Here is a 288,358-nt window from a genome sequence, read left to right as displayed (position 1 = left end):
TAGGGGCGGGCAAGCAATAGGTTGGGGGACATGTGTTATTTGACAGGTTGGACTGTGATCATTGGGAAATTGGTGGGCAATGCACGAAAACGAGCCGGTGTCGAAAATGTTGGTGTGCAGGGTGGAGTGACACATAAAGATGGGCTGACTTGGGAAGATGGTTGTTGGGAGGCAGGATGGCCTCAGCTGCTATGGGAGAAATTGCAGAGGAATGAGCCATTAGGCAGATTGATAGGGCAGTGGGAATCGGAAGGACCAGCTGTTAACATCTATGTCAAGGGATAGTGGTGTGGGTATCATCACCTGGAATGTACAGAGTCTCAGTAACTATGTGAAAAGACTGAGAATACGTACATATGTGGTCAGAAGGAGCATTCAGGTGGCAATGTTACAAGAAACGCACCTCACATCTGACAGACAAGCCACCACAGCTAGGAAATGAGGAGGTAAGCTGTATGGCTTTCCTTTTTGTGCGTACACCAGTCGTGTCCTCATTTGGATTGCTCTGACTGTCCCCTTCCAGCTACTGGAGTTGAAGAGAGATGATTAGGGTAGAATGTTGGTGGTGCACAGACTGTGGGAAAACAGGGAAGTCTGCTTTGTAAACACATATACCCCGAACTATGATGTCACTGTGTTTTTCAAGTCATTATACGCAAGGCTATCTGCATATATGGAGTCTGCATGGGGTTGGGGTGGGGACTTTAACTGTACCCTCAATCCTGGATTAGATAGATAAAATAGAAAACTTTAAAAAGCCTGCGCTGCCAGCTAAATCCCTTGGCTCCCTTCTGCAGGACTTCAGGTTAGTGGATATCTTCACGGGGAGGGAAACCCTGGGAGAGTTCCTACATAGACTACAAAGCCAGGGTTCTTTCTGACCATGCTCTGTTAATAGCAATATGGCAGGACGCCACCCCGAAATATGGTGGCTAAGGTCGGAAGCCATACAAGATGTGGTTTTTAATGACTACATGAGGGCACGGATAGAGGAATACTTCGATATCAACACAGATAGCGTAGCAAAAACTAGCACGATATAAGATGCATTCAAAGTGGCCATGCGGGGAGGGGCGATAGGGAAAATGGGAGGCCCTGGAGGACATTGAAAAGGAGAAAACAAAAATAGAAGGTACTGCAGCAGAAGCATCTGGGGATTCAGGGGAGCTGCTGGGACTGAGGCAAAAATGCATGGGAGAGTGGGAAAGGTTGGGAAGATTAGATTTTGCAGCATATACCAGAAGGCTGCATGCGGAAGGTGATAAACCATGGAGACGGCTGATATTGCTATGCAGGCGCGAGGAACTCAGGGACATATTCAGTGCCAGTGCTGCTGAAGATGGAGAAATAGCCAGGACCCAATGCAGGATCAATGGTGTGTTCTCGAGATGCTACAAAGCTCTATGTTCTGAAAGCGTAGTTGGGAGGGACAGAAATGTTGAAAATGCTATAACCCAAATTGACCTACCAAGGCTAGTGGTTGAACAGGTAGACATGCTAAATGTGCCATTGACGTTAGAAGAAATGGAAGAAGTGATAAGAAAACTTCCGACCGCCAAGATCTCGGGGCTGGACGAACTCCCGGGGGAGTTCTACAAAGCATACGCAGAAATACTAGCACCCAGGCTATTGGCGGTGTTCGCAGAAGAGTACGAACTGATAGTGTTGCCCGATAGTTTGAGGGAAGCTATTATAGTATCTATCCTTAAGCCAGGTAAGCCCCCACAGAGTTGTGACCCATATAGGCCCCTCTCAATGGTGAACCAGGACTGTAAAATATTGACAGCAATGGTTACATCATGTTATAGATAGTACTAACCAACTGAATGGAGGATAGCACAGGGACAACGCGCTGGTCTTGGAAGCAAGACCACGCAGAGCAACAGAGGTTTGAATCCCGGATCTGCGCCTAGAAACTGAACTTAGGTACGGTATTATTCTGCAGCCGACGCGCATGAAGATACACATTTAAAGAAGAACTACGGGATTGAACCTTGCTATTTGACCGAGTAACTAGTTCACAGCACAATGGGGACAGATACCAGAAGGCACTGATTTGAAAAAGGCTTTCAAGACAAGCCGAAACACATGTCATCACTAAGGGCAATCATATCAAATAAATTCATGCTTTAAGCACCAATGTTGACGCTGTCGGATTTCTGAGTATTTTTTTACTTATATCAGGTATGTTTTATTAAAAACTGTTTTAAATAAAATAAATAAACGTTCGGAAGTCTGTGGGGTGGCCTCATTGAATGCAATGAAAGCCTTCGACTCCGGGACTGGCTGCTAGCGACCCTAGAGCGATTTGGGATGGGAAAAACCTTTTTGCAAAGGGTGAAACTGTTCTACACTGCACCCATGGCATGTGTGAGGACGGGCAGACAAATCTCTGAGGCATGGAAGGTACATAAAGGTGATAAGCAGGGCTGACCACTGTCGCTGATGTATATTTTACCATTGGAACCATTAACTGTGTTCCTCGGGAGGGAGTATATAGAAGCTGGAATCAAGATAGATGGGGAGGTAAACCTGGTCTCGCTACATGCAGATAATATTCTGCTATACATAAATCATTCAGATGATAATTTACCGTACTTACTAGATGTAATGGACCAATTTGGTATCTTCTCGGGAATTAAAGGTGAACCGGGAGAAATCATGCTTGTTTCCACTCGCGTGCCTCAGAGCCCTCAGCGAGGAGCAACTGCCGCAGTTGGGCCTCCAGTGGGCCTTTCGTTACCTGGGTATCAATGTGTGGCACTAGCCGGCAGATGTGCAGAATAATAACATGCTGAAGGCCTTTGAAGGTGTGGCCCAATCCATGGGATTCTGGAAAAAGCTGCCCCTTCGGGTAACAGGCAGAAAGGCTCTCCTGAAGATGGTTTTGCTCCCACACCTCTTGTACTATGTATATACCTTATAATATACCAGCAGCTTTCTTTCACCAGTTACATAGGATGGCTACAGAATTCCTGTGGAGAGGAGGGAGGAATAGAGTCACTTTATGCACATTCCAGGGAGACTATGCTGCGGGCGGGATGAAGGTACCTAATTTTGAGTGTTATTTCCTAGACGGGCAGCTGCAATTCACAGTGAATTGGCTGGAAAACAAGGCTACGCAGGACACCCTGTTACTGCAATCGATGCTATTGTGATACCTTTTGAAGGAAGTAAAGTGGGTGAAAGAATTTGCCTTAGAAATACCCTCTGGACTATTGAATCTTGGCAAGGAGACATATCGCGTAGGGCCTGTAGGCACCTGGGAGCATTTGATACTTGTTCTGAACACGTTCCCATGGTAGGAGTTATTGGAGAACAACGGGCAGTCGTGAGACAATATGGGAGGCAGTGGGAAAGTAAAGACATAGCCATGGTGGGCGACTTATTACGAGAAGGTAAAATACTAGATTTCCAGACCTTGGTTAGCGAATATGGCATAGAAAAGGCCTGTTTTTATTATACTTGGGTATGGTCAGGAGGATTGAGAGAAGATGGTTCGGCCCGCAAGAGGACGTAGAGGCCAATGCGATATTATATGCTATATATGATGTGTCAGAAGAGGGATATATGGTCTCCAGATTGTATGACTTGTTCTTGGGTGGCCTTGTTGCACCGAAGCTGAAGGTGCGTGGGAACTGGGAGACAGACATGGGGAAAGTTTTCACAGATGAAGAATGGAGGAAGGTGTTGCTGTACACTAAACAAGTCTCGAGGAATGCCACTTTCAAGTTAATCCAACTTTACGTCACACATAGGGCGTATATGACCCCACACAGATTATCTTGCATGGCGAGAAAGAATAATCATGTCTACCCGAGATGCACGCAGGAGGGGGCCGGACATGATGCATGTATTTTGGGCATGTCCAGTGATTGGGAAATCCTGGCGGGGGATGGTGGAGAGAGTGGCAAGAGGAGGTATTCAAATGCAGACATGGCCCCCTGAGTTTCTGCTGCTGGGACTGTTCCCGAGAGGATTTATTTATTTATATTTGTATAGCGCGCAGACAGCCCAGGGGCATTGTGGCGCTGTTATTTGCAGGAACTTACTTACAGGTGGTACAAGATTGGTAGCAGTCGTTGGCACATTATGATTGCTACAAACAGTTTAGTCATTACCTCTTTGGTTATTACATCATAATCAGTTTGTTGGCAAGCATGGTGCTGCGAGAGACCTTATGTGAAGAGTATGGTTTTCATAGCTTTCCGGAAGGCAATGAGGGAGGGCTCACCTCAGATTGTGGGACGTAGGGCATTCCAGTGTGATGGTGCGAGATAAGGGAAGCTGGAACCTCCAGCTCTGGCTCTTTTTACTAGTGGTACACAGAGCATGTTGGTATATGGTGACCTGGTTGGCTTTGTGGAGGAGACTGGGTGGATTCTTTGTGAGGGGTAGACCAGGGCGGTGTGGTGGATGCACTTGTGGGTCAGTGTTAGAGCTTTGAATATGATTCTTTCCCTTATTGGTAGCCAGTGGGCTAGTTTTCTGGCCTCAGAGATGTGTTCTCTTTTCATAATACCTTGGGCGGCGCGGAGGGCATTGCTCTGTATGATTTGTAACCTTTCTAGGTTTTTGTTGGAGGTTCCTAGGAAGAGTACATTGCAGTAATCTAGCCTGGAGCCGGTGATTGCTCTGGCTATGTTTGTGCAGTTCTCTTTGGAGAGGAAGGGTCTGACTGCGTTGATTAGTTTGGCGTGGTATGCAGCTGAGGAGGCTATTGCGTTGACTTGTCTGTCCATGGAGAGGTTGGAATCCAAGTAGACGCCAAGAGTTTTGACCGAGTCTGAGACAGGTATTTTAATGGAGTCAATGGTGAAATGACTGAATTGGGAGTCTAGATTTTTTAGCGTGTCGGGGGAGCCTACCAGGAGGAGTTCGGTCTTGTCAGAGTTGAGGCATAATCCATTGTCAGCCATCCAGGCTTGGATGGTGTTGTAGAGGTTGTTGAGGGTCAGTGAGTCGGTGTCATAGTTGCCAGTGAGGGTGAGGAGGATCTGGGTATCGTTGGCATAGATGGTGTAGGAGATACCCATGGCATCAAGGATGAGGAAGAGGGGTCGTGTGAAGATGTTGTAGAGAGTGGGGGAGAGACAGGAGCCTTGGGGCACACCACAGAGGATGATGGTGGGTGAGGCGGAGGCTAAGTCAGAGAATACTTGCATGGCTCTGTCTTGAAGGAAGGACGTGATCCATGCTGTGGCGTCAGGGGAGAATTTAGCGGTGGTGGAGAGGTGGTGGCAAAGGACGTCATGGTCTACGAGGTCGAAGGCCGCTGATAGGTCGAGAAGTAGGAGAAGTGCTGGTTTGCCCATGTCTCTGGCATCGTCCATCTGTCTTTTTAGATCAAGTAGCGCGGTTTCAGTCCCGTGTTTGGGGCTTAACCCAGATTGTCGGAGACCTAAGAGTTTATTCTCTTCAATGAAATGCTGACCCTGCAGATAGGCTGCTTTGTCCAGTATTTTGAGGAGGAATGGGACAGTGGTGATGGGTCTATAGTTGTTAGGGGATGTGGGATCAAGAGTAGGTTTTTTTAGTAGAGGGCGGACCCAGGCTTCCTTGAGGGAGGCACGGACTCTCCCTTTGGCAAAGGAGGCATTGACAAAGGCTGTCAAGAAAGGAGCTAGTGCTTCAGTGCAGTCCTTGACGAGGGTACCTGGGAATGCATCACCTTTACAGTTAGAGGGTTTGATATTCCTCATTTTTTTGCTGTATGGGTTTGAAAGAGAATGGTTTGGGGGGGTCGGAGGCTGGCGGAGGGACAGGGATGTGTGTGTTAGGCATGGTTTGTTTAGTGGCTAATATTTTCTTTTGGAGGAGGTTCAGTTTGGCTTGCATGGCGGTTTGTATTTGGTCGCACCAAGCTTTGTCTTTGGTGAAGTTCTGAGGGGCGGGAGTGGGCGTCTCTAGCTCCCTGAAGATGGCGAGGCTTTCTTTAGTGCTAGATTGGGCCTCCGAGATTCTGGATTCGAAGGATTTAGCCTTTGCTTGGGTGATTGCGTTTTTGTATTTGGAAGAGAGGGCTTTGAAGATCATCTTATCTTTGTCATAGTGGGATGTTTGCCATTGTGTGAGTGCCACCTTTTTCTCGTTGCGGAGTGTGAGAAGGTCAGGGGTGAACCAGGAATTGGAGTGGGTAGTGGGTTTGGATTTGCGAGGTTTCAGTGGGGCAATGGAGTTGATGGCTCCTTTGATAGCACTGTCGTATGCTGTTGCAAGTATTTCTGGGTCTGTGGAGAAGGGAGGTCTTAAGGCTGGGCCTTGGAGGAAGGGCAGTAGCCTTTCCTTAGTGAGCTGACGGGAGCTTCTTGCGAGGCAGGGTGGCAAGGGTTGAGGTGCCGGGGTGGAGGGGCTGGTGGTGGGGATGCTGAATGTGATGATATGGTGGTCAGACCACGGGGTGGACGTGTTACCAGTGATGATGAGTGGGCAGTTGTGCTGTGCAATCCAGTCGAGAGTTTGTCCCTGGGTGTGGGTAGGGCTAAAAATTGTGTTCTTGTAGCCTAAGGCCTTGAGGGCTGAGTCAAGGGATTTGGCTGCTGGGTCCTTGCAGTCAAGGAGGCCTAGGTTGACATCCCCAAGCAGAATAGCTTTAGAGTTCTTTTTAAGGTTGTCTGAAAGGAGGTGGATGAGCGAGGCTTGAAAGTCACCTATTGGGCCTGGAGGGCGATAGACAATGTGAGCAGCAATGGTGCAGTCGGGAGAAAGGTTGATTTTGACTTGAAGGTAGTCACTGTTGTTGTGCAGGGATTTCTCTATCTTTCTAATGGAGAGAGAGTCTCTGGCAATGATTGCTACACCTCCACCTTTAGATAGGCGATCTTGTCTCGTGATGGAGTAGCCCGGAGATAGTGCAAGGGAGAGTGCAGGACCGGAGGCTTCATATAGCCAGGTTTCTGAGGTCATGAGCAGATCAAGATTATGAGAGATTATGAGGTTGTGGATGTCCAGAGCGTGAGCATTAACGGACATGGCATTGATCATGGCGCATTTGAGATGGGGTTGTGTGGCATCTAGAGGGGGGGAGGGGAGCGAGGGAGAGGAGGCGGACACACACGAAGTGGCAATTGGTACAGTGTGATGCACACATCTCTAAAATAAAAGATCTGATCTGCATACTGGCAAAACGCAGAATAGCGATGGCGTGGAGAATGGTGGGGGCCCAAACTTGAGGCTTGATGGGAGGATCTGAAAAAATGGTTGCTGGGGGATACCACAATGTCGTATAGAGCACTGCGCAGAGGAGTGCATGAAGGGAGCGGGGGGATCGAAGCCTGGCATGCACTGACACAGACCATGTTTGCACACGATGAAGAGGAGCCTAACTGAAGGTATAGGATTGGAGAAGGGATTAGAAGGGTGGGTACTTGAGGGATCAATTGCATAACGCATGGACACTAAATCGAAGGTGGATAATGAGATAATAAATGGTTACTCTTGGTAAGGTGGTGAATATAAGGAAGGAGGGATAAAGGCTCACGTGAAGTTTGCATTGATAGATGCCTACAAAATTGTAATGCTAAGGCGAAACCTGTCTTTGTGCTGGTTTGTTTGTATGTTAGACAAAATAAAAAAAAGTATTAAAAAAGAAAACATAAATAAATAAATAATGTAAATACTGACACATGAATATAAAATCGCCTGAACAAAAACATGAATGCCCTTGGATTGCTTTGTGTGAACCCTCCACCTCCTCCCTCCCCACAACACCATGCCCAACACCCCCACCCCCGCCCCCACCCCACAACACCATGCCCAACACACACCCACCCCACAACACCATGCCCAACAACCCCACCCCCTCCCGCACCCCACAACACCATGCCCAACACACACCCACCCCACAACACCATCCCCAACACACCCACCCCGACCCCACACCATCCCCAACACCCCCACCCCCTCCCCACAACACCATCCCCAACACACCCACACCCACCCCCACCCCGCAACACCATCCACAACACACCCACACCCACCTCACAACACCATCCCCAAAAAACCCTTGTGCCTATCTCCAAATGTCACGTCACTTCCCCTTACTGGTGCCCCCCCGCCAGCACCTTTGGGGTGACGAAATTGGATTGCTCAGACCATGGCCCCTGTATGTGTTGTATGGTCAACTGCAAGTTTGCTTGCATGGCCTCGGCAACGGCTGAGATGCCTTCACATAATTGATGCACTCTCTGCCTGCAGACCATCAAGACGACCCATGTTGCAACAGCCTGACATCAGTCACAGTCCATGGACCACACAATCCTGCGTGTGGCACCCTGGATACAGTCCCGGATAGTGGTTGACGTGTGTCAGCAAGTGCCTCCAGGTGCACCTGGTGTTATTCCATTGCCTCAAGTCTCCTAAACAGTGCGTCATCTGGTGTGGCACAGGGAATGGGTTGAGGGCTATGCGGAGAACTGAGGGAGAAGCACGGGGACCCTTAGGGCCTGAAGTCTGAGTCACCGTCTGATAACTGGCCCTGCTGCCCATGATGTTGGCTGTCCTGCTCAGGTGACATGATTTAGTGGTCTGAACCACAGTGCCTCCTGCATGCCTGCCAGCATCTGGCTCAACCATAACATCCACATTGGCCAGCCATTAGGGGTCATTTGGAGGTGTCAGGGGTGCAGTCCCTCTGGCTGTGTCCCCATCACTGGAAATGGGTTCAGTGCCTGTACTGGCAGGTGTGGTGTTGCCAGAACCTGGTGTTGCATGCCATCCCTTTCACCTGCCCTTCCCATCGCTTGGCTTTTCAGGGTTGGGCATAGATGGTTTTGCCTTGGGACGACGATGGGCCTTCCCCCTTCTATTCCTTCTGAGTCGGTTGCGACATTGTAAGGGGACAGTTGACATGCTGTCAGTCATCATGCATACCTGTACGGTGGTCAGTCATAATGTAGAATGCAATAATGTCGAAAGTCAAAATGTCGAACATTTTTTTTAGAAAACAATAATGTCGAAAACCAATAATGTCGAATTTTTTCTACATTTTTTCAAATTTTTTGAAAAAAATAAATATATATATAATTAAAATGTGTTGAGTATGAGGGGTGAGAGGGTGGTGGTGGGGTGGGGAAGGGTGGCCGGGGGGTGTTGGGGAGTGGGTTTGTTTTGGGGACCCCCCTAGTAAATGATACTCTTCTTGTTTATGTATTTATTGATAGTGCTAATTGACATTTTTTTTTCAACATTTTTTTTTCAACATTTTTTTTTAAAAAAATTGACTCTTTTCATTATATGCATAGGTTTTCGACATTATTGTTTTCTACATTTTTTTTTCTACATTTTTGTAAATCGACATTTTTTTTTCTACATTATGACTATAAACCTACCTGTACGCTTGCTAGTCACACCTGCTAATTGGTGGAGTGACATCCCACACATGTAGACAGAGGGGGTATTATTGTTTATGGGCCATTGCATATGACCACTGCAAGGTGGGTATAGTTGCTGCTGATGGTATACACCCCATAGGCAGGTGCTCTTAGCCCCTTCTGCTGCCAAGGCGGCCTGTCTATACAGTTGGGCAGGGGGGCCACTTTGGCCCTTGGCCTTTCTCAGCACACATGGATGCTGCTCATGCATGCAAATGTGTACTGTGTGCACGGTTACGTGCACAGTGTACAGCCCACCCCTGCATGCAGTTACAGCATTGGCCCTGGCAGTGCATGGGGAATGATGATATTCTGCACCCACGTGTGGTATGTCTTTGGGGCTGATGCGATGCCCCAGGCAACTGGCTGGATCACCCATTGCTTGCAACTGGCTCTGCGTGGATATGCATTGGGTGGCGTTTCCTTATTGCCATGTGCAGGCATCTTACCCTGTTCATTGGGCCCATCTGAGCTAAGGGACATATACTTTGGTTGGTTATGTGCCCTGTGCATTGTCGCGGGGATTCAAACTCACCTGCTGGTTCTTGGCAGCTGGCACCAGCTTCTGCTCTTCCGACTCCCTCGATCCCCTCCATGTGAAGGATGGAGCTGGCCTTCTCCTCCCACCCGGTCAGGGCAAGGGGCTCTGTGGTACCGCCTCCTGTGGCCAGTGACTCCTGTCAGTGTTTAGAAAGGAGGATGTGTATCCTGACCTTGAGGTTCTTTCATCGCTTGCGACAGTCTTCTCCATCCCGGGGCACCATGCCCACTGCTGTCACCTTCTGGCTGAACGATGCCCAGATGGCTGACTTGTGCTGCCCTGATGTTTTGCAGTGGTGGGTGGTGTATAATTCATCTGAATGGCCCACCACCTCACAAGTGAGGACCTGCAGCTCTCCCTTGCGGAATCTGGGCTTTCTCAGCCTGTGCTCAGGCACCTTACTTTTTGATCTGTCCTGGGACATGGTTGCTGTGGGTGGCTACACAAAGTGGTGGATTCAGATTGGATTGACTTTTTCAAGATGCTGCCCCTTCGGGTGATTACGCTACTGCCGACAGTAATTCCATGGTACATGGGTGGAATTACCATCGGCGGACCGATTTTGGCAGAAATTCTGCTGGACGGATTCACTGTTACTGTCAATGGTATGTGCGCGCCCCCAACAGTTTGCAATACAGCAATAATTCCACCGCCCACCACTGTGGTAACGGTAAATCTGCCTGGCAGAATTTCCGCATTATTACTGCCCAATTCGTAATGAGGCCCTCATTCTGTTAATATTTCTTTAGGGGATCCCACCTGGGTGAACAATGGGATTGACACCTGTAGGATGGTTGTCATTGGTAATAGGAAGGCTTCAGGATACCTGGTTGTGTAGTGCATGATGGCTAGTATGTACTTGTTCCCTGCTCTGGAGGGTTCCAGTGGTCGACAATATCCATACAAATTTAGTATAAAGGTATCTCGATTATGGGTGGTGTGAGGCAGGCCTAGTATCACAAGTTTAGACACAGACACACAAGGTACAAGTTTCAACACCTTGATTAAGTTTGGCTGCGGTTGGAGACTTCCTAGCTGGCCCTATTTCTATAAAGGGAGTAGTCTTGACCCTCAAAGTAAAATAAAATGGTCCCAGTCAGTCAAATCAAAGAAATAGTCTGTGTCAGAAACATATACTTGCCCTCACGTTTCACAATAACTGAGTGTGGGAAAATGTATGAAACTAAGGAGTGTGTCAGAATGGCAATAAATGTGGTTTACCGCTCCCTTCCCCAAGTTCAGTTCACTGGGGTTCTTACAAAGTTCCTTCAAGGTGGGTGGTATGCACAGTTCAAAGATTTCTCATAAATGATATGATATGATATGGAATTTGTAACGCGCCTATACACAAGTGTTTCATACACAAATCTGTTAGGCTTCCCTCGCCTATTTCAATGTCAGTTCAATATGCAACACAGTTCTCTTCAATTGAGTCTTTCGGGCTTCCCTCACCCGGTTTCACAATTCTCAAACCAACAGATATTCACAAAGTGAATTCTTAGTAACTTTCACAGGCTGCCCTTGCCTGTCTTCAAACACTTAAACATGGCTGAAACACTTTCCAGCTAAACGGCTCTGCTTCACAAAGCTCAGGGAGAGCTCCAATCCCCAACATTTGTAGTTCTCTTTCACAATGTTCACCTGTCGGAGACCTTCGCAACCACATAGTATTATCACCTCCATGCGCGACCACGCTGACAGCAGGGTCCTTATCATTATCCTCTTGCCAGAGACTTTTGAAATCGCACAGTATTCTCACCTCTATTTGTGACTACTCTGGCAATAGGGTTGCTTTCTCAATGTCTGTGCCTCTTGAACGTGGTTTCTCAGACGGGCCCTCGCCCACTCTGTTCCTTAATTCACAAAAGCATATAGTTCATTAGGACGGGCCAACAGCCATTCTGTTCCTCATTTCACAAACGGCTCACTTTCACGTTAGCCTTTTGGGATCACTGCACACTCTATTTACCTTGTGCCCTTTCCTTCAATGGCTTTCAACAAATTTTGCTTTCATTATTCACTGTTCTGTTATCTTTCAAGAAGTAATTAACAACGCGCCTTCTGACACGGTACAGCTGCGTTACTTTGTTTCTCAACGGCTCCCTTGATGGCTAAATACAAAGGCCTTTTATCCTTCAACGCATAGCCTTGGGTGCAACACTGTAGCTTTCACAATCGGGCATATCACAAACCAGCTCTCCCTTTCTTTGAACTCACAAGCTGTGATTGCTTTTGCCTGTCCTTCGGTTTTCAATTCGTCAAGCTCAACTCACAGGCTGTCAGCATCTCAGCATCCCGTTCTCCCTGGCCTGGTTCTCGGCAGCTGCTCCTCCGTCTCGCCATCCAGCTTGCCATCCTGCTTGTCCCCTGTGCAAGGAAGGCATGGTATGAACAGTGACAAAAGACACAAGTGATCACAGTTCAAGGGTGTTTATTGAACTTCAAAGGGTTTGTAAAACGCCTATCTAAACCAAAATCTAAAGATGGGAGCAAGCTATGAACATCAAAGTAAAAATAGCACAATCCTAGTGGTGTCGATGTCAAAATAAAAGGGCCTATTCTAATAAAACCTTTGGCAATCCTTACCTCTATATACAAATGGTGTGGGACAATAATGTATGCAAACAGAAAAGAGTTCAAGAAATAATATGTCAGGATGATTGAGCAGTTGGCTTCCCTTCCCCATCATGGGGCAAGGCAGCACGTGCGGGCTTCGCACACACTTTAACTTCTTGGTCACAAAGTAACACTTCAAAATGTAGGCATCAGGGCATTCTGCCAAAGTCTCTTTTGCAATGACAGTCTTATTTCAGAGGGCCTGATGTAGCAAACAAAATGTTCCTTTCCTTTGTCAGTGTTTTCGCTTTCACAAGTTCAAGACTGGTCTCCCTCCTTTGGGCTCGGACCACCGATCCCTCTCATTGGGCTCAGACCCCTTTTCTACAATGTTCACAATTTGGTCTCCCTCATTTGGGATCAGACCATGGATCACCCTCATCCGGGCTCAGATCCTCTTTTCTATAGTGTTCACAACTTGGTCTCCCTCGTCGGGGCTTGGATCATGGAACTCCCTCATCCGTGCTCAGATCCCTTTTGATACCAGAATTGAAGACTTTCAAATGTGCAATGGGTTTTGCTTAAACTGTCACAGAACCACTTTGATTCACTTCACACAGTTAACACTTCACTTTACTTTCTCGGGGTTCCCATCCCCTAGCTATATTCTTTAACATTTGCTATGCCTTATGGTACTCATAGACTTCATAGACATGAAGACAAGTTCAATAGTTCACACAATCTTCTCAGGCTCTCTTCAGTCTTGGCTTTGACAAAAGAATGTCTCTCTTTAAGCACAATTTCTGGGTCTCCCTCTTTCGGGCTCGGACTCGTCTCAAACACAATTTCCGGGTCTGCCTCGTTCAGGCTCGGACCCAACCCCTCTGTTACTTTATTTTACAGTTCAATTTCACTTCATTTCAAAAAGAACTTCAAGTCCCATAATGCCTTCCATGGGCCTTTTTATTTCCTGCTTTCTTTCTCAAATTCCATGCTCAGGTTCCCGCTCCAGCCACACACACGTTCATCAGGATTTCTCCTCTCTTGCCATGAGACTCACCTGGTTAGCGCAGCTCTGGCGAGCATCATCTCTTGAGCTCTCTGGGTCAAGGTCAGGGTCTTTCCACCTGCCCCTCAGGTACCTGGGCTTCCCTTCATATGCCCTGGGGAAATTAGTACTTCCGTGGACAGAGTCAGCAGGATATGATCTGCCCTTTCTGGCTCTTAGAAGGCCCAGCTCCTCAGTTCTGCTGCAGCCCTTCAACAACACAGAATCAGCATCTTGGCCATCAGCTCCCTTTGAGAATCTCCTGGGTTCTTTCAGCACTCTCCTCTGCTCTTCAGCTCCTCTGGTCCACATTGCATACCCAGCTCGCTCAAAGTTTGTCTCAGCGCTCCACCTTTTATACTGACAGAGAGTCTTAATTGGAGTCAGGTGTGAGTAGTTAAAAAGGGATGCCAGACTCTGCCTCTCCTTGTTAATGGGACAAGATGGAGGCTTCCCATAGGAAACCATGGCACATTGGTTCCTATGGACAATGTTCATAGCTCTATTCCTCTTCTTCTTAGTCCCAGTGGTTTTGCAAGAAGACAATGGGGAGGAAGTATGGAAGTTGTAGTTTTCCCTAATGATGGAGGGAGACTTCTGTAAGCGTTTGTCAGAGTGAAGGGGGCAGATGTGTGATTGTGGGTTTTAGAAGATAATGTCCAATAATGACTGAGAGAATCTCAGATAGGGATATATTTCTTCACCTTCACTTCACTTGAATGTTGGTACCTGTTGGAATTGGGGGAGGGGCAATGGGGCAGGATTCATAACATCCTATAAAGGTGAAGGAAGTGTTGGGTAGGGGTTTGTCAGAAAGACTGGAATACCACGTCCCTCCTGAGGGCATTCCTCCAACTGTCCCCAAGGACCCCCTGCCCAGGTGATCCTCCGGCACTGGTCCACCCACAGGGTCTGGCTCCAAAGGCGATGGCTGTGCCCTGGCCAGCAGGACAAAGAATCCCTGTGGTCCATAAGTGAGAAAGCCCTCAGGTTTCTCACACCTGTCTCGCTCTGTGTCTTTCTGTGCTCCATCTTTTATAGTTTGGAAAACAGTCCATGAGTTTCAGGTGTGTGTGATTGTGACCATGCCTGGCCTTATTAGTGGGACAGGGCCAGTACATGTTACAAGTGGTAATCATCCTAGTCTGTCTTCCTCTCTTCTTCGTGCCAGTAGTTGGGCTGATGAGGAAAGTATGGGAGTTATGGGAGTTGTAGGATCCCATAAAGGTAGAGGGAATATGGGCGATACCATGTCTCATCTTCCGGTGTCTCCTCCCCACTCCCCGAGGACCCCCTACCCAGGTGATCCTGCCTTGCTATTCCACCCCCAGGGTCAGGATCCAATAGTGATGGCCTTTGGCTGGCCACCTGAATAAGGGATCCCCAGGGACTGTCGTAAAACACCTTCAGGTTTTTCACAGTGGGTAGCGGCTGCAATGTGGCTCTTGGCACATCGTATGAAGATACTTTTTGGTTAATGGGACAGCTTGCGCAGAATTGCTTTTTATTAGCATAGAGTCTTGCGACTGAGCACATTCTTTTGAGTCTTCTCGAGCCCCAAGTGTCCAGTAATGAGGTTGGAATGGGCTAACTTCATTACAGCTTTTTGGAAAGGTTTTAGGACAAAATATTTAATGGGAATTGTTCCCTCTTCCCTTCTGGTTGACATCAACCCCGGTTGACATCAACCCTGTGCAAGAGTCCCATTTGTTCTATGAAGTGCGGGGACTTCAGGGTTTGGCTCTCTTCTTCAGAAACTAGGCTCTTCTGGGCCTGGTCAAACAAGGGGTCTGACTGTTGGGCTTCTGCAAACGCTACAAACTCTACCAATGTGGGTCCTGATGCTCCTGGTAGATTTTGGTTCTCTCTTTGGGTTTCAGTCAGTTCTACAAACCGTATGCTCTAGATCAGCAACTTCCTCTATCTCTGGGACCAGGATTTCTTTGCAGACCATTTGAGCGATGGATTGGTTGGGTTTGAGGACCTAGGCGTGCTTCCCAAGATTGAAAGGGACCACTTTAACTTCCACTCGATAGTCTCCATTAAAGACTCTTGCTCCCACATCTACTGAGTGCTGTGGGCATCCCTGACTTTGGTGCAATACATCCATATGTGCCCTGTGGTACCGCCACGCAAAGACCGGTCCAAACCAATGCCTTCCCCCCCTTGGCGGAATCACCACCTCTGCATCTCCATATAAGTCACAGCCAGCAGCCCTTTGGGTAACCCTCATAGGCAGTTGGGTAGTCTTGGTGATTCACACTACCATCAACAACTTTCAAGGCAGTGGGTGATCTCTGTATCAGCATCTGAAGAATCGCACAATGGCACCACTTGTCACAGATGCCCCTACACACTCCCAGACTGCAGAGTGTGGTAGTTTTTATTGAAAATAAAATTAGGTGTTCACACTGATAAGTGTTAAAGCCAGTTTTGGGGTGCATTATTTGGATTACCTCTCTCATCTTCCTGGGGCTCACACCTCCCTAGCACATGCATCCCTAATCCCCAGAGTGCTAACTGTCCACATGTAACCCCAACTAGCTAAGAGCTAGCTACAGTGAGGGCCTAAAGGCTGTAGCCTTAACTGCCTCCCTCCCTCCAGTATTCTTCTAAGGGCTTCTCTATTCTAATACTCCTGAGGCCAAATTGTGGGATACTGTTTTTTCAATATTTTGCCTTACCAGATACCTGACTCTTCTCTCTCTCTTTATGCGCTCTCTCCTGTTCCTTTCCCTAATGTTCCTGTGTCTATTCTCCACTCTATTCTTGCCCTTTTCCCGCCCTCTACCTCTCCTTTTGTCCCCACCCACTCTCCTTGTCTGTCTCTCCAATATTCACACATCCTCCTCTCGCTTGCCTGCTCACCTCTACTCTCCCCTGCTCCTCGCCTCTATCCTTTTTGATCACCCCTCTCACTAGGCACCTAGGCCCTCATTATAAGATTGCCAGTCCAAATAAATGCCGGTAATTGCGATACCAGCATTTTTTCTTTAGTGGCAAACTTCTAGTTTGCCGGTGGGGGCCACGGATCTCCCGGGAAGCCTGACCTGCCAGGAGTTCAGGCCCCTACCCACAAATAATTGCTGCAATTACCAGCACTGATAACACTGGTGCCGGTAAATGCTGCAGTCCCATCCCATGGAGTCCTATGGATGCCATAGGAATGGGAATTTACTGTCATTCTGCCGCACATAATATCTCGGTAATACAGGGATATGGGCAGCTGAAATGGTAAGGGGAGTTTGCAGGTATCCCACCGGTAATACTGGCAGACTCTTAATGAGGGCCCTAGTACCTCTTACTCAACCCAACAACGCTCTCTCACTGACAGCCTCACTCACTATCTGGTACCTTTCTCTCACGGTTCCATGTGTTAATATCCCCGCAAAAATATCGCCATTCAAAAATATCGCCATATTTTAGCAGCGATATTAAGGCATGGAACCTGCGGGGGACACCCATGCAACCCCCATATTATTTTAAAGGAAGCGGGGGACACCCCCGCAACACCTGCTCCCAAAAACCCCAAATATTATCCCCACTAAAAATATTGCCTGTGGCCGTTCCCGACGATCATATATATGGTGATATTTTTTGTGGGGATAATATTACCTGATACCTCTCTCACTACCAACACATCACCTGGATTCCCCATTTATTGATCCTGTGCGGCATTTTGGTCCTTGGGTTACCGAACAGTGATAACAGTGCCTCGTGATCTAATACAAGGGTGAATCTGTTCCCTATCACAAAGTGGTGGAAGTGATTGCAGGCCCACACTGCGACCAGGCTTTCTTTCCCCGCCTGGGAGTATGCACTCTCCGTTGGTGATGAGGATCTGCTTGCGTATGTCATAACGCAGCTCGCTGCGGCCTCTGGTCTTTCTCGTTGTGCCAGAATAGCCCCTAGGCTCCCCGGACTGCCATCAACCACTAGTTCCATGTGCACAGGGGGTTGAGGTACGACAGGTGCGTGGCGCTTGCCAGTTCCGATTTGATCGTGTCAAACGCTTATTGGCAGTCGTGGGACCACCGGAAAGGTTCATCCTTCCTCAAAAGCCATCTCAGCGGTTGGTGGTGATGGCATATCTCTGCAGGTATCTTGCACAGTACCAGGCCCTTCCCAGAAAGGATCTGACTTCTCTCACATACAAGGACGCCAGGACACGTCTTACATGGTAATCATTTTACTAATAACTGACTGCACCCGCCTCCCTGAGGCTCCTCCTCTACCTCCAGCCTCGCTCAGACCTTAACCCGTGAGTATCCTTCACTTCCCTCGTAACACATACGAGAAAGTCAAATCCTTCCAAGCAAGACACCAGCCTGTCTCGCCGCGAAATAAAAAATCTAGCATGGTGTGAAATGGAACAAACTCTCATAACCTTTTCGACATCCAGGAGCCCAGCTTTTTCAATCTTACCATACTAGTACGGTTCAGATAAGCCACTGTCCATCATCAATTTGTACACCGCCTCGCAGAAATCAACTCCCAATATTAAGATTTTTTTTAAAGCATTTGAGGTCCTGAACCTCTGGTTGGTATTGGACAAATATGTCCATGGATATGGATGCCCAATTTACCTGGGGTTTATGGACCTGAGCTGGGCTTTTGATAGAGTGAACAAGCAAAAGCGGTGGCACTCTTTGTACTCCCGTGGCATGCCTTGCCCACTTCATCTCACTGCTGTGGTGGGACTGGATAGTGCAGGAGAGGTTATTTCTCCATTTACCGTGCCCAGCGGACTCAGGCAAGGGTGTGTGCTGGCGCCATTACTATTCATTCTCTGTCAGCACGCTCTCACAAGAGCTAAATAAATCAACAAAGGGCACTCCAAGAATAGCAGGCAAAAATGTATGTCATTTCATATACCGATTACGCCGTTCTATTGGCTTGCAGTCCGAAGCCCCTCCAGAAACTCATTAATGGTTATATTAGATGTATGGACTTGAGGGATCCGTCCCTGAACGCTGACAAATGCAAGCTCCTGTGTGTGGGTAAATCTTGCTGTAATCTGCCCTGTATTCTTGCATCTGGGCGGAAACTAGAGTGCGTTCCCAAATTCACATATCTTGGGCTAACGTTTAATAGCGCATTGAACTGTTTCAATGTGATAATTTCGAATATTAAAGGCCACACGCAAAAAAGACTGATTTTTTTTTCAGCCAATTTGGTGCGGCCATTAATATTCAAAATACATCACTATTCCGCCCCCAGCAGACCAATCTCCAGTTTAAAATTGGGGGGTTCTCCCCCTGAACCTCCCTTTTATCCGGTGCCCCTCCCCTCCATGCCATAATTATGAATGCCCACCCCCTCACAGACAGATACACACACACTGTCAAACACACAAACACACAGCATACACACAGTCACGCAAACACCTCACAGCCAACCTCTGTCTTCTTCCAGCCGTCCCCACAGCGCCAGTCAGCGCATGCGTGCAGCGGTGTGCGGCAGGAGCATAACCCTGGCATCTGTCCATTCATATCCTACATATCCAACATATCCATGGCTCATTCCTTTTTCCCCCCAGAAAAAGTGTAGAATGAGACCTGTTTGTTTTTGGCATAAAGAGCCGCAGATTTCTTCCACAATAACAGCAAACCAAAACCACACTGCACACATTTGTGGAAACAATTTCTCATAAGATGCGGCGACTGCTCCGTGTCCAAAATAACCTGCTTCCCCTTTTCTTCCAAAAGCGTCCAGAATTGGCCCAACTCTCCCAACCTTTGCGTCCGAGCCTCTCCTGCCCCTGCAGGTGCTCCTGGGCGGGGAGAGTGCCGTTTCCTTGGGGGAAGCTGAGCCCTAGTTGTTCCTCCCAGACGCCCCTGCCGCTTAGGCTCCTAAGGGGTGCTGGGTCTGAGAAGAGCGAAGACCCTTCTTGCTTTCCCCTGGCTCATCCGGAGTCTGTCTCATGTGTTTGTCCGGCCAAACACCGCCACGCCAAGGTTACCGCCCACCGTGGCTCCCCCCTTCCTCCTACATTTCCAGGATTTTTGTGCAGATATTCCAAAAGAATGGCTCCATGCCCAACGGGGCCAAGTGTACCCCATCCTTGTGCAAGTAGTCTGGGGATTCAGATTAATCCGCCCAGGCCTGATCTTCCCAAAGCCCCTGCCCTTGCAGAACTTTGCCATTGCGCAGTTCAGCTTCCTCCTGGATTTCTCCACTGCTGCGTGCTTAACTGCACCTCTCCATTCCTGCCTCGGGATGATTTCAGACTACACAATTTCTGTTTCCCCCAGTTGTCCTGCTAGTTCCTGTAATGAGAACATAATTTCACGCATCAGCGCCCCCCTCCCCAAGCTTGTGAGGTCGTTACCCCCTAAGTGGATAACCAGTATGTCTGGCTTTTGCTCATTGCTCAACAACCTCTGCACCTGCTTCTGCAATTGTGCCCATTTCATCCCCGGCACACCGTGCCAACCTATCCTGAACTCGCCCGCCGTCAGCTTTTCTTGTTCCTCCGTCCAGCTTGCCCCTGCTCTAGACACAAAAGAATGTCCTACCACCCACACCAATCTTTTCCTTCTTCGAGCAGGCGCTGGTGGAAAAAGAGGGAAAATCACTTAACCTTACATTTTATCGGTCCTGATATACCTCTTGAAACAACCAGATTTCCACCTCCCAATCTGCTTAGTCGCCACTTCCCCCAGGCCAACAGCTGCTGCAGATGTGGCAGCCCCTATCCGGAATGAGTGTGTCCCAAAAACCCCTTCCGTCTCACCAATTCCTTCTAATGCCCGCTCCATCACTCTTTTAAACTGGAAGCGACTTAGAGCTGAACCATCTTGGTGGATGAGCAGTGGGGCCTCCCTTACTGATGGAGGCCTCAACCTGAGGTATTCTGACACCGCCCTGACTGGGCATACCGTGCTTCCTGCAATGAGATGTAATGACACAGTGCACCCATTGCCCTCCTGATCCGTCTTTGACTTTTTTAACCATAAAGTCACTTGAAGCTCTGAACAGTGTACATCCTGTTTTTGTAAAAACTTAGCCCCTTTTGGACCTTTGTTCTCTGGCACCAGTTTACCTACCCTGAAAGCCCCAAAGAACGCCAAGGTAAAAGCAGCTTTAAATAATGCTGCTTCGTATTCCCTGTGGCAGATTTGCCCTAGACAACATACCACCTTCTGTAATTTGACCACATCAATGGGCCTCCTCTCTTCCTGTCCCACTTTTACCTGTTTGGCCCACCCTTTCATCGCCATCCCAATATAGTGTTCTTTCATCGGGTCGTCCTCCCCCTTCAGTTTACTGAAGTGGGTGATAGCTGCTAAATGGTACGCCATCCACAACCTTGTTTTCGCTTCACGCCACCCCCAGCCCACAAAAGCCCTTACCAGCGATTCTTACTGGTTGTCAGCCTGAGAGTTCCTGTGTCCGCGGAAGCTGCTGAACCCCTGACAATCCCCCTGAAGTGTAATTCTCAGAACCAGAAAAACTACTCAGCTCTGTTAACTACACCCCTAAGGGAAAGGGGGAAGTGGATAACATAAAAACACCAGGCTCACTGTGTCAAGACTAACCGAAACTGAACCTGCAGAGAATACTAGAAAACAGATGCAAATCCTCTCATTACTTACTTAACTTCTCTGATTAGAATTGACTTTAAAATCCATAACTAATAAGTTAAGAATCATACCTGTTCTTCTCCTAAAACTTCTTAGAGAAGTTTGCAGAAGTAGCTGAAAATCTTTCTTACTTGAGTCTCTTGAAATTTACAGCAACTTCAATTCATGGCAAACCTGAGAAGTCTTGCTCTTGCCTTTTCAAAGTTGACAAATTGTTCCAATAAGATTGTCTTTAGTAATGTCTTTGTTTAATTCTTTTCTTAAAGGATAGTTCCGGGACTTTTTTTTATTGTCCCTACGATTCGGCCATGTGTTTTTAAGCATAAATCGGTAGATCGTAGAAAACTTTCCTATGGACCTTACCCGGCTTTTCGTCCATTAACGCACTCGAAATCAGCCGCCATTTTGTGATAATCCTATCATTTCCCCCCATCGACCTGGCTCACCTGCGTTTGCGGCACTAAATCATATCCCCGGCCCCTGAGCCTGACATCAGCAGACGCGTACCGCCCATTTCCCAACGCCAAAGCACGTTTCGTGTCAACAATCGCTGCGCCTCAGCTAATGAAGTGTCGCCATGGAAATGGCAGGACGCCTCTTTCCTCAATAAGTATAAACACACCGTTTCACAACACACAGCAGCAGATTTTCGATTCCATTACTCTCTCTGTGTTACTTTGAGTATTCTGTGACTCGTTTCTGTGCTCTGGTCAGCTACCTTCGCCGCTTCTAGGCCTTGTGAACACCTGTACCATCTCTGTAAATTATTTTACTTTCTTTACCACACAATGGCTACAATAATGTCGTATATGTACGAGCCCGAGTACACCGAGGAGGAACTACTGGAAAGGCAAGCACGCGAAAACGATGGGGATTCGGACGGCAGTTGGGAGGACCAGTCAACGGATGAAGAGCCTGGACCATGTCGCATGGACGGCGTCTCCACCTGGTGCACGTGCAATCGGTGCGAGCTAATGCCAACTGAGGAGGAGAACTGCTGCTGCCGTGAAAATTCCGGGTGCATGGCCTACATTTCGGAAGGCGAGCCAAGTCCGCAATGCATCACCGAGCTGCCAGAGTTCAGGGAAGCCTGCCTCTCACGGACCGTGTTGAGGATGATGATGGTGCTTATGCACGAACTTCGCGGCACTGTTCGTCCGCGTAATCCGAGTAACGAGTAAGTATACTCTGGTTGTGATGTCAGTGATGCCACTACTATTTCATGGTCGTCTCCCACATGTAAAATTACATCTACATATCATTCGAACGCATGTAAATTGGTTCCATATTGTGCATTTTCTAGATAGAATTTTTTTCAAAGCAGAATGACATTTTTTACCTTCATCGACATTGATAAGAAAGTTTTGTCATTTTAATACCGTTTGCATCTTTCTTTTTCACCGGTGGTACAGGTTGGTGGCCTATCGTTGCTTCACTTGGTGGCTTCACGGGAGGCTTGGACACCGTGTTCGGAGAGTAATACCTGCCTGTGCGGTACTTGCCATTAGACAACATTTCCCCAGCGACAGTGGACAATACCGCGGATTTTCCCTGGATGTGCTGCAACCGGAACTTTACAATGTGTAATGTTTATTATTTATGTTCAATTGAAATTAAGATCTAAAATAAAACCCAACATATATTTTAACAATGGTTGTTTTGATTTTTTAAATGAATCTAGTGTGTCTCCATTGAATAGTCTTCCTGTGCCTTGTCTTGTCACACCACATGTCTCCGGCCAGCATCCTCCCTCACGCTGGCCGCCCACCTTCAATCCACATAACCGTTGAACCCATATGCAGCAGACATACATATGTTATTTTGCGGGTTGGCATCAAGCCTACCGGCCTTGCCTCCTCCCCCAAAAATACTTACCACACCACTTTGTTCAAGCATTGGCAATAAAAGGCTGTTGGATTTTATTGATACAAAACATGGTTATAGGTAAATAATCAATATGGTTGATCATAATAAATCATCCTTTTGGGCACCAGGTACAGAGATGACCCCCTCTGGCCCGTGCCACCTTGCCACCACAGGCCAGCCTGCTGCTGACTAACTGCCTAGGCAATCAGGGTCTCCAGGGTGAACTGCACCCATATATTCTCATGGGAGGGTGAGGTATTTATAAACTCACCCCCCTGCCTTCCATGTACTAGATCCTGCAGCCTGCCTCTTACATGCAGTTAGCTGGCCTCTCCTTGGTGAGGCCCTGCGGCAAACGAGTCTTGTCTGCACGACCACCGCCCCAATCCACCCCCCGCCCTATCAAAGGCAGTTCGCACCGGGGTACTTGCGCTGGCAAGTGGAGCTGTCAGGGAGCGATGAAGGCCAAGAGGTGCCAAAGACCATGTACACTTCAAAGTGGTCTATAGAGCATGGGTTGTTGTTCCCATGTCTACCTCCAGACCCCGTGTCTCCTGCCAAGCATCCCCCCTCACGCTGGACGCCCCCCTGCAATCCACATAAGTGTGTCTCCATTCACAAGTCTTCCTGTGTCTTGTCTGCACGACCACCGCCCCAATCCACCCCCCCGCCCTATCAAAGGCAGTTCGCACCGGGGTACTTGCGCTGGCAAGTGGAGCTGTCAGGGAGCGATAAAGGCCAAGAGGTGCCAAAGACCATGTACACTTCAAAGTGGTCTATAGAGCATGGGTTGTTGTTCCCATGTCTACCTCCAGACCCCGTGTCTCCTGCCAAGCATCCCCCCTCACGCTGGACGCCCCCCTGCAAACCGCATAATGCCACGACATATTCACGTCATTCATTCACAAACACACCCCTGTTTCGAATTCTTTATAACCCACTTCATATTTCTAATGAGAACTTCTTTGCGCTTTGCTAGTCAACCCGTGAAGGTGCTGGTTATCTGCTCTTCGTCTCTGTGAACTTCCGTGACCACTTCGAGCAAACTCGTCAGTTTGCAACCTGTGAACTGCTCCCTGTTCTACGACAAGAAACTACTCTGATCCCTGCATCTAACTGTTTGTTCGTCAAGGTAAGGCCATGTACCATAATCATTTTGCGTCCAATTTTTTAATTTATATCTATTTGCTAGTAGTCATCAAATTGCATCCATGTTTTCTTTTCGTTCAAGACAGTACATGCAAGGAACTAGTCACATGTTCTGAGTTTAGTCAAATTATTTTTCTATTTTTTTAAAGTTATTCAAATACTTATCCGCATGTGAATAACGTGTATAGTTCCAAGAACCAAAACGAACCTTGCATTGAACCTTTTATGTGTCATTTAATTTTTTAACACATTGGTATTCATAGAGAATTGTTGATCTTTACTTTTCAGAACTTTCCACAATGCCTGCCTGTTCCATTGGCGGTTGCCCTTCGAAGACCCATAAAAAATCTGAAGGTACTATAATGCATGTTTTCCCTAAAACAATAGATCAGATAAGAGAATGGGTCCGATATTGCGGATATCCACCGTCTGAGCTTGAAAGTAGAGTCCTAGAAGTCTTTGCGGACAAGAGGGGTGATCGATACCGCATCTGCAGCAGGCACTTTAGCTCAGACATGTACTCCACATCATTGCTAATAAAGAAGAACACACCGCGAGCGAAGCGAAAATTGCTCTCAACCGCTATTCCCACTCTATTCGTCCACATCCCTCCACTGGTGAGTCAAGTTTACGGATTTAGCTCTCGGCCTTGCGGTAGTGTGTAGCATTAGCTAACAATAATTTCCCCATTTATGTATCCACTCAATATGAAGGCGGAAGATTCTCCATCCGTGTCGTTATTGCAGTCATCAGCCACTTCAAGCGCCTATCGGGTAATCTTACTTAGCTATTCTGCCACTGACTTGTTTTAGGCATGTAAATCAATAGTTTTAATTTATCGTGTAATTATTTTACCTAATGGTACACTCTAGTACTCGTCCTCTAGTCTTTGTTTTCAGTTATAATTATTGTTATCTAAAATAATGCAAGTACTGTCTTTCAGGGAGATGCTGAGGAGTCCAACGCATTGACGACAACCATTGATGTCACTCAGATGCTCGAGGTACGTTTCCGGACAGTTCCATCGATGGAGATTATCAGATCTTGCATTCTTGTAGCGTGATTGTTACACACAATGTTTCTTTCGTTTTTAGCCATTGATATGTCCTTCTGTCGTCGCCCTCCTATGTGTCTTCTTTTTTCAATATTGTGTTCATTACTAATGAAAGTCCTATGTTTCAGGGAGTCGATGGAGCATTAGTCCAAGAAGAAGGGGGAGCATGCAGTTACGGGTCGGCGCAATGTTCTACAAGAACATCACCGCTAGTAGTTGATGCAGATCTCTGGGTGGTGACACTTCCAACGATCGAGCAAATCGAATCAAATTTAGATATCCATTACTTATTTTAGACAACTGATCATTTGTGCAGGTCTATTTAGATGAGCCGTTGACGCCTGCACAAAGTTTATGTTCTTTTAAACAAAATAGAAAACCATACTAATGCAATTACTGTGTTTCAGGGAGTTGCTGAAGCGTCATCTTCAATAATATCATCAATGGAAGTCTATGCGGAGCCCGAGGTATGGATCTTGACAGTTCCATCTAACTAGATCAACAATGCGTGAATAATTGTCGTTTGAATGTTCTACACAATGCGTTCATTCGTGTTTTGCTATTGAGATGTACGTGGGTATTGGTCCCCAAGTACATTTTGTGTTTTCAATATTATTATACATACTAATGAAAGTTCTATGTTTCAGGGAGTCGATGGAGCGTCAGTGCGTGATGGATGTGCTTATCATGAAAATATAGTCGTTGCAGCGCAAGAGGAAGTGGAGACATGCACACACGAGTCGGAGCAACAGCGTCCTGATGTTGAAGTTCGAGGCAAGAAAGTTTCAAAGAAAAGAAAGCAAAAGAAGGTTAGTGTCCTGGTCACTATATTATGTTGTTTTTCACTGTTAATAGTTCAATACTGTAAGTTGTGTTTAAACTGAACATCCCTTTTCCAATCTGTACTCTAGTTGCGAGTGGGTGTACGAACTAGATCTACACAGACAGTGAAGCGAACGAGAGATGTTGCTTGTCAAACCTTTTGGCAGGGACTTGAGACTGGAGATGCATCGTGCCAATGGGAAGAATATGAAGTGATTGACAACGGAGCTATACCACCACCAGCCATTGATAGTGAATGTCCTCCTGGTAGTTCGGATGCAGTCGGAGATCAATTCACAGAATCCACACCCGCAAAAACTAAGACCGCGAGAAAGTTGAAGAAATTGTTTTATTCACCCATCGCCGGAGAAGGAACAGATGTTGCAATGGAAGAGAATGAAGTGGACGACAATGAAACACCATCAATATCACTGAACATAGCGGAAGACGATATCAGAGACATGTCCTCAACGTTACAGGCCGAACCAGCTGGGATGCAGAGTGACAGTATAAGGAAAGAGGCCAAATTCATTGTATTCGATAGTTGTTTGATTGATATTATTATTAGGATGAAATGTGGGCATTCGGTTGGTGGGGAAGTATGTGGGGAGCCATTGATTAATGTGACTCGTGCAATTCAAGGCACTAACCTTAAAATACATGCCACCTGTACAAAATATCATCCTTTCTCATGGTCTGCACAACCCATGCTGGGGCAACTGCCAGCAGGCAATCTACTTTGTGCAGCGGCCGCACTTTTTAGTGGTTCAAGTTTTAAAAAGTTAGAGTATTTCTTTCAGTTTGTGGGAATCCATTTCATTGCGAAAACTCAGTTCTACAAATACCAAATCGATTATCTATTTCCAGCCATTAGCGAAGCTTGGAGAATGGAAAAAATGTCTATTGATAGTACATTCGCGGGCAAACGGTTCAGGCTAGCCGGTGATGGACAGTGCGACAGCCCAGGATTTTCAGCCAAGTACTGCACCTACCACTTTCAGGACATGGAAAGTAAGAAAATTGTGAGTTCGGCGGTCGTGCAGGTGTCACAAAGTACATCCTCAGTGGCCAGGGAGAAAGTTGGCTTTGCACATCATTGCAAGAACTACAATCACGGGGAATGGTGATCGACCTGATAGCCACGGACAGACACGTTTCAATTGCCAAGACAATGAGAGAAGAGTACAAAAATATAAATCACCAATTTGACGTATGGCATCTTGCAAAAACAATCAATAAAAAAATGTCGGCTGCAGGTAAAAAAAAAGATATGCAAGGTATTTCACAGTGGTCCAAGTCAATCAGCAACCATCTTTGGTGGAGCTCAAAAACATGTGGAGGGTCGTTAGAAATTCTACTGGAAAAATGGCGGTCAGTAATGCTACACTGTAGCAACGTTCACCGCTGGACCACAAACCAACATTTTCACAATTGTGAACATGGCCATTTGTCCACAGAGGAGGCACGGAAGAAGATGTGGTTGATTCCTTCATCACCCACTCACAAAGCCATTGAAAAGATTGTATTTGATAAAACTATAACAAGAGATTTGAGGGGACTCACGGAATTCTGCCACACAGGAGATTTGGAGGTGTTCCACAATATGTGCCTAATGTACAGGCCAAAACGATTGCATTTTGGCATGGAGGGCATGATAAATCGGACTCTTCTAGCGGTCTTGGCACATAACCATAATGTTGGCCGTCAACAAAGTAGGACGACCGGAACTTTAGGGACGCTTCGCTACAATAAGGCCTTCACTAAAAGAAGTAAACAATGGGTGATCAAACCAGTGTTTCAGGATATGCAATATGAGTTTATTGAGAGACTTATTGTTGATGTCCTAGATAGGCACATACATGGAGTTGTGAACGAAACTGTGCAGGGGACAACTGCATTGCCACCCAACATTGCCTCTGTTCCATGTCCAACTAAAGCAGAGCTCATTGAGAAATACACATCACGGTTTAAATGATTGTAATTTGATTGTCTGTTCTCTCGAGTCTCCTCATGTTGCAGGCCCATTGAATATGTGTATCTATGTAATGTGTAAATAAAAGTGATTGCTCAGTGTACATGCAATGTGTCTCTCCACCGTTGCCCCTCCCTTCACCGTGCAGTTGTGCGAACCACCCGAGTGTCACCTGTGACTTTGCTCTGGAGTCTCCTCATGTCGCAGGCCCATTGAATATGTGTAGCTATGTATTGTGTAAATAAAAGTGATTGCTCAATGTACATGCAATGTGTCTATCCAACCTTGTTCATTTGCGCATTAAATTAAACCAAACAGTAATATAAATCATTTTTCAAAAAATATAGAATGTCTCCGTATTTATGGTTCTCTGGGGCTGCAAATGCACGCAGACAAAATGCAAAGATGGAGTGTAAATTTCAAGTCCTGTGAGATGGCCTTACACTGAATGTAGGTAACTAGGAATGTGTGCTCGTTCAAAGTGAAGGTCAGCTGCTTTGATTTTTTGCTCGGGTGCCGGTATGGCCCACGACTCAGTATAAGGTTCTATTGTTATTTGACCTTGACAGGCCGGGACCATCCCGAAAGACTTCTTTTTGGGGGTGTGGTGCAATAACGTAAACGATAATGAATATAATTTCAGAAACGAAAGCCATTTAATGTTCGTTCATTAGAAGAAATAAGGTCGGCATAGAAGGAGTGGTATTTCGGGGCTGCCCTACACACAGACACAATGGAAAATGCAAATATAATGTAAGTAACTCTTTAGATGAGTTTATACCGCAATTTAATTACTATACAGTAGCTTTAAAGACGGGTTAAGTTGTACTTGTTCGTTCTATGTGGCATATTGTTTTGTACCGCGCACTATCTTGAGGAGAACCATCTCCTTTTACGGAAGCACCTCAAAACCTTCCTCTTTGCTTCTGCTTTCTCTCTCCCTCTCCCCTGCTACAACTGGTCCACTGTCTGCGACCTCGGTCCTGGGCCCTTCCACTCTCCACCTGCACTGCCTCCCTGTCAACTCCTGCACTGGGGTCTGTCTCAGTATCCTAGAGCCCCCCCTTCCCAGCACTTGTTCTGCACTTACCTTGCACTCGCCACCAGCTGTCCCTATGTATTTATTATTTTATGCTACTTACCTTGTACTCCACTTCCCCCCTCCGCTTCCCCTTGCACTTTTACCTTCCCCCTACCCCTGCACTTGCGCGATCTGAATGACACCTGGCCTAGTAGGATCGTTGTCTGTCTTCTCCTTGTTCCCCCCCTCCCTGCCTCGCCACGCCTTGAAACACTTGTGTATAGGCGCGTTGCAAATGCCATATTATATCATATCAGTGACGAAGTGGTCCACTGGCGCTCAGGCGGCTCTGAAAAAGGCGGAGGAGAGGGGGTGGGTTACTGGAAATGACGTATAATACCCAGTTGCACTGTCCTAGCTATGAAATAATTTCCCGACCTAATGTATAAAATGAATAATTTTAATAAAGATCTGATGGTGAGACTAATTTCATTTTTTATGTTTTTAAAACAGGTACATCCTTCATTATTGTATGTGTCACGAGTACCAGACACCGGCGGATGGCTTTTACAACCGCCAGTTGCTTCTCCGCGTGAACAACGTTACCACCCTGACCATTTTATGGGACGATCGCCAAGTACAAGTATGCCCTAACGCGGTACTAATGGCTAGATGCAACATACATACCGTTGTGGTGGACTAGTGCCTCGTTGTTGGAACAGCCATGCGATTATCAGTGCGACCGAAGAGCTTATTTTATCGTAAACCAACACCCTGTGTACTGCACACGAACATCGCTTGCCTCAAGACGAACTATTTTGGATCGAGAGCAAAGAAAAATGCAAATCGCTGAATATTCTCTAAACATTTGATGTCAAATAAATGTACTTTACCAAATTTACAATCTTGCGGTTTGATTTAAAAGTACAGTTTCATATTCCGAATTGTGGCGCGCTGTGTTGTGAGCTGATCTGTGTTGGTTTCCGGGTTCTGTGTGGAGTCGCGTAGAAGACGCCTGGGCGCGTTTGCCTACGCAGCACAGTCACGTCACGGATAGAGGCGGGGAATATGAATGTTTTGATAAAGTCTGCTTCAGGGGCGGGGGATATGATTTAGTGCCGCAAACGCAGGTGAGCCAGGTCGATGGGGGGAAATGATAGGATTATCACAAAATGGCGGCTGATTTCGAGTGCGTTAATGGACGAAAAGTTGGGTAAGGTCCATAGGAAAGTTTTCTACGATCTACCGATTTATGCTTAAAAACACATGGCCGAATCGTAGGGACAATAAAAAAAAAGTCCCGGAACTATCCTTTAAGTTCCAGACTATTTACAGAACAATTGAGTATGTAGATTCTTGAACAAATGCGCGCAAAGATGCACACGCGCTGAAGAATACCCGCGCTAAAATCACACGTGCTGAAAAGTCCACGCGTTGAGGCGCACCCGCGCTGAAGAATACCCGTGCTAAAATCACACGCGCTGGAAAGTCCACGTGTTGAAGCGCACACGCGCTTAAGAATACCCACGCTAAAATCACACGCGCTGAAAAGTCCACGTGTTGAAGCGCACCCACGCTGAAGAATACCCGCGCTAAAATCACTTGTGCTGGAAAGTCCACATGTTGAAGGGCACCCGCGCAGAAGAACACACGCACTAAAATCCCACGTGCTGAAGAGTCGATGCACTGCAGAGATCATGCGCTAAAACACACGCACTTGAAAACACACGCACAGCAGAGGACCCGCGCAGAAACACACGCGCTTGAAAACGCACGCACAGTAGAGTTCATGCGCAGAAGGATTCTCACGCTAGGAAACACACGCGCTGGTAAACACACACGCAGCAGATTTCTCGCGCGCCGAGGAATTCTCGCGATAGGAATCTCACGCGCGTAGCACACTCGTGCTTTCGACGTACACGCGCAGACGAATTCTCGCGCTATGAAACACACGCGCTGGTTACACATGAGCAGTAGAGTTCTCGCGCAGACAAGTTCTCGCGCCGAGGAATTCTCGCGATAGAAAGCCCACGCGCATAACACACGTTAAACCTTGCGCTTACTTTCAAACGAACACCAAAGTTCACGCACTTAAACAATTCAAAGTTAAAGGCTCCAAGAAAACATTTTACGAATTCTCTCTCAAACAACTTCAAGATGAAAGCAAAGCAGTAGAATTAAAATCTCAAAAGATAATCACTTATCTCCAAAATTATTTTTAAATATCTTCAGGGTTTCCTGTCTTCAGATCACTTTCCTGGTAAACAAAGATCTTCTCCTGACACCCTCTAGAGAGTAGCCGCTCAACTGTTAGCGCCTGAAGGATAAAATCCACCAGGCCCAAGACTAAAGCAGGAGCAGCCACTACACACGTCCTCTCAGCTGGGTGTTAGATGATGAAAGGCAAAGAGTGACAGTTTAGAAAGTTCATTGTTGTTCTGCAGGGTTCTCTAGCCAATCAGAGCAGTCACTGAGAAACTCCATCTTGCCTTGGGTCAGAATCAGGATTCTGTATTAAGAAGTTAAGGCCAAACCAACTACAATAGAAAACTTCCCACCCACATAAGGCCAATCTAAAAGGGATAATATAATAATAAAGCGATAAAGGAAAAGAAACCTGACAGTAACCCCTCCTAATGCCCAGTCCCTGATCCTACTTTATGTGGATTTTTGGCATGAAACCTAGCAATTAAATTGGGAGCATGTACATCAACTGAATCTTCCCAAGTTCGTTCTTCAGGTCCATATCCCTCCCAATCAATTAAATACTGCAACTTTCCCCTCATTTTCCTGGAATCCAAAATCTGTTTAACCACAAATTCCTCAGATGAATCCTCCAGAATCACAGGGGGAGGAGGTGTTCTAAATCTAGTTCCTGAACTAACTGGCTTTAAAAGGCTAACATGTAAAGTGGGGTGTACCTTCAATTACTTGGGTAATTTCAATCGTACTGCCACAGGATTGATGATTTTCTCTACCTCAAAAGGGCCTACAAATCACAGACTGAATTTATTCTTCCCCTTAATTTTTAGATACCGGGTAGAAAGCCACACTAAGTCTCCTACCTTGTACTCAGGACTTGCTTTCCTTCTCAAATCAGCACATCTTTTATACTTCAACTTGCTTTCCCCCAGCACCTTTTTTGCTCTATCCAAATTATTCTTCATTACCACCAAACGATCTTCCACTCCAGGCTTCCCGGAATCCTCAAAAACCTCAAAACTCAGAAAGCGAGGATGAAACCCATGACCCAAAAAGAACGGGGACATAGAAGTAGCATCCTTATCACAATTGTTGTAAGAGAATTCAGCCAACCATACTAAATCCACCCATTCCTCTCTGCCTTGTAAATATCTCCTTCAACATTTCTCCAATTCCTGATTTACTCTCTCTACTTGTCCATTAGTCTCGGGATGATACCCAGAAGTTAAACTAACTTCCACCCCAAGTCTCTTACAGAAGGCCCTCCAAATTTTGAGATAAATTGAGATCCCCTATCAGAGATAACTTGACTAGGGAGCCCATGCAGTCTAACAACACCTTGTAAGAAACTATGAGCAAGTTTTTCCGCAGTAACCTCTCCCTCCATCGGTAAAAAATGTGCTTCTTTAGTAAGAAGATCCACCACAACTAGAATGGTAGTACAACCTTTATCCATAGGAAGATCAACGATGAAATCCATAGAAATAGTGTGCCAAGGACGAGGAGGAACAGGTAACGGCTCCAATAAACCATGCGGCTTCCCAACTTGACTTTTTGCCTGTGCACAGACTACACATGTCTTAACAAAGTGCAATGTGTCTTGGCAAATTTTTTCCTCCGAACTAACTCCTTTTTCCTGAAACCAGGATGTCCTGACAAGATGGATTCATGACAGTTTCTCAAAACCTTTTCTCTTAACTCTTCAGTAGGTAAATAAAGCTTGTTGTCAAAAAATGGTAGACCATCTTTTAAACTTCTGGCTGGATCTAGTCTCACCCACGCCTCCATCTTCTGCAAGTACATATTCTGGTGAACTTCATTCAAGACGTCCATGCCTTTAATGACTCCAGCTAACAAAAAACTTTCTGGAGCAATAAGAGGTTCTGGCTCCTGAACCTCTCTCACCTCACTTCCAGGAAATTGGCGGGATAAGGCATCAGCTTTTTTGTTCAAACTTCCGGGTTTAAAGGTCACTACAAAATCATAGTCCGCAAGAAATAAGGACCAATGAAGCTGTCGTGGAGACAAAGTTCTTGCAGATTTTAAAAACAACAAGTTTCGATGATCAGTAAGAACCGTTACCGTGTATCTTGCTCCCTTAAGAAAATGTCTCCATTCTTCAAAAGCGGACTTGATTGCTAGCAGCTCACGATCTGAAATTGTATAGATAACTTCCGCTGCAGAAAACTTTCTTGAAAAGAATGCAACTGGATGTAACTGACCAGTACTTTCATGTCTTTGTGAAAGTACCACCCCCAATGCTAAATTTGAAGCGTCCGCCTCCACAAAAAAAGGTTTAGAAAGATCTGGATGTATTAGAATCAGACTAGAAGTAAACCTTTCTTTAACTCTTGAAAAGCTTTTTCTGCTTCAAGGTCCCAGTTAAATTTCACTCCTTTTTTCAACAGTCTCGTTACAGGAGCAACTAGCCGAGAAAATCCTTCGATAAATCTCCTATAAAAATTTGCCATCCCTAAAAAACTTTGTATTTCCTTAACCTTAGTTGGAGTAGGCCATTCTAGAACTGCTTGAACTTTTTTAGGATTCATTTCTAAACCCTTTGGTGAAACTATAAAACCTAAAAACTCCACTGAATCTGTATGGAATTGACTTTTTTCCAGTTTGGCGAACAAATGATGTTCTCGCAACTTTTGTAAAACTAAGCGAACATGTTTCTAATGTTGATCCAAGTCAGAAGAGAAAATCAAAATGTCATCGATGTACACGACAACAAAAATATCCAGGAATTCCCTAAAAACTTCGTCAATAAAAAATTGGAAAGCCGCTGGTGCATTGCACAACCCGAATGGCATAACTTGGTATTCATACAGCCCAAACCTGGTCTTAAAAGCTGCCTTCCATTCGTCCCCTTCCTGCACATGCACAAGACGGTAAGCTCCTCTCAAATCTAATTTAGAAAAAATAGTGGCTCCTTGTATTTGATTAAGCATTTCTGAGATGAGAGGAAGAGGATACCGGTTCATAACAGTGACTCTGTTGACTGCTCGATAATCTATACAAGTTCGGAGTGTTCCATCCGGTTTTGGTACAAAAAATAAAGGAGAGGCCGCCGGAGACTTAGACTGGCGAATAAAACCTTTGGCCAAGTTTTCTGTTAAATATTCTTTTAAATAATCATTCTCTTTCTCAGTAAGAGCATATACTCTGCTCCTAGGCAAAATTGCTCCTGGCTCTAGCTCTATTTTACAATCAAAGGGCCTTTGAGGTGGTAATTCTCCCGCCACCTTCTCATCAAATACATCCCAGAAATCTTGGTAACACTGGGGAAGTTGACCCACTACCGCTCCCACATCATGACATCCAATTCCAAACTCGGCCAGAAAACTAGACACAGAATTACTCTGTTTGACATCTTCCTCAAAAAGGCTTCCTGAAAAGCAATTCTCTTGACAGAAATATTGACTGCATGTTAACTGTCCTGGCACTCCAATCTATCAAAAGATTATGAAGAGTAAGCCAAGGCATTCCCAAAATAATCTTTCACAAAGGAGCATCAATGAACTCAAACGAAATCCTCTCCCTGTGACCTCCTGTTAACTCCGAAATCAAGGAACCAGTCTTGTGGGTAATTGGGCCTGAAGATAAAGACGTTCCGTCTACAGCCTTAACTTGCTCTACAACCTCTTTCTGAAGAATGGGAATTCCCAAAGATTTTGCCAGACCCCAATCCATGAAATTTCCAGTGGCACCTGAGTCAACCATAATGGGACCATTTCCCTTACACTCCCTCTCCAGGAACAAGGATACATTTATTGTGATATGAGGAACAGTAGTCTGCACAGTGTTGGCGATCTGTTGTACCTTGGCCGTTGAAGTAGTAGTCTTTCTTGGAGTGTAAAGACAATTCCCTAAAAAGTGGTCCACCTCTTCCACAATATAAACACAGATGGTTATCTCTCCTCCTAGCCCTTTCTTCTATAGTTAAAGGACCTCTGACCCTGGAAGGTGGATTATTCCCTTTTGTTCTAACCTCCACTTTAGATCTGTCCACTTTAACTAGAGACTTAAAATCACTCTGACTATGTTGCCTCTCTGCCTTCCTTTCACTCAAACGAAAGTCTAATTGAATAACCAAATCAATCAGAGCTTCACAAGTAGAGGGGCGCTCAACCACTCCTGACAAGGCATCCTTTAACTCCTCTCTAAGGCCCCGATAAAACAACGAGGACTGTTTATCGTCGGGCCATCTGCTTTCTAACACAAGGGACTTAAATAGCGTTATATAGGCAACCAAATCTCTATTACCTTGTTTTAATTCTAAAAGTTCACCATCCACTTCCAGAGATAACTGCCTTCTATCAAACATGTTTCTGAAAATCTCTAAAAAATTGGTGTAATTTCCTAGAACCGCACTCTTTTGATTCACCAACAACCCAGCCCAAGCGGATGCCTCCCCAGAAAGATAAGACATCATGAAAGTTACCTTGGATGCATCCGTGGGAAAGATCTCTGGTCTACTCATAAAATGTAACTCACATTGCGTCAAAAACACCCTAAACCTCTTGGAGTCCCCTTGATAACGTTCTGGTGGCGCCAAAGGAACTGGCATAATTAAGCTTCTAACCCCTTCTGTAACTTGAGGGGTCAGTTGTATTTGTGGTAACCGGTCACCTCCTTCCCTTTCTAACTCAGGCGGAGAACCAGCACCCCCAGACACCTCATCCTCTCTCCTTTCTCCCATCTGTTGAATTTGTATCACTTTAACACTTAAGTCATCCACCTTTTGACTAAGTAAAGCATGCTCCTCACAGGATATTTTCAACTCCTCCCGTAACTCCCTGAACAAAGATCCCAACGCCTCCATGGATTCGTCGGGGTTCATGACAACTCAGGCGGACTAAGTTATTGGCCTTTCATTCTGTCAGGCTGAGAGTTCCTGTGTCCACGGAAGCTGCTGAACCCCCGACAATCCCCCTGAAGTGTAATTCTCAGAACCACAAATACTACTCAGCTCTGTTAACTACACCCCTAAGGGAAAGGGGGAAGTGGATAACATAAAAACACCAGGCTCACTGCGTCAAGACTAGCCGAAACTGAACCTGCAGAGAATACAAGAAAACAGATGCAAATCCTCTCATTACTTACTTAACTTCTCTGATTAGAATTGACTTTAAAATCCATAACTAATAAGTTAAGAATCACACCTGGTTCTTCTCCTAAAACTTCTTAGAGAAGTTTGCAGAAGTAGCTGAAAATCTTTCCTACTTGAGTCTCTTGAAATTTACAGCAACTTCTTATTCATGGCAAACCTGAGAAGTCTTGCTCTTGCCTTTTCAAAGTTGACAAATTGTTCCAGTAAGATTGTCTTTAGTAATGTATTTGTTTTATTCTTTTCTTAAGTTCCAAACTATTTACAGAACAATTGAGTACGTAGATTCTTGAAGAAACGCGCGCAAAGATGCGCACGCGCTGAAGAATACCTGTGCTAAAATCACACGCGCTGAAAAGTCCACGTGTTGAGGCGCACCCGCGCTGAAGAAAACCCGCGCTAAAATCACACGCGCTGGAACGTCCACGTGTTGGAGCGCACCCGTGCTGAAGAATACCCGTGCTAAAATCACACGCGCTGAAAAGTCCACGTGCTGAAGCGCACCCACGCTGAAGAATACCCGCGCTAAAATCCCACGCGCTGAAGAGTCCACGCACTGCAGAGTTCATGCGCTAAAATACACGCGCTTGAAAACACACGCACAGCAGAGTACCCGCGCAGAAACACACACGCTTGAAAACGCACGCACAGCAGGGTTCATGCGCAGAAGGATTCTCACGCTAGGAAACACACGCGCTGGTAAACACACGCGCAGCAGAGTTCTCACACGCCGAGGAGTTCTCGCGATAGGAATCTCACGCCTGTAACACACTTGTGCTTTCGACGTACACGCGCAGACGAATTCTCACGCTATGAAACACACGCGCTGGTTACACACGAGCAGTAGAGTTCTCGCGCAGACAAGTTCTCGCGCCAAGGAATTCTCGCGATAGAAAGCCCATGCGCATAACACACGTTAAACCTCACGCTTACTTTCAAAAGAACACCAAAGTTCACGCACTTAAACAATTCAAAGTTAAAGGCTCCAAGAAAACATTTTACGAATTCTCTCTCAAACGACTTCAAGATGAAGGCAAAGCAGTAGAATTAAAATCTCAAAAGATAGTCACTTATCTCCAAAATTATTTCTAAATATCTTCAGGGTTTCCTCTCTTCAGATCACTTTCCTGGTAAACAAAGATCTTCTCCTGACACCCTCTAGAGAGTAGCCGCTCAACTGCTAGCGCAAGACTAAAGCAGGAGCAGCCACTACACACGTCCTCTCAGCTGGGTGTTAGATGATGAAAGACAAAGAGTGACAGTTTAGAATGTTCATTGTTGTTCTGCAGGGTTCTCTAGCCAATCAGAGCAGTCACTGAGAAACTCCATCTTGCCTTGGGTCAGAATCAGGATTCTGTATTAAGAAGTTAAGGCCAAACCAACTACAATAGAAAACTTCCCACCCACATAAGGCCAATCTAAAAGGGATAATAATAATACTAAAGAGATAAAGGAAAAGAAACCTGACACTGGTTAACTCCCAGTACCTCTCGTTTGAAATTCAGGTACCGCTCCCAGCAAGCCCTATACCTCCTTGTAGTGCCTGGTGCCAGAGCCGTCTGGATGAGGGTACTCAGATTACCCCAATCATGTCCCACCACTGAGTTTTGAACGGGGACATCACCTTCTCTGCTCCCGGGCAGCTCTCCCGGAATTTCTCCCACTGTAAATGAGAGAGAGCATCAGCTGCCGAGTTCAGTACCCCGGGAATGTGCCTGGCTCGCACCTCAATATTTCTTGCTAACATGCATCTCTGCAGTTCCCTTAGCATCCGCCATACCCTTCTGCCACTGGAGGAACCCTAGTTAATGATTTGGACCACCGCTAAGTTGTCTGACCAGAGTATGATTCTGCTGTTTGCCAGCTGTTCCCCCCACAGTTTGAATGCTACCACGATGGGGAAGAGCTCCAAAGGGGTGATGTCCTTAGTGACCCCTTTCTGGTGCCATTCTTTCGGCCATTCCACTCCACACCACTTGTTGTCGAGGATTGCCGCGAACCCCAACGCTCCCGATGAGTCTGTGAACAACTTGCGCCTGTCCTCGCTTTTACCTTTGCTACGCCAGATTAACACCACATTAAAATTGTCCAAAAAGGTGTCCCACGTGTCCAGGTCGTCCCGTACTTCTTACCCAAGCCTGACGTGTTGACCTGCATGTTGCAGGCTGACTGTTTCAGTTCCACACTCCTTGCGAATGTTCTGCCCACCGGGATGATTTTCCCTGCAAAATTAAGGGAACCTGCCAGGACCTGGAGCTCCCTCAGGGTTGCCTTCTTCTTCCCTCTCAGCCCCTTGATGTTCCCTTTCAGTTTTGCTACTTTGTCCTGTGGCAGCCTGCATTCCCCTTTCACAGAATCAATCTCTATCCCCAAGAAGGTAAGACAAGTCACTGGGCCCAGTGTTTTCTCCTTGGCTAGAGGAACCCCCATGACTTCCATCAGCCTCTCAAATGTGCTCATGAGGTTTTCGCACTCTTTAGACCCCTCCCCCCGATAAACAGAAAATCATCGAGGTAATGGACCACTGCCCCTTCCGAGCATTCTTGTTTCACCGTGAACTCCAGAAAGGTGCTAAATGCTACAAAATAGGCACAAGAGATTGCACACCCCATCGGTAAACATTTATCGTAATAATACAGATTTTGCACCTTAAAACCCAGCAAATGTTGGCTTTCCGCATGAATGGGTAGTAACCGAAATGCTGACTCTATGTCAGACTTCCCCATAAGGGCTCCCTTCCCAGCCGCTTTCACCACTTCAACTGCATCCTCAAAAGAAGTATAATGCACTCTGGACCTTTCCTCGCTAATCCCATCATTGACTGACTCCCCTTCGGGGAACGAGAGGTGATGGATCAACCGGAATTGCCCCTCCTCCTTCGTGGGCACCAGGCCTAGAGGTGACACAACTAGGTTTGGCATCGGTGGTTGCTTGAAAGGCCCTGCCACTCTGCCTAAGGCCACCTCCTTGGCCACTTTCCGAGCCACTACTTCAGGCAAACCCAGTGCCGAACGCAGGTTGTGCGCGTCCGTGCCCTTTCTTATCTCTGTACATGGTATCTTAAACCCCCACCTGAAACCTTCCCACAACATTCTGGCATCGTTACAGTTATGATAAACATTTAACCATGGAGTCATTGCTTGCAAATTAATTGGGGTTGGCAGCCCAATTTTAATCAAACCATTACATCTTAGCTTCGGGGTTGATTTTGACATTATGTTGTCCTCCTCATTCTTTTTTTACCTTGTCGTTCTCTTTTGGACTACTCCTGTGCTTCCCTTCGCTAGAAGCGCTGCTGTGCTTCTTGCCGCTGGCTCTGCGAGGGTGTCTAAATCGGCAAGCTTTACCAAAGGGGCAACCTTCCTCTGAATTGACCCTCCAGCATTCTGCTTGCTCCCCCTGGTCGCTGGCTCTGCTGTTCCAGGAGGAGTGCCCACGAAAGGACGCCTTCCCCCGCCCGGTGAAACCCCCCCTGCCCTTACAAACCTGGGGCTTCTCTACCGTGGCTTTTACGCCTCCCTCTCCTGTGAGCACCAACTTATCCAAAAACCCGCCCACATCCATTTCACCCCAGGAAGAGCTGGCCATGTCTGCATTTTCAAGCGGAATGCACGATCGTATTGTAGCCAACCTTCGCCACCCCTTTTCAAATAAATATCCTGGATGTAATGACCATATGCCAACATTGCTAAAGCGTCCTGAGGGTATTTCTCTTCATTATTGAAGTGTAAACTAAAAAGGCCTTTAACCAGTTATGCATGGTAGCCTCTATTTTGGGTGTTTCCTTATCCCTGTCATGATGCCTACCCCCAGGCATCTGGACCAAGCCCATCAGCCCCGGGAGCAGGCATCTAGACATTTAATAAAACCTCAGCAGCCCCGGCTAGGGACTATCTGGGTTCAGTCCTGGCGCCTTAGGCGCTAGGCTCATAGTAGGAATCAGTCCTGGCGCCTAAGGCGCCAGGCTCATAGTCATTACTTACCTCAGGAAGACCATGCTGCAAATGACTCCAATCCAACATGAAGCCTGAAAGGGACTATTTTTCTACAAGGACTATTATTTACTCGTGTGTGGTTCTAGGGACTTCTTACCTGGGACTACTTTTGAGGCTATTTAAACCACACCCGACCAGCAACACATGCTTCGCGTTATTCTGCATCCAGCAGCGTAACACTCACCGTGCCTGCAGCCTGCATCCAGTCTTCTGCCACGCCCGCCTCGAATCCGGAGATCCTAAAACAAAGAGGAAAGAAAGGGACAAGGTTAGAAAACAAATTTATTTCTATTCCACACCTGATTCTGGATCCATCTTGTCTCAGGACCTGTACAGAACATCATTTCTGCACGCGCCGCACCTCCAGCTGCAGTGCCGCGCAATACTCACCAGTCTTCACAGCATCCTTCGGGTCGGCGCTGCCTCCGTCATTTCTTCGCCGTACTTCGGCACCTAGGAGACAAAAGAAAACCACAAGGTGAGCCGAGGGAACCAACAAATATAATTCTTACCACCATAGACTTACCTGATTTACCACCGGAGACATCCTTTTGTGACTCTCCATATTTTCACGTGCCGCATCTGTAAAGAGAGACAAAACAACACGTTTTCCTCGTGCAACATTTACCGGACAGCACCGGGTAATACAGACTCTTACCTGAGCGCCACCAGCTGCCACAAGAGCATCTTTTCACGAGCCAGCTGCAAGACAAGAAAGGAAGGGGGGAACAAGAGTGAACATCGGACATATTGAGCTCTATGAACTTAATACTTACTGGTCCTCACCAGGAACCTCAGAGTCAATACTCTCCGGAACTCTCCCGAGCCTTCAAACCAGTGAAGTAACTGGAATCGACGCGCCCCTGCAAATCCACGCAGGATGGAGAGCTCATCTTTCAAGAATATAAGGTGAGATTGCTGTGAGGGCATTTCGGAGGTGATTAGTTGGGGAGGACTGTGGGGGTGCCATCACTTGAATCCACAAGTGGCTAAATCCATCTCTCCACTTGCAGGAGAATATTTCTACGGGTTAAGCAGACAAGATTAGGAGGGCAGATCCAGTCAGTCATCGCTGCACTACGCATCACATCGGTGGAGACCTCAGCTGTCCGGGTCCGACCATTGCCCCTGTGGGAGCCAGGTGAGCGTAACAATCCCTCTTTTCCTTTTCCTTCTCAGATAATTCTTTGAACCCGTGCCCAGAGGTTCCATCCCCACTAGTTCAAGAATTTCTATGAATTCCTTCCTCCATACCCTCTCCTTGACTGATATTGGTATGTGCCATGATAAAGAATTGACCGCCACCCTAACCGGTGCGAACCCAGGCATTGTTCTCCCATATTGCGTCATTGTACCCCACACTCCGTCCTGGCTGACAATGGAACTAGGCCCCGGGGTAACCCTGTGTTAGTCACACCCTGCCCCCACCATGTGGGGGGCTGGGCTGTCCCCCCAGCAGCTAACCCCAGCTGATTCCCCGGGCCACCCACACTTATTGCACCTGTGACAGTCACCGGTATGGGCTGTTGTATTTGTGGGGTTTGCACAGCACTGAGGCCCCCATCGCTGCCATTAACCACCATTCCTACTCCTTGGTTGATTGGCTGCAGTACTCCCACATTCAAGGTTGCTGGCGCCGGCCACACTCCCAGCCCCTGGCTCCCAATCCCTGCAACCCCCAAGCTGGAATGGCTCGTTGGTGCTGTCCATACCCCCAGCCCCGGGTTCCCTGACCCTGGGATCCCCATGCTGGGGAGGCTCCCTGGTTGCTGATAGCCCCCAGGGCACCCAATCCCCGAGCCCGTTGCCAGCCCGCTTTGTTGTAATACAGCAGCCCCATTTCCCAATTGGTTAAATGCATTTGTGTTCCCGCTCAACATTTGACCATTACCCCCGCTCCCCCAAGCTTGCATACATTGCATTACGATACCTTTTACTGCTTCCAAGGATGTGGGACCTTCTTCCCTCGCAGCCACCGGTCTGGTTGCAGGCATGCTGGGTGCTCCTTGGTGCTTCCACAGGTTCAGGCGCCGGTATGGCCGCAGCCTCCTGTGTCTTTCCCTTGTTTCTTGGCCCGGTCACTCTAGCTTTCTTGTTCTTGGCCGCCTGCTCTTTGCTTGCCACTGCCCTTTGAGTCATAACTCTCCTCCTTTTTCCAGTCGGCTCTTCCTCTTCCTCCTCGCGCCCTTCTCCTTCCTGCGCCTGCGTATCTTCCTCATTCGGAAACATCAATGGGGAATCAGGGCACTCGCTTGTCCCTGGCTGCTCCTCCCCAGGCTGTGCAGTCAAAGCCTCCATCCAATTGCAGCCGTGCTTGGCCACCACCAGCTTGGCCATGGAGATAAAGCCCTCTAGATCCATGTTTGTCGCTGTTGTTTGACGTGGGCTGCTTTCTAGGCACTGCTTGCCTGTCTTTCTTGGCCGCCCGGGCTATGCACTCAGCCCCCTCGTGCCTCAGCGCTAGTGAAGCGAAGCGGGCTTGCCTATGTAAAGCCGCCCCGACGCGAACATGTTTCCCCAGTCCATCGGGTCTAATGCTGTTTGCGAGGCAACAAGCGAAATGTCTGTTATGATGTTGGTTAGGGCCCCACTGGCGACCTCTGCCGCTCAACTCCTCGACCCCTGTTGCCCTTTCAAAATCGCTCTGTTGTTGCTTCAGGATGGTATGGCCGTAGGGTCAGTGTGAGCAGCTCCCAGCCGTGTGACACAGCTGGGCCCTGGCCCGTTGTTTCTTGTGCACATCCCGGGTGCCGGATGCTGTGACGCCTCCCTCCGTGGCACGCCGCCGCTCTGCAACGCAGCTCCGCTGCTGACGGAGGAAACAGCTGTGCCTTCCGGCGTCGGTGAGATCCTCGCTCGCCCCGCCTCTCTCCTGCTCTCCGCGGCTTCTCCCCCTGGTCGCCGCCATCCCGCTCTAGCCACGAGGTGACACAGGAGTATTCTTCTGTTGTCCTCCACCTCCGGCTACACGGTTGCCTCTCGATCGCTCTTCCGACCCAGCAACTCCTCTTCTCTCGCCGGTGGCGACTCTCCGGAAGTCCCCTGACTCCGCCGGACTGCACGAAACGCTGCACCTTCAAATGAAAACGAATAGCTCCTTCCACAATTACCGGGCGGGTGTCCTTTGCGGAGGCTGGATGCTGCTTCCCCTGCAGCTCCAGCCTGTTATAAAGAGGGAGACCCCTCCCCTTTCTTTTTGTCTGCCCTTCGCAGGCTTTCCCTGTGATTTGCCGTGCTTCCTTGTTTTCACAGGCTTTTGCTGGTGTTTGCCGCGCTGAGCCCGGAGCCTCCCCTTTCTCCAGAGAGGGGGAGATCAGGAGGGGGCCACTGCCCGGGTTATCGGGGGTGCCTCCTCCATTTTGTGGTGTCTTCGTCGACACCTTCAGGACAGTTGATTTAGAAAGACTGCTCTGAGCGGTCTCAGAACGGTATTTCTGAATCGGTTTATTTAATTTTCAGGAAAATTAAATAGACCATTTCACACAATACCATTGAACTGGCAGGATCAATTTAACACCTCAGCGATTAAACTCGCCCAGTTTAATGGCTCTATTATCAACTTCAGTAGGGATCTGGGAGCCTCATGTTTAGACTCTGTACTTACGACCTACCAAGCCAAGTCGATTGCAACCAGTGTGTACGGGACCGAGGTTTGGGGGGTTTCTCCTGTGGCCCCAATTCACATTAAAGGAAATAAAATCCTGTGTCATCATTTTGGAGTTGCAAAAAGTGCCCAGACATACTTGTTGTACCAAGAAGCGGGCCTGGATTATCTAAGTGACCTGATTTGTTTTAAACCTTTGCCCTTATGGATTAGACTATGGTCAAATACACAGCCACATTTAACGCATGAAATCATTAATGATCTTTTGGTTTCTGATATAGGTATGAAAATTCCTTGGTTAAAGCAATTGAAGAAGGTACTTGATGACCTTGGTTACCCCAGTTTATTCGGTTCTACCTCAAATATAACAAAAAAGGATACAAGCATGGTCCCACTCCGCCATATGGAACTGTGTCTTGGAGTAGAAAATAGGAAGCCGTTTCCCATTACTTTGCTTACAGTTGTCATGAGGTAAAAGCTAATTATGTACATTGGTCCCTGAGCCCGCGCAAGTGAAGTGTGTTATTTAATCTAAGAGCAAGTTGTCTACCGATTCCTAGTGTGGAGTCATCAAGTAGACAAAAATGGTTATTACCCATGTCCTCTCTGCCCATGTAACAAAAAATCTTTGGGTCAATCTCACACATTTTCTATTCTTTTGCATGCTGTCACATACCTTAGGGCAAGGTATCTAATTCCGTTATTAAAAAGGAACAACTGCAGAACAATCAATGATGCAATAAAGAGCCTGTGTTCAATGTCAAATAAACACGATGCACATGTTCATTCATTAAAGGTGCACTATGGTTGATTGAAGAGTGCCGCAAGTATAACAATTTAGCTTCTACGATCTTTACATAGTTTTTTAATGTTATTGTTTTAAATGATGAGCACAACTGTTTTTACTAATGTATACTGTATTCTTTGATTATGGTCTCTAGCTTTCGAAATAAAGATTTGTACTACTTTTACTACTACTATAACAGTGTGATCATTCTGTCCCCTTGCCTTCTGTTACCAACAACATTCACCTTTATACACGGTCTAGCCTTGTCCATGCCACTCTTGGCTCTGTACCAAACTTCCAGGACTGTCTGAGCACACTATCAAGCCCCTCATGCATCCAAAATGATATTTGCCCCCCAAATCTGCACTGGGAGCACAACCCAAATATCACAACACTTATAGATATATCTGCCTCCTCCCTTTTGCAGAACCATGGTCCACCAAACAGGACTGACACGCACCCATGCTATAAAAATGCATCCTCTGATCTTGGAAAATCGCTTTTCCCTGATGTCAGCGAACACTGCATCCACATTGTTTACTGTGTTCGGACGGTTTAAAACTGTGCCAAAGTTGGGATATTAACTCGGGTCATTAGGACTGAAGCCGGTATTAGGACCAGGAGTGAGACACTTACACACAAGGCTATGAGAATGTCTGAATAAATGCCAGTGAAATGCCCCTTTACCATTGCACAATGAGGGAAATATTTGTTTCTGGCTTTTTCGGGTGAAAAGGTGTGCACCTTTTATACATTGCCAGCAACATTATAGGAAATGCTCCCTTATTGGGTTAGTTTGCAGGTGTCTGTGATTAATCAGGGGAAATGACTCCCTTCCCCATGCCTTTTTGCACATTCAATACTACTCAAATCCAAAAGGGTATGGGTCTTCCTTAGGATTATCTTTCCAAGATAACACAACTTGGGTGCGGGTTCAAGACTCACAAAACCCCTGGTTTACTACCCTGCCAGGTTCTCTTGTACAATTCTTTATGGGTGCAAATCCCAGATCCGCAATTTGCCTGGTATACTCCCCTGCCAGGACTTAATGTTGCGATCTCTCTTTGTCATTTAGTAAAGGGGGCATGTGTCGTCTCCAAGTTACTATGTGGCAAACTACTGGGATGAAGAGGACACTGATTCCAATGAGGATTACTCTCTTCCCCACTCTTGGCAACCAATTCACTCTTTCAGGGTCTCTTTGCCTCAGTTTCGGCGTCCCCTTCTCCCCTCTAGGTTCACCGACAACATAGGCATTCTCTCACTCCAATCGTACATACTCAGGTATTCTCCTCAGTATTTACTGGATTCTAACGGTTTTCTCCAGTCAGCCGCACGGAGGGTTCTCACTCCTTGTGTTGGAACGAAGCCCATCCTGTTTTCCAGTTCCCGCTGCGACTTGCTTCTTCCTCGTCTCACAACTCCATGGTCAACCAGCACCGCTTCACTATGCAGCCGGCATGGAGCTTGCCGCTGCACCTCTCTTCTCGCAAGTAGTGCTCTGCAACCACGGCTCTCGATTCCATCTGCTTCTTGGTCTGTCCGTCCATCCAGAAGTGCTTGGGTCTGCTCTCTCTCTCACCGCCTCCACTCGTATGCCTTCAGGGTTCGTTCTCGGGAATGGGATGCTGTTTGTTCCGCACCGCAACCTGAGTCTCCTGCCGGTTTCCAAGCCGACACTTGCAAAAGGAAGCTCTCCCCATCTTTCATTGGCGGCTGGTTTTAACTCCTGCCTCCAGGCTGGAAAGTGTCTTGGACCAATCACATTCTTCACAGCACTAGACTGCGCATTGTGGTTCACACGCTTTCTCATCGCAGCCCTCTTTCTCGTCTTGGTACATGTTGTTTTACTAGATTAAACATTTTCATAAATTCTGTCAACAGGATGTTGAGGGGGTGTGTCACAATATGCCAACAAGGCAGGGGGTATCCCTAAAAGGAAAGGGGGGATACCACGTCTCATCTGATGATGCCTGTCCATCCCTCTTAGGGTTGCCTCCCCTCATGTGATCCTCCCTCGCATAGACACCCCCCAGGGTCGGGATCAAGTAGTGGCTGTTACATAAGGAGAGGCTACCTCCAGGAAAGGAGTGATAATATCATCAGTTTCATCACATACTCTTCCCCTAATGCTGCTGGCTCCTTTGGCATTTATTGGGAAATGGGAGAGAAAGTATACATTTCCAGGAGTTCTTCCTTTTCAGCATTCTACTGTGAGGCAACAGGGCTGCATGTCTAGGAACCAGCACATGACTTGTGCGTTGCTGTCTTTGTGAAGACTAATCCATGTTAATGTAAAATGATCAGTGACTAGCCTAAACGTTCTGTCAGTGAGATAGTATTTTAAGTATGAAACTGCCCATTTTATGGCTAGGGCCTCAATCTCAATTGTGGCATAGTTATTTTCCCTATGATATAATTTCCGACTAATATAAAAAATCGGATGCTGAATGCCATCGTGATCTTGGGAAAGAACAGCCCCCAACCCAACATCTGAAGCATCTGTAGGCAAGATAAATTCTTAGTAAAAATTGGCCACATTTAATACTGGCTCACTGCACAGAATTTGTTTAGTCTATCAAAACAGTTTTGGTCTTCTGAACTCCATTTTATCTTTTTGGGGTTCTGCGTTTTTAAGCTTATTGGTGAGGCAAGAGGAATAATTGGAAATAAACTGTCTTTAATATACAACCAATCCTAAAAAAGCTCTAAAATCTTTCTTTTTCTTAGACACTGGGGTTTCTTGTACAGCTTTCACCTTTTCACTTTGGTGTTGAACAAGTTCAGTCCACACAGAGAAACCAAGGTATTTGACTGCAGACTGTGCCAAGTGGCCTATTTTTGCGTGGCAGTAAGTTTGGCTTTCCTCAGTGCCCTATTGACTAAATATAGATGGCTCATATGTCCTTTCCATGTCCTACTATGGATGATTATATCATTGATATAAACTCCCCAGAAAGAGGAGTAGGGCTCAAGGATGTAGTCCATTCGTCTTTGAAATGTGGCTGCTGCCCCATAATGGCCAAAGGGTAACACCTTGAATTGGAATATCCCAATAAGGGTGGAGAAGGACGTTTTCTCCTTGTCCTCTGGATTAACGGGTACTTGCCAGTAACCTTTTGTCAAATCAGCCGTGGAGAGGAAAACAGCATTTCCCAATCGATCAATCAGATCATCTATCCTTGGAATAGGGTAAATGTTGAATAGGGATACCGTGTTTACCGTCTTGAAATCAGTACAAAACTGCCACAATTGATCTGGCTTGGCAACAAATACTGTCGGAGAGGACCAAGGATTCTGGGATGGTTCAATAATATCAGAGTTCAACATCTTCTCCACTTCCTTTATGACTATTCCTTTTCTTGCTTCTGGTAGGGTTTTAAATGGACAAACTTCCCTCCTGTGGGTGTGTGGATGTAGTGGAAAACCCCTTTTACTCTTTCTGGCTCATTCCTAAAGACATCTGGAAGCTGTTCCAGTAGGTTTTGTAGATCTTGTTTCTGGGTTTGTGGCAGGTGGGAAGGAATCAAAGTATCGTTATCTGACTCCTCTGTTAAGAAACTAGTCAACACCACTGTTGTGGTTTCTACGGGATCCTCTCTCCATTCAGAGTAGAGTCTTTTTATTGTGAGAGGTGTTTTGATTTTCTTGGGCTTTAGCCAGGTGTACTTGAACTATCGCTCTCACAGTAGCCATATGTTCCTTTAAACATTGGGCAGTCTGAGACAGTGGTAACATGGCTTCCTCCCTCTCCTCCCAACTCTCTTAACATGTCCAAAAAATTGGATTAGGTGTTTCAAAATCTGTTGTGACGTTTATTGAGTAATGGAAGGCCTGCAGGTATCGGGTGGCATAATCTACAATTACCAAGATGTAATGATTCCCCAATTTAGATGGCTCAAGGGGGACGACTATGCCCATACATATATGAGAAAAGGTACATCAATGATAGATAAGGGTTGAAGTGGAGCTGGGGGAGGTATTTAGGAGATAGTCTTTTGACACATGGCACAGGTGAGTAGGATGTTTTTCACATCAGCATAGATTCCATGCCAATAGAATCTGCTTATCACCTCCCCCTGCGTCTTAGCTGTTCCTAGGTGACCACCTGTTAAGTCGGAGTGGACAATCTCCAGCACCATCCCCTTGTGATTTTTAGGCACCATAACTGGGATCTAGGTCTACCATTAGGGCTAGCTTCTCCCCTATAAAGTAACCCATGTCTTAAAAAGAAGAATGGTCCCCATTTCAGTCTCCCCCCTTCTTCCGATGCCACATATATAAAAGCCTCTGCTAGCAAGGGGTCATTCTGTTGAGCAAATGCTAAATCAGGAATGATCTCCACTTCTATGCCAAGGGTTTTCGATTTTTCTGCCTCAGATGTAATTGAGGGATCTTCATCTGCCTTCCCAAAGCCTTTTCCCCCTCTCTGATTTATCTGCTTCCTTGATTTCCTCAATTTTGGGAAACAAAGCTCTCTCCAGGATCCCCTGAGCTATTTTCTCTTCCACTTTTATTTGATATGCATGTTTCCCACTGTTTTGAATTAAGATCTTCATATCACCTCTGTAGTCGGGGTCTACTACCCCTGCAAAGACGCCTATGCCATATCGCCAGGCTAAGCTAGACTTAGAGGGTAGCCTAATGTAAGTACTGGGGGGTACTAGGACCAGGACCAGGTTAGTGGGTATTAGGATTCTGTCTCCGGGTACACCAATTCTCCCCTGCTACTTCATAGATAGAAACAAATAGATTTTTCTGTAGCTCCTGGTGGTTTGTAGGCTCAGTTACTACATTTTTCAAATCTGAGGGTTCCCCAGTTTGTGTCAACTGCGCCCAATCCCTGACACCATATCGGAGGAGCCAGGAATGAGACACGGACACAGAGGACTTATGGAGGTTGGTATAAATTTATATTAAATAATAGAAAATGCCTCACTGTCCCTAAACTATGAGTTATTTCCCTACCTCAACCCAAACTAAGGGTCTGTCAAGTGTCAAGATGTCCAAAGCAAACATGTCCTGTGTCCAAAATCCTATCTTAGCCCTTGCATTCTAAAACAAACTTGAAGGTGTTACAGGTATTGTCTTTGGCTTCGAAGGTGCACAAATATTCAAGTTCAAGAAAAAGTATAACTCCAACAAAAGTAGATAATGTTCACAGTTCCAGAGAGAATGACTCCCTTCCCCAGGATTCTCTCCACCAAAGCAAATGTTCACTGAATAACCACATTCTTTATAGCCCAAGAGGATAGCTCCCTCCTCTTGTGTTGCAATTCACTCCAGGGGAAATTACTCCCTTCACCAGACCTTTTTCCACATTGAATAATACTATTTGAATCCAAAAGGGTATGGGTCTTCCTTTGGATAGGATTCTCTTTCCAAGATAACACAACTTGAGTGCGGGTCTCAGACTTGGAAAACACCTGGTATACTCCCCTGCCAGGTTCTCTTGTACAGTTTCTTTGTACACATTGGGTGCAGGTCCCAGACTTGCAAAACACCTGGTATACTAGGCTGCCAGGTTCTCTTGTACAATTCCTTATGGGTGCAAATTCCAGATGTGCAATTTGCCTGGTATACTCTCCAGCTAGGACTTTATGTTGCAATCTCTCTTTCTCATTCGGTACAATGGGGGAACAGGTCTTCCCTAAGTTGCTTTACTTTAATAAACTTTACACATATTTATAAAGAGAAAAAAACATAACTTTTAGCAAACTTGATAAATACATAACACACAAATTGATTTTCGCATATTCCTCAGAGATAAAATACAATATTTAGTGGATATATCATTAACGACAAAATTCTAAATTCACTTCATAAGATTGCTCAACTGCTTAAACGGGCAGTGATAATAATTAATACTAATCAGTAGTAAGGTGAAAGAATAACAATCTAAAAAAAAGAGACATAAAAATAGATTTAAAAGATAATATAATTTAAGAAAGAGCAAATAAGATACAAAAATACAAAATGTTACTGTGAGCAAGTACTGTAATCTCAGATATAAATGTCCAGCAATGTTTAAATCCTGAGCCATATGCTACACAAAGCCATGTCTACTTTTAAATTATGTGAGTTAACACAGTGGTACCAAAACATAGATTCGTCAACAAATTCCAAGTCGTGGATGTGATTGCCATAGTACAAACGGTATGATTTTGACAAAGGACAATCAGTCAATAGATGTTTTACTGTTTCAGTAGTGGCTGCGTTTTTGCACACCCGGCAGTATCTTTCAGTAGAGGCCAATTGGCTATAGATCCTTTATTAACTAGGACGGGTAGATGGTCTATTCTCAAAAGGGGGAGGAAATGTCTGAGTCTGTTGGAAGGGCACAAATTCATGTAATTCTGAGGTTTCTTAAATGAGTCCAACGTATAATGTACGAACTGATATTTCTTAAGTTTGCCCAAATGCTCATAGTTTTCCAGCAAGTCCCAAAGGTCCACCCGTTTAGACAAAGCTATTTTCGTTGTGTCGCCGGTCCACTCCATCTAGGGGTCCAACATATCTCTTTGTAGAAGCATTCCATTTTCGTTTTTAAGGGATAGTTAGTGGACTCCTTAGAAATGTCTTGATAGATGGAGGCCATTAGCGAGTTCACAGGATTATTACTCATCTTTCGATACATCTCAACTCTCCTTATCATCAAAGTTGATTTTAGGGATATAAGTCCTAATTCAAGTCTGATGATCGCCATTGGTATGCATTGAGGGAGACCCAATATCTTCCTCCAAAATCTGCCCTCTACCACTTGAATCCATTTCAGATCGATGGACAGCAAGGCCTCCAGACCATAGACAACCACAGGGACAAGAACCTGTGTATGTAGCTGACAAACTCATCTCATGGTATATCCAAAATTCTTAATGGTGAATTGATAGATGAGTGCTGTTATTTGTGCAGCTCTGATTGTGCGTGATTGTATACAAGAGGTGTGGTCTCCGATGGTGTCAATCTTCACTCACAGATATTTATATGTGGAGGTATATTTTATATCCTGATCTTGTATTATTAATCTGGGGCGAGCAAACTTTATACCTGAAAATACCATGAGTTTAGTTTTTTCTTGATTAATAATTAGGCCATTTGACTCAGCATATCTCCACAGTGAGGTGGCCGACCTTTGTAACCTACTGAATGTATGGTCCAGAATGATGAGGTCATCAGCGTAAGCAAATACAGGGCAGTGGTCAGATCTGACTGTAGGGGGACAGTTGTGAACTGCAGATACCACCGTGGGGATGTCATGGGTAAACAAATTGTACAGAAAGGGAGCCGTCATGCACCCCTGCTTGACTCTACTGTTCTGGATGACTAAGTCTGTCATATTACCCTGAGAATCCAGCTTGAGTCTGTCAGTGGTTTTATGATGTAAAAGCCTCAGATAGTAGAGGAGTTCTTCAGGGCAGCCCAATAATTCAAATTTCAGCCATAATTTGTCTCTTGGCACTTGGTCGAAGGCTGCTCGAAAATCGATGAACAGGGCATAGAGTGGAGGATTACCATTTTTCTTAGCCCTGGAGTGAAGTAGATCTAGGATTGTCAGGTTTTGAGTAGTTGTGTAGCCTTTTCTGAAGCCACTTTGAAACTTATTCAGAATAGCCGCTTTGTCAACCCACAGCTCCAACTTCTCTAGCAATAATGACGCAAACAATTTGCCTGTCCAGTCGAGCATAGGAAGTACTCTGTAATTGTCAGGTTCCATCCTGTGGTCTCTCTTAAATATTGGAATTAATATCGAGGTTTGCCTAGGAGGCTGGAATTTAGCCAGTCGCCATGATTTTGTCAAACTGGATTTTTAATAAATGAGCCCAGAATTCCAGGTTGCTCCTTAGAACGTTTGCCAGGCCATTTGGGCCTGGCGCTCTAGAGGATTTCAGACGTTGGATCTTGGTGATTAATTGGTCCATAGAGACAGTAAACGGAAATTCCGGACGGACAATAGTTGTGACGCTCTGTTCCTCTGCTCCAGATGGAATATTACGGGTTAGGAGAAAGTCTTTCCACTGTTGAGCGCCAATTGGGTTGATCATGGGAATTTTCCCAGAGCCCCTGGTTTCCCCCGGCAGTCCCCAGATGTTTCTAGTGTTCTTTGAGAACATAACTTGGGCCATTTTATGCCAACGTCCGATCTTCTCAGATCTTCTTTTTGACTTAATCCAGGCATTGTATTTGTTCTTAAGTGATATACATGATGATTTATAGCAATCCTGAAGTATGTGGGTAATTTTTGCTTTGCGGATCGCAGCCCTTAGTTCTCTCTTCGCATCTCTTTTGTCATAAGGTTTATTCTGCTTGTCATCTTTGACTATCACGTTGGCTGAAACTGTGGCATGGTAGGAAGCAAATGAGACAATCCTCCTTTCAATCTCATTAACAGATAATGAGGTAAAGTGGTGAGTAACATAGGTTAACTCTAGTTACGCTGCAGAGGCTGCATTGTGGATATTTTTTCGTGCCAACAGATGCAAGTCCCTGCCTGATTGACTTTCATATCGCCCATTGGTTTAACATAAGAGGCCTTGTCATCGCCAATGAATGTTAAAATAAGTGAGCTATGGTCACTCCAATTGTTTGGGTATATACACATGTCTTTAACTCGAGAAGTGATATCTGGGCTAACGAGGACGTAGTCGAGCGTAGATTGAGCCCGACCATTGCCCCAGGTATACATCCCGGGGTTGTCGCTGTGTGTCCTACCATTAATGATTTCCATATCCCAATTATAGAAAAGGTTCATCCATCCTAGCCCTTCTGGATCTGCCAAAATGTCAGGCTTGTCACTTGACGGTTTTAATGGTTTTAATCGAGGGTTGCTGGTGGTTCCTCCCACACATTTCATGTGGCAGTTCAAATCACCAATAATGATGACAGATTTGTTCCCCGCTGTCATAGTCCATTGGATAAGGAGGTCATGAAGGGGCCTCCTGTATAGCCTTGCTGATATTGGCGCTTGGGGGATTATATACCGTGATGAGGAGTATTCTTTCTGTAACGCCTTCGAAGGACCCTTCCAGTTCAATGGCGATGATGTTAGTTTTCATTTGGCTCGAGTTAACAGGCTGTCTGACTCCCACAATCAACCCCCCCCCCCATAGGGTCTTCCACTCGTTCCTTTTTTTTGGCAAGTGACTGATAAATCTGGTAGCCATTAAGGATAACAGGGGAAGTAAGCCAAGTTTCTTCCGTGCATATACATAAGTGGTTGTCTAGTCGGAGAGGGACCCATCAGGGGCCAGCAGGTGAGTAAAACCACGCAGTTTCATGAGATGATGGTGTGATCTCACTGTTCATTTATTGCCAGGGGAAGCGATTCAGTCAGCCAGCCAAGACAACACTCTCTGGATGTAAAGAAGAGATTGCCACATTTTCAACAGATCTGTCTTGGTCCAGCTCAGATCTACCATTTCGGGATCGGCCTCGATCTCTATATCCACCACAAGTAGACTTTCTTTATAGCTTCGCATCATTTGGGCAGAAGATAGAAACTTGCAATGGATGACTGATACGTTGGGATTTGTCACATGGAGAGGCTCTACAAACTCATAATCTTCAGATCTAAGAACTCGTAGCTGGGGTACTGAATAGAGTCTGGTCATGAGTTCAAACCTGGTTAGCCAATTTTGTTCACTTTGTTGGTAAAGGTTATTAATGATGCAGACTCGGTTACCCGAGTGATCAGTTTGGTTAACCTTGTTTGTGGCAATGCTTTTTATTTTATACTTGCACGCAAGGACTGTTTTGTTTGGGGTCGAAGAGATTTTATCAAGGTCGTTGTTTAATTGTGATGACCCCAAGTCGAGCAGCTCCTCTGCAACTATCAGGGACTTATTCTCGTTGTCCGGGATAAGCCAACTGGTTAATATTCCTGGGCCATTTGCTTTACGTTTTTTGGCCCTAGTAGCTTTTTTTTGGCCTTCTTGGTGGAATTGGCTGTAGGAGCGGTTGTAGGCAGGGAGGGGGCCACCTTGCAGGGCTTCTTGCTCATTACAGCTCTTCTAGCAAGTCTGCGTTGTTTGCGAGAGAAAAACACAGCTGAGTTGTTGGCCACAACAGAGTCTGACTCAGGATCCGGCACAGGCTTTGTTGAACCATCAGCTGCTGGATTTAGATTTGTTACGTCCACTACACTAATGTTATCGTTTGCTGGGCCCCCAGGCACGAGGCTTTGAGTGTTCTCGTGGATGCACCCACACATTTTTAGGAGTATTTTTAAGGCAAATTGTAAAGAAGCCATAGATGATTGTAGCTCAGCCAGAGCTGTTGGATTAGACAGTGAAGTTACACTAGACTCATTGTTGCTTCCGGCGACAGATGGTTCCTGATGTATGGCTAAATTAGGAGATGCTGATAGCCTGTTAATATGCTCCTGCGTGGAGTGAGGCTCTCCAGAGTTCAAGCATTGGGAGTTTGTCCCTGATAGATTCTTCAAAGCCAGGGACATTGATCTCTGCATTGATAAGCATAGTTCAAGGAGTGAATTATTGTCTATGACCCCATAGTTGGTAACATCCTGGTGAGTATCCTAGGGAATAGTATTGTTTGCAATTGCTGGTTCCGCTTCATCTGTACTTGGGGAATCTTTTCCCACTTGCTCATTAATTGAGAAGAATTTGGTTATTGCTCCTTTGGTGAGAGGCTCTTGTTTATTTGATTTAGGTTTACTCATTGTGCCGCAGTTGGAACTCGCTACAGGTTTGCTAATGCGCTTGCGGAAATTATAAAAGGATTGTGGACCTTTCTTGAAGGGTGGCATATAATGAGCACGCTCAGTTTTCTCGATGTGTTTCCCACTTGATTTTGGAGGAAGAAAAGGCGTGTGCACTTAACTTCCGGCATTTAGTAAGGCTTCCTGGCTGTTACAGTACTGTATCGATATCTAGGCTATTCACAGCCCTGGGTTTTAAGCTTTTCGCGAAGAGACAAGCAAATAAATGTTCATCTCAGAACTAATCAAATTTATGGAAGTTTTGACTGTCTCAGATTCGCACAGTAGAACAAGCCCAATGTTATTGAGTACAGCTCAAATGGCAGTGTGACTCTATGGTTTCCTCAGACTCAAATGTTACTGGCCCAGCTTCATGTGGAAAGACAGTGTACACAATCTCATCGACACCGCCTGGTGCTTACTCTGTACAGTGCTGTGTAATCTGTATTCACACCAGCGAGTCACGAGTAAATTTACCTCCGTAATCTGCTTACCAAATGTGTCTCAACCACGGAACCCGGTGTGTCAGCAGGATCAGCACCGAAAAGCCGTCGGAGACGCAGCAGAGGCAGCACGGCAGCGCAATGCGGCAAACCTCCTCGACCTGCGGCCAACCTCCTCGGCTCCACACATAATCACATAGAATCAGGTCAGCATCCACGTCAGAGGAAAGGACCTTCTGCAATGCAATGCACGTGTCAAGCCGCACCTCCTGGGATTCCAGCAGGAACCAATACCGTAACAGTAACTTCGTACCAGAGGCCGCTTCCGGCACTTCCTCCAGGGCAAAGTACTGTGATGATGAGGATGACAGTGATTCCAATGAGGATTACCCTATTCCCCACTCTTGGCAACCAATGTATTCTTTCAGGGTCTCTTTCACTCAGTTTCGGTGCCCCCTTCTCCCCTCTGGCTTCACCAACAACATATGCGTTATCTTACTCCAATCATACATACTCAGGTACTCGCCTCAGTGGTTGCTAGACTCGAGTGGCTTTCCCCAGTCAGCGGCATGGAGCGTTCTCGCTCCTTGCTTCGGAATGAAACCCGTCCTGGCTTCCAGTTCCCGCTGCGACTTGCTTCTTACTTGTCTGGCGACTCCACGTCAACCGGCACTGCTTCACTACGTGGCCGGTCTGGAGCTTGCCTCTACACCTCTCTTTGCGCTGGCAGTGCTCTGCGGCCACATCTCTTGGTCCCGTCTGTTTCCTGGTCTGCCCGACCGGCCATGAGTGCTTGGCTCGGCTCCCTCTCTCGCTGTCTCAACTCGCCTGCCTTTGGGGTTCATTCCCGGAATGGGAGGCTGTCTGTTCCGCATGGCAAGCTGCGTCTCTTTTCGGTTTCCAAGCCGACGATTGGAAAAGGAAGCTCTCTCCACCTTTCAGTGGCATCTGATTTAAACTCCTGCCTCCAGGCTGGGAAGTGTCTTGGACCAATCACATTCTTCACAACACTAGACTGCGCATTATGGTTTACACTCTTTCGCATTGCAGTCCTCTTTCTCGTCTCAGTACATGTTGTTTTAGTAGATGGAAAATGTTCATACGTTCTGTCGGCAGCTTTTGCAGGATGTTGAAGGGGTTTATCCCAATATGCCATCAGAGCATGGGGAATGGAGGGGGTGTGCCTTAAAGGAAAGGGGGGATACCATGTCTCATCTGATGGTGCATGCCCATCCCTCTGAGGGTCACCTCGCCTCACGTGATCCTCCCTTGTATAGCCACCCCCAGGGTCAGGATCAGGTAGTGTCTGTCCCCATGCCATATGAGGATAGGCTACCTCTGGGAAAGGACTGATGACATCATCAGATTAATCATAATGCCTAGTAAAATAAATACCATGCCTGACCCCTCGCTTCCCCCTCCCCACACCCAGAATGCACTCATAATCACATTATTTTTTACAGGCCATCTATAATAATGCAAGCATGGTAAGTTTTGTATATAATTATATTACTAGACTGGCATTTTAATGCAGCCAGCCTATCCATTTCTTACTGTGGCATGACATTTTGTATTGGGTATATTTGATAAACAAACCATGTGACGTGTTATTACATGCCTGGACTGGCATTTTGGTGCAGCCAGTCTAGCCCTATCTTATTGTTGTATGCCATTTTGAATTGTGCATCTTTGTTAAAGCAAGCATGATAAGTGTTATTATGTGGCTATACAGACAATTTGTTGTAGCCAGTTTGAACACGTTTTCATACTATGGCATGGTATTTGTAATGGTAAAGCCAACTGGAGTATGTTCTTACACTGGGTACTGGCATATATTGGCAGAATAAGCATTGACTTGTTTTCTTATAGTATCATTACTGGCATTATGTGCAAAGAAAACATGAATATGTTCTTATATGGGAATACTGGCATATATTGGTTCAGCCAGTATGGAAATATATGGGCACAGCCAGCATGAAAATGTTGGTATACCAATGTATATTGTGGGCAAAGACATAATTATAATTGTTCTTTTATAACGTGCGTGGTCGGGATTTGATTGAATCTGTGTTGCACTACGTTGTCTTGCTTCCAAGACAAACGCATTGCCCCTGAGCTATACTTCCTCAACAAATAATGGGAAAGTGGTGGGGAAATGCTCCTGTGCACTGTTGGTGACTTGCATCTATTGGATGAATTAATGAGTTACCCCACAAAACCTATTGCAAATTGCTTGGCTTTTTACCCAATTTTTCAAACAAAGTGTATTGTAAAATGCACCATTTTAAGCCATTATTTAAAAAATGTAAACCAGCTTGGAAAAATATAGGTATATTTAAATCAGTTTGGCGTGTTGAACCCTATTCGATGTGCCGGAACACCACCACCCTGTACCCGCTTGTATATATGCCCCTTCCCTCCCTGACCCCGCCCCCCAAATACTGATTTCTGACGCCACCCCCACAAACAAGCGTAGACGCTATGCTACTACTATTGGTGTCTTACTTGTTGCTGCATAAGAGCATATTAACATATGCGTCCCATTCACGATACTGTGGACACGCCTTCACGTGGCGTATATTTTCCTTAGGCAGGTATGGTGTCTGCACTGGCACATGATAGCGTTATAAGGACATTTGAGGCTACCCTTCACATATGCCAGTCAAAATCTATTGGCCCTGGCAATGCATGTTTGTAATGCTCCTCGGTGTCTCCAAAGGTAACAGATCTATAGGTTTCTTATTACAATCAATGTTTTTCACGCTTGCAAAATCAAAATGTCTTGAAAGACAGCTCCTCCTACTGCGCTGTAGAGTGGCTACGGGCCTCGTTGTGGTAGCCAATCTCAGAGCGTAGAACATTCATACTATTACGGGTCCACCCAATCAAAAGTTCTACTACACTATCCAATGAAGTGACGGAGTCCCTGCAGAGGGGCGGTGTCTGCAAGCAAAGGCGGAAGTCAAAGAGCCAAGCCCCAGGAGCGTGGCAGGTGAGGATTGCGGAAGGACCCCTTTGTGTGCAAGTGTTGTTCAGGCGAGCTGGATGGTTGGAAAAAGAGGCTGGAGAGAAAGTGTAATTCTTTCTTCAGAGCAGGGTCTCTCGATCGAAAGCAAGGACTCTGTTGTGTGGGGCTGTAGAATAGGCAGTAGGCTCGGTGGCAGGGCCTGTAAATTAAGGGGTGTGAGGGTTGCTAAGGGTATGTACTTTATGAGGGAGGGGCTAAGCTGAGAGTAAGCGTTGTGTATGGATCTGTAGCAGAGGGGGGAGTCTCGGAGGCTAACCTGAAGCTCGACCCTAGGTACCCGAAACGTACACCGCTCTCAGCTAAAAACTCACGCCTTTGTTGCAGCCCTAACACAGCTGGGCATTTCACAAAGCGGCACGGCTGTACAACTGCAACCCTTAATGTTTTAGATCCAAGTTCTGGTCTCAAGTAGTTCACTCAACCAACCAATCTGCCCGGTTATGATGATGTGATCACCTGTGCCCACATACCTTTTTTAATATGTAAAAAAATTAGGGTTCAAAGACGTACATTCGCTCGTTCCTTGAAGAGTTTCAGTGGAGTTTGCGTCATCACACAACGACTACCCCTTTACGTACGCCTTTACACGCCCCTTAAAGATTATTCAAGTAAAGGCTGTGAATTAGGAGTGTAACAAAAATAAGTAATGGAACATATGATCCCAATGATATGGCATTTATAACAACCTGTACACAAGTGTTTCAAGGCATGGCAAGGAAGGGGAACAAGGGAGGACGGACAACGATCCTACTAGGCCAGGTGTCGATCAGATTGCGCAAGTGCGTGGGAAGGGGACAGGGACAGTGCAGTACATGGGAATAGATAAAGTGACGGCCGGCAAGGGTAAGTGCAGACATTAAGTGTCAAGGGCTGGTAGTGGGACTGTAGGGATACAGAACAGTCCCCAAGTGCAGGGTATGCCAGGCAGGCAGTGCAAGCGTGCATCGCTGGCGTGGGGGGACCTGGGCCCGAGATCAGAGGGTGTCCAGGTAGCCAGTGCATTTCCGGTTACAGCCCGGAGGTCAGGAGAGGAAAAAGCAGAAGCAAAGAGAAAGGTTTTGAGGTGCTTCTGGAACCGGAGATGATTCTCCTCAAGTTTAAGGGAGGCTGTTCCAGAGGGGGGAGACACCCACCGACGAAAGAGATCTACCACCAACTTGTTGCTTGAAGAAGCGACTGACCCTGAGGGAGTTGGAGGCGGATGAGCGAAGAGCTCGAGAGGGAAGATATTTAGGAAGAGAGTGTTGAAGGTATTATTGAGGCCCGAGGCCCCAGAAGGCCTTGTGGATGATGCAGAGGGTTTTGAACTTAATCTTTGCATTCGCTGGGAGCCAGAGCAGAGATGTCAGTCCAGGAGAGATACGATCCCTGGGCTTGAGGCCAAGGACAAGTCTTGCAGTCCTGTTCTGGATAAGTTGCAGAGGGCGGAGAATAGAAGCAGGCAGTTTTAGAAAGATGTTGTTGCAATAATCCAGCCTAGAGAGAACCAGAGCTCTGAGCTCTAGAGACAGTGAGCTTCTGGGGGAAGGAGAGGAAAGGAAGAATACCTCTGAGGAGGTGCAGCTGGTAATGTTACTTCTTAGAGACGTCAGAGATGTGAGGAGAGAAGGAGAGTTTGGAGTCGAAGATGATCCCAAGGTTTTTTGTCTTGCAGGTGGGAGCAGGAAGAGGACCAAGAGAGGCCAGCCAGAGAGCTAAAGGAAAGGAGGGAATGGGTGTGCCGATGAGAATCTCAGTCTTACTGGCATTAAGGCAGAGGTCATTGGCGGCACACCACTCCTGGACAGCAGACAGACAGTCAGAAATGAGGGAAGGAGAGGAGGAGGCCGAGAGTAGCCTGAAAATGAGCTGGGTGTCATTCGCATAGCACTGAAAGTTGGGGCAGAGAGCGGCGATGCAGTGGGCAAGGAGTGCCAGGTATTGGTTGAAAAGCCCGGGAGAGAGGTTAGACCTCCTGGGAAACACCACAGGTAGAGAAAAAGATAGCAGAGAGGATGGGCCCAAGTTGGAGCTAGGATAGTCTGTCAGACCAGAAGGTCAGCCACGCCAGAGCCTGACCATTGATACCCAGGTTATCACGGAGACGGTTGAGCAGGATGGCATGGTTGACTATGTCAAAGGCAGAAGAGAGATCAAGCAGGATGAGGACGCAGGGGGTGTTAAAGTCAAGGTTGGAGAGAAGGTCTTCACGAATGTTCAGGAGAGCAGTTTCTGTGCTTCTGGCAGCTCTGAAGCCAGACTGATGGTCATGAAGACAACCAACAGGTTCAGTTTGAAGATTAAGCTGGGAGATGGGCAGTTTCTCCAGGAGATTGCCCAAGAAGGGAGAGATGGCGATTGGGCAATAGTTAGCCGGGCAGGAGGGAGTCAAAGAGAATTTCTTAAGAAGAGGATGCACAAGAGAGTGCTTCAGGGGGGATGGGAAGACTCCAATGGCGAAGGAGTGATTACAAAAATTAGCCAGGGCAGGTGCCAGGGAGTCGATGTGGTCCTTGATCATTTTGGAGGAACACGGGTGAACCCGTTTTGACAAGACTTTCATAGATCGGACTTGTCTAGAAACATCATCTGCGGAAAACAGGGGAAAGGCAGAGAAGGAGGGAGGAGAGGTGGCTGCAGAAGGGCCAGAGGAAGAGCAGGGACTAGGACGAGGGAGGGGATAGGAGGAGAGTGTGGACAGGATGTCCTGAGTTTTAGAGATAGTTTTAGAGATGAAGTGAGAAGCCAGTGCCATGCAGAGGGCCTGGGAGGGGACAAGAGAGGTAGAGACAGCGGCAGGGTTGGCCAGTTCCTTGCAGATTTTAAGGAGTTCAGCCGAGTTGCTAGATGCCATAGAGAAGCGGGCTTCGATATGAGCTGTCTTCTTGGTTGGGACAGAGAGCTGGTATTGCCTTTGTTGCAGGTGGTAGGCTGGTTTGTTAGAGGGTGTACCTGAAGCACGCCATTTCATCTCGGCCACCCTGCGCTTGCGTTTTAGGGTGACGAGGTCTGATTCGTACCAGGATTTGCACTTGTCTTTGGGCTTCAGGCGGATTCTCATGACAGGGGCCAGTATATCAAGAGTATCAGAGATAGCAGAGTGGAGCATGTAGAGGGCTGTGTCAGGGTGAGAGTCAGCCAAAGGGGGAGAAGGTGGCGGCAAACGCCTCAGCTGACAAGCTCTTCATGGGTCGGATGACTGAGAAGGTGGGTGGCAGTGATGTAGGTGGCTTGGCCTGAGGGGTAGGGAGGGTGAGGTGAGAGGAGACAAGACAGTGATCACTCCAGGAGAGAGGAGTGGAGAGAGGGACAGAGAGGGGAAGGCCTGAGGAGATCAGAACATCCAGAGTGTGCCCTGCAGAGTGAGTTGGGCCAGAGGGGAGAATAGTGAGAGAGAGTCGCAGAGATCGCAAAAGAGTCCAGGAGGAGGACGGGAGGCATCCAGGTGGATGGTGAAGTCTCCAAGAAGGAGGAGTTGAATGGTTGAGGCCAGGAGGGAGGAGGAGAGGTCGGTTTATAGTCATAAAGTCGAATGAAATAAGTCATAATTTTTTTTGGTTTTTTGTTCGAAATGGGGTGCCCCCCCCCTCAACCACCCCTTTTTTTTAGTTTGTTTTCCCCCTTTTTTTGTTTTACCCCCGAACCCGAAAAAACATGTAAATTAAAAAATAAAAAATTCGACATTTTTTTTTCGACATTATTGTTTAGACATTTTTGCAATTCGATATTTTTTTTTTTGACATTATGGCTGCACACCGGAAAGGTCATCCCACTCGGAGAGGGAGGAGATCTGGCCAAGTGGCTGATAGATAGTAGCCACAGTAAGGGAATGGCTAGGGGAGAGAGAGAGAGAGAGCCTGCAGACGAGGCATTCAAAAGAGGAGTGGGCATGCGTAGGAGTAACAGAGGCAGGAATCCACTCGGGGTAGACCAGGGCTACACCCCCACCAGAGCGGTTGGATCTGGGCGCAGAGATGATCTTGTAGCCATCGGGGAGGGGAGTGTCAAACCCTGTGACAGCTGGCTGTGAGCCATGTCGCGGTGAGACCGAGGACATCAAGGTCAAGTTCTTCCAGAAGGCGGCAGATATCAGAAGAGTGTTTGACAGCAGAGCGAGAGTTTAGAGTGGCAATATGGAGAAGATTGCCATCCTTGAAAGACTTCCTGGGAGGTGTACAGGTCAGAGGTATGCCCATCTGAGGTGTAGAGGGAGCCCGAGAGGGGGCAGCAAGGAAGGGAGAAGGCAGGGTGGCCAAGGAGAAGGCAAGGTGGTCAAGGAAAGGGGAGAGGGGACAGCAGGAGAAGAAAGGAAGTTGATGAGGCACTGGAAGCGCCTATCGAAGAGGTGAAGGTTGGCCTGAGGACCTTGGACCACGACGGTCCCATTAGAGTAAACATTAATGATGACCTTAGAGGAATGGAAGGAAGACAGGAGGGCGTCCCAACGGGTGCCACCATTAATGGGAGAAGATGAGAAAGGAGAGAGCACAGATACCGTATGAAGGGTCCATAGGTCTGGTGAAGGAACCACAAAGAGGATGTCAGTGAGAGTTTCTTTGGAGGAGGCACTGGTGTAGGCGTCAGCGATAGGGAGACCTGGGTTGGAGACCAGGATGTCCTTTTTAAACTTCTTCCTACCAGATTTAGTGCACCAATGGTAATATTGTCTGGTAGTATCAGCTTGGGCAGAGGTGGACTGGGAACCAAAAGAGGCCCTGGAAATAACTTTCAAAGTGGACCCATATTACACAATTTCAGCAAGACCAACCCTTTTCCTATGAGAAAATATGGAAATATCACGCAAAAAAAGGCCCAGGGTGCAGAGGCCCATCGGGAAATCTCCAGAGTTCCCATAGGCCATTCCACCCCTGAGCTTGGGTGGGGTTTGCAAAATTAGGGGGTTCTGGATAGGCTTTCCACTTTCTTTAAAACGGGTTTAATTGAAGCTGCAACTCCTACAAGAACTTTAGGAGATTCTCGTGGTAACCAAAAATATCAAATAGATGTGTGGGGTGGAGGGTTTTTGAGATTTCATGGGGATGGCAGAGCCAAGCCAGGGGGTCTGCCCTGGCAGTTGGGGCCAAACGGAGCGGAGCCAGAACCTCCCTATGCCAGAACTTTGAGTCTATAACAATGGCAGTAGATACTACACAACTATCATGTGACATGGTGTCATATACATGCTCCATTCTATTCAGGAGAGGGTATTCCAATCCAGTTTTGTAATTTTTTTTTATTTATACATTGAGACTTTTAGTCCTAGATATTTGGTGAAATACAGAACTTCATGTTCCAGAATGCAAAGGAAATCAACAAGGCTAATCTAGCAGCACCTAGATGGAAAGAGACATGGTAGCATGTTTGCAAATATGTGCTAATTTATGGGTTTTAAGAAATGAATACTTGCTGGAAATTCACATGCTGCACAAAATTAGTAGTAGTTTAGCTTTTAGTTTTCTCAACTGACTGAGTACTAGAGGTATCATAATGCAACGTGACAACAGCTTAAACTCTGTACCTGCAAGAAAGCAACAAAAACCAAAACTTCAACAAGCTTATGTTGTGAAGGATATGTAATATTCTGTAAAAGAAAATCAATTTTCTGGTTTCCAAAAAAGCACACACCACTATCTATTCCGTGGGAGGCATTGGGAGAGGGCTGAGAGGGGAGTCTGAAGCCAGATTACAGGACAGAAATCACAGTTAAAAAGTAGTATTTGAGCTGGGGGAGAAAGGTGCAGAAGGCTTTTCGTACACGTATGAAGCCGTCCCTTTACCTAATTACAATGAGGTTTTAAAAGCAGGCTTCTTTCTTCTTCTTGCTGATAGATTTTATGCATCAGCAGTGATTATTGAATATCGAGGCTTGAGCCTCGTTGCTCCATCTTCTTGGGTTGAGTATGTAGTTGTGGGTTTGGTTTCTTCATGGTCTGTGTGGACTTGCCACAGTACGGCTAGTTTTGCTTGATATTCGTCATGATGGGCAGCAGGTAGTGGCCAAACGGGTTTGCAGTGGTGGCAGTGAGTCTTCTGATCAGAAGTTTAGTTCTCCGGGAAGGTCTGCTATCCTTGTGAAGAGTTGAGTTCCAGACGCTATACGCAGGGCCTTGTTCTGGACTATCTGAAGACACTTCTGGTGTTGCTCATCCATGCTGGGGAGGCATACGTCAGGGTAGGTCTGATGATCACCATGTAGATTTTGATATTTTTCTCGAGGGGCATGGACTTGGTCTTCAGGAGTGGGTACAGCGCTGCCATCTTTCCTGTTGCCTTCTGCTGAGTATTCTCGATATGGCTTCTCCAGTTGAGTTTGCTGTCCAGTGTCACACCGAAGTAGCGGCTGCTGCTCTCCAACTTGATGGTCTCCCTGTTGAGGCTGATGTGCGGGTGCTCCTTGATCTTCTTTCTGGTGAACAGCGTGGCAGTTGTCTTTCTGGTGTTGAGTTCTATCCCCCAATCACTGTACCATGTCGAGATGGTATCCAATTAAGCTTGCAGGTTCTTCGCCACTTCCGTTAAAAGCAGGATCATGCTAGGCTCCTTTTTATATGGTGACACGTTCCAGAGTGGATCCATGAGGCCTCAGTGTGACGCCTGCCTGAATTTGTGTCCAATGGTGAGCCGGTGGGATTACAGGGGCCTGCTGCAGCCCTCTGGAAGAATGGATCCCTGCTGGTGGGGGCAGAGGGGGTCGGGAGTGTCAGGCAGACATTGCCTGCCCCCTAACCAAGAACGACTTTTGTTCATCCTCCCTTTATTTTCCCCTCATTTAGTCATGGTGGGGGTGTCAAGTGGGGGGAGCAGGTGGGTCTCCACTTGGGCCCATTGACTCATAATTGGGTACAGCGACAAAGCCGGAGCTGTTTCGAGCCCCACCTGGCTTTCCCTGGCTCTCCCACCTCTAATATCACATGTAATGTTGTAAAAAGGAGCATTATTAAAATAGATGAAGTGTAAAGAAAGCTAGTGGTATAGTCCGTGCTTAATTTAGAAAATGCCATGACAAGGTATTTTTTAGCACACCTCTGCCACACTGGGGCGGCAGCTCACTGCCCACTGCTGCTACCATTCTTTGCTGCTGGCCACATTGTTAACATACCTTTGGTTGAAGCTGCAACTCTCACCAGCTCACTTGGGATATTCCTTACCCATGGTAGATATGCAATTTACAAACGCCAATCAACCTAAGGCACCAGATGTGTAACTGCTTCTTTAAACACAACATCCTTGTTATCAATTTCTTCTGATTCTATTGGTGGCAATTGGAACATGTTGATGATCTATCCACACAAAATGGAGCGAAAATCATTTTTTTTCTATAATAAAGTGGCAGGTAAATGCAGACAAAATCGATACTGAACCGATGAACCTGCCTGCAAAAAACACTTTGCAAGACTTTTTTCAGATCGGCGCAGTCACTCCTCTGCAGAATCCTTTTATCTAGCCTTGCTCCTGTGGTGGTGCTACTGGATGATGACAGCCCTATTGTTGTCATCTCTCTCTGCTAAGTTCTTCTCTGCTCCACTAATACCCCTGGGGTGGCAATTGCAGTCACGAGCCAGTGTGTGTTTAAGACTCAGTCAGTTGGCGACCTTACATGCTGGGTGTGTGCCAGAAAAGAAAGGGACGGTGCCCAGTTTAACCAGGCCCTACATGTGCCTGTGAATACAGAGGTGCGCCTGAGCCGTTCATACCACATGCCTGTCATACCACTGGCACGTATGTGTGCACTCCTTCCCACTGCATTAGTTAGCTGCACCTGGTACTCTGGCTGCTGCCAGCACTACATGCCCAAGCACCCACCCTCTTGTAGCAGTGCTGTCGGTTATTACAGCAGTTATATTAACGGTGCCATTGTCATGTAGGCGGACCGAAGTAATGTTCGAGCGCTTGCTGCCAGCAGTGTCACATTCTGGCTCCTTGGTATTTATAAAAATGTATAACTAGCACGGCAGCGCATGCATTGCTAAACGGCCTCATGCGCAGCAATGAGCCATCCCTGAATGCAGAGGCACTTGGTCCATCTATACTATTGTACTATTGTTGCTTGTTGTGTGACTGCTTCTGACAATCAAAATAATAAAGTTGCCAAAGTACTAATTCACATTACAGTTGAATCTGAGACAAAAGTGCCGGTGCTCATCTCTGGCAAACACCTTCACAAATTAATCCTTTGGTATAGTGATGGTGAAACTTTCCAAAAACACGAAATTCAAGGCATTAGCGGAAATATAGTTTTTTTGTGTAGCACAATATGTCTGTCAAATTTGCACCTCTTCCTCTCTGTAGGCTTTTTGAGATAATTTTGGAAATACTGATAATTATCACCAAAGTGGTCCAGGAGTCATCGTGTTTATATGAATGTTAAATATACATACTTTTGAGTCGGCAATTTTGTTTTAATTGGTCAACGTTAATACACAGATTACATAGCGCCAGATATGAACTATTTTTTTGTCATCAACGTTCTGCCAGGACTTTTGAGAGGAACACATGGGGTGCATAATTTGATGAATATTTGCTTCTTCACTTCTATGGCACGATTCCCAAAATTTGACTTTAAGCAGGACAGGCTCTACTTTTGTGTGTTCATGAGCTAGAAAGTGACACTTAAAAGTTGTATTACACACTTTCTCTGCTTACCAAACCAGTAGGAAACCAGTTAAAGAGTTCAGCTTCAAAGAGCATATCAAATTAAGGCACGGCATAGGTTTTAACTGCCCCTGAGCTGTAAAAAAATGCTGGGAAAAAGTATATCTATTAACGGAACAAAATAAGCAGAGTGAATCTCTGTTCATGCACACTTTGATCTGCGAATCAAAGTCACCAGGCCGTGACGGGCCAAACATTCAATTACGTGCAAATGCTATAAAGCTTCATGTCAGTGATGGTTACATGATAAACTCCATGCTTTAAAAGTTCTTATAAGCAGAAATGTCTTTATGGCAGGGCGGAAGTGCACAGGCTCGGGGCCCACAGTTGGCTGGTCTTAAAAAAATAAAATCCTAAATAACATGTCATGCTATTTTATAGTGTGCTGGTGAAGCTATAAACCTGCTGCCTAGCTGTTGTTGACAAGTACATGCTATTCAGATCAGTTAGCTTGTGATGCTTTCGGGTTCACTGTAGTCCATACAGTTTGTGCGTTTACTATAATACAACTGTAGTGGTCTCACCTTTTTGTGGGCAATATATTGATAACTTGCTAAACCAAAGTTGAAATTCATATTAAAAAAATCAGTGCAACTAAGGTTCAGAATATAGCTCAGTGTGTTAATCACTTGTTACAGAGATCTTTGTTCATTTAACAGATACCAGTACCCAATTATGGCAAGGCTGACTCCGCCTTTCCTATGCCCAATGCTTATATACGTGCATGTGCACTTTGTGAATAGTAACACTGACTGTTCCAAAATAACATACCTGCACTAGCTATAAAAATGAACACAGGAAGCTCTGTTGCTCTTGAAGAGGGTTGTAGAAATTGGTTGCCAACCCCCAATGAAAAGCATAAAAAGTTAGTTGGGAGAGTTGATTAGGTAGCCAAATCCAAGCATGTGTAGTCGGGGGTTTACCAATTGGAGCATAATAAAAACCTTGTACTAAAAAAGCAGAGCAAATACTGGGCAAGAAGCAATGCTGTTTATGACAGCTGTGTGAACACAAATCAAACAGAACAGTGGATAGGCTCTGATTGAAAGGCTGACATCTGAATGGAATACGAACAGTAGTTCTATACCAAGAAATACAATGGTCGCAAATCTATATAACACTTGCAAGTTGTAGAATTCACTTTTTCTATGTTTCCCAGGGATTTCATTGGTTCGTGAACATCACTAACTCGAAGTTTTCATTGATTAGTGAAGTGTAATATAAGCAAACAGTTTCCCATTACAATGCTGCTCCATGTGGTGCCACGTTTATTGACATCCCACTCCAGAACAACTTATTACTGAAGTAGCATTTGTGCTGACCGCTAGAACCTTTGGCTATTGGTCGGCACCATTGAGAACGGAACACGAGGCACCAGGCAGCTAGTGGGAAAGGGGACATTCACATGATACCTGTTGTATGATGACCTTTGCAAACTCTAGTAGATACTTAGGAGGCTGGTCACCTTTCCAGAGCTGAAGAACTTACCGTCTGATTGGTTCTCCCAGAAAGGCCACTTCTTCCAGTGTTCCTTTCCCACAGCCGCTTGCCCATGGGAATCGGCAGCCATGTGACCGGCAATGGTACAGAAGCAATTTTTTCCTGCTGACTTACTGGGCGGCTGGTTTGGCTGACCGCCCTGTAATTACATCACCTTGTTCTAGTTCCGTTGTTTTCCTTGTAATGAGTAACTTAATCTCCACCCCCTTTGCAGATCTGTGTCGTACTGGTCACGGGTTTCAGATAGAGGTTTCCTAGGTCCAGCCCACCGGAGGGATTTTTCACTACGAGTGTTTATGACGGTGCTATTTTTACCCTTCCCCTTCTTTAGCTTATCATAGGGCAGTGTCTTGTACCATGTGTACAGCCAATGCATTATTACCCCGTACCGTTCCCAGGGCGTCTGTGGCTTAGAATAACTGGGTTATTTTCCATATAGCCTACCCCCCACTGTTCTACTTTACTCTTGCAGTTGGTAGCTGTGTCTGCCTGTCTGGTGCTGAATTAGCACCTTTTAATACATTCCCCCTTTTGATCGATCTTTCGATCAGCATTTCTGTCCGTTCCATCCCCTTTCCTTGTGCACCCACACCCTTGTTACCCTGGTCATGTCCCCTTCCTCCTCGTATCCATCAATATCTTCCCCTAAAATTTGTAACTTTGTCCCATCAGGTGAACACTCTCCCCATAAGGCTGTGTACTTTCCAAGTCTGGTGGGGGTGTTGTGAAAATTATTTCTACTTCATTCTCTTTCATTCATACTGGGGTGTTTCTCGCCTTCACCTCATTATATAACCATTCTTATGCTGGTGGCATGTCCACTAATGGGTGATCAGACGACTGATGCAGAACGTGATGAGGATCGCAGCAAGCACAGGGACAGTTAACGAAAATGCTGCTACAAGCCAGCTTGGCGCCCAGGTCAATAATGAATCGAGCCAGGTTGCTGATGAAATGTCTTGCTCTTCTTTTACCATTATCTCGTTTATTGTTATTATTTCCTCTACTGCGTCTGTGATTGTTTCATTTGCAGCATCGTTCGTGGGAATCGCGGTACAGCATGTGCTCCCTATCTTATGGCACACCCCTCCATCGCTGTCATAAGATACAAAGCGAGTTGGGAGGGCCATTAAAAATAGGACCTATAGTTCTTCACGCACCTCCCTTTTTGCTTGCATTTGCCAGTTGAAGCAGTTTGTAACGTGTGATTTGTAACCACTTTGCATTGGCTGCCGCTTTTACCCCAGGAAGCAGGAGAGATGTAAAAAAGACTGATGCTGAGCTGAACAATTTTAGATGGGGTGGAATATTCTCAGTGCTCTTGGTGGCAAGGAGATGTAGTTGCTGCTGGACCTTTTCTTCCTTGTTACCTTGTGTTTGTTTGTTTTGTATTTCTCCTGAAACTTTCTGTTCATACAAGCCTGCACTGGGCACAACTAAGGTAGGATTATGGAGGGTTGCCATTGCGCCCACCCCCTTCCAGTCTGGTGGTAGCTGGGCATATGCTCTTTGTTCCACACCCCACCAGGTGTCCATCAAAGGTGCAGTCCCCTTTTGCAACGTTGCAATGTCCGTCGTCGTCCTGCAACTGGTATTCATCCCCAGCATTATTGTTCCATTTGCTTTGAAACACAAAATACTGTGTGAGCAGCTTTGTTTTCTGGATGTGGGTTTTCGTTTATCCATGTTAATGCATGTACTTAACTTCCACATTTTCTTACATCCTGCATTTATTTTCTTAACCACTCTTTCTTCGAAGCCCACCAGTCCTTCTGCGCTGCACTGCGTCATTCCCCTTTCCCACTTTCCATTGTACAGCACGAACCCCTGGATTTGCATCAAGGGTCTGGTGTGGTACCATCGCACGTCGTACCCTGTTGAGGTTTTGCAGTATATTCTTTAAGGACAGTGGGCATCTGTTGTCTCTTTTGTGCCCCCTCTGTTACATATTCCAGAACCAGGTACTTACTCCTTTCCCCCTGGGCCATACTCTCTAGCTGTATAAAGTTGTCCTCGTACAATTCCCCCCCCTCCTCAATCAACTTTACGTCCACTGTATGCCCCTGGACAATACCCCTAGTCCTGCACAAAACCATATGTACCAGAAATCCCCCCCTCTTTAACTGTCACCTTTTGTAGAAAGAATTGCTTCCGCATTCCTGTTAGGCGTGGGATGAGTGAGTGCACATAGCATGTACAATTGGTGATCCCCTGCCCCACCTTCTTCATTTCCCCATAACATACATTTTCACAGGCCAGGTCCATTCCCATCCCAGCAATTTTGTAGAATTATTTTAGGCTAGTTATACTTCGCTTGGTGCGTGTCTCCCTGTCGCCACCAGCTGATGGGCACAAGTTATCCTTATTTGCTAAATTACAGAAAAGAAGAAAGTGACAGAAAACAAAGACGCAGAAAAATACAACACTTTATCCCACTCCTCTTTAATACCACCCCCACTTCTTTTCCCTTGGCCGTCCTCCATTTCTATTGCGGGTCATCCTTAACACCTTATTATAGTACAAAATGTTTATGTAGTTTGGCTAATACTCCCCATCAAGTGATTCCTCCTCTTCCCAATGGGCTGCTGGTATCTCGATGAACATTTGAGTGATGAATCCATGCGTGTCATGCTTTTATTTTCACTGCCGTGGGCGTTGAGAAGACCACTTCAAAAGGACCACAAAACTGGGGCGCCTTCCACTTTCTCACTGTGTTTTGAATAAGTACTTTGTCCCCTGGATAAAGAGGCTGTGTTTGTGGAAATGCTTGGCATGCTTGTGCGCACTCTTTGATGTTCATTCATTCGCTCACTTGTAGATTGCTGCACCTGGCAGGAGATGGAGCGAAGCACATTGATTATCTCAATTAAATAGTCTTTCATTTCACTGCCAAGGGTTTCTGAGCTAGGGTTAGCGTCTGAAATTGAATGTGAAGGAGAGACTGGCGCATGCATTCGCCTTCCCATTACAATTTCATGCAGAGTAATGTGGTGCTCCGCAGAAGGTGAATTTAGAAGCGGAAAAAAGTGCAAAAAACGCCAATTTCAATGCATAGTAGTTGTTAGCTAAACCAAGCACTCTTTTTGTAATCCATTATTTCTGCCCCCAAACCCGTTCTCCTGCAGCCGGTAAACCGTGCAAAGTGTTTGCAGCCGGTAAACCGTGCAAAGTTTTGTGTTTGATCCCACATGCACCCCATCATGTGAGTACTTCCCTCACTATGAACTTTGCAGCAGATTTTGCATCATTCTTTGCACAGGGCCCAAGCCTCAAGCCAATGTGAAAATGGACATACCACTAGGATTAAGTACCTGCAGGAGGCACATCTTTCTTGCATGTCAACATAATCGATATACAACTACGCAAGGGCCCTTCCAGCTCTGGTATTGTTCCCCGCAAAGTGGCCAGACAGAAACTGTTTGCAAACCATACAGTTTCCCATGAACTCATTCACTCGCTCATGAATGTTTGGAACGTATCATCCCTCAATCAATTCTGCAGCTATGCTTTTCTTGGACACATGGGTGGGGAAATGTAGCTGTTCTAAAGCTACATTTAACTATTTTCTGGGCATTGCAGGTTTCCCTGTGCAAGTCTGCTCCCAAATCGGGTCCGTTGGTGACTGCGAACATCCTCTTTTCATCCGGTTCTTTCCTCTTTTGGCACCTCTCCTTGTAATTCTATTATGTGTCCTATGGAGATTGTGTTAACATTTTCCTCCCTTTCTTCCTCCCCACTCTTCTTCCTTTCTGCTGCAATTAGTGCCACCTTTTCCCCTTCTCCGGAGTATCTCTGAACTCCCCCTCCCTCCGGTAAATATGCTGCTGCTGTTTTCACTCTGTCGGTCATTTCGTTCCCCATTGATATTCTGTCTTGTTTTCCTGTGTGTGTGCCACATTTTATTATCGCCATCTGTACTGAAACCTTTAGGGCCTCAATTCTTTTAGTAGTTGCGCATGTTGTACGGGGTGTCTATCACTTCTTTTGAATCCTCTCCTTTCCCATCGTGCCATTCCTGAATGGATAGTCAACGTGACATAGGCAGAGTCGGAAAAGATGTTTGCTGCCTGCCGTTCCATGTTTTTAGTGCTCTTATCATCCCCACTAATTTTGTTGGCTATGCTGAAGAATGCAGAGGTAGTCACAGCGGATATGCTATTACATATTCCCTGTTTATTCAGCACACTACTGCTGCACCACTATGCCTCCTTTCTGTCTCTGGGTCAATACTTGATGACCCGTCAATGTAGACTGTCTGCTCCTTCTATCACTTCCTCCTTAACCTTTGCGTTCCCTTTCATCCTGCCCATGTGTGCTGCACAGTCATGTATGTAATCCCCTTCCTGTATGGGATCTGCTAGGTAGATTGCTGTGTTTACACTTCAGCACCTTGCCACCTCAATGGCTTGGTTGGTTAATATGACCTCATATCCCGATGCTCTTTGGGTAGTTAGTGTACTTTTTAATTTATCAAGAATGGTGAATAATGAGTGTTCCACCTACAATACTACAGGACACCCCATGGTAATCGTGTTGATGCCTTCTCAATTGCAAACGCTGCAGCCGCAAGTGATTGCTCACAATTGAAATGTCCTTGCATTACTGTGTCTAGGCTTCCACTGTAGTAAGCTAGTGGTTGATGTCCCTGCGGTTTCTTTTGTGTGAGGACAGCCGTCATCGAGCCATCTGAATGTGAGAACAAATACAATTTTTTGTTGTAATTTGGGGTAGCTAACACTGGTGCATGTGCCAGTACGTCTTTTCAGTTCTGTGAAACTGTCGTTCATTTCCGGTGTCCATTTGTATGCCCCTCTTCTCTTTTTGTGCTTCCTTTTGGCCCTGCAATAGGGTTTTTGTGAATGTGGCATAATCAAATGCCCATGCTCTGGACCTAGGAACTTCTGCATCTCTTTCACCGTTCGTGGGCAGGTAGTAGAATGACTGTCCTGTGTGCTTTCGGGCGTTATTCTACACCCTTCAATGGATATTATTTGCCTCAGATACACAACCTCTTCTAGGCAATACTGTAATTTTGCCTTATCCACCTTATACCCTTTCTCTGCAAGTAGTGACAAAACGTGTACTGAGTCTGTTCTATATTCTTCTTCTGTCTCACTGCATATTAGCAGATCGTCAACATACTGAATCACAGTGCTTTATTTTTGCACCTTGCATAGATCCATTTGTATTATCCTATTGAAAATACTTGGTGATTCGCAATACCCCTGGGGCAAACAAGTGTGTTTGAATCTAGTGCTGTGATACTTGAAGGTGGTGAGATATCTGGAGTCTGGGTGCAAAGGCTTAGAGACGAAGGCCTTTTTCAAGTCAATAACTGAAATATTTTGCCTTCGCTGGGCTATTGCACAATATTGTGTTGTGGCAGGGTTTGGAACCCCTGGACATTCTTCTTCTTCTACCACTTAATTTACAGGGCACAAATCCTGGATGAAATGCCATGACCTGCCCTTTGATTTTTTTATCAGATCGCTCTGTTACAGGTTGATCAGGTTGATATAGGTGTTTCAACTATCCCTTGCTGCCATAACGCGTGCAAATCTGCTTCTCTGGTCAATGGGTATTGTTTTGCAGCAGGGCGCCTTGTTTGTTTTATTTTTACTACCCCATTCCCTTTCAGTACGCCCACATTGTGTGGACCCTTGGTGTACAACTCCTCCGACACCCTTTTAAGATCTCCCTCTGTGTGTTTTTCCTTCTTTGCTAATTGCATCAAAATGGGCACCATTTTTTCCAATATGTGAACTGGGTAAGGTATCTGGAACACCATCTCCCCTTCCTCCTCCTCATTGGCGAACAACTGTTAATCTGATACTCCTGTACTTGTCAAGGTGGGGATCAATGCACAGCACTGTTCACCACTCCATGTTGTCATTGTCTGTTGCATGCATAATCACCATGTCTTTGTGTATTACTGCTTCTTCCAGCTGTAACACCATTGTTTTCCCCTTTAAGTCCTCCTTCTGGCACTGTGGTCTGAATAGGAACTCTGAAGTCAGTCGGAACACCTTCCCCCTGCTTTTCCGGGACCCATCCCAGCAGAACTTCGACCCCGTACAGGAACATGCTGTAGTATAGTCCATTGCCTCATCAGCTGCCTACCATGCCAAACTCCTCACCGCAGCAAGACCCTTCCTTACGAAGCAAAATTGCCTTACCATAGCTCGAGCTTTAACTGGGGCTCGACTCGATTACTGTAACTCCCTCCTGGCTGGGACCTCCACATAGAGTTTGGGTAAACTACAAACTGTCCAAAATAATGCACTCGGAGCCGCCATTGGTATTCCGAGAAGGGAACACATCTCAACTGCCGGAAAACAAGCCCACTTGCTACCAGTCAAGGAACGAGTCCTATTAAAAATACTGTCCCTCACCCATAAATGCATCCACCACACTGCACCTCAATACCTTTCCCAGAGATTCACTAGGCCACTCACAGAATGACCCACCAGAACCCCTTAAACCAACCTTCTTTCAGTTCCTAAGGTCACCAGAGTGTGTGCAGAAGACTCCAGCTTCCCATTCATCGCAGCAACCCAGTGGAACTCCCTGCCACCCAACCTCAGAGGTATCTCATCCCTCTTAGCTTTCCACAAGGAAATCAAAACGAGACTCTTCACCTGACCCACAATACCTTCCTTTCAGTACCCTAAAGGCACTTAACGACCCGACATAGAACACTGCTTTTCCAGCAAAGTAACTCTTACCATGTGTATACTATGCCACCCATGTACTGTAACTGTAACCTGATCCAACATTGTTACGCCTCATGTAATCAGTAAGCAATGCTGTAACCTGTAACTAAGTTCACCTTCTTGTACAGTGCCTCGATGCCCTTGAGCTGCCAGGGCGCTTTATAAAAACAAATGAAATAAATCACCCGTTCTTCTTCACTAAATAACACAACCACCTGTTGGAGTGTATTCATTTCGATATTGTAATTGTTCATTTATAGTGTGCTAGATCCGCTAAATATCTTCTTTTACCCCCGGATGTGCACCTCCGCTCTCTGGGCTTCTTTTGCCCCCCCCCCAATGGTTTCCCTGATCTCCCTTTTAAGGTTTCCCGCCGAGGGTTATTATACCCTGCGGCTGGTTGCAAGGTGAGATATAAACCGTAGGGCGGGGGGGATGAGCTTGGTCCGCCCCCTCCCACTGTCTCTTCTCTCTTAAATTCTTCCCTTTTAGTCGCCTCGTATAATTTCCAGAGACCCAATATGTTTTGCCTGCTTTTTAGCTGAGAGCCTTTATATATTTTTAGAAGGTACGAGAACATATTCTCTATCTTACTGTCAAATGTCCCTTCCGCCGGTCATGCATAGAAAATTGAACGCCGTAAATTGACCCAATATCGCAATAAACTATTAAAATATCATTTTGATTGGGCCGGGGAGACTGCAGTGCAGTGTTTCTATGCATGACCAGCGGAAGGGACATTTGACAGTAAGATAGAGAATATGTTCTCGTACCTTCTAAAAATATATAAAGGCTCTCAGCTAAAAAGCAGGCAAAACATATTGGGTCTCTGGAAATTATACGAGGAGACTTTAACATTTTTCCAGTAAAATTTCCAGGAAAAAGAAAAAATAAATGTTAAATTGAATTTCGAATACCTTGTTTTATAAAATATTGTGTGCGATGGAATTCCTTTTTTGCGAAAACAAGAATTGACACCGATAAACATTGGTTGTTTGATTTGTTTTTCATTCAAACAAGGAGTGCAGGGCACGCAAGTGTTCCACAGTTTGATACTGGTTTCCCCACCTCCAAAAATGTAGTCGGGGTTCCACCGATTAGAGCATAATCAACATCACAGGTATAGGCCCATTTGACTGATGAAACATTGTCGCAATGAGCAAAAGTTCTAAAAATGCCACCACCAAAGGTTCGAACACCGAAAGTTCAAACCTTTGGTGGTGGCATTGTAAAAAAAAAAACAGGTGCTGCGGGGGTGTCCTCCGCATCGCCCCGTTCACTACACTTCATGGTATAGTGAGCGTGTGTTGCGGGGGACACCCCTGCCGCCTTCCGTTTAAAAAAATAAATAAAAAAGAAATGGGGGCTGCTGGGATGTTCCCCACATCGCCCCCCTCGCTATACTTTATGGTATAGTGGGCGGGGGCTGCGGGGGACACCCCTGCAGTCTTCCGTTTAAAAAAATAAAAATAAAAAAAAAAGGACCCTGTGGAGCCGGTTCCCGATCACGGAAGTGAAAGGGAACTGGCACTGCAGGAACCCAGTGTGAAGATGAAGGTAAGAGGGGTTTGTTTATGTTGGGGGTGAGGATGTGGATGTGGGTGGGGTGGGGTGATTATATATGTGTGTTCGCATGAGAAAGGTGCAAACTTCTGGTAGTTTGCACCCTTCTCATGCGAACGTTTCGGCCACTGTAGTTTCTGCCGTGGCCAAATCACTTAGATTCAAACCACATACTCAAAAAGTAGAGCAAACACTGCAAGAAGCAATGCCATTTATTACAGCTGGGTGAGCACAAATCAAATAGAACATTGGATAGGCTCTGATCAAAAGGCTGACATCTAAATGGAGTACGAACACTAGTTTTATACCAATAAATACAACAGTCGGAACTTTATAGAAACACTTGCAAGTTGGATAATTCACTTTTTCTATGTTTCCCAGGGATTTCATTGGTTCGTGGACATAACCTCCTCGAAGTTTACGTTGATTAGTGAAGCGTAATCGAAGCTAACAGTTTCTCATTACAATGCCTCCCCATGTGGTACCACATTTATTCACACCCCACCCCAGAACAACTTATTATTTAAGGTACATTTGTGCTCAACGCTGGAAAATACACTGCCATGGGTCAGCACCATTGAGAATGAAACACAAGACACCCTGCAGCTGATGGCAAAGGGAACATTCACACAATACCTGTTGGATGATGACCTTTGCGGACTCAGTAGTAGAGGCTGGTCACCTCCCCAGAGCTCAAGAACTTGCCGTCTGATTGGTTCTCCCAGAAAGGCCACTTCGTCTAGTGTTCCTTTCGCACAGCTGCCTGCCAATGGGCATCGGCTGTCATGTGACCGGCACACTGGTACAGAAGCCATTTTTCCCTGCTGACGTGCTGGGCGGCTGCTTTGGCTCACCGCCCTGTACTTACATCACCTTGTCCTAGTTGTTTTCCTCGTAATGATTAGCTTAAGCCCCACCCCTTCTTGCAGAGCCCTGTCGTACTGGTCACGTGTTTCAGATGGAGGTTTCCTAAGTCCGGCCCGTCTGGAGGGATTTCCCACTTTGCGTTATTATGATGGTGCTATTTTTACCCTTCCCCTTCTTTAGCTAATCATAGGGCAGTGTCTTGGACTGTGTGTATACTATAAGGACGGCATGGTATCAACAGTAAGACCGACACAAGTGGCCACAGTTCAATGGTGTTTATTGAACTTCAACAAGGGTATGATAAACGCCTATCTAATCCTAGATCTACAGATGGGAGCAAGCTATGACCATCAAATAATAACGCTGTCCTTGTGGTGTCATGACAAAATAAGTGCCTATACTAAAAAGCACAATCTCTGGCTTCTTTGGCAGAAGGATACAGTTCAGTCATTACCATCAGGTCCTTCTGTGCCCAAATCTCTATCTATCAAAGTCTCTTCATTTAGAGGGCTTGGTATGACAAAACACACGATAAGTTCTTTTCCTCTTAGAAGTTCTCCATTCAGGTGATTCACTATTCACCCCGGATCTCTCTCAGCCGGGCTCGGACCCCTTTAATACAACTATCGTCACTTTGGATCCCCCTCTTCCGGGCTCAGATTCTCTTTACAATGTTCATATGACATTCTTTCCTGAGTGACTCATGGTTCACCCCGGATTCGCTTCAGCCAGGCTGAGATCCCTGTGTTAATATAATTGGTCTCCCTCAGCCGGGTTTGGACCAATTTCAGTTAGCATCAACTATCGAAGGGTTTGGCTTGTCCCGTTGCAGAACCACTTTGATTTCACAATTCCTTTTTACATTTGCCACCTTTCAGTTGGCTAACAGAGACCTTTGAATGAGCACCCACGTGGCACCGGACCACTCTGTTTATGGTATCTGTTTTGGCTTGAAAAGTTCAGTCACTCATCTGCTTTTTAATTATATTCGCGTCTCTGGTCTCAAACGCTTCACAGATGTTCTCTTCAGTTTTTTCTATATGATGTTGCTGCTTGCAACCTTGGCCTTAACACAGACCAGTCTGGTATCAGTCTCCCCAACTCACCGGCTGTGCTGACTTTACTGGTGCTGCTTTGTTGTAGGAGCCAAGGACAGTACCACAGTGGCAAATCCTCCCCGCCTTGGCTGTTGATGCGTGAGAGCCCTGGGTACTTCCGACACACAATGCAGGTTTCTTCAGTTTTGATTCTGGGTCTTATGCTTCTTCTCGAAGGCCCATGAAAATAACGGTCTTCCTCTGAAAAGATCAAGGGCACTTCCTGCCTTGCAACCCTCTTCGGTCTTGGCGTCTTTCTCCTTGTATTAAACTGCCATCTTGGAACTGCTGCCTCCTTGTGTGCTTTGCCTTGCTCAGTGTACTTTGGTGCTTCGCCTTTTTTCCATGTGGGGACGTGTGATGTAAGTCAGGTGTGTGTAATGATCAGTAATTGTCTGACCTTTGTATTGGGACATGTCAGATATATGTCTCGGGTATTAGTGCGTTTTCTCTCACAGTGAGCTGTCTATGAGAAAGTGTTTGTGTTGGGGAAAAAAAGAGGGGGATCATTTCCTAAACATCCTACCCTGTAGGATGGAGAAAAGGTGTTACAGGGAAGGGGATACCACTTCCCGCTGTCGGTGTCCCACTTCTACCCCCGAAGAACCATCATTCAGGTGATCCTCCCCCCACTAGTCCACCCCCAGGAACTGGATCCAATAGTGATGGCCGTGTCCTGGCTGCCTGGGCGACAGATCTCTAGGGACCTGCGGGTGAGACACCTTCAGGTTTCTCACAGTACTCTAGTGTGTTTCAGATTTGGGTAAAGGGATAATAAAAAACATGAGCTCACTACAAATGAGGCTAAAAACCACCTAACATGGAATGACAAGTATGGGGAAATGTATGTTATCATTTGGAAAAGAATGGTCTGTTGAAGTATTTGGTCACAGTCTAGTCCCAGACATTACGTTGGTTGAGCTATTGAATGACGCAATTGCTAAGGTCAAAGGTTTTAAGTTTGCTATCCGTAAAAGGGTTTATATTCCTGAGATTCAGGCACTAAAACACCTTATAAAGAAAAACATCTGGCATATTAGAGAATCCAATCTGCCTCCTGATAAGTGTGCCCTAAAAATAAAGTGGGAAAAATAATCTTCTTTTAACTTAAATGTAAAGGGCTTTTGGGTTTTGAAACACTGTAGAGATGGCTTCCAACTGCCATTCTGAATAACAATGCTAAGAACATTTGGCAGACTATAAATTGACGAGATAATAACCAGATTTAAAACATTGCCCTTTTTCAGAAAATATCTGGGCATCACACTTCTCTGATCTATATTACCTGAGTCTATTGGCATCCGAGAAGGAAGAGGATTTACCATCTTGGGCCTTTGCTTTGACTCAGATGATGTTAGAGCCATCATTATGAAATTGAGTCACGTAGAGACCCCGGTCCAGGAGGATTGTGTAACAGAGTACTGAAGAGTGACCCAGATTTCTGGGCAATAACTCCTACATTGTGTGTTCAAATCTGCACTGGCTCGGAGACTTTTTCCAGACTGTTGGCATACAGCAAACATAGTGCCCATTTTCAAAAAGGGGGAAAAAAACAATCTGCTGGACTACAGACCCGTATCCCTCTTTGACCCTGAGTCAACGATACTTGCATCTTTAATACGAAAAGATCTCATGGCATGAGCCAACACTTTTGGTATCTGGAAGCCAAATCAAACTCGGTTCTGTAAAGGAGTGAGGGCAGCTACTGCAGGCCTTGTCATCAGCCATCTTCAGCAGAGAGAGTGGGGAAAGCAAGCCCTCCCAGGTATATGCAGTTTCAATCGGCTTGTCAGTGGCATTCGACAAAGATTGAAACTTGTGTTGGAAAAAAACTGGGGTATCCCAAAAAAATATGCTGGCAGTTTTAGTTAACTTGCACTCCAATTTAACTCTACGTGTTAGAATGAGTTGGTGTGGCCAGATGACCATGCCAATACAAGCAAAAAATGTATTACTCCAAGGACACTTCCTGGCACCAATGTTATTCAATCTTTTCTTGTCAGACCTTGGCACTGATCTGGTAGAATCTTCTTCCCTCTACCCCCCAGATCCCTAACGGTAATGGCAGTAGGTTGTCTTGGGTTACCTACGCTAATGACATTTTGTTATTAGATCATACCAGGGTAGGAATCTAAAGACTATTAGTGGCCTTTGGTCATTATGCTGCAAGAAATGCTTTGTCCATTAATACTTTGAAATCGGAAATGCTGGTGATTCATCCGGGCCGGAGGAAGCGGTCTACTAGTTTGCATCTTAACTTGATTAACATAGAAGAAGTGCACCATGTAAAATATTTGGGATTTAACATCCATGGTGGTAGAAACAAAACATTGTTGCTCGATCAGGTGGCTAGTAGAGCAAAACAAATGGCCTGCCAAATGAAATCCCTTCATAGTCAGTAGGGAAGGTTCTCCTTTAAACATTTGCTTAAAATGTATGAATCAAAAGTGGTGCCTGCGGTGTGTTATGGCTTAGAAATTTCTCATCAACAAATGAAATACGATTTTGATTATAGAGGGGTTTCTATGGAAAAATGTATTTGGGCCTACCAAGAGCAGCCCCGATGTCGATTATTCGCCACAAATTAGGCTTACATTCCATTAATTTTAGAATTGCCTAGCCCTTCTGTGTTCGAAAATTAGGTATCCACCGGTGCTCTCCATCTTTGGACAAATGGATCTTCTAAGAGTTTTGAGAGAGAGTGTATTAGTTTAGTCAAGTCATGAATTTCTTAAAATAAATGGCATCCTACTACCATAGGTACATTTAGCAGCAAATAATACTCTAGCCAGGAAGAAATGCAGAGACTTTGATTGGAATAAGACTGGCGACAAAGCAAGGTCGTATAAGCTAAATGATGAAGCTTGGGTATTGCATAGGAAAAGAGGAGGCTTTGCTCCCCATTTCCTTTCATACCCCTCATGGGGGTTTGCCAGATGTCTGTTGCGTTTCCCTTTAAATGTGTTGTTAATGAGGACTTCAAGATGGCCAAACAATAAAGCAGGATCTTTCAGACCCATCATAAAGATGTCCCAAGACGGGGGAAAAAACTGCTGAATTGTGGTGTGACCAGAGACTGCGCAACCAGTGCTGCTGGATAGGTGTGAGGGGCTGCGTAGGATGTGCAGCCTGGGAGCTGGGTGCCGCGAGCAGCAGAGACTGCAGCAGGCTCTGAACAGCAGTGACACAATGCGACTGGCTATTGGAGAGCGGAGGGACCCGTAGCAGAGCGTCCTGCAATCGGGGGAGGTGGCCGTGGCTGGAGCCGCCCTTCCCCAGTGTCGGAACGAGTGGACGAGACCCGCGGAGCACTCTAACGACCCAGGAAGGTCGGCAACTATAAGGAAAGCACCCACGGCATGGTGCTCACCCCTCTGTCAACCCCCACCCACCCACCTGGGCTGCAGGAACCAGTGACGGCAAATCTCCGGATTAACGGAGGAGCGGGCTGAGGAGGCCAGGATGCCAGATCCATACCAATCAGGGGGATAGAAGGTGAGAAAAGGCGGGCAGCATTGCTAAGCAGCAGTAAGGGAAGAGGGCTCAGAAGGTGGGCTGGGAAGAGCCTCATCTACATCGGATAGCCACTATCGCTGAGAGTCTCTCACTGGGGGCATTTCAAACAGGCCCAACTCGAAAATCTAGCACACAGCAGGTCCCTGTTGAAGAGGGCAAAGGGGGAGCTGAACTGTTCTGGGCTCTTCCTAAGGCCAAATAGCAAGACAGTGTGAGGAGGTCTGGAGCGCTGAGGGTCTAGCAGGTTGGAAATGGACCAGACCAGGATCTGGGTGAGCCTCCAATTGGTCCCTGAGAGGTGTGGAGATAGCCCAAGGGGCGCAGGGGTTGTTGGGAAGGGGACACGAAGAAGATCACACCCCAGCCCCCAGAACTTGGCTAGAGAGAAGCAACGCGGTCTGGGATCTGCCGGAGACCGGAAAGGAGAAGTGACAAGCAAGAATATGTTGGAGGCCCGAAAAACGAAGGTCTGGGGGTAACCGAGTGAGGAGGCAAAATCTGCACCAATGTCCAAAAATAGGAGCAAGGATCCACACACAGCTTCTAAATCCTCTAAGACGACTCATGAGGGCAACCTACATAAACTGGGGGGAAATGGCCACAGGGAGTGAGCAGGGCCTTTCCCAGGAGGGAGAACCTGCGGACCTGGGGGGCCAGAGAAATTTCAGTGACGATGCAGTCGCAACTGAGCCTGATTCGAGCAGAGCTCTCCCAATCGTTACAGGAGGTGAAGGGGGAAATAGTGAGTCGAGAGGAGCGGACAGACGTGGCAGAGAATACCTTACAAGGAATTGCAGAGGATAGCCGCACAATAGACGAGTTGGTGGAGCAACTGTCAACGGTCACTCAAAATTTGGAAATGCAAAGCGAAGATCTGGAGAACAGGTCGAGAAGATCAAACATCAGAATAAATGGCCTAGCCGAGGCAGTAGCAGACAAGGACCTATGAGAGATGGCGCAACACGTATTCGCGGACCTACTGGACATAGAGGAAGGGGCCGGGATATAGCTTGATCACGTTCACAGAGCGTGCCCCAGGAGGGGGGAGCCAGGGACTAGACCCTGAGATGTGGTGGTGGACCTACACCAATACGATCAAAAGGAGAAGATATTGATGACCGCCAGGGAATATGGAATATCAGTTATAATGGTTTGGAGCTCTAGCTGTTTAAGGACTTGGCTCGCGCCACCCTCGTGAAATGACAGATTATGGGTCTGGTGGTGCAGGCTCTGGTTAAAGCTGAGGTGTGCTTCCGATTGATATTTCCCTTTGGTTTGTTATTCGAATGGGAGGGGAGACAACACAAGGTCACCTCATGGCAGGAGGGTTTGCTGATACTGGAGATGGAAGAGGATGCGACTGAACGACAGGAAAGGAGGCCACTGAGAGAAGCCACTTAACAGAAATTGTGGGAATAGTCGAAGGTCCCGCAAAGGGCGTTCAAGAAACAGGCACCAAGTGGTGGGGCCCTCGGAGAACTCTCACAAGCCCAAAGCCACGGACTCATCAGTTTGAGGGGCATAGGGGAAGGCTTAAGCATCAGGCCGCCTGGGGATGTGGAAAGTGATGAGGTGGCAGGGGAGAGCTTGTACCACGACCTGGGAAGAGTAAGGAGGGCAACAAAGTATATGGTGGAAGGCACAACTATGTAAAAATTGTATATTTACGCTAGGATAAGATTGTAAAAGTGCAGGAAGTTCAGACCAAATTTCAGGTGCAGCAGGGAGACTCTTGAGGTCACTCGAGATTCGTTAAAACAAAGCACCAGACACACACCAGCCGTTGCCAGCTGATAGCCCTAAACTGCACTCCTAATGGGACTTGGTCTGTGTTATTATTATTAGAATCTCGTGAGTCCAATCCCACTCCGGACAGGAGAAGTTTTGAGTCACGGGAGTCCACAATCTAAATTAGTTTTCGATGCAGTTGCAATTCACTGTATTCATAATCTATTGATATAAGTAGCAGGTATATAAAGCATCTGTCTATCTGCTCGTCTACAGAAAAGCACCACAGAACTGCGACACAACAGCATTTAAACAGATAGTGTTTTTTATAGATATATGAATGTGTACATTTTACCAAGACACGTTCAAATTTATGCATTTGCAGCCAAACTATTACCTAATAGTGCAGGAAATCATTAACAAAAAAAGAATAGTTGTACATTGACACAATTCTGAAACAATGACAGTATTCTGAGCTGAATGACAGTCCTCAAAAGCACCAAAATGTACTCAGAAGATTATACATGAAATTACATATTCAATTAAACCAGGAATTCATATGTGGTTGAACAAAACAGAGTAACCAGATTAACTCGATTATCCTTCTGGGCAGTATGATTCTTTCTGCTCAGAGCTTCCTAAACACCCTCGAAACAACAATGTGTGCTGACGCGTTTCGGATTACGCAACAATCCTTCTTCAGGGTGGGGTGTGTTATAGTTTCAACAATGTTCATTAATTCCTACAAAAGGGAAGGATAACCTAATTAGACCTCTATGGGAACAGAGAGATTAAATAGATAACTTTCAAGTGAAGAGTAAAGCGTAGAGTAAAACTGACCTTATTCCTTTGTATGTAGCAAAAAACCGGTGTCAATCTATATGGTAAAATGTGCAAGAGTGCATCATAAAGATTTATTCTAGAGCACGATTCATCTTTTTAAGTAGTACAGACAGAGTTAAATGTACTCACCCGGAAGGAAGACCAATCCCTCTCCCCGGGTGAAATAAAAGATGATGGGCTGTGTCTTCAGTGGACGACTGCTAGATGCTAGAAGAGATCAGATATGTGCCTTAAATACGTTATAGACCTGTCCCACTGCAGTTGCAAAAAAATATAAACTAAAATGGAGTAAAGGATAAGCTAGATCACTTACAATTAGGAGAGCCTGTCGAAATGACCGCAGTCAATTGTGCTGCCTGTTTTTAACAATACAGATTGTATTTCAAAACGACAAAGTGGGCATACACCATGGTGTAGAACATGTCGGGCTAGAACTACTGTGTTCCTCCCCAGTTGCTAGGCTGAGATAATGTCCCTAAATCAAAAGGGATACGGCACTCGTGCAGGTTCGAAAATTATGCATAAACATAAGCTTCAAGCATGAGCTTAAAACCTCGCCCAGGCTCTCCTGTGTTGGTGCGCTGATGATCTCACTGACCATCACATTACGTGAGGTACCCATCGTGATGGGCACAAAACTATGGAAACTTCAGATATCTCACTGAAGACACTTACCATTCGGTATCATGTAACTCCCTATCCGACCGAACAGCCCGACGCCAGGACGCGCTGCTCGCAAGTTTCCTGTTTACATGGTCGTCATGGAGGCGGTGCGCATGCGCGTCTCTGCTCCAGACCTCCATCTTGGTATGGGTCTGGGCGACTGCAGCGCACGTCTCACAGAACGCCCCTCCCAACAGTATCAGCTCATTATTCTGCTGAACACGTGGTCGGGTTTAGGCTCCACGCCCATATTATTGTTGAATAGTAATCTAAATGGCCAGATGTTCGAGTCCACCTGGCTCATGCGCGTATGTGCGTTTTGACTTGTATTTAGCACATCAGTACGCGTGTGTTAATTGTAGAACATTAATCTAAATAGCAAGATGTTCGAGTTCACCCGCCTAATGCGCGTGTGCGCGTTGTGACTTATATGTGGCACGTCAGTGTGCGCGTGTCCACATGCACGTGTCCATAAGTGGAAACGGAGCTAAGTATTAAAACATTGTCATAACGGGAATATTAACAGGTGTAACTATAGAGAGTGTATGAAGAGAAAGTAACGGTGTCACTGTACCTATAGGTGAATCTAGGTATGAATGGTGAGGAACCTCACCCTGAAGAATTCAATACGGAAGGGGAGGGGTTGAAAAAAGTGATGGGTTTAAGAGGGGGGGCATCTAAGCAGTATAGAGCCACATGGTAAACCCAAGTATCACTGTTGATTCTGGTATATAGATAGAAAGTAAAGTTTTTCACGGGCGGGAGAAGGGGCGTACGGCAGTAAAATACTGCTCCGTGCCCCCAACCCCCCGCAAGATAGTCATAGTGACCATCAGGTGAGTATGGTGTGATCCAGCAATCCAGTCACTCCCATCACCCTAAGGGACACCACGTAAATGTTGTTCTGTGATCATTACTCGCAATAAGGTGTCTTTTCTACTGACCTCAATGAGGAAAAGAGCCCTTCCATGCATATTCGATGTATCCTGCGGAGTGAAAACCGCTCCCATTCTAATTAGTCAGATTAAAGACTGCCTGTTACCAGGCTAACATGGTATTGACTCAACAAAGACCTCCTGGTGCCTCTGCCGTTCACAATCTGAAAAACCACAATAAACATCACCAATAACTCTATTTTACAACATACCCGAACTAGTAGGTATCGAGTTAAACTCAATGCGTAACCAGAAATCATGTTCCAGATTTGGTCTCAAGAACACTGCACTAGGTGCTTAGAGGCACATTGATTTGAAGGCACTACCTTGACATTTGTTAGTGACAATCTGTGTGCAACTTAACACAAATAACTAAAAGCACTAAAGAAAATACTAAAGAAAACACATAAGATCAAATTCACAATTCATTCCTCTTGGGCTCAGACAGTCCAAAAGATCAATCCAAGCAATCTCCCTCTGGAGTAATCTCTTATGGACATCACCCCCTCTTGGTCCCACCCTGACTTGTTCTAGGATCATACACTTAAGTTGGGCAATGCTATGTTTTGCTTCTAGGAAGTGCATTGATACCGGGGATCTGAGACTTTTTGTCCGAATATTGGACCTGTGTTTGGTCCAACGTAATTTCGCTTTTCTCATGGTGATCCCAACATAATAAAAACCACAGGGGCATTTAAGCGCATAGACCACATTCGAGCAATCACAGGTGCATGAATGTTTCAATATAATAGGCTTCCCTGTGTATGGGTGTGAAATTGTGTTACCTGGGAGAATGTTACTGCAGTGCTGGCAGTTATGACAAGGTTGGGTTCCTTTGTGTTGAGTCTGAGCCTCGTTAGGCAACGATAGGTCTGCTCTGACCAAACTCTTCCTCCCAGTAAGAGTTTCTCTGCAGATCAACTTAAACAAGACTTGGAGGAAACCAATGAAAAATTAGCTAAGTACAAACAAGAACTGGAAACTAAAAAGATACGTAAATTCAGACGTGGCACTCAGGATTATAAACTGGATATCGCGTATACCTGGCAGGAGTATTACGGTCAGAAGATTCCTAGACCTTTTCAACAATGGACTCCTAGAGCGGGACCTTCAAACGCAGATACCACCTCGTCAGAAGCATTCAGTGCGAACGTGAAGTAACCACGGAGACAGGAAGACCAACGCCCTCGACCTCAGAAACTGAGGAGAACGTCCCGAGGACAACTGTTCCTTTTTTAGAAAAAGACCAACCAGACGGGGACAAGGGAAGAAAAAAATCGGAGAAGAAGAAACAGGCCGGGAAAAAGATATAGTGGTGAACATCTCATATCAATTGTCACGGATGGAATCAAGAGTTCTCCATAAAGGTCTCTCGTTTGTACCACAATACAATACCAATCGTCTGAGAGAAAAGATCGATTTCTTTAAACTTATGAGAAAATTAAAATTAAAAGTCTTTTTCAATGAACATGCAGAAGATGATGATACTGGAGAAAGCTCTGAATTTCTCGAACTTGCACTGAAGAGTGTGTTTAACCCTCCGATTAACAATCATGTTTTGCCGGTGTTTGAAAGAACGGTGTTGGACCAATTTAAGCAAATTTCCTTTAGAACTAAGGGAAGAAGTAACTTCACCAAGATCAAACGACAAACGCTTAAAAGGCTACCTGACAATAGCGAGATCTTCTTCAAACCCCGCAGACAAGGGAGGAGCCTTTGTCCTCATGGATAAGGTCAAATACATTGCAGAGATTGAACGTCAATTAGCAGATCGAGAAACTTATCAGGAAGTGAATTACAATCCAACTGAACAAGTGAGGAACCTGATAAAGGAGGTCCTGTATAAGGCTGAAACAAGAGATGTTATCTCAGAAAAAACACGCAAATTCTTGGAGAAGACACACCCAATCACTCCTGTGATATACATTCTCCCTAAAATTCACAAGAGACTTATAGACCCTCCTGGGAGACCCATTATAGCGGCAACTGACAGTATCCTGGAACCACTGGCCAAATATCTGGATAAGATCTTACAACCCCTCATACAAGAAACTCCTACCTGCATTAAGGATACCACTCACTTCTTGAAAAAACTCAGAGATTGTTTTTGTCAAAGGAAGAGATACCTTGTTTACCATGGACGTAACATCTCTTTACACAAACCTTGCACAAGAGGCGGGGCTTGAAGCCGTAGAATGGTTACTACTAAACTCCAATACCTGTCAAGGGGACCAGCTTTTTGTGTTGATATTACTTAAAATGGTTCTAATGAACAATTTCTTCAGATTTTCAAGACAGGTTCTTTCTGCAAGTCTCAGGAACCAGCATGGGGGCCGCTATGGCCCCCGCCTACGCGAATACCTATATGTATCACTTGGAGACAGAACATGTCTTGACATCAGCAAAATGGCTAAGTCATCTAACCATCTATGTAAGATACATTGATGACGCGTTTGGTATTTGGTCAGGACCGGAGGAAGAGCTACAGGAATTCTTCGGTATGATGAATGAAATGCACCCGAGAATTAAATTTACAACTGACACAAGCAAAACCTCGATTAATTTCTTGGACGTAGAAGTATATGTGAAGGGGGCTAATTTGGAGACACAGGTTTTCAACAAAGCTACCGACAGAAACAGCCTTTTATTGGCAACAAGTTTTCATCCTCGTAGGACAATTGACAGTGTCCCCGAGTCCATTTTTACGGTATCGCAGAAATATCTCAGAAGATACCGAATTTGTGAGACAATCGGAATCCTTACGTCACAAGTTCATGGAAAAGGCTACAACTACACCACCCTAGCCCAGATTGAGGAGAAAGTGGCTATAGACAGAGACACTCTACTCAAACCCAAAGAGTGGAACAAAGATGACTCTATGGTCTATGTTACCACTTATTCAGCTCAAAGAAAAAAAATCAGGAGCATCATCCAAAGAGATTGGCCAATGCTACAAATGGACCCCTCAACACAACCACTATTTCAACAGCTGCCAATTCTTGCTTACATGAATAGCAGAGCCCTAAGGAACAGTTTGGTCAGAGCAGACCTATCGTTGCCTAACGAGGCTCAGACTCAACACAAAGGAACCCAACCCTGTCATAACTGCCAGCACTGCAGTAACATTCTCCCAGGTAACACAATTTCACACCCATACACAGGGAAGCCTATTATATTGAAACATTCATGCACCTGTGATTCCTCGAATGTGGTCTATGCGCTTAAATGCCCCTGTAGTTTTTATTATGTTGGGATCACCATGAGAAAAGCGAAATTACGTTGGACCGAACACAAGTCCAATATTCGGACAAAAAGTCTCAGATCCCCCGGTATCAATGCACTTCCTAGAAGCAAAACATAGCATTGCCCAACTTAAGTGTATGATCCTAGAACAAGTCAGGGTGGGACCAAGAGGCGGTGATGTCCATAAGAGATTACTCCAGAGGGAGATTGTTTGGATTGATCTTTTGGACTGTCTGAGCCTAAGAGGAATGAATTGTGAATTTGATCTTATGTGTTTTCTTTAGTGTTTTCTTTAGTGCTTTTAGTTATTTGTGTTAAATTGCACACAGATCGTCACTAACAAATGTCAAGGTAGTGCCTTCAAATCAATGTGCCTCTATGCACCTAGTGCAGTGTTCTTGAGGCCAAGTCTGGAACATGATTTCTGGTTACGCATTGAGTTTAACTCGATACCTACTAGTTTGGGTATGTTGTAAAACAGAGTTATTGGTGATGTTTATTGTGGTTTTTCAGATTGTGAACGGCAGAGGCACCGGGAGGTCTTTGTTGAGTCAATACCATGTTAGCCTGGTAACAGGCAGTCTTTAATCTGACTAATTAGAATGGGAGCGGTTTTCACACCGCAAGATACATCGAATATGTATGGAAGGGCTCTCTTCCTCATTGAGGTCAGTAGAAAAGACACCTTATTGCGAGCAATGATCACAGCACAACATTTACGTGGTGTCCCTTAGGGTGATGAGAGTGACTGGATTGCTGGATCACACCATACTCACCTGATGGTCACTATGACTATCTTGCGTGGGTTAAGGGTGCGGAGCAGTATTTTACTGCCGTACGCCCCTTCTCCCGCCCGTGAAAAACTTTATTTTCTATCTATATACCAGAATCGACAGTGATACGTGGGTTTACCATGTGGCTCTATACTGCTTAGATGCCCCCCCTCTTAAACCCACCACTTTTTTCAACCCCCCCCTTCCGTATTGAATTCTTCAGGGTGAGGTTCCTCACCATTCATACCTAGATTCACCTATATGTACAGTGACACTGTTACTTTCTCTTCATACACTCTCTATAGTTACACCTGTTAATATTCCCTTTATGACAATGTTTCAATGCTTGGCTCCGTTTCCACTTATGGACACGCGCACACTGACGTGCCACATATAAGTCACAACGCGCACACGTGCATTAGCCGGGTGAACTCGAACATCTTGCCATTTAGATTAATGTTCTACAATTAACACACGCGCACTGACGTGCTAAATACAAGTCAAAACGCACATACGCGCATGAGCCGGGTGGACTCGAACATCTGGCCATTTAGATTACTATTCAACAATAATATGGGCGTGGAGCCTAAACCCGACCACGTGTTCGGCAGAATAATGAGCTGATACTGTTGGGAGGGGCGTTCTGTGAGACGTGCGCTGCAGTCGCCCAGACCCATACCAAGATGGAGGTCTGGAGCGGAGACGCGCATGCGCGCCGCCTCCATGATGACCATGTAAACAGGAAACTTGCGAGCAGCGCGTCTTGGCGACGGGCTGTTCGGTCGGACAGGGAGTTACGTGATACCGAATGGTAAGTGTCTTCAGTGAGATATCTGAAGTTCCCATAGTTTTGTGCCCATCACGATGGGTACCTCACGTAATGTGATGGTCAGTGAGATCATCAGTGCACCAACACAGGAGAGCCTGGGCGAGGTTTTAAGCTCATGCTTGAAGCTTATGTTTATGCATAATTTTCGAACCTGCATGAGTGCCGTATCCCTTTTGATTTAGGGACATTATCTCAGCCTAGCAACTGGGGAGCAGCACAGTAGTTATAGCCCGACATGTTCTACACCATGGTGTATGCCCACTTTGTCGTTTTGAAATACAATCTGTATTGTTAAAAACAGGCAGCACAATTGACTGCGGTCATTTCGACAGGCTCTCCTAATTGGAAGTGATCTAGCTTATCCTTTACTCCATTTAAGTTTATATTTTTTTGCAACTGCAGGGGGACATGTCTATAACGTAAGGCACATATCTGATCTCTTCTATCATCTAGCCGTCGTCCACTGAAGACACAGCCCATCACCTTTTATTTCACCCGGGGAGAGGGATTGGTCTTCCTTCCAGGTGAGTACATTTAACTCTGTCTGTACTACTTAAAAAGATGAATCGTGCTCTAGAATAAATCTTTATGATGCACTCTTGCACATTTTACCATATAGGTTGACACCGGTTTTTTGCTACATACAAAGGAATAAGGTCAGTTTTACTCTACGCTTTACTCTTCACTTGAAAGTTATCTATTTAATCTCTCTGTTCCCATAGAGGTCTAATTAGGTTATCCTTCCCTTTTGTAGGAATTAATGAACATTGTTGAAACTATAACACACCCCGCCCTGAAGAAAGATTGTTGCGTAATCCGAAACACGTCGGCACACATTGTTGTTTCGAGGGTGTTTAGGAAGCTCTGAGCAGAAAGTATCATACTGCCCAGAAGGATAATCGAGTTAATCTGGTTACTCTGTTTTGTTCAGCCACATATGAATTCCTGGTTTAATTGAATATGTAATTTCATGTATAATCTTCTGAGTACATTTTGATGCTTTTGAGGACTGTCATTCAGCTCAGAATACTGTCATTGTTTCAGAATTGTGTCAATGTACAACTATTAGTTTTTTGTTAATGATTTCCTGCACTATTAGGTAATAGTTTGGCTGCAAATGTACAAATTTGAACGTGTCTTGGTAAAATTTACACATTCATATATCTATAATAAACACTATCTGTTTAAATGCTGTTGTGTCGCAGTTCTGTGGTGCTTTTCTGTAGACGAGCAGATAGACAGATGCTTTATATACCTTGCTACTTATATGAATAGATTATGAATACAGTGAATTGTAACTGCATCGAAAACTAATTTAGATTGTGGACTCCCGTGACTCAAAATTTCTCCTGTCCGGAGTGGGATTGGACTCACGAGATTCTAATAATAATAACACGGATCAAGTCCCATTAGGAGTGCAGTTTAGGGCTGTCAGCTGGTGTGTGTCTGGTGCTAGGAGTAAGGAGTGGGGAAGAGGGGTGGTAAAGGGGCATGAGGTAAAGGATATGGGGCATCATCAGCAGGGGACAGCCAGCTATGGTTGTAACCTCCACTGAAGCTCGATATGGGCAGCAGGGTGAAACTCTGCATTGCTACTCTCCACATTGGAGGGCTTAATTTCCCCCATCATGAGGAAGAAAGTGCAATGTTCCTGGGGAGGGGAAAGCCAGAGATTGTTGCCTTGCAAGAAATGCACATTCAGAGGCAGTGCAAACATGGATCCGAACTCAGAATGCCCAGGGGAAGACGAAAGGGGTACTAATAGTCATCTGGGATTTATTGGGCTTCTGGTTTGCGCCCACTGAGAAGGATGGTGAAGGGTAGATACCTGGTGGTTACGTTCCACTGGGAGGGAGGAACATACAAAAAAGAATGTATGCACCTAACGCACAGTGGGTTTATATGGGGGACACTGGCTAAACTGGAGAAGTTCTACCCTGGACACTTAATACTGGGGGGGGGGGATTTCAACCTTGCTTGGGACCTGCAGGCTGACAGGAGTGCAAGGGTATTCCACAACCAGGGGATGCCTTCATGTAAGTTGAAGGAGCGTATGTCCCAGCTGGTTTTGGTACATTGTTGGAGGGAGCTGACAAGGGGGGGGGGGGGGACAAAGGTTACACGTACTACTCTCATGTCCACAGAATGCTCTCAAGAAAAGAGTATGCCTGGGTATCTAGCATACTACTGGGGCAGATCTTGAAGGTGGATTCGGGGTCAATAACGCTCTCAGATCACGCACCCATAACGTTGGTGTTACAAGTGGGGAGGTGGGAGTCGGGGCTGTAGTGATGGAAATTCCCCAGTCACTTGTTAATAGACTAGGTTATATGTGAGGAGCTAAAGGGCATAATGGAAGATTTTTCCAAGTTTAATAATACAGATGAGGCTCATGATCATGTGATGTGGGATGCCTTTAACACCACCATGAGGGGGGTAGTTCATAGCAAAAACATGAAGAGGGATAGACAATTGGGCCTTCTCCAACAGGAACTGGAAGCTAAACTCAAAAAAGTAATGGAAAAATTGCAGATAATGCGGGGAGTGCTCTGCGGAAGGAATACCGGCTGAATCCGGGACCATTTAGATATGCTGCAGAACAAGCCTTTGTTAGGCAGAAACCTGTGCAGTTCCCTCTGGGATCACTGCAAAAGATCTAAGACTACAGGTGTTTGGCAGTAAACCCACTTGGTAGCAGTCTGTACCACACAGATTCACTTGGTAGCTGTGGCTGAGCAGTCAGACGTCCCGCAAGAAGAGTTAGGCAGTATACAGAGTATTCACAATAGGTCAAAAGAACACAGTAGAACAAGTAAACACTGACCAGGGCTTGGTGTAAAAGAGAGATACTTATTTATTTAAAACCACATCTAGAAAAACACACAGGCACTAATAGTAAGTAATTCAAAAACACGGTCACTAAAAGATATACACTCCCTTAGCAGAATATTAGACAAGTCTTAAGTAAAGCCCCACTTATTTTCAGACAGCGGTGAGCGCTTAACGCTGATGGCACTCTAATAATTCATTTTAAGAGGGAGAGAAAAGCAGAGAATAAATTGAAACAGATCCCAACACTTTTTCAAGAACACAACAAGAGAGGGAGGCAAAGTAAAACCGTGAGTTTAGAGTTCAGTAGGCCGGATCCACTTTAAGAGGATCAAAACGAAATGTGTCCAAGGTCACACGGTTGCAGTGCACAAGAATCTTGTAAAGGTTCAAAAAGGAGTTGGACCAAAAGAAAGGGACCAGTTAGAGGGTCAAGGCGGCCAGCCAAGAAGGTTAAGGGGTTATTATTACGTTGTAGCAATCTTTAGAAAGGGAGGCCTGGCGGACACGGTACCTTAAAGTGGTGAGAATACTCCAGCGGGGGCAGTTGTTCCTGGCAGCGGATGCAAGTCGGTGCTTTGTCCGGGGGCAGAGAGGATCTCGTCGGGGAGGAAGACAGGAGTCCGTTGCACTGCCAGGGAAGAAACCAGCCGCAGAGTTTCTCAGGTAAAAGGAGCAGTCCTTTAGTTCGCGGTCCAGTGGTAAGTGGCTATCCAGTTGCCGGGGTGCTTGGCATGGGCAATTCGACCACAAGCCGGTCTGGGGTGCGAAGAGAAGAAGGTAAACTGGTTGTGCCCACCAGTCAGGGGAAGAAGCCTCTCCAGCCGGGAGATCTTCTGTGTCGTCGGGAAGTGGTGAGTCGGTACTGCAGGGCTCCACCGGTGGTGTCGTCGTGGTAGGTCGGCTCAGCTTCTCCCTCGTCGGATTCTCAGGTCCTGTGGCGACTTCTGAAGTTCCAGTCCCCAAAGCCCTGCTTTTATGCAGCACACCCCCATTCACTCAGCCCAGCTGTCAATCAAACATGCTAAGTGGTGAGCCGGCACTTGAGCCAATCACACAAGAGTGCGACTTGAGTTACCAAGGTAACTCAGTCCAGGGTGCCTAAACCCCCTCCCACACCCGCTGTGGTACCCAGACAGAGTGGCACCACTTTTGGAGGCTTCTGTGGGTAAGCCCGCCAAAAAGTGGAACAAAGGGCTCGACTTGGGTTGGAGTCACAGAAGAGAACACAAACGCCATTTCCTGGCAAAAAATACCAACCGGCGAATTAATATTAATGAAATATACCGGCGGTATGTTCGAGGCTATGAGAATTAAATAATTAAAGTTGGTAGCCTCGAACAATGGGAAAATCCCATAGGGATATATTCGCGGTCGAATATAAAAAGTAGTATTCACTGCCACCAGCCAAAACTCGATTAGGGGGGACGGAGACGTGCCCCCTCGACTAACAGACCCCGGGGCAATCGAATTGCCCCGACCAGTACGTCCACAATATGATGGTTTGTACTGGTTTCAGTTAATAATTTGGGACTAGTAAAGCCAATGGTGACTTTACATGCCCTGGGAGACAGTAGTTAGTCCCAGGGTATGGAGTCTATGGTGGGGTGTCACTATGACACCCCTGTGTTACTGCACGGAGGGTGCTGTGTAACACTCATAGTAAAAACACATGAGACCCTATGGAGTAAAGGACCCCAGGAGTGGGAGAAAAAGAGTCTCACTCTTGGCAGGAGAAAAAAAACAAACTCCAGAATTCCAGCAAAGCTGCTGGGGGACTCACTAGGTTAGGAAATTCAGGCTAAAGGGAGAATTCTCCCTAACACTGCAGAACAAGCCTTACATTACCTCCAGCAGAGGTACTATGTGGAGGCAAAGGAGGCGTCCAGGACGATGCTCAAAATTAAGAGGGGGGACAGGGGACAATAGTACAGCCCTACCAGATATTCTGGAGGCCTTTACCGAGTACTACACTGCCTTATACTCATCTGATTTGCCAGTAGAAAGAGATCAGTCCAATTATCTCCAAAACTGCCCGCTCACGAAGATTACGCCGCAAGAGAAGGAAGATCTAGGTACGGATATCTCACCTAAAGAAATAAGGGCAGCAATAGCCGCCTTACAGCTGGGGAAATCCCCAGGACCGGATGGCTTCCCAGCGATCTTCTATAGGACCTTTCGAGAAGTGTTGATCCCATGGTTAGTTGCACTGTACAATTATTATGGTAGAACTGGGCGAACTACTCCCTCAACGGAGGAAGCTAAGGTTGTACTCCTTCCTAAACCTGGCAAAGACTTAAGATTATGTGGATTGTACCGCCCTATTGCAATCATTAACATGGATGCAAAAATGTACACCAAGTGTTAGCATTGTGACTGGACAAACTCCTCCCCAAACTGTTCAACCCTGACCAGTCGGGTATTATTAAACAAAGACAGACCTTCGATAACATCAGGCGGGTGTGCCACCTAATAGAAAAGGTTAACAAAACCAGGACCTCCACGCTGTTGCTCGCGCTAGAAGCAGAGAAAGCTTTCGACCTTGTCAAATGATCATGTCTCTTCCGCACAAGATGGGGTTTGTGTCTAAATTCCTCACATTAGTCGGAGCCAACTATCAAGCGCCCCTTCTGTGTCTTGCAGTCAATGAGCACCTCTCCTGGGGGATAAGAGTTTTCAGGGGTATAAAACAAGGATACCCGCTCTCCCCGCTATTGAACACAATCCACTTGGAGCCACTCCTAAAGAGAATTGGGGTGACTGGGGATGCTAGGGGGATCACTTTTGGGGGCAAAGAGCACAAAGTTACGCTCTTTGCAGATGATCTGCTCCTCCTGATATTGGAGCCAGACACAATGCTTCTGTGATCTCGAGGGAACTGGAGCTCTTTGGGCCAGTAGCAATGCTAAAATTCAATGCTCCTAAATCCGAACTGCCAAGCTTGATTGACTCCCCCTATAGGGCTCAGAGACTGTGGGGCCCTGCGCCCTCCAAGTGGGCCAAAAAACATGTAAAATATTTGGGGGTGCAAATTGCGGATTGGCTGGAGTCCCAATACCAAGCAAATTACACACCGTTGTTAGAGAAAGTGCAACTGCTGTTGGGCGACTGGGATCCTTTATCCATTTCGTGGCTGGAGAGGATTAAGGTTCTTAAAATGGTGATCTTGCCCAAGATTATTTATTATTTCATGGCCCTTTCAGGGGGGGGGTCTTCCAGGGGTGGTTCAGGGTCCCTCAAAAGCTTGTAGGGCCATTTCTTTGGAATCGTAAGAAACCCAGGGCTTCCATGAAATTGCTCTTGGCTCCGAACGAAAAGCAAGGGCAGGTTTGGCATGCCAAATTCTCATCCTTATTATTTAGGCTCAAATCAGAAGGGTTTGAGAGTGGTTTATCGATAACCACACTAAAATTCAGTGGCGGGTGAATAGGGCGGTGGTGGGTAGGCCACTTGAGGAAGTGCTTTGGCAGCCTAAGGAGGATCGACCCAAAAACATGTATGCAAGCTGGATAACGGCATTGGTGGGGGACTCCTGGGGAACTCCTGGTTCGGCAGGTGTCCTTGACCTCCCTTCCCTCCCCTCTTACGTCCTTGTTTAGGAACCCGCAGTTTTCGCTAGAGCATGAAAAGGGAGTGTTTGCCAGATGAGAAAGGGCTGGGTTCCCTAAACTACGGGATATGTTTGAAGGTAGTGAAATTAAATCCTTTGACCAAGGCAAGCAGATTTTGAGTTGGGGGAGGGGGAGAGATACCGATATTCACAATTGAGACATTGACTTTCGAATCTGTCGATTAGAGCTGCTGCCACTAGGACCTTACTCTCTTTGAGAAGTAGGTCACAAGGGATACAGGCAAGAAATATCTGGTGGGAGCAGTATATAAAATTGTAGCCGAGGAACCAGGGACCCCGGAATGCGCATATGACTCAGTGGGAGGCCACAATGGGCCACCAGTTGGGTCTCGCACCACAATCTCTTGGCGGATGCATTTTTACTTTAATGGTTTTACAGGGCTTGTTTCTGCTACAATTGTAGCCTTAAGATGGTGCCGGTTGTCATTTGGCTGTAATTTTATTTTTGAGCAGGCACATTAAAATCCCAATTATTTTGAGTAGAGGAATGGAACGTGTAAAGCCGACTGCAAATCAATGACATTTTAAATGTTAGCTGACAGTAGCAAAAAAACATACATGTTTATAAGAGTCAAAAGATACTTTTCACAGAAAAACTTAAAAGATAATTGACAATATAGATAAATATCTGCATTTTCAATTATCTTAAGTTTTTCTGTGAAAAAGTATCTTTTTGGTTTCTCTTGGGTTTCTGTTGGGGTTGGGGGGGTAAGAGCCAAAGATGAGAGGCGATGTGTGCATGTTAGCTGTGGTCTCATTTCCTCTGAATCTAGAAATTGGTCTGTCACTGAGAGGGAGATTTTAAGAGGTCTCTTATGCTCTAGCATGCCCAAACATTAATCTAAAATCAAATGAGATGTTTACAATAACACCCATTATATCTTTTGATACTAAACCCTAAATCCTCTGACTATACACAATAAAATCTACATGGGGATCGGAGGCAGGTTACCACATAGCACTTCTTGGAATTCACAGTGCGTAGGGTCTTATAAAAGTCTAACCATTTATTCCCCGAAAAATCACACTTGAGCAAAATGATGGATGATAAAAAAACCAGTAATTTGAAAAGCTGCAATGTTTCTTAAAATATAGCAAAAATGGTTCATAATACAAAGTACAAGCAATAGTGGTTAAGAATGTCTTCCAATGGACACACCTGACAGAGAGAAGTCTTGTAATAGTCTATAGCTAAACTGGATTATTATGGCAATCTAGGCTTGGAGGTGGGCACTCTCAATATGACCACGTTCATTTTGTAGCAAGACTAAGAGAGCTTGGTGTCCATTGGCTAAGAGGTTACTATATGAGACAGTCATTGGAAAAGCTGGGGGTCTCTTACTTTATCCCAGGATCTATATGACTTTGCTGTGATGCTCCCAACACCTTGTGAACGTGGGATTTACACAAAAAGGCAAACGCCACAAGACTGCCCACAATGCTGCACCGGTCTCTGCCAGAGACAATTTCAAGGGTGTGTAGCCTAATGGTCCAAGATAAATGGGGCCAACATAAAGAAGTGATTATTCTAAGTGTTCTGGGATGGCACCTGGAATTATGTTGCACTACATTCCCATTCACTGGAGTGCATCAAGGCAGCTGGGTTTTGTTTTATCTACCATATTGTTAGTGTCTAATGTGGTTAGGCCTTGCAAGGCCACTCTTTAAATAGCAACCAGGGTAAAAGTCTCTTTCACACATGCTTCATGATAATAGCGAGTTGTGTGTATCTTTTTTTATATTACTTCACAGCCCAATACATCTTAGAAGGGTCTCCCTCTGGATGCCACTGTCAAGGTTCCGTTTTCTCCAGCGCAGAAGCAGCACAAACTCCTACCTCCCCTTGGCGGTCTAGGCACCTGGATTATACAAAGCACAGGCCACCGTGACCCCCACGGGGAAAGAGCGTTAGGGTCTTTGGATTGGATAGGTGTGGGGTAGATGGGAACACTGGATAGAGGGTTAGGAAGTAGGCAAGGGATAGATGGGGGAATTACAGGGAAAACATGCTCCTGGCCTCTTGTCCTGTAAGCCTCTCTTGCTGGCTGCTTTGGGTTGCTAATAACACTCTTGTCTTGTTCATACACTCTTTTACACTTGCATACCATACCTTGTTCAGATTGAGGCACTGCACTCAGTTGGAAATCAGCACTGCATTTGCCCCTTCACTGATTGACAGAAAGGTTCACAAACAAACGTGGTGCGGTTACCACCCAGCCCACACCATCAATACTACTGTTTAAGCCATTGCATTAACATGAGTATATAACAGCATTAATGCGCTATTTTGTACTTCCCAAATGATTCCTTTGCACAGTTACAGTAAACTCAAATACATAAATGAAAAGGTAGCACTTAGCTCTGTTTTTTTCTCTGTGCTCGTGTCCATGTCAAAGAGTGAAATGGTTCAGAAGTCGGAGCCTTGCAGCCGCAGGGCGCCAGAAGCAGCGCCAATGCCTGCCAAGAGGGAAACAATTAGTATGAGTTAGTTTCGTTATCTGCGCTCTCATAAGCACAAGTTCAATTAGTACTGATGCATGCCGGATGAGTTGCGCCACATGCGGTTAGCATCCTGGTTGAGTTTGGGGCATCGGATATCGCTCATGCGTGAATCCCCTTTGATCTCCCTGAACTGTCGCTGCGGAATGAATCCGGGTCCCTCCCATATGGATTCATGCATTGTAGGCTTCGATCGCTCTAGCAAGTCAAGGGAGTACTTCTCTTTTGTCTCGCGGGGCCTTAACAGAAGGTTGCAGGTAAATTCTGGCCCCTGCGAATGATGTATAGGCTGGAGTTCCTCTGAAGTGCGTCTGCTCGGAGGAAAGAACGAGCACGAACGAGTTTGTGAGGCTCGCGCATGCTTGGGTGTTGGTCTGGGCGTCGGCTTGCACCTTTGCAGGCTCTGTGTGCCCGATTGTTCTAGTAGAGACTCCTGGGCTGTAGTTTTGTGGGCCAAGCATGCTGGGAAGTGTAGTCTTTTCCTAGTTCTGCTCTCCCCTGGCTTCCTCTTTAGTTTTCTGCACCAATCACACCTACAATGGGGACAAAGATGACATCTACTGTAAGAAGTGGCCCCCACCATGCCAGTAACCACTCTAAGCCTACGCTTTATGAGAGTACATCCCCTCCCTGAAGGACCTGGTTTAGTGGGATAATTATGGTGGAATAGGCGCAAGAGCCGAGGAGCATGTATATTGCTGGCAGGCTCCCACGATCGATCCTTTGGGCCAAAACCTACCCAATCAATCAAATAATGGGGCTGGCCACCCCTCACCCATGAGTTTAGTATAGCTCGGACTTCATACTCGGGGTAGTCTTTCACAATGACAGGTGGTGGTCTCTCCATTCGTGTTTGTGGAGCAGCTGGTTTTAAGAGAGCCACGTGAAACGCCAGGTGGATTTTCATGTGCGGGGGCAGCTGAAGTTTCATAACCACAGGATACACAATTTGTACAATACGAAATGGTCCCAAGAATCGTGGTTTCAGTTTTTTTGACCCTGGTAATTATGAAGTGTTGGGATGAAAGCCAGACTTTATCACCTGTTTTATAGTCCGGACAGGCTCAACGTTTTTTATCAGTGTACCGCTTGCTGGTGTTCTTTGCAATCAGCAAATTCTGGTGAGCTTATTTCCAAGTTTGTGTTAACAATTCCACCCTAGCTTGGACGGAGTTAACACATCAGGGATGTGAGTGACTGTGGGCTAGATATGTGGATTGTAACCATATGTTATGTAAAAAGGGCAGTATCCTGTGAAGACGTGCTTTGAATTGTTATATGCTAGTTCTGGTAGCCAAAGGGTTTCCACCCAAGTTCCTTCGGTTCTATGAGTGAAACAACATAGGTACTGTTCGAGAGTTTGGTTCCGTTGCTCTGTTTGTCCGTCAGTTTCGGGATGATAGCTACTGGACATTTGCAAAGCGATGCCCGTCTTCTTACAGAATAGGCACCAAAACCTGGATGTAAATTGGGATCCTCGGTCAGAAACAATATGCTGTGGTATTCCATGCAGGCGAACTGTGTTGCAGGAAGAGATCCCCAAACTCACTTGCAGTCGGTATACCTTTACTAGGGACAAAACGAGCCAGCTTGGAAAAAGTCAATGACTACTAATATTGTGGTATATCCTTGATCTGGAGGTAACTCAACAACGTAATCTAAAGAGATTGTGTGCCAGGGTTACGTTGGAGTGGGTAAAGGTCTAAGAAGACCCATAGGTCTCTGGTGGTCTGTTTTGTTACGCGAGCACACTTCACAGTTTTTAATGTATTCTTGGACTTCTTTATGGAGATTTGGCCACCAGTAATGTCGTTGGATTATGTCTTGGGTTTTGTTCACCCCTGGGTGCCCAGCTAATGGTGAATCATGGCACCATTCAAGTGCTTTTGTGCGCAGGTCATTAGTAGGTAGATGCACTGTAGCTCCTTGATACGGCAAGCCATCAAGTACCGAACACTCCTTCTTAGGATCTTCCCAATGCAGTAGTTCCTGTGATGTCATACCGTTCCTGATTTGTTCAAACAGGGTGTTAGTTACACTGCCTATAATCCTTGTTGGAGGCACAATAGGAGCTGCTTCGGTGTTGGCCGAGACCGGTGGATCCGGATACCTGGACGATACGTGACCACAAAATCAAAATTCGCGAAATACATGGCCCACTGAAGCTGACGTGGAGTGAGTGCACGTGCTGACTTTAAAAACTGGAGATTACGGTGACCTGTCAGTACTGTGACAGTGTGTCGTGCTCCTAAAAGATAATGTCTTCATTCAGCGAAAGCAGCCTTGATAGCAAGCAATTCACAGTCTGCGATGATGTTTTGCACGGCTGAGTTTAGTTTCCTGGAATAATATGCCACTCGATGCAGCTGACCAGACTGATCTTGTTGGGAGAGAATGGCCCCTAGTGCATAACTGGAGGCGTCTGTCTCCACCAGAAAGGTTGCATCGGGTCCGGGTGTAAGAGGACTGGTGACGAAGTGAAGGCCTCCTTTAGTTGTTTGAAACTATGTTCCGCTTCTGCACTCCACACAAGGTGTTCCTTTCCGAAGGAGTCACGTTATGGCTTGCACTTTCTGGGAGAACCCTTGAAAAAACCTCTATAGAAATTCGCAAATCCTAAAACAGATTGCACTTCAAATGTTTCTTGGGGCTAGCCAATCCAAGATGGCATGGACTTTATGAATGTCCATTTTGACTCCTTCTGGAGACAGGATAAATCCGAGGAATTCCACTGTTGTGCAATAGAACGAGCATTTATCCAGTTTGGCATACAGATGGTGCTCCCGTAACCGCTGCAGAACGGATTTCACGTGGTATACGTGCTCATCCATATTCTGGGAGTTGATCAGGATATCATCGATGTACACCACGATGAAGGTATCCAGGAAACCACGAAAGATCTTGTCTAGAAAGTGTTGAAAGGCGGCGGGTGCGTTGCAGAGACCGAATGGCCTGACTTGATATTCGTACAGTCCAAATTTCATCCTAAAGGCAGCCTTCCATTCGTCTCCTTCATGCACCCGCACCAGATGGTAAGCCCCTCTCAGGTCCAACTTGGTATAGACGTTGGCTCCACGGACTTGGTCCAACAACACAGGTATGAGTGGTAGAGGATAACGATTTTTTATGGTGATGCGATTTATGGCGCGGTAATCGATACATGTTTGGAGGTCTCTGGTTTTCTTAGGTACAAAAAACAACGGTGAAGAAACTGAAGAGGTGGAATGTCGGATGAACCCATTTTGGAGATTAGTATCTATGTAGTCCTTGAGATGCTGGTTTTCAGCCTCCGTCAGTGCACACATCCTGCTGCATGGTAGTGTAGCTCCTGGCTCTAAATCAATTCTACAGCCAAAAGACCGATGTGGGGATGGGGGGTAATGTTTCCACTACTGACTTGCTGAAAACATCATGGTATTCACTGCGCTGTATTCTGAGGGCAACCCATCTATGCTTCCTGCTTGTGTGGCCCCTAAGACTTGGATTATGCACCCATTTTCTTTGATACAATGACCAGAGGAGAATTGTACTGTACCACACGTCCAGTTGATAACAGGGTTATGAAGAGCGAGCCACGGGAGACTAAGTATCAGCTCAAACTGAGGGGCTGCTATGACGTCAAACTGGATACATTCCGTGTGCCCCGGAACGTCCAACACCAACTCTTCAGTATGCTGAGTCACAGGTCCTGATTTCAACAGTGATTCATCTACTGAACATACCGCATCATGATTCCTCTTGGGGCTCATGCGTAAACCTAATTTCTGAGCATATAGTTTGTCTACAAAATTTCCAATAGCTCCAGAGTCCACCATCAGGGTAACTGGATGATCTCCTTGACGCGTGCGTAAGATTCCAGTCACAGTGATGTGGGTTTCAAGTGTATGTGTTATATTGGCTAGCGTATGTCTAGGGGCGTCACAGGGGTTTTGGCTTGGCAGATCCGTCCCTCTCACTGGCGAGCAACAGCGTTTCCCAGTGGTGGTGTGCCTTTTGGCTTTGCTCCGCACTCTTTCACAAAGTGCCCAGACTTGCCACAATAAATGCATAATTTCTCCGGCTGCCGTTTTTCTCTTTCTTCCTTGGTGATGGGTCCCCGACCGCCCCTATCTGCATGGGTTCTGCTTCTAGGACCTTTTCGCTTCTTCCCGTGACAATTGTGGGTTTGTGGTAATCGAATCTTAGTGGGCCCGGCTTACTTTCCCATTTTTTCCTGTCTTGTCTTCTTTCACCCTGACGGTTATCCAAGCGTAAGGTCAAATCAATAATTTGCGTGCAGGTATCAGGTTGCGGATCGATCTGGGCGATGAGGTCTTTAAGCTCCTCCCTAAGTCCCTGGTATTAGAGTGCCATCCTCTTTTCATGCGGCCAGTCTGCTTCCAACACTAGGCGGTTGAAAGCGGTAATGCACATGATCAAGTCCTTGTTACCTTGTCAAAGAGTGAGCAACTCACAATCCCTGATTAGAGGAGCTGCACTCGGTTAAATATCTTTCCAAATTCCTCTTGGAAACTCCCCCAATCATATAGGACTGTGATCTTTCTGAACTAAAGGGTAGCCCAAGCCGAGGCGTCACCCGTAAGATATGAGATGACAAAGGCTGTGTGCGATTGATCAGAGCAAAATATTGTGGGTTTAGTGAGGAAGTGTAATTGACACTGTGTAATAAAAACTGTGTATTTATGTGGATCTCCCCCATACCTTTCTGGAGTAGCTAGGAGCATTGGTGGTTCAGTGGTTACCTGTACCCGAACCAGAACCGGACCCCCATCAGGAGGTGGACTCCCTTGGGCCATACTTACTTGGACTCGGGTAGCCAATGTGGCATAATCCTGCCTGGTAGCAGCTAATTCAGTTTTTAGCTCATGCAAAGCTCGGGCTGTTTCCTCCATAGTGGCGTGTTCGTGCTGCTTGGGCGCTGTACAATACGTGGGTTTGCGCTACTGTCAAGGTTCCTTTTTCTCCTGCGCAGAAGCAGCACAAACTCCTACCTCCCGTTGGCGGTCTAGGCACCTGGATTATACAAAGCACAGGCCACTGTGACCCCCACAGGGAAAGAGGGTCCGGGTCCTTGGATTGGTAGGTTTGGGGTAGATGGGAACACTGGATAGAGGGTTAGGAAGTAGGCAAGGGATAGGTAGGGGAATTGCAGGGAAAACGTGCTCCTGGGCTCTTGTCTTGTGAGCCTCTGGCTGGCTGCTTTGGATTGCTAATAACACTATTGTCTTGTTCATACACTCTTTTACACTTGTATACCACACCTTGTTCAGATTGAGGCACTGCACTCAGTTGGAAATCGGCACTGAGTTTGCCCCTTCACTGATTGACAGAAAGGTTCACAAACAAACGTGGTGCGGTTACCACCCAGCCCACACCAACAATACTACTGTTTAAACCATTGCATTAACATGAGTATATAGCAGCATTAATGTGCTACGTTGCGCTTCCCAAATGATTCCTTTGCACAGTTACAGTAAACTCAAATACAGAAATTAAAAGGTAGTGCCTAGCTCTGGTTTTTTCTCTGTGCTCGTGTCCGTGTCAAAGAGTGAAATGGTTCAGAAGTCGGAGCCTTGCAGCCGCAGGGCGCCAGAAGCAGTGTCAATGCCTGCCAAGAGGGAAACAATTAGTATGTGTTAGTTTCGTTATCTGCGCTCTCATAAGCACAAGTTCAATTAGTACTGATGCATGCCGGATGAGTTGCGCCACATGCGGTTAGCATCCTGGTTGAGTTTGGGCCATCGGATATCGCTCATGCGTGAATCCCCTTTGATCTCCCTGAACTGTCGCTGCGGAATAAATCCGGGTCCCTCCCATATGGATTCATGCATTGTAGGCTTCGATCGCTCTAGCAAGTCAAGGGAGTACTTCTCTTTTGTCTCGCAGGGCCTTAACAGAAGGTTGCAGGTAAATTCTGGCCCCTGCGAATGATGTATAGGCTGGAGTGCCTCTGAAGTGCGTCCGCTCGGAGGAAAGAACGAGCACGAACAAGTTTGTGAGGCTCGCGCATGCTTGGGCGTTGGTCTGGGTGTCGGCTTGCACCTTTGCAGGCTCCGTGTGCCCGATTGTTCTAGTAGACTCTCCTGGGCTGTAGTTTTGTGGGCCAAGCATGCTGGGAAGTGTAGTCTTTTCCTAGTTCTGCTCTCCCCTGGCTTCCTCTTTAGTTTTCTGCACAAATCACACCTACATTGGGGACAAAGATGACATCTACTGTATGAAGTGGCCCCCACCATGCCAGTAACCACTTTGTGTCCACGCTTTCTAACAGCTACTTATTATTTATTATTTGTTTATTTAAAACATGCCATAGACCGCAGGCATCAGGGCGCACAGATAGACAAAGCTGGACAAGACCAACATGGACAGCCACTATTTAAACAAAAAGAAAGGTTTTTCCGAAATGTGTTGTATTTTTCTTCTGTCCGTACAGATGTCGGTAGGATGTTCCATGCACCTGCCGCTACCTATTCCTCTAAATAGTTTGGCACGAGGAATGGTAAGAGAATGTGTTGAGCTTGATCTGAGGGTCCTGTTAGGTATGTATCGTGTCAAGGTGCGTTTTAGATATTCCAGCGCCTACCCATATATACATTTATGGGTTAAAAATACTTTCAACTGAATTCTTCTGTCCACCGGCACCCAGTGAAGTCTCTTCCGATAGTTGGAAGTATGTTCTTTTCTAGGTACTTTATGTATTATCCGAACAGCATCATTTTGAAGGAACTGTAACTTCTGGATATTTCCTTTACTGGCTCCACTGGGTAAAGCGTTACAATAGTCCAGCCGCAACAAGATTAGAGCTCAGACTAGGGTTTCACAATTCTTTTCTCGACACTAGTGAATTTATTTGCCTCAGGACTCTGAGATGATAGTGTGTATTTTTGGCAATGTTGTTGACGTGGCTGTCTGAGTTCAGAGATGCCTCAAGTATTTACCTTGTCAACTACCTTGATGGTACCATTGACAAGTGGAAAAGTGGCATGAATTGGATTTAGCTTTTTTCTAGCTTGGTTTGTCCTAAAGATCATGAGCTCTGTCTTTGCGCTCTTTAGGCCCATCCAGTTACTAAGCATCCATTCCTGGATGATGAGTAGGTATATATATCATTTAGCTTGGCAGTATCCGCAAGATAGTCGGCGCTTAGATCCATGATAAATTGAAAGTCGTCAGCGTAATTACTGAAATGGAGGCCCTTCGTCTCTAATAACTCGCATAGGGGCTTTATGTTTATATTGAATAGGGCCAGGGAGGTACAGACCCTGCATGCACTCCATAAGTGATAGGGGCTGAGTCTGAGCAAGCAGTGCCCCAGTATATTCTGGGGGAATCTATCCCTCACGAAGGAGCTTATCCATTCTATGGCCTGGCTGCAACAGTTTCCTGAGGCAGCTAGTGTTTCTAACAGTGGATGGTCCAGCAAATCAAATGCCGCAGAGAGATCTAATATGATGAGCAACCCAGTCTTTCCTTTGTCTAGTCTTTCCAACATGTGTGTTTTGTAAATCCAGTAGGGCGTTTTCTGTCCCATGGGTACTTAAGCGGTGTACCATAAGACATCACTTCTATTCAGTATCAGGTATCGGGTCCAGGAAGGCTTCTTTTAGGCAAGCCTCTGTCAGTCCATAAGCGGCACTTCCCTAGACTCTTGTCTAATTCTCAGGTCAGGGTGTTGGTAAAGCTACTCTGGAAGTCCTACATTCCCTGTAAAGTGTGAGTGCCATTTATAATACAAAGAAGCACATCATTGAGGTAGGTATCCAAATTGCCAGCAGATTCTGAAGGGAAACCTCCCCCAACACCCTCCACACAGGGCAAGTGAGAATTCCCCACTACAGTGTCAGCCATCGTTCGTTCAGGGTTGCTGGAGTTTGCACCGTGTGTTATGACCACAAAATGGCATTTAATCGTTTTATTCGCTGGGTGACAGACTAAAAAGAGTCTTGATGAGATTTTTATCATCTGCTGCTGCCGGGACTTTGAACTGTGGAAAAGAAGGATGAAAACAAGGTTCAATGAAGTAAAGACAGAAAATTGGCTGTGAATAGAAAACTGAGCTGGTCTCAGAGTAGCATTTTAACATATGAACTGATAGTTGATGTTGGGTGCTGCAGACCCCATGGGTTCCAAAAGAAATGTATGCATTATGGGGAACTTGATGATCAGCATGATAAGACATTTTAAGGAAGGAAATTGCATGCACGCAGTACTCACTAAAAATGGTCTAAGAATGTGGGTACCATGAAGGCAGAATTCCACCAAGTAAGCCGAAAGTTGTTTTAAGATTTAAAATGTATTGTACAATTAGAAGCAGCCCTCTGGTTTAACTGCGATAGCCGACGCTAGTAAAATGTAGAGGAAGGAACTGCAGATCTGAGCAGAAAGTGATTATACCAGGATGCATTTGGAGCATGAACATAAGGAGAATTGGAATCAGGGAATCAAAGGAAAGGATGCCCGGTTTTGAGAAAGACCCGAGAGACGAAACACGTGTTAACCTAGAAGGGCTGAAATGAACTCAATTAAATAAGGAGAAAAACAAAGCTATACTCTGTCTGGCACATCCTTAAGAATACATCTAAATAGCATGACATAAAAATCCCTTGGTTCCCTTCCATAAAGAAGCTCAAAAGGGGAAAAGCCCAAAGAGGCCTGTGGGAATTTCCGAACTGCAAACAGCACCCACAGAATCATGATGTCCCAATTTCGTCCCATCTGCTTCAACCTGTTTTTTCAGGATATTCTTTAATGTCTGTTTGAATTCCTCCACCAAGCCGTCAGTTTGCGGATGGTACACGGAGGTATGCAAGGTCTTGATTTGCATTATCTCCTTTATCTCGGCCATCAGTTTGGACATGAAGGTGCTACCCTGGTCTGTTAGAATTTCCCGGGGAAACCCCACCCTAGATACAAAGCAGATCAGATGTTTTAAGATCTATTGGGAGGTGTTTTTGAGGGGATGCCAGCTATCAGGTGGCATAATCAAGTACGACCAGGATATATTTACTTCCCAACTTAAAGGGCTCTAATGGTCCTATTATGTCCATTCTGATCTGAGAAAAGGGTACCTTAGTAATGGGAAGAGGTTGTAATTGTGCTGGAGCTACCATTGGGAAGCGACAGTCTTTTGACACAGAGCACAAGTGGTCACACAATTCTTAACGTCCGCATGGACTCCTGGCCAGTAAAATCATTGGATGACCTATCCCTGAGTTTTCGCAACCCCCAAGTGTCCAGATGTAAGATGGCTTCTTTTTTGCCTCAATAACCGTGTGAATAAACACGTTTTTGCATAATTCTGGAACGCATTGACTGCAATATTGCTTTTCTACCAAATAGTTGGGAAGAATTATAATCTTGGAAAAAAAAATGAAACCTATAGACTCTACAAATTGATTGACTGCCATTTAATGGTTGAAAGAAACGCATTTAGCTCCTATAAGAGCAATGTGTGACCACCAGAATGAATTGGGTGTTCTCCACCTGATTTTTTCAGTTACAGATGTAAGAAGGGCCAGTTGTAAGACTGTTCAACGATGACTGCAAGGGACTGCTAACTGGGTTCTTGATGGTCCTTCATGGGTTACTTCCCGTCTGTATAGGAGTCCATGTTTTAAAAAAAAAAAAAGAGGAGCTCCTTGTGCCTGACCTTTAACCTCGAACAACTTTTAAGAATGCTTCTGCTAAGAATGTATTATTATGTTGGGCAAACGCTAAGTCGGGTATGAGTTCTGTCTCTTCAGAGGGAGGTTTATGATTCTCTGGTATTACTATGTCTGCCTCCCCAAAACCTTTACTACCACTTTTGGTAATGTTGTGCTCCTGGATCTCTACGGGTTCGGGAAAGACTGCGCTCTCTAAGATCCCTTGAGCAATATGTTCTCCTATTTTAACTTGGTAGGCCTGTTCCACATGCTTGTTGATGAAAATATTGATGTCACCTCGGTAGCCAGGATCTATTACACCGGCAATGACATCCAGGCCATATTTCCAAGCTAGACCTGACCTAGAGACCAGCCGTTTATAAGTTCAATCTGGAGGGGACAGTATAAGGCCGGTAGGAACTGACTGCCGTTCTCCCACTTCAATAATAACCTCACTGCTACTACATAGGTGATCAAAACCCATAGATTCAGTTTATTTATTTCATTTGTTACATTTGTTAAACGCCCAAACCCTGAGGTATCACGGCGTTGGTACAGTCCTCTTATAATGCAATGAATACGATTCCAAATGCATCAATAAAAAACGAGGTACAAAGGTTAATGCATTTCATGGTCACTTACATTATTTACAGTTTCTCGTAACAGTCTGTCCTGTGGAGACATGTGGATAAGCCTACGTTGGGTGGATATTTCAGAATGTATATGGTTAACTATTATTGCTTAAAAAGCCAGGTTTTTTAATGACTTTTTGAAGCAAAGGAAAGAGTCTTCGTTTTTAATGTTGAGTGGGAGCTCGTTCCAGATTTTCGGGGCCATGACTAGGAAGCTGCTGCCTCCTGCTCTGGAACTTTTGAAGCGGGGGACATCCAGGAGCGACTTATGGTTGGATCTGAGCATTCTCTTTGATGCTTTTTTACTTATTGAATTATTTAAATAAGTGGGAGTTTAAGGCATTTGTAGGTAATACCGAGCTTTGAAAATGATTCTTGTCTTAATAGGTAGCCAGTGAGTTTCCTCCTGATAGTAGAGAAATGGTCAGATTTTTTGATTCTTAATGCTGCTCGTAGTGCTTTATTTTGCATGATTTTTGTAATTTGTAATTTCCCTTGGTTGGAATTGGAGGTCCCTAGTAGGAGTACATTACAATAGTCCACATTGGATAGTATTAAGGCTCTGGCCAGTGTGATACAGTTGGTGGGTGTGAGGTACTGTCGGCTCAGGGCAATCAATTTAAAGGTGTAGGATGTAGACGACGACAGTGCGTTTACACGTCTGGTCGTTGTTAGATTAGTATCTAGATAAACTCATAGGGTTTTGACTTGTTTTGATACTGCAATCAGAGAACCATCTATATTGATCGTTGAATAGTCTGAATGGAGGGCATTGATTTTACTTTGGGAGCCTACGGGAGCCTACAATGAGAATTTCTGTTTTGTCATCGTTGAGGCAAAGGCTGTTTAATGCCATTCAATTTTGGATTATAGCAAAAATCTTGTTAATGATCATCGTGTCCTGAGCATTATTTATTTATTTATTCGTATTTTTGCGGTGCACATCACCCCTTGGGCATCGTGGCGCTGTTACAGATATACATTGCTGGTTACAAAGGAAGGCTTACTGGTTACATTAACAGTTACATTTCAGATTCATTTTAGGGTTACATAGTACATAGAGATAGCATATGTTTGCATTTACAGTTAATCTTGGGGTTACAAAGTACCTAGACTGTGGTAAATACAGTGCAGCTATAGGATTGGCCAGGCGAGGCGGGGGGGGGGGCTAGGGTGCTAGGGTCTAGTGAAGGTTATATGAAGAGTGTGGTTTTGAGTGATTTGCGAAAGGCGTTCAAGGAGGGTTCTGCTCTGAGTGCATTGGGGAGGGCATTCCAGAGTATGGGTCCTATGTGAGGGAAGCCAATGCCGCCAGTGTTGGCTCTTTTTATGTAGGGTACGCAGAGTTGGTTTGCATGGTGGCTCCTCGTGGGCCGGGCAGAGGTGTTTTTGGATATGGTTTCTGATAGGTAGGATGGGGCGGAGAGATTGATGAATTTGTGCGTGAGGGTGAGAATTTTGAAGTTGATCCTTTCCTTGATGGAGAGCCAGTGGGCTTCGCGTCTGACCTGGGATATGTGGTCCCTTTTTGGAATGTGTAGGGCTGCGCAGAGCACGTTGTTTTGTATTATTTGGAGCCTGTTTGTTTTTTATGGTGGTGCCTGCCAGGAGGGCGTTGCAGTAATCAAGTCTGGCTCCTATTGTGGCTCTGGCTATGGATAGGCAGTTTTGAGAGGTTAGAAAGGGTTTTATGCCAGTTATAAGTTTGGTGGTGTGAGCAGAGGTGGAGGAGATGGCGCAGACCTGTCTTGTCATTGAGAGTGTGGCGTCTAGGTAGACTCCAAGGGTCTTTACTGATGTAGAGACTGGTATATTAGTGTGGCTGATGGTGAAATGAGTGTATTTAGTGTTGAGTTTGGAAAGAGTTTCCTTGGGGCCCAGGATGATGATCTCAGTTTTATCCCCATTTAAGCAGAGACCGTTGATTGCCATCCAAGTTTGGATGGTGGCATATATCTGGAGGAGAGCTTTAGCAACATGGTCATATACTCCAGTGAGAGGGAAGAGGACTTTGGTGTCGTCGGCATAGTTCGTGTAAGCTATGCCTAGTGCATCCAACAAGTCAAAGAGAGGTTTGGTGAACAGGTTGTAGAGAGTAGGTGCATTACATGATCCTTAGGGGGGGGGGGGACTCCACAGTTGATGGTTGTAGGGCGGCGTGGGCCTGGTCAGAGTAGACCTTCATAGCCCTTCCTTCTAGGAAGGAGGTTATCCAGGAGGTGGCTTTGTCAGAGAAGTGGGCTGCGTTGGACAAGTGGGAGGTGAGGATTTTGTGGTTGAGATCAAACTCTGCAGAGAGATCGAGGAGGAGCAAGAGAGCAGGTTTACCATTATCCATTATTTTGATGATTTGCTTCTTAAGATCTAAGAGGGCGTTTTCTGTGCCATGGCCTTTGCGGAAGCCTAATTGTCTTCTGCCAAGGATGGCATTGGATTCCAGATATTGTTGGATTTGGACGGCTTTGTCCAGAATTTGGAGGAGAAAGGGAACGGTAGTGATGGGGCGGTAATTGTTGGGGCAGGTGGGATCTAGGGTGGTGTTTTTTTTTTGAGTGGGTGAACCCAGACTTCTTTTAGGCTTTGTGGTACGATACCAGAGGAGAAGAATGCATTGATGAATGCAGTGATGATGGGGGTGAGTGAGTCTGCGCATTCTTTGATGATATTAGGGGGACAAATGTCACCTTTGCAAGTGGAAGGTTTCATATGTTTGAGAAGGTCGGTAACTTCCGTTTCTGTGACGTCTCTGAAGACAAAGAGGGGTATTTGAGAGAGAGGATTGGGCAGATGTGGAGTGTCCTGATTGGGAAGGGCTTTGCTCTGAGTTATGTTTTCTTGTAGCATTTTAACTTTGTTGATGAGAGCATCCGGAATGCTGGAACACCAAGCGTTGTCTTTGATTATTTCATCCGGGTGCTGAGATCTTTGAAGATAATGAACATTTCCTTCGATTTTGAATTAGCTTTGGTGATTCTATGGTTGAATGATTCTGATTTGGCTAGGAATTTGGCTTTTTTATACGTGGATGAGATCTCTTTAAATTCATTTAGGGAGGACTGGTTGGGAGAGGATTGCCATTTGGCTAGTGCTCGGCGCTTGTTGGTGCGTAGAGTAGATAGTTCTTCCGTGAACCAAGAATTAGGGTGCATTGATTTTTTTTTCTCTTCTAGGGGAGCTACGGACTCAATAGCTAGGGTGAGCACCTGTGCATAGGTGTTGGCCAGTGAGATAGGGTCTTTGTTGAATGGAGGTTTAAGTTCAGGGATATCGAGAAGCGGTGCAAGGTTGGTTTTAGTTCGTTTTTTCGAGCTTCTGACTTTGGCGGGTGGGGCGTATGAGAGTATCTTGCGATTGGGGAAGGTGGGAATAGCAAATTGGATGAGGTGGTGATCTGTCCATGGGAGGGCTGAGATGTTAGTGATGACTAGGAGCAGTTGTGGTCTGTGATCCAGTCGATGGATCAGCCTTTGTAGTGGGTTGGAGCTCGTGATTTTATGTTCAAACACAATGCTAGTGAGTTCTTTGGCTAGGGAGGTGGCTGCTTTGTCCTCGGGGTCATGTAGGCCTAAGTTGAGGTCACCTAGTAAGCTGGTTTTGTTCAAACATTTTAGGTTGTTCCCTATGATTTGGAGGAGGTGTTTTTGGTAGTCTGATGGTGATGCAGGTGGCCTGTAAGTGATTAGGATATTTATGGTGCAGTTGGAAGGGGGGATAGTTTGGCAGTGAGGAGATCAGCGTTGTTTTCCCACTGTTGGTTGCAGAGTCTAATGGAGATGGTGTCTTTGAAGATGAGGGCTACACCTTCACCTTTAGATGATGTTTTGCGGTCCTGTCTCAGGATAGTGTATCCGAGAGGGAGGGGCATTATGCTTCATGTAGCCAGGTTTCAGAGATGGCTAGTAGGTCGAGTTTAAGGATGGTGATGAGATTAATTTCCAATGCTTGTGCAGGGAGGGATCTGGCGTTGATAAGCGTGCATTTCAGTTCTGTGTGGGATGATACGGGTAGTCGTTGTAGGTGGGTGCTGGGCTTTGGGCCTGGGGTTGTAGTGAGTGGGTGAATGTAAGGATGAGAGGGGTTGGGCTCGGTGCATTGAGAGTGGGTGTTGGGCAGCTGGTGGTATGGGGTGTATGTTCGTGTGGACAGTGTTGAGGTGCGAGAGTTAAGTCTGAAGTTTCTGATGTCTATAATGGGTGGGGTGCTGCGGTGAGTGACATGTCGCTTAGTGCGAGCTCCGAGTCTGCAAAGCCTATGGTTGAGGAAGGGTTGGTCATTGAGCTTGATGGTGTGAGGGCTGGGATGGGCGTACTGTAGTGAGCGCAAAGTGGTGTGACTATGATGTAGTGGTGGTGATAGATCTGTGAGCGTGTGGGACCTGCTGCTGATGGACCAGAGGGCGAGTGTGATGAATAAGAAGGCGAGGTGGGCGAGGTGACCGGAGGTGGGTGGTGTCGCTGTGAAGCGGGATACGGGAAGATACATTTGTGCAGTACAGTGACAATATTGTGTCTAGTGCTAGTACAGAACTTGCTAGACAGTTTCAGTAATCATAGTGACATATATACAGGTAGTCCAATTAAAGTGGGGCAGTTCAAAATAGGCTAATCCAACATGTGTATGGTCATTACAAATCACGGATAGGCTAGTTCAGTAAAGGTAAGACAGGTGCAATTCAAAATATGCTAGTTCAACATAGGGTAGTCAGCAGAAAATAGGGTTAATGCAGTACAAAATAAGCTAGTTCAACAGTACTAGGGCAGTAGCAATTAAAAATAGACTAGTTCCAAAGAGATCGGGCAAATGCAGATCAGAACAGGCTAGTTCAACAGCAGTAGGGCAGTAGCAATTAAAAATAGGCTAGTTCCAAAGAGATCGGGCAAATGCAGATCAGAACAGGCTAGTTCAACAGCAGTAGGGCAGTAGCAATTTAAAATTGTGATCCAAAAGCACTTTTGACTGAGATAATTTGGTAGGTTAGCAGCGGTGAAGGCAAGGTGTAATATGGGAAGTTCCCAGTATGGTTTTCATTTAGGTGCCTGTACGTAGCTTACATGTGCTGGCTTTGCGTGATGGACAGTTAACGGGTCAGTGTTGTTGCGAGAATGTCATACTCGGTATTGTGTGTTCGCGTGGATTACGCCTGTAGAAGTTCTAGGATGCAGCGGGAATGAGTTACTTGCTGGAGGAGCAGCAAGGTTATGGTTCGTGTAGGGGGAGGGGAGCGGTAGCGACAATACCGATTCCTTACATGGCTGTGACTTACCAGCTTATGAGCAGAGTAGAATTCAGCTTAGCCTGAGTGGTAGGTAAATGGTGGGAGCAGGAACGGGGTGTAGAGGTCGATTAGGCAGAGCATAAACCCCTGAGATCGGTATGAGGATCTTGGTGTCCTCTGCAAAGTTGGTGTAGATTACGCCCATGGCGTCCAAAGCCGAGAAGAGAAGCTTAGTGTAAGCATTATATAAAGTGGGCGAGAGACAGGCTTGGATTGTTTAGGGAGAACGAAGGCTTTATGTTGTGGGGGTACGTGATCTTAATCTATGTAGTCTGATACAGCCCTGAATCGGATAGGTGGTTGGCTCCGTCAAGTTGTTGGAAGGGGGATTCTGGCCTATCGTGGAAGTAAGTGGTACTAACTTCGGTCTGTCAATGGTGCTTGAGGTATTGGCATAATCCTAGATGGGCACAAATGGAGTTGTAGTGGGTAGGAATGGTGTGGGTCAGGGGATGAGGTGGTGCTGGAGACAGATTAGTCTCGAGAGGCCTTTATCATGCGTAATATAAAAATTGCCTGAACAGGGTATGTGATCTGGCATGATACAGAATGGGAACATGACAGTAAATATCAGATCAAACATATCTGGATGCTCGACGATGGGGGGCGGGGGCGGTGCAATGCTATTGTTTGCACTTGAATAACAACTGCCTCAGTCGAAGCCAGAAGTACTCTGTGACAGGTAAGAGTGGCAATTGGTCTAATGAGTAAGTGGAAACAATAGGCTGGGAGTAGTAAGCAGCAGTACAACAGTAAACTAGCTTGACTAGGGAGGAGTGGACAGCTCGGGTCCAGGGAATAATGCTGTGGGTTGGTTCAACAACAAAACTATAGTATGTAAAGTAAAAATTGAAAGTAAATGGCAATGCTACAGTGGGCTAGTTCCACTAGAGATCTAGACGGGTTAAACGGGGAGGTTTAAATGCTATTGAGTAGTTGAATGGGATCAATGGCTAAGCAAATAGTATTATACAGTTGCTAAGGCAGAACCATTACTAATGAATACACACAATTGTATGGGGCAGGTTAAGCAGAGAGACATGATTGCTATTGGGTACGCACAATTGAATGGGGGCCAAACTAAAGCAAATAATATTATAAAGTTGCTGAGGCAAATCGGTTGCTCTTCCATACACGCAGTTATGACGGCACAATGTCAAGGGCATATGATATTATACAGTTGCTAATGCAAATTAATATACAATGGTATAGTAACGTATGGGTGTATCTTGAACAGATGAGCGCGCAATCATAAGCGGGTTGGCACAAAGTAATGAAATTAGTCAAGCTGGTAATGTGCTACAGTTTCTGAACAAAACACAATATACCATGGTCTGACCTTAGCGCGCACGTCCGAACATTACAATAGTTAGCAAAGTAGAGGGTAACTATCGCGACATGTACTTAAAGAGCCATATATTTAGCAGCGGTGGAATGATTCATGGGTGGATCAACGGCTGAGTTTAAGTAAGTCTGAGGATCAATCAAGCCGTTTCGAGAAAGATCGTATAGTATTAGGGTGCTGTATGGTGGATACACCATGTTGGATTTGTGTATGCTGCATACATCATGTTGTAGCAACTGTTGGATTTGAGTCTTAAGGACAGGGTTGTCCAACTCAAGTCCTAGAGGGCCGGAAACGTGTCAGGTTTTCAGGATATCCCTAATTAATATTCATGAGCAAATGTTTGCATACATTTAGAATCCGTATATGCAAATTTATCTCATGAATATTGAGGGGTATCTTGAAAATCCAATATGGATCCGGCCTTCAAGGCCTGGAGTTGGACCACCCTGCTCTAGGAGTAAGTTTACTAAACTGAAGGGTACCCTGATTTTTCATCAGTCGGGCCAGATTCCATTAGTCTGACAAAGAAATGGCATTTTCACTATAGTCTTTATTAAATAATAATGAAAAAGTCCTGTCTTTCACTATCACTAAAGGGTTTTCCCAACCCAGCTAAAGAATAACTTGGATGCTTGTCGTCATGGTGGTTGTCAAACTCAGTGTCCGTCCTCTGTCCAAACTAGCCTACTCTAGCCCTACCACTAACAAAAGACATTAACATAAATAGTTCCAGGCAAATGACTCCCTCCTCCTCATCAGCCCTCTGGGTGTATTTCTATTAGTATTAGATAACAGTTCGACTTCTGTACTTGTAGACAATACCAGGAGAATGTCTCCCTTCTCCTGGTCCAACAGTTCAGCAACTGATATCTACTCCTGGTCAAATTGGTCAGCCTCCGTTTCTGATTCAACAATTATGTGGAAAACCAGGCGAATTACACCCTTCTCCCGATTCAGTTGGTTCAGCCGTTGGCTATCTTTAGATAATTTCCTGCAACAGTTTTTACCAACCTTTGCAATTCTTCCCAGGCTCCTCTCAGGGCTAACTTAAATATTATACACTCCCTTTGTTTCCAATACACAGTCATTCCTTGACTTTCTTTACTCCCCTCTTGTCGATGAGAACAAGGGGAACGGTTCCCATAGTGTCCTTTGTTTATTCTACAACTCTCTCACAGGAGACTGTTCTTGTTGGCACTCTCTAGTCTTGGTGCCCCTCTTGAGGATAGAGTTTGGAGAAAGACTACTCCTGATAGATACTTCTCTTTTGGTCTCTGTGACACAACAATTAAGACGAGGAGGATCACTTGTTATGAAATCTCCATACTTGGTACTTTTATCACAACTCTGGAGACAAGGGAGATTACTCCAGAGGCTTTCTTTGCATTCAATACTTTTGACACAATTACTGAGATGAGGGAGATTACTCCAGAAGTCTTTTTTCCCCATTCAGTACTTCTGGCACAAATACGGAGATGAGGGAGGTTACTCCAGAGGCTTTCTTCCCATTTGTTGCTCTTGGTGCAATAACTGAGACGAGGGAGATTACTCGTGATACCTTCTTACATTCTGCACCCTTCCCCAATCTCTTACCAGATATTTCTTGATTCTCATTGCCTCTTTGGTGGGGACATGTCACTGGTTCCTCCTGGCGTGTTGAGTTGCTGCTTTCCGGCTGAAGGCTCTCCTTGTTTTTCTTTCTGCTCCCTACTGCTGTGCTGCTCTGCAGGGTCTGCGGCTTTCCAGCTGAATGCTCTTGTTGCTTCTCTTCCTGCTCCCTACTGCTGTGCTGCTCCGCGGGGTCTGCAGCCAGGTGGTGTTGGCACAGTTAACAGACCACTCGGGCCACCTCCAGAGGTCACGCCACAGCGGGTCAGCTTCCAGTCAGGCCTGCTCTGTGTCAGCATGTGAAGGCGTGCCGGGCCCAGGCCGAAGGGCTGAGTTTAAGGGCCCTGTCTTTCCCCGCTACCCCTGGCTACCTAGCAACTGCACCGGCTGTACATTGCCTCGGACTTGTTCTAAGGTAAGAGTGATAGTATCTGAATATCACTCACCCACAATTGTGCTAAATGTTTCTTTTGCCGCTATCCTCCGCCCGGCACAATTCTTGTACCCATTCACACCCTTTGTATGTCTCCAATCACCGCATCTCTACGGCACTACCTATCCCACTAACAGCAGCTGTTCACCGAAGATCCCGCAATCAGCATTTTAGTCATCCGCCTTAATTATCCTCCCATCCTACTGAAAGTTCACCAGGACGTACCACTAGCTTAGATCCATGCTGTGTGGCTGTATGACCCGCCCTCCGTAGTGAAACACTGATTGGGCAAAGACTTCTGCTTAACCCCAACGCTTACTTTTCTTGTGTCTCACTCGGCCAGGCAACAACGACCCAAGCGATGCTCACTGTACTCGACTCAATATGCACTTCTGCATCGTACAGAAATCTCCTCACCTACTATCTTTGAACTCTGCGGCCATCCTCACCTTCAAGACTCTTACTCTGTACACTCACCGGAATCAACGGAATGTCAGTATGTTGCCTCCACTTTTCTACAAACCCTGCTACCACTGCAAAATAAGCTACCTAAACCATCATATAAGTTGTTCTCTTCTGCGTTATTGAAGCATGCCACCTCGCACAGCTTTGGTACATCCTGCTCCATTCCGATCTTTGGCATGCGATCGGACCTCGCTCCCTGCTAGCCTCTTTCTACCCTTCCGCCGATACACCCATTGTCTCTCATGTTAGTCTAATGTATCTTTGACATTCAGAGAGCAGCTTATGAGTCTTTCCTACCTTGCCTACTATGTCCTATGCATGTCTGATGTAGCTCCCCGCAAAGAGGAGAGCCTCAATATTTATTATTTACACCTATGTCCTATGCATGTCTGGTGTAGCTCCCCACAACATGAGGAGAGCCCCCAGTATGTATCATTACACCTACTATGTCCTTATCCATGCCTGATGTAGCTCCCTGCAACAAGAGGAGAGCCCCTGTATGTAGTATTACACCTACTATGTCTTATGCATGTCTGATGTAGCTCTCCGCAACAAGAGGAGAGCCCCCAGTATGTATACCTCGGCATATTATTGTACATGCACTTCTGTAACTAGCACCTAGATAACTCGGAGTTTTGTGCAATGTAAATAAATGCAAAAAAATTAAAATTAAAATGAAGGACTCCTGCACCCTGCCATCGGCATCCTCCCGCCTGGAGGTTTGCTTCTTGGGCATAGCTTCTTGCTTCCACGTTCGAATATCACGCGTCTGCCAGGCATCACGCCTGCTTCACCGCTCATTGAGTCCTTTCTCCATTTTTGTCATACAGCTGCGTCCTTCACTGCGGAGTGTGTCCATTAGGTTCTTCATACCTCCTCAGGGCCACCTCTCCCCAGTATCTTCTGTACTTGGCAAAGGAGTAGTTTGTATAACTCATTAATCATCTTCTTCATAGTACACTTGAGATCAGACTGTATGTCTATTTTAGTCTTCCTTGTCTTGATAGTATCAATTCTTACAGGAAGAAAGAAAGAAAGGAGTATTGCTGTAACATACTTTGACAAATCCCAAGGTGTCGTCACTGCATCCATAGGGGGAGCCCCTTTCCATGAGGCCAGGGGGGTGAGGCTACTACCTGACAGTCCCCTGTGGTGGTACTCAGTGGGAGGATCTCATGGGGAGGAAAACCCCATATGGGACCATTGACTATCACAACGGGAGAACGTGGTATTCCCACCCAGCACATGACCCTGGTGCCCCTTTCCAGAATTACCTCACCTTTCCTTCCTCTCCTCCTTTCTCTTCACACCCTATCCACTTTACTACTTTACTAAGGCAACTCCAATAGGGGGTCCCGAGACCAGGAGTACTAGTGAGTTACCATCGCAATAATCAACTAGTACTGAGATGAGGAAGGAATGCAGAGCAATAAAGAGTACGTATTGGAACCAATTTCACCAGTCTAGTGGTTCACAAACGGTGATTGGCAGAAGTAAGATAAAAACCAACGAAGGACTTGACAGTTTGTCATGCCCACCAGGGAGGCACCCCGAGAGCCGAAAGAAGGCCAATGTGCAGGCGGGCGCTGACTGGGACGCCATGCAGAAGGAGAGAGTCCAGGGCTGGTTCAGGACAGGAGGACCGCGCTGTGCAGAAGCGCACCAAGTCCCCAGACAACCCAGAGACCAGGGTACCGGGAAAGCACACCATCCCTGAGCCGAAGAAATGTGCAGAGCTGCTGCACGGGGAAGGAAGTTTCTGAAAGTTACCAGGATACTGCGAGTGAGCCCAGCTGCCTCAACAGAGCCAGCACTCGTGTAAGCCATGGAAGCCACAGGAGCTCAGACACTTTAAGGAGTTTGTTGCAAAAGCTGGAAAGGTGATTCTGGGACTCGCACCCAAATTGCACTTGGACTAGGCCATAGATGGCATATGGAAACAAAGGCACAATAACCATATACTCAAGTTACACATCAGACACGAGGTTCGTTTTCCAAACAAGTTTGGTTTATTTCAAAGTATTCTCAGTCAGCCGACTGGGTCTCAACGCCTCACGACGTGTGTTCCCAGACCTCGTGAGATGCGAGAGAGCGAACAGCGCTCGAGCAGTGATATATGTACATTATACATAATCTTTACGAAGGCAATTTGATCCGCCCACAACATGTCGTACTGGCTAGGGTTCAGTGACTGACAATTATGACACGCTATGACAAGTCTTCATTCAGCCTAAACATAGTTATTCTAGCAAAGGCAGCAGAGTCAACTTTCTGTTATGGGGACCATGGAGCGTCTGGCTCAGCAAGGATATTGTGTTCTCAGCAGGGAAAACATTCCTTATTACGTTATCAGTATGACTTTGGTCATGAGCTAAAGGTCAGATAGTTCTGAAGCAGAAAATACCATTCTCCGCAAAGGAGCACTGCTAAAAGAATATAATTCATGTTTTAACTGCCTTTGACTACAGCGTTTGCAAGACAACCCGGCATCTGGACTACTGATTAGATGCGACTTCTGCTCTTCTTCAAGGATTTAGTGAGAGAGAAAAACAACGTATTTCTGCACAGTTTGACATTCTTGTCTGTGTTAGTGTTTCAGCGTTCAAGCCGTGGCCTCGCACAATGTGCGTCTAAAGCATAGAATACATTTTGCAAAGCGTTTTGACAGAAAGGAAAAAAGCAAACGGCCTGCATTTCACAAAATGGATGCGCCTCTGATCGCGATGTTTGTCACATGATTCGATTGGTTTCAAGCCAACATATTATATTCGACTATAGGGTTACGTTTCTGGTCTAACAAACCCTCCTTTTGGCCGTAAGCCAAGAGCATCATCCATACATCTCGTCTTCATCAGACCACGTGTCCCATTCCCAACTACCCATACTGCTGTAATCGTCATCAGAAATATTAATTGCCATAAATTCTTTAATTTTTTCATTTTCGTGTTGTGCACCTTCACTTAGCATGCAAGGTTGTTTCATTTTGATCGCATGTACACACTCATTTGTAATTTTGGAGCAGAGGATTGGCAGACATTGTATGCAACAACAGCAGAACATGAGGATTCCAAATATCATATCCAGAATCGCAATTAATTTCCATCCCCATGATTGTAGCAGTTCCCAAAACCATTAACCTATATTCAGATTAACCTCCAGTGGGAACATGCAGTTCAGAATTTAGGACATGCAATTTTTTAATTGCTTCAAATATCATGGTGGACGAGTCACTTACGAATACACAGCACACGGACCCCACCAATTTGCATACTCCTCCACGATCGGCCAAAATTATATCAAGAACTATTCTATTTTGAAGTGCAATCAATCTGATTGCTTTTTCTTCCAATGTCAGATTATTAAGTATATCTGTTGTATTTATCGTTTTGTCTAACACCCTGGACAGTTTTCTTATATTCCATGAATTTATTGCCTGCCCCCAGAATGGTATAACTGATTTTGCTATATCCCCTGCAATTTGTCCTGCAGTATCATCTTGACGTGGCCGAGATCTAGATAGTTTTGCTATCTCTGAGGTTTTGGAAAGAAATACACCAGGCAGAAGTATACCTAAATAACTGGTCCCTTCCCAAGTTCTAGGTAACCATGGGTAGGCCTGATCTCCACATATAAAATAGACAGAACCTCCTTTATATAAGGGTTTCTCTTCCTGTTCAAGCACAGCAATGTTCATGCATCTAGTGAATGTTCCCACCTGGTGGGAACCCTTTTTCCGTAAGCAGAATGGGACAGAATGTGGATTTTGATTAATAGTATAAGAGGGAGGCACATCATCGTTATTTCCTACCGGAGTCATTTTAAAAGTGATTAGGGATTTGTAAGGCCTAGAGTCTTATTTACTGGACTTGTTGTTACCGTGTTTATTTTGCTTCTGCTTGTAAAAACGGAAAACCTAACGGTTCTAACACCAACCTCTCAAATTCATTTGTATTTGTTCCATCAAACTGACCAGTGACACTATCATTCAATTTTCCAAAAAATAACGCTCTTAATGATGCATAACAGGCGGTATTAAGTGGCAAAGGATGCACATACCAACCCATTCCTCTTTTCCCTTGCTGGGGTAAATGGGAACAGACCCAACAATTGGACCTATTCAAAATAGCATGGGTCATATTCATAAACAACAGCAATGTATTATTGTCATACCCTTTTCTATGTTTCACTTCTTGTGAGGGGAGAGTATAAGAGAGCACATGTACTGGGCTGCTCATAGTGGGAGCAGTGGTAGCAGTCGAGAGAGTTCAAAGGATGCACAGTTTCTAGATACCAGAATATTGGGACTTATGTAATCAAAATGCAATGCGGTATCATAATCATTAACATATTATTCTTTCCGAACCAAGTTTTTCTTGCAGTAGGCTTAATCTCTATCTCTATATCATCAACAGCATCAGTGCAGGAGGGAGCAGGAGCGAATATATAGCCATTGTCTGTAATGTTTATTTCAGGAAAGGTTTTTCAATGTCTGTCGAGGAAAAGTTCTCCACAGCAACAGATGTTAGCAGCAAAGCGTTCAGGCTAGCCTGCTTAACAGATGGCAGCAAGCTGATGTGAATTTGCACAAAGCTCCAGAAAGGTAGGAGCAAGTATCAATTTGATTGTGTAGGTGCCATATGCCCCTGCTTGTCGGTGCAAGGTTGCAATGGTCCTTCACTTTTCAATGGTAGCACCGGGAAACCGCGTGTCAGAGCTTTCAATTTGATCCAGCTTGATACAGCTCATACGCTCCTTTTCCCTAGGCCTCCGTTCCCAGCCTCATCCGTGAGCTAGGAACAAAGGCGAAACAAAAGCTGATCATTTCCGATTTTGTGAATGTAGATTGTACCTCTCAGCTCCAGGTGCAGTATGATTGATGAATAATGCACTCTCATTTCCAGATGCAAGATCAGTGCCAGTTTCAGATGCACTGGGTGATAAGGCAGCAGTCGGACAAAGTTGAGGCACCATTCGATCTTTGGTGCAATCTCCCCAGGCACTTTCTCGGACTTGGGAAGCACCTTTGACAGAGGATTGGCGATGATATCTTTGTGCTCAAGTGCAGCTGTCTTTCTCTCAATGTCAGGATCATCAAGCTCTTTCTCATGTGGCAAAGGAAACAGAACTCTTTTTGTGTGTGTTGGTGGATCCAGTGCTTGAGTCCATTCACTCGGATGGCAGTCTGCATAGCCAGCAGTACCTGGAAGGGTCCCACCCAGAGCGGTCCAAGTGTCCAGTCCCAAGGCTGCAGACAATGTCCTGGGCTGGTATACCTGCAGGAAGCACCTCCTGCACCTGCTGATGAATCAAGCACAAGTTTTGAATCAACTGTCTACAGTAATCAATAAGTAATGGGTACTCTATATCCCTCAGCCGTTTCCGCCGAGGGGCATTCCAAACATTCGCTGGTCTCCCCATCACGATTTCATAAGGGGAGAGACCAGCCCTCGCCTGTACAGTTGTGTGCATGCACAGTAAAGCTAGCGGTAATACATCGGGCCATTTCAAATTGCTCCCCGCACATACTTTACTAATTTTTTTTTCAGGATACCGTTCTGACGTTCTACCAAACCGGCACTCATCGGGTGTCTGGCTGAATGGAATAGTTTATCAATTTGGAGACCTGTGCAAATTTACAATATCACGGCCGCAATAAAGTGTGGGCTGTTATCTGACCATATGACACAGGGCAGCCAAAACAGGGAAAGTATTCCTTTAGCATGGCTTTAGCTGTGGATATAGATGTACAATCTTTCAGGGGATAGGCCTCTACCCATTTGCTAAATGCACAGACCACCACGAGAACATACTTATAGTTTTGGCACCTTTCCATTTCAATGAAATCAAAATGGATTACTTCAAATGGCATAGACAGCGGGCCAAAACTGCCTACTGGTGTCACTGTTCCCTTTCCAATATTATGTTGTAAACAAGTCATGCAGTTCTGAACCAATCTTTCAGCAGTTCTTCTAATGTGTGGATTCTGCCACACAGAATCCAGGTGTTGTATCATTTTTCTAGCGACCATTGCCAGCACATAGGCATTTGGGAACATGAATCTATTATGTTTCTTGTCCACCCAACAACCTCAGAATCTAATTCTGCTAGGCCCTCAGACTAGTTTTTTATTTCATCTGCGGTAGCTTCTGATTGCATTTCCTTCACTATTGCAATTCCATTCTCTATCATGCAAGGTACCTCTTCTAATCGTTCGATATACATTTTTGTGTGTAAATCAGTGGCAGTTTGTTTCGCAATTTTGTTTGCAAATGTGTTTCCCTTTCCAACATCACATGTTACTTTCTTATGTGCTTCACATTTCATTATCGCTAATTGCTTTGGAAGCGCAAGTGCTGACAATATTTTCACTATCAAAGTGCCATGTTGGATTTTGTTTCCGTGTAATGTCGGGAAACCCCTTTCAGCCCATAATCGACCAAAATTGTGTACCACCCCAAAGGCATACTGACTGTCAGTGTATATGTTTACATTGAGGTTTGCAGAGATTTCACATGCTCTTGTTAACGCTATTATTTCTGCAGCTTGTGCTGAGTTATGTGATTCTTTTGCTTTATACAATATTTTTCAGTGTAGTGATGGCATAAGCAGCAGTTGATGTGCCATCTAGTAATTTAAAACAAGAACCGTCACAAAACAGTTCTCCATCTGGCTCTTTCTGTGGGGTGTCAGTCAGGTCAATTCTTCGTTTTGTCTCTTGTTCAGTAACCATTAAGAAATCATGATGGGGGAATTGTTTTTCACCCCCTTTGTCATTTGGAGGGGGCATTAACTCGGCCGGATTCAAAGCACAACACCTATTAATTTGGATATGCGGTGCAAATAGAACTATTTCATACCTTGTTAATCTGGCTGATGTAAGGTGTTGCGTCTGCGTTCTATTTAAAAGAACATCCACTGAGTCTGAGTGAGGTACCATTAGGGTTAAAGCGTGACCTAAAACCATTCCCTCGGTTTGTTTTACTGATGTGGCGGCTGCAGTAACAGCTCGCAAGCAAAGCGGCAAAGCACATGCAACAGGATCCAACGTGGAAGAGAAGTAACCGCATCGTCTATTTCTCCCTCCTTGTTCATGAGTCAAAACAGCCAAAGCACATCCATTATTTTCATGCACAAATAACTTAAAACTCTTGTCATAATTTGGCGTGCCCAAAACTGGAGCCGAACATAATGCAGCTTTAAGCAGGTCAAATGCTTCTTGACATTCCGTGTTCCATGGCAAAGGTAAGGTAACAGCTTTCCTTCTCAATGCCACTATTGGTTTCATGATCATCGAAAAATTAGCAATCCACTGCCTACAATATGAAGCCATACCAATTAAAGCCCCGACTTCTTTCTGTGTATTTGGAATAGGCATATCAGAGATGCTTTCTATTCTTTCTGGCGTCAATCTCCTTTCCTCCTTCGAAAGGCGGTAGCCCAAGTAGGCCACTTCCTTTCGATAATGCTGGAATTTTTTAAGCGAAGCTTTGTGTCCATTTGCGGCCAAATGTGTCAATATTGCAACTGTACCTTATTTACAAATTACTTCTGTGTCTGCCTCTATTATTAAATCGTCAATGTACTTTAATAAAACACAGCAGGTGTCCACAGTCTTGTGGATCACTCCCGTCCCCTGCACACCCAAATGTTGCAATAACAACCAAATATTCTTATGGTTTTATGAGTTAAAACAATGGTGATCTAGTCACCAGTACATTTTATTATCCCAGAATAGGATTATTAAATACAGAAGAAACGGTTCATCATGACAAGTATATACACTTATAACCAAAATAATTAGACTAATAACCTACCTTTTTATAAAGATTTGTCCACCAAGCATCAAATGGATTTGTAAACATCATATTGTGACAAAAGTACAAATAATTGTTGATACAGGGTAAGCTTCTTGGTATATTTTAGATTGTGAGCATAACTGGATTTTCTCATTAATCACCAGTGGGGTATTTGACTCCGTAGTCCACCTATTAACTATAGTATTTGAGACATTGGATATTCCTTGATATTCTTGAATATATTCCTTGATATATTCACTACATTTAGCACAGATTGAGTTTTATTTAACCTATGGGGTTATAACATTCACTAGAGACTTTAGTCACGAGCCCCCAAGCCAGTTTATTATTGAAATGTAAACAAATGGACGTCATCACGTTTTTTACACGATGACGTCATTACGGCACGCAACTATAAAGGCGGCCATTTTTGAAACTCTGTTTTCGTGTATCGTCTGAACGTTTTTGCAGATTAGAGCTCCCGCTCAGGTAAGCCTTATCTTTTTGAGATCGAATGGATTTAGACATCCGCACTGAAATTAATACAACCAGAAAGTACTTGTGTTTGAATAACTGAGGAGGCTCAGCAATTACATTATAATTACAGATGTCATTGCAAAGAAGAGCATGTACCCGCTATTGAAGGCCCGTGTATTACGTTAGGAGAGAAATAGTATAGGTAAGTTTGTTGCCACTGTGTTACAATGATGTAATCTCTATTGAGTTTAACTATTATACACAATAGAGTATCATTTAACATTACACAATGATCTGAACATAAGTCCTTAGAAATTCGTTTTTTTAAAATAAAGAACTCCTTTTCTCTGCAGATTTTGAATATCTATACGATAAATCCAATGAGATCCAGAGTCTTCTAAGTGACACTGTAGTAGAATACACCATGCATAAATGGTAAGATTTGTTTATTTAAATAGGGCACCATTTTGGAGAACCCTCTATAGAAACAAATATAACTTTGGTAATTTTTGGCATTTGAATTAAACTATACAAGAATAGCAATACAAGCTTTTTGAATTTTACAGATTTAGATCTGCCCATTTAGGAGCCTTCAATATCATTCAAAGGATGGAATATTATCCTTAGCCGCATACATTTTTGAAGTTATACTATAGATCCTGACTCGGCTACACTTAATGCAAACTTCAGGTAACCAAGGGTATCTATTTTCCTATTTAATCCTTTGAGGTATTATTTGTCGATTGAGTGATTATTATATGAGCACCAATACCTTCTTCTTCTGAGTGAGACTTAAACTTAGTCTTTTTTACCCGCTTTTAGGAAAGGCAATGCTATATGAATCAAGTTGACACTAGTGCACTAAACTAAGACAAGTGAGAGATCAAAACAGGTGATTGACAATTTTCCAGTTATGACAGATGAATATATTTTTTTGTCAAGTGTACTAATAAGATACTGTTTACTTTCTATTTAAGATTTCCTATTGAATAATGGACACAAGATAAACTTGGGTAGACACCTTCTGAAGAAGGGGAGATATTTCTCCAAAACGCATTAAGGATATTGCACTTGTTTTGAAATTTTTGGAAACATCATACAACAGAAAAAGTTGGACTTTGAAGTTCTACGGGGTGCAAATGTCTATCCATGCTCTACTAATAGAATGTTGAGGAATTGGTTTAATTTAACTATGAGGAAATAGTAACAATTTGAACCACTAATTATGTGAAGGAAGATTTGATTACTGTCTAATTATGTTGGTTATAAGTGTATATAATTGTCATGATGAACTGTTTCTTCTGTATTTAATAATCCTATTCTGGGATAATAAAATGTACCGGTGACTAGATCACCATTGTTTTAACTCATAAAACCATAAGAGTATTTGGTTGTTATTGCAACGTTTGGGTGTGCAGGGGATGGGAGTGATCCACAAGACTGTGGACACCTTCTGTTTCTTTCATAGTTTGTTACAACCCAGTGTCAGGGTTGATACTCTGCCCCACACCCCACTAACTATCTTAAAACATTTTTACCACATCAAGCGATAGGTGTGCTCTAGGCCAATTTGTTCTTAGCCTTTAATAAAACACAACCTGTCTGTAGTTCCAGCATATCTAATTGTTCCTTCAATGCTCTACTGTAAATACTTGGACTTTGTGTAGTCCTATGGAATTCGTGTGAATGTAAAAGAACGTCCTCCTAAAGTAAAAGCAAACAAATATCTGCTATCTGGATGTACTGGGATATTAAAAAAAGCATTCTTCAGGTCAATAACACTAAAATACGAAGCAGAGGTTGTAACCCTAGTCAGAATTGTAGTCTCATCCGGGTCTAATAGAAATTGCGGATCAACCACTTTGTTTACTCTGCATAAATCAATTATAAAACAGTAAGGTATCTCATTACCGCCTTTCTTGTAAACTTTAAGAATCGGACAATTACAAGTACTGCCAGAAATTTCTCCAATTACGTTTCTTTTAATCAAATCTGATAAAATGCATTTCAATGCTTTTTCTCCCTCAGCTGAACTTTTATATTGCGGAATATGTGGCAATGTAATTCCTTCTTTCAAAACAATCTTTACTGGCTCTACTTTCAAACAACCCACATCATTGTCGTTTACTGCCCATATACAAGCCGGTACTTTACTCAATTCAGTCGCTAGTGGCTTAGATACAAATTGCAATACTGGAGTTTTTTGCGGCGAGATTGTCAAATACACTCCATCCGGAGAGCAATAAATGACCGCATTCAATTTCTTCAATAGATTTAATCTCAACAAATTTTCACTGCAGTTTTTCGTCAAAAGAAATGGGCAAGACTCTGTGAATGGATCTAATGTTATAGGTACTGGTTGTGACACTGGACTAATTACTGGTGTACCTGAGAACCCTACTGAGACATTCTTATGCCCTGACAGTGGTATTTCTGGAACCCGCTGATGGTCAAGTGAACATTTTTGTGCACCTGTGTCCACTAAAAAAATGTGTTCCCTATTCCTAACCTTCATTTCTACGTAGGGCCCTTTCTGGTCTACGGGAATAGATACTGGTTCCAACCCCTGTCTCGGGCTGTCCTAATAAAACAATATATCATCAGATGTAAAGTCGCCAGAGTAATATGCATTGGTCTGATTGTCAAAAACATTCTCACCATTTGTATTGTTTCGTTGCTGGTTCTGGTTCTGATTCCGGTTATCCTGAAATTGTGGCGCTCTGGTTTCTATTCTGTCCTTGTATTCCCGGGCAACCTCTATTCTGTCTTCTCGGAAAAGTCCCATTTCTATTCTGTATATGCGGGCACTGTGCTCGCCAATGGCCGCCTTGTCTACAATATGCACATTGATTAATCCCTATTGGACCCCCTTGCATATTGGACGTTAATGCAAATTGGACTCGGGACGGTGCATTCCCACCGCCTCTATTATTGTTCGCTACGTGCTGTAACAATACTCTTGTCTTCAAATTCCCTTTTCCATAAGTTCCTTATCCTTTTCTGAATTTACTCTGTTCTCATAATACTGGGCCATATGTAGTCATTCACTCTGTGTTTTTGCTTGCCATGCACTTTCAGATGTCATTATTAAACTTTGAATTTTCGGCAATAACCCTTGCACAAACTTTTCAACAAATAATCTCTTCCCCGGTTCAGTACTTAAATCTTGACCACTAATATCTGCAAACAAGCAGTCAATTTATCCCAAAATATTCTTTTTTCGGGCACCAAAGTTTTCAATTTCTCTACTATTTGCGATGGCAAAGCAAACATTACCTGTGGTGGCATCTCTCCAGCCTTTCTCTCACTATCAATTCCAGTCAAATTCTCACATGTATCGCCTAACATTGGCGTGTCACTTATGTGTTCTAACCTGTTTCCATATGTCTACAGGAAGAAACACGGGAAACAATAAATCAATCTCACTCAATGTAAAAACAAATGAATTCAAAACAGATTCAATTTCCTTATAGAATCCTGAGGGGTTCTTCCTAATATCAGGGATTGTCTGCTTTATAGTATTTACCTCTTACCTAGAAAAAGGGACATGTACAAACTGTGCAATGTAATGAGCTTCTATCATTCGCGCTGGAGTTCCTCCAGAGGCAGTGACTTCTACTTTCGGGACAAACGTGGGAGGCACCTACCTCATGGGTAATTGCAAACTAGGCGATTCTACATTCGTTCGTCTATTAAGCAACAAAGCTAAATCAAGGGAAAAAACAGCTGTTCCAGTTTCAGGCGAAAATGCTCTTTTATAAATTGTCATTAAATCAGCAGGACAACATATCTTATTCTTCATACATTCATCTTGTAGGTACTCTACCATATCTTGCAATACCTTTCTCTGCATTTCTGGTGTATACTGACTAAACCTTTCATGCACTTCAATTGGGGAAATGGCGGCATCCGTAATCCATCTAAGCTCATCTCGCGTACAAATTCGCATCTCTTCACTAACTGGTTTCAACGGCGGTAAAAACCGTCGCTGAACATACGACATATGCGGGTTATCTTTTTTTCAATAGATCTTTATGCAATCGATCAAGTTCTCAATTAAGCACAAATATTCGGCTTACGTGAAACTCACTAAACAGGAAGACAATTTCCCAGGCATGGTTAATTCTTACCCTGAGCGTTTGATCTTGCAAGAGCAACACTCAACCAATATCAGGACGTTTAAGAATCTGGGCACGACTCACCTTACCAACCAATTTGTCCCTCGGGATGCAATTCGCCCGTATATAGACGCAACCAAGAATCGTCGTCACTACGTGTCTGGCTCAGTCTGCCTCGTTCGAGGACCCTCGTCTTGATGCTCTGTGGGCCCTGCTCGTCGATCAGTGATCGGCTGTGTACAGATCTGCGGAGGAGTCTCATCACTTCTACAGGGGCGCCCCGCACACCTTGCGATCCTGGCTCGACGGCTTCGTCATCGACTCGTTTTTGCCTTCTTCAGCATATACGATGGAGCATTAGTGGGAGGGTCCCTATTCGGGCACCATATTTGCTAGGCCATAGACCGCATATGGAAACAAAGGCACAATAACCATTTACTCAAGTGGCACGTCAGACATAAGGTTTGTTTTGCAAACAAGTCTGGTTTATTTCAAAGTATTCTCAGTCGGGTGACTGGGTCTGAACGCCTCACAACGTGTGTTCCCAGACCTCGCGAGATGCAAGAGAGCAAACAGTGCTCAAGCAGTAATATATATACATTATACGTAATCTTTACGAAGGCAATTTGATCCGCCCACAACATGTCGTACAGGCTAGGGTTCAGTGATTGACAATTATGACACGTTATGACAAGTCTTCATTCAGCCTAAAGAGTTATTCTAGCAAAGGCAGCAGAGACAACTTTCTGTTAAGGGGAACATGGAGCGTCTGGCTCAGCAAGGATAGTGTGTTCTCAGCAGGGAAAACATTCCTTATTACTTTATCTGTATGACTTGGGTCATGAGCTAAAGGTCAGATAGTTCTGAAGCAGAAAATACCATTCTCTGCAAAGGAGCACCGTTAAAAGAATATAATTCATGTTTTAACTGCCTTTCATTACAGCATTTGCATGACAACCTGGCACCTGGACTACTGATTAGATTCGGCTTCTGCTCTACTTCAAGGACTTAGTGAGATTGGAAAAACAATGTATTTCTACACAGTTTGACATTCCTGTCTGTGTTAGTGTTTCAGCGTTCAAGCTGTGGCCTTGCACGATGTGCGTCTAAAGCATAGAATACATTTTGCAAAGTGTTTTGACAGAAAGGACAAAAGCAAATGGCCGACATTTCACGAAATGGACGCCCTTTGGCTACATTGACGATTCTCTGATCCCCATGTTTGTCACATGATGCGATTGGTTTCAGGCCAACATATTATACATATCATTCAACTATAGGGTTACGTTTCTGGTCTAACGGTACTAAGGCTTGGCAGGAGAATAAACCACGTCTACAGCTTGGAGAGAGCATCCAGGCAACACTTGGTGAAAGGGAATAAGGTCTGCACCCAAGAGTCAGGGACCCATGACGGCTTGAAAAGAGCATTCCTGCTGTTACCCTTCAGCGCAATAGTTGCAGAGGGCAAGCTAAAGCTACCAACCAGATTCTGAGGATGGCTGGAGAAAGAAAAACATTTCTCCCACAGCCAAGGAGTGGCTGTAGTTATTAAGAGACTCTGATCAGGACAAGAACTGCCTTTTGTCCAGGGGAAGGAAGTCACCCCTCTGGATCAAGAAGACCTCCCCTTTGATTTAGTTAGCTTAGTGTGTAAGGGACAGGGTTAGGATTTTGACACTGGACAGTGGGACTTTTACTTTGGACATTCTGACACTAGTTATTTCTGTTGAGGCAGGGAAACCCCTCTTAGTGTTAGGGCGAGTTAGGGTTTTCTTTTCCCTTTTGAATAAAAGTCTGTAGCCAACACCATGACCGCTCAGTGTCCGAGTCTGACTTCTGCACCCTTACAATACGGTAGTGCTTTCAGATTGTTTCTCAGCCGACTTTATGGGTTTCATGTTCTGAAGGGCAAGAGGGTTAGGGAGTTCCGTCACAGAACGGGAATCCTTGTCGCCATGAGGTGATCCTCTCCCTGTGAGGTCCTGCTTTCTGCCACCCCTAATGGGAATGATATGTAGCAGGCACACCTCCCTAGCCTCACAGGGAAGGGCTCCCTGCTGGGAAGAAGTGACATGATCCCATGAATCGTCACACAATCCAAACACATATACCATACACAACATCTATGCTGCATCCAATAATTGACATGTCCTCATCTGGGCCATTCCACATCCTCACTACGATACCACGTATAGATTAGCATTTTCATCTACAATACATCCCTTGTCCAACTATGACCATACTTGGTTGAAACATTCTATGGTATTTATCGTATCCCCCATACTTGTATATTATATCAAATTGTCCTAAATGTTCATAGCTGCAGGTGTAATTCTAAATCTATAACCTGAGATGTTACAACACTCCACCACAATTACCCATAATATAACATAACTTGTATTCCATACTAGTGAACTCCAATAATCTGCTGTTCATATTAATGCATTATTTCAGCGTCCTAGCTGATGGGAATGTATTAATTACATCACATTTTAAAATGTCAATCGTTTTTTTTCATCTCTTATACACCTATTCTCAGGCACATCTACACATAAAAGTCTGTTGCTGTTAGGACCGCGCTAATCCAGAAAATCCTCCAAAGGTTAATAACTAACATCACTAGTAATATTCACATCAACAAATATAAACTTGTTCTCCCACTCATTTCCATGACACGTCCACAATATTTCATACTCCTCCACACAGCACTTTTCTATTCAATATCGAATAATGCATTGATGGAGTATGCAAACTCCCCACAATGCATCCAAATAAACTGCAAACTTTGCTTGCTTTTGCTCAACACATTTTTTAACGGTCCAAAAGTTTCAACACGCTCTGTTTTCTGAACCTCTTTCCTTTGTGCTTGAGCAACACTGTCCCAGCAGCTCACATCGTGCTCAACCTTATTGTGAGGAACCCATGGTATCACAAGTATGAAAACCACACAAAGATGCATGTTTCAAGGGTGTTTATTCAATTTCAAATGGGTTAAAAGAATTCCTATCTGGCCCTATTGCTAGAATGGGAAGCAAGCTTGACCATTAAATAAAACCAAACGCTCCTAGTCAGTCTTGTCAAGAAACCATAATCAGTTAACCTAATAAACCTAACCTTGCTCCAAGACTCGAACAAAACTGGGTGAAGGTATATCAACTAGTAACAAAAGAAAACTGTATAAAAAGAAGTCAGAATGGCAATATGTGGCTGGCACAGGTTTGCTACTTCGGCACACTTCCAAGCAACAAAAGGTTGAGTTTGTACAGTTCAGATTCCATGGTTAGGATTTCCTGGGCTTTGCTTCGAATGTCCCACTTGCTGTAGGCTTCTCTTGCCTTTCTTTTATCAGCACAAAGACAGTTCAGGTACATCAGTATTCAGCCTATAACCCCTTGGGTTTCCCTCACCCAGGTCAGGGTTACGTCTAACAGTACTTCACTTTAAGCCCACCAGACTTCCCTTGCCTGTCTGGCAGCCACCTTTTTGTTTTACTTCACATCCGTTTTAACCAACCATCTTCAGGCTTATCTCAATCGGGTACACAACCCACCTTCTTGGCTAGCGATTACAAAGTTCATACTAGCGTTTCAACAAGTTTAATTGGGTCCTTCAGGTTTCCCTCAGCTGAGTTCGGACACTCGTCCTCCTGGCTATGTTTTGCTTTCCCTCTGTATTTTTACTTGGGCTTCACTCAGTCATGCCTGCGCCTGTCTTGGTTTCAACAGTCCACACCTTCCATCGCAACTCCCCTTTCTCTGGGAGTCTCCCTTCACATTTGTCAGAGACTTTCGATAAGCCTACTTATCTTCGCCGGACCACTCTGTTACTTCACAACACTTTATACACTGGATTCTTTCTCTGTTGCTGTTTCCTAGAACTACAGGTTCCACAATGCAACAGTCACTTGTTATGATGTTTACTTGAAATGTCACAAACCGGGCTCTCTCCCATTGTACACGAGAACTCGCCAGTTGTCTTGACTTTCCTTCTTATCAATCTTTTCCTTTGCTTTAGGCCGGGATCTCTAGTGCTGCCTTGCTTGTCCCCAACTCCATCGTTCACCCAGGAGGGAACCGGGCATCTTCCATGCACCCGTTGAGGGATAACACACAGAGTTCAATGTAGAGGGGGGAAGGTTGGAAGCCTTCACACTCTGCCTCCACCTCTTCTGCCGAGCTGACCTTGCCCGGAGCTCCTGCTCTGCACCACACCAGTCAGTCCTGGGCTGAAAAGGATTTGGGGTTCTGCTCTCTTATCTGTGGCTGCCTTCCGTGACTCTCTGCCTTCTCCTTGCTAGCAGACAGTCAACACTTGGGGATCCCTTGCTGGTCTCAGCCGTGCAGCCTCCCTGTACCAGTGCTGGGTCTGGTCTACTGCTTTTTCTGAGTGCTTGGGCTTCAGGTAGGGTTCCTCTGCCAGACTCTGCTTTGCAGCCTCCTGCTGGTGTCCCAAGAGCAACTGCCTCTGCTCAGCAGCCTTACTTTATACACCTGGGAGATATTAATAGGTTGCAGGTGTTGGTTCAGGGTTGGATCTGCATGACCTTGCCTGACTCCCATTAGTGGGACAGCCTACTGTCAAGGTGTGAGTCTGTTTTCTGTTTCCCAAGGGGTTTTTCCTTGGTAATCCTCATACTCTTAGTCCCTCTCTTCCTCTTCTCAGTCCTTGGATATTTCAATAGGGGAATGGGATTATGGGAGTTGTAGTGTCCTATAGAAGAGGAATAACGAGGGTGTACACTTTTGTCAGAAGAGGGAGTATGAATGTAAGGTCGCTGAAGAAAGGGTTTTAAGGAAGGGAGATAAAGTCTGCACTGGTGTTGAGAGATGTCTTAGCCTTTTCTGTAAGGGAAAATGTGGGAGTAGGACGGAACTCTGATGACAATATCCTGCACACACAGAGGGCATGTTGAGTAGGGGTGTGTTGCAAGGAAGGGGATAACGCGTCTCGCCCAAGGGCATTCTTTCCGCAGTCCACAAGGATACTCTGCCCAGGTGATCCTCCCTCACTTGTCCGCCACAGGCTTGGGATCCAAGTGCGATGGCCCTTCCCTGTCCACCTGAACAAATGATCCTGGGGAATTTCTAGTGAGAACACCTCGGGTTTCTCACGTCATCCTTGTCAGTAGCATTCCATTAAGTCACTTATCTCACTGCGCATTCAAAATCCACTCTGACGTGTTCTCGCTGTCTGCAAGGCCCTTACTGCCCCTCCTTGTGCATACGCTCAGCACTCAGCAGGAACTAGCCAACTGTTCAGGAGCGCAACTCTTCTCCTCATGGCTTAGCGGACCGCTATCGTTGACCATTTGACTTTTCTTCCTAATCGAACGGCGTGACAATGTCATATGGTCACGTTCTCTAACGCCATTCCATTGCACTGTCATCATTCAACTCATTGAAATAGTTCGGTTTGGAGCTCCTGTTCTTCAACTCTGCATGCATGATAAGCTGAGCACATCCAAAACGATAATCATTCCGTTGAACTTGTCGCACCACGCAGCCAGTATCACTCCATCCAGCAACGTGAGACACTCATGGCTGTGACCACATCCACAGGGTCAAATCTTCTATTCTGAGAAGCACCTGGGTCAGTACCTCGACAACTCTTGTGGATTATCCAATCTTCCTTTATCTTTCCATAGGCAGTGAACTGGTGAGCACGTGACTGCTGGTTCCTGTATCCAGTTATGACTCCTTTTCTCCTCAGTTCTCTGAGTGGTTTACAGCCACAGACATCCGCATTTCCTGTACCTGGCAGATTCTCTTCCACTTCACTATCTCCAGCATGTGCTGCAGGGTTCTCTGCCAAATCTGTATCCTCAACGTGCACCTTAACATTCCCAGGGTAATTCATGCCTAGGTTTTCCACAACAAGAAATTATTAACGGCCCATCAGTGATGGGACTTTTTGGGGGGGCAATGGGTCACTGCGTTGGCTGCATCCCCCACATCAGCTCACTTTGTCTCAGTTCCTTTGCTTTAGCACACCAGAGTCCATTTCTGTGGCACTTCCAGAGACCAGTTTATCGCCAATGTAATAAAGTAGCCTCCATGTCCCTTCAAGTACGTTTTCATTTATCTATATTTAATGAGCATATTCTTCCTAAAGTCAGTTACAGAAGTCTTTGAGCTGGTCCCACCGGTGCCCACCACCCAGGGTTCCTCTCCGTCTCTAACACCTACTCTGTCTCTAACATTCTACATCCATGCATCCCTTCCGCTCATGATATCATTCACTCTGACCTCACTCTGTAAACACCGGAATACCAATATAACCGCAACCCAATATTTTGTGGCTGATTACAGTCCACCTGAGGAATGGTCTCTGACCTGGCATGTTTTGGGCTTCAGTGGTGCAAATATCAGGGTTTAAAATTGCTAGGAGCTATTCTGTTCCTGCTTCTAGACTAGGAGAGCTTGGTTACCTTGACAACAGCTACTTTTAACTCCCCGGTCCAGCTGGTGATATACAAACATACTGCGACAATAACTTTGTGTTTTTGGCAATGTTTATAAAGAGGCTTTAAGGCACATCTAGACATGTTTCTAGTCCAATAGATCCTACGTAATGGTATTGTAGCAATGTACTACCCCCTGGCACCTACAATGAATCATACAGAGTTATCACTGATCCCCAGCCTCAGATCGCCTCTCATGTGGCCAATGGACGGCAGCCGCTACCTGATCCTGACCCTGGGTGTGGTATTAGGAGGGAGGATCTCATGGGAGGAGATGGCTGGCGCGGAGATGTGGTGACCCCATTAGGGGAGACACAGTATTCCTCCTTTCCATGTGAAAAAGAGCTTATAATTACAAAATTCTTGATGGCATGTTGTCATTATATAGATCCCTCCAGTTATAAAACACCTCTTGCCAAACATTACAAACAAAATCACCTCAAAAGTCCTATAAGTCTTATGGACTCCCACTCCCATGAACCCTCCAGTACTGGTACGGGGAAGAAGAGAAATAAGTTAATGTGGAGCAGAAGAAACATTAAACTGAAAACGCATGCTAGTTGTTATGAAGAGGCTCAACCACGCAGGACATTTAAAAATGGTGTCTGCTTTTACCGAAGAGAGAGAAGTTGAACGGAGGCAGAAGGAAGCAAAGACGCGGGACAAGGCGGAGGCATGAGAACGGATCGTGCTGATGGGAACAGATGTTCTCAAGTTGCCGTTTGCAGGCAGTGCTCGCCGGAGACGTGTTGGGCCAAGGAGGAAGCCGCAGGCAATGAAAAAGGACTGCTGGTGAACAGGCAGCAGCGAACAATCTGCCGGCAACCTAGTTGAGTATTGGAGCAGCAGGCTTACCTGCAGAAGAGCACAGAGTCAGCGGAAGAGCTGAGAGGAGGTTTGCATCACGGAAGACACCATCCTGAGGTGAAAGCTTCACCGCAGCAACGTGATACGAGGCAGGAAGCAGAGGCAGTGTGAAACGCTGTGAGTCTACCCAGATATGTTTGGGACCCCGGGGCATTCCGCCCAACATGTGAAGCTTTAAGAACTCATTTGAATATCGAATTAGCAGAAAACAAAGAGAACTTGCCCAAGTCCTCATATGTGAGATGTCAATACGGGGACGGTTGGAGCAAGTGATGCCACAAGCCAATGAATTTTAATGAAGCAATTGAAAGACCAAACTTGAAGAAATCTCCGTATGCAAGATATCAGCATGGGGAAAGTTGGAGCAAATGTTACCAAAAACAGATGAAGAAGTAAAGATGTCTAACTTGAACAAGTTTCCATATATGAAATGTCAATGTGGGGAATGTTGGGACAAGTAATACTTTAAGCCACGAAAGTATACACAGTGAAGGAATACAATTGTGGTATACTGAAAGACAGTGGGAACATTAAAGAGAAGCCCTGGTGAAAGAAGTGCACCAGGCAGTGGGGAAAAGATACCTGGCAGGAGAGTATTCCATGGCATCTATCTAAGTTACTCAGAGAACAGATCTTGTGAATAGATACCTGGCAGGAGAGTATATCTGGCAACCTGGTGAATTTATAGAGGCATCCTGGCACGGGTGTATACCAGGAGGTTCTTCGTAAGAAGTGGTTGTTTTAAAAGAGGCACTTTCATCATATTAAGAAACTACTTTGTTATCTAAAGAAACTGCTGCTAATACCCTTAAGGAAATGGATGCTTGAAAAATACACTTTTGCTATCCTTAAGTGGTTGCTTGAAAAGAGACCTTTTTGTTATCTTTAGGAAATTGAGGATTGAAGGAGACACACTTGTCATCCTTTAGAAGCTGTTGTGGGAAAGAGACACTTTGCCATCTTTAAGGAGCCATTATTTGAAAGGAACCCTTTTGCCATTTTACCAGAGACATCCAGGGGAAGGGACCTCCCTCCCCTAAATCTAAGGATTACTTTGATTATTGTATCTATTTGCTTTATTAACACTTCTCACCAAACCTACATCAGAGGCACTTTCCATACACTCTTGGTTGTTTAATTCAGTGCAAGGGTCAGATTAATGTTTTGGACAAAAGGACAGAGTTATATAATTTTGACGAGACACAGCCTGATCTTTAGTTTTAGTTTCCTAGGTAGGGAAACTCTCTTTAGGATAGGGACAGATGGGCCTTTATCCAACCTTTTCCTTTTAATAAAGATGTCTGATGTTGAAAATACTACCACTTTGTGTCGCCTCTCATTTCTGACCCCTGAAACATTCCAGAGGTAGCGCCCGTCTACTAGGTGTTGTCTGATACCCAAGAGCTGGATTTAGCTCATGCTTATCAAATCTCATTATCCAACCCTGCTTCTACAAATCATAGAACATGTTTGATTGTTTAAAATAAAAAGACATTACATAATTATGTTATGGTTCCTCCATCAATCTCCCCCTTACCTTTGCTGAAAGCTTCCTTCACTCTTGGAGAAATGTTCTATTACAGAATCGTTATGAGATGCTTCAAGTGTAGTGACTTGTTTATTTCAAATGATGTGTGCATTTACCCACAGACTATCATGAATTGCAACAGATTGGATAAGCAGTATTTCAAAAGAGAGGGCTGACTGTAGAGTCTCTTCTTAAAGAAGGAATCGGCGTACTAAACATTTTCTATGTGTTTTTAAATAAGAATGTCATCTAGCTGAGTGGGCGGCACAAAAGGACAGTACACCAGGGTATGATTAAAACTGTTTTTTATTTACAGCAAGATTTTCTAAACCGTTCAGACTCATCTCTACCGCCACTGTCCTGTCAGACTTGAGTTTAAGGGTTTCCTGTGCCCTGATGTCTTGTGTTGCTGAGGTCCCTCATCTCGAAATTGGTCTTACTGCTTTTCCACACCCTTCTCCCAGTCACTCAAGCATACCTTTACCAGGCTTAAGGGTACCTGCACACATCCTCTCTGTGGTTAGTATCTCCTTCAGACTGCTTCCATAGAGATTGCTGAATTTCTCCAAAAACATGTTGATACAAGGCAAGTCTTGGGCAGAAGCACAGGGCCAGTTCATCTCCCGCTGTCCCTGTGAACCTGAGTAGGGCCTTTTCACTTCCCACTGCAGTATCCTGATAGTTACCCTTCTCAGTACCTCTATTCCCGATCTGTTCCCGCCCCCCCTCAAAGTTTCAGCAAAATAGACAAGTGATGGCTGGAAGGTTTTAACATCTGGCATTGCTCATTTTTCTGGACAATCATGCCGACTTTTGAGCCTGCCATGCTATTATTTAATTTTATTTTTTGGATTTGTAGAGCGCACTACAGCCCAAAGGCAACGAGGCGCTATAGAAGGCGATTTTAAGTAGGCTTGGTTTAGGGTTACATTGAAGGCATCCCAGCATTAGAGTTTCATAGTTAATTACAGATACATTCTTAGGTGCTTACATCTTTGGCATATGGTACATTACATGAATGATTCATAGTTAGCTAGTGTCAACATCTGATCATGGACGGCGGGATGTATGACAGCGGTCCACATGGTGAAAAAAGTCATACAAACAACATCGTTTTTATTGCTTTGCGGTAGGCCATGTGCGAGTCAATCCTCCTAATGTGAGTGGGTAGAGAGTTCCAGTGCAATGCGGCCATAGTGGGGAAGCTAGTACCGCCAGCACAAACTCTGCGGGTCTTAGGAATGGAGATTCTGTTGGTGTAGGCTAGTCTGGTGGGCCTGGCTGAGGTTGGCAAAGCTATTCTTTGGACCAAATAGGCGGGTGCCCAATCGTGGACGCATTTATGCGTGAGGGCAAGGGTTTTAAAGACAATCTTCTCTTTCACGGAGAGCCAGTGAACCTGCCTCCTAACCTCAGAGATGTGGTCCCTTTTAGAGATACTGGTAGCGGCCCTAAGGGCATTATTTTGTCCCATTTGGAGTTTAGAGATATTTTTGCCAGAGGTCCCTACAAAGAGGGCATTGCAATAATCCAATCTTGATCCAATTATTGCTCTTGCAATGGAAAGGCAGTTCTGTTGTGATAGAAAGGGTCTGGCTGCATTTAGCAGTTTGGAGTGGTATCCTGAGGAAGAGGCAATGGCGTTAACCTGTTTGTTCATAGTCAGGTTAGAGTCAAGGTTTTAAACTGTTTGGGATACAGTGATGGGTATGCTGTCAATAGTGAAGGAACTATATTGTTTGTCCAGTTTACCCAGGGTGGCTGAGGATCCAATTAACAGAAGTTTGGATTTCTCACTGTTGAGGCATAACCAATTTTCTGCCATCCAGGTTTGGATAGTTGAGTATATGGAGTTGAGGGTGTTCATGTCGGACTTGTATTCACCAAAAAGGGGGATAAGCACCTGGGTGTCATCAGCATAGTGTATGATATGCCCAGTTCATCCAGTAGGTTGAACAATGGCCTCGTGCACAGGTTATATGGGGTAGGTGAAATGCACAAGCCCTGTGGTACTCCGCATTTGATGAGAGTTAGATGGGCACACGCTGAATCTGAAAAGACTTTCATGGCCCTTTCCTGAAGAAATGAGGTGATCCAGGCGCAGGCCGCAGGGGAGAAGTTTGCTGCAGAGGAGAGACGATGGCAGAATGTCTTGTGGTCCACCAGGTCAAATGCTGCAGATAAATCAAGGAGCAGCAGGAGCGCAGGTTTGCCTACATCTCTAAGGTCGTCCAATTGATTTATTAGGTCTAACAGTGCAGTTTCGGTGCCATGACCTGGACGGAAATAGACTGCCGGAGGCCAACAAGGTGGTCATCTTCAAGGAATTTTTGGACTTGCGGGTAGGCTGCTTTGTCCAAGATTCTTAGTAAAAAAGGGACAGTGGTAATGGGTCTATAATTCCCTGGGACCGTTGGGTTGTGAGAGGGTTTCTTAAGGAGCAGGCGTACCAATGCTTCCATAAGGCCAGTCGGGTCATGGCCAGACCCGAAGGATGCATTAATAAACGCTGTGAGAAAAGGGGCAAGGGTAGGGGCACAGTCTTTGATGAGCTGAGCCGGGCAGGCATCTCCTTTACAGTAGGTAGGTTTAATCGATTTGACAAAGGCAACAACTTCGGATTCACTCATATCCTTGAAGTCAAATGGCGTGGAATCACCACAATTAGTTGCAGTGGCAGGTTACTGTGAAGGTCGGCTATTTGGTGAGTAAGAGCATACTGGTGATCTAGGATTCTGGCTTGCAGTGTGTTAGGTTTGTCAAGCATAGCAGATTGAATGTTGTTACACCAATTTTCATCCTTCAAGAGTGTTGGAGGCGGCGAGGATGGGTTTTCCAACTCTCTGAAAATGGCAAAAATGTCTTTTGTCCCTCAGGGGACTTAACAGTTATATGAAGAGGAATAAGGTAATGCTGTATTTGAAAAGGCAAAAGATAGATGTTACATTGTTACAGGAGACTGCATTTGACGCGGGAGAAGCTGGAGCTAGTTGGGGGGAGGGGGAAATGGAAAGGGATTGTGGTGGGTTCGTCGTACTCTGCTTACGCTAGGGGAGTGCTTGTCTCGGTGGCACCTCATGTCCCGTTTCAGCTACTGCAGGAAATGGCGGAAACTGACGGGAGGATGGTTATATTGAGAGGGCTTTTGGAGAATAAAGAGGTATGCATCGTGAATACGTATGCTCCTAACCATAACACGGCGGCATACTTCAGGACTCTGTGCACCAGTCTTAGTATGTGTGTGGGAAGCGTGGTTATTTGGGGCGGGGATTTCAATTGTGTAATGAACCCCAAGGTGGATAGATCTGACAGCAGGATTGATAGGGCCACCCCAGTGGCCAAAGCATTGCAGGTGTTACTAGATGATTTCGGCTTGGTAGATGTATGGAGAGCAAAACATCCCAATGATAGGCAATATTCACATTATTCTGCCCCGCAGCAGCTACACACGAGAATGTCTTTGCCACGCCGGATGTGGTGGCAGAGAGCACTCAAATAGAACACAAGGCGAGGGTCCTCTCGGATCACTCGCCCCTGATTCTTGGGTGGCAATACTGCCCCCCGAGGGCGCGGATCCCGACGTGGCGCCTCCGAGCGGAGGCGCTCAAAGATCCGGTCTTTCGTGAGGACATAAGAGATGAGATCATTAACTATTTTGAAACAAATACTGGTAGTGTTGACTCGGCGGGTACCCTATGGGAAGATTTTAAGGTGGTGATGCGGGGGGCAGCCATAGCTAAGTCAAAGGCCCTGCAAGGTGGGGTTCTGGCTGACCTACAAAGAGTTGAAGATGAACTAGAAAGAACATTAGGAAGTGACAGTGTGGACACTGAGCTAGTACTTAAACTACAACAGCAATGCGCGGAACATTGGGAAAGGCTCTGTAACCTCAATTATAAAAAGTATGTAGAAAGACAGCACGCGGGAGGAGATAAAACGGGTGGGCTTTTAGCATGGCTGTACAAGAGTGAGACCCCTAGACCCCCGATTAGGACAATAACTAGAGAAGATGGCGATGTAGCAGACACTCGAGAAGGAGTTAACAAGGAATTTGTGGATTATTATAGGATGTTATACGGGGACAAGGAGGGAAGTAGTCAAGAGGAGATAACCGAAACACTAGAAAATATAGGATTACCTAAGATAAGTGATGAGGAGAGAGAAGAGCTTGATGCACCAATTACCCTGGAGGAGTTGAAGCAGGTTGTGGAGCAGTTGCCCACCAGTAAGACCCCAGGAGCAGACAGGTTCCCTAGCAAATTTTACAAAGTATATAGAGAAGAAGTACTACCCCCAATGCTAGACATGCTTAACGAAACATTTGAGATGGGAAGGTTGCCGGAGTCACTCAGAGAAGCGATCATAATACCGCTTCCTAAACCCAACAAACCGGGGTATAGTTGTAGCTCCTACAGGCCTTTATCGATGCTGAACCAGGACAGCAAGATACTGACGGCTGTCCTGGCAAACAGATTGCAGAAAGTAATTAGTAAATTAATCCACCCGGATCAAACGGGCTATGTTCCGAACAGGAATATAACCCATAATCATAGGAGACTCCACCGTGTGATCGGTTGGGCGGATAGAAATGAAGGCGAAATGGCGATTGTATCCCTAGACGCAGTAAAAGCTTTTGACTCCGTTAAGTGTCCATGGCTGCTGGCGGCCCTGGGAGGTTACGGAGTAGGGCTGGGGTATATCAGGTGGGCGAAAATGCTATACAGTGAGCCGTTAGCCAGAGTTCGAACGGGATCAGTGATATCTGAGAGATGGCAGCCTAGTAGAGGTATAGAGGTACCAGGCAGGGGTGCCCCTGGTCCCCGATGCTTTACATTCTAGCCCTGGAGCCCCTAGTGATATACCTCAGGCAACAGTACGATACGATAGGTATTGAGGTTGGGGGGGAGCGGCATCTAATATCCTTATATGCGGATGATTTATTACTGTACCTGAAATACTCGGAAGAGAATCTTCAATATAGCCTTGAAGTGATGGAGAAATATGCAGGGTTGTCCGGCATTGAGGTAAACCCTCAAAAATCCAGTATATTCCCCCTAGGTAGCTATAAGGGTACCCCGAAGGAAAGGTTGCCGGTGTTACAGATACCATGGGTGACTGGTTCTTTCCGTTACCTTGGCATAGATGTGTATCACACCGCAGAAGAGGAACATAAGCACAACACCGTGGTAGCTCTTGAGAAAATCCGGAAATGCATGAAGTTTTCGGAGAAGTTGCCCCTAGCCATGATGGGACGGGGGGCAATGCTTAAGATGGTGGTCCTAACTAGGCTTTTACATTACTTTAACAATATCCCACATATGATACCCAAGAAGTTCTTCACTGAATTGAATAGTATATGTAGGGACTTCCTATGGCATGATACCCGGAATAGAGTAGCGCTATGGAAGTTGCAGAACTTCTACGAAAAGGGAGGTATCAGGCTGCCCAATTTTGAGGTCTACTATATAGCAAGTCAATTACAATATGTGGCCAATTGGCTCTCCGACGAAGTGACCCCTGAACATAGGGTGTTTGGGCGGGTTTGCACCCCATTTTACTTAAGGGAAATGATATTGTCGCCTGAGACAGATATGAAAGAGCGCCCTAAAATGATGATGTTGGGGTGGAAAATGTGGCTTCGAGTGTGTCGGATGATGGAGGACCCATTCCCGTGCTCCCCGCAAGTACCGCTGGTCGCATTAGCGGGAGGGGACAAGCAGCTGAGGGTGATTATCAGAACCTACTGGGAATTGGTGGGGCTGGTAACGTTAGGGGACATCTGGCAAGAGGGGACCATTAGAGATTTTGAAGAACTTGGGGCGGAGGTGGGATTACACACTGGCCAATACGTTACATACCATAGGATGGTTCAGAAAATTCGGAAAACGTGGCCTGAAACAGTGTTGGCAGAGGAACCAGATGCTACTGTGGGGGTAATATATGACATATCGGAAGGGGGCATGAGATTTCTAAATTGTACGAGATGGTGATGGCCAAGGTGGGGAAGGAATTGACACATCTGAGACTTGATTGGGAGGAGGAGGTGGGGGCCCCAATGGGAGATGGGATGTGGGAACGTGCCCTGGGATATCACAAAAAAGTGTCAAACGCTAGTCTTAAACAAATACAGCTGTACATAACGCATAGAGCATACATGACCCCTCTGAGGAGATCTAAGTTCCGGAATGCTGGGCGACAGGCGTGCCCTAAGTGCGACATGGAAAACGCTAACATGACACACATGTTTTGGTCATGCCCAGGAATCGAAAGTTTCTGGGGCGAAGTGGCACAAAAATTAGCGACAAAAGGGGTCGCGCTTGTCATAGATACGGCCTGGGCCTGCTTGCTGGTAGGGTTCCCCAGACCACGGAAACTTAAACATGTTGTGAAACTGAGAAACTTGGCATATGTACTAGCAAAACGGAGGATCGCCATGGTATGGAAGAAATGCCACAAGCCACGGGTGGAGGTATGGTTGAAGGAGTTACAGAAATGGGCGGAGGCTGAAACGGTAGTATGGCAGGAGGCGAGCAGCATGAGTGGGGAGGAAGAAGTGGGTACCTTGATGGCATGGAAATTATTAATAGCGGAACTGTCCGGATCTATATCGGACCCGACGGAATCCGAAGATAGTGAGACCCGGCCACATGTAGCAGATGCTGAACGCGAAGTACAAATAGGCTCATGATGGAGGGTGGGACTTGGGGAGAAGTGCCAAAATGGAAATACAAATGGTGAAGTCTTTTGTCCCTGATTTTGCATTAGCTATCATAGTGTTCAAGGAAGCGGCTTTGGCCTTGATTATGGCAGCTTTATATCCTTTAGAAATGGTCTTGAAAGCTGCCTTAGAGATGTCGTTGGGGGTTGCTTTCCAGGTGGAGAGCGCAGCCCTCTTCTTGGAATGTAGTTCCAGAAGCTCCTGGGAAAACCAGGCATTGTAATGCTTAGTTCGCTTGGCTTTCCTTAGTGTGAGTGTAGCAATGGCCTGGACTGCTTGGGTGGTGACCGAGTTGAAGGCACTTGCGAGTGTTTCTGGGTCCCTATAAGGTAGGGAGTGAGTTTTTCCTTTGCAAGCTAGCAAGAGCTTCTTGTGAGTGCCGCAGGAAGTGGGGTCACTTACGTGGGGGGGGGGTCCTTTTAAAGGTATTGAGATCAAATTGAACGTAATGGGGGTCCGACCAAAGAATGGGAGTAGTGTCTGTGACCTGCACGTAACAATTATGGTGGGTCACCCAGTCAAGTGTGTGGCCTTTAATATGGGTCGGCTCAGAGATGGTTTGGGTGTACCCTAGAGTGGATAAAGCTTTATTCAGTGCAGCAGCCTGGGCATTATTAGGGTCATTAAGACCTACGTTAAGATCTCCCAAGAGCATGGGTTTAGTAGTTCTTTTCAAATTGTCGGATATAGAGTGAATCAAGGCTTCATGGAAGCAAAGTGAAAGACCATATGGAAATCATGCTTGGTACCACCCCAAAAAAGGCAGTCCATCCCAACTGGTACGGCCCCATGCCGTCTGCCTGAGACCACATGTAACCCCAAACAAGTTTCAGGCTCATTGGTCATTGTCATTGAAACGCAGCTTACGTCTCTAGGCACGGCAAACCCAGCACCATGTCTTGGCATACCAGTCCCACTCGGAGTGACTTAAGTAGAACGGAAAAGTGAAGGTTAGAAGATTTTGAAAAGAATCATAATTGCTGGCATTGCTTTAGGCAGCTATCCCCACCATTTTTGTTCAGTCTATCATGCTATTATGGAAGCGGAAATACCACATGCCAGGAGTCTGCAACCCTTGGGCCTCCAGATGTTTTAAACTACAGTGCCTACCCAGCCTGACCAGCATAGCCAATGGTGAGAGCTCACGGGAGCCCTGGTCAAAAACATCTGGAGAGCTAAAGGTTGCAGTCCCCATGCCATATGCAAATGATGCTTGGTCCCACCCCTCCTCCAATGTCCACAACCTGCTTCCTCGAACCCTGGGTCCAGTCCCTTCAGATCAGGTCCCCCGAACTCCTGAATTAGGCCCAACCGGCCTCCTCAAACCCTCCTATGGTGTCTATTCACTCCCCTTGTTGTTCTCCATCCTACGCCTCCTCATCTTCCTCTGCCCCTTCCTCTCGATGTTCACCAACCCCCATTTTATCTCCTCCTCCCACTTCTAGTCTCAAACCTACTCTCCTCATGACAACACCTCCTTCCAGAATCGCCAACTCGCCCCAACCATTTGGCACAACCTTCTCGCAGCACCCACACTGTCTGAATGTGACCCTGGCCTTATGTAGCCCTGTAACTCCTTGCTGCGGACCAGAATCTGTGAGCTTCTACATCTGAGTTGGAAAATTGGTGAGGAACTAGGATAGCTGGGGTTAATAGGCTCTCTCATTGATTGGGTGGGTGGGACAGGTTTTTAAAAGCCTGTCTGGTATCTTAGCTATCGTATATGTATTTACATTGGCCTGCAGGGAGCCACTTGACCTATTGTGTGCTATTTTACAGAGCCCGTTATTCAGAAATGCTAATACGCACTGGGCCAGTGATTTGATATTCCCTGTTTCACCTGTGTTTTTTCCGTGTGGAGCAACAGCTGACTGCAAAATGTGAGTACTCTGAGCCACCTAGGAAATATCAGTGCTCTTCAAATACACTCGGTGGCATGAGGTTGCACAAGAATTCGTGAAGTTCTCTGGTTTGAGACAGTGGCTGATCTTTCTTGAGCCCTGGTGCCACTTTGATGTTTTTTCAGGGACCAGCATCTTTGTAAATGTCCACTGCACATTGACAGGGGGCCAAATGGGTGTCACATGGGGATTTTCCTCACACCTCCCATGACACCACAATCCACTAACTTGGGGAGGTACTTGGCCCCATTTCTAAATGACTCAGAATTTAAAATTCAATTAACAAAATATACATAAAGCAATCTATAGATCTTCAAATGCTGAAAACATGTGCAAGGTAATTCTATAGACCTTAAAATGCTGCAAGGTCACTGCAAAGCAATGTTTACTAGTTTCCATAGAGGAAACAAATGGTAGCCTTCCAGCTTGACTGCGTTCAGTCTCCTGATCCATTTTGGCGCTGCTTTTCTTGATAGTTGTTCACGATTACAATCCATCACATTATGGGCAATTCTCTTAATTATCATAAACTATACAATTGTATGATTACTACGATGGTTTTCCAAAACTTGTATAACCATCGGATAGTGTGCATCTACAACTTTTATAAGATGTGATCAGTGGAAGTAGTTATTTCAAATTGTTTGTGAGCCTTTGAATGTGCTACATGTGCTTTGAGCTATCTTAAATATGGAATTGTCTGACCCGGAATCTGACAGAACCTAAAACAAGTCATCTGGGTTTCTCATCACTGGGATTACAGTACACTTCTATTGTCTTTTTTGTGGAGGTTATCTCTGCTTCGTCTTCCTTGGCTGGTTTCCGGTGTCCCTGTCTTCCCCTTATGTGGGTGAAGGAAACCAGACCAGCCCGTCCCATATTTTCTGTCACTAAAGTCATAATCAGTTGATCTAGAAGTATATTGCCTATGGCCTCTTCCTCCCAATGCTTTCTTCCTTTTTTCCACTAGGCAATAGGAGAGTATCTCTTTCTCCTGGGGCTGGCTCATAACTCCCCACATCTCTCATCCTCCATCTTCCTTAAAGATGTACCTTGTTACTCCTGACTTGTTATCTTTGTGACTTTTCGTGTGCCCTTCCCAAGGCCGCCTTACTGGGAGATCTCTGCCTATGACTGATTGATTGGTTGCCATTATGGTATCTCCAAATGGATTTAATCGTCCTGCTCGATAAATGGTGCTAGTCTTCTGTTTACCTCTGCTTTTAATATAGGTCATATTATTCCTCTCACCATTTAATCGTTGTTATGATATGGCATTTATAACGCGCCTGTACACAAGTGTTTCAAGGTGCGTCGAGGCAAGGGGGGGGAAACGGGGAAGACAGAGACAGCGATCCTACTAGGCCAGGTGATCTTGAGATCGCGCAAGTGCTGGGGAGTGCGGGGGGGGGGACAGTGCAGTACATAGGATAACAGTAAGATAAATAAGGACAATCAATAAAAGTGCAGCCAGCTCGTGGCAAGTGCAAGGGTAAGTGCAGACATCAGGTGTCAAGTGCTAGTAGGGGCTGTAGGGAAAACAGAACAGTCCCTGAGTGCAAAGGTTGCTAGGGGGGCAGTGCAGGTGTGCAACTGGCGGGGAGGGGACATGGGCCCAAGATCAGAGGGTAGCCAGGTAGCCAGTGCAGTTTCAGATTCAGCCAGGAGATCATCAGGGGAGAGGGGGAGAGAAAGCAGAAACAAAGAGGAAGGTCTTGAGGTGCTTCCGGACCAGAGATGGTTCTCAGGTTTCAGGGAGGCAGGGAGGCTGTTCCAGAGGGAGGCCCCAGCAGAAGAAAAATCTACCACTAACTTGCTGTTTGGAGAAGCGACTGACCCTGAGGGAGTTGGAGGTGAATGAGTGAAGAGCTCGAGAGGGAAGATATTTAGGCTGAGAGAGTTGAAGGTATTGAGGCCCCAGAAGGCCTTGTGGACAATACAGAGGGTTTTGAACTTAATCCTCGCAACCACTGGGAGCCAGTGCGGAGATTTCAGTCCTGGAGAGATACGATCCCTGGGCTTGAGGCCAAGGCCAAGTCTCGCAGTCCAGTTTTGGATGAGTTGCAGAGGGCGGAGAGTAGAGGCAGGCAGATTTAGAAAGAGGCTGTTGCAGTAGTATAGCCTAGAGAGAACCATAGCTCTGGAGACTGTGAGCTTCTGGGGGAAGGAGAGGAAAGGAAAAATACCTCTGAGGAGGTGCAGCTGGTAGTGTGACTTCTTAGAGACGTCAGAGATGTGAGGAGAGAAGGAAAGTATGGAGTCGAAGATGACCCCAAGGTTTTTAGCCTCACAGTTGGGAGCAGGAAGAGGGCCAAGAGAGGCCGGCCAGAGAGTGACAGGAAAGGAGGGAGCGGGTGTGTCGATGAGGAGAATCTCGGTCTAACTGGGATTAAGGCAGAGATCATTGGCGACACACCACTCTTGGATGGCGGACTGACAGTCAGAGATGAGAGGAGGAGACGAGATGGTGGAAGGGGAGCCTGAAGATGAGTTGTGTCATCCACATAGCAGTGAAAGTTGGGGCAGAGAGTAGCAATGCAGTGGGAAAGAAGTGCTAGGTATTGGTAACAGCCAGGGAGAGAGGTTAGACTGCTGGTGAACACAACACGTAGAGATGGAGGAGAGGAAGGACCTAATTTGGACCTGGGAGGGTCGATCGGAGACTAGCAATTGCTAGTCCCAGATGCATACCTGCTGCATCTCTTTGAGTTCCCACTGTCTCTCCCAAGATCGATGACAAAGCTATTATTGAGGGTGTTCTGATTAGTTCCAGATATAGCCAACTATATCCCAACACCCAACGATCACAGCTTGTCTTAGCAGGGTGCAACCTGCAGGCATCACTATGACCAAAGGCCTTTGTTGTGCTGTAGCAAAACAGAGAAGATGGCTGGAAGGTTTAAAATGAATATTAAATCTCTTGCAATTGTTCTGGACAACCTTCCAGACCATCCTTCTTCGCCTGCCAAGCCATTGCAGAAAGTGGAAAGACCATATGCAAATCATACTTGGTGACACCCCAAAGGGGTAGTCCAATGGAACTGCTAGGTCACAGTCCTTCTGCACAAGACCACAAGCAACTCCAGACATGTTTCAGCCTAGGCAGTGAGGTGTAGCTTGGGTCTCTAGGCCCAGCAGGTACAGGACCAACATCTGGGCATACCCATCACACTCTGGGTGACAAATCAAAACAAAGAGGTGATAGCTGGAAGGTTTATAATTGATCGTGAAACTCTGGCAATTGCTCTGGGCAACCATATGCAAATTGGGCTTAGCTCCACCCCCAAAGGGGCAGTCCAGCCAAACTGCTGGGTCACATCCCTTCTGCACTAGACCACAAGCAACCTCAGACATGTTTCGGCCTCATTATGAGTGTAGCTTGGACATGGAGGGTTTCACAAAGCTGCACCCGGTATGGAGTCAAAAAGTCACATCACATTTGTTCTGTTCAAAGTTAGTGCCGTCCTGCAAGTTGGCAGTTGTTCCAAGAGTAAACGCTACTGCTGCTGGTTGTTAGTTTGAATTAATCGATTCCTTTAAACGAGTGTATAAAGTCTTATTAGCTTTGTTCTAGTGTGTAGAAGGGGGAAAAAAATAATATTGGGGTTGTCAAATCTCTTTGAAATTTCTGCGAGCCTTTGCCTTCGGGCAGAGCTTTCTAATTTTTTTATTTCTTGACAGCTGGCAACTTTTTTCTTTTTTTGCCTGAATCTTGATTTTACCTGTTTTGGAATAGTGGATAGCTGGGGTTTGCGTCAGATGGCCCTTCTACCACAGATGGAGACACGCTAGGGTTCGGGCGGCCTTATCTTCCAATTCATCCCTCGTGGATGGCGACCCCTCCCCTTACGATTCGCACTAAACATCAGCATTTCCTTGTTCATTTCCATAGTTTCATGCCTTCCTTCCAGGGAACAAACAAAAACTCCTTCCTTCACACAGGGACACAGTAATGCTTCCAAATTAAGAGGGCTTCTGTCTGCACTAGGTCGGTCTTGGGCTTTAGCCAGACTGAAAAATCTGATATTATTTCTGACTGGCACATTTTTCACTTGCATACTATTCAATAAAACCTTCAATGTACGTGATTTTGGTGTTAACGGTTGATAATGGTGCAATTTGTATATTTATCTTATTGTTTAATGAGTAATATCATTTCTGTAGTTGGGGGCCCTGTAGCACCCTTCTTTGAATAGAAGGCCGTGATTCTGTATAGGATGATGTGTCTATAGTGTCCTCTGCTATTCATTCTGGATATAGGACTGGTGAGGCAGACAACGACAACTTGTCCCTTAACAAACGCTTTTGCTCTTTTCGGTCATGAGTTAATGGACTTTCTTTTTTAACACTCTGCTGCACCTCTTCTCGATCCGTTGGGGCTACAGAGGAGTCATTTGTTTGGCAAACGTTGATTACCTCAATCCTTTCTAAGTCTGTACTGTGGGGAACAGGCTCCTCTGCAGATTCATTGCACTCATGAATAGGTGAAGCCCCCCCTTTCTATTGTAGGCATTATTGGAATGTCATTTAATATTAAAGTTTCACCGGAGACGGGCCCTTGCTGTCATTAGATAACGGTAGATGAGCAGATTTAGTGAAATATGCCGTAATTTTAGTACCTCCGTTTTTCAAGACTGGGGCTTTGACCAAGCAAATCAGTGTTAGACACATGCATTACAGTAACGAAGGAAGGTAACACGCCGTCTTGTATACATGGCATAGGTGCGTCAGTTCTTGGAGTATCTACTCCCGGTAAACTACCCTGATGCATCAGCTCGGTTACTAGTTGTAAGTTATTCGGAACCAGTTTCTCAAACAGGCCTATTTTTACTCCTTAAGGTCAGGGCCATTATTTCACAAGTTCTCACTTGAAGACTTAATACACAGTTAATGGCAGAAAAAAACTAAGCGACGTAGCCTTCACTAACCGCCTCTTGAGCAGAAGTTTGCTGAATTCTTATCTTTTATGCTGCATGTTGTTTTTCAGCTCAGTTCGAACCACAGCCAGGGTTGAGGTTTGAGAAATGAGCGTAAATTAGCGATTTGACGGATTTCTCTGCTCCTTGTAGTGCTTTTCCAGTGATCCTGCAGGCGCTATCCTGGCCACACCTACCAATTCGAAAAAACTACTTGATTCTCTGCCTCGTGCTCCTTTGGGCGTGCTCACAGTTAAAAGGAGCTTAAGCATTTTGCAAGAGATGCGACGGATCTTACAATAAAACGATTGTCTTTCAAAGTAGAGAGTTTTGGAGATAGTCTCCTACGCATTGTATTCTCTGACTGCTCCGGTGGTTTTTGTGAAGACTGCAAGGCATTTAACTTTCCCTGACTCTTGTTAATCTCTGCCAACCGAGTGTGCTGGAGAGAAGTTATACCTGGACTAAAGGGAGTCTGTGTGGGCAGTGAGTGAATTAACACTGGATGGACTAAGTGAAAATTACACAAGGGTGACTGCAGGTTATAACTTTTTTTGAGTTTCTGAGTCTGAGTCCCTCCAGTACTGTGACTTGCTGTGCCACTCTGATACATAAAATCCTTTAATATCTTTTGGAGGAAATTCTGAGCAGAGCCTCGCATCGAGTCCTATAAAAGGAGGGAGTATATCATTCCTTTAAGTGGGGATGAACTTGAACTGACAGGCCCAACGGGAGATACCCCTCATTTTAGGTGGTGGGTGTATGTCCAGATTGCATAACGGAAAGCAGTGGGAGCGTGAAGTAAAGGTTACTAGCTATCCACATTCTCAACAAATAGTGGGCAAACAAAATATGGGAAAGAAACTGGTTCACTCCAAGGAGGGGATGACTGAACACTTTGTCACAGAGGAGAGTCGACTCATTTAAGCCCTGCAGTAGAATTTGGCGTTGAATCGGAGAGCAAGATCATGGCAGTGCTGTGTGTTACATCCGAGGCATGTCCGCTTGATGTCCAGCAAGAAAAATAACTCTACACAACATGCCATAGTTCAAAGTGAAGCCCTGTCTGTACAAGTTGGTGGGGCAAATCATCCAGTGAATAACAGTCCAAATGGCAGATCCCGGACTCTGAGCTCTACATCAACGCCAAAGGGAGTAGCACAGGGAAATATAAAACAGAAAATAGTAGTGCTTCCTCTGGTTGACTTGATGTCTTTGGTAGAGAGCTCTTTTGTTTCTTCGGAAATGACTAAAAACAAGCATCAAACTAAGGTGCAAGTACGTTTTAAGTCTAATCATGAACTTCCATGTGGGCCTATGGTTCCTCAAGTTTCGGATGTGAAATCACAGACAAATATGAAAGAGATTTTTCCAAGGTTGAGCTCAAAATCCATTCCTGAAAAGAAACATGAGACCAAGGATAAACTGGAATTCGCTATGGGATTTCTGATCGATGAAGCTTCGCCAAGCGTGGAGAGTGAACTAGGCGTTCGAGAAGATCGGAATCCCCCTGTGATTGACATCAGTGAGATTAAGTCCACGGAAGAAACTGATATACATCTTGTGGGGGACCTGGCTTTGTTACTGACTGAACATCTGACTTTTAATTCCTCTGACAGGCTGAGAATCAAGTTGCTGGGTGGACCACAGAAAACATTAAAAGATAGGGAGGGAAGTGTGACATTGATGGCTCCATCGATCTCAGCTTTGAACTTAGTTTTAAGCTCTTTTTTCAATTTATATAAGAATATTAAAGATACACTCTCAGCATACGTGCAACAGGGAAGTGAAATAAAGCTATTGATTAGTATTTTGGACGATACAATGGGAAAACAGCTTAATAAGAATTTAACTGGTCAGACAAAAACCTCAATCCCCCTTGAAGATCTGAATCGGAAATGGGAAAGCTTAGCAAATATAATGGAGACTCATCACTGTTTACGTATGAACTGTCTGATTTTGAACGAAACAAGGATTGAGTCATGGGTGGGGCTGTGTGAAGTTCCAGTTAGGCTTGCTGGTGATGCCCCAGAGAAAGCACTGGGGACTCCTGAAGTGATTGAACTTGGCAGGGGGAAAGACTAGAGTGAAAATCCCATTAGCCAACCGACAACAAGATGGCGGCCCTGATCCTGTGGCAATTCCAGGAGGAGTTGTGGTGAGTGAGGCAGTGTCTGATATGGTCCCGATGGATAATACAAATTTTGGTATGTAAGAGGGAAAAAAAGGCGGGGGAAAAAGAACAAGAACAGAAATAACAATCCGGGAGAAAATATAACAGTTTCCAGAAAGTACATGAGATTTTTGGATATATCTGAAGACCTGAGATCTGTAGAGGATCAAGTGCGGAGTGGAGAAGGAAATGTACTGGATGATGACAAACAAAGCATCAATTGTGTAAGTATTATAATGATATGATAATTATATGATAAGTCAATTATAATGCCCCTGTACACAAGTGTTTTTAGGCAAGACAAGGGAGGAGAGACAGAGGGAGAAGAAGACAAACAATCTTAATATGCCTGCTCATTCAGATCGTGTATGCCTCTAACTCGGCTAGAAAAAAGTTGGCGGGCGGGGGACCGGGGTCGGGCAAGGAATAAAGAGTGCAGGAGAAAAATCCCAAGACTGATCATCAAAAGACTCTAATGTGCAAACTCAGGCAGACTGGAAGCAGTTGTAATCAAAGCTGGACTTGCAGCCGAATGTTTCCATGAAAACAGTGAAACTACCAGTGACACGATGGGCTCTGATTTTTCTAATGGGGGAAAAACAAACCTAAACCAGCCATGGGAGCGGGAGGGCATTTGCCTTTGGTTCAAAACCCTAATGAGGCATTAATACCTCAGCTTAATACGGTACAAAATTTGTTTACCTCAGAACCCTCCTGTAAAGACTTTAATGAATGGACACAAACAAGAGGTGTAGAATAAAGGAGAAGTTTTGGTGGATAGTGGGGAATTTTCTAAATCTTTCTTTGTATACCCTCACGTTTGGCTGGAGCATATGTCGATCTCTGGAGAGCAATCCATTTTAAACGGACAATCCATCCTCAGTATAGTGAAGGATGTCCCTGAGTTATATCTATTCTCCACTCACAACATAGACTATATACAGTTTCCATATGATAATACAACTGACCTAGTAGAAATTGGTCTCCAATCTTGTTTAGGGGTGAATGCTTTGTTGTCAGCAGGGGGAACATTTTTGGAAAGGGTTTCAAGCTATCTACTGTTAAACCGAAAATGTGGCCAATGGAAAGATTGAGTGTCGTGATACGGCGGTTGGTAAAATAACTGTGGGCGCTGAGTAGGAGGCTCGAAGAGCAAAGTGTGGTCTGTATTGCCAATGATTTTGAACCAAGTATTTAAAAAAACTTGATGAAAACAACGCATTGCTTTAGTGAACGATATATTGAACATCCTGAATTAGAATACGAGGGGGTATAGAGGTTTTATTAATAGGAGCATGAGTAACCAATTTTGTTGCAGGAAACCTGGTTGCTCACTGGTTTAAAATTTGATGGATTTACCATAATAGGACAACTAGTGACCAGGGGGCAGGATGGTCGCCCGTCTGAAGACTTATTGTTGCTTCCCAAAATGCCAAAATAATTACATTGGTGAAATTAACAAACTCACTATGGAATCCTGACAACTAAATTGGGTCACACCTTTAACAGCAAATTGAGGAGTACGATAGTGCTCAGTCTGCACTACAACCCCTCCTGCTCCAAGTTCGATGATTATTTTGAGTTAATTGTTAAAATTATGTCTAATGCCGTCCGTTTTGGAGAAGCTGTATTCGTTGTAATAGCTGGAAATTTGAACTCACAATCTCTGAATGTAGTACACACCCAGAAGGGAACCAGTCCCGTGAGGGAGAATGGTAAGAAGTGGTGTACTTTTTCTCATTATTGGGACTTGGTGGTTTGTAATGGGAGTGTAAAAGGGGACTTGCACTCAGCCTTTACCTGGGTAGGAAATCATGCTAAATCAGTCATTGATTATATAATTGTATCTAGGGATTTATTTCATCAGTGTACTGACATGTTGGTGCGACCAAAACAAAGAAACCATCACAATATGTTGACCGCAAGGATTTCAGATGGTGGATATTCGGTAGCCAGGGGCCAACAGATAGATCTCGTGGTGAACCATGGAGGTAATCGCTTGGTCAAGTTTGGAAAAAACAGGAGATGCTTGAATAGAAAGCTAAAAGAGTTTGTATGATCAAACTACTGAGCAGTTCAAAGTAGCCTGTTTGCCTGGACATTTTTTTTTGTTTTCTTTTGTGGGATCTGGATAAACCCCAAATGGGAGGGATGAAAACTAGATCTATCCACAAGTACCAATTTCATTAAGCCACTTGACTTCGTAAAAAAGAACTGAGGAAAAGAAACATCGATAACGAGACTTTTCTAAAGGAGAAGAAGTCAATGTTGGCTAAATATCAAAATTGGAATAGGGCAAATAGGTACCTGAAATTTCAACGATAGGGTGAGCTAATGTTGGAAACATTGGTCACAAAGAGTACCTAAACCTTCTGGTCCCTAGTAAATGGTAATAAGGTGTTGCATGTGACCAGTCAAAGTAATTGTGTGTTGTAGGATCTATGGACCACACATTATAGATCTCTTTTCTGTGAAAGCTCTCGAAACGTAGTGGCCCAATTGTTAGAGGTACCATGGGCCAATTGTCACGCCAGCTGTTGTGGGAAAATTATTAAAGTCATCATGTTCTAGGGCAGCCGGGCCAAATGGTCTATCTAATGCTATTGTGAAAGCAGAGGAGGAATCCTGGACTGTAATTCTATACTCTCTCTTTGAAAACATCATTGAAAAGAGACAATGTCTGGAGAGTTGGAAGTCTGCTGTAGTGATACCCATTTATAAGAAGGGTGATCAAGCTGATCCGAATAACTATTGCCCTTCTTGGTGCATGTTAGGAAAGATTTTCATTTATGTGTAAATTCCTTACAGTTGTGTACCCCCCCCAACGTTTTGCTGCTGTCTAACACCATAGTCTGACCTGGGAGCCCAGCCTTTTGCTGTACTCTTCTGGGCTTTCTCTCACTTTTTATGGGGAAACTGGCATGCCCTTAAGACAGTCCATGCTGGGAGACTTTGTTTCCCTTAGTCCTTTTCCAATGTTGCAACTTTTCTGCACATGTAACAAGTGTACAATGTTCCTCCCAGTACAGTGCACTTGGGTCTCTTAGTCTTTTACAAAGGCCCTTGATACTCTTGAAGGATTTTCTTTGGAGGTGTGTCTCAGACAGGGCTGGTGGCAGCTTATCTTTTCATATAATTTTAACCCTTTAATTCCAGGTAAACTGTGATTACCGCGTTTGGCACAAATAGGTGGCCTGGCTCCAAAATGTCCAAGCACACGAGTACAGGATTTTCCCTGTAGAGGCACATCCATCACTGACAACCTATTTTATTGACCTATATTTTAGATCTCCCAACCAATGTGGCAGCCCAAGTCCACTGAAGTTGTCCTGAAGACGGCACCAGGCACCGGCACCAGACACAACAATAACAGCTGAATGCCAGAAACACCATTTATGTGTCGACCGGATAGATGTGAAGTCAACTAGACCACATTTGAAGTCCCAAACGTTACTAACCCACACTATGAAACAGTGAAAGTAAAGAACCAATGTATGAGGTTTTTTATAATGCCGTAAATGCTGAAACCATCCATGATTATTTAGGCTAAGCAAAATGGGCTTTTTTCAATAGCAGTGTGATGCAACTTGTTGTAAATTCAAATAAATGTAATTGTTCTGCATACAGTTTGGTTGTTCTCATATGTGCAGACTAACCAACAGAGATCTGTTATTTGTGTGCTGGACCCATAACCGGCCAGTGTGAAACAGGTGGGGTCGCCTAGGTTCTTTTCCTTGTTTAACTGCAATATCCCTCATAACTTAGGACCCCCCTTATCAAAAAGAGGGACACACTACCCCTTTATTTAGAATAACTGTCTCCAAAATGGCCATGCCACGAGGTTCTTTGTCCTGTCCTTTCGCCATCTTGCCCCTTCGCCTTCCCCAGGTCGAGCCGACCCGGGTCAGTCCTTATTTGGGCATGCATTTTCCCGCGAAACGCTTCTGCATGCCCTGTGTGTGCGCCTCCAGGATGTGGACTGGGGTGTCTGTCCCCAATACACATCCTGGGTGCCAGAGAGTCTGGAGTGCTGTGAATGCCTGGGACTACTGTGGTCCGTGATTGGTCCACGTATGGTATGCCTGAATGTGAGCAGATCTCCCATTGGGTACTCTTCATTTTGGCGCGAAGGAGATTCTGGATAAGAGAAGCCCCCAAACCGCCATACCATGTCGATCTCTGGAGTTCTCACTGAACGAAGGATAGGATCCAAGTATCCTGAAGCTAAGAAGCTGAGTTAAGGAACGGCTGGTGACCTGCTGGGAGGTTTGGCACCCTGAGCCCGCTGTTGTCCTGTGGGACCCCTCTGCATCTGGTCGTTCTGGAAGGTCTGCGAAGACCCTTTGACCCATTGGAAAAATGGGTCCAACTATTCTAGGCACCTTCACCAAAACCTGCAAGTAAGCCTTCTCTGAAGTGTCCCTGGACCATACAGTGGGCTGACCAGCTTACTCAAGACCTTTGCTTTGTCTCTGCCGCCGTTTCGAGGAGGCCCTCGACACTTGGTATACTGCTAGTTCTGTGTTCATCGCACCCTCACACCAAATTTCGCACACTTGGCGTCCCCAGGTCTGAAGTGAGACAAGTGCGCCAGAACCGGAGCATACCCGGTTACCGTGTCGCCCAACCGCGGTGATGACCTGCTGCAGTGAAACTGGCCTGATCCTTCCACCAGGAGCGGAGAAATCACCACTGTCCTGTTTGGGAATCATCACTGTATCTTCGTTGCTGAAAGCTACAGGGCCGCCAAGTTACTGCACTTGAACCTGCAACCGAAGTGGACTCGACTGCTGAAGTTTGGTCCGGAGTGCGCCGGGGGTCGGTGAGTAATCGCAACCCTAGCCGGTGGCCCCTAGCGCCTTCATCTATTTCTATGCACGGGTGGCCCCTGGGGCCCCCTCTCCTTTCCACTGCTAGTGCGAACTATTCCCAACTCTTGGAATCGTCTCTGCCCTCAAGTTGAAACCCTCCTCGAATAGTGGGAACCTATTCTTCATCGCCTCACCCACCTTCCTGAGCTGCTAGAGACCCCTGAAGAGACCCTGTTTTGCCCATTGGAACTACCGTATGCACTTGCATTGCCTGTACTTTTGAGTATTAGGCTACTCTCTTCTTAGGGATCGGACTACCTTTTAGTTGGGAGTGTGTTGGATGTAGAAGGGGCTAAATACTATTTGCACTGCCCGTTTCCTTCCCCTTTTAGGTTGTGGACCCATTTGGTGCTTTAACCCTTTAGACCCCATTGGTCTTGTATATATGTATTTTGATAGTATTGTGTTGGTGTAAATAGTATTACTGTGATTTGATTTGTGTGTTTGAAACTCAAAGGCCTTGAAATAAATGTATATGTATTTTTTAATATATCTACACCTGACTGGGATTGATTTGTATGTGTCCTTTACTATGTGTGCTTATTGAGGTCTTTCAGTCACCCTCACCCCTCCTGAGACCTAGCCTTGACCGCCGCCAAGCTACCTTGATAGGTCTGGCTTGTCCAGAAGGTTACCCTGTTCCAAGAAACTAGGCTGGCCTTCTGAACCCCTGCCCACCAGGTCAGAGTTCAGAAATCCAGCTTAACAATGCAGATAGCAATTTTTTGGTGGGTGCAGTATTATTGGAGTTGGAGACCTGGGCGGAAAGTAGCGATATCCTGGATAGGGCTCAAATTGGTTTTAGGAGGGGCATGTCAACAACCTTAAATGGGCTAGTGGTGAATATGCTGAGATATCATGCATGGCAGGCTAGTAACCCCCCTCTATATATATCCCTAATAGATCTTCGTAAAGCTTTTGACACTTAACAGAAACCGCTTGTGGGGAAAATTAAAAGCTTGGAGTATCCCATTGGGATTACTAGCGGTTTTGATACACTTGCATGAGAATACTACTATTCAGATTAGACTAGACATGCTGGGCTATCTCACACAATCAATACGTACGAAGAGGGGAGTGAGGCAAGGTTGCATACTTGCTCCCTGCCTCTTTAACCTATACCGGGCTGACTTAAATGACGCATTGAGCAAGCATGCGTTTGTGAGCCCCAAAATTGGCACGCGTGAGGTCAGCTGGGTGGCCTACGCCGATGACATTCTATTAGATTTTGCTCCCCGAGGAATCCAGCAATTGCTGGGGGCAATGAGTGATTATGCATCCAAGAATGAAATGGTGATCAAACCTGGCAAGACTAACGTCATGAGGTTTCGATCAATTAAGAAGAATGGCCCTCTATTTAGGTGGTCTGTGGAGTCCAAATCTATTGAACCAGTTTGGAAACTATTTAACTGGTTTAAGATTAACATCATGTCCTAATATGAAGCGGGTGGAGGATGCCTTGAAAGTTAAGATCAGCCAATTGGCTGCCCAGATGGAGAGCATTCCAGGTAGTCTCTGTAGGTTTTCGTTAATTCCGTTGATAACGTTTTATACGATTAGAGTGAACCCGACTCCGACATACGGTATTGATGTTGAAGGGGAGGTTTTGGCAAAAAGTCCTGGGGCTGTCCTTATCTTTACTCATCTTGCTCCGCTATGAGGTTGGTCTCCACTCACTCAGGGCAAGTATGGAGTGGAGCCTGCTACAATTGTACAGGTTAATTAAGATGCCTAAGGAAAACTCTTTATATATGGATATGCATGAGGAAGAGTTGAGACAATCTAAACATTTCATTAGGAGCCCGACTAAAAAAGTGGTGGGTATTTTGCTAGTATTCCTAGATTAGTGGGAGACTTAATACAAGATCTGGCTAGAATTAAAAGGCTGTTAAATGAAAGAGATTTGATTAGAACTATTTCTGGAATGCGAATGTCAAAGCTTCATGGTAGTCTTTCTGTGCTGGATAAAACGGGGGGGGAGGGGGTCATGCCTAACTATATGATCAGATTCCCATTTAGTTGAGGAAAATGAGCCCTTATAAGGTTTGGGTTCAATATTCTCCCAACTGGTGAAATTGGAGGACTTGTGTCCTGTGTGTAAAAATGAAAGTCTCTGTTTCACATAATGATTGAGTGTCAAGGGTTAATAGAAACTATCACTTCTATATTTGGTCGATTTGTAAGTGCCTAGTAGTGGCTTCAGACAATGGACTTTTGGCACTGACTGTTCTCAGGACATGATACATTTTTTGTCCCTTGAACTTGTAAAAGTATTGAAATTGTTAAATCTGTATAATGATTATCCCTCAGTTGGAGCTTGTGCTTTTCTTCTATATATATATATTTGCTACAATGATTTTAAATGGTTAATATTTTTTTGAATATTCTGTTTGTTTTGGTGATATATGAAATGTCAGTGTATTGACTATGGCATATTAATAAAATGTTTTTATAAAATGGCCACAGAAATATAAACATAAGGTCCACCCGCCAAATATCTCAGAGCTGCCGCTGAACTGGCGTGGGACTGCAGTGCGACTGTACTTGCAGCCGTACCTCTGCGCCAGCGCTCCAAGCCCGGAACTGTTTATAAAGGGAGGTTCCACTTTTTAAAGTACCATGCTGCTTTTTCGCTGGCTCCAATTTCCAAATACCTTTCCCCTTGAACATTTCGCCACAGACTGCCATGCGACTGTACTTGCAGCCGTACTTCCGAATAAAGAACCACAAAACATTTGTCATCTTTTGCAGCATTAAGCATCTCTATTGTCTACATAGGCAAGCTTGAGCATTTTGGAGGTCACCCCGTGTGGGTGATTACCATGTCTTTTCCTACATTTCCGACATGGCTTACTTATGTTCTCTTGATCATCTGGTTAGTAACATGGTACCCAATTACACGATTTGAAGGCACAGGGGCAATTTAGTCTCCTCTAACTTACCAAAGCAGGACTTTAATTTTCCTCCATCTCGATCATTGACATTCTTGCGTCATGTGCTTTTAAAACACTTTGTGATTAGGTATTGGGGGGATTAGTGTTATGTCGGGTATAAAGAATATGTATAAGCAAACTATATTCGAATTTGGTGGTTAACTGGGACATGTTGTTAGTCTTCCTTTCTCTCAAATTCTTCCATTTATGAGTGGCTCCCCTACATAGACCATCCCTTTACAAACCTTTTTAGGCCATGTGGCATCTTGAGTCTTTCAGTTTCCATAGTGCATCTTTCTATGGAACCTGAATTTTTGGGTGAATTAATACTCATCCCTAAATGGCCTCTTTGTTCTGAGTAGAGCAATGGCACAACCCATATTAAAGGCCACACACCATATGCTCTCTCTTCTGTTTGCAAACCTTTAGCCCTGCAGTCGTGTCAGATCATTATTTTATTATATTTACTATTCCCTTATCCAGTAAGACTTTGAAAACCAGACCCGGGTCTGTCATCTCACAAAAAAAACTAGATTGGCACTTGCTGCCTTGGCCCTTGCTCCAAAGTTACAGGGCATATACACTGCTCCTCAGTCCGCCTCAAAAGCCTAGTGAAGCATTCCAGAGAACTTTTAAGATCTTCAATGAAAGCTTTGCAAAACTGCAAAAAATCTTCTCTAATATTACAATAGTTACTTTGTCTCATACTGCTCTGTGGTTCAATTTAGATCTAAAAAATCAACAAACCAATATGAGGGCTACGGGGCTTCAACACAATCATCCTGCAGGCAGAGCAGTCTAGGTCTTTTTGATATCATACATGAAAGCTATACTGAAGGCAAAACACTACTTGGCCAATAGAATTTACACAGCAGCCGTTTAATCAGACCTTATTCCAACGAATCTCTTCTGTGACAAACTCCCAGTCTTGTTTTCTGCAGTAACCCCTTTGACTGCTCTGCGTGAAAAGCTAAACTCTTTAATATTAGAAGCTGGGAATTCAAGACAGCCATTCAGCTTACGAAGACTTTACTTACAGATGACAACCCACCTTCAATACTGCCGGTCAGCATTTTCATCCCTGGGCTGTCACTTGGTCAGCCTGAAATGGGTCCCTTGCTCTCCCTCCTGTTGTCCCCTTGCACCTCCTTACCTCTTGTCGAACCACTCTCCCCACTTCTCCCTTGGACGCAGACCCACTCCCCGGCCTCCGCCTGTACTAGGCCAAGGAAGTGGACTTTCTGAGACCAATGTTCCATTTCCATGGTGGGGATGTTTTTTTTTTTTCTTCTTCAAAACATACTCCACAGGCCACACGCTTGCTCTTGCTTGTGTTTGCATTTCTCCTGACCATTAGAAGCTTGGGTGTGCTAATGGCAATCAAGCATACCCTGCTTAGGCCATTAATAGGGCATAACGTCCCTAGCGCTGTCAATAGATTCAAATCTTCTTTGGGACCGTTCCTTGTTCACGGTTGCATCAATTTCTTATTGGGGCTGACTCCATCCTCAGCCTGATCCTTTGAATAAAACCCTCTGATTTCCCTCTCCCCCGCACACCTTGATCCTGTGTTAGTATGGCTCCTTCTTAGCCCATCTTTATTCCCCACAGGTTTCAAAACCGATCAATCTGAGCTTCTTGGCTAGTTACGTCTACCCCCAGTTCTTTTCCTGCCCATCCCATCAACAATATCTGTTTCTTTTCCAAGATCATGTTAAATGTGGTGGTTAGCCAACGTAATTTTTTTTTTCTGGGTGACTGTCATCTTCTGTCTCCATTGCAGTTGGGTTTTCATCTGCCGCATGGGACAGAGACAGCTCTTATAGGGTTTTTGGGTGGTGATCTTTCGGCAGTGGGGCGGTGTTCTTATCATGCTTGACCTGTCTGCAGGTTTCAACACGGTAGAAAACAACATCTTTGCCAACACTTGGCAACAACAGTAGTGATGATAACCCCCACCAATGATTTAAATTATTGCAGAACAGGACCATCTTGGACCATCCTCCTCTTCTACAAGTGTAGTTTCTAATAAGGTTCCAGAGGGGTTGACACCGATCTGCTAATCCACTTAAAAAAAATCTTCAACAAATTTTCATTTGGTATCCATGTCTATGCCAATGACACTCTGGTGTACATGGATTACTCAAGAGTTGACTTCACTCAGATAAATGGCATTGAGTTTGTTTGGGACAAACCCATTCATCTTTCTGAAGGGTCATAAAAGTTCCATCACTGCTAAACTAAATCTTTAGATTAAGTGACAAAGTTAAAAAGAACTTATGTTTTACTGTTGATCCCCCTAGATCTACTCCGTTGTCAGCTACTACTTTTGTCCAAATAAACATTCTAAAAACATTAAGTTGCCCCATTGCAATTACTTAAAGACAAATCACAGATTGTGGGCACTGCTATTAATTCAATTATGGTAACACTCTTTATTTCGGCCTCCCTGTCTGTCTGTTGGGCAAGCTTTGGAGAATACAAAATGTACCAGTATACTTTATCTGAGGACTTCAGAGAAGAGAAATCCTTTGTTGGAAGCCCAGGATTCTTTGCAAGGGGTGAATGTTAACAAATCCATTTGGTTCAAATTGGTCTGCCTAGCCCTTGACATTTTTCCATGTGCACCTCCTGAATACCTTATAGTCAGGATCTCTAGATACTACTCTTCACATCACAATATGAATACAAATCAACACCTCCTGCAGGTGCCACTCTTTAGCAGGACGCCAAAGGTTTACTGTGCAGGCAGCATGAAAGGGCAACCTTCTTCCTTTTAGTTCACGAAGTCCAATTTCCTTAGTCTCCTTCGAATCCAGTGTGAGGGTCATTTGGTTTGAGTAGCTTGTGCCGCAACAAATCGAATAAATCAGATGGGGCTATGTAACTGTAGAACATTTATTTTTATGAAAGTAATATCACCCTGTTCCCGGATCAAACTCCACCACAATCATTATCAGGAGGGATGGGCAGCTGTTTTGGAGTTCACTGTCCTTAGAAGGCATCTTCAGGTTTACTGTTCAATTCTTATCTTTGAAGCTTTAAATTAAACAGACAATGGAAGTCCACTACCCTACCTTTTGTAAATAACCTGAAAATGATAGTGCTCCGCCTGCTGTGATTTCTGTTTGAAGCACTGTTGTACCTCAAATCGAAATAAAAACAAAAATACAATGGTGACTACAACTAAATGCCATGATCTAGTCATAAAATATATATATATTTTTTTGTATTGGTCATTTATAATGCGCTTATACAACTAGAATAGTTTCAAAGCGCCGTAAGGCAAGAAGGGAAGGGAAGGGAACAAGGGAGCAATCAAGACAATAGAGTAAATGACAATGAAATAGAACAAGATAATAACGGTCCTACTAGGCCTTGTGACATTCGGAATGTGCAAATGCAGGGAAGGAGGAAGAACAAATGTGGGCAGGGGTTAAGTGGCAAGGGGCCTAAAGTGCAAGGCGGTGACAGCCCACTGCAACCTTTTGAAACACAAGTAGATTAAGATTTGAGCTGTTTGTACATATATGAACTGTAACACCAAAAGGACACACGCAGCTTTAAAATAAAAATAAAGCTTCTCGAGACTGCCAGCAGCTTGTCACAACAACAGCAGGGGGGGGGAGAAAATACTAGGTTAACGTAGCTAAAAAGAACCGCAGGTACTGTGAGGGGTCAGCAGTGCGAGGCAGACAACTGTTTGATGATTGTTCAAAACATGCCATTTTATCGAAGTAAAACTTATATCAAGTGCCTCACTATCCCTACTCGGTTGAGGATTTCTCTGCCTAACAAAAACGAAAGGGACACACTCCAACACAGGACGTCTGGCTCCTACACTAAACATCAAAATGCAAAAGAAAATATATGACAGTACAATTAAAAATACAATTACAATTAACAATGATATTCACAGTTTCTTGATACCCTCTTAGTAACCTGAGTGAATTCCTTTCCCCAGAATTCAAGGTATATTCAGCTTCAGTGTTCATAAAAAGAAATAAGGAAATCCACATAGGTAGCAAAGACTCAATTACATTCTGGAAGTCTCAATGTTAAGGTAAAGTTTTGTCAACCAAAGTTCCTATGAAAGTTATTCTTGGTGAAATAAAGACTTTCCACTTCTTCAGCTATGCCACCACCTCCAGTTATCCAAGAAGACTTGACACAGATCGAAAGAAATACAACATCTATAAATGTTAGTGAAACACCAGTCTTGGTTAACAGTTATTATCTCTCTTCACAAGGATAGAATTCACAATGGGTATAATTGTGAGGATGGCTTCACAGTACTGCTGCTTCTACCTAAACAAACCTTCCTTCTATTAGAGTTTACCATGAGGACATTCTCCTTTGGCTCATAGCATTGCATTTCATTTGGACTACTGAAGTCTTGCATCGACTGACCACCAGATATACCACCACAGCTTCAGTACTTTATAATTCAAACATGTTTTAGATGTGACAAGATCTACGTTAAGGCACTTCAAGGCAACGCACTCTTCCTCTCAATATCGATCTTCAATAGGTGGCAGCTTCTTTGCCTCTCCTGTCTGTTTGCCACACCAGCAACCTAAGTTTGCCTTTATGACCCACTTCTCTCTTTCTCTTACAATCTTTGGCAATATAGGTTTTGTCAATCTGTATAAGCAGCAAGGTTTCCCTTTACCAACCTTGCCTTCACCTCTCTGCCAAATAATTACCAAGACGCCGTCATGCCACTCTCTTGGCTTCAGGTAATTCTTGCACAGTTGTATCTTGGGCAAGGTGGAACTTCTATTGGGCTCACAATATTTGTAAGACTGTTTTCTGGCTTTCAGTCTCAGAATGGAACTACTCTTGACTTGGGAAACTGCTGATACAATGTTTAACACTTGACTTCTTTTATGAATAATGGTTGTTTGAGGTAAAGTTCACTCCTCACTTGGAAAACAAAATGAAGCACACACGACCAACTCTTCACAAGTTGTACACGATTTAAATGTTAAACAGTGGTTTTCCGCTGTTCTGTTTGAGAGACACGCAACCACTCCTTCATAAAGTTTAAGGGTATAACAATGGCTTTCAGCAGTGTTTGCTTTCATGCGAGTATAAGAGATATTTCTGATCACACGCAAGTGCTACTTTCCATTGTCTCCTTCGTTAGGAACTCAACAACTTCAGCTTGCTTGTTCTTATACAGGAGTGAATATTAAGCTGGATACTGTTGCCAGCAGTGCTTGCGCAAGGAGTTGCAACACGAGGTTTGACTCACCGGCTTCTGTGATGCTCTTTCCAAGTGTTGCACAACTTGTACTGCTTCTGGCTCACTTGAAACCCACACCCTTCCTCAGTGAAGGTGTCTCTGGCCTGGCCACTCGATTATGGAGCCCTGAGACCCCCCGGCTTGACAACCGTTCCTCGTCTTGGTCTCCGACGCGTTTCCTGCCCAGCAACGACTGCAATCAGGCTCACATGGGGAAATTCAGCCTCCATGCACGTCTTCCGCTACGTAGCCACTGCACTTCAGAGTTTGGGGGGAAAAGGACCCTCTCAGAACAAGCAGGTGAAATCTGCTGCATTAACTTTCCAGCGTCCCTCTGATTCTCCCACTTCTGCTTGGTTTTCCAACACTGTGCCTTCTTCTTTCTGCCTTTACTACTGCACGCACTCCAGTCACAGTTCCACCTCCATCTCATTGCCTGCACTTGTATGCCACTTGGGTTCTTTCAGGTGTGGGCTGTTATGCTAAATTGCCCAACTACTGCTACATCATGCCTGTTTAGTCCTCTTCCTCGTCCAGGTACTCATGGGTTCTTTACAGTCCCCAACGACAAATTTAGTTCCTTTAAATAATGTCATGATTTTAAGGGTAGGTATATTTTTCTTAGAATTTTTTAAAGGTGAACTATTAGAATTCGTTGTTATCGGGGAAGACCATTTACTTAAGGCAGCATTTCGAGATTCCTTTACATTATACATTTGGGAGTAAGGTGGGTGTTTATCCTGAAATAACTTGAAGGGTCTTTCTGTTGGTAAGGATTGCTCAGATTCTATGGTACCCAAAGCCACAGATCCGATATGTGGGTCAGGGGCATTATAATGCCAGTAATCCATTACCTGTTTTGGTAACCTTGAAAGGATTTCCATTTCAAAGGACAAATACTGTCTCTCATCCCATGGGATCTCCTCAGCACCCTTGGCCTTGCCTCCTCCCAGGTAATCCTCCTGCAGTACACCGCCCCCCAAGGTCAGCAACAGGAAGCGTCTGCCTTACCGTGGCGTCCTGGGAGGAGACGTTGGGCAAGGTTTTTCAGTGAGGGATCCGTAGGATTTTTCACAGTTCACAGGGATTTTGGGCAAATCCCTATCCTCCACTGCTCTTCAAAAATATAGAGCTTTTAGATGAGGGAATCCGTTTCTGCCCATTCTATTAAAGTCTGAATAGAAAAACACGTCTGATATGTGTATGCCCCGGAATGAGATTAATTTTCCAGTGTTGTGCTTAACAAATCACCTTACTCATTCTTCACGGCTGTGAACAACTTTAAAAAGGCATCTATCATGGCGACACAGAGTAGCGAGTTTTTCTATTGACACTGGTAGGCTACTATTCATTAGCACCTAGGGTAGAACCATGGAATTCTGACAGCCAATTGGGAACCAGGGCTTCGGAGTAATATTTGTCTGTCAGGATTTCAAACTTCATCCTAGCACTCTGTGCTCCTCTGCCTCCTCACCCACACTTTCCTCCTGGAGGCGCCGCCAGTCTGTCCTTGCCGGCTGCTCCTTTATCCTCTAGCTGCCTTCTCCCTGGTTCCCCCTGCAGTTCAGCCTCCACCATAGCAATGAAGTCTGTTCTTGAACGCAGGGGTAGCAAAGGAATAAGATGCACCAGGGCTTGGCCACTGCACACATAGCCACAGATGCTAATAGCATCATTGCCCGCACATGTTGGGCTATACAGCCTCCCTGATGTCCTCCTTGTGCACCCTTGCTTTGCCTGGACACAAGTTCTGCATCCGGGCCCATAAGAGCCTGTCTTGCCCGTAGCTGTTGGCAGTAACACTTACATGAAGGGATTCCAATCTGACATTATTTTCTCAAGAAGGTGAATCTACAGATGCTTTGTTGCAAGCTAAAGAAGCATTTGGCACACACTAGAGCACAGGAGAGTGGGATTTAAATAGCGAACAGCATAGAACAGAAGATTATTGCTGTAGGGAAAAGGATGAAAAACATTCATTTTTTTTGTTCATTTCTACTCCTTTTCTTGGTTTCAGGATGAACGTTGGGGTAGCACACAGCGAAGTGAATCCCAACACGCGGGTGCTGAACAGTCGGGGGATATGGCTGGCGTATGTCATCCTGGTGGCACTCCTACACATCACCTTGCTCAGCATTCCCTTCTTCAGCGTGCCAGTGGTCTGGACGCTCACCAATGTCCTCCACAATCTGGTGAGTTTGAGGTTAAACTGAATCGAGCAAGAACCTTTTAATTTGATGCTGTTTCCTGTCTTGTTTAGCACCCTTCTTCCCGGATATATATTGTCATATTTTGTTTTGTGGTTTTACAATAACATGATGGTGCTTTGTACATGAACGAAAAAAGCTGTCGAGCAGCTGGACGGTGATTTGTAGCTATCCTCACTTGGTTCATGCAAAGTGCATTGTTTTGAAGAGGAGCCACAGTTTCAAACTCGCCCTCATTTAAGAGGGTCCATAGTTCTTTCCAGCTTTCCTCTGTATAGAACCTGGCTTTTTGTGGCTTTATGGTGCCTCGGGAGTATGTAGAACAGTGTGTGCTCTACTGTTCCCATTTGCATTAGTTGTACTCACCCGGGCAGTGCCAGTAGGCTTCCAAACTAAACACCCCTCAGCCAAATCCATAGTCTGATAACTAGAATGTTTCACACGAAAGAGCGCTAGAGTGCCGCCGAGTACGGATCTTATAATGGACAGCTGCCCTCTGTGAGGGGTCAGAAATGAGATCCGGGTACAAGGTTGTCATGTTTCTACCAAAGATTTTTATTAAAAGAAAAAGGGTTAGTAAAATACCTCTCTGACACTATGCTTAAGAGAAGTATCCCTGCTTATAAACCGAAACTAAGTATCCGTCTGTGTCGGGATGTCAATAACCGAAAAACCATCCCTGGGTCCAAAGCGCACTATCCTGACCCTCACACTGTAAACAAAGGACAATGTGTAAGGAAAATATCTTCAACTAGGCCAGAAGTGTGCACAACTGAAAAGTATAATGCCAGCAAAGATGTTCTCCAAGGCAGAAGCCCTTGGTTCCAGAGGGTGGATCCCTTTTCCTGGATTCTTCATTAGAAGAATAGTCACTTTTGAAAACAGTTCCTTGGTGTCTTTTTTGGGCTCGCAAGATTCCTGTTTAGGCAACCAAGTCCTTAACTGTTTTTCTTTGATGCAACATTGTTTGCGGTCTGCATAGCAATGTCTTTCATTAACATCCAACTTCCCAAGGTTCAATTAATAAACGCCACTCTTTCCTTTAACATTTCTTGGGGCTCGCAAATTGCCTGGTTTACTCCCTTGCCACATTTACATTTCAGATATTCACATATTCACAGTTCATTGGAGTTTGCCTTTTTAGCTTTTTGGTATTCAAGTACCGTTGGCATGGTCGCTGGAACGTCCCTGGGTACCCAACGGCTTCGGACAGACTTGCCGGCTTTCTCCAGCTCTTCTGCAGCGTGCTGCTTCCACCCACTTTCCAATCTGGAGGCTGTGGGCGTTCTTGCGGCCTCCCTCGAGGCTGTGCGATTGCACGTCGTCTTCCCTTTGGAATCCAGAATGGAGAATGCCAGCTTCTGCATTCGCTGAGCGCCCAGGACCTACCTTACAGCTCCCGCCGTCTCCACGGCACTTCAGTCTCTGACTCGATGTCTTTCCACTGGCAGCCGTGAGTGCTCTGCCACAACAGTATGTGAACTTTTCGTTTGTGAGCTCTTGGACAGGAGCCAACGTCTTCCCCTGCATTGCCACTGCAAAAAGTGCGCTTGCTAAATGTCCTGTGCACTAGTGCCTTCCAAAAACTACTAGACTGCCCATTGTGTTTCTAGTGCTTGGTACACAGATCAAACTCCTGCATCCTCCTAGTCTCTTTGTGATTTGAAGTTCATAGATGTTAAACACACAGCATTTGAATGGTTCCTTTTACTGGTTTTATCTAAAGGAACCTTAGGAGAAAAAGGTGTTATGTTTGATCAGGGTGAGTTGGTGTTATGGTTGTGTGTGTGTTGGCCATAAAAATATGAAGAAGAGAGTTCACTTCTCTTACCAGTGAGAACACGTATCTTGGCATTATGCCATGAGGTTCTGGGGCACCAGAGGGTCTTCCTCATGGAAAAGGGTCTTGAGTATTAGGAGGTCTTCCTCACGATGAAAAGGGGAGATATTGCGTCTCATCCAGTGAAGTCATGACATCTCCACGGTAGTTGTCACCTCCAATGTGATCCTCCCTCATAAATCCGCCCCCAGGATCAGATAGCAGCTGCCTTCCCCTGGCCATAGGTCAGCGTCAGGGAATCCGTGATGACTCAACTGGATTCATTACACCTCGAGTTTTATCCTTCACTGAATATCCTATAGATGAACTGCCGTGTGTGACGAATCACTAGGTTTCGTCACTTCTCCTGAGGGGGGGAACCCCTTCTTATGAGGTTAGGGAGGCGTGTCCACTACCCAATAGTCCCCTTAGGGGTGGTATAATGCGGGAGGAACTCCCCTCCTGGGGACAAGGATGACGACCTAGGGTGCAGGCCTTGTAGTCACAACCCCAGTGCCCATTAAAACAGTCGCCACACTGGTCACACCACCCCACAACCTCTTATTGAGCATAAGATTGGTCCTTTGAAAGTACTGGGAAGAAGATGATAAATAACCTGAAGAATACCTTTTTCTCAAGTACTGACACAAGGGGGATGTTTAGATGCATGAAGATGGATCCGTGGAACTGGAAACAGCCTTTTAGACTTATGCGAAGAAATGGACATTGGCAGAATTTAAAAACCAAAGGAGGACTCAGCACAATGTTGAGTCATCCCCATAGCAGCAGCAGGGAAGGACGTTGTCGGGAGCAGAGAATCGGTAAAGACCAGAGAGCAGAAGCCACCCGCGGGAAGCAGAAGGCGGCTCTCGAGGACAGGTCGGTTGGTCCTGAAAACCTGAAGCAAGGCAATGGTACAACCTCTAAGAAGAGGTGGACCGCGCAGTCCCTGAATCTTACTGATACTGCAAGAAGCCAAACCAGCAATCGCATGAAGCAAACGACCGCGGAGAGCGCGCAGATGACCGCAGTGAGCGCACCAGCGGCGGATTCCATTCCCAGGAAGAACCATGGCTGTATGCCGTAGTCCTAGAAAGTAATGGGAGCTATGAGTGGGCTGCTAATGACAAGGGGAGCCAAGGAGGGTCGCCAAAGCTCGCTGTGAGGGTTGCAGGGCCTAGAGAGGGGCCAAGGAGGGTCTGGGACCCCATCAGTACTACAGAGTGCATCCGAGGTGGACTTCCTCGGTGCAGTGAACCTCTTATAAAGCATATAACGGTCTGGGGCCCTCTGAAGTTCAGCAAAGCGAACTTAAGAGGAAACCTTTCTCTTCATCTCAGTGGGGAGACAACTGACCACCAGAAAAGGGTCCGAGACACTGAAGAAAACCAAGAGGGCATCAGAGGAAATCTTCCTCCTCGTCTTAGTGGGTAAATCACTGACCACCAGTGAAGGGTCTGGGACCCTGAAGGAAGCTAGGAGGCCACCTGAGGTACCCCACCTCCTTGTCTCAGTGGAGAGACAACTGACCACCAGAGAAGCGTCTAGGACCCTAAAGAGAAACCAGGGGAAGAGAGTCATTCCCCCTGGCCTTGTGTTGAATTGTATAATGTATCACCAGGGGAAGGGAGGCATTCCTGTGGTTCTATTGCAAACTACAAAAGTGCACCCCAGGATGAGGCAGTAATTGCATAAAAGACTAGGTGAAACCCGTGAGCCAGGCATTTTCTAGTGAGAAAGAACAATTGTTGAAGAATCAGGAAAATGGAGCCAAGAAGCCAGAACATTTTGGGTTAGAATAGGGCTTCACACAGGATGGTGGAACTTTAATTTAATAGACATTCTGACAGTTTCTTTAGTTTTAGGTCGAGGCAGGGAAACCTCTTGTATAAATAGGGAAAGTGAGATTTTCTACCCAAGAAATAAGTTTATAACCACAACCTCACATGGAACATCCATCATTTTGAAATTGCTGCCCAGAAATATTTGCGGCATCCAGTAATCCTGCATCTTAATTTTGGCTACAGCTGGGCACCGACCGATAGAATTCGGCTCAGAGCTACATGTGGCCTGCACAGCGCCAAGCACGTTGGCTGTTCTCTGTGCCCACATTCATTTTTTTACTAAAGGAAACCACCTCCAAGATGGCGGCTGTATAATTCCGCACCGGAGTGCCTGTTTGATTTCCTGCCTGACTTACCTTCCAGTTCAGGCGGCGGCTGTGATTGGCCGACTTGCATATCAAAAGAACCAATCTGGATCCGGCAGGCGAATGCCGGCCTCCCACCTAAGGCCCAAACTCAAGGCCCTGTTTGCGTCGGGCCGCGGAGCTCTGCAGCAAGTAGCCCTGCAGCCCAGGTAAGCGACATCTGGCTCACTTACTTCCCTATCTCGCATGCGGCGGGTTCCCCACTATGTGCATATGTTCTATGACCATTATTAGAGGCTGACCGGTAATACTATGTTCGCTCCACAGCAAGTTTGGATGCTAATTTGTCAAAGTACTTTTACTCTACTGCCTCCAGTCCTGACGCTTGCTACATGCGTTCCTCTACAGCGGCTGCTTTGTTCTCATGTCGATGTACCCCTGGGAATCATTTACCTTCATAGTGTTAGCTATAGTGTGTTGCAGTCCGCTTGCAATATTATAAGCGTATTGTGGAACCTCTAGCCTCTGTGCGCTGACTCTAGCATTATACTACACATCCCTCTATGCTCCTCCTCATATTTTGTATGCTGCATTTAATTCATTAGGCTGCATCCCTTACTTCCGAGGCACTCTTTGCTGAATCCCATGTTTTGCTGCTTTCACTGAACTTTGCATCTTGCTGTTCACTGCATTTGTCACACGTTCTGAATTTTGCATTTAACTGAATACCTTATTTTGCTGCTTTTACTGAATTTTGCACCTTTACTGTGTGTGCCCACCTAGCCTTTTATTGCAATGCTATACCCGACTACAGTGACCTGCTCGCATTAGTACTACATCACACCTTAACTTGTTACCCCATTTGAAATGCTCCTTACATTTGACGTGCACAGTGACTGCAACCAATGCCCTGCATACCTACTGTCTTAACCTACTGTTGCCCAAGACATCACCCACTCCCTTGCCCCAAGCCGTTCCTGCCTAAAACAGCAGCCTTCCCCGCCACAGGCAACAAAACGACCACCATTCTACAAACTCTCCCCATAGACTCAGTAGTCTCAGAATGCACCATTGCTTCCCCCCACCCCATATCAGTAGGTTCCACCAGCCCTTGCGCCACTATTAATCTCACCTTCCCATGCCTAGGATCCACGCGTCGGACGTGCCTGAGTTCAAGAACCTCAGTTCACACCCCCATATTCACAAATCCTATGCTGGGTGTCACCAGGAGACTTAGACGCTCTGCTCACACTTACCAGCGCCCTCCAGCAATTTGGAAACAGACTGGCCGACCATCCAATTATCCCCTTACATTCAACAACAACCCACACAGGAAACGTAAAACCCGACCCATAAGTTAACCACTTTAGCTACCTCTCTTCAACCCAAACTCCAGTATCCCCACTCCCAAGACCAGCTTGCTAACAAAGGCTAGACAGATCCACCTACCACACCCAGTCCACACAATTCTTCTCTTAACACGCACCTGAAAGGTGCGCTACTAAATGTGTGCTCCCTAAGTGCACATGCCATCAACGTACATGACCTAATCTTGGAACACCAACTAGACTTCTTAGTAATGACTGAAACCTGGCTCCACCCAGCCTCGGGTCTTTTACTGAAGCTAGCCATCCCACCAGACTACACTATTCTCAGAACCGACCGCCAAGATACTACGGGAGGAGGAGTAGCCATTATTGCAAAAACATCCTTACAATTCAGAGATTGCAAAACAGATATAATAGTCGGATACAAGATTCTAGCCCTTAAACTATCTACTGACCCCAAAACAAAAATAAACTTCCTCATAGTCTATAGAACACCTAGCTCTTCAAATCAGCCGGATATAGATATCCCACTACTCATTACTCCTCTCCTTAAACCTAAGACGAAATTCATACTATTAGGAGACATTAACTTGGGTTTCAATGATGCCCATGATCATAAAGCTACAGCCTTCCACACTGCTCTACAAGACATGCAGTTCTCCCAAATTGTCAGCGCACCCACTCATAAAAGACAGAATCTTAGATTGGATATTAACCCTGAATATTAAAGTATCCCTTGAAGACATCCCAAAAATCTCCCGGTCAGACCACTTTTCAGTGCATTTCAACGTATCAACCGCTAAAGCCCAAGATTCTCCCTCGCCACCACCCATTCCTATTTTGGTGAGAAATTCATTTAAGCTCACACCAGAAAACGTGTCCCCAATCCTCAACAAACTACTCAATGCTCAACCCATAATGAATTCCAATCCTGACAGCGTATCCCTTTTCCTACCACTCCTGCTTGGAAACCGCTATAGACGAAGTAGCTCGACGTAAGCCTAAACTACCCAGATCTAAAAGAAGCAACTCCTGGTTCAATGATAAACTTATCGAACTCAGAAGAAACAAAAGAGCACTAGAACACCTAAATAGAAAAAATCTGTCCAATGAGTCCAAAAAAGAGCTCAAATCAATCTCACAAAAATATAAACGTGCAATTATTACCAACAAAGCCTTGAACTTGTGCATTACCAATGCGGCCTCAAACAGTAAAGAACTGTTCAAGGGGATTGGGTCCTCTGACGTATTCCATATCTATGACAGGCGATGTGATAAGTAGGACGCACGACGGCCATATCCTCAGTTCCGTTTTTTCCACGAACGTGTTCGCTTCGTGAATCTCGGTACGCCTCAACTCTTTGGAGTTTGCTGTTTTCTTCTCGGTTCGTTGAACCTGTTCGGTTTTTTTGTGAAGACCTGTTCGTGGCGATGTCTACTTCATCTTCAACCCCGCATCCGGGCTTCAAGAAATGCCTGTGGGTCCATGATGTCGGTCACGGAATCGCACAACGCCTGCCTCTGGTGCCTCAGGGAGGCCCACGATACGGACGACTGTGTCGACTGCCAGTCGCTCACAGCAAAGGCCTTGCGGGAACGCAAGAAGAAGCTGTCGGTAGGTCGGGAGTCTAAGCCCCGGAAGTCAAGGTCTGCGGGGCTTTCGATGGATGACTCGAGAGGCGACTCTCCGCGTCAGTGGGTCCAGTGGGTCTCCTTCCAGGAGTCGGTCTCGCCACTCCTCCGCCTCTTTGAGGCATTCCGGGAAGCGCCGGCATCGGTCGCCTTCCCCGTCCTCTTCCGAGGACTCCGCCCATCGGCGGGTCGCTTATCCCTCCATGCAAGCGACACCAGAGGAATGGGCTTCCTTCGGGAAGCAGATGCTAGCGATTCTTGAATCGCAGGGCACCGGTCCGTCCGCGCCTCCGAGTGGGGTCGGTCGGCACCGGTCGAGAGACACCGCTCGTACGCCTTCGGGCTCGGGTGGTCGGCACGGCTCATGGGAGAGGGACAAGGGTAGCCGTTCTCGCCATGCCCGTTCCAGGTCCCGGTCCTCGACGCGCTCGAGACCGCGTGATCCTGTGCCGTCTTCGAAGAAGACGTCGATGCCTGCGGTGCCGAGGTCGTCGACGATTTCTCTCGAGGCTCTGCCTCCGAGGGGGTCGTCGGCGCCTAGGCTGTCGAGAGACACGCTCGGAGCTCCGGCTTCGAGGCCTGTGTCGACGCCGTCGATGCTGGCGGCGCTGCAGCTGACGTCGACGCCGATTCGCTAGACATCGACGCCGTTTCTGCCGGCGCCGACTCGTTCGGCGCCCTCAACGCCTTTCGAGGCGGTGGTGTCGGAGGGGCCCCGTGGCACGGGGTTAGCCCCTAGAAAGGCTCTGGCTAAGGTCAGGCACAGCTTTGGTCCCCGATGTCTTCCTCTCACTGCCTGGAGTACATTTCAGAGGGTGATGAAGGCTCTGATGACGGCTTGGTTACGGTACCAGATAGAGCTTACCTCGAGTCATAGCCAGTTTGATGACCTGAGGCAGTCTCTGCATGATGCCAGTGGACTGGACACCTCTCCGGAGCTGGAGTTTTGTAGGCCGGAGCCTGGCACTCATGCCGATTCTTCATATCGGCGCCTTATGTCTCGGGTCACCGAGTACTTGGGTTGGTTGGCTCCCCCAGGGGAGTTCTTTCAGGATGATCTCACGGACATCCTTGATCTTGGTCCCCACACTGACCCTGTAATGCCGTTTCATATGGCTCTGCAGAGAAGGGTGGCGGCGGCTTGGACTGCTCCGGAGAGTCTCCCGGCAGTGGGCAAGTCTTTGTCGCGAAAATACCGTCCAGCCAGTAGCGACCCCTGCTACTTGTCCAGGCACCCCACTCCGGAGAGTTTGGTGGTGCAGGCGGCTACGGCCCCGGCAAAGCAGGCGTGGTATCCTACCATCCCTCCTGATAGGGACGACAAACGTTTTGACGGCTGGGCGAAGAAAGTGTTTTCTTCAGGGGGTATGACGCTTCAGGTGGCCAACTCCATATGTGCCTTGTCTCGTTTCACACACACTCTGGAACTGTGTTGCATTAGCGGCTGAACATATTCCCGAAGGGGACGAAGGGGATGGTTTCCTTGCTATGGTTCAGGATGGCAAGGATGCCATGTGTGAGGCCGTTCAGTCGGGTTTGGACATGGCAGATTGTGTCAGCCGGTCCATGGCGGCGAGCATCGTAATACGCAGGTTTGCGTGGTTGCGGAAGTCTGGGTTCGCTCCTGATGTGCAGTCCCGGCTCCTCAACATGCCCTTTGACGGTGAACATCTTTTTGGCAGCAAGGCTGACGAGAACCTTGAGAGGTTGCAGACCTCCAAAGCTGCAGCAAAGTCGTTGGGTGCTGCAGTTCGACAACCTCTGCCTTTTCGTCCTAGGGGACAGCAATGGAGGGGAGGTTGCTTTCGCTATTACTCGTCCTTCAGTAAAACGAGAGGAGCTAGCAGTCAGAGGCCACCGTAAGAGTGCAAGAGGTGGAAACAAGGGTACTCGAGGTGCCAAGGACGCTTGGGCAGTTGCCTCTTTGCCCTCAGGCAACGCCACAGCCACTACCACTCAGTCATGAGGCCAGGTCCCATGGTTCGCCGGTTGGGGGAAGGCTGGCGCAGCATCTTGTAGAATGGTGAGCCATTACTTCAGATGTGTTGGTTCTGGAGATCGTAACCCACGGCTACTGTCTTCCCTTTCGGCAGAGGCCTCACGACAATCCACCTGAGAACCTCTCTTTGAAGAGTCCGGATCTGCTCCTTGCGCAGGAAATTCAAGCCCTGCTGGAGAAAGGCGCCCTAGAACTGGTGCCTGTAGCGGAGAGGAACAAGGGATGGTATTCCCCTTATTTTTTGATTTCGAAGAAAGACGGGGGATTGAGACCCATCATGGACTTGCGCGGTTTGAACAAACTCCTCAGGAAGGACAAGTTCAAGATGGATACTCTCTCTCAAGTCCTCCAGGCCCTTCAACTTCAGGACTGGTTGGTGTCTCTCAACCTCAAGGACGCTTATTTCCATGTGCCGATCCATCCCAAGCACAAGAAGTACCTGAGGTTCGCGGTTGGCGATGCGCACTTTCAGTTTCGGGTCCTGCAGTTCGGATTGACCTCCGCCCTGAGGGTTTTCACCAAGCTCATGGTGGTGGTGGCAGCGCATCTCAGGAAAGGGGGGATTCACGTCTACCCCTACCTGGACGATTGGTTGATCAGGGGGAGCTCCCCCGAGCAAGTCCTGGATCATCTGTCCGTCACCTGCCACTCCCTTCACAAGCTGGGCTTCTCCCTCAATTTAAAGAAGTCCCATTTGACACCAACGCAGCGGCTCCAGTACATCGGAGCAGTGCTCGACACATCCCTGGGGCAGTGTTTTCCTCCCCAGGTGAGGGCTCTTCACATTCAGCAGATGGTGCACAAGTTTCAACTTGCCCAGAATCTCCCAGCGTCAGAGTTCTTGAGACTGCTCGGCCTCATGGCATCCTGCATTCTTCTGGTGCCAGAGGCTCATCTGCGGATGAGATCTTTGCAGTGGGCACTCAAGCTCCAGTGGTCTCAGTCCTCCGGCAGGCTGTCGGACCCTGTTCAGGTGCCGCCCTCGGCCGCCCAGGACCTTCTGTGGTGGGCCATCGAAGGCAATCTGATGAAGGGGGCCCCATTTTGGCTGCCCTGGCCGGAGGTGATGATCGTGACGGACGCATCCCTCACGGGATGGGGAGCTCATGCCAACGAGTTGACAGTCAGCGGTCGTTGGTCTCCGTCGGAGTCCAGACTCCATATCAATCTGTTGGAGCTGAGGGCCATCAGGCTTTCCCTGAAGGCTTTTCTGCTGACTGTGCGAGGAAAGAGTGTCCTGATTCTAACGGCAACACGGTGGCCATGCACTACCTCAACAAAAAGGGGGGGGGGCAGGGTCACTTCCTCTGTGCAGGGAGGCGATGCAGCTCAAGTTCTGGGCCATCCAGCAGGAAGTTTCGATCTCGGCTGTTCATCTGGCCGGAGACGACAACGAGACGGCAGACGCTCTGAGCAGGCAGAGCTCGATCTCTCACGAGTGGGAGCTGGCTCAGGAGATTCTTCTGGAGATCTTTGCCCTTTGGGGGACCCCTCAAGTGGATCTCTCCGCCTCCAGTGTCAACCGGAAGTGCGAAAGGTTCTGCTCGCGGGAATTTCCTCCAAAAGGAGCCTTAGGAGACGGATCGTAGTGGAGTGGTCATTCCCACTGCTGTACGAGTTTCCTCCAGTCCCCGTCATCCCGCAAGTACTGCAGAGGTTACGGAGGTTCGGTTCGCGGATGATCCTCATTGCTTCGGCTACCGACCGACGATCTGCTCTCACGGGAGGGGGGGGTCAGGTTCTCCATCCAGAGGTCAGATCCCTCAACCTTCACGCTTGGCTTCTGAAAGGTTGAGGTATGAGGATTGGGACCTCCCTGAAGACGTGATGGAGGTGTTGCTCTCGGCAAGGCGGCCGGCAACAAAGTCTCTGTACCGTTGCCGTTGGAGAAAGTTATGCGACTGGTGCAGAGTTAAGAATGTGGATCCTTTGGAATGTGACATTCCCATGGTTCTGTCTTTTTTGCTTTCCTTGGCCCCCAGGGGCTTGCAAGTGGGGACCATTAAAGGTTACCTGGGGGCGCTGTCCATATTTAAGCGCTCGTCTGAAGAATGTTCCTATTTTAAGATTCCTTTAATTTCTCAGTTTTTGAAAGGGTTCACTAATGTGTTCCCTCCGTCACCTTTTCTGGTGCCCGGTTGGGATTTGAACCTTGTTCTTAAGTTTCTTATGGGTGCCCCATTTGAGCCTTTACATTCTTGCCCTTTGAGACTGTTAACTCTGAAAACTGTGTTTTTGGTTGCGGTTACTTCCGCTCGCAGAGTGAGTGAGTGAGTTAAAGGCACTTTCAGTTGAGCCACCCTTCACTGTGTTTCATAAGGGCAGGGTTGTCCTTAGAGTTGGTCCTTCTTTTCTTCCAAAGGTGGTTTCGGAATTTCATTTGAGCCAGAAGGTTGTTCTTCCGGCGTTCTATCCTCCTCCACATCCTGGTAAGGAAGAGGAGAGGCTCCATAAGCTTGATCCTAGGAGAGCGTTGAGCTTTTATATTTCGCGCATGTCCCGGGTCAGAGTGGACGATCAACTTTTCATTGGTTACGCTGGAAAGTGTTTGGGACAAGCTGTGACGAAACAGACTTTGTCTCGTTGGATTATTTTAGCTATCTCCAAGTGTTACCGCTTGGCGGGTAAGGACCCTCCGGCTGGCTTGCGGGCCCATTCTACCAGGGGAGTGGCTGCGTCTACTGCCCTGCAGAGGGGTGTTCCTATTGTCACATCTCTGATGCAACCACCTGGGCTTCAGTACATACTTCTGTACGGCACTACTCCCTCGATTCCATCCGAGGGCAGGATCTGGCCTTTGGCAAGGCAGTTCTTCCGCAATTTGATTGGGCATGCTAAATTTGTGTTCTAAATTCTTTTCCCACCTCCTTGCTTGGTACTGCTTTGGGAGTCTGTCATAGATATGGAATACGCCGGAGGACCCAATCCCCTCGAAGAACAAGTTACTTTCTTACCTGGTAACGTTCTTTCGATGGGATGGTCCGACAACGTATTCCATATCACTCCCTCCCTACCTTCCCCGCTGCAGAATTTCTTTTGCGATTGCAGCTTGCGTTCTGCAAGGCCTTGTGTGTCTGACTGGCAGAAAACTGGTGGCACACGTTCTGGGGGAAAAAACTACAACTGAGGCTATGGGCGTCGTGCGTCCTACTTATCACATTGGGTGACGTCGGCCATCGGAGGAGGTCCTCGGGGACGGCGCATCGACGTCATCGACGCAGGACGCAGACGCCAAAGATTTTCCGAAGCAGCACAGCTGTGGACATTACCTGTCCTAGATATGGAATACGTCGTCGGACCATCCCATCGAAAGATTGTTACCAGGTAAGAAAGTAACTTGGAAACGCCCATTCCTCCCCTTAGTCCAGCTATCTCTTGTAAGGCATTGTGTACCAACATACAGAATGCCATAGCCAATAAAATCAAGTCCTTCCAAGACAAAAACGTAATTAAAAGAAAACTACTGGCCCACACTGCTGAGACCGCCCGATGGTCCTCAACCCAGTCACCCAAGACCAAGTACTCAAGACTATCGCCTCCGTCAAACCATCTAAATGCAAAGGAGACTGCTTTCCCACCAAACCAGTTAAGACCTGTGCTCCTACTCTAGCACCTATAATCACCAATTTCATAAACGCATCATTCAGTACCAACTCCATCACATCATACATCAAAGAAGCCTCGATCACGCCCCTACTGAAAAAAAAAACACTCTGGACCCCACTATTCCCACTAATTACAGACTCATTACCACAGTCCCCTTCATCCTTAAAATAATCTAATAATCTACAAAATTGCATACACTCAAGTACAAACACACCTAGAAAACAATTACCTATTAGGCGATAGACAATCAGGCTTTCGACCCAAACACAGTAAGAGGCAGCACTACTTGACCTAAAAAACAGATTCGCGCCATCAGAGACTCGGGGAACCTATGCATCCTGTTATTGCTCGACCTGTCTGCAGCATTCGATCTAGTGGACCATGACAAATTATGTCGAGCATTATCAAAAAACCTTTCTCACACGACGCAACCACATGGATTAAATCATTCTCATCTGAACGTATGTCCAGAGTTGCCGTTTGCGAGAAGGCATCTGATCCTATAACAGTCCCCATAGGTGTACCACAAGGATCATGCCTTTCCCCCACTCTTTATAATGCTTAAACAAAACTTCTTTTTGCTTCATTAGATGCCATGGGAGTAATTATACTAACTTTGCGGATGATACACAAAAACTCATCCCAATCACTGGCAATCAAGAACAGGACTCTGCTCTCATAAACCAAATCTGTTCACTCATCCAAAACTGGATGGAAACAAACAGTCTGTGCCTTAATAGCGAAAAGACCGAGATCTTCATCGTAGGTTCCCCAGCCCGCCTGAAAAGGCTACATCAGGTCTATAGTTCTATCGTCATAGATGGTACTCCTATTCCTATCTCAAACCAATTTAAAACCCTAGGGCTATACCTAGACTCAAGCCTCACCATGAGCAAACATATCAACTCACTCCCTACACGTCTAAACTCATTTCCCTTAGTCGACAATTTCCCACTCCACAGAACTGTATCACATTAGCAAGAGCTCTTATTCTGTCTAAGTTAGACTATTGCAATATACTCTTGCTAGGCACCTCTAAGAAACACCTAGCCAAATTGCAATTATTGCAAAATAAAGCACTAAGAGCAGCAATTGGAATACAAAAAAGAGATCACATATCACAGACCAGGAGAGAGATTCACTGGTTACATATACAAGCTAGAATACTACACAAAACACTTACCACCACTCATAAATGCATTATCCAAAATGCCCCTACCTATCTCAACAAATGTCTCACTCAAAAAATGGCGACCAGATCTCTCGGATGTAACTCTACTACTCACTTACTCATCCCCCGATTCAAGAACTCAAAAACAGGAGGGTCCAGCTTCCTGGTAGCAGCTCCCAGAATTTGGAACTCACTCCACTCCAAAATAAGCAGTGAGCCTTCCCACACTCATTTTAGGAAACTACTAAAATCCTTGCTATTCAACAAATTCTAACTTGATTGTCTCTTAGAGTGCTGTCTACAACCATTTTTCTTGATGATTACCTGTAAGTGTACACTGTTGTCAACCGATTTTGATTTGTAAATACCATGCCATTGTCCTTTTAATCACCTGACATCTTTTGCCCTGTAACCAGAAAGCATTATTGTAATCCTGTAACCTACACTGTGACACCCCCGGGTTTGGGCGTATAATCAAATGTAATAAATAAAATAACCATGCCACTTTTGTGTCAGTCGCCTCCTTCTATACCTGTCAGTCATTATTTTACGACTATGTCAAAGTTTATCTCCCTCACAGATCAATATTAAATTCCACCCCACAGCCGAACCTCTGCACGTTGCCATGCAGGCATTGCACTCTGGACGCAGGTCTACATTCCATTTTCCTCTCATCTTTTTGTGTCCAAAGCATTCACCTTAACACAGTCCACTCTGGTCTCTAATACGGCTAGCAGATGGGTGTGTAATACCATATTTTTCTGTCTGCTTTATGGTAGGTTTAGGTAACACCCAACAGACAATCAACCCTCCAAACTTCCAACGGTAGACTGGAGCACAACACTAGCCCGTCATGCAACCATTCATTGACTAATTTCATTACTTATTGAAAGTACTAAAACTGCCCTCATGATACCACTGATGAGCAACCTGCGAAGCTCCAGATATTTCACATAAGCTTTGGACATTCTAGTGAATGGTGAAGGATTATGGGAGTCAAAGACCAAAATATTCAGAGGACTGCAGTTTGCCCATCACTGAGTTATATGCTTGCTTGCAGTGGCATTACGAGTGAGCATTTTTCCTGATCAGCTGTATGCACTGATCTTTCTGAACTGAAATTAGACACATTCAAGCTATCATTCCTCGTTTTTATCCCCTGTAATGGAAATGATGCTGCTCTGCAGCAGTGCTGTGATGAGTAGTGGCTAAAGTGCCACACTACTGCTAAACCAGCAGTGGTCCCGATCATAAATGTGAAACGGGCACAGCCCCACTGGTATACCTTTCTCACCTGTTAGTAAGCTGGGCAGTGGGCAGGCTATTCCCTTCAGGAGGGGTGTGGGCAAGTACAGATGCAAATCAAATGACAATGGTACTGTGGTACCATAAAAGATTGTTCCACAAAGGTTCGATTATAAATAGGATCTTTAATGCAAACTAACGTAAATACACACAACGAATAAATCAACCATTGGCAACGTCACCAGTTTTGGCTTTTGTGTAGGCATTCAGCCAACATTTACCAGGCATTGCCGCTATGGTACTAACTGTCATTAATAGTAGCAGCTGCAAAATGGTGCAAGTACAAGGGCATATGATAGCATTGCTTGTCAAATGCCCAAGTAATATTTCAATGCAAGGATATGCATGCTGCTTATAAATCTTGTGGCTGAAGGCACCCTTAGCTAAGACATTTATATTGCACCAGTAGCAGATAACTCTCAGATGACTACTTTGAAGTGGTCATCTGGAATGATTTTGTATTTCTTTCCTTTCTAATTTTCTATATGAGATGTGATATACCATAATAACATGATGTGAACATTAAAATAATGTTTTAAAAAAGGAGATCAAATGGATGCATCGTAAGTGTGAAAGAAAGCTTGGATGGGAGATTTGACATCTAGGATGTGATGGTTTGAGAATTTGTTTCCAGACAATCTAAAAATACATTTAAACAGATCTCACCTGTTAAGTGTATTGTATGACATTCCTCCATTAAGAGTGATTGATTCAAATGATATTGAGCAGGTAGAATATGTAAATAATTGGTTACTTCATAGACTAAGAATTCATTGTAAATCTAATACTGCAGCAACCTTACAGATCGCTTTAGGTGAATAGGCAATGATGTAACACATTACCAGTTGGGCCATCAACAGAACTTTCAAGGATGATTAATGAGACTAGTCTAAATGTGGAAACGTGATGCAAAAACAATGCCTACAAATACAAACCACTGAAAATCTTGAAGGGTCAAGACAAGTGAAAGAAGGACAACGAACATATAAATAGATTGGAGTTGGCTCCCAGGTTTCCTGTGTATCAAGGCAATCTAGCACTGCGAATGACTGGCAGCACATTGAGCTGATATCCTGGGAAGCAATGAAAATATAAAAGCGATATTAAAAACTGATCTCATCATCATCAACAGTAATTTTATTTGGCCTTGCGGCCATCAAAGTACATAAGAAAAAAACAACCCCTCAAAAAAAGAAAACATTAAACAAATGACCATTCCCTCCACATTGTTATTAGAATAATTCCAATGACCCCTTAACAGCCCGGTTTTCCCACAGGTTCCCTTCTCCAAGGCTGTGGGCCTATCTTGATGGTGCCTCTCATGCAACCCAACCAAACAGGATTGAACAGGAATTCTTGACGGAAGCTCTACCTGTAAATCTTATGTGATTAGTGATTGATTCAAATGATATTGAGCAGCAATGGGCATGAAAATGATATGGTATCATTTTCCCATAAAACCTTGGACAAGTGGTCCCATATCATTTCCATGCTGACTTGCACCAGATAGGCTTACACCCTGGCCGTTTCATAGGGGTAGTGCATTGGCACCCAAAAGTACGGGGTGGTGTGACTTAGTTCCTGCTGGGCAATCGCATTGTGAAACGGATGGACTAAAATTTCTATTATGCTATTTTGCGCGGCTGGACTCTCATACACATGCCCAATATCCCATTTGCCACTCTCGGCTCCCTGAGCTCAATTTGAATTGAGTCAACACCACTTTCCCCCTGATAATGTAACCTTGTACAGCTTAGTATGCCTTGCCTTTTACTGATATACAACCACGCACTGCGTGGAACCAAGGAATACACTTATTAACCAGGGCTTTCCTAGTTTCAGTGTGGTTTTGTGGCAATTTCGGGACCTTGTCTAGAAATGGCACTCTTCCCCATGAATCTCCCAGCCACCTTGCTTCCTGTCTTATCCTGCCTTGCCGCAAAATGTGGTCCAGTGACCATAAGGGTAAGGTTTCTTTTCCATGTGATCAACACTTGACACTAGGTACAAGATCTTCCTGCCATGTAGGCATCGGGGGAGTTGGAGAGCTATGGGATTCGATATACATTGATTGGGTTCAGGAGGGCCTGCATTGGGTATGGACCGCGTCCTTTTTCCGGGCAAATCATACTTGGGTCCAGCGCTTACCCTGTTTTCCAGGGTGGGCCCTGTGCCAGCCAGTCACGTTAGTAAAGCCTGTGCTAATGTAAGCATCACCACTGTTGCTGGCTACAACATTGAACAGGATAGTTCTTACCACAGCACCCTCATGCTAGTTACGACTTTCAGCTCAGTACCTCCCCTTCCTCGAGGTTAAAGTAGGGAGACGAGTAATTTCTTTTGCTCAGCTAGGCTGAGCTACAGTGGCAGCCACCAGCCCGAGCTGCCCCCCCCCTGCTAACCTGTTCCCGAAAAAGAGCCATACAGGGGTGGCTAGGCTGGCCAAAGCTGTCTGCTGCGAGGGCCGCTTCTGGTACACACCATCCACTCCTCCATATTTGGGTCTGGACCCCTAATTGGGGCTAGAGCGGTAGCATCTTTCTCCTCTATAAAGCAGCCGTTATTTTCCTGCATGCCTTCATTCGGCGGGTCCCTGGAGACTCTTTTTGGGCTGTCACTAGGCGGCATCACCCCCTCCTGTACTCCATATGATATGACAGAATTCAAAAGGTTTGGGGCCAAAAATGCCAACATGGGCACTATCACCCCCCCCCAACCTGCTAATTACATATGGTAAAATGGAGGTGGTGACAGCAGAGTTTACGGCCATAAACGGGCATGGCTTTTGACAGGGACTGAACAAACTGGCAGAGGTCTGCCATCATAACATCCTGTAACTCACATTCATGGAAGAGTTCTAAATCTGTCGTATGGCTGCATCTGTTATGGCAACTGCTAGGACATCTGTGTCCCGGTGTTAGGGGCTACTGCAGGTAACGCTGTTCGTGCCCCCAATATGTGGATCATTCTTAACAGCATTATTACCCATAATCCCACTTAAAGGGTCTACTTGAAGGTCATTGAAAGTGTGTGTAATACCAAGGAACGGTTTTATTTATTTCGTTTATCAGACTGTTTGCCTCCCCTGTCGGTCTTATTGGACTACTTGCTGTTTCTCAACGTTGCTTTGCTGTTTCTCAGTGCTGCTGGGGGAGTGTTTTTCAGGCAGGATTTTCCATTTTACGTTTAGATCTTTCTCCGGGGCATGGGAGGTGGCATGGTAGAGGGCAGTGGGCAGCAGTGAAAAAAGAAAATATAAGTGTCAATGTTGATAAAGGCGCTGTGCAATTAAATGCTTTTACAGATGAGCCTTAACTGTCCTGCCTAGTTCAAAACAAAGGCACGCAGCTGCAGTGCCTGTGTAGTTTTTGTTTAAGCATGGTTTGGCTTTCGCTCTGCTTGATGCGGCCCACCATCCCAGCTTGTGCCCATACACTCACCTTCTCGAGCTGGAGCGCTCTGCACGTAGTCTTTACAGCTCTCTCCGCTGCCTCTGCCTTTTTATATCAGGAATCACAGTGCTGCTGTGATGCCCTCCGAGCACCGTGCGGTACACCAAATACCCACGCCCTTACCGAAGGCTTCACCCTGCGGGTGCCTTCAGGAGTTTAATTGGCCCAAGGGGCATGGCCGGGACCAGTTGGTGCAGGAAATCAAAGGGGGCAGGCAATCCCCCCCCCCCTACGGTGCACCAAACTACTGAGCACTTACCGCATGGTAGTTTGATATTTTACTGCTTCAAAAGGTATGGTTGGTGTAGCAATTACATAAAGATGGTATGCAAGTATTTTTAAATCCAGCACAAAAAGGTCTTAAAGGTAGACCAAACAGTGTTTTAATAATCAGCCTACAAAGCTCTACGGATGGCAGTCAATGTCCTTCCCATAATAAATGCTTATATATAGGCTGTTCACTTGCCAGCAGAATTTTTTAACAGAACTATTTGTTACTAGTTAACCTATATGACCCTTCGGGTATGCTATGTAATTTAAAAAACTTTGATATATTAAATTGTTATCTTGGTGGGAGGAGGTGTAAGGCCCCACTCCAGTAATAATAGGAAAAGATCTAAATGCAAATTATCCACCCATGGAGAACCTTGATGGAGTTGTTTGTAATTTGATCAGGGATTCAAATATGCAGCAAAAGACGTATCAGTCGGGTATAGTATGGTCAGGATTCCTGCGTAGTTGGGGGCTGTTTATGGTGGGTGTGAGGGGGATTCTACATGGAAGTTAGGTGAGCAACCAGCCTCAATTGACTATTTTTAAAATCTCATTATATAGGGGATGACATTTTGTTAGAAGTGCTTGATGCCTCACTGAGTGATCACAACATGCTAAGACAAAAATTAACAAGTCAAAGAGGGGGTTCATAGAACAATGATTATGCAAATAATTAAAATTAAGTAAAGAAGGGAACCAGCATTATATGGTCTGAGAAAAAAATAAAGTATTGGAATAACCTTGAGCTAAGAATATCGCAGAAAAAGGAGTACGACCTAGAGAAAATTCAAGGATTATTTTTTGGCGGACAAATAGAAATCCAAAGATTAAATAATATGAGTAGTCAAAGTTGAATTCAACAACTAATAATAATTGGGATTAGGAATTGCACTGCAATCCAGCAAGAACGAGATATACAAATTAAGAAAGCTGAGATTTAGATATTGGAGGAAACATTATGAAGCCAATAAAGGATGAGATGGTTGGACTCAGATGATGAGGGCAGTAAAAACCAAAGATGATGGTGCCTTTTGGAGAATATTTAACAGGATGTCTCGAGACACTGATGTAAATCCTATGAGCTGAAAGATCCGAAAAATTTATTTGCAAAATAAAATGATGCAGATTAAATGGCTCAACGGGACTCCTTTAGCTGTCTCAATGGAGGATGACCCATATACCTGGCCACCTATTAAATTCTTAGTTTGATCCAACAATAAAAGAAAGGATCATGCGTCCGTCCCCTTCCCTTCATACTTTTTGGACATTCCGTCCATTGGGACGGGACAGAGCGCTTATGAAGCATCAAAAATAGTTTGTTGTCCTTTTTATTTTTATGCGGGTGTACTGCATTTGACCGTAGACCAACCTTCCTGAGCTATGCCCCGCGCATCACCCTTCAGTCCTTTTCTACATGGGGTCGGACGCACTAGCATCATAGGGAAATTCTTTTTTTGTTCCTTTGTCCTTCATCTTCAAGCTCTGGTACCACGGTCTTCCTCCATCTATGCCGGAGCGTCTGGGATTCATGTCCTGTTCTTCGTGTGAATGTAATTTCATCGTTGGGTCCCCATTCTTTCTGTCTGGAGTGCTTGGGCCTGGAAAATCAGTGGGACTCTTGCTTCTACTGCGACTCCCTCTCCATCCGGTCACTACAGCGTAGGCTCGTCCGGTGGGAGGAGGTGTTCTAACAGATTTCTCCTCCACATTAACAGCAGTACATCAATGAAAAAAGTAAGTGTCTAGTAAGTTCCTTCTTTTTTAGGGCACCCCGGCCAGGGGAGTCCTTTCTGATGTCTTCTGGTTCCGGGAGTGCCCCAAGTGACTGTTACCAGGCTTCTCCCTGAGGTGTCCCAAATCTAACCTGGATTCCTGAGTTTGCTCCGAGGCCCCCTGTCAAGGGGCTGTCAGGACTGGATATTCATATGAGGTTCCCCATCTAGGGGCTAAGGCTAAGCCCAACATTTCTGGGACTGTTTTGACCAGGGTTATTCCTGAGGTTTCCAAGTCCGGAACTAAATGTGACTAGTCTCGAGGGTTCCTGTACAGTGACGATTAGCGGCTATAATTAAAACCAGCAAGATTTAGGGGCCTTCCTTAGGGGCTCTGGCTACGAGATGTGACCCTAAGCCTTTCCACAACAATCTTGTGGTCAAACTGATCCTGCTGAGGGGGCAAAGGAGGGCAAAGGCCGCATGTCTTCAAGTAACGGCCGGCTGAGGTTCCCTCGCCCAGGGCTAATTCTTCCACAGGATCCAAGGGGGCTCAAAAGCGCTGATCTGCTAGTACCAGCTCTGCCGAGGTTCCCTGTCACAAGGCTAAAATGAATAAAAAAGCCCCAGGAACCCTTGTGGTGACAATGGCCTCACTGAAAACCGTGACGCAGATCACTTCAGGCAGTGACAAAATGGCAGTTCAACCCACGCGGGCTGAGGTGGCCATCTTGACTAGCTCTTTCACACCAGCGTTCTAAACAGCTGGTGCAAAGGGGCCTATTTTTGGGGCCGAGCAACATTTTCCACAGAATGTTGACAATAGGAATCCTTTCCGCCCTCCAATGGATTGGCGTGCTCGGTTTCCGCTGCCACACAGTCTCGCTTCCTCCTGCATCTGTTCCCTTAGTTTATGTGGATCCAGTTGGTGGAGGGCCATCCTGGAAGCAAGCCTCTTTACAATCCTGGGGTTATGCCCCTCCAAAGTGGCCTCTACCCACTCCTCTGCCTAGACCTTTCTCTGAGGATGCGTTCCAGGCCCTTATGCACTCTGACCCTTAAAGTATGTCTTCATCGGATCTATTTAAATAAATGTATCCTAAGCCCCTCGAGCCGCAGCCTGCTCCTACTACCCCTCAGCAGGTTTCAGTGCTGCTCCCTCTTCTTCCGGTGGGGCCCTCTCCTCCACTACCACCATTGCCTCCACTTTCATCTGTGCTTAAGACACCAGCTGTGCAGACAAGCAGGGCCACAGTGTCCGAGGTACCACATGCTGCGGATCAGTTTTCTGTTCTCACCACAACTGACAAGGACCAAGCAGACCAGGATAGCGAAGACCGGCACCGCACTGTCAGAGCCATTCATGACCGGGTCTTGGATATGATGGCTTTGCTGGATATTCCAGTACCCGAGCCTCCGGCTCCAGAAGAAGGCATACTTTGAGGAGCCTTAATGCTTGTGGCACAGGAGCGCACAGTCCTTTTCCTTCAAAACGATTTGCTTGCCGAAGCCTGCAAAGGTATGGGACAAACCTCACTCCTGGCAGCACGTCAATAGGAAAATTGACGCTTACTACAAGCTACACTTGTCGGAGGACATGCGCTTGAATGCATGTCCTCTCCCCTCATCAACGGTGGTGGCAGCAGCTACGCTGCAGTTTAAGCTATCCTCAACATCCTCCATGGCTGTCTCTCAGGTCCTGTCCAAGCAGGACAAAATTCTTCACGCCATCGGAAGAAAAAGTATTTTCCAATGCTGATCTTGAGCTGCGGCAGGCGAATACTGAAGTCATCCTTGCAGCAGCAAATCTCAGGCTGTGGAAGGAGCTTTCTGAATTTCAGGAATGTATCCCACAGGACAGGCTGGAAGGATTTTAAAGAGGGATATCCGATGCCAGAGTTCTGGTTCAGGACCTGCTGGAGGCCGTGACCCTCATGTAGATACTTCTGCTTGGCTTTTATGGTTGGGGTAGATATTTCCCTGCCAAGCATGGCTTCACATGACAAAATTCTGAAGAGGTTCAGAACAAAGTACTCGCCCTTCCTTTTGAAGATAAAGCAGTGTTCCACTCCTCCACTGACGAGGAACTCAATTAAACAAAGTCAAGCACGCAAGCAGCTAAATCTTTTGCCGGTCCTTGAAAAACCTAGCTAAAATCGGCCTATATACACAGGTCAGGGACTAGACAAGGTCCTTTTCAGGTTTTAGACGGTTTTAGGAGCGTCTAGCAGGCCTGGCAGAAGGTTCCTATGGTGCACCTCGACGCAAGTAGCAAAGGCAAAGTGGACGGTTTTTCTTTGTCATCAGCCTCCTCCGCAACAGGAGGGAGACCTCGCCCTGATAAATCATACAAATGATGTTTTCCATCAGTCACACGAGACTCTGGTGGGAGGACGTATATATATTGTCTTATCTGGAGGCGTGGCAGACCATCAGAAGATTTAATGGGACCACAAGGACTGGATTTTCCTGGGAGGTTCCCCATCTGGGGGCTAAGGCTAAGCCCAACGCTTCTGGGGCTGCTTCAACTGGGCTGATTTCCGAGGTTTCTCTGTCTGGGACTAAACATACCGAGCCTAGTCTTAAGGTTTCATGACAAGTGATTAAAAGTACCGGGGTAAAACCCTGAGGATCCCCAATCAGGGGCTTTTTCAAATACCAGCGGGATCGAGGAGCTCCATTTAGGAGCTCTGGCTACCGGGCGTGACCCTAAGCTTTACCACAACAATCATGTGGCCATACCAGTCCTGCTGAGGGGCAAAGAAAGAGGGCAAATACCCTAAGTCTTTAAGCACCGGCCCTGCTGAGGTTCCCTCACTGAGGGTGGCTACTTCCGCAGAAACCAAAAGGGCTGAAAAGCGCTCCAGGTCTGCTAGTACCGGCTCTCCCGAGGTTCCCAGACAGAAGGCTAAAACTGATCCAAAAGCTCCTACAATCCCTGTAGTGACCCGTGACGCAGATCACTTCAGGCAGTGGCAAAATGGCGGTTCAACCCACGTGGTCTGAAGCAACCATTTTGATGAGCTCTTCTACACCAATGTTCTTAACGGCTGGTACAGGGGGGGCCTACCTTTTGGGGTCAATGCCAGAGTTTTCCTAACGGAGTGCAGAATTGCAGATTTATCAACCACATGCTTTCATTTCCTGAACTCCTGCCACTGGTCAGCATTGTGGTTCCAGAGACTCCTGGGCCTGATGGCTTCATGTGTACCTCTTGCAAGACTCAAAATGAGGCACACACAGCTCGCGCTGCAGAGCTTCTGGTCCCACACTTTGGACCGAGATGGCAAAATGATGTTGATACCATCCTTCATGACGGTGGATCTCCAGTGGTGGTCAACCTCCAGCAATCTTTCAGTGGGAACCTCCTTCTAGGAGCCCTTCCCTCAGATTACGGTTATAACAGACTCCTCCCTCCTAGGGTGAGGAGCCACATTGGGTCACTTCTCATATCAGCTACCTACAACTCCTGGCAGTTTTGCTGGCATTGAAAGCTTTCCAGCCTTCCATCATCAACAGAGTGGTGCGAATTCGTACAGACAATTCTGCAGCTTTGTTCTATGTCAACAAACAGGGGGGCACCAGGGCGCCTCCTCTGGTGGTTCTAGCTATCCAGGTTTGGAATTGGGCAGTCGAACTCAATGTCTGGGGCTGCTTCAACCAGGGTTATTCCAGAGGCTTCCCAGTCTGGGTCTAAATTTACCAAGCCTTGTCTCGAGTTTACCTGTAAAGTGACTAGAAGTACCGGGGCTAACCCAGAGGATCCCCAAACAGGGGCTATAATCAAAACCAGCATGATCGTAGGGCCTCATTTAGGCACTCTGGCTTCCGGATGTGACCCTACGCTTTCCCACAAACAATCTTGTGGTTGTACCGGTCTTGCTGAGGGAGCAAAGAACGAGGGCAAGGGCCGAAGTCTTTAAGCACCAGCCCTGCCGAGGTTCCCTCATGGAGGGCTATTTCTTCTTCCGAAACGAAACTGGCTGAAAAACGGGTCCCAGGTCTGCTAATACCGGCTCTGCCAATGTTCCCTGTAAGAGGGCTAAAATTGATAACAAATCCCCTACAATCCCTCTGGTGACAATAGCCTCACTAAAACCTGTGATGCTGATCACTTCAGGCGGTGATAAAATGGCGGTTTAACCCACGCTTTCATAATGCAGGAGGCACGTAAGCCCTCTACAAGAGCACTGTTCAAAAGTAAATGGCCGACCACATAGCAACCAATATTTCTAACATTTGGTTTAAAGGTGAGGTCCTGGACTATGTGATCAACTATTAAGTCGACCTCTTTAAACTAGGCTATGTATGCAAAATTGTGCCGATAAATCACGACCAATTACTCTAGCCGTCAGTACGAACACCAAAAAATTGAACACTCCCTCCGTAGCCGCCATATGTCCATCATGTAATATCGAAAATGCACCTTACTCATTGTCTACACTTAGCCGCAATCCGACAACTGATTTCCCAAGCCATAGTAGTTTGTGTATACCCCCATTAAAAGTACAAACTCATGTGCACGAAATACCAAGCACTAATGTAGGAACTAGCACTAAAGTGGTTAATGGCAATGGTTGCTGTCTATATTTAAGACTCACTTCTCCACGTTGTCCCGATGACCTTCATATGGTTTGCTCTTGGAATACACGCAGATCATCTCACCTATTCAGTACGAACAGGCTTATTGACAACATTGATATTTTCGCAATAGTCACGCTCCATTAGACCTAGCTGACCAAAATAGTTGATTTCAACGGCCGAGTTACCTCGCACAGGCTAGCTTCAAAAGGCCACATAGGTCGTCCAAAGGGCGGCCTATGGATTTCCGTGAGAGAACCATGGTCTCTCGTGGAACTTGAAGGCTCAACGACTAAGTTCAAGTGGTCACTAGAATCTCACTCTGTTTAATCTATATGATCCACCAAATCATGCAGCTACCACTGCTAATGTATCCACAGTGAGATCTAGCCTACTATCATATCACCAGCTGATGCCGATATGCAGTGCTTAAAGTGGGCCGGGCCCCGGCAGTCTCCAAAATGTGAGACTGAGCCGGGGCCCCCGTCCTATCCCAACATTGGCGGGATGCATTATCCCACCGCAGCCGCGACGGGAGATGCACCTGCAATGAAGTCAGGCAAGCTGACAGAAGTGGCAGCCAGCCACAGCGACGCTGTGACTGGCTGCCACTTCCGTCAGTCATAGTAATTGCATCTGGTGACCCCTCGCGCAAGAGGTCACCAGAGGCAGTTACTGTCACTTTGTTTTCCCCAGGTCGCCGAGGTGTCTTTAACCCTCAGCGAACCTGGGGATTCCTCGACATATTTCGAGGTTTATAAAAGATGGCTTGAAAAGTACACATTTCAAGCCATCTTTTGTAAAGCTTTGCCGACTGACAATTTTGTCCGTAGTCAAAGCTTTATAAAAGATGGCTTGAATTGTGTACTTTCAAAGCCATCTTTTATAAACCTGAAATGTTTAAAAAAGATGGCCTGAAAACTAGGCAAACCGTAAGGTATGCACACAAATATATATAAATGTTATATATTTGTGTGCGTACCTTACTATGGTTTGTGTACTTTGCAAGCCATCTTTTATTAACTTAGAAATATGCTACATATTTCTATGTTTAGAAAAGATGGCTTGCATAGTACACAAACCATAGTAAGGTACGCACACAAATATATAACATTTATATATATTTGTGTGTATACCCTACGATTTGCGTACTTTTTAGGCCACGCCCCTCCCACAAGCCATGCCCCCAAATGAGGGCCCCCCCTCGATTTCTTACCCCACTTAAAGCCCTGCCGATATGGCTGGTAGGTGACTTTAACGCTAACATCGTTCTGCCCTCCTCTGATAGTCAACATCTATGCACATTGCTCCGTTCAGCATCGGCCGCCATTCTGGTAAAAAGTGGATAAAACTTTTGCACGATTCTGGATTTGTTCGACTTAACGGTTTATGCCCTGGTGATGCCTCACTGGCTTACACAAGTGCATGTGGCAAAAGTGCTACGACACTAGATTACATCTTTGTGAATCTGCAAGGCTTGACCATGGTTAAAGACATGGCTGTCATTGCACGTGATGAAAGCAACCATCTGCTGCTTTGTACTCTTATGGAAAACATAGGTAAGATAACTGTAAATAGGCATCATGCCTTGACTGGAGACATCCAGGTGAATGCCTCGGGAAATCGCATTAGATGAAACATGCCAAGGCTGTTAAAAGCCAAAGATGCTGCTGACAGCCTTGCCCCTCCATTCATAAATTGATTTGAAACCCAAATGTTGAAGACCGAACCCAATATCGTGTGTGCATTACTGGTTCAGATTGTAGCTCATACCAACCTACATAGGTCATATAAGAATACTGGAGAACGCACCAACATCTCTTTCACTAGGCGGATGAATTTTGACAAAAACAGATCTGCTGCAAAGAGGTTGGTACGAGCTGAGATGACTGCGGTTCTCTATCCCTCAATGGTCATCTTTACAGCAGATGATACTAACTCCATGATACACATGATCAAGTCGAAGTACAACAATTGGTTAAAGAGATACAAACTTAACTCCAAAATTGAAAAATGGAAAGAACTAGCCTGAATTGCATCTAAAAAGAATAACACTGAGCTTTGCAGAGTACTTCGGGGCAACTTTGAATGTGTATTGCCCATGAACTGTGGGCCTGAACCAATATGGGACAAACACATTGCCTCTACTCTGGGCAACATTCATCCTGATGACACTCCATTTCCAATTCACACCACTATATGGTTGTGTAAGTCTTCTATGCTAGACCTCATATTGATCATTGAGCAACTGAACACATCAGGTGCAGTTGGCCCTGACGGAATCTCTAATTCTGTTCTTAAGCTCTCGCGAGTACTGTGGGCACATGCGCGGCATCGGTTATTTGTTCAAATAGGTAAATCTGGTATCCTTCCGTCATCGTGGCACGAAAGCCACATACTCCCAGTCCATAAAAAGGGGCCCTGGAATGTTCCCACTAATTACAGAATGCTGCCAATGCTCACCATCCCAGCAAAGATCTTTGCTAAAGTATTATTCGCTGAGCTGACCCTAGCGTCTGTCGAGTACGCATGGTGACAGTGCTGTATACTGTGCATTCATTGATCTTTCTGCAGCCTTCAACTCTATTATAAGGAACAGACTCTGGAAAAAACTGGCGGTATGCAACATTCCCTCTGGCTTGTTAAAAATGTTGATGTTGCTCCATACAGATACGACAGTAAAGGTAAGTCTTGATGCTGAGGGTAGGCTCTCGGCCTTGATGTCGACTCATCGGGGAGAGAAACATGGTAGCACAGTGGCTGCAACCCTTCTCAATTTGTATTTAGCTGATCTCCCTGAGATTTTCTCCAAACTACCCACATGTCCAGTGATTCGATTTGAGTTAGGAGCTTAATGCGCTGATATTTCCATTAAACTATTGACACAAAATCCAAATCGTGCTCAGTTATAATTATACCAACATGATTGGATAATGACTCAAAATAAATGCAAAACTTACGTAGATTTTGACAACTATTATTTGCCACAAAAAATTGAGTCATGGCCAAATACTTAATCAAATGCCCTTCGCCGAATTTTAGAAAACGATATCTAAGATTTACATTGAATCTATGGCAGACGAAGTACATTCTGGCCAGACGCGGTCTTCTCAGCAGAGATGAAAATATATGTCGATTTTGCAAAAGTGAAGCTCACAAGGAAACTTTGAAGCATCTGATGGTGGAATGCATTTCTCTATTTCAAAGGTGCGATGATTATTTTACAGGATTGTTCAATGCTTATAAAATCATGTCAATTGATGATGCATGGCAAAACATATTCTGTACAAACAAAGTTTCAATTAGAATTGCTACCATCCAATTTTTTGGAAAGCCTTGAATTGAATACAGTGCAACATAATGTGAAAAATGAAATATGTAGCCAATAGATTGGACAATGCTGGCACACAAATGTTTGAATATAGTGCATGATTAAGTACATTTCCCCTGTACATTTACAACTCATGCCCTGGAAGCATGCATTGTATGTACTTTGTTCCGAATGCCCAGTGCTTTGCCAATTGAATACGTACACCTTGATTTTGATCTTATTTGTATAGACCAGGATTTTGTACAGTGTGGGGTTATGTGCTGTGAACATTTGCGGGATCTCCAGAATGGTACCGCTATGGTTACTTTCTTTGCTGCATTTCTGCGATTGTACAACTGTAATGCACTAGGGACGATAGGTGCAATGTTAACGCATTATTCCAAATGGAAGATAAGTTGCATGAAGGACTCCGTCTGAGGCAATTCCTATTTGGTTAAATCAAGGCTAAGGTTCCATGTCATTTCAATGTGGGATGTTTTTTCGCAGTTTTTTTTACTGCAGATCTTTTAACGAAAAACAAATTGGATCGAACCAAACCCTTGATCCCCTTTTAACTTTTTATATATTCCCGAACACCCACACCCCAAATATATATTTTTATAACACCCCTATAAATTTAGATGGATTTTTTTTCATTAAAAACTGCAGTAAAAATAAAACTGCAAAAACACATCCTTCAATGAAAGGACGTTGTACCAAGGCAAAAAACTTTCTTAACCCGTTTCAGTTATGATCAGAACCTGATGAATCTTTATACCAAAAGTCACAGTGGCCCATACTGCGAATACAGAACTGACCTCTTTTCTAAACAGTCGTACATGGATGCTTTTCCAAATAGCGAATGCAATACAAAAGAGTAACATCACATTTCTTTACTTTCTCCCTTCCCCTCATGATCCTGCGGATCTATCTCGCCAGCTGTAGCAACACCAAAATGCAACAAATAGTCCCCTCCCCCCAATCTGGCGAAAGCTAAGAGGGGCGAGTGAGTGAATAAACTACAACAGGATAACATTGCATTTCTTTTCTTTCTTCCTCTACCCTATGATCATGCGGGTCCACTGCGACCCGCTGGGGGATGACTGGTTTTTTAAAATTTCCGGGTGCCCTTCACTTTGTTTCCCCTGGCTGAGGTCAGGGCCCTGTGGGTCGCGGCTCGTGTCTCTGTCAGATCCGCTTTGTTCCCTTGAGGTCCCCGGGGAGGCCCGGACCAGTTTGTCTATGGCTCTTTGGATGTCCTCTTCCATGACGAGCTAATGGTTCTCCCCCTGCCATTCAAAAGATAGGTAGAATGGATGTCCCCAGCGGTATCGGACCCCCTTCTCCTGCAGCCATCTAGTGATTGGTCCGCATTTTTTCCTCATTTGTAGCATGAAGGCAGGTCCCGGTGATTTTGCCACCCTGGAATTATCGTATTGTATGTCTCTTAGGGTTCTAGCCCTTTCAAGTATTCTTGCTTTGTCTCTGTAATAGTGGAACCTCCTAAGCACGGAGTGTGGGCCCCCACCGCCTCCACCAGCTCGATGAACCCTATCGATCAGGATGGTTTCTCCGGAGTCGGTTCCCAAGACAATCCTAAAGATCTCCTGCACTTTGCCCTCCAGTCCAGTCTGGGTCTCCCCCTCCACCTCCATCAGGGCGAAGAATCGCAAGTTACATCTCCGTTCTCGATTTTCCATGTCGTCAACTTTGAGACGGAGTTCCCCCTCCCGTCGCTGCATCTCCTTAAACCTTGCCTCTAATTGTGTTTCCAGGAGGTCGGTGGACGCCTTGTTGTTCTCTACATCTTCCATTCTGTCTGCCAGTATGGAGACTTTGGCGGTGAGGTTGGCCAGCTTGGCTCCCATGTCCGTTCTCATCCCCCTGATTTCGTCTAGGATTGTCTGGATATTATTCTGCATGGTGTTCATGTCAGGGGTTGGCGTGGGTGGGGTGTTGGTCTCCATCTCTGGTTTTCCGTGGGTGAATTGGTATCTTGCCAGGGTTTCTTTCCAACTCATGGGGTGTTTTCGCCCCTAGATCTTTGTGGTTTCTCAACGTTTCTCATGGTCCCCCCCGGAGCTCAGAGCCCAATCCCCCCGGCCCCATCTCAGCCTTGATAAGGTGTCGCAGGGTGGGCGGGTCCTGGAAGTTAGATTCGCTCTGTGGGGTCCCCCTACGTCTCGCAGGGGTCAGCTCTGGGGCCTCTGGTGCACCGTACTCCTTATGGCCCTTTTTGGAGGGTCTGCGTCCGTGGTTGCGGGGTGGTCAGGCAGTCGGGCGCCTCGGGTGTTTACTCATATGGGGCCCCAAGGAACCCTCTATTTGTGTTTCTGCATGCAGTGTAAGGGGCCTTTTCCTGCATTGGCACTCCACTGGCTATGGCTCTCATGCACGGCGATGGGGAGGGCGGTGGTTAGGGCAAGCGGGCCGGACCCCAACTCCCTCCGACATCTATTACTCACGGTTACTCCAGCGTGGGGCTGGGGGGTCCGTTTTGGGGTTGCTGGAATGTTCACCCTTTTAGCACCCACTTGAGGCTAGTGGATTCTGCAGTTGGTGGTGGGTATTGGGCCCCTAGACAGGGAGTGGGGCCCGCAGGGTGAAGAGTGGCTCTGCAGAGGTACGGTGTGTGCAAGTTTGCTGGGGAGGGCCCTAATCCAGTCTATCCTGCTTGGTTGGGGTGATTAACCCCGTAGGGGGCCAGGCGCTTTGTAGAGGGGCCCAGGCGCGCTCCCGTGTTGGCCCGGGCCTATAAGGTGTGCACCTCTGCAAGCCGTGTCTCACCGGCGGCCAGGAAGAGTCCTTGAGGCACTTGTTGCTGTGATGTTCCCCACCGCGGGGAGGAAGAAGAGAGGAAGGGGCCCGGGCGCGCTCCCGCGACGGCCCAGGCCGAAGTGTATAGATGTGTCTATCAGAAAATGGCAGTCACATTCGCTATCACTGTAAACCAATTTGGCATGGCTCCTGGTTTGCAATTGAGATCCACTGTTCCAAGGTGACACTGCTGAATCAGGTCGGCATCCGGCGGTGGAAGCCCGATCCGTTCCGCCCTCCAACACCGCTTCTCACAGCCTCGCCGCGGCGGGAACAAAGGGCGGGCATGTCGCGGGTGTCCGGGGGGGGACGGGGGCTCAGACCACCGAGCGACTCCCACAGATTTCCAATGGTGCCGGCAGAGCTGCAGGGTGCGGGTTCCGCGGATTAGCTGCTGCGCTGCACCCGCCTGCAGAGAGGAGGGGCTCAGCTGCGGAGCTCCGTCTCGTATGCAGCGTGGGCCTGGAGGGGAGCGTGAGCGCTCTGAATCCAATATCTCAGTGACCCGGGCACCTCCAAGGCTCGGGAAGGTGTCGCCGGGGTCCCCAGGAGTTCCCCCCACTTGGATTCAGCCTTCGTAGGCGGGTAGTGTTCCTTTCTCTCGGTTTACTCCACGTATCTCCCAGGGCCTTAGGGGAGCCGAACGATCAGGCAGCCATCATGCCTGCGCCCCCTGGTGGCCTCTCAGCTTCATCTTTATTAGGCAAACCTATATCCGCTACAATAATAACTCTTATGACTGCACTTACAAGCTGTGGCTTTGGTCTAATTATATCGATGGTAATGATCCTAACCCGATTTTTTAATGTAGTAAAATGTTATTGGAAATGCGTCAACATTTTGAAACTTTGTTGTTTTTAGCTTAGGGATACTTATGATGTTATAGGATTTCTCTTCTAATTTTTTAAGTTGTCTTTGATCACTTTTCGCAAAATATGCTTTTGTTATGTATTATGTAATGTGATTTTATGTTTGTATTATGTTGTATATACAAAGCCATGTGTCTAATGTATATTAATAATCATTAAAAGTAAATGGCTTTCTGTTGACTGTGTCTTGTCTTTTATATCAGACCTTGCAGTCTCTGGCATCCACGCGTTATTGTCCAGAACATATCTGTCAGCCATTGCAGCTTATCTTTGTACAGATAATCGCTCTTTTTCTCTGACAAACCCAGTAATCAAGAGGCATTTCGCAAGCTTTCTGCGGGTCAGGCCTCACGCAAAATGGGATTGATACGTGGGACTTGCCGCTTTGTGTCACAAGCCATTTGAACCAATGGCCACTACGGAGCTCAAGTTTCTCTCCTGGAAAGTGGCCTTCTTGATTGCAGTAACTTCTGCAAGAAGAATAAGCGAATAAGAAGTGTCAAGCTCTCTGTCAAACACCCTTTCTTGACCTTTCACAGGATAAAGTTTGCACACATCCTTCTTTCCATCCAAAAATTGGCCCACAATTCCAGGTGAATCAGTTCATATCCCTACCGGTTTTCTTTCTGAACCCGGCCTCGGATGCAGAAAAGGTTCTACATAACCTAGATGTCAGACGAGCTCTGAGGTTGTACCTCGACAGAACAAGCACACTTAGAAGTTCTTCACAACTCTTTGTTACTTCCGGTGACCCAAAAGGGAAAACGGCCACAAAAGCATCTATCTTACACTGGATCGCTTCATGCAGCTCAGAGGCATTCATGCACATTTGGTCCAGGGCAAAACAGCCGCTGTTGCCTTCCAGAAATATGTCCCTTAGGATTTCATAGCCAAGGCTGCTACGAAGGTTTCTCGCTCTGCTTTTTGCAGACATTGCATTGACCTGAGCTCCCGGCCTGATGCCCAGTTCGGCCAGTTAGTTCTTAAGAACCTGTTCCAGTAAGGGAAATTTCCATCCTCCCGTTTGTTTGGTCAGTGCTTGGGAATCTCCCAAAAGTATGGAGGAAAGGGGACAGGACGTAGTAGTATAACAAAGTTTGACAACCTTACTCCTAGTCCATAGTCCCCTTTCCTCCCCATACCCGCCCGCCATCCCCTCTAATAAGTGTCATCTTTTTTGCTAATGGTCAATCGCCTTTGATGATAGAAAAGGACTGAAGAGTGATGTGCTGGGGGGAGCTCAGGAAGGCTGGGCTGCGGTCACATGCGGTGGCCCCCACGTAAAAATAAAAGGAAACACAATTATTTTTGATGCTACAAAAGTGCTCTGGTCCCGTCCCGATGGACGGAATGTCCCAAAAGTATGGAGGAAAGGGACTATGGCCTAGGAGTAAGGTAGTCACTACACTGAGTAACTTTGTTATTCTGAGCTCCTGATTAGAACCTTTTTTATACCAATCAAGTAGGATTCAGGTTCTGTCACCCATTGGTACATAGCATACTTTGATTGCGCGAAGTGAGCAGACACGTGACAGTCTGCAGTATCCTGCATCCTGACCTACTCTTTTGGTATTTCCTCAGTGGTTGCTGTTGGATTCCCAGCCCCTCCTTCCACTACCAGGTGCTTTCTACAAATTGAGTTTCTCCTGCGAAGTGAGCATACAAGTGACGGTCTGTAGTCTGTGGTCTGCGTGAAGCATGAGTTTGAGCCGAGCTGGTAATTTACGATATACGTTTTAGCCCATAGTGTTTCACAGTAAGGATTTTGAAAACCGTATATGATTGGAAATCTTGGAACGGAAACTTTTAACTGTGCCTACAGAGCTGAAGGCGTTTTTGTCTATCTCTCTTCGCTATGGTGCTTTGTCGGCAGAGATTGAGGTGTTTCCTCTGACATAGTCAATTAACGTCTCTTTAACTTGTTGCCTTTGTTTTCAAGCTGACTGGATTGCTATTCGTACGCGGCACGGCAAGAGACTGTGGGGTGTGTCCCTTTTGATCCGCCTGCACACGAGATTGAAACTAACTAAACAGTAGGCGCTGCTAGTTCTTCGTCAGCAAAAGCCTTTTCTTCAGAAGTTTGGAGCGTGCGTTGCTCATAGTCTCATAGACTGAGTGAAGATGCTTTCTCGGTCCCACCACAGACTCTGGGTTTCGGGAGTGCAGTTTTGCTGTTCTGCAGTTTTGCGGCTGAATTTAAGGCTCGGAAGCGGGAGGTTTTGGTCGGAGTAGAAAATGTGTGGGGAAAAAAACACTACAATTTGAAAAGCGTGGACAAGACCCCGCTTGGCAATGAAGTAATACAAGATGTTCATTCCGAAAACGTGAAGTCATTAAGTGATTGAGAGAAAGATTGTCAAACTACGAGGAGTAGCTAGTTCACAAATTAAACATAAAATGGGCTGCGAGTCAAAAAACCTAATAATATGAAAGGGTTAGGTAGACAGAATAACGGGTCAAGAACATTCCTCAGAAATTTGCTTAATGCATCTAAGATTGATGACGCCCATAATCATGTCCACAGCAGGCACCTGATCCCGGAGGTAATTGTCATTAACGAAGTGCCTAATCCGACCAATTGCCAGAGTAGTAGGGGGCAGAGAAGGGTAGATCAGGCACAGGGGGTGTGATTGAAATAGAGAGGGTTGTAAGGAAAAACAGTAGGCAAAAAAGTATGAACATAACAAACCAGAAAAAGCATGGGCTTAAAGATGGTTTCGCACAACATTAAGAGATAATGATTAAGATAAACTAATTGAAGAAGCTTTGGAGGAGTGGCATGATGGTAGAGAGAAAGACTGGATAATCCCTGACCCCGATGAAATAAGAATAATTTGTGGTTTTGAGGTGTGCAAGACAACTGACATTTGTGCATTCAGTGAGTTTAAATGAAAATCGGATAGGGAATCAATTTGAATCTTCCCATAGTGTCAGGGTAGCTAGCGAAAAATCAAGGCATATTGACAGAACAGAAATTAGTTTACCAAATAAAGAAGGCAAGAATCAAAGTAGTGTTTAGCCATAGGATTCAACATCGATTGTGTTTGAATCATTCATGTCAAATGAAGAGTTTACCTTTGAATAGGCCAAAAAGTCTTGTCATTGCTCTCATTATTACCAGAACACTCAACCATAGCATTGAGCAATCATAGGTTTGTGCATCTGTTTGATCGCAATGAATTGAGTAAATGTGAAGTGCACAAAAGGGATTAGGCGATTCTCTTGTGGAATACACAGGGCCATAATAGTTTTTTAGATGAGACTGGGTGATACATTTGCTAGGTACGACATCCTTTGCCTTCAGGAAACGTGATTGTGTACAACCCCAATTTTTGACAGTTTCCGTGTGTTCCAAAAAACAAGGCTAAGAAAGGGCCTGTGGGTCATCCGTTAGGCGCTATTTTAATGATTGTAAGAGATATTCAGGGTCGCTCAGTAGAGAAATATCAGTCCAACTCAGAATCCCTTTTATCAACAATTGTAACAGATATCTATATGGAACAATTGTTTCAGCACTGCCCATCAATATTTATTACAATCTGGCTAGAGTGGATTTGAATGTGGTAATTAATTATATTGATAATGTACTAGTCGACTTCTCGTGCAAGGGAGAGATGCGACCGATTATTATTGTTGGCGACCTCAATAGAGTATGTCCTCAATTTGACCCTGATGATGCAGACTTGGAGGGATTGATTGATAAGTCTTGGAGTCCATCTCTCCAACTACAGGGTCTAAAGGAGAGCAATGGTCATATCTGGCCTCAATGTCTGGCAAGGTGGGGCTTTCGACAAATGAACACGTATTTTGAGCCATCAGCAAAGCCACCACCGACTTGGTTTGGCATGGGGCGCAAATCCACCGTTTATATTTTTATGGCGAACATTGTTGCTACCCAAATAAGACTTTTTTCAACAACAAAGACTAACGGGAGCGATCACGCTATTTTATCTGGCTCTATTTCAATCCTTAGTACCAAAATATCCCCCACAAAGTTTGTGTGTTGACTTGATCATCCATTCAGTTGGGAATAGAGTGTCTCAGTTCGCTAAAGACCATGAACAAGTCAACAATATAATCTCGACTTGGTGGGATTCCTTAAACCCATCAGAAAAGGAGTCGATATGTACACCTAAGGAATTCTCAAACACGTTATCGATGCTCAAACAAATAACGTGTTCTTTACCCTGCTGGAAGAAATGTAATTTCACTGACAACACATTTTCTGTGTTTGACAACGAAATAAGAGTTTAGAAACGTTTATTACGAAAAAATCACAAGTTATGTGGGGACTGGCAGTTGAAAAAGAAAGAGAAATGCTCATCGCAGGAACAAATATAAGTCCTGGTTAAGAAATCATAAACTGCTGAGCTATATTATAGCAATCAGGAATTAATGGGTGATATTATCAGGTGTGATATGGTGGAAACCAAATTCTAAACAGGATAACCAGATTACTACACAATCCGCTTGTATATCTGAAAATGATTTCTGGGATCAGGGTAATATCACACATTGCAGCATTACTAGAGTCTAATGAAGAAGCTGTGTGGGAATGCGATTTTGACAAAGAGCAAATAATAAATGTCATTAACAATCTAAAGAATTCCAGGGCATGTGGGCCTGATGGCCTAATGAATAACCTGCTAAAAATGAACCCTTGGCTCTGGTTGGATATTTTGCTAATACGTTTTTTTTTACCAGATTGTCTAAAGTGGGTGTATTCCATCTTCATGGAGGGCAGCAATTATAGTTCCGATTTTTAGGAGGGGCTAGGGAGGACCCGCTGTGCTATCGACCTATTTCCTTGATCGATGTATCCTTGAAGATCTTGGCCAACTTGTTATTGAAAGAAGTAACTAATTGGACTAACACTGCGGAAATTCCAAGTCCGCTACAGATGGCATGTAGAAAATGAGCTTGATTTTTTAAGTGGTTTTACATTCTCCTGTTTAGCTCAGGCTGGGATCAACAGTGGTCGGTCTTTTATATGTGGCTGTTCTGCATCTCTCCTCTGCATTTGACAATCTCGATCGTGTTTTGCTGTGGAGAAAATTGAAGAACTTAGGTGTACATAATGGTTGTTCAAAATGCTGCAGCTTCTCTCCCCAGACAGCAGTAGTAAAATCAGACTAAAAATGGAGGGCGACTTATCGAGACAAATTGCAGTTAACAAAGGTGTATGCCAACCTGTGTTTTAGCCCCAATGCTTTTTAATTTAAAGTGCAGTAAGGAGTGGAATACCTACCCCCCAAAATGCGGCTCATTAAGAAGAATTAACTGTATCACGTATGCGGATGACCGTCTTCTCTTGGACTTTTCCAGACCACAACGGTCTATTGATGGAGTTTCGGAGTATTAAAAGAACAACAAATTAATGCTGAATCCTGTGAAGTCCAAGATTATAGTCATCTCGAAGAAAAGATGTATGTGGTCAGTTAATAACATTCGAGTGCAAGAGACTGATGCTGTTACTTGGGTTCTTAATTTCTAATAAGAGAGCATTTGAACTCCAGAAAAATAGACTAGAGGAGAATGTTATGTTACTTAGACTTGATAACGCGCACATATGCCCAGGGGCATACGTGCGGTTGTGGTTAGTTAAAGGTAGTGTGGTTGGTTAAAATAAAGAGAATTGCAGTAGTCGAGCGTACTCAAGACCAGTGGAGCCACTACCGGTGCCTGACAGGGATAAATGGCAAGACCTTATGCAGAATGCAGAGCTAGCTTAAAGGTCCTCCAGACATTTCTTCAGCCGAGATGCTGTATCAGATTGCGTGAGGTCAAGACGGACAAGAATCTGGGTATCATCCACATAAGAGTAATAGCGAAACCCATGTGCCCAGATGAGAAGGAGGAGAGATCTAATGTAGACATTAAACAAGATGGGGGACAGTGCTGATCCCTGGAGGACACCACAAACGAGAGACCAAATCCGAAGGTAAAGGGTGGATAGAGATAGACTGGGATCGGTCAGACAGGAAGGCTATGAACCAGTCGGAACTAGCCCGGAGAGGCCAGCGTCATAGAAACGGGAGATCAAGATTCTCTCAGTTCTCTCCGATCTGCTGATCTCTTCTTTCTCTCTCCTCCTCCTGCGCCCCTTCCCGCTTCCACTCTTTCCAACTGCTCACTCCTTTCCACTGGAACCGCCCCCACCCCCTCTTTATCCGCTCCATTCCCTCCTACCCTTCCTTCCGCACCTCTCTAAAAACTTATCGCTTCCATTCACCTCCATAACCCTTCCACTCTACTCCCTCCTACCCTCTTTCCAGCATCTCTAATTCTTACCTCTTCCATTCTTCTCCCTTTCACTGCCTGCTTCCTCTTTACTTCTGCTTTTACCACTACTCATTCCTCTTTCCCTCTCACGCCTTATTCCTTCTTCTCTCTCACCAATCCTCATCTATAATGTAAATTGTTTCTTGTACTGTTTTCTGGTTTGATTCAATTTGTTATCTAATGCTTGATGTTTCTAATGTTGTATCTTGCTTGTTCCTCTTGTGAAGGGTTTTGGATTAAAACGCTATATAAATTACATAAAATACAAATACAAGATGGAATGATCAACCGTGTTGAAAGCAGCCAACAGATCTAACAAGAGGACTGTGCCGACACCGCCATTATCTAACAGGTGTACCAGGTCATCCCATACCAAGTTCAGGACAGATTCAGTGCCCCTGCCCGGCCTGAACCCAGACGGAAAAGAATTGAAACAGTTCGAGGACTCTAGAAAGCTGGACAACAGATGGGACACCAGTGCTTTCATCACCTTCATAAGAAAAGGAAGAAGGGAAATAGGGCGGTAGTTGGACAGTTCGTCGGGATCAAGAGAGGGCTTCTATAAAAGTGGGACCGACACATCAGCACAAATACTTATCATTTAGGTTTGTAATTATAGCCCAAATGCTATATTTGTAACAACAGTATGATTTCCTGTACTACTCATAATGTGTCAACAATCGCTATCATATGTACCATGTAACTAAGTTATTGCAAGTAACAGCGCCTCAATGCCCCTGGGCTGCTTGCGCGCTATATAAATTTAAATAAATAAATAAATAAAGCGTATGCTTAAGGGATGGTGGAATTACTCCGCTAAAAAAAGAGGCATTGACAGCCGTGGCAATGTGTTCAATCAAATCGCTGGATACAAACTTGAGGAGAGTCAACGGTATTGCATCAACTGGGGAGGCAGACTTCAATTTCTGAATAGCCGACAGTACATCAGAGGTTGAAAAAAGAGGAAAGGAGGACCACAATCCATTAGCAGAAGGGTGATCAACAGCAGTCGTGTTTGTATTAGCAAGAAGCAGGCCATCCTTTATATAGTTGCGGAGGGCAGAGATTTTATCTAGGACGAACCCAGAGAGAAAGTCACACAGACCCTGTGAAGGTGGAGATGAGCTGGCACCTTTCTCAGGTGATTATAGTGATTGCACAAGGTCGAAAAGGGCCTTGGGTTTGTTTAAGGCCGCCTGTACTCTATGGTTGTAATAGTTTCTTGGCAGTAGTCACTGCCTTATGGTACGCCGAGAGAGAGCAGCGGAATAGAGCTTTATGGCTTCAGTAGAATAGTTAAGGCGCCACTTTCGTTCCGCCTGCCTACAGCATAGTTTATTGGCTTTAACATTGTCCGTAAACCAAGGCTCAAGCGTACAGGCTTTCTGCTTATAGACTCTGACAGGAAAATAAAAACATGCACATCCATGATCAAAATCATTAATAGGCATTTGTGCACTTATTCACTTATACCTTTCATTGAATTCTTTAGGTTAAAGGTTACCCCAATGGTCCTGTACAGTATGCCTGGATATGCTGGAGAGTCGTGTTTTGAAGGAGGCTCTTTGACTGCCAAAGTATGTCCCAATCAACTTTCTCATACTGGAGCTTGGTCTTCAATCCTGGTGGTCTTTGTACATCTATAAGAGTATCTCTATGTGCCTGAAAATTTGCTAGGGTGATGATTCTGGAATAGTTAACAAATGAGGAGTACGGATATAAATGCTTTTCATAGCTGTTTGAACAAGAGATGCTTAATTTTATGCAATCTATTCACATTAACATGATGCTTTCTCAAAAACATGCAGTCAGAAAATGGGACAAAATCTGGGATATTGAAGATCTATAAAGAATAAAACGTTACAAAACCCAAAGTCTGCTGTATGCTCCGCTCTGTGTGTAGAAAAGAGATTGTATTTGAAGAAGTTTCTTTCATCATCAGTTCACCAGTGGTATCTGAAATTTAGACTGAACTGCCTCCCACCACTTGAAATTATAGGTCCTCAACTAAACATCTCTCATGAGTTAAGAACTTGCAGACTTTGCATAGAACGATGCACAGCGTCACTTTATCACTTAGTAATTGAGTGCAGCGCACTGTCCAAATATACAATCCTGTTTTTTGCATCTCATGTCAGTTCAATTTCATATGTCATTGGAAATTAGTTATGGAATAGACTAATGTCAAGTACACAGATGTCTTTCCTTTTAGCTTTGGTACATTTTTTAAAATACATTTTCAATGAACAACTAATTTTTAAGATTATTATAATGATTTAAGGATTTGTAATGAATTAATGTATTGTCATTTTAACATAAGTCATTGGGCAGGTTTAAATGTGTGAAATGTTATGTAAGGTATTATGTTTACCATAAACACAAGTAATAAACAGATGTAAAGCATCAACCATTAAAGGTAATACTCCTCTGTATATTATACTTTTGCGACTACATGCAGATATATTAGTTTTGTTGAAATGTTGAGGGGCAGATGCTAGGTAAAATTGAAATAGTCAGGTGTAAAACAGGGGTGCATCTTAGACTCACCCAGCCCCTGTTTTTCAATCTGTATATTTTGGGAGAAAGTATGGTCTATATAAATATTTTTCCTCCAAAAAAATAGGGGCGGTTCATCTGTCTTAGCATATACAGACGATGTAGCCCTGATGGATAGGACTAAAGTGGGACTACAAAGGAGTCTTAATGTTGATTCAAACTAGAACTAAATCTAAACATCAACATTTCAAATCTAAAATAATGATTTTGTAACGGGGGCTTGTAAAAAGTTAACTTGGTTTTTAGATGGTCAAAAGCAGGAAATGTGAAGGGATATTATTTTTGGGGCCATACTATAACATCTGCAAAGTGCAAAATACATCTGATGAAAGAGACAAAGACAACTCGAGGGATGGCAGCCTTGAGTCACTTTGACTGAATAATAAGAGGATTTTCCCATATGCCCCATATTAATGACTATTGGGCAAGGATCTTGACAATTGTGTTGTATAGATTACAGACTAATATTGTATGTAGTCTTAAAAATGGCCAGTTCAATTGGAGGGCAAATTATGGCAATGAGCCTTGAGGATCCCATAGAACACAGCAATACAGCAAATTAGAATTCAGCTGTGTATCATTCACTAAATGTCTTACTACAACAAAAACAATTACTTATTTGTTTCCCTAGTCGAGAGCTGTGACAAATTGCCACTTGGCAAGGGTGTAGAAGGATGATGCGGGTAAGCACACCGGACACACAGTATGTGCACATGGGGTTTAATAGGTTACAAAGAAGGAGCAGCTGCCACCTCTCATCAACTGACTATGGTTCCAGAACCCTAGAGGTTCTGGAACCCGACAAGACATAACTCGTCTCCCCTTAATAATAACACACAACACCCCAACAGTGAGCCCCCCCCCTTTAATCAAGCATTATAATGATACATGAATAAATGAGAACCTCTTAATTTAAAGCACCATTAATCACACAGGAAATCCTTAAGCCGGACAGGAAATTTCTTAACTCTTCCACCAACACGCCGCCTCTCCTACACCACACTATTCTCAACCTTACCTCAGTACTCCTGCTTCCACCATCAGATTACCACTGCTACTTCCACCACTATCACACTTCCCTTCATCATTCTGACCTTTACTCAGAACCAGCCTACCCTTCGACCAAACCTCTCCACCACCCACAATCACTACACTGTCCCTCACTGTCGCAATTCTTTTTGGTCCCAAAAATTTACTTTCCAAACACTTGAGACCATACCTGATTCTTTATTTTTATTTTTACATTTATTTTTTAAATTTGAATTTTGAGTTTCCGGAATCATACAATACATGTGCAACAATAGATCTACAGTATAGTTCAGTAACAACATAATGAGAATATAAATTAACCATTTCTGTAGCTGTATCTTTAGTTCTTTCCCTTTCCCTCCCCTCCCCTCCTTCCCTCCCTACATCTTCAAGTCATCTCGGGCTCGGACATCTGCCACCATCATTCCTGACGTTTCGTGGAGAACTGTACCAAGTACATTGACGGGTGCTAGTTTTTTGGTGTATGCACCATTGTGTATATTTATAACAAAGTCATTTGGGTTGCATCGCTGCGTTAATGATTTAGCATATCTCTTTTCAGTGATCATATTGTGTGCAAAATTCAGCCCATTCAGTTTAAACAGAGCTCTGGTCACTGTGGATGACCGGAGTAAGACGGTCCAACCGCTACAAGTTTCGGGCTACATTGGTCTATCTGCTACAAGTTTCGGGCTACATTGATCCATTCTGCTTTCCTTGGGAGTAGTGCTCTTTTCCAGAACATGGTAAGGCATTTCCTGGCTGCTAGGAGTCGGCCATGTGCCATTCTCGGCAGTTTGGTAAGTTCACCTTCCTGCTCCTCTAGGCCAAACAATATTAACTGAGGCACTTTCTCTCTCGAGACGCCATCTAGGTCTTTGATCCAGCTGAGAACCTCATTTCAATATGACTGAACCGCAGTGCACCCCCACCACATTTGCCAATAATCGTCTCTACGGGGACGTTGGGGCACGGTCGCAGCCCTCCCTGGAAGTGAATTGAGAATGCTGCTATATGACTACTGTCTCTCTCAAAGCCTTCTTCCCAGAATTGGTGAGCATGTGCCGACCCATATAGTCTCCCCTGTTGATTGATAATGGTGAGCTCTCGGTCCTGCTTCTCACAGCAGGGGTGCATTGAAGTTCCATCACTGATCCATGGGCGTGGCAGCCCAGACCGGCTGTGGCTGAACCACTCCTAAAGGTAAGTGTCTCTTGGCTTTTTAAATATTGTAGTGTTGATTCTTGATTATTGTCCGTATCCTTTTAATAATGTCTTTCCTCCGCTTTCTGCCAATAGGTGATATGTGGCCCAGCGGTAGTTGCGGTGCAAGAAGCGAGGCCAAATGGGAAGAGAATGGAGTCCACGATGTCCCAACAGATGGTGAGTGTTGGTTTTAGGTCAAGCAAGAGGTTTTGTCTAAGCGTGACCTTAAAAGTAATAGTTTCTAACCTTGTCTGTCTTTTTCCCTTGCAGGCACCGTCTGTCACAAAGTCAGGCTGGAGTGCACGATGATGTGTGCCGAAGGAAGCGGATTGCAAGGTAAGTGCGGAGGCTGATAGCTGTAGACAAGGTAAAATGCGCTCTGGAGAGTAGCTGAAGACAAGTAAGGTGCGCTCTGGCTGGTAGCTGGAAGCAGGTAAGATGCGCGTAGGCGGCGGTGAGCGTTACGCTGCAATAACAGAATAATGCGAAGCGCGTGCTGGGAGGCAGAGCAGGCTTATGTAGCCTGCTCTGGCCATGCCCATAATCATGACTCATCGGCTCCACCCTGCCACTCCTAAAAGGATGCTTACACATGCATTCTGCTTCTCTCCAGCAGCCACGCCTGACCCAATGCACATGGGAGCCCCTGCAGGGGAAACCAAGTACCTGCACCAAATAAAATGTGCTTGTGCACATTTATTTATGAGCCTGGCGCCAAAGGCCCCAGGACTGAGTCTAGCTGGGCTCTCCATGTCACATTGCCCCAAGGGACAATAAAAGTTTGTGTTGCCTCTGATCTCGTACCCTGATGATGCAGGGTCTGGGTTTCTGGGCCCGTGGCCATGACAAGGAGCCCACTTTTCAAAGCTGTCCTGCTCTTTCCAGACCTGCCTCGTACCAAGCTTGGTACCGCGTTGGGTCTGCAATGGCGTCGCAGATTCCTGGGACCCACAGGTGGCTGAGTGTTGAGGGCCAGGTTGTGACACCCTTCATTGTGATTCCCAGTCGCCAAATATACCAGGGGGTTCCCAATATGAGGCAAACTCGTATCCTCTTAAGAGGTTTTGGTCTGGGAACCCATAACCATCCCCCTACTGTTGCAGGGCGGAGATGGTGGTTGCCAAGACTCACCCATTGTAGGTCTTCCCTTAACCTGAGGTATGAGATCAGGATGCTTAACTGTGAGGCTTTGTACTATGTGTATAGATCCGGGAGCCCCACCCCTCCATTGTCTTTGTGTAGGTGCAATAGCTTGTTGAAGACCCTTGTTTTTTTTTTTACCCTTCCATAGGAAGTGTGTCGTTGAACCTTTTGGTTCTTCTGAAGTATTCTTCGGGTATTATTATGGGGAGCATTTGGAATAGATATAGGATGTTAGGTAATATTACCATTTTAATAGCATTGAGTCGACCCATCCAAGATATTGTGAATCGACTCCACCATTCAACATATTTTTCAATGACCGTTGTCGGGGGAAGGGGGGAGGGAGTTAGCCTCATATAGTCCACTAAGGTCTCTGGTGACATTGATGCCTAAGAATCGTAGTGAGACCAGGTTGATTTCCATACCCAGGCGAGCGAACCAATCGAGTTCTACATCCCTATCTTCATTTATTGGGAAGATGACCGACTTTCCAGTGTTAATCTTGAGCCCTGCCAGCCTACCATATGTTTCTATTACTTCAAGTGCTGCGGGGACCGATCTAAGGGGGTTGGTTACGTGAAGTTATAGGTCGTCTGCATAGAGCCCGACTTTGTATATCTTTTCTCCTACCGTATTTCCCTCCACCCTCTGATCTCGTCTCAGCCTTTGGGCAAGTGGCTCTAAAGAGAGAACAAAAAGTAATGCGGACAGCGGGCAGCCCTGCCTGGTGCCTCTCCCTAAATGAAACCATCTAGACTGGCCTCCCTTAACTGCTAACGCGGTCTTTGGGGAGAAGTAGATTGCTTTAATGCCCCGAACGATTCTCGAGCCCAATCCTATCTTTGATAGGATCCCATCTTTTTTGGCATCTATAGAGAGAGAGGGTCGGGTCCCCCTGCATCCCTTGGGCTTCATTTATTAAGAGTGTTTCTCATGGTGTCCGCCCCTTGGCGTCCCATTTCAAAGTCCACCTGGTCCGAGTGCTCCCATTTGGGTAGCTGGCCCCCTAGTCTAGCTGCAATGACCCTCATGTTTATTTTCCCATTGATTTTTAATGGGGATATAGTTTGGTATGATCCACAGCATCCGGGGTCCCTGCCTTCTTTGGGTATCACCGTGAGAAGGGCCTGGGCAAAGAGGTTGGGGGGCTGGGGGGGCTTGTATCCATGATGTAATTAAGAGTGTCATTAGGAAGGGGTTCAGATACGTTGAAAACGTTTTATAGAAGCCTGGGGTGAAGCCATTGTCGCCCGGTGCTTTTCCCAACTTAAGGCGTCTAATGGCATTCTGTATTTCCTCTCCTGTAATTGGGGTTTCCAGGGCATCTGCCTCAGCTTTGGACAGGGAAGGCAGTTGGGACTCTAATAGGTAATGGTCAATGGCCCCTTCTGGTGCTGTGCCTTCACTGCTATATAAAGCTTCATAGAATGAAGCAAACGCTTCCTGAATTCCCTCCACTGTGCCCGTGATAATGCCTTTCGGCCTGTTGTGTTCGTAACGGGGCTGCCAGGAGAGCATCAGCTTTGTCTCCCTTCTCGTGGAATTTTTGCTTGAGGAACTGTAAGTTCTGTGCGATCTTACTCTCTTCGAGCAATTTTAGCTCCTCTCTTAAGCCTCTGGCCTCCATTATACACCTCTGCCTGTCCACGAGGGAAGATTGAGAGAGTTTCTCTGTCGCCACTATTTGGTCTCCTAGCCTTTTCTCTGAGCGTGCGGTCTTTCCTATTGCGGGCCCCTTCCCTAATGAAGACACCCCTCCATGTGAGTCTTCTTCACCTCACCTGTATCATTAGTAGAAAAGAATTGCCCAATTTCGTTTTCTAATCGTACCCTGAAGATCAGGTCCTTCCACAGTGTGTCATTACAACGCCATTTTGAGCTTCGGGGGCACAGACCAACCCAGTTCATATCTATGGACACCGTGTCGTGGTCTGACCATGAGATCGGATGGATATGGGAGTTTTCCATTACCTCCCATAGGTCCCTTGGCACATAAAGTTAATCGATCCTCGTCAATGTACAATATGGGGATGGGTAGGTGTAGGTATCTCCAACTGTCTCAGGCCGTAGAGCTCTAAGGCCGTACTTAGCTCTGCCTCTCCTTGACCTGTGGCCCCCAAATGCCCTGCACCACCAGCTTGTCTAACTTTACGTCCATACATATGTTGAAATCCCCCCCTTATATGAGGTGACCTTGCGTTTCCCCCAATATATTTTCTAATGTCCTTTGTAGGAATCTTTTCTGGCCCTGATTGGGGGCATAAACCGCGGCGAGGGAGACTTTTATGTTCTGTATGATACCTGTGACTAGCAGCACTCTGCCCTCAGTGTCTGACCATGTTTTTGTGACCTCCATCCGCAGTCCCTTCCATATCAGGATGCCAACCCTTTTGATAATATTCGAGCCCCAATATGAGCCACCCACTTGGTATCTTACCTTCACCACCCCTCTGATATCTGGTTTCTTGTAAAAATAACACATTGATTCTGGATCTCTTGAACTCTCTAGCTACTAGGGATCTTTTTGTGTGTGAGTTTAGGCCCTTAACGTTCAATGTGCATACACGTAGGCGGTCACTAGCATGAGCTGCCGTTACTCCCACCATGTACAATGATTAAAAACTTCACTTAATTCCCCATGGGAAACTGTTACCTCAATTTTAATGTGGCCAGAAGTAGGGGCAGTCGTTTTTTGAGCCTTTTTGTTGAATGAGTTTTCCCCATAAAGTCTCCCAATCCCCAACATGTCCCACCTTCCCCCTGCCCTCCTCCCTCTGGGGTCGCCCGGTCCCTCCCAGTTAACATCACAAGGCGAGTCCGAGCCACCAGTGAGTTCCATTGTCCAGACCCCTGCACTGAACACCACATTAATGGGTGCTCCCCATTTCCCCCGTCAAAACCTTTTATTGCATAACTCTAACATGTAAAACATTTCTGAACTCTGCAATGTTCGTTTTTGCTTACTGGGACTCCCATCCGGGGCAATTGGCAATTTGTATGACCATTGATCTCCGGCAGGCGCTTCATTCACCACCGTCGACTTCAATGTATTTTTATTTGTGTAGGCAAACAGGAGTTTCATGAATTTCCTCAAGCCCGGAATCCTTCTTCTCTTAGCACCCTTCACCTTCCAGCCTGTGTCGCCTTCACCCCTTGCCCCGTCTCTGTTCCCCGGGGCGCAGCCTTCTTCAGCGAGTAGCTCCCGAATGGCAGTTTTAATCTCAGGCTCCGTTATGAGTTTGTGTTTCTGTCCATCTAGTTCAAAGGTGATTGAGAAGGGATATCCCCATCTATACTGTATTCCTTTATCCTTAAGCATTTGGTCAGGGGTTGGCATAGACGTCTCTTGGCGAGGGTGAGGGAGGATAGGTCTTGAAATATCTAAATAAGAGCTCTGTCCATCACCACTGCCCCTTTCATCTTGGCTTTCTCTAGAATCTTGAGTCTGTCGGGGTGATTGTGAAAACCTACCAGGACCCATCTCGGGCCTCCAGTAGGTCCACCAGCTCTGTGGAGTCGTTCGATCTTTGTGGCGTCTTCGAAAAGATGTAGAATCTGATAGATCGAATCTTAAGGTCTCCCTCTGTCTCTCCCGCTTAATCAGGAATTTCGAAAAATCAGAGGTTGTTCCTCCTTTCTCGGTTTTCAGTCATCCAGCTTTAGGACCATCTCCGCTTCTCGCCGTTCTATTTCACCCAGACGGGTGTCCATTTGTGTTTCCATGGTGTTGAGGGAGGACTGGTTATGTTCGACTTCCTGGAGTCTCTCTCCCATTTTGTCGAGTCTGACCTTGATCTTATCCACTTTACCAACGCATGCCCCTTATTTCCTCTAGTAGTGAGGCGACGTCTCCTTTGGTGGCCATCAAGTCCTAGCTCCCTGTCGCTATTGCTTTGTCTTTACGTGGGTTATTGCCTTCTTTCCTGCCCTGGTATGCGCCCGCCAGCCTGCTCCTGAACTCCATGCACTGATGTTGTCCCTTGTGACCACCTCGGAGGGTCCCAATCGCTGATGGTGTCCCCTCACCTACGCGACGGGTGGGGTGCTTAAGGGGTGGCCAGGCGTAAGTAACTGTGTTTTCCGTTGGGGGCAGACGTGAGAGCGCACTCCAGTCCGGTCACTGCAGCGTTTGTTACCTCAGAGTGCCTTCATTTGGTTTCGTTCTTCTGAGGTGGGCGGGCACACGTCCCAGGTCAGGGGCCACACACCCTTGGATCCATGCGTGCTCTACGGGGTCACCTCTTGCCTGCACTCGGTCTGTGGGATTTCACTTTCCAGCTCCGGGGAAAGTTACATACTATGGCCGTCAGAACACTCCCTTACTCCCTTCTTGCCGTTCATGGGGTCTGAACTTGTGGCCTCATCATTTCCGTAGGGCATGCACTGTTCCATTGCTGGTGCTTTCTGGCTACCAAAGTTGAGGCCCTTCTGGTTGCGGGACATGTGAGGACAGGCTTGCGCTTTCTTCGTGCCCTCCAGTTAGCTTTGGTGCAGGGCGATATCCCCTTGTGTCAAAAATGCTCACTTGGAACGTGTAGTGGTATCCGGATCGCTTTAGTGGGGGCTAGCTTTGTTGACCCAGGGGCACTGTAAGCGTGTCTCTGGTGAAGGGCAGACCTTTCGTTTGTCCAGGACTGTATCCGGTTCTTCCAGGTCAATTAGGCAGAAACACGCCCCGTAGAAGGGGGCCCACACTTCTTGATATGCGGCCAAGTTTGACTACTTTTCCTCTTATTCCCCGGGAGTCTATTATGCCAGCTGACGGCACTCCTTTACATGTGCTGATTCAGTGCTAGTGCACTATTTCACTTGTGGGCCCAGCCACCTGCAACCTCTGTTTGTCGCTTTGTGCAATTGCTGCTTTTCCTGTTCGGTGAGCAGGGGGGCAGGAAGCTCTTTTCCGTGTCACTAGATGATTCACTGGATGTGGAACTTTTTATCTTGTTCTGAAGTGCGAGTAGGCTGTTGGGAAGGGCGGCTGTTGCCTGCGTGTGGAGCCGTTCGTCTGCCTTGGGGACCTCTGGGTCGCGTGGTTTCCGCACTGAAGCAGTGTCTCTGTGCCCACGTAATCCTTGCTGTAGCGCTGAGGTGGGTTGGATCAGATTCTGGACCATGCGGTCCTAGGAGCAGTCTTCTATCCGATAGATGGGCCCATGAATGGCACTGTATTGATTTTCCCCTCCGGGCTACAATATTACGGGGCACAATGTGTCTCTGGGGTCTGGTAGATTGTTCGGACTGGAAGCGCAGTGTTTCATGGGACCGCGCTCTGGTACTTCCCCTGTGCGAGGCGAGTGTCTGCAGGCTTTCTATTGTTCATGTCCGGAGGGGAGTGTGTTGCGGCACAATGCGGGGCCTCCCACGGATAGAGTAGGGGGGCGGCCCAGAGCATTGGTGTGACGTGTGTGTGTCCCGGGCGTGCAGTGCTCTCAGTTGTAGCACTATCAGTATTGTCTTGGGCCGCTCCTGTGTGCTGACTGTAACACACACCCTTTTACATATTTAGCGGGCCATGCCTCAGATGCTCTCATGCCCAGAGGGATTGCGCTTACCGTCTGTCTATGGAGGTCCGCGTGGCATTGCTGGGTTCTCTTTGCCACTTCCGACCTACACGCTGAAGTCCAGAGCTGAAGACAGCGCCTCGACTGAGTCTGCCTTGTCGTCCCCGTTTATATGGCCTACAGCACTTGTAATGTTTCGCTGTTTTGGGGCGTCTGTGCACTATACACGTGTCCGCCGCCCCTGAAGTGAAGGTGGCGAACGGTAAGCGTTCCACACTCGTATGCCGGGCCGTATCTCCAGGAGGTGGGTTCTTCGGGATCCCTGCAGCAATTTTGATCGGGATTTCGCCCACTGGACTATACGTCACTTGTGCTGGCACGGAGGTCTCTTGGAGGAGACAAATAGGGGCACATTTGCGAGTCAGGGGTTCCTGGATCACAGAGGAGCACTAGCTCGCGTCCTCCATGTACGCATCCCCTGGTGGCCACCCCTGGGATTCTTTATAAACACCAAATCACACACAACCCAATCTTGTTCCTTCACTTTGGAAGTTTCATCAAATGCTATACACAGCCTCCTCCACCAATCTCATCACTTCCTTGCGGTGAACATTCGCACTACAAGCCAAACCCGCCCAACCTGGACACAATTTGGTACCAGGTTGGCGTCCCTTTAACGAGACAAGGGGAGACACACCCGTAACCGAATGGGGTATAACACAATAGCTCCACACCATTTCTCTCAAAACTTTACTCCATGGCAACATTGACCTCATAGCCAACTGAATACCTCCTTTCAGAAAGTTATTTATTCACTCTTCCAGACCATTGGCCCTGGGATGATACAACGCAGTGCATGTGAGCCTAATGCCAAATCTTAACAAAAATGTCCTCGTAGTATCAGAGCAAAACTGCACACCATTATCTGTCACCATTTCTATGGGAAACCCTTCCCGAAATAAAACGTCCTCAAATTTTTTCACCAACTCTCTTAAACCTTTCCATTCCACCCACTTTGAGTTATGATCCACCAAGACCATGATAAACCTGACACCATCACCCAAACCCAGGATTGGACCCATCAAATCCACAGCTACTTTCTGCCACGGCTCTTCAGGCACTCTCGCTGGACAAAATGCTGTCTCCCACACCACCTTACTCTTGTCACTTGCAAAGCAAACGTCACATTCCCTCACCTTCCTATCCACCTTTCTGTCCATAGATGGCAACCAGTAACTTTGTCTTAACATCCTTTTTGTACTATTCATACCACAATGTCCCTGATGGGCAATCTCAATTAGATTGTCCCTGATGCCCTCAGGGGGAATCACCTTGTGCCCCCTGTTGATCCTCCCCCCAGACATTGACAAACACAACTCATCCCTTACTTCATACATTCAATCACATGTATTCTCTACCTCTTCTTTGCGAGGGCAGCCTTCCACAGTCCACTCCTTCACCTTGCTGAGTATTGAGTCCTCTCTCGGCTACTATCCAAGCCCCTTCACCTAAGGCCCCTTGTTCAATATTGGCCACAATCATCTCCTCTTCCTGCAACTTTTCCTCCATTCTACTGCCCACTCCACTGGAAGTCGTGAGAGACAGTCTGCCACCACATTCTGTTTGCCTGGGACATAACACATCTGGAAATCATAGTTCTGTAAACCCAACATCCGTCTCGAAAGTCTGGGCGACCCCTTGGCCCAGTTCCCTCTTAACATTTGCACCAATTTTCTGTGGTCTGTCTTTACCATAAACCGTTGACCCCACAGAAAAAACGTAGTGCTTAACAGCCCAAAACACTGCTAACGCTTCCCTTTCCACCTCTGAATAATTCTTCTAGGCACCCCTTAATTGCCTGGAAGCAAATGCAATCACCTGGTCCTCCTTCCCGCAGTCCAATTGCGACAAAGATGCCCCCAACAGGCTAGCACCCACTATCAACACTGTTCTCCGACCACTCGCAACCCCCTCCCCCCAAGGACGGTGCCTTAACTATTCCTTCCTTAATCTTCTAGAAAGCTTCCTGGCATACCTCCATCCACAGGAAGGTAGCTCCATTCTTAAACTCTTAACAGCGTTGAAATATTATGAACCAATTCATGATAGAACTCTGCCATTCCCATAAATGACCTTAATTGATCCTTATCACGTTGGGCTGGAGCTTTACTTATACTTTCCACCAAGCTGTGCTTGGGAGCAATCCCTTCAGACAAGAGCATGTGTCCCAAATATTCTACCTCACGCACACCAATTTTGCACTTACTGCGCTATACTGTCAATCCAGACTCACTCAATTTCTCTAACACACACCTCAACACTTAATCATGATGTTCCAAGTCATTTGCAAAAACCAAAATGTCATCCTCGAACACAATCACATTGCTGTCTCCCTCCAGAACTTTCTCCATCACCCGTTAGAAAACCGTGGTAGCCGATGCAAGACCAAACGGCATCCTAAGATATTTGAAAGTTCCTTCCGGGGAGATGAATGCTGTGAGTTCTTGACATTGCTGGTACAACGGCACTTGCTGATATGCTGCAATAAATCTATAACCGTGAACCAACTAGAATCTCCCATAGGGCTTCCGATATGACCGGTAATGGGTGCCTTTCCACTAAGATGTTCTTGCTGAGTTCTCTCCAGGCCACACACAACTGAATCTTCCCATTATTCTTTACCACTAGCCCTACAGGAGATAACCATTCCATAGCATGCATCAGTTCTATCACACCTCTTTGTAGAAGACCGTCTAGCTCTTAATGTAACTGTTGCTTCATATTGTGGGGAACTGGAGGCACTTTGTGTACCACAGGCCGACAAATGCTTTTCACTTTGATACAATATTCATAGTCCTCTAACTTCTACAGATTTTCTGAAAATGTCTAAGGGAACTCTGCGACCCATTTGTCATCCACTTCTGCTATTGACACTGGAATGGGTGCATTAGCCTGAATTCGAACTCCCAATTTCCTTTGCTCTTCCTACCCCAATAAAGATGAACCTTTCTTTGCCACTAAGATGTTCGCAACACACTCCCTGCCTTTATAAGCCACAAGCCCTTGACATTTTCCCAGCAATTCTCTTTCACTTTCACCATAGCCACAATGTTGTACTTGAGGGGGACGACAGTTCATGTATATCCCTTGACAGAGTACTCGTAAAGGTGTCCTCCGACACTATGGTCCAAGGAGAGGCAGAGTCCACCTTCATTGGTGGCTTCGAACCATCAATCTGAAATACATCCACCGGGCCTTCCGCCCCCTCCCCAGTCATTTCTGAAAATTCTAATCTATGTCGAGGCTTGACTTCTCCATTTTGGCTTTCTTGCTCACCATGGCTTTGTTTGTGCTCCACCGCACTAATGGTAGACTCCTTGCATGTGTGCAAAATGCCCTTTGCATCTGCATCTAATGCATTCTGCATTTTTCGCCGGACAAAACACGCTGGTTGCCATATGCCTAGGATTACCACACCTGAAACACTTGTGTCCTATCCACTCTTTCCTTGACACAAAGTTTCTTTTGGTTCACGGCGCACACCTCTTGACCATTCCTTTCCATTTCCTTTGTGTACTGCGTTGTCTGTTCATTACTCCTGATAAGTTCCACCGCTTGTTCCAATGTCATATCCTTTGCCAACAGTTTCTCTTGCACCCTGGGATTATTGGTGCAGCTGATCACTAGTCAACGAATTTGTCAACGTACCAAATTCGCAAGTGTGGCTCAAAGTTCTCAGTACAGCCAGGTACCCTTCTACAGTCTCCGATGGATCTTGAGTCCTTTGGAAAAATGTCTTTCAGAAAGTCACATTCTTCTTTGGCTCAAAATGCTCCTCTATCTTTCTCACCGCCAAAGTGAACTCATCCAGGTCCCTTGCATCTTCGCCTTGTGGTTTCTGGAAGTCCATCAAAAACACTGCACCCCTCTGGTCTTAAATTGTACAACAACAATGCTTGTCTTCTGGATGGATTGAACTTGTCCCCATCCATGGTCACTAAGTATGTTTCAAACATCCTTTTCCACCGCTCCCATTTTATTGGTGGTATTCCCGGTTCTGCCAGCAATGGGGGTGGAGGAGGTATTGCAGCAGCCATGGTTGAACTTGTCAATAATTACAATTCTTTATTGCTTAATTGTTCTGCACTCTTCAATTTGTTTAACTAAGTGTTCCCAAACTGACACGTGTGCCGTGCCTGTATTTTCACAGTTTCCACCTTTATTTTATTTTTTTCCTTTGTGCTTAAAAAACTCTTGAAGTAGTCATTATTCCATTGGTAGAAAGATTGCTTTATTTCTCTTTTATCCTTCCCAGGAACGTAACAATATACTGTCCAGAGAGCTCTTGTTCTGCTGTGACGCGTTGCATAGCAATGCGTGACAATGCTGGGTAATGGAGGAGATCACGAGATCACGTCACGTGCACTCTGCATGTGACCTTAAGTAGGTGGTGCTCAAAGGGCCACCGTGTGGATTTTTTGATTTGTATTCATTTAATAAAATGCGGGTAATTCTATCTTTGAAAGCGTAGTCTGCTGATCAGTCTCCCCTTTCATAAGCTCCATTCCAAAAGCATAGTGTACACCTATGCACTACTACATCAGTATGCTGATTGCAGTGCCTGCCCTGCAGTGACACAGAGCAGGTTCAGGTCACAGGTACCTCTTGACAGCTGAAGTGACAGCCAATGTCCCTGCTGCATAGGCATTTACGGTATGCACCCTTGCTCCAAAATATCATGACTATGAGTAGCCCATGCCGGATGGATAAACCCTAAATATAAGCCATGTCTGAGATAGGGATTGGTGCATTGCACTGCTCATAATCATTGCAGCCACATCCAATTTGATATCACACATGCGTCTGCACCTGTGAGGCAGCTCAGCTGTGGAACATTGCGTATTCTGGCCAGACAGGCTGGTCCTGTCAAGTGACGGGACAGGAACCTGAATGGCCATGCCTCCTTTTTTATCTGCTTGTGAAGGTAGATAAAAAAAAGGAGCCTTTGGTCCTGTTGAGAAGGGAAGGGGGCAGGGTTAGTGTAGACTGGGAGAGGTATATATAGTTGGGAGAAGGCTCCACCATCTTGTTTCTCCCTGCCTCTCGATCTACTTCTTGTCCCCTCCACTTCTTCTAGCATAAAGTTATTTAGGTGTGATGTCAGAAGGCAAAGTCCACTTCTTTCAAGAAAAGGGATTGGGCTTTAGTCCAAACACCTATGGGCTTTTCCCTTTTAAAGAGCAGGCCTCACACCACTTCTTTGAATCATCTTTTGGACTCATTGGACATCTGTTGGGAGAGTTGATCCTTCCAAAGTCCTCCGCCATTGAGGTACAACTGAGTGTCGAAAGTAGAGGTGAGCTCTGTCCCCTAACCATTCTAAGGAACCATTGGGATGACAAGTTTGTGGGACAAGACCTGCCTCCCTGTCAGCCACAGCGGTACCCAGGACCTCATTGTATTGTAGGACAACTGCAATTGTGGACCAGCCTCCCGAGTGCTTGTGGCAACGAGAGCAAGGACCAAAAGTTATTCGTGAGCCCCTGGAGTGGGACTCACAGCAACCACAGGATCAAGCCAGCCAGGAATCCTGTGTTCGCCGGTCGAGCTACTTCAAAAAAATGTCTTGCCCGATTCAACTCCTTCAAACTTAATTCAACCTCTGGAGCTGCCACGGGCTTGCTACCATCTTGAACCAGTTCGCCACGTACTCAAATAAGTTTGCCGTTGCACTGCACTAGCTGAGCACATCGTTGTCTCGGCTCAAATCAGAAGATCTTCGTTGCAGGCGCATCCTTCAAACAGCTGTTGACCTGCCAGAACCTTTTGTTGCCCATCTTCGACGACAGTCGACCAAGCCCTGGGATCAAACCAAGATCGAACATCAATCTTCGCACACTGCCTCGAATCTGCGCATTCAATCACCAGCATCATCGCTGTCACCTGAATGGTCAAACCGACACTGGTTGCCCTCACGATCCACACCTCTCCAGCACCGTTTTGAATTGCAACATACTTCTGCCTCGTCCCGGCTCAGCACCTGCTAGCCACCTTGTCTCTGCCTTCCACAAAGGAGTTCTGGAAGTTTATAAACCCAAAAGAAGCTGAAGACACTTGCAATTTGCCCCTAAGAGAAGGGGAGGATTCCACCTGGGTGAAAGTGGACATTCTGCTGCAGCAGGAACCTCTTCAATGATGCATTCCTGAATCCAAGGGAGTGAAGTGTGCCCCTGAGAGTGCGGTGGTCAATGGTTTGTGTTGAAGGCCCCCCCGAGGTCAAGAAGGATTAGAGCGGCACAACCTTCCAAGTCTGAGGTTCGTGTGAGATGGAGACTAGGCACGATTCGGTTCCTGGTAGGGTCCTGAAGCTGGATTGGGCGGGGTCGAGGATAAGGTTAGTTTCTGTAAAAGGCAAAGCTGTGTGTGGGCTCTTGAGTCAATTACTTTGGCGATGAAACAGTTGTTTGAGATAGGTCTGTAGTTAGCAGGTAGGAGGGGGTCAAGAGAAGGTTTTTCGAGCAGGGCTTTGATGTAGGATGCCTCAACGACTGCTGGGAAAGTGCCTGAAGGGAAAGGTGCATTAATGATAGATCTTGCATAACTGCCAGCGCAGGTTGAGGAAAGGATTTCTTTTAGAAGGGAACAGGGGCAGGGATTTCTGGGGCATCCTATGGGATGGCTACTAGCTTTAGGAATCCAGGGTCAGAGATAGTAGATAAGAGCGGGCAGTTGGCTGGTGAGTGTGAGCCCAGATGTGGATGCAGGGGAGCAATGCTATTTTAGAGCCAATGCTGAGGTTTTTCCAGGGCTATGTTGTGGGAGTGGGATAGGAGGAGTTGGTGCAAGGGGGTGCCTTGAATTATGAAATGATCTTGTGGAGTTCCCTGCAGGTGTTGGGGGCACTGGAGATTCTATTCCATTAAAAGGATGTTGAGGACTTGCACATTTCTGCCTTTGTAGCCTTTTATCTGCTGGGCGTAAGAAGTTCTATTCTGAGGTGAAGGGTTTGCCCACCATCTGCGTTCCATCTAGGGGGGGGAGGCCTTGTCTGTTTGGAGAATGGTCTGATATGTGTGAGAGGGCTAAGAGCTTCCGAGAGCTATTGGCCAAATAGGCTGATGGAGAGCTCACTCCACTGGAGTGGGAAGAAGGGTAGGGAAACAATGAGGGAATCTGCCAAGTCTGGGGTTACTTTGGCTTTGTTCCAAAGAGGGGAGTGTGAGGTGGCTCCAGGGGTAGTTGGGGAAGATGGAGGATCTTCATGTGAGAAGGTGTAGAAAATGGCTGCATGGTACAGCCACATTAGTGGGAGGGTGGATATCAATTCAGTAGAGCTAAGATTGCTCTAAGGTGTGGCCTGCAGAATGTGTGGGCCCCAATACTAATTGTGTCCGATGAAGGGATTCCAGGTTGTCCAGGATGAGTTGTATCATGGGGTTGTGTGCGACGTTGAACCATATATTGAAATCCCCTAGCATGAGGGAGTGAGGGAGGGGTGGGTGACCAAGATGGCAGCTAATAAGTCATTGAGGATTTCTGCAAAATTTCTGTTATAGCCTGGGATTCTGTATATGAGTAAGAAGCTGCAAGTATGTGTTGGGGTGATGAGGAATTTCACTAGGAGGGATCTGCAGTCTGAGTTGCAGGCTTGTTCCTCGAAGTGTGAAATGGAGAGTTCGGGATTTGTAAATGATGGTGATTCTGCCAGCCCAGCTGGTTCTGTTATGCACAATAAGGGTATAACCTGTAGGGAAGGCCTTGTGCGCAGTGGTCTGGAAGTCCTGGGAGAACCAGATTTCTGTGATGTCATAAACGTTGTGGCATTTTTTTGCAACAGATCTGGCATTGATTAGGATGCATGTTAGTCCGTTGCTAGGTTCTAGGTTGGGTGTTTGCTGAGAGAATGATTATGGGTGGGGGGGTAATAGGTGTCACGATGCCCGCTCCCGGGGAGCCGGCTCAGGCCCTGCATCCCCGAAAGCGGACATCAAGTCCCCGGGGAAGGTCCCAGCAACCCCTTATAGGGGCCCTTTGGACAGCGTCCTGGCGCCTATGGCGCCAGGCTCATAGAAAACATCAGTCCTGGCGCCATAGGCGCCAGGCTCATTATGAAAGTGTTTGGGTGCACTTACCTGATGCAGACCATGCTGCAGAACCCCGGCCTCCTTGAGGCCTGAAAGGAACTACTTTACCTGTGGGACTCATTTACCACCCGGGCGTGGTCGGGGAAGGATACATACCTGATTGGAGGAAGGACACATTCCAGGAACTTCTTCCAAGGCTATTTAAACCACACCCGATCAGCCACACGTGCTTCGCGTTGTTCTGCATCTAGCAGCTGGACGCTCACCGTGTCTGCTCCTGCATCTTGACTGACTTCTGCCACACCTGCCAGCATCCTGAATCACCTGCAAAGGAAGGGAACAAGAGAACAGAAGAAGGAAAAGGCCTCACCTGCTAAATCTCCATCCCAGAGACATTTCGCCGACAATCCTGAAAAGGAAGACATTTATTTTTAAAAGCACATCGCATCGATCGCTGCAGCGCCGCATTCTACTCACCTTTACAGGGCGCCTCCATGTTCAGCAGCGACCATCCAGATTCGCAGTCGCGCCCCCGCGCCTAGGGAGAAAAAGACAAGAACAAAGGTGAGAGAAAGAAGAGAAAAGGGAAGCTAAAACTCCATGTCAAGACTTACCTGTTGGGTCATTCCCTTTTCGTTTCGGGTCCGCGCCGCATCCAGGCATTTTCGGACCCCGGCCCCTAAGGGGAAAAAGACATCAGCTTTAATGAGTGAATGAAAAGACATTACCAAAACACTCATTAAAGACTTACCCGATTTCCACAAGGATTTCACCGCTCACCTCGGGTCGGTGCCTGTTCCCCGGCATTCCGTACCCCGGCCCCTATGGGGAAAAAGACACTAGCATTAGAACATTAATGCATGGACACAAGGGGAACCACTTATAGAAAAATTTACCTGGAAGCCAAGCAAGTTTGGTTCTCACCCATCCGAAAATCCAGTGACGTAACTGGATACCAACGCGCCCCTGCATCAGAAGCAGGATGGAGAGCTCGTCCTTCCAGACCCTAAGGTGAGACGCTACGGGGAAGCACAGAAGGGTTTTGAGGAGGTTGAGAGGGGTAAGGGGGAGGCCGATTGCATTACCCTGCAGACAGTTAACCCCCTATTCTCACCTACAGAAGGATACTTCTGCGAGTCAGACAAGCCAGATCTGGGGCCTGGTCCAGTCCGTCTTCCGAACCCTGCGCATCACCTTAGACGAGGTCACAGCAGCGCGAGCCAGGCCAGCGCCCCCGTGGGAGTCAGGTGAGCTTTACAGAACGCGAAGCCTTCCTACAAATTCCCACCCAGGCGCTATGGAAACTTCTGAGACTGATCAGTTGGCCCAATTACTGGGGGAATTACGGGCCGAAGTACATGCCGCTCGTCAAGAGACTAATGCCCTCAAGAGGGAATTAATAATATCAAAGGAAAGAACTGATGACCTGGCCAGAGAGCTTTTGCAAGGTCAAGCTGGACAAACTCCTCTACCCTGTTCCGGAGGGAACCCCGCTCCTGTGGTTCCCAGTAACCCTGTGCAGATTAATCTACCTGGAAACATGCCGCTGGCCCCACCTGAACGCTTTGCTGGGGACCCCAAACGATTCGCCGTATTCATGAATCAATGTCGTTTGCACTTCCTATGCAGACCTGGGGCCTTCCCTAATGATCAGACCAAAGTAGCCTTTGTATTGTCATATCTCAGCGGCTGCGCTGCCGATTGGTCAGTTCCACTGGTTACTCAAGATGACCCGATTCTCTGTGATTTTCAAGGATTTCAAGCAAGCATGGAAAGGTTATTTGCTCGACATTCACAGGGGCAGGCTCTGGATGACGAACTTCTATCCCTGCGACAGGGCAATCAGGACCTCCTATCCTATATTGCAACCTTTAATAGACTAATTGTGGAAAAGGGATGGCCAGAGGATAAGAGTCACGTTATTTTATCGAGGTCTACGCGGAGAACTTAAAGATGTCTTGGCCCAAGTTGTAAATCCGCCCCAAGAATGCACAGAATATATAGATTTAGTGGTCCAATTGGATCACAGACTTCAAAACAGAAAAACAGATCGGTCCAGGTTTGAGACCCGGGTGTTGGTCAAGACCCACGCTAACCCCAAGGGAGTTGATGTCTCTGAGTCTATGCAAATTGGAGGGGTTAAAGAACCCTTAACTCAAAAGGAACGTGAAAGGAGGCGGCAGTTAAAATTATGTCTTTATTGTGGGAACTCTGGACACTTTCTACGAGATTGCCCGACAAAACCACCCCGAAAAGCGGTAGGAGCCGCTGATAAAAACCATGAAGACTCTGTTTCGGGAAACGACTCAGCCCGACAAGCGTAGGGGTCCGCTTGCCGAGCTTGAAAACTAACTCTCAGACCTCGCATTTCATTGTGCCAATGGTTCTCGTAGATCCAGAAAAGCCTAAGCGGTTGCATGCATCGATAGTGGGGCTATTGGAAACTATGTGGATCGTGAATTGGTCTCTAGGATTAACCTCCCTCTCCGTCCTAAAACCAGCAAAGATGTCATCACCACAGTCGATGGAACTGAAATTGCCTCTGGACCGGTAACACATTCCACTACTGAGGTGACTCTTATTGGTCCTGACGGCCATCGGGAGGCTGTTGTGTTTGATGTAATCAAGGCTCCACAGTTTCAGGTTATTCTTGGAATTCCTTGGTTAGAGACACATAATCCTCGAATTGATTGGCGAGCTAAGAGAATAACCTTCCCGGATTGTGCACAAACCTGCTACCGAGAAAACCTGAAGATTAATCTAGCATCTGTAACCTCTGCCTCCATGCAATTACCTCTGGAATACCAGGACTTTCAGGACGTTTTCCAAAAGGAACAGGCCAACACGTTACCTCCTCACCGATCGTACGATTGCCAAATCGATCTGGTGCCCGGTGCACAACCCCCTTGTAGCAGGATTTATGCCCTTACCAAACCTGAGAACCTGCATTTGAGACAATATTTGGATCAATACCTCGCCAATGGTTTTATTCGCCTGTCAAAGTCCCCGGCATCCTCGGCTTTGTTCTTCGTGCCTAAAAAAGAAGGCAACCTTAGAACTTGTATCGATTACCGCGCATTGAACCAGATAACGGTTAAAAACCGTTATCCTCTGCCTCTGATTCCTGAACTCCTTGACCAGGTGAAGGACACTTGCATATACACCAAGTTAGATCTCTGGGGGGCATATCATCTGGTGCGAGTAAAAGAAGGCGACGAATGGAAAAGAGCCTTCCGTACAAAATATGGATTATTCGAATACCAGGTAATGCCTTTCGGGTTGTGCAATGCGCCTGCTGCCTTCCAATTCTTCATGAATGATGTCCTTCGGGAACTCATCGATGTTTGTGTTGTCGTCTATATCGATGACATTCTAGTGTACTCCTCTTCGGAATCTGATCACAGAAAACACGTAGGGCAGTTCTGGAAAAACTGCGCCATCACAAACTATTTGCTAAACTGGAGAAATGTTTTCCATACCACAGAAGTTGAGTTTCTCGGTTTCATCCTGACACCCAAAGGAGTCCGAATGGACTCAAGAAAAGTGGATGCCATCCTCAAATGGCCATCACCTAGCTCTGTAAAAGGGGTTCAAAGCATGCTCGGCTTTGCCAATTTCTATCGCAGGTTTATCCCGGTATTTTCACGCATAGTACAACCCATTACTGCACTCGTGAGGAAAAATAAACGTTTTGAATGGTCTGAAGAAGCCGAGCAGGCCTTCCAGGATTTAAAAGCTAAGTTTACCTCTGCACCTATATTGAAACACCCACGTCCAGATCTCCCGTATGTCGTCGAAACTGACGCATCAAGCCTAGCCATGGGAGCAGTTCTGTCTCAAAGAGATCCTGAAACCAACCAACTGCATCCCGTAACATTTTGGTCCAGAAAGTTCTCGGCACCAGAGATTAATTACGCAATCACTGACAAAGAACTGTTAGCCATAAAGTCCGCTTTTAAAGCCTGGCGGCATTACCTGCTTGGCGCTCGACATACCATCACGGTGATCACTGATCACCGGAATTTACAGTATTTGAAAACTGCCAAGGCTCAGTCATCACGGCAGCTCCGATGGGCTTTGTTTTTCGCCGAATTTGATTTCGTGATTACCTATCGACCTGGCTGCAAGAACGGCAAAGCAGACGCCTTATCCCGAATTGGAATGTGAGAATCTGATACAAACTCAGAACTAGTACCAATAATTCCCGAACAGAGAATTCTAGGCATGACTTTGTTACAGACGCTTGAAGACATTCAAGTCAGAGTGAAACAACTCCTGGACCCTACAGTCCTACAGGATTGGATACAAAAAGGATCAGACTTTACCATAGATAATGGTTTACCTTATTACCAAGGACGCTTATTCCTGCCGCACAAGGATTTACACAAACTAGTTATTTCAGGTTATCATGATACATTAATAGAAGGACACCCCGGTATTGCCAAGACAATGGAAAAGGTGAAACGACATTTCTGGTGGCCCTCTTGGCGAAAAGATGTTAAATCTTTTGTGATGTCCTGTGGTGTTTGCGCCCAAAATAAAGGTCAAAAGAAAAGACCAGCCGGTCTCCTTCAACCTCTAGACATACCGCCAGCACCCTGGCACACCCTATCAATGGATTTTATTACGGTCTTGCCTCCTTGTTCGGGATACAATACCATTCTGGTAATTGTGGATTTGTTTTCCAAAATGGCCCACTTCATTCCTTTGAAAGGTTTACCTTCAGCTTCTGTCCTAGCCAAAGAATTCCTCAAATATTGTTCGGCTACATGGATTCCCATCTATACTAATCTCTGACTGGGGAAGCCAGTTCATTTCCCACTTCTGGCGCAAATGTTGTCAAATGGCACAAATCGACGTAAGATTATCGACCAGTCACCACCCTCAGACCGATGGTCAGACCGAGAGGACAAATCAGACCCTTGAGCAGTACTTACGGTGTATGTTACAGCAATCTGAAAGCAACTGGAAAGGCATTCTTTGGATAGCCGAATACGCATATAATAATTCGGTACACTCTGGAACTGGCCATAGTCCTTTTTATACCTTGTTTGGACATCACCCTCGAACCTCAAACCTCGACTCACCTCAGAACCTCGGAGTGCCCGCAGTAGAACATCTGCATTCTACCATTACCCGAGCCTTCAAAGAGGCAACCACGCATTTACAACAAGCCAAGAGAAAATACAAGGAGAATGCTGACCTACATCGGAGTGAAGCACCTCCGTATCAGATTGGGGATCAAGTGTGGTTAGCTACCAGACATTTACCGCTCAAAGGGCCTCGAACTTTTAACCCAAAATATCTGGGACCTTATTCTATTACGGCAATAATTAACCCAGTAGCGGTTAAACTTGATTTAACAGCTAGTATGTGAATTCACCCTGTTTTTCATGTGTCACTTCTGAAACCAGTGGTACCCGGAACCCGACTACTCAAACCTCCAGAACCTATTCAAATAGATGGGGAACCCGAATTCGAAGTGAAGAACATTTTAGATTCAAAAATGTTTAGGTCAAAGCTTTTCTACCTAATTGATTGGAAGGGGTACGGACCTCAGGAGAGGTCGTGGGAACCCAGTGACCATGTGCATGCACCTCGATTAGTCAGGAAATTCCAGCGACTCTTCCCAAACAAACCAAAACCCCCAGAGGGAACAACCTTGGGAGGGGCCTTGGGGGGGGGGGGGGGGGGGGTGCTGTCATGATGCCCGCTCCCGGGGAGCCGGCTCAGGCCCTGCGTCCCCGAAAGCGCACATCAAGTCCCCGGGGAAGGTCCCAGCAACCCAGTATAGGGGCCCTTTGGACAGCGTCCTGGCGCCTATGGCGCCAGGCTCATAGAAAACGTCAGTCCTGGCGCCGTAGGCGCCAGGCTCATTATGAAAGTGTTTGGGTGCACTTACCTGATGCAGACCATGCTGCAGAACCCCGGCCTCCTTGAGGCCTGAAAGGAACTACTTTACCTGTGGGACTCATTTACCACCCGGGCGTGGTCGGGGAAGGATACATACCTGATTGGAGGAAGGACACATTCTAGGAATTTCTTCCAAGGCTATTTAAACCACACCCGATCAGCCACACGTGCTTCGCGTTGTTCTGCATCTAGCAGCTGGACGCTCACCGTGTCTGCTCCTGCATCTTGACTTCTGCCACACCTGCCAGCATCCTGAATCATCTGCAAAGGAAGGGAACAAGAGAACAGAAGAAGGAAAAGGCCTCACCTGCTAAATCTGCATCCCAGAGACATTTCGCCGACAATCCTGAAAAGAAAGACATTTATTTTTAAAAGCACATCGCATCGATCGCTGCAGCGCCGCATTCTACTCACCTTTACAGGGCGCCTCCATGTTCAGCAGGGACCATCCAGATTCGCAGTCGCGCCCCCGCGCCTAGGGAGAAAAAGACAAGAACAAAGGTGAGAGAAAGAAGAGAAAAGGGAAGCTAAAACTCCATGTCAAGACTTACCTGTTGGGTCATTCCCTTTTCATTTTGGGTCCGCGCCGCATCCAGGCATTTTCGGACCCCGGCCCCTAAGGGGAAAAAGACATCAGCGTTAATGAGTGAATGAAAAGACATTACCAAAACACTCATTAAAGACTTACCCGATTTCCACAAGGATTTCACTGCTCACCTCGGGTCGGTGCCTGTTCCCCGGCATTCCGTACCCCGGCCCCTATGGGGAAAAAGACACTAGCATTAGAACATTAATGCATGGACACAAGAGGAACCACTTGTAGAAAAACTTACCTGGAAGCCAAGCAAGTTTGGTTCTCACCCATCCGAAAATCCAGTGACGTAACTGGATACCAACGCGCCCCTGCATCAGAAGCAGGATGGAGAGCTCGTCCTTCCAGACCCTAAGGTGAGACGCTACGGGGAAGCACCGAAGGGTTTTGAGGAGGGTGAGAGGGGTAAGGGGGAGGCCGATTGCATTACCCCGCAGACAGTTAACCCCCTATTCTCACCTACAGAAGGATACTTCTGCGAGTCAGACAAGCCAGATCTGGGGCCCGGTCCAGTCCGTCTTCCGAACCCTGTGCATCACCTTAGACGAGGTCACAGCAGCGCGAACCAGGCCAGCGCCCCCGTGGGCGTCAGGTGAGCGTTACAATGGGGTTGCAGCGGTGGCTGCCCCTAGGGTAGGCGATGCAAAGGTGGGGCGGGTGGGCGAACCTGTGGGAGAGGGCTGGAGCTGAGATCCCATCGGGGGTGCCCTGTAAGTGACAGGGGTGTGTTGTGAGGGAGGGATAAGTAGTGACTGGCAGTTATTGGTGGTGGCAGAGTGTGTGGGGTGGAAACCCGTTTCTGAGGTGTGGAAAGGGATGTGGGCACTGGGAAGCAGAGGGGGTGGGTAGGTGTGCCGGGCGTTGACTGGGGAAGCCATACTAGTTTCCTGCTGCGAGGGAGAGGTCGGGTGAATGTCTTCTGAGGTTGGTGACGGGGTAGGGGGCTGACATCTAGAAAAGCAGGGGGGTCGTGTCCGGTATTGCTGCAAGGCGTGTTGTATGGTAGTGTGAGAAACCAAAGGCTATCTCACCTGCTAGTCCTCGGGGACTTGTCATCCAGGTGACCAGGGCACGGCCATCACTTTTGGATCCATTTCCTGGGGGTAGACCAGTGCCGGAGGATCACCTGGATGAGAGGACTTCGGAGAATGGGGGTGAGAAAGCCAATGAGACGTGGTATTCCCCCTTCTTTAGTTCATCTACCCCATCCTATTTGTTAGGATCTACTGATTCCCACATACACCCACAGCCTCCCTTCTTGCACAAACACTGGGCTGAGGAAGAGGGAGACTGAGAGTAACCTGACTAACTCTCTCACATCGTACTGGACATGTCCTGTTAATCAGGTCAGGCAAAGTCGGGTACTTTGTCCTAAGTGCATACACCTGATACCAATTAGCTCTCCTCACCCGAATAAAAGGCAACACCTAAAGACACACTCTGAGCAAGGCGAAACATGAGAATGATGTGAGAAACCTGAAGGTGTCTCTCTGTCTAGTCGCTGGGGATCTGTCCTCCAGATGGCTAGGTGTAAAGACTGGAGGGGGAGGGTCTGTACTTCTCCAGCATTGGATCTTTCATGGATTCACATGCTTAGAATATTCCCCGTCATCAGACTGGGAACCCTCGGTGCACATATATAGAAAAAAACTTCCGACACTTGTGTGTCCTATCCACGTCTACGTCCTCTCTGGGGCCGTTCACGCATGCCCCGTAGGACGTAGGGGTATAAAAGCCCCGCCCCCGCGGGTCCCGTCAGATTTCAACCGTCTCCAAAGATAGTGGGATCTCCTCGCGTAGTCTCTACTTTCTAGGTTAATGTTGAAATTACTCGTTTTTGATCGAAAGGTTATTGGTCTTACCAGGATGTCGGGCAAACCGCTTTTCCGCCCGTGCGCCACGTGCGGATTGAAAAAGGTTTACGAGGGGGACGGCCATCTAGATTGTATATATTGACTCCACCCTCACCATTCGGCAGACCAGTGCGAAATATGTAAAGGTTTTTCCCAGAAAACCCTGAAAGATCGGAGTCGGCGACTGGTGTCGTGGTTAAATGACGGGGCGGGAGCATATCCTCAGTCGGAGGTTGGCTCCGTGCGCAGCGTGGCCTCGACGAAGAACATCGGGGGCCCTGCGCCGTTCAGCCTCGTCGGAACCACCGGCAAAGAAAACTCGACCGGCGGAAAAGGATGTTCCACAAAGCCACTCTTCCAAAGACTCTTCAAAAGAATCTTCAAAAAAGTCTTCATCGTCGAAAAAACATGGAAAGGAAAGGCCAAAATCCTCCTCGGGCGATCCTCATAGATCTGCCACGAGTAGAGAGTCGGAAAAGTGCAGGGAGAGCTCTGTGAAGGCGGGACCGCCTAAGCCACCTGCAGGCCCACCGTCGACGAGGACGAACCAGTCCGTGTCATCACTGCCGCTAACGCAGTTGGTTTCCCCCGTCATCAACCCGCTGCCGACGACGGCGAAGATGCCCTCGTCGACCGAAGTTCAGGCCTGGAGACCAGAGGTTTTTGATCTGGTGTTGCCGGACACGTTGCTGCAGGAACAAGCAGCGTCGATTTCCTCGAAGGAAGACGACGGCTTCAGGATTGCGGGCCCGGAAGATCTTGGGCTCCGAGCCAAGTCACCATCAGGAGCGACCTGTTCTCAGGTGTTTACCCAATTTTCAAACTCACAATCGGCCCTGTCCATGGAGGTCCTGTCCTCATTGCACTCGCTGCTGAAATCGTTGGATGAAAGGCTTCCACCAGTGAACCTGTCAACGCCTCCCGTCGACGAGCCAGGCCCGTCATATCGTCCAACCCAAACGACCAGAGTCCCGGTGACTCCAGTGGTCCACGAGGAGGGTGAGCTGTCGATGGACGAGCAATCAAGGCCTAGCTTCTCAGGAGGTGATGCAGGCTGGTTTTTAAGTACAGTGTAGTCCCCAAGCCCCCACAAAGGAATGCTCACACACTGTATTAGTTACAACAGTCTTTATATAATTAATATTCAAGGTTATGTACACTATCACAGTAACTCACTTTGTGCTCAGAAAATCCACAATGGCAAATATATACAGTTCTAAAGTGGTACCACAATTATCAGATCTCATTAAAGTGCATCAACTATACTCTGGTCAAATATCACACAGATCAAGGAATAAAAGTAACCAACAATAGATATAGGAGGAAAGCAGTTGGTTAGAACAATGGGCAGAATATTGACCCCTACCAACTAGTCACAATTCTCTGTGGAGATCACCCCACCTGGGCAACCTGTACATTAAAGATATATCACAAGCCCAGTCCATATATTGTTCTATAAGTCTTATTTCCTTCTGTAAGGTTTCTACCCCCCAATGTACCTGGTAGAGCAGAGTTCTTTGATGAGGCGTCGATGGATCCTTCTTGAGTGACTCCCTTTAAAACAGGAGCCACGGATCGTCAAGAGGCGTCGATGAAACGTTTGACGGTGCCGAGACCACAGCGTCGATCCAGGCAGTGCTCGTCGGCAACGTCCTGCGAGGATGCGGTGTGCAGGGCACCTCAGTGTTTGATAGTGCAGGACTGCAAAGAATTTCTGAAGAACTGTTGCCCGACAAGGGCGTTGAGTCGTCAAAGTCTTTGTGGTCTTCGGGTGGCGGGAAATCCACCGGCGGATGCTCCATAATGCGTCGATGGCCCGGCCTTCGGAGGGATAAGGTGGGCGGCGGTGCGGACGAGCGCGTCCGTGAATCAAAGGTCTTAGCCAAAGGAGCATGCGGCTCCGGTCGGCGGCTACACGGCGTCTAGCGGTCCCCTCTTCTGGGCAACTCGGCTTCGACGGGCCTCCAGCAGTTATGGCGATAATCCGAACCCTGGTGGACGGCAATGGACTTAGACGGCGTCGATGTCTGGGTGCTTTACTTCGTTCTCCTCGGCGGTCCCCGTCTCCGGTCAGCAGCCTTTCAAGGGTCTGACTTCCAGGGAGCTTCGGCGAAGGTTAGCGGTGCTCGATGGTCCCTCGGAGCATGGGAAGAGGGCGCCTAACCAGGTCCTCTCTCTGATCAGTCCTTGATAAACTCGACAGCTTTCGAATCGGGTCGAAACAAATAAGCAGCAGTTCTTCTTCTTCCAGTTGGACGTCAAGGATAAGCAGTTCCTGTTACTCTTCAAGTGTCATGCTCGGCTTCTGAACAATTTCCAGTGGTGAGAGGTCCCCAGATATACTATTCTGTTTCTCATCCACACTGCTGGGTCACACTCAGCAGCCAATCATACAGAAGGGCATTCATGCAGTCAGTCAGCCAATCGGGCATACAGTGTATTCAGGCCATACTCCTCTCCTCCCTCTGACACTCACAACAAGGAATGTGTATTGGGACAAGTACCCAGCCATTCAACACTACACACTGCATTCATACCAGTTTCGGGCAGGGCTGTTTCAGTCATTGTGTCATACACCAGAAACCAGACATCGACAACAAAAAGTGCATATTGGTCACACACTCCATTCACCCAGGTTCCACCCACAGGGTGTACCCACAACATATAGTCACTGGGAAGGCTCCAGCCAGTCTGGCCTGGACTTCACAACAACACCATATATGGAACTTCCACCCAACAGCCAGTCAGGGGGGAAGGGACAGAGTCCGGGCTTACCAGGAGTTTGGGAAAACAAGATAACAGGCAATAGAAAGCAAGAGGCCACAGGGGCCATCTTGTTTCTTATCAGGAATCAACTGATTCCAATGGCAGGGCCTGGATATCCCAAATTGGAGGATACTCAGAGCACCTGTCAAATTCAGAATGGAGCTGCCACCATCCCATACCCTGCTCTGTGGGCCACACACAGGTGCCCAAAAACATACACTAGGGGCACAGGGTTAAACACCCACTCATGGGTGCCACAAGGATATCCCATGGGTCTGTACACCAAACCAAAAACAGGAAGAACTGCACTGCCAGGAGTCCCACATGGACTCCTGGGCAGAAAACAATACAGAACACAATTGAAAAAAGGACCACAGGACAAGAACAGGGAGGCCCTGTCCCTCCAATGCATTTCCAGCATCAAACTAAGACACGGGCATCGCTATTGGATCCAGTTCCTAGGAGTAGACCAGTGACAGAGGATCACCTGGATGGGGATCCTCAAGAAGTGGAAGTGGGACACCGATGGGTGAGACGCGGTATCCCCATCTTATAATGCCTTTTCCCCATCCTACCCCGTAGGATACTCGCACTCTACCCCCTGCCCCTTTTCCTACGCATACACTTTCGCACACCACATAAAACGGACAAAGACCACTGCAGTTTACCTGACATGGGTCAGGCAAAGCCAGGCAATTGACCAGAATCACACACCCTTCCCCTTTCCCAAAGGGATAAAAGGTGGAGCACAAGAATACGAGCAAGGCAGACCGCACATTGAGAGAGCTAACTCAGCACGGCAGTTCAAGAGGAGGAGAAAGACGGTGCAAATCGTGAGGGTGACCAGCAGGGAAGCAACCTTGCTTTTTCCGAGCCAGGCCTGGAAAACCTTCAAGGAAGGAATCGTTAAACCGCAAACAATAGCCAGCGTGTGTTGTAGCAGATGTCAACAGTACATGGGGTCCTCCTCTGCTGATAACCAAGCCGCAGAGAGACGCTTGCCACCGTGGGGCCGGCCTTGACTCAAAGAGACAAGAAAAGCAAAGCAGTTCATCACAGCTGGTGAGTCGAGGGAAGAGCCGATAAGAAACTGAACTGTGTTGAACGAAAGTAACAAGCGGCTAATTGAAGAAAGTAGAAGGAACTGTCATCACGTGGGTGCTCACTCGGGGAAACTCTGGGCGACTACCTTATTGTTGAAACTACCGTTACGAGAAGCAGAACTTCCGGGACGAAGGCAAACCTACTGGAGCAGAGCGACAGACCAAGGGACGAGAACAGTGGGCCAAGAACCCCCTGGCTTCCCTACTGGAGATCGTTGGCTCCGACAAACCATGAGAGGCACGTTCCGGATCGCTTTAGTGGGGGCTTATACCACTACAGAAAATTGCATTGTGTTCCAAGAACGCCAGCAACCCTCCCGGGTGAATGACAGAGCTGTGGAGGTGAAGCCAAGCCTCTGGTACTAACCTTGGAAAACCACAAAACAAGAAAGAGGTTTACAGAGCTGGTGAGTTGGCAAGCGACCTGAGAGACCGGTGTGTGTCAAAGTGAATGAAGTAGCAATATCATATCACAAGTGAAGGCTGCACTCGTAAAGATGGGACGCGAAGAAAGGCAGACCCATTAATTAACTTTAAAGTAAAAAACAGCTGCAAGATCAGGGATACTAAGTAATGGAGTGGTCAGGTGAAAGGAAGTAACCCATCTGATCATTGTTTAAAGCTAAAGGGCGAACAAACAGCAAGTAAATGGTGAATTTTGAGTCGAAGTGGTCCTGCGGTAGTCTGTGACAAAAACGCACGCACATTCGAAAGACTTCAACATCTGAAAATGGTCCGAGCTTGAATGAGGGAGACACGAAATGTATCAAGCTTGGGGAAGGGAGACCCGTGCAACTTTGTGTGAACTGTATTGTGAGAGGTCTGAGCCCGGCAGAGGGGGACCTTTGTAAACATTTTAGTTAAAACATTATTTTGGAAGTCAAACTTAAGGAACTTTAAACGTAGAAGGTGATGCGAGCCTCGATCCATGGTTTTGAACTGTTGAAAACTGAGCCAGAGTGTCATCCTGCCTACAAGGATCGCTTTACCCCGTGAGGCTTAACGTTGAGAGGAGAGCTGGTTCTGCTACATTCATCATTTGAACACTGACTTTTCCTTTTTGCATACATCTTCTCCTTTTTACACTTTTTGTACAAGAGATGGGGCAGGCATTAGGTTGTTGTCAGCATAGGTCATTTTGATTTGACAGACTCCACTAGGACTGTTTTAATTATTGATTGATGGTCGAGACTACACCCATCTTAGTGATAGGGCAGAATAGGAGATTCTCCAACCCCAACATTTTCAATAAAGGTTTTACAAATTGTATCCATTGTGTCAGTGTCAATATTTGTGATACCATGCCTTCCCTACAGTAGGTTAAAGAGGGATTTCACTGGGTTATGTAAGGGAGGCATGGTATCACAACTATGACACTGACGCAAGCGTTACACGTTTCAAAACCTTTATCATCTTTTTGGAGTTTGGGGAAAATGTGTCCCTATAGCTAAAATGGGAGTAATCTCTACCAACAAGTAATAAAGAAACTACAGTCCTAGTCGGTCTACATCAAATCAAAATGACCTATGCTTAAAAAAAACCTAATGCCTGCACTATCTCATATACAAAAAGTGTGTAATGGAGAATATGTATGCAAAGGAAAGTCAGTGTTATAACATAAAGAATCAATGTGGCTGAGTCAGCTCTCCTTCCCACGTTGGACAGCACAGAGTAAGGCAGCCCCTGTAAACAGGATGACACACTTTGGCTCAGGTTCTCAAAACAAAGGCAGTTCAAAACGTGGCTCGAGACCCGCTTGGCCTTCTACATTAAAGTCACTTATTCCAGCTTCACAGTTCAACAAAAGTTCACGTAGGTCTCCCTCGGTTGGGCTCAGACCTTTCAACCAAAAAGTACCTGATTCAACATGGATCTCCCTCAGGTGGGTTTGGATCCCTCAATCACAGTACTTGCAGGGGTTCCCTTCCCCAAGCTTTATTCACATTTGTTAGGGTTTCACTTCCCCTAACTTAACACACTTTCAGTCGGGCTCAGACCTTTTACGGATGTCAAAGACTTTCGAATGTGCCAGACTTTTATTATAGACCTCTGCAGTACCACTTCAACTTTCTCTGCAGCTCACATTCTTATTTGCCCCAGTGTTTTATGGTAGTTCAGTATCATAAGCACAAATGTTCATAGAAATCTTTTCAAAGTCATTTGTTCACTTTGCTGATATCACATATTTTGTGAAGGCTTTCGAGTGGGCTATTTCCTGTTTCCGGACCACTCCGCTACTCTGTATCACTAGTTTCACAGTTACCAGTAATTTTAAAGTTCACAGCATGTCTGCCTTCCTTCGCGTCTCATCAGCATGCGGGCAGCCTTAAATCGTGAGATATACTGTTGCAAGTTCAATCTTTCCTTAACACACACCAACCTTTCATGTTGTTTGCTAAATCACCAGCTGTGTGCATTCCTTTATTGTCTTTGCACCTTTAATTGACGAGTCAAGGTTAATACCACAGGCTTGGCCTCGCCTCCCCGACTCTGTTGTTCACCCGGGAGGATCGCTGGTGTCCTTGAAACACAATGCAGTCCTCTTGTCTGGGATTGGCCTTCTGCATGTATTTTTCGAGGCTCTTCGGAGGCAACAATCTCCTGGGTTTCCCTACCCTTTTCTCTCATCCCTCGATCGGTTGTTCTGCTCCAGTGGGTTTGCTTTTGCCCCGGAAGATCTGCTCCTTCTCGTGTTCCACCTAGCTCAGAGTGTGTCTTTGTTTCACCTTTTATCTGTGTGGGGAGAGCTAATGGGTATCAGATGTATATGATTAAAGTCAAGTGCCTGACGCGATTAGCGGGACATGTCCAATGTGATATGTAAGGGTCACCCTCTTCTTCAGCCCAGTGTTTGTGCAGAAGGAGGTTGAGGTGGGAGTTGGGACATTGGAGAATCCTATAAAATGGGATGGGGCAGGGGTACGGGAAAGTGGGGAATACCACTTCTCACCATCGGTTGCCTCACCCCCACTCCTCGAAGACGCCTCACCCAGGTGATCCTCCCTCACTGGACCACCCCCAACTTCTGGATACAAAGGCGATGGCCATGCCCTGGGCAACTGAGCGAGATACTAGCAGGTGAGGCACCCTTTGGATTCTCACAGTTGGGAGACTTTGGGGGAGGCTGTCAGGGTGTACGAGAGAGGAATACCATGGGTCTGGGAGAGAAATGGGGTGAGGTGCGCACAGGAAAGGGAGCACCTGGGTAGTGCAGTGTCTGTTGTTTAGGATATTATGGAGGGTGCGGGGAGATTGGGGGAGTGTGTGTGTGTGTGTCTGTCTGTCTGTCTGTCTGTCTGTCTGTCTGTCTGTCTGTCTGTCTGTCTCGGAGGAGCAGCAGAGTGCAGGGCTGTTGCTAGGGTAGCCTGGGCAGAGTTTAGGGATGCAAAGTATGGGTCATGGTGGAGTGGTTGAGAGGAGAGAATGGGGGAGGGGGAAGTCTGGAGGAGGGGTCTGATTAGGGGGTTAGGTGGAATGCAAATGGCCAATTGAGTCTGTTGGGAGGCCTGGGTGGATGGGTTGGTCTGGGAAGGCAAGGGGAGGGGTGTGTCATCTCCTGGAGGGTGGGTTGGGCTGAGGCAGGAGAGAGTGATAAATGAGGGGGGTGTCTGGATGAAGCTGTGGATAGGTTTCTGGTGCGCCAGAGTGCCCCTCTAACTTTGAAGCTGCTGAGCATGGTTGAGGACCTGCAACCTCTGCCTTAGAGTGAAGGGGGGTGTAAGAGTGCAACAACGTAGCCGAGAGCAGCCACAGACCAGTGTGACACTCACGAAGGCTGGATGAGAGTGCCAACGGATCTTATAGGGAGTACGGTGTAGGCGAGCGGAAGCTGAAAGGGCAGGGGTTGGAGGTGAGAGAAACGGCTAGATTGAAGGTACAGGCCTATGGCACTTTACCTGTGGCGAAGAGTACAAGCTACTGGCCCAAAACAGTAGCAAGATTGAAAATGCAGCTAGATTCAAAATACAGGCCTACAACACTATCCCTGTGGAGAAAGATGCACAGTAGTGTCACAAAACAGTGGCTAGATTCAAATGCAGCCAGTTCCAAGGTACTAAAGTACAAACATATCATTGTTCCCTACTTGGTTGTTGTAGCAGACAAAGGACAAGGCTTAGCATTGTGGGACCGCCCAGGGCCAGCAGGTAGTGCTCCAGGGATGCCCTTTCCCAGAGCCCTCAGCTGGCTGTCCGGGCAAGGCTGTGGCTGCCCTGGAGAAACTGCTTAAACTATGTTTCCGAGGCCTGTGACCTGCACTGGGATCCAATCCAGAGGAGGGCGGGAGGGAGGCGGAGCAGGGCAGGCCGGTGGGAGGATCGCTCCGAGGAGTGTTGCAGGGGAATATTCCGATGTGTGCATGATATCCGTGGAGCTGCTGTGCAGTCTGGCCTTTAACAAAGGGGATCACGCCCTAGCACAAGGTGGTGGCAACTGTGTGATTTTTACCATTTTATGATATTTATGTTGTGTACTTTTGCATTTACCGTGTGTGGCTAGCACCCTAAAATGGCTGTGCCATGAGTTCAATTGTTCTCTGGCCATCTTGTTTGTTGACCCTCTTCCTGCCTTTTCAGGTCAGGAAATGCCATATATGGCAACCTCTTTCCTGGTAAAAGCTGCTGCTTTTGCAGGCAAGTGGGTTTTATGTGTGTGAGCCAGAGAAGGGGGCTGGGACTGTCCGGTCCCAGTCCATACCCTCTGATGCTAGAAAGTCTTTTGCTGGGTGTATGTGAGGACCAGTGGTTGTCCAGGATTGGACAACCCTGGACTGTTTGAATGTTGCAGATCCTTACCATTGGTGGGCATGGGCTAGCTCCCAGTCTGAATCTTGGATAAAACAAAGGCTCCAACAGCTATTCGAGAGATCATTGTTGGAACCAAGACTTCTATGATGAAGAGCAGTCCTCTGATGACTTGAGGACGATTGCTGCAGCGATTGACCTGGTGAAGCCCTGCTCCTCTGCTTAATCTCAGAAGACCCTTGCTGGTGCTTGGACCGGTGACAGCAACCCGTTTTGACCCCTGCTCTTGGATCCACGCCTTGGAATCCATCAGAGTGTTCCTCAACCACCCACTGGACTGCCCAGCTCTCTTTTGGGCTACCACATTACCGTTCTGAGCAGAGCCTTGGGACTCACAATTTCTTCAGCTTATGCCATAAGTTGTGTTTCCTCGCAATTTCAGCCTTCTTACAAGGGAACCTGTGCTGGGACTGCCTCGATTCACTGGTGGAAGTTCACCTGTTGCTGCTGACCGTGGTGACCTTTGCTAGAACCATCCTTCTGAAATCCTGTGAGGTGTCCTGAAGGGTCTGCACTGCCATGGTCTACATTTTTTATTTGTTTGTGGATCTTCTTCAAGAAGTTGCCTGGAACAGTCTGGTGAGAACCGCGACCAGCTCTCGACACAAAAAGTAGCACTTACACCTGCGACCCCAGGTCTCCCTTCACCCGAACCGATAACAGACGCTTGGAGCCCCAGCAAATTCCAGAAGACCTGCAGTGTCACCTGGAAGAATTGAAGTCAGGAGGGTAAGTGAACATACCTGTTTGTCTTCCATAGAGTAACATTGGGTGAAACTCACTCTGGTTGTCCAATCTGGGTCAAGGATACTGTCCGTAGACTTACCTTTGTAACAGGATAGAGTGGGCTACTTGCCTTATTTGTAGTAAATCCTTACATCACTTTAAGACATTTTTCAGTCACCACCACAACCATCTTCATCGGTTCTGAAATACCTTCCCTGGAGAAACCATATTGGAACTTGTGACTCTTTGGGCACAAGGCCCTCCCATACATCTTAAAACCGAGGGAACTGGGCTGCGACTATTCAATCTAAATCAAACTTTTTCTTGCATTGAATTACTTACCTCTTGATACTAGTAGGTAATATGTCTAAAGGTGAATGTGTATGTATGTGATATATAGGTTTTCAGTACAATACTTACTGGTGATATTTGTAATGCTTAGTGTGTTTAGAAAGGTGTAATAAATGACTGTATTTTTATATGCTCCCTGACTAACTTGAGATATTGGTGGTGTTCTGTGTGGACTCGTAGCCCTAGACCACACTCACACTCTTCCCGAGGAGACTGAGCCTTGCCTGCTCTCCCACTCTACCTTGATTAGGATTTGGCTAACCTCTGTGTCTTCCCTTTTTACCATAAATACGGTGGCCTCTACAATCTTCCTTCCGAGGAGCTGATTTTAGAAATCCATCTCAACAATAACCAACCCTGGTTTGTGGAGGTTTCCAACCTGCACATGCTAAACATGTGGGCAACCAATGTTTTAAAGGGGCTCTACTACATTGTGAAAATTGTCAATACATTAAACCACCTCTTTTTATGCTGATCTGAGTACTTTTAATTTAGCCACTGCTTGATGTTGTGTTTCAGACAGGTGCATTGTGGGAGGACTGCCAGTAGCCTGATTTAACAAATCATTCTTTAGCATACCCCCATTCTTTAGCATACCCCCATAGAACACGTTGAGGGAAGCAGAGAAACAAGGGAGAGGTGAGCTACCAAAAGGCAGAGTAGGCAATTTGGCAGCAAGAGATCTACCAGGAAACAGTGAGGAGCAGATGACCCAGACTCGAGTAGGATGCAAGGAGTTAGGGATGAGCTATTTCTTTGAAGAGGAAGCTCTTCAGCTGCTTCATGAACTGTGGAAGCGAGGGGGCGAGTCTGATGTTGACTTTGAGGAGGTCCCAGGGTCTTAGTTCCTTTAAACGAGTGTGCTGCCCACTCGCTTCTTGAATGCTGACTACCTAGAATATCAGGATGCCTGTGACAGTATCATACCGAGCTGTCTCTTATTTCTTCCAGGTGATGTATCTGTTTCTGCACACAGTGAAAGGCACACCGTTTGAAACTCCGGACCAAGGGAAAGCACGTCTCCTCACACACTGGGAACAAATGGACTATGGCGTGCAGTTCACATCATCTCGAAAGTTCCTCACCATCTCTCCCATTGTCTTGTGAGTACTAGCCCATAATTTTATATTCGTATTTTGTATTTGTATTTTATTTATTTGTATAGCGCACCAGGCCCGAGGTCAACCGGGCGCATATCTTAGATCAACAGGTACATGAAAGGGTTAAAACAATAAATTACAATCACAAGAGCAAATAAGTTACATCAATCAAATGCCGTTCATAAAGATACTGTACATAACACTGCAATTTGGTAAGCAAATTGGCGGGAGGGAGGTAGACAAAGATATAAAGGTGGATAGGATCAGATGGCATGTGAAGGCAGATGGTCACAAGTGGCGGATAGCCAAAGTTTGGCTTTGTGTTTGAATAGGGTGGGTGAGGGTAAGGTTCTAATGGTGAGTGGCAATGTGTTCCAGAGTTTGGCAGCTAAGACTGGGAAGCTAACACCTCCAGCTGTCTGTAGTTTGTATCTGGGGATCGAGAGGCATTTTGCTTATGAAGATCTGAGTGATCGTGTAGGTAGATACTGAGAGAATCGAGAGGCTAGGTAGATGGGGGCCAGGTTGTTAACACATTTGTAAGTGATGGCCAGGGTTTTCAATGATAACCTTTGGGCAACTGAGAGCCAGTGAAGACTTGTCCTCGTTTCAGTGATGTGTGCAGATCTAGGAATGTTGAGGGCTGCTCTGATAGCATTATTTTGAATGATCTGGAGTTTGTTGAGGTTGCATTGGTTGGTGCCTTGATAAAGAGCATTACAATAATCAAGTTTGGACATAACCAAAGTCCTAGCGAGAATAATGCAGTTCTGAGTGGAAAGGAATGGACGGTAGGCTGTAATCAGTTTACATTTGTAAGCAGATGCAGCGACGACCGCATTAGTTTGTCTATTGAGGGAGAGTGTGGAATCAAGGTAGATTCCCAGAGTTTTTGTATCTTTGGATACTTTGATATAGTTGCCATCGATATTGAAGGTATTAAACGAAGAGTCAAGCTTATTGAGTCTTTGTTGGGTGCCAAGGATGAGGAGCTCGGTCTTGTCATTGTTGAGACAGAGCTTGTGTTGAGCCATCCAAGCTTGGACAACTTGGTAGATGTCATTCAGGGCTTTGGAATCAGCTGTGTAGTCACCAGTGATGGGAATGAGTATCTGGGTCTCATCAGCGTAATTGGTATAGGTGACACCCAGATAGTCAAGCACATCAAACAGAGGTTTGGTAAATGCATTGTACAGTGTGGGGGATACAGAAGACCCTAGTGGGACTCCACAGGGGACCGGCGTTGCATCTGCTGATGCGGTAGGGGAGAATACTCTCATATGCCTATTGTCCAAGAAGGAGCTAATCCAATTAGTCGCTTTTTCAGAAAAATGGGCAGCTGTTTTCAAGTAATGGCAGAGGATTCGGTGATTGACCAAATCGAAGGCTGCCGACAGGTCCAGGAGTAGAAGGAGGGCCAGTTTGCCTATGTCTTTTAAGTCCTCAATTTGAGTTTTGAGATCTAGCTTGGCTGGTTCAGTCCCATGCTTAGGTCTAAAGCCAGATTGTTTTGTACCGAGTAAGTTGTTAGTTTCTAGATACTTCTGTATCTGTAGGTAGGCTGCTCTATCTAATATTTTTAGAAGGAACGGGACCGTGGTGATGGGTCTGTAGTTGGATGGTGTCGCTGGATCCAGTGTGGGTTTTTTCAGCAAAGGGATGACCCAAGCGTCCTTCAGATTGTTAGGGACAATTCCGGAATGAAATGAGGAATTTATGAAGGCGGTAATGAAGGGGGGCAAGGTCATGAGCCGATTCCTTGATGATCGGTTCAGGGCAGGAGTCACCTTGGCAGTTAGAAGGTTTTAGGTTGCTGATAATTTTTTCAAATCAGGAATAGTGAGGGGTGCAAAGCTAAAAGGGGTATGGGTGAAGGCAGTGGAGGTCATCTTAGAATTTAGAGTGGGAGGTGGCAAGAAGGGAATTTTGTTTGGCATTGATTTTGGCTTGTAGGGTGGTTATTTTAGAGAGGAGAGCATTTTGGATATTATTGCACCATGTACTGTCTTTGCTACATGTGTCGAGGGTAGGCGATTCTAATTCTTTGAGAATTTTAAATAACTCCTTTGTGTTAGATTCTGCTTGCAAGATATGCTGGTTGTATGTCTCATTTTTTGCTTGTAGGATCGAATCCTTGTAATTAAGGGATGCGATGAAGAGGTTGTCTTTGTTAGTTGCACTTGGGAGACTTCTCCAAAGCGCTTCAGCCTTACGTTTTCCTTACGCAGAGCTCTAAGTTGTGGCGTAAACCATGAATTCAAATGGGCTCGTTGTTTAGCTTTCCGTAGTTTGAGCGGTGCTATAGTGTCTATGGCTTTGAGTAGCGTTTGGTTGAAGGTGTCCACTAGGGCGGTGGGGTCGATGTGCTGTGAGGCACAGTTGTTAAGAATAGGTAGGATGAGGGGGAGTAGTTTGTCCCTAGTGATCTTTTTATTCCTTGTAGGAATAGGGGGAGCTATAATGGGTTTGGGAGAGGGGTTGGTGGCTGGTATGTGAAAGATGATGTGATGGTCAGACCAAGCACAGGCGGAGTTGGAATTTATCGATGTGTTGCAGTTTAAATCTGCAATCCACTACCCTTCTTATGGGTGGGTTCGAGGATACTTTGCTGGAAGCCTAAGTTAGAGATGATATTGGCAACCTCAGTGGGCATGAGATCCTTGGGGTCTGATAAGCCAAGGTTGATGTCTCCCAGTAGTAGCACTTTGGAGTTGGGCTTGGTGTTGTCAGTAAGGACGGATGTAATATCCTCCGCGAAGGAGGTGATGGGTCCTGGTGGTCAGTAAATGAGGTGTAATGTTGCTGTGTTGGTCGGTGACAAGGATAGTTTAACTGATAGTGATTCAGCTGAGCTAAATTGGGTGTTGGGAATGAGTCTCATATTGATGTTGTCCCTATGTATAAAAGCGACGCCGCCCCCTTTGGTGAGGTTCGATTGGCGGTCATTTCTAAGGATGGAGTAGCCATCTGGAATGGCGAGGGCCAAGAGTGGGCCTGAAGAGGCATGTAGCCATGTTTCTGTGATGACGACGAAATCGAGGTTTTGGACGGTAATGAGGTCTGTGATATCGAGAGCATGGGCAGTGAGGGACCTAGCATTGATGAGGACTCCCTTTAGTTCTTTAGTAGGGGTGGTCACAGGGTGGTCAGGTGGAGTATGCGTGGTTGGCCGTGGGCCAAGGGTGTAGTGGAGGAGTGTGTTGCGCTGGGTGCAGGATATGTGAGGCAATCTAGATCTGAGTCTGGCGTTCCTAAATTGGAGTGAGCACGGTTGATTCGGAGTGGGTCTCGTTGCAAAATGTTGAAGCCACAGGGCAGGTGCATTCAGATACGGGTTGGTGAGGTGGTCAATAAGGGGGTTAGTTATACTGTTGAGCATAGGTGTGACAAGGATGGAGGTGAGGTGAGTTGATGGTAGTGTGTTTTGAAGCATGGTAGTGGGGTATGTACTGTGGTTGAGGGGAATCTCAGCAGTGCTGACGGATAGTGCACAGAGCGCAGTGACTAATTGCCATGAAATGACAAGGTGTGTGAGGAGGATGCTGGCAGTAGGTCGCAGCATCAAATCATGACACAAGTGGCCTAGTGATTAAATTAGGTAGTGTGCGGTCTCTGTGGTGGTGCACTGGGACATAAACAAGAAAAACAGTACAGTTATGCCGTGTGTATCTAAAGGTTCTGGACAAGCAAGCTAGGCAGACATAGATGGGCACACAGTGGTAGGTAATAAGTGAGATGGCTGGATGGCCAGCAGTGAGCTTAGTGCTAAATGCAACTGTTGGGGCACAGCAGTAGGCTAGCTACTAAGTACAAGGGTCCAGTATAGGTATCAGGCACCATGGTGGGTTAGTGCTCTTTAGCAAACACGTTCCTGTACATCACTCTTTTTCTCTAGTCCATTCCAGTCCACACATTCATGTTTTTAGTCTGATAGGGAAAGGTTACATATCTGCAAAACCTTTGATTTTAATCCCACTCTTTAATTTGAATCTTTGGTCAACACTATTGTGAAGAGGGCGTCTTGCTATTTATGCCTCATTGCCATTGTTTCTCCCTTTTAACGTCAACATCTGGGGCACTCTTACATAGGTGCTGGAGTGGTGTAGAACGAAGTCATTAGACTGATATGGGGCTCTTAACAAATAAGTCTGTTTCCCTTTGTAGACCAAAGTAAGACTTCTCATGAGATAAGACCACTTGTTTACATTTTCAAATTTCTTGTTGTAATAAACCAAACTTCAGGTCTCTGCGGGCAGGGATCTTTAGAGAAGGTGGTTGGGAGTGAGGATCCAATTAAAGAGGGTGTTACAGCATCTTCAGTGTTCTCTGGGTGTTTACTTTTTCATACCAGGGATTGGGGGCAAAGACACCGAAGAAATGTCCTATCGGGTAATCCTATGTCTCATTCTATATAGGTTGCCTAAGTCTCCAGGAAGTGAGTTCAAAGGTCAACCTCGCACATCAAGAAAAGCTCTTTCCCAAGTGTCTGAGGAGGCCCAGCACCAGACCTCAGACCACAGTCCTCTAGAAACTCTGGTCTTTGAGTTTGTCTTCCCAAATCGTCCTTGGGGAATGTCCACCCCCTGGATTCTTCATGACAGGGTGGCATGGCTTTGGCTCCCCTGGTCGTCTTTAGCAGTGATAATGGACTGCTGCTGCAGACCTGGGCTTCCCTCGTCCAATGCTAGGGCACCAGAGCAATGTCCCCAATCGCCTGTCCTTGGTTCAGGCCGGAGGGTCTCCCAATCCTGGCTGTCTGTGTTGAGAGGGGCCAGGTCTCCTGCTTCATCAGTGGTGTACTCTCCAAGAGAAGGTTGGGATGAATCGATGTAAATGCATGACCTCCCTGCTGTAGGATCCTGATCCCTGGGATAGCCTACACATGAGAGGACATAACTCACCCTGTGGAGCTCCTCTGTCTCGATCCTCCTCCTGCCTTTATAGTCTGCGCCAAAGGGTCAATCTGGCTAGCTGGATCCTTCCTACTCGCTAGGGATTTGGTGTGTATTCTGGTCTCCATCCCTTCTCAGGCTAAAGGTGACTATCTCCCCCTTTAGCCAGTTGGTCCCACCTCCAGGGTTCCCCTAGTGGCTGACTGTGACTCGCTCTGTCTACCTCCTGCACTGAAACACCCTTCTTAGATGGAAACCCTCCTTCAACCAAACAACCTGCTTCAATAAATCCCTATTCCCAGAGGGTAAAACGTCTCCTCTGAACAAACTCTTCTTCCTAGAGTGTAAACATCCTGTTCCAAAGCATTTTCCTCCAAAATCCCTTGGAGACCGGCTAAGCCTACATTTATAGTCTGGTTCCTTCTCCCTTGATGTGGGGTCTTAGGGGAGTGTGTTACACCTGTGTAGGGTGTGCTTGTCTGCCTTATGATTGGACTATAAACCTTAGGTTATATCAAGTCCTGGCACCAGCTTGGATTCTAAAATAGTCCTGGCCATACTAGGGCTGTCCCCAATCCTCCCCCCACCGAGATGTGCTGAAGCTGCCTGTTTCACCTTGAATCTCCAGTGGGTGAAATAGGAGCCAGAAAACCCCTTGGTGAACCTGGGAATTCTTTCAGTAATGAAAAGCTTTCATGTTGGAGATTTGCAATTTTGCAATTCCCACGTACCAAGGTAGAAGAACAAAGGGAGTGTAATACTGTATCTGTGCTGTATTGCTAATCATTGTTTGTGGTAGAACCGTACTAGTCTGTTTCATGCGTTTGTGTAATTTCTCTCGCAAAATTGTACAAGAAATGAATGTATGGAAGCCTTCCACTTTCAAGTTCGGATGCGTGAGGAAAACTAATTCTCAAAATTAGTCTGAAACGTTACTTCTGCCGTAGGTAACTTAAATCCCTAGAGCCTCTTCTGGTTTCTGAGCAAACTTGCTTGGATGCTTTAAAGTGGCAGACATCCATTCCTATATTAGGAAAAAGGATATGCTTAACTGGGAGGCACTACTTCCTGAGGAAAGAGGGCGGGCAGAGCTGTTCTCCAAGGTATGGTCTGTTAGCTCCCCATAGGCATCAATGGGGTATTGGTATGTTTTTATGGAAAGGTCTGCTGGCCTACTTTGAGGACTCAGTGAGGGTGGTCTAGGGATCCCCCATGTACCACCTTTGTGCCCTACATCCAGTATCTCGTGATGGCACCCACCCTGTATGACCACCTTACAGTCAGTTCTGAGAGTGATGTACTCTGGGTGTGAAATTTTAGCAAGGTTATGGATTTACAATTCGACAGATCCACACTGCCATACAGATCCCCGACAAAGGCAACCCACAAAGTCTGATAAAACAGTTTTAATCCCCAACAGGCATTTCACGGCTTCTTAATCCAAACAAAGAATACACATACTAATCCATCATACATGACACTTGCGTATTGATTACATGATGGCATCAAAGAATCTGCGGGTTGAGTAAGTACATATATGACCTTACCTAGAACACTATTGGACTACTTGCCAGTACTGATGAGGTGTACCATCTTGCTTCCAAGGACACACCCAAGAAGAAGGCGACTTATGCAGAGGCTTTGCCAGATCAGATATATAAACAAGGAATAGCTACTGAAATTGAACTTTTGTAAGGAAAATAATACACTTCTGCTTGGTCAGGACCCACAAATATGGGATGCCTTTAATGGTACATACAAGCTATGTGTAATTCGCAGAAGACCGGTATATTGTAAATAAGGGCAGAACTGTGTAGACTAGCAGTTGAGCTATTGGACGCAGCGGAGTGGCAGATGCTCACACAGGGAGAGTTACTCCTTGCAGATATTAGGATTAAGTTGGATCATTTTAGAGAGGCAGTAGAGAGAGAAGTGAATTATATGGCTCACAAAGTATCAAGTAGAAGATATGCAAAGAAAGATAAACCAGGTAGATGTCTGTCCTGGGCCTTAAAACAAGAGAAGTTTCAAGTTCCGATTAAGGCTATCGTAAACACAGGCGACAAAAGGCATACAGATAGTGCAGTATAAATGTTTAGATCATACTATATATAATTCCACTTTCAGACTTGCACAAGCACTTCTGCGATCAAGAAATACCTAAATGAGATAGAGTTTGAGTGGGATGACCAAAAATTAGGTGTTGTGATCAATGCTGCTCTAACTATTGTTGAGGACAAAGCAGCAGTTACAACCTTTCCTAATAGTATTAGCACCAGGTCTGGAGAACTTATAATGGCAAATACCCTGGCATTTTATGGCAATGTACGATAAAGCTCCTGCTGCCAGGGAATTGGCCAAAACTCATAGCACTGCATTACTTACGGTACTGCAAAACCTGGGTAAAGACCCAGATAACTGCGTTCCCTATGGGACTATCTCCCTAATTGATGTAGCCAAAATACTGGCAAACATGGCTGCTACTAGATTGTTGAAATGTATTTACTTTTAATATTACCAGATCAGGCAGGATTTGGTGCCTGGTAAGGCAACAACAAATAATTTACATGGGCTGTTATCCATAACATGAACTCGGAGATACCCGCAGTCATCGCTACGTTAGACAGCGAAAGGTCATTCAGTTGACTGGTATTCCCTTTTTGAAGTCTTAGAAAAATCGGGTTTTGGCCTCCAAGCATGTCATTATGGATGGTCTGCTGTATTGTAACCCGGAGGCTGTTAACGAACAGGGTAATCTCGGCCCCATTTAAGGACTTGGGGGCATCAGGCAATGGTGCCCCCTGTCATCACTGCTCTTTGCTAGAGTCATAGTGTCTCTGGTTTGCCTGCTGCAACAGAACCCTGTGGATAAAGGTATACAGGTATTCAGCTGGCAGCATGCTTCCCTAGAAGCAGATACCATGTTATTTGATGAGAACCCCTGCCCCCGGTTGAAGAAAATACATTGCATGGCGAATTAAGTCGACTAAGAATGAAATGGCCAAGACCGAATTTATCCAGCTTATTCCATCTGTGAGCAAGGCAGGGACTGGACTGGGGTTTAGAGGGTGATCTGAGCATGTGATGTATTTGGGGCAAACATAGATGCTGGAAAACAATCTTAAACGGCTTGAAAAAATGTGTGAGTCAAACAATTCACCTCCTCCCCTTCCCCCCTGCACCCCTATCTTTGGTAAGCCCCAATTTACTCCAGGCATTCCTGCTGGTGCATTTAGAAAGTGTAAGGAAGCAAGTTGCACCAAGATAGGGGACATGTTTCATGGACAAGACATGCAATCATTCCCCCAATGTAAATATTTAGCTAGGCCTGGCAGAAACGGACCAGATGCAACAACTCCAATTACGCCATTGGTTAATGGGCCCCCGAGATGCGGGCTGCAGCCACTAGGACCCTTACAGCCTTCGAAAAATTTCTCTCAACCAACCCCAGTGATAAACCCTGAATATATAACATCTATAAAATAGGCATAGATGCCCAACACATACAATCCACCAAATATATGCAGGCTTGGGAAGATAGACTCGGGGAAACCAGAATAGAGGAAGACTCGGAGGGTCTATGGCGCGACATCTCAAAGCTTACCCAGGCATTACAAATTAGAGAATTCTGGTACAAGCTGATGATGAAATGGCACTACACCCCTACAAGACTAAAACAAATGTATCCCAATGTGACGGGGATGTGTTAGAGGGATTGTGGTGAGGTGGGAGACTGGCTTCACATCTGGTGTGGCTGTCGGAAACTGGTAGGCTATTGGAAACAAACCAACACCTACACACGGTCTTCGGCACAGCAACTCACAGAGGACCAAGAAAGGGTATTCTATGCCTAACCACTCCGGGCCAGAAACAGTGGGTGAAAACAACCAATAAGGCCTATGTGATCCTCTCGCCTGCGGCACTCCTAGTCCTCACCCAGAATTGGAAAGCCAAAGAACCCCCAACAGAGCAAGACTGGCTAATGAAGGTATGGCACTGCAGTGGATGACCTAAATACGCTGCAGGGAGCACAGGCTAAATTTGCAACAGACTGGGAAGAGGTGATGGCCTTTCTGAACGATGACTACAGGAAAAACGTTTGCCCTCAAATTCTCTGCATCCTGGAAATAGGGTGAACGGACTACGTTGGTGGGGGGGGATCTTGTTGGTTAACCATGTTGTTTGCTTTCTTTAAAAATCAATAAAAATAATTTGGAAGGAAACAGAAGTAACAGAAGAAGAAGAAGACGGCCAGAGACGCCTGCAGACTCTTTTTGCAAGGCCATGAAGTGACCACTGCTATCCTGACCCCGTTTTCTATGTGACAGAGGATCTCCGAAGACGACTCTTTCCCTTTGGCTGGTGGGAACAACCGGTCTCAAAACGAACTTTGAAACAAGCCATCTCCCAAAGTCCTAGGAGCTTCCAGAGCTGCGGAACCCCAATACCAGGAGACCTGCTGCCCATTTCGAGTGCATCGTCGTAGAAATACTGAATCCGTCCAAATCTGTGCCCGTAAGGATACTCCAGAGATCCAATCAAACTCAGCCAGATCCCCTCACCAGAGCGTGGGTCTGCAGGAAGCGAAGAAGATTGACCAGGCGATCCGTGTCCTTTGTTGGTGCTGCTAAAAAGGCACTAAAACTGCAGAGCGAAACAAGAAGTTGCTGAAAGTCGTGCCACAGGTCCCCCCCTCGAGACTGCTTCTGGAGGACACTGTCCATTGTCCTGCCTTTCGTCACCAGACCAAGGAATCCGCAGGTCGGATCCAGAGCTGCCACATTGTGGAGGAGCCAACACAAACATTTTCTTCAAACTCAAGGTACTGTGGGGAAAAAGGTATTGCTTACCTGGTTCTGAAAAGTCGCTCCAGAGCGTTGAAGTGCACCTAGAGGTGTTCAGGGCAACCCCCTCTTACCTCTGACCCAAGCTGCTGCTTTTGTCCGCTTTACAAGTTCGTTTTTCGGTCTCCATTGTTAGTTGTTAACTTGCTGCTTCAATAAGTTTAGACACTGGAATAAATCCACAGGAGCTCTTCATTATTCGCTGTTTGCTAAGTCTTCAAGCCCTATCCAAATTGCCTTTAGCTAGGGTTGCATTTTTGGACTTAAAAGACTTGCCAGGTGAAGAAACCCCCCCCTAAAAACAATAAAAGTTACAGGTAGCTGCCCACTGTTAAAATGACAGTTTTCAGCACTTGACAGCTCCCTGCAACATATTCATATATTCGATGGACCAGTTTCGATGGATATGCATTTTGCACTAGAGATTTATTTTCGGTGCTTTTTTTCCAATGGATTTAATTTTCGATGACACATTTTTGATGGAAAGGCCATAAACCGGTCTTTGCGAGTAACCCTAATGTTGGCAGGTATGAGTATACCTGCTTTCACACCTCGAGCAAGAAAGGATTTCTTAAGTACATGGAGTTTCCTCTCAGTTGCCCAATCTTGAAAGAGGAAAATCATATGTTGTTGTTATTTCCTTGCAGCTTTCAAGATTCTCTAACATTCTTGTGCATAAAATTGCTTGACAATGAGCGGTGGTCCAACTGTCGATTCAGAAGGCCTGTGTTTCAATTCTATAGCATTTATTAACACATATGGCGTGGTCTTCCACCTCCAAGTCGAGGACGTCTGGGAGGTAATTGGGTCGTCCCCCCTCTGAACCGGAAGGGATTCAGTTGACGCGTTTGTTTGGCTCTCACCACATTTTCAAGGTATTCAAATCGCTTTTACATTGTTCCCCTTGATGGATGCCTCCACTTCCTTTCCCGTATGCTTTACCACTGGGAACATTTGGATACATTACTGGTTTAGTTTAGTGGATCTCTAGTTAAGTGTTTAGGTTCTTGTTTATAGCTGCACCCCCTGTTTCACTTAAATTGTCCAACTTATTCTTCAACTGTAATATTGACTTTAAAATATGCCCCACTACTGCCATCACAGGATCCCGGGGTGGGCCGGGACACTACCTACCTAGCTATGCTGTCTGCTACGAGGTGCCAAAAAAATCCCAATCTGCACATTTTTCTTTTCTCTTATTCTTTTCAGATACTATTTTATTTTTTATTTTCTCTAGGTTAGAAAATCCTCAATTCTGGAAGCAAAGGATGCAAAACTCAGTGGTGACAGGAATAATATAATATTTCAAGGACTGGCAGCTCTGCACCTTTGTAGATGTTTGATATCATAAACTTAGTTCAAGAAGCACCATAAAGAAGAGATAAATACATCAGTAATTACATTGCTATGTATCTCAGCACAGCTATTATTGATTTGCAGTCCATATAGAATTAAACAATCCAGCCCTCAAGAAAGATGGTGGCTTTACTGCAAATACATAAAATATAAAGTGCTGCCTCCCTTCAACTGATGGCCTGACTGCCACAGAGTCAACCAGCTATCTTCTACTGCCAGGAGTGCAGAACGCCCTGAGTGAATGTTGGTGGGTAGAGCCCTATCCATTAAGCCTATCTGGTCACCTCCTCCAGACTTGCCCACATCCACCCACCTCTCTTTTGCTCTTGGTGATACAGTGTGTGACTTAGGCCTGCTTCAAACTACATCTCAAACATGGTCAATCCGTGCTCTCAACCATCCAGAGCAATCACCTCTTGGGGCCATTCACCAAGTTGTCCTAAGTGAGGCCGCTAGAGTACAGTGCATCAAGGTAAGGGCACATGGGGTTCAAAGGAAGTGCTCCAGTACTGCCATGCCACTATCATTGCCATGCCAACTTCAGGGTATTTTGTAAACATAAATCCATACCTGCCCCCTAACAATTCATGCAAATTGAAAGATGCATATTTGCCACAGTACCTGGTAAAGCAGTTGTGATCTCTTTCTATTCACTCTGCTCTGCTGATACCACTGGTTTAAAAATATCTGTTTGTCTGTTTCCTATTTATTTTTGGCGAGTCTTTTTGCTCCCCCTTTCCTTTTTATTTTGTTTATTTGCCTGTTTTTTAGGGAGTCAAACTGGTTGTAGTGCCTCTTATACATGGGTAGAGAGACAAGCACAGAGAAAAAGGGGGAATAAATGTGGCCTTTTTGGTATGCAGACTTCAACAGGAGGTATATGGCCAGAGATGCCTTTCTGTTCAGTCTTTTGCCTGCGAGCTAAAGATCATGAACAGGAGCTCTGAGGTTGAGCCCTCCCATGGCGCACACACAAGTGCGCTCAGGGGCCGACAGGCCTGACCTCAGAGCTCTCGGAAGACGCCAAAGCTGAGAGAAGGGGGAGCGGATTGAGGGAGAGTGTGTTTTCTCTGTGTTGGATGGGCTTTTCTGAAATGGCCACTGTCCCGCCCATTGAAGGCTGCACCATGTTGGCCTAATAAATGCTGACTATTTGGTATGCAGCATTTAGCGGGCGGTATATGGACATAGATCCCTTTCCGTTCACTATCTTCTCTCCTCTTGATCTTTAGATCACGGGGACTAGTCTGAAAGGAAAGGAGTGTGTACAGCCCTTGCCCTCTTGGCTGAGACAAAGACAAAATGGTCAACTTTGTGCAGTTTCGACTTCCTAGTGTAACTTGGAAGTGTAGAGACATTTCATGGTTGATGATCTTCTAGCCTCACAATTTTATGTAAGCATCCTATATGAATGTGACAGCTGGTCAGACCTTGTAAAATGTACAGTTCATTCAAGTTACTCTCATCTGATATTTTTGTCCATTTGTATTTTCTCCCCACAATGCTACATGGGTTGGATATTTGAATTTCACTAGTGTTGTGTTCCTTCTCATTGCATTTGTTTTTTCTCCTCACAGCTCTGCCTGGGTTGGGTTGTGTTTTCTAATTTTGTTAGTGTTGTTTTCCATTACATTGCATTTGTACTTCCTCCCCACAGTGGTACCTGGTTAGGGTTGCATTTTTTAATTTTGCCATTGTTGTGCCCCACCACATTGTATGTGTGCCTTCTTCCCACAGTGCATCCTGGTTTGGGTTTGAATTTCTCGCTCTCACCAGTGCTATGCTCCACCACATGGCAATTTCCTTCCTACAGTACTTCCGGGGTTAGGTCTATCTGCATTTCTGAATCTTGCTAGTCCTGTCTACTGTCACGTTACAGTTGCATTTACTTCCCAGAGTGCCGTCTAGGTTTGGCTTGCCTTTTTCATTCCCCAAGGTCCAGGAGACCCTGATACTGAAATACAACCCCCACAGAGAGGCTTTAGTCACTGAGAACCGGATATCACTACAAAACCTGAACAATCTGGAGCCCCGAAGTTCCAAAGTCCCATGAGACGGACAGAAATACAACCACCACAGAGAGGCTTTCGCCACTGTGAAGCTGATACCTCTACAAGACCTCCCCAAGAAACTAGCCCAAACCATTGGGAGGCTTAAACCACTCTGTCACTCATTAATACAAGGCTCTATTGTGCACTCACGACCAGGAGCCGTAAAACAAAGTAAGAACATACCACTCCGAAAACCAGCTCAAGCGAATAGTCCAGCCAGAGAGGTCTCGGGAGGATAGCTCAAGATCAACGTGCTCGCCTTGGAAGCAAGACGAAACAGCGCCCCACAGATTCGATCCCCGGGTCCGCGCTTAGAAACTTCTGGGTATTAGGTGCGTTATAAATAACCTATCAGATCCGAGAATAGCTCTGCCCGGGAACAGCTCTACCTCTAATATAGCTCTGCCCTGAAACACCGAAAGGCCTTTGGATAGCTCACACACAAGACCACTCCCTGACCACCCCCCGCCCACCCCCTGCAATGCCCCCCCAGAGATAACTGGGGGGGAGCAGGTGAGCTGTCCCTTCACCCCGGGATATTCCCTCTGGGACAGCTCCAACCCCTGAGATATCTAGCCAACACAATAAACCAATTGGAACAATCCCAAAAATCTCAAAACAGAACAGCCAGGGACCAACTAACACCAAGAAAGAACATATCTATCCATCCACCGCAAAAAGAGTCCCTTTGCCAGAACAAGACTAAAATCACTTTATTTATTGTGCTACCAATCATCTTACCACCCACTAGGACAACCTTAAGAACCGCACGCACATAAGGAGGATAACCACTGACACAACAGTCAGGCATGAAACCCACAGAAGTACAACAGAAAGAAACAACTTCACACCATAAGTTACAGAAAAATGGTGTGAGACAAAGATTCATCAAACTTGAACAAGAATGGAGGAAAAACTACTACTTGGATGTGTCTTTGGTATGTGATTTTTGTTGTATACAAAGCTGAAATACTCAGAGCAAAAAACATATACAACGGAAGGATCACAAACTCAAGCAACAAACAGAAAGACGTTCAAAACCATCAATGAACAAAGAAAGCCAACGGCATGCTACAACACACCAACCCCATCACAAAAACTATGCAATGATCTTGCAGACCACTTCAAAGACAATCGCAAACATCCAGCAAGTCGTTAAGAGCTGTCTAAAGGACCCCAACAACCCCCTAACCAGCAATACCGGAACCATCTAATAGACTAAATCAACTCACACCAATCTCGACCCAAAGATTCAAAAGCCTGGTGAGCAAAAGCAACAGAGCAGGCTCTCTTGCAGGCCTCTGCCCACCTGACGTATACAAGACATCCAGAAAACACCTGCAAAATATTTCCTCAACCACTCACTAGCAACTCGAATTTTGCCACAAGCCATCAAATCGGCATACATCAAGACACTCCTTAAAGACCTATCAGGAATCATGGAAGACCCAACCAACTACCAACTTATCTCAAACAAAGCAACAAGAAAGTCTACGAACAAATCCTAAAACATGTATAAAACAATCAGCTGGTAGAGCAGGCACAAGTAGGCTTCAAACCCATGAGAGGAACAGAAACAGTATTACTATCGATATGGAACAATTTATATAATCAACGCAGACTCCAACATCAAATCGGCAATAATAATAATCGATCTATCAGCAGCCTTTGATACAGTCCACCACAAAACACTCATCAAAAGACTTGAAGATAAGGAATCTGCAACATAGCACTACTCTGGCTAAAATCCTTCATGACAGGAAGAACGGATGCAACTTGGATAACAACATTCTAGCTAAGTCACCGAAAACATGTGGAGTCCTACAAGGCTCATCACTCTCACCACCACAATTCAACATCTACATAACCCCCCTGATTACCCTCATAAATAGACACAGCCTCACATGCTACAAATAAGCAGATGACGCCCAAATCATGTACAAAATCAATGCTAGCGAAGGACAAAACCCAACCCTTGCCAACTGCCTCACAGAAATAAACCATTTGATGAGCAGCAACAGTCTTAAACTCAACTCAGACAAGACAGAAATCATGATTGCTCCCGCAACAGTCGAACCATCTCCACATTGCATGGCCTACCAAACTGGGAAACACACCTGAATGAATGAACGATGGAACAGCAAGTCAACGCTGTAGTAAAGAAATGCTTCTTCCATCTGTGCTCTATCACCTTGAAGCGTCTTTTGTGCTAGATGGAATTACCAATAACGATCTCAGAACAAATAACCAGACAGACTCAAAGAATATGGCAAAGTACTACTTTATTCTCAATTTAATAAGGCAGGGCAAACTGGCAGACATTGGACTGATGCTTGCACACTCACACAAACTTGATTACACAGGTTTTATACCCCAATATGCGTCATCTATGAAGTCCTCCTACATGGAAAACTGTAAAACCTATTGATGGGAGGGATTGGTTAGGGGAACATATCTACTTATAGATTGCATATGGGTTAGTACTTCATTGGCTGTCTCTTATCTGTAAGGCACGCCTCTAAATAATATAATACTGATTACAGCGGACAAAAGGGCAGCGGATTTGTCTATGCATAAAATGTATAGCATGTTGCCCCATGGACCCACTGATTGGTTGGCATTCCCACCCAACCTTGGACATTCGGCTCAGCTAGCACCATGTAAGCAAAACGAAACCCAGGTGCTGGAGTCGCGTCAGATTACTCCCCACTTTCCCAATAAGTCCATCATCTCTCATTCTGACCATGAGCCAAGGTTTCCTGTGTGTAGTTGACCTTGCTCGCTCTATTTTCTGGGACATTCAAGGAAGAGTAAGCACATCACTACGTTCATCCACAGCTTAATGAATGGCCCTTGTTTTTGACTTGTGAATCACGTGTGAAGAGACTGCAAATGTGTCCATTTCGACCTCTTATTTACTGTTATTTGATTCAATTATGCTGAAATTCATTGCTCCTCTTGGCCTCTAGAGACCTGCTCACTCCATCTTGTCGGAGCCTTGTTAATTGTCCAATACTTGGCACTTGCTAATGTTTTCTTCTTTAATCTACGAGAAATGTGTCTCGCTTCCATGGCGTATCCTTCTGCCACCCTTTGTGCTTTGCAACTATTACTCAAATAGCATCCTTGATACCAAGCCAACATAAACTCATCTTTGTTTTTCACATAAAGCTAATTTTCTCTTGATTCTGCAACCCTGGTTTCTGAGGTGGCGGGATTGAATATTTACATGAGCGGTCCATTTTCCTATAATGGCCGTTCTTGCCACGTTATATTTTTCTCTATAGCAACCTTCTCCAGGTCTCATCTATCTTGCATTACTGCGTATTTACACTTTATTAGTCAGCAAGTTACTTTATCTTCTTTTGCATACATGATTACTTTAACTTTTTGTACATGTTTCTCTTGTCACTTCAGTTACATCGTCATTGTTTTATCATTTCAGTATGTGCTTGTATATCTTCTTCGTGACATCGCTCTGACCTCTTCAGATTTCACTGAGCACTACATGATGTCCAATGGTGCGTGCTGACATCCCTTCCACGTGATATTCTTCCACTTTCAGTGCGAGGATACATTCAATACGGTTGTTTGAGTGCATATCATCTCTCGTACACACTATGCAGTATAGGCATAACACATGGCATCCCATATAAGGCTCTTTTCCTACTGTTCCAGTATGACAGCTTTGAGGGGGCGGGAGTTGGGGATAATGCGTCCACCTGCTCCTCTACACACAATCAAGAGGATACTGCCCACACAGAACACTTGTCATCTCTCTCGTCATGTCAAGAATAGACTATGCCAACAGCATCCATCTCGCCAGATTACCTTCTGAAAACACTAAAACGTATATAGAACACAGCAGCAATACTACTCCTCAGACTCCTTAAGAGAGAGCACATGACATTGGCCACATGTCAAAAAACACACATTTTCTTTAAAACACTCTGCATAATGCACAGAGCAATCCGCTGCCAAGGAGCAGAATTTACACAGGGAATAATCTCCATCTACTAACCACATTGAAGACTAAAATCCAGAAACGGCGTTTGCCTTGAACCGAAACAATACTCGAAGCATAAATTCGGGGGATCAGCATTCTCCTGCATAGGCTTTGGAACTTGCGTCCAAAGAAAATACGAACAGAAGATCACCTTAAGTTCAGAAAACTATTAAAAACATGGCTCTTTAACCCACATCATCGAAGAAAAACCGCCAGCACAACGCAATAGAAGCACCAAAAACCTGATTGCCCAAAACAGAGCCGCCCAAAGAAATAAAACATCCTACCGCAAATCACCACAGAATTATATCAACTTGACCGATCAACACAACCTGCAGAGAGAGACTGACCACTAAGCCTACTAAAAACAAACTTAATACTCTGCACACTCATCTGCAAACACTGAACAAAACAGACAAATACCTCTTCCACAGAGGCAAAAAAATGAAACCACGCAATCTACAGACACAACACACAACAGGACACTAAACAAATTTCCCACATACACGTATGCATCAAACATCACCTCACGGCGACCAACTAAAAACAAATGAGCTCACAGTGACTGTTTTTCCCCAAACTGAAGCTACTACCAGCACATCAAAACTCTCTTAGGCTTTTCCCTATCAATCCCACTAAGCCCTCCCAATCCCCTTCATTTTCAGATCCGCCAGAGCACCTGGAGACCATGAAAATGGCAGCGGTGCATGGTATAAATCACAATAACATATCATACATTCATTCCTACCCCACCCCATTGAAGCTTTGTGATTGGTCATCTGTTAGGTCAAGTTGCAAGTGGAAATGACATACAAGCAAGAGTGTTCAGTATTTCTGTGTTCTAAAATAACTTTTGAACTGGTGAGGAGTCAGATCCAACCATTAATGTGGCATCACTAACAGCATGTATACACACCAAAGACCCAATTTGTCACATTGTACATGGGATCCATACAAAACAAAATTGCATTCAGTTGTTCCATTAAAAATCAAAATGTTTACCATTCGTTGTGTTTCCACCTTCAAATAGCAGGGGGTATACAATTCATTCAGAATTAGGCCAGCTCCCCTACAGTATACATTGTTGGAAAGGTATTCAGTATTTCCATAATATCCTGTTTAGAAAAGAACTACAAGACACAATATTTATATTCAATAACTCCAATTCTGGGTAAAATAACGACACAACACAGTGTGACATAGCAATCAACTCACTAGTTGGGTACTCCCACCTAAGGTGACTGTGCAATCAAACGCCCACATAGTGCAATGATCATATTTAACATAAGCAAACAACCAACATGTTTCGTTCTATCAAAGCCTACATATTGCTGGAACTTCTTCAGAGGCAGAAATATGATAATTTACTGCCTTTGCAGTTAGTAGCCAAAGATACTTTGCTTGTTGTTTGGCCTTCCTCCTGCCTTGTCGGGTCAGGAATTCCCTTTTATGGTCATGTATTTGCCCAGTAAAGCTCCTGTTTTCGTGGATTAGTGCATGCCATTTGTGTATGAACCCAGAAAGTGGGCTGGGTCTGTCTGGTCCCAATTCACAAACTGGTGCCAGTGGGTCTGTTGTGCATGCATGAGTCATCCCCACAGTGGACCCTGATTGGACCACTGCTGATGTGCATGAGTGGTGCAGATCCTTGCTATTGGAGGGCTGAGTTTGATCACTCACCTGAATTTAGAATAAGACGAGAAGTCCTGCACACATTTCAGCAGTTCAGAAGAGGAACCAAGTATCCTGTGTAGCTGTGCAGACATTGGAAGACTGGAGGATGTATCCTGAAGAGGCCTTACAACTGTTCTTGCTGTTGTCTCGATGAAGCCCAGCAAGACTATCTGATCTGAGAAGACCCTCACTGGTGCTACGACCCTTTGGGCTGGTGGGACCAACCAGTCTCGATGCCTTCTCCCGATACTGACAGCTCCATTTTGGGCTACCGTGCCAGAAGCGTCTCTGTTATGTGTTTTCACCCCAGAACCTCAAGTTGTCGCAAGCCAGTCCCACAATTCACATTCCTGCCAGGTTTCCGCGTCTTAGTATCCAGGGATCCTGTTCTGGAGGGCTTCCTTTATTCGTGGCTGGAGAGACTCCTGTCGCCCGTGTGTACTGACTGTCGTTGGAACCGGCCATGCACGTCTGGTAGAGTGTCCTGAAGAGTCCTGCATCAGTGCCTGCTGCATTTCTTCACTAGAAAGGGTTTCACTCAGCTCCTGGACCTGACCGGAATCTTCCTTGCGCCTGTTGGGGTGGTCAGGAAGGGTCCCCATCATTACGAGGGATTTGTGTTGCGCACGCCATATTGATGACTGGGGGTGCGGCGAACTGAGCTTGAGTGCTACTTTTTGGTCCGAACTGATGCATATTAGCTTGCATGTGTGCAGAAAGATTAAGTATTACATCCACCAAATGTAAAACCATGTATGCATATTAATATAAATACCTGTGGCATTCTTGAATCTCAATATAAATGGCCTTTTCACAATGAATTAGGACACAGTGGTTGGGGCTCTCTTGCAAAATGTACTTTGACTTCTAAACAGGTTTTCAGACGGCAGAAAAGCAGGTGAATGCGTGACTTCGGCCTTCACAGTCAAGAGCTGCACAAATTAGTTTTATGGTCTGATAAGTCTTGTAGATGGTAGATATAATCTCCTGCTCTTTGAGAGCGGGACATAGGGAGTTTTGTTATTTATTCTAGTCAGTACTAAAATACGGGTTAAGCTAGTGCCTAAAGCTATTTAGGAGTTTTCAATTGTGCAATGGAGTGGGAGCTTTGTAGATTGGAAAGTTCAATGGAACAGTGGCCTGGGAAATGAGAGAGCATCACGAACAAGGGGAAATCATTCACCCAGCCTCCTCATGTTGCGTGAACTGTCCATATGAGCCATGTGCAAATCAAGAGTTAGAGTTTAAACAGCTTAGGCTAGTTAGCGCTATTAATGAATTATGTTTTCAATACCAATGTTCAACCATATGTTGTCATCATGACCCTCTACGGACGAATCAGAAGAAGTGTGTTGTGAAGGTTTGGGTCTATTGGACCTAAAACATTTGCCCTAATCACATTTGATCGAATTTATTTGACCTTTTCTTCAGTCCATAATGTGGGGGGAGTCCACCCTCCCACCTGAAATCCCCTCCACTTCCCCTCAGCCTAATCTATACCTTTACCCACCCCCATATATTTATTTAATTAAATTTGACCAAAAAAAGGGTCAAATTCGAACAAATGGTTTAGGTCAAATGTTTTTAGGTCAATTATGCTAATGCTGTTATGAATATAATCTGAAGATAATTATTGAGATAAACCTGGCCAATTAAAACATAGGAATTAGGAAAAGATGTTTTTTTTTTAAGAGGGATGTGTCCAATCATGTTTGGGGGTGGATTTCAATAAAACACCTCGAAACACATTGTGTATAGGTTGCAAAAGTGTATAAAAGATGTGAACCATTGTGATATTGTCTAAGCGCTCCCTGGAGCTTTGTACAATAAACTTGCTTTATGTACAACCGTGTACCCGATTCTTAAGTGGTGGGCCTGTTTGGTTTAAGGTGATTGAAGGTCCATCTGCACACAGCAACAGCCCCTAAGCATCTTCTACTGGACCAACTGGCAGGAAAACCTACTTACAGCTACTCCCATTCGACCTGCCAAGTCCTTTGGCAAAATCGGAGTAAGGGCGGGGAGTAGTCGAAATACTTACCGATGCCCCTATATCCCCCATTATAAAGGTTTGTGAAGAACTTTGATGTATTCCATTCTCTTGCTTTTAAAATGTTTATGTTCTAAAAGATAGTAACATTACTTAACTGTAAAAGTCCTGAGAAGTCTTTTGGAAGCGTGTTCATCCCCACAGGAACTTTTCCTAACTTTGAACCTTTGGGCACAGGGCCACATTCAACTTAGGGTTGGACTGATAAAGTGAGGGGTACTATTCCTTTGAACTGGTAATCCAATTGCTTAACTACTTACCTTCCTTTCAGGTGTATAGGTGCATTACCATCATTATGTATTTTACTGTTTGGACCCCTTACCCCACTCACCTCTCCTGAGACTTAGCCTTGACCACTCTCCACGCTTACCTTGATTGGGTTTGGCTAAACTCTCAGCGTTATCCTGTTCGCTAGAATTGGGGTGGCTTCCTACAATCTGCCCACCAGGCCAGATTTGAGAAATTCATCTTAACAGAAACTTTCACTTTATGCTGTGAAACTGCCACTGTGTAGAAAACCAATGGTAATAAAGTACAGCTATAACGAGGCCAGCAACATGCTGTGACATGGCAGATTACCATATTGCTTCCTTTATTTGCAAATGTTGGAAAGGACAGACTCTGTCAAGGACAATGAAGATCACCCAAGATTACAGCACAGGGAGTCTTGATTCTATTGAAGACAGAGAGGCAAGCATTATGCTTAACTCTTTATCGGACCCTCAAAGCAGATTTTCTAAACTTATTTAGTAAAATGTTTTTTTTCTTTTATACTGTACTGAAAAATAACCAAGGTAACTGTCTCTAAAGACCACACTACCCAAGATACTCACGCTAGTTTCCTGTCCTTACATGTCCACTAATCAGGACACCTCTCCTTCCCCCATGTGACATCCTGTCCAGGCCCTTCCTCTCTTTCTTTCTTTCTGGACTCCTTTAAATTGGCCATCCCTTAACTGCCAAACCGCTGTCTTGAAAACTCTTGATCTGATTCCTGCTCTTGCCACTGGAGCAGGGTTGTTGGTCGAGTTACTCTTTCGGAACGTCTAGTCATCACGGCTGTGTGAGCCTCTTACCCAATCTTGTGCTCCTCCCCTGTAGCAGGCAAAATAGCAATTACGGAGGGAAAAATAAGTTGAAACTTACACTTGAAGACAGGCATACGACCAATTATGCACAGCTCCCTTGCTTGTGTATTTTCTGGGAGGGACAATGCTCCCCTCTGTGTCTTTAATAGAATCAAGACTCCCTGTGCTGTAAGCTTGGGTAATCTTCATTCTATGTTGAGACTGGAGGCGAGCATCATGCTTGTTCAAAGCTTCTGAAAACCGTTGCTGCCACTGCTGAAATAGGCTTAAAATAAAACGTCTTAACTCCAGAACGGAAATGAAAGGTTTAATATCCACCATGTACAGGGAATTGATCGAAGCAGGGAGGGGTTCCACGTTGAACCTGAAGAATAGATCGGAGAAGGATCTTGGTGAAGAGATTGACCCGATCATGTGGGGTAGGATGCGCAGGGCTGCCCCTCGGGTCTCTATAGCTAGGCAATACAAACTTCATGCGATCAAATTGCTACACAGGTGGCAATATGACCCCCTCAGGCTCTCTAGAATGTTTCAGTTACTAAGCCCACTCTGTTAGCGTAAGTGGGGTGGAATAGCTGACTACTGGCATATGTGGTGGGGCTGCCCCAGAATCATTGTCTACTGGAATCAAGTCTTGGGGTGGATCAAAGACCTCAATGAAGTCCCGAGGTCTGCAGGTCCCTTTTTGATTCTCTTTAGATTTGAGCAATGCAAAGACGAAAGAAAGAAAATCAATGGCCTAGCAGCCCACCTTTTATTAGCAGCACGCGCCACTTTAGTCATCAAATGGAAGTCCGAAAAGGGCGAATGGATTAATGTAGCATCAAATATGTGTCATGGAAAAAATCACCTCAGCCCTGCATGCAAAATCTGCCCAATGTGACATGTTGTGGGGAGACTTTGTCTGTACATGCAGGGAACTAATCAGTAAAACATGGGGTGAAATTGAAAGGTTGTACCCTTCCCCCTGGGGAGAACATTCTGATCTGCTTTATTGGAAAAGACACACATCATGGCCCAGAGGATTTTACGTTCAAAGAACCCATGTCAGTTTGATTATCATATATGCTATAATGTGCACCAAACAAGTCTCTAATTTTTATTTCTTGGCTATATATGCTAATAAATTAAGGAGGAAAAAATGTTCTGGGGAGGGTGGGGGTTTGGCAAAAAGTTATTTTGAATAAATAATACACTTTGTTATTTGGGGGGCGAGAATGTTTCACACGTATGTGACCCACTGTACCTGTTTTTTAACACTGTTTTGTAAGGCTTTTTTTTCATGACCCTGAAAATGTAAATAAATTCAAATTAAAAAAAAAAGTCTTCTTAAATGTAGACTTGCTGGACCAGTCTGCCTCTCTAAGTATATCTTGCAGCGATATGCCTGCTGTAAATGCTCTATATGCCATGGCTCCCCCAACTGAATGCGTGCCAGATATTGCTACATCGATGCCTGCTAAGACCATAATTTCCCTGATACATCTCGCTATGGGCTGCCGCCACCTCGTGGAAAGATTTTCTGCGCGCTATTCGTAACTGGGGTCACTCCTTCTTGGGGTCTAAACTCCTCTGTAGACGTCTCATACTGTTTATTACACTGTGCGATGCATAACTTATCGGATATGAAATGACTGAGGAATTAGTCTTGCTATGCCTCATAAGGTGAAAGCTACCCCTTCCGGATGGAATACGTTCCTATTTACTTCTAAGGCCTTAACATCTCAGACCCTCTGACATGATACCAGGCCGAGCAGCATAGCTAGCTTGCCAGACAACTGTTGCCCTGAAAGTTGATTGTTGCGAGGCCATTGTCTGAACAGTGAAAGCAATTTATTCCCATCCCAAAGATTTGAGTATTTGGGTGTGGGAAGTCTATTGAGCCAGACTCCTCCAAGGAGGCTCAATACTGCTGGGTGATCGCCGACTGGTTTGCCATTGACATTCTCGTGCCCTGCTGAAATAGCAGATCTGAACACCCCTAAAGTTTTGAATGCTTTACCGTCTGCTGACAGAGACGCTAGAAAATGCATGGCTTGCACTATAGGGCCAGAAATGGGATGAACACTGTTGTGGGTAAATCAATCGCCCCATTACTTCCATGCTGTGCCATAGCTCCTGGCTGTTGATGGGGCCCATGACTCCCTGATGAAAACAGTAGCTTGCTCTGAAATTCCTGCCATATTCCAGCATTGCCTGAAACACTGCAGCACAGTAACAGGAGATTCTGCCTCTGTATCGGGGGGTGACTAAGGCTCATTGGCCCCATTAGAAGGTTCTGCTGGAACTGTATCATCTGTGGAAAATCCAAGGAAAGTTCCATCAGAACTGGAAACCACGCTTGCGATTTCTATGCTGGTACCACCATTAGTACCGCTGCCTCCTCACTGCGACTCTTCGCTGGAGCTCTATCATGAATGGGAAAGGCATAGTGGACTGGCCCGATCCATTCCTGCAGGAATGCATCTGTAATATGAAATATTTCGGAATTTCAGCTTTTGACTTAGATGCAAATAGGTCCTTGTCTAGTGGACCCCAAGTGGTTTTCAAGCTTGCAAAAACTGTCTAACATCCAGTCGCTGGAGTCTAGAAGATAGCAGGAGTTCCAGTCTTGCACTACGTTCTGCTCTCCTGGCAAGTATTCTGCCTTCACTGAAATTCTTTTGTATAGGCAGTAGTGCCAACAGTAGTTTTCTAGCTCTACTAACATTCTGGAACATGTGCCTCCTAGATGATTGATATCTCGTATTGCTGATATATTGTCCATCCTGACCAGTACACAGCGGTTTTCATGGCCACTTACGAATGTTTTCACTGCGAAGGAGCCAGCCAGGAGCTCTAGGCAGTTAATGTGTAGCTCGAGCTCCGTCTGAGTCCACTTTCTGCCTGTTTGCGTTTGACCACCTCTTGCTCCCTGTCCTGATCTGCCTGCGTCTGACTTTTCAAAATTTGCTCTGGCAGGTCCCCAAAAAAATGCCTCGTCTATTCCACGCCTCCTTGATGTGGAGCCACCAACGCAACTCTGTCCTTGTTTCCTTGTCCAAAGGCACTAGCTGGTAGTACCCTAGACCTTTCTGTAGATATCTGATTTTTAGCCTCTGTGGTGCAGTGGCCCCACATTGCTTGTATCGAAGATTCTAACAGTCCCACTACTTTCGCTAGAGCCTGAAGCGAAATATCCGTCTTCTTCAGAATTAGCCTTATTTCCTTGTTTATCTCCCTCATCTTGTTAGATGGAAGATCCAGAGTCGCTCTCCTGGTATCTATAACAAATCCCTGGAACTCCATACATTTGCTTGGCGAAAGCTCAGATTTCTCCTTCTTTATAAGGAAGCCCAGGGATAGTAGGAGATCTGACGCCAACGCATTTGCTCATGGATCCGATTCCTTTCCTGTGCTAGTATGAGGATGTCATCCAGATACACTATCATCTTCACGGCCCATTCCCTCAGGGCTGTGGCTATTGGCCTCATGAACTTGGTGAACGCCCAGGGTGCTGACGCTAGTCCGAAAGGAAGGCTTTTGAATTGCCAGGCCTGCCCTCTCCAACAGAGTCTCAGGAATGGCTGATGCTCGCTTGCTATGCGAATGGTGAAATACGCGTCTTTGAGATCTAGTCTGACTAGCCAATCCCCCTTCCTGAGTAGATCTCCAAGGAGGTGGATCCCCTCCATTTTGAAATGTCAGTGTTTCAACCAACTGTTGATTCTTTAGATTTATCACCTGGCTCACCTTCTCCTTTCGGTGTACCAGAAATATATTGCTGAAGTAACCCAGGCTTAGTGAGTCTGCTCTCTTTAGGGCTCCTTTTGTCTTTAGCTGCTTTAACTCTGCATCTAGCAGTTTCTGTTCTCCCGGCGAGACTTGTATCCGAAGTGGTAGGTATGCCTGCCGTAGCCTGCATATAAACTCTAGTCTGAACCCTTCTACCGTCTGAAGTACCGAAGCATCGCCTGATAGCGCACAACAGTTTGCTAAGAATCGTAGTGTTCTACCCCCTATGGGTGGTGGGGGGTTATTCCCTGTTCTGAGCTTTCACCTGGTCTAGTACCCTGTTGTCGGTAGTACCCTCTTCATCCTCTGTAATTTCTTCTGCGACTTGAGAAGGTGGTGTCTTACTGCCTGGTTTCCCAGTATTGTGCCCTGTGTCCCTGCGGTCATCTTTGCGAGTTATAGAGAGCGGCCTTGCGACCTCTGTAGCAACTGATCCCAGCAAAAAAACTACTGGGAAAGATTTTGCATATGGATGCTTGCGCCTTCTTAAGCGCAGTGAATGTCCCTTTGAACTTGTGCATTTTCTTGGCGAATGCTTCCCCAAAGAGGAGACTTTGGGCTGCTTCGTCAGCTTCATAGCTTATCTTCAAGAGCAAACTTCTCCTTCGCTCTACGAAGAGGGCACAGTTTGTGTTCCACTTCATACATACTGCACTTTGTGCTCAATTGGCTAGGGTCTGTGTATCCACAGGCTTGCCAGTGTTTTTTGCACTTTCTGCCAGGTCCATTATTTGTGACATTGGACCTGTGATGTCTAGGGGCTTGTCCTGGCAGCCTTTCAAGGCTTTCTCCATACCTTTCCGGGCGTCCTTGGATGCTTTAGTTATGAAGCTGAGCATTTTCAGGTCCAGTGCGGGTGTCTCTGCTACTTTCCTTGGCATTCCCGCCTTCATGTGGAATCTAGTATCTTTCTGCAGTGGCTTACGTAGCCCGTATGTCGAGACTTTAGGAGAGGGTAACCAGTCTGTGGACTTGGGATGTCTTATACCCTCTGGTTTGAACATATATATGTCATGTCATCACCTTGCTCCTGCAGTTTAGCTTTCTTGCTAGTATTCTGTGTCAATTTCCTAGGAAATCGATTGTCTGATTGTCAGGGGAGGTGTCGGTGTCCCCTATATTTTTTGCCCCTGGGGAAGGGGGTAAGAGGCTGGGCATGGCAGTCTTTTGGAGGAATTCATTTTTTAGCTTCTGGAATGCACCTTGGGACTTATGTGCTGACCCCTTAGCTTGACTCTGGGGCATAGAAGATTGTTTCCTCCAACAGATCTGTTTACTCCCCTGCATCTCAGCCCTTTGCTGAGGGTGGTGCTCAGATGTTCCTTCGTCTGGACTTCATCTCTCCTCTCTTGCCCTTTTCTGTGTCTCTTATTTATTTAGGCCTCTAGGACTGTTAATCTGTCCTGTAGGTATTTCACCCCTTGAGACACCTCTTCAAAGAGAGAGTCTCCTAATACTCCATTGAAGCTGAGGTCAGTCACTACCAGATACTAGCAGTATTCCTGTATTTTGTATCTGACTGATTGCTGGGTTTGTGTGCATTTGCCACATGATTTATCATTCAGGTTTCCTTTTCCACCCATCCCCTTCCAGTGGGGGGGCGGTCTGTCTGGATCTCAAGTTGGTTAAGCTGGTTAAGCAGTCCCAAGGCCTGTAGGGATGTCCATTCCCACTTTGGTTTTACTGATCCTCCCAATTTCCCCACCCCATATCAGGTATGCACTAAACTAGCAGCACTTCAGCTCTCCTCCCGGGCAGTTGGTCTCTTATGTTTTACCAACAAGGGTCTTTGTTCATGGGAACTAGCAAATGTTAGTATCATCTGTCCACTAATTGTAGTGTAGTGATTTATAATGTCACATTTGCCTTTGAACAAAATATGTTGTTCTCCCAGTCTGGAGAATGCTGTACTTTAATACCAGAGTATTCAATCACATTTGGCATACAGTAAGTCTCTTCACATAGATCTGGACCTTTGGGGAATGGATTGTAGGTCTATTGCACTGGAAGAACTGTGAAGGCTAACATATTTATTGCACTTGAAGAATTGTGTTGGTTAGATGGATCAGTGAGTGGGCAGCATGTTGCACTTCGATGGGCATGGCATTTCATGTTGCACCTTATATTGTTAGCTCACCCATTACGCTCAAAGATATATGTTGGTAACCCTTCCAATGTACTTAAAGATCTATACGTTGGCCATTGTAGCACACAAAAGATATACAGGGGTATCCTTGATATTGCATTTGGTAGTTGGTATTTGCCTGTTGGTGGCCTTTATAGAACTTAAAAGATATTTATTAAGACTATAAATGTAGCCTGTCTCTTGCATTTAGTGAACCCTGTGATCTTAGATGTGATGGTAGCCTGCCTGTCAAGCCCAGATGTTCTAGGGTAGACTGTCCAGCTTAGAAACATCTGGCTATTAAGCGCGTTATAAATAGCCAATCCTAATCATAGTGCCTAGAAGAGTCTAGCTTGTTTTACTCCAACGGACGATCGGATCAGACTGCGGCATCAAAGCTAAAGCTTCATCTGAGCTGTACGTATAAACGCACCACTTCGGTGGACGTCTGCCGCAGGTACGGCTTTCCATCCACACACATTTGAATGGAGCAAAGACCTGTGACAAAATTTGGTCTAGCTGGGCACATAGGCCCTGATTCATGGATTATTTGTGCCGAATAAAAAGGGATTTGTGCGCCATTCTGCCTGCAAATCCCTGTTTAACAAATGGGGATTTGCGGGCAGAATGGTGCACAAATCCCGTTTTTTTTCGGAGCAAATAATCCATGAATCTAGTGTATAGTCTCTTGCACATTCGCACCCTTGAGAACTCCCTAGGCAACCATCCACATGCCTGACCCCTGGACTTAGGTCCCTGAGGGCGTTCCCACCACAAGCATGTTGAGACCATAAGAAAGGAAAAAGGCGCTATATACATGACTAAAATACAATTTAACAAATGCAGAAACATGGCAAAATAAATCCATGCAAAGTCTGATTCGTGAATGTAATGTTACATCTCTTATTATAATTGCAGGCCAGTCACTACCAAAATGCAAAGGAATATGAGTGATGGCCATCACAGCAGACGTGGAACAACGTCAGTGCATGGTTGGAGCTGTAGCCGACATGCTTTTAGACATAAAGGGGTAGTGGCAGACTTTCTCCGAAAGCCTTCTCTGCCTATGTCCCTAAAAGAGATCAGATAATTTCATTTATTTTTAAAAGATGGTGTTACAGTAGGGGAAATTCTATAGTTCATGAATATGACGAGGTAATTGCAATAGAGAACTTATTTCAAGCAACTACATGTTCCTTCCTGTAGAATCATCCTGTATGCATTATTTACAATATGCTTCGTTTTCTAATTAGCTGGTGTATCCCACCACCCTACATTCTCGTTCTTATAACATGGCGTTTAAAATAAAAAGTGTAAAAGAATTATTGCAAAAACAGTAAATAGGTAGATGTTTTATATAATGGCTTCTAGGAGAGTGAGGTAGGACTTTCGTGGGTTTCTGCAGCTGAAGGCGCCCCCCCATTGGTCCATTCACCCAGAGGAACAAATGGGGTAATTTGCAAACGTTGGTGTTTTACATGTATTTTTAATTAAATGAATACCTCAATGCTTGTGTGCAGAAGCTCGGGCTCTGCTGCCAGTGTACCTCATACAGGTTGAAAATAAATCGCAGCCCATAAAGCACTTGAGAATCGCACGTTGCGCTTCCTTCCTGCACAAAGAACAATCGCCTGTATGTCTAATCTGTACCCTTTCCTGCTTTCTTCTCAGGTACATCCTTGCCAGCTTTTACACCAAATACGACGCAGTGCACTTCCTGGTGAACACCGCCTCCCTGCTCAGTGTCGTCTTGCCCAAACTGCCTCAGTTTCATGGGGTGCGTGTGTTTGGCATCAACAAGTACTGAGGAGGACCTTGCTACTGTGAGAGGATGGAAATGCACAGAAAGACAATGGAACTCTTTACCAGCTATCGCCAGATGGGGCGTTTGATGATGTAAAATAGAGGGGGTGGGGATTGGCGGCACCTCCAGGCATCATTGCACATTTGCAGAGGGCTGGCTGCTTTGGGCATTCGATGTCATTTGCCACACCACTAGTGCTTTAGGTTTTCAGTAGAGGGGGAGAAACTCTGGAGCAAACAAATGCTCTGAAAAGTCCACTACACACCAAGAGCACGTATGTACTTTCGACTGCCGTTGTCCTACTCAGCATGCATAGAGCCACAGCTGGGGATCGTTAGTTTAGGGCTACGGAAACCCTGTTTGTACGCAAGTAAACTGCTGTATGTTGCTATATTGTTCGTAACACAACGCAGCTCAGGTTTAAAAGGCAACCTTAATTGATGTTATATTTTCCCAGTATATTCCACTGATATTTGACAAAAATATTGTTGAATATTGACCCAAAAAAGTTGAATTGTTTCACCCTGTGTGAAGCAAAGCTTTAAAAAAAATGCAGCCCTTCACTACTTCTTGTGTAAGGCTATTCTGTGCAGACAAGACTACCTGGTTCCTCGTGTGTGAAGGAGAGCCTTTGATTCCTTGCATGTGAGGCTGTTCTTTGAGAAACAAGACCTCTGGAACCCTGTGTATTGAAGGTAGAGGAATATGACGGGCTGCTCTGTGAAAAGGAGGCCCTGAGCTTCCATTGTGACAGGCTGTTCTGAGAGAACACTCATGGGTTTGAGGCTACTCTGCGGGAACCAGACCCTTTTCCTTCCTCTGAGAACACCACGTATTAGAAGCTGCTCTGTGAGGAGAATCCATTTTCCCATGAGATTATTGGACTCGCAAGATTTGAAAGCAGACTTGGCTATTTTCCCATCATAAGTTGACTAGAGAATAGACTTCTTGCCTATATAAATACAAGTGCAAAGGGCCTACGCAGGGACTAATCAGTGACATAACTGGACCGACCAGGCAGCCACAGAGCCTGTTAAAAGTGCAGGTCTCAGTCTGCTGCCTGCCCCATCTACAGCACGCACCTCATCATGGCCTGAAATGGACAACATTGCTAATTCCCCATGCAGCTAAGTGGGCCAGGCATCTAGCTTTGAAGGCCATCTCTGTAAAGTGTACTCAGAACAGGGACTCCAGGTCACTATATGTACGTATTTAACAAGTAGAACAAATACATATTTAAATATAAGTGGGTAAACATGTTTTTGTCAAAAATGTTCTAATGTTACCTTTGTATTTTTATGTGCATCTGTTTACTAAAACTAAGTTCTGCGGGTCATGTATAAAAAAAAATTTTTTAAACACTGTCTGCGTTTTGTAAAGCTATAAGGCGTTACATGATTACTGCACCCAGACAAACAACTTTGTTGCAGGACGATGAAAACATTTGATTTTCACGATCACATGGCACACCTAATATGAAAACGGATCAGTGCAAACCATGCCCTATACTGGGGGACCCCACTGTCTCTCGGCCACCAGCTGTGTCTATCCAGAAAAGGACCCTTCCAATTAACTTCATCCTCCACCTTCCAATTAACTTCATCCTCCAACCACCTCAGGATTTTTTTTTAAAACACCAGGAGCTGATAATGCAAGGTGATGCAATCCTTTCGAACATCCCCGAATAATGTGGTCAAAGGGAAAGCAGATGCATTTAGAAAGTTAAGAGGGAGTGGGGAGTGCTCTCATTCACAGGAACCACTGTGGTTTCTCACTGCTCACTAAGTTCTAATCCTTTGTAAAGCCTATGGATGTAGACTATTCCCCACTCTGATTTCCTTTCCAACCTCCCAGTGCTTTGAAGGAGTGCAGGACCAAACAAGAAACCTACACACCACGATTGTGCCTCTGGCCTTCTCCTACCGCCTTCACTTTCTGTGACTTCCCTACTTGTGGATCTAACTGCCCAAGAGAGGCATCGGGGCACACTAATGCATTCTTATTACCAACATACTCACATTTGTACTTCCCTGTAAGCAGGATAAGAAATCTGCAAAAAAGGAACCAAAGGCAGACAAGTCCTACTTTACAGCTGTACCTTAAGGAATGATGACAACCCTGAGAAAATTGCCCATGCCCCAGGAACACTGAGTTCTGACTCGTTTTCCCAAGACTCGGCCCTGGCGCAGACAGAAACCCACCTCCCCCACTGCCATAGCAGTACTCCCCTCGCACAGCCTAGTCTTGGAGTGCAACAGGCAATTATTAAATGGCCTACTGTGGCCTAAGCCTTAAAAATATTAGCAAGTGTGGCTCACAGCAAACAGTCTAGCAAGTTTACAAAGCTGCAGAGAAAGCAAACAAGTTACATTTTATTTTCTGTGGTATTTAGATGAAATGTGAATGGCACAGCGAACATTGCACAGTCGTAGACATACACAGATTGGGAGCCCACATTCAGAAGCCTTGGGACCTTGGGAAGCATGTCTGAGGGAGGGGTGGAAAACTCACACTGGCCCCCCAGATCATGACAAGGTGTGTTCCTCTCATCATACCTGCCTGGAAATTCACCCCTTGATTCTCACTACGCCTGAGCCAACTACTTCTCATGGCAAAGACATACATTTCTGAAATACCCTCATTTCAGCAGCCTGCAACTATCCTTTGCTTCCCCGTGTAGATATGTTTTCTGTCTTCTGCAGCGCTCTGTGGATGGGCACATTTGGCCATTTTAAAGTGTATGGAATTAATTTGGTGTCTAAGCTAAGGGCTGGAATGGAGCTGCGGGTCATATGTTATTAGGTTTTCCGAGGCTTGTGAATCTGTTTAGTTTAAAATGCCCTGTACAAGCTAGTGGGTGGTCCAGGGTAGCACAAGTTGTTTTGTTCGAAAATAAAAAGGGTACCCGCAGGGTCACATTCCTATTCCATGTGTACAGGGACCTATGATCCCTCAAACATTGATGTCCTCAGATTTCCTTCTCCCATCATTGGTTGGTCACATGCAAGTAAGCACACACAGACATTTTCAAAGTTACAATCATTACTGTTTGTTGACTTGACATCCGGAAATTTCAGCATCGTACTTCTCCAGATGGGCACCAGCCGACTAAACATCAACCTGGCATGGCCCACCACCAGGTGTACCATAGTGAGAACAGGGAGGAGGAGCTCAGTCCCAGGAGGATAGCTCAGTGGCAGCATGCTCAACTTGGAAACAAGACAACACGGAGCAACACAGGTTCGATCCCTGGGTCCGCGCTTAGAAACCTCTGGGTATTAAGCGCGTTATAAATAACCTATCATATGATATATCATATCAATGCTACTCAAGACATTAAGAATGCCATTTCAACTCACCCCCCACCACACACCACATTCACTAACTGCCCCAGTTCCTCTGTAACAAAAAAGAACACTCCTTTTAAATTCTGCCCCTAGTGCAACAGCAAGTTCACTTGGAAGGAAACATCAAGTGTGCAACCATTGTCTTCAAAGGGACTTTGTAGAGGAGAGTTGCTTGGTATGTTAATAATTTAAAGGAAAGACACAAGCGTCTAAAAGCATTGGGCAGCCTATGCCATGCAGACTGACTTGGAGCAGATTAAGGCCTCTACCTCCGAAGACGTTCTTGAGGTAAGGGATGAGAGACTCCAAATCTGTACAGGGGTCTCAAGGAGGGGCCAAGTAGAGGTTGAAAAGCGAGGGTGAAAAGTTAGACCCCTGGGGAACACCACAAGTAGAGAGTGGGATAGAAGAGAGGAAAAGACCCCAGATGGACCTGAGAGGGTCGGTCAATGAGAAAGGTGGTCAACCAAGCTAGAGCCTGATGATTGATACCTAAGTTATTACAGAGGCGTTTGAGCAGGATGGCATGGTTGACCGTATCAAAAGCAGAGAATAGATGGAGGAGAACGAGGATAGAAGAAAGATTGGAGTCAAGATGAGAAAGCAGGTCTTCACAGAAGAGCAGTTTCCGTGCTTCTGGCAGCTCTGAAGCAAGACTGGTGGTTGTGGAGACAACCAACAGATTCAGTATGCAGCTTAAACTGGGAGATGACCATCTTTTCCAGGAGTTTGCCCAGGAAAGGAGTGATGGAGATCGGGCAAGAGGGCTTCTTAAGAAGGGGGTGCACAAGAGAGTGCTTGTGGGGGTTAGGAGGGAAGGTTAAGGCGTGATTGCACAAAACAGCCAAGGATGGAGCAAGGGTGTCAATGTGGTTCTTGATGGTTCTGGATGAGCAGGGGAGAACCTGCTTTGACAAGACGTTCATAGATCAGACTTGTCTAGAAACATTGTCAGGGGTGAACAAGGGAAAGGAGGAGGAGTGACGGCTACAGACGGGCTAGGAGTGGTAGAGGAAGAGGAGCAGAGGGTGGACAGGATGTCCTGAGTTTTAGTAGTGAAATGAGAAGCCAAGGCCGTGCAGAGGGCCTGAGAAGGAACAGGAGAGGTAGAGACGGCAGCAGGATTGGCCAGCTCCTTGCAGATGTTGAAAAGTTTGGCCAAGTTGTTAGATGCTGCAGAGAAGTGGGCTTGGATGTAGGCTCTCTTAGAGAGGACAGAGAGTCTGTATTGCCTTTGGAGCAGGCAGCAGGCCAGTTTGTCAGGGGGTGTGCCTGATGCCCTCCACTTCCTCTCAGCCGCCCTACACTTCCGTGTAAGGGTGGCAAGGGGAAGCGTCTATCAAAAAGGAGTAGATTGGCATGAGGGCTCTGGACCAAGACTTTGCTATTCAAGTAGACATTAATGATGGTTTTAGAGGAGTAGAAGGGGACCAAGAGGGCCTCCGGGTGCAACCATTAATGGGAGAAGAGGAAAAAGTAGGGAGAACAGAGTCCTTATGGGGTGTCCATAGGCCTGTAGAGGCAACGACAAAGAGGATGTCGCCAAGGGTCTGTCTGGAGGAAGCACTGGTGTAGGTATCAGCCATAGGGAGGCATGGGTTGGAGAACAGGATGTTCCTTTTGAGCTTCTTCCTGCCAGACATAGTGAGAGGGATATGATAGTGTATAGAAAAGCAAGACAGGAAGCCATTAGAGAAGATAGGTGAGACAGAGAGCAGCATAAAGGGTTCTGGGAGGAAAGGGGGGGAGAAGGGAGGTAGCGCTCAGGAGCAGACAGGAAGGAGGCACAAGGGGGGGACACACGAAAGGGAGGGGAGAACAACGGACCTGCGAAATCGGATGCAATACAAAACCTACAGCAGAGCACAACAGGGAATCTAGAAGTAAAGAATGCAGATGCAATACAGAAACCAACAGCAATGCACAGACCACAACAGTGAACCTAGAAGTGAAGAATGCAGGCAATGCAATGGAATGCCAAACATCGTAGAGAACAGCAGTGTGTGAAAACCATAGAGAACAACACAATATCACACAAAGTCAATACCATCAACAAAACACAACAGGACCTTAGGAGTAAAGAACGCATGCAATGTAATTCCAAAAACCATGGAGCACAAACGAGAACAGAGGAGGGAAAGGGCTGCGATGCAAGAGGAAGATGGGAACATAGGGGGGCGGAACAGGATGCGGGGAACTACAATGCGATGGAACGCATGCAGCAAGAGAAACTGGGTGCACGTGGCCTAATTTGCAAGGGAGCGCACGCGGCCTAAGATGCGAGGGAGCGCACGTATGCAGGAGGGGGATGCGGGCACGTGGCGAGGGTGCAAGGGCTGCTTGCAGGGTGAGCAACATGTATGCAAGAGGGAGAAGGGACACAGGTCAGGGGGTTGCGTGGAGTGTAGCAAAGCTAACTCTCACTGCACCTTCTTACCTTACGGCAACAGACAGGAGGGTGAGGTCGTTGGTGCTCACAGTCTGCACCACTACCCCATTGCCGCTCAACACTGCGGCCTTATCCTGCGAGGGCTTTGCCACAGAAGGTCCGAACCTCGGTTCTTATAGGCACGGAAGCATGGACATAGCGATACGTGCTACGTATAATCGGGCAGCGTCTCCTGCGCACCTGCATCACTCGACATGCCTTGTTCTGCTAGGGCCAGTTAATTGCTTACCAGCAGATATGGTGATTTAACCTGTCCTTATAAACTTAGGGTTAGTATACACTTCACTCAAGGTACATTTAGTTGTCTTTGCAGCGTACAAGCATATATAACCTTGCACCAGAAGGTATCAGTGGTCTGGTCAAAAGGGTGAAATGCATATATCCACTTTTGGCAACCTGAATACAGTGTGATAGACTCCTCCATTATGATAGTCCTCCATTAAGCTTATGCACAAAGCTTCTCTAAAGGACCTCACTTACAAAGCGGGTTTCTTCATTGCAATCACATCAATAAGAATGGTAAGCAAACTGCACACACTCTCAGTAGACAAACGTTTTGCACAATTCACAAACATATGTTTGTTTTTGGAACTCAAGCCTGCTTTTCACCAAATTGTATTTTCAAATTTCATGTGTATCAGTCTATAGAATTAAACCATTTCTTTCCATTTGCTGTGTGCAGAGCAGACATGTTCTTCTTGGACAAAACAAAAATCACTCCGTATAACTAGTCAGCTCTTTGTGTCTTTTGCAGCAGGATGAGAGGAGAGCACATTCCCTAAATATACCATTGCAAAGGGGATTGTATGCCTTATTCAAGTCTACTACACATTGGCACATAAGTCTTCCTTTCACTCATAGCTCACTCAAGAAGTGTGGGCCACTTTAGCTTTCATTTCAAATGTCCCATTAGACACAAATTGTAAAGCAGTGACTTGAAGTTCATTGTACACACTCGCACTATTGTGTATGCATGCACACAAGAGCTTACTCGCAAGAGAAACAGGCTATACTAAAGCACTTATTTTTTTACTGGTACATCAGCCAACTTCATAACCACCTTCTGTTACTGCTGAGTGTATGCAAAGCATGAAAGTCTTAACAGATTATCAAGACCCAGAAGGCAGGCATTACTTACCCAGTAATAGTCTTTCTGGGGCTATCGCAGGCACCTCCCCACATGAGAGCTGAACACACACTTATGCTATACTCAGATCACTCTGTTTACATCATATAGAAAAACAATCTGAGGATTTTGACATGTTAAGAATCATGCGTCCTGGTACACTTGCAAAGGAAGGCGGCTGGCAAAGCCCTTTTTACTTTGGAAGTAATCAACTTGTACTACTCCAGACCAACCATTAGATGGTGGCTTATATAAGCCATGCGACTCTAAACAGATAGAAGTCACATACAGATGATTATTGGGTAAAGTTGGCTTTATATTGTGCACTGATGGCATTTTCATGGTCTCCCAGCTCTCTGGTACATCTGAAACAGAAGGGACTGGGTTGGGTTACTGGGGAGATAGGAAAATGCAAGATAATTTTGCTATTGAAGACCGCAGTATTCTTCAGTTGCGCCAGGCCATATAACCATATTTGATTGACAAGATGTCATTTTTCAAAAGGTTTTTTTTTAAATATACGTATGCACTGTGTTGCATATATCTTAATGTATGTCCAAAATCAATAGGATGTCCTTCAGTTAACACGGGTTTTCGGCCTATGGGCCTTTTTCAAAACAGGACTCAATCCTCAAACAATAGTTAACATTTCTATATACATTGATATGGTAATTCATATTACAATAATAGACAGAAAATTAGGGGCTGGCAAAAGGTAGGATTCGAGGGGAAAGACAAAGAAAGACAGAATATACATTTCATTAGTTATATTTTGTCAATTCCTTCCTAATTTAATCTATAGTAGTTAACTCTTTTTCTCTTAAGGCTTTAGGGTGCCAGCAGTTCCCTTATATAATCTTACATAGTACTCGCCAAGCTTGTTATGCATGAGTAGTAGTTGATTGTTATCATTTTTAGAGCGTTCCTGGGTTAGTTCCCCGTTTCTACAATAAAAGCAGTTCATATTGAGATTAAACAATGGTCTCCTACCATTGTATCATAACATTAGTCTGTAGTTAAATAGCAACATATTTCTAAGCTCATCTCCCCTATGTTTATTTACGTCCCTTAATATTCATCCATTACCTTGCTCAAAACATTTTCTAAAAGTCTTTTTGTGGTTCATTACCTTAATCGAAATTGCAAAAAATGTCCAAACGGTTTTTATGGTCCAAGCATGCCCCCACCTACTCTGCAACTTAGCGTTGTGTTAGTTCTGCTTAAACATTCCTAGCAGTTAAACATGTTATTACATCAACCGTTTGTTTCAAGTACTATAAAGCAAATCATTAGAGTTCTTACTGCTTGCCTCAACTTCAACTACAGGTCCGTTTCCAAGTGTCATTTGATGAGGGCTCAGCGGCAAGCTTTGCATGCCCTTGGAACTAGGGTGCATTGATCGAACTGTGATGTGTATGTTGATTGTAGAGATGTAGCAGTCTCTTTTTTGAGGTCTTTCTGGATGGTTCCCCTAGCACCTCTAATTGACTGCATTTCACAGATGGGGCCTCATCAATTTACTATAAACAAATGGAATTCTATTGCTGTGTGTCAGTGGCTTAGTTGGTATGTGTATAATGTGTTTTAGCTTAGTGTTTGAGAAAACGAGTGCAGGGAGGTTAGTGGTGGGCAACTCTTAGTATCCATCAGGTTTAGCCGTGGCGATGTCTCCATGGGAGGTAGCCCCTTGGGTGACATCTCAGTAATAGCCTCACCAGTACCTTACCCAGAGGGCACTATGTCCTGAGGCACCCTCGAGTTGGTTGGCTGGTATTTGACAGTGATTAGCAGTTAGTCTTGTATGTATGGGAGAACATGGGGATGAGTGGAATGCATTAGCAATGGGTTACAAGTACATCGGAAGGTGTGGGAGCAATAGGAACCATGCAGCAGTATGCATCAAGTAGACTGTGGGTGAGAATAGTTCTGACTGAAGTTCAAAGTAGGTCTTCCGGAAATTAGAGTTCAAATGTGGGGTCCATAGGAACAACTCAGCATAATACTGTCAAGGTGTGAAATCTGGAAAGCAGTCATTAGAGTTACATTGGGCATCAAAGAGGAAAACACAATCTGGCACTTGATACATTAGCCACATCACATTGGGACACCAAGGAGTAAAACCAGAGATGTTGGGTGGAGGGGGGACTTGCAGTTGGAATACACAGGAGCAGGATTACAGTGGGGAGCAAATCCCAGAAGGCAGAATGAGAATGGGGCACTTTGGAGGAATACAGTAGAAGATAGAAAGTTGTGCAGGTTAGTGAGGGGAACAAGTAATTAAGCCCCACATACCCAGACATATTAAGGGCATGAGAAGGACTAACAAAGCATTAGAAGTCGTAGCAAAGCATGCAAAGACCCAACATGGCACGCAGCCGGGTCTCATACCCACATT

General features: G+C 45.8%; 1 protein-coding gene across 4 annotated transcripts; it reads left to right on the top strand.

The window, feature by feature from the left end:
* The first annotated feature begins 58,748 nt into the window (after positions 1–58,748).
* On the top strand, positions 58,749–280,375 carry ORMDL2 (ORMDL sphingolipid biosynthesis regulator 2). 4 transcript variants are annotated; one of them, XM_069653713.1, is made up of 4 exons: positions 58,749–58,836; positions 172,158–172,332; positions 249,229–249,380; positions 278,909–280,375. In XM_069653713.1, the coding sequence occupies exons 2-4, from the start codon at positions 172,159–172,161 to the stop codon at positions 279,042–279,044; spliced, it is 462 nt and encodes a 153-aa protein (XP_069509814.1). In that variant the 5' UTR covers positions 58,749–58,836; position 172,158; the 3' UTR covers positions 279,045–280,375. The 4 variants fall into 4 exon arrangements, with proteins under 4 accessions (XP_069509814.1, XP_069509815.1, XP_069509817.1 ...); XM_069653714.1 differs by having other exon boundaries at positions 58,830–58,919; XM_069653716.1 differs by lacking the exon at positions 58,749–58,836 and adding an exon at positions 120,018–120,161.
* Positions 280,376–288,358: the final 7,983 nt, after the last annotated feature.

The sequence above is a fragment of the Ambystoma mexicanum genome, chromosome 3q, assembly GCF_040938575.1.
Source record: "Ambystoma mexicanum isolate Mex_15411 chromosome 3q, UKY_AmexF1_1, whole genome shotgun sequence".
Classification (NCBI taxonomy): domain Eukaryota; kingdom Metazoa; phylum Chordata; class Amphibia; order Caudata; family Ambystomatidae; genus Ambystoma; species Ambystoma mexicanum.
This window is presented reverse-complemented; position numbering and strand designations above follow the sequence as displayed.

What these genes read in the sequence shown, in the direction of transcription:
- ORMDL2 (XM_069653716.1), top strand. An exon ending in CCAATGTCCTCCACAATCTG is followed by an intron (nt 172,333 to 249,228) that starts GTGAGTTTGAGG and finishes TATTTCTTCCAG; the next exon opens with GTGATGTATCTGTTTCTGCA. An exon ending in ACCATCTCTCCCATTGTCTT is followed by an intron (nt 249,381 to 278,908) that starts GTGAGTACTAGC and finishes CTTTCTTCTCAG; the next exon opens with GTACATCCTTGCCAGCTTTT.